Source organism: Dunckerocampus dactyliophorus, chromosome 3, assembly GCF_027744805.1.
Source record: "Dunckerocampus dactyliophorus isolate RoL2022-P2 chromosome 3, RoL_Ddac_1.1, whole genome shotgun sequence".
Classification (NCBI taxonomy): domain Eukaryota; kingdom Metazoa; phylum Chordata; class Actinopteri; order Syngnathiformes; family Syngnathidae; genus Dunckerocampus; species Dunckerocampus dactyliophorus.
Window position 1 is genome coordinate 5,983,152 of NC_072821.1, and position 288,358 is coordinate 6,271,509.

Consider the following 288,358-nt stretch of genomic DNA (forward strand, 5'->3'; position numbering starts at 1 on the left):
AAATTATTGGAAACATAGTTTTATTATAGTGCAGTGCAGCTCTACGGACACAATGAAAACATAATATTGATGGATACATCTATGACTAAAGATATTAAAGCTCAGCCTGTACAGGTGCTGGTTTATATATCATAACGTGGTCTGCAATTTATGATAATATGCTATGTAAGCCCCATGTATCACTTATATATGTTTTAGAATAATATGCACTATTATTGCTATTATTATATTACGACTAATATCGCAAAAGAAAGTTTTGGCGGAAATATATTATTATTTGCATGATTTACTTTATTATATTTTGTTATTTAACCGTTATATTACAGTTAGTAGCGCAGTTAATAATATATTGTTAAGAAAGAAAGAAATAGTTGTTGATGTGCAAAAAGGGATAATAATAGAATGAATTGCAATGCAATTCAGGTAAGTGGGTGTGTGACTTTATATGCATTTGTAGAAAAACAACAGTATTTACTGTACTCCTGAAATTATGGTTTATTTTTATTTTTTTTATATATGACCGATGACACGTATGCTTTTTTGCCCTCAGGTTACCACCCCCACACCCATTGCAACTGACATTTTACATTCAAATGATTTTTTTTGTTGTTTTTTGTCAACACTGACATGTTCAAGTGTTCATCAGAGTGTCGGTCTGGGGGAAGAAAGTGTGTAGTAATAATAACGGCAATATGTATTATGTGCATTATTCTTCTTATTAAAGTTATTCTGGTAAGTGTTATTGCAAAGACATTTGTTGGATCAGCGTGTCAGTTTAAATAGTGCAGGTGTACCCAATGCTGTGTCTTCAAAGAGTTAAACAATAACGAGAACGGGATCCCCGTTTGCTGAAAGTCCACTGTCTGGGAGCGCATGCATGTGTGCGCGCGCGCGCGCGTGTGTGTTTGTGGAGCAGCAGGCAGACCCACCAGCACTCTTGCACATTGGCTCGCAACATGGCGTTGACTCGCCGAGGGACACGACGGATCTTCCACCCGCGTTGTTATTGTTGTTGTTGGGACTACTAGTTGGCGTGGGAGTGGGGTCGCTTTGGAGGTGCTGGGGTGGGAGGCAACCTTTTATGTTTCTGGAAGGGGGAGTCACAATCAAACAAACACCAGCGAGAAGACAATAGCGGACTGACCAGCAGAAAAGCAAATGGATTGCATGTGGCTGTGACGGTATAGCGGAGTGTGTGTGAATGTGTGTGTGTGTGTGCGTACGTGAGCGTGAGTGTGAGTGTGTGCATCGACACGGACTACAAGACCCACGCTGGTGAAACCCCCCAAAAAACGCTGTACATGGCGGTGGAGAGCACCACTTGGATCATCTGTGTGCTTCTGCTCTTTTGTGCTTCATCCAAGCAAGGTAAAGACAAAAAAGATGTGATTTAAATACATGCTTTTATTCTGATGAGCTTCTGTGCACCTTGCGCTGCACAATATGCATTGTGTGTCCCGGTGCAGGACGCTTTTTTTAAGAGTTTCTGCACACATTGCCTGCAAACGAGCAGTGAATGGTGCCACAAAGGCAGTAAATTGGGCTCACAACCAAGCTTGGGTTGAACTTTCTATGTGATCATGTTTAATGAAGTAAGTAGGGGGGCATAAAGGGCTTGGGCACAATAGCTTGCCACTAGAGTTTTAACACTTGACTTTTTACAGCTTTGGGATACACTGCATGATTTTAGAAGAGCTGTTTTGTATGACAGGAAGTCAAAGTGAGCATTTGAAGAGGTTACTGTTCCAGTCCTGTTGGTGTCAGTAGCGAGCGTTCCAAACTGTCAAAACGCATCAAAAAGAGTAGTTCTGAATGCTAATGCTGTAAACACCGCTAAATTGTGCTTTGATCTGTGCCAAAAATGTACAGTACAAATAATTTGTGCAAGCGCGCCACTAAATAGAGTTTGGAAAATCTTAACACTATTATGTTCAGTCGGGTGTGTGACGATCGTACAACCAGTTGGCCAAGAAAAAATGGTCTAAATTGGTGATAAAGTTGCTTAAATTTGCAGTGTATGCCTAGCTTTAGGTAGGCTACATACAGGGAAAACTATGGTTTTCAAATGCTTTTTTGACCCGTTAGGGCCACCATACTTGTTTTGTCATTTGTCATTTTAAATGCAGACGCCATCTACTGGGATCAAAGTTGATGTGAATTAATACAGTATATGACTGTGACCACCACAACTAACGTGATGTTTTTGCTTCCTTTTTTGAAATTTTGCACATATTGAATTTTTGTGACTGGGGGCGTCATAGAGATAGGGGATTAACACATGCGCACCAGAGCAAGCACGCCTCTCTGTTGTGACGGCAGACGGAAGCACAGCGGAGCGTCCCCCTCACACAGTCACACAGATTCTGACGCTCTTTTATAACTTCATTCTGACCAACAGCAGTGCAATTCCAACACCGTTCATCCTGGGAACGGTACCTGCTCATTCTCATTACAAGAAGGCAAGATGCATTCAGGGACGTCTCAAAAACGGCTTTATAATGCGTGTGTGAGACATGAAGTGGATAGTCTTATCACTCACTTTGCAACTCTTAAATCAGATGTACAATTTGCTACATTTTAGTATGCTGGAGAACACACTGAAAACAAGTAAATTCCCCTTAAATTACGTGATGTCTTTGAACGCAACAATTCATTGCTCATAATAACAATTTAAAGTGTGATTCAAATGATTACTAGATAGGATTTTTAGACGTGTGTGGTTTCTTTTAGCTTGATTAATATATTCAGTTCATCATTTGGAGCTGTTCATACATACACACACACACACACATATATATATATATATATATATATATATATATATATATATATATATATATATATATTGTATAATCCTGTTATTTATCTTTGTGTTAATTAAATATGGTAAAAATGGGTATATTTCAGACAAAGTTGGTAATGGTGATTAATCACGATTAATTCATTTAAAAATTGGGATTAATCTGATTAAAATGTTTCATCATTTGACAGCCCAACTTTGAATATAACCTGTGACATGTATGTTTTTTTCCTTTTAAGGACATTTCTAAGAGCTTTTTGGGCCACCCAAAATTGTGGCCCTGGAGCACCGCCTCTCTTCCAAATGATTTTTTTTATTAAACGTATAAAAAAGAAAATATTACTGCTGGACAATATGGGTTTGTTTCATTCTTTTGACATTGCGCTACCCCTCCCTCCGCTACATTTTGTCCCGGGGAACCATCCCCTTTGCAACTCCTGAAATTATGAATTTATTTTTATTTTTTTTAAATATGACTGATGACATGTGTTTTTTTTTGCCCTCAGGTTACCACATCCACTGCAACTGATATGATCAGTTGATCAGAATGTTTTGACATTTTACCCCACCCCCTGTTGTCCCGTGCCACTGCCCCCATTTAAAAAAAAAAGACCTTCACTGCTACTAGACTGTGTTTTTCTTATTATAAGGACATTTTGCAAAAACGCCTTTGTAGGAAGTTAGCGTGAACGAGACAGTCACACACTGAGAAAATTCCTCCAAAAACCACCCTTAAGAAACATTAAATAGATAGACTTTGCAGTCTTTTATCATTGCTCTGCATACTGTAACAAATACAGGCAAAAGAAAACACAATCATGAATCACTGCTGTCCTGGAAAATGTACTAATAGTTACTGTTGAGTCCAGTTATTAAATTGTACGTAGAGAAACGGACAGTACATTAACATTAGAGTCCAACATACAGGACATTGTAGCCCTATAGAGTGGATTAGTGCCGACTGTACACTGAGGGACATTAATGGGCTTCTTCACTGCAGCGGAGTGGTAAATAAGTTAATTGTTTGTCCCATTCAATATATGAAGCAGCTTCTTCATCGGTTTCATAACCCGCTCACGTTGTGTGAGGTGTGTGTGAGACTGTACATCCAGCATCTATGCTGGATGTTTTGTACAATCCCACCGAGGGCCGGCATTGAGAGATGTGGTGGCGGCAGCGGCGGCTCCTAAGTGGGGAGCGAGGCAGGTTGCAGAGGAAAAGTCTGCCCACACAGGTGACGAGTGGGTGAATGAGTGGCCATAAGATTTACATAACAAAGACCAGTGCAAAACATCAGTGCAGCTGGTGGTGATCTTGTTAGGTCAGGACAAATACAAGTAACATGTGAAAGTTGTGTAACAGTCGCTCCCGTTGCGGTTAAAGGGTTGCAGAATAGTGTCTTTATGTAAAAGGGTGGCAATGAACCCACCTCAGATGACGGTATTCTGCAAATGCCTTATTCATGATTGCAGTTTTTAGGCAGCATTCACACTCCGATGGTTCGGTACAGACCAAATATAAAAAGACAAAACAAAAAACTTGGTGCTCACTCTACTGTAGCTTTTGCGACGAATTACCCAACATAACCCAAATACAGGGACCCTCGGGTCCAGAAGGTCTGACTCTTACCGAAACATACTCTAACCGAATCAGTTTTTCTCATAAGAAATAATGCAAATCCAGTTCATCTGTTCTTGGCACCCAAAAATGTTAACACAAAATGCATTTTTCAAGTTTTACAATTATATTTATACATGCAGAAAACAATTGGAAATGCATATGAATGACAAAAGATAGGGATAAATGAACATTTAACATCACTTTTACCTTGATCGTTGACAAATACTTCTATAAGATCGCAGCAAGGGACTACCTTCCTGTTTTGCTGTGAGTTATTTCTTGAATTCAATTGTTTCTAACCTTCTTTAGCAAAGTGCTGGCACTTGCAGCTTTTTTTGGCTTTGTTGTGGGTTATTTTGTAGCCGTGATAAGAAAAAGCAGAGACTGTGTTAGCAAAAGAACAGTCGATCACTGATGACATCATGGACAGGCGACGGACAATGACTTCAGGTTCCGGTTTCCATGCTAACGCTAGAAGATTTTTGATTAAAAATACATTACGAACACAGCTGGACTCATGCAGTGTATTAATAACACGACAAGACACAAAAATGTTTGCGTAAATCTTTGACGTAAATCAGAAACTATGGGGGTGCGTACACTGAGGTTCCAAAGTATTGCAAGCCAAAATGCCTATCTGGGTTGAATTTGTAGGTGATTTCTATATTCTGCTGTATGCTATCATTTTAACACTGGACCCTGTCTTTGGTTTAAGGTAGTGTTCACATTTGAATGCAAGTGTACAGAATCCCACTTGCAAGCTGACTGAGACCCATCTCTCAAGTGGTCTTAGTTCACTTGTTGATGATCGCAATCAGACTTGACATAACGAACCGTAGTAGCAGAACAAATGCACCATTTTAGTTTGAGTTTGCTTTAACCAAACCAAACTTGACAAGTCTGAATGCGCCGGTAGCCTTTGATGAATAAGATGCATTTACTTGCCTATTTCTGAGAAAAGAGCAGCAGATTAGTCAATGAAATCATTGTTGAGAAGTCCAGTTGAAGGCTATATCTTGTAGATTTCAGTCGTGTTCACATTCCTATACAGGTGTAAGTGCAAGTATGAATTTCTTAATGACCAGTCTCTTGTGCAACAGGGTTGTCTCTTTTGCCACAGAGACTCTCTCCCATTAAAGGTCTTTGCTAGTGACCTTGCTTTTGTCCCCTCTGAGCACATTTGTAGGACCAACATGAAAGATTGGTTTCATCAGTGCCTTGTCTGACGGCAGTCAGTCATTAATTTAACATGACCTAGTTTGCCAAACTGAAGTAATTTTTGGAAATATGAGCAAAACCCAGCCTAAGATACAAAGAGTTCCATCTCTGAAGCTGACATAATGTCAACGCAACATTGTAATAGTCACACTTTTGAGCATAAAGGTGTTCAAAAATCGGGCAAATCTTTTGAGAAGCTTTAATAGGTTACAAAGAATAGCCCACATTTAAATGAAGGTGGGGATTGAATAACACAGAACTGAGTGTTGCTGGTATTAGGGATGCACATAATATATACTGTGGATGTATATATAGGATTTGAACAAGCTTCTTTATGGGGTTATGTTGTGTAGTTGCCATTTTACTACTTTGTTAATTCAGACTTGTCTAGTTTACTGTCTAAACAGGTTGAGAAGTCATAGGCAAGACAGTGAAGTGTGGTGCGGACTTTTTAGAATTTAGATGAATTGATTAAGATTAAGGTCACCTGTGTGGAATGTATTGTTTATTAAGAACTTGGTGAATTCAGTCAATTCAGTCTTGGCAAACTTGCTGTCAAATGAATAACAACATGACTTAAGCAATGACAGTTGAGTTACATTATATTCATGTTATGGCATCTCGTCTTTATTTTGCTTAATAAAGCAATGGGGTGGAAGCAGAAGTTCAGGACATTCACAGAGAGATTCTCTCATCCCATTAAAAATATAAAAGAACTATCAGTTAATATATTAAATGATTAATGGCTATAGCAGATCAAGGGAATTTCATCAAATGCACTTTCCTACTTTGTAGTAAATATTGCAATATCTTCTATACCTACAAACTAGGCTGGTGGAGACTGAATGGACTGAATGCAGTGAGGTTGACATGTCAGTATGCCTATTTAGTTCTGAGACTCCACCACCTTTGTGTAACTCCTCAATTATGACTTTCTTTATTTTTGATACTGATTAATTATTCTGTCACAGCTAACTTTGGTGCAAGAGGTAGAGGCTACAGCCTCGGCTGATTGCCAGTCAGTTTCACAGCAATCATCTAGTTTTCTTTGGAGAAAAACATGTTTTCTTATAATATAGTATTTTCTGCCATTTAATTTAGTTACCATAGTTAGTTAGTTTTCTCAGTTAATAATCAGGGAGATCTTGTCCTTGCCCTCCGAATGACTCAGTTTATCAGTCCTAAAGATTGGGCTACTTTGGTACATGCTGAAATACTGTAAGTCCTAAAAAACTGTCATAGTATGCGTAAGGATTGATTTGGGTGCATCATTGAGATGGAGCATGTCACTTTGGCCTATTCTGTTATTTATGACTAAGGTCCTGTTATGTGTCATCCAGTTATGTATTGAATTTGGGAGTGTAACAGTCCACGTGTTTGGTGCTACGTGTGGGAATCTCTGGCCGCCTCACAATTCAATGTGATTACGATTCAGAGGCCTGCGATGATAAAACGATTATTGATGTATCTCTATGCATCTCCATGCATCTCTTTTTGTGATAAATACTTTTTTCATGCATCATTTTTTTCTATATATATGGTAATTTCTTTTTACTCACTGTGTACCACTAAAACAAAGCATATTTGTAATGATCCACAATTAAAATAAACATGAAAAGGATTAATTTACTTCCATTGTCTTTTAAAAATTGGAAGGTTACGTCTACCAACATATTTCCCATTGCACAGAACCAGCAGGAAAAATAAGGTGCATCAGTAGAAGCATGTATAAAATTAACAAACTTCAGCATATTCTGAGTAACCAACATAAAAAGAAATCTGTCATTTTTCCATCCATCCATCCATTTTCTATGCCGCTTTGCCTTATTAGGGTTGCGGGGGCATGCTGGACCCTCTGTCATTATTCACAAATAAATAATAGATTTCTGACTTCAAACTAAAATCCTGAGCATAGAATCTCTGACAAAATCATATTTTTGCAGTATAGCAAAGTTAAAAACAGCTTTCATGCAAAAAATAAAAATTTCTTTACCAGCCTCTCATACAAGAATTATGCTTGCAGACCAAAAAAACTAGGCTTCTCTTATTCACAGTTGTAGTGTCAGTGAAATAACGTCGCCGTGGGTTCCAAAGTGTGCAACAAAGCACAACAGCCGTGTTTCTCAACAGCCGAAAACAGCCACAAATACTTCACAATAAAAGTGTTTCAAGCAGAAACACTTTTCCGAGTTGGGTGGAAAATTAGATATGACCTGCTTGATGGTTTCTCTGGTTGGGAGCAGCTTCAGCTGGCTGTTTTTTCTCTTGGTTCAGGTGGAAATGTGCCATGTGGTTTCTCATATTTGTTGTGTTCCCCAAATATTTTAAGCTTGTATGACAAAGCTTCCATTTTGTCTGGCTCTTGTCCAGCTCATTTTTACCTTCAACTACGTGAAAGTCAAAGTGCTTCCAGACGAATTTACACTCAGACATTTTGGTAGCGTCTTACACTTAGGTGCACCACCATAAACTTTCCGGGCGGCACTTCCGCTTTCCGTTTTTTTTGTTCCATCAGCATCGATTATTGACATTTATGAATCAATGAATAATCAACATTGTCCGCATTGCGATGCATCTAAGAAATGAATCTTTCCCTCACCCCTATTTGGTACATACCATGGTACATTCACGCTCCGTAACAGAGGAGTTTGCAAGGTTTTTCGCCGCTGTTTCGACATGTTCAGTAGTGTTTGTGCGGTCCCTATTATAAGCAACCAGAGCGACACTTCCCGTGCGAGCTCCCTACACCATGACGCAGCAGTCCGGACACAGCGAGAGCGAACTACCGCTGTAGCTACAGACCTACAGTGTGAAAACTAACTTCAACACAGCACACTGCGGACACGTCTGCATGTTGGTGTTGCGTTTTCTTCTCAATGCGGGTGGCGGGAGTCGAGTGGCAACCAGCTTTGAGGCGCTTTAATGCACCTTCCATGATGGAGTGTGGCTAAGAGTTACGAACGTGATATGATAACCGGATCGGCCCGATCTCGTGGCGAACGTCGATATTATTCGATCTTCACAAATACAGTCGATTGGCAGCCGACCGCGATCCTGAAGATCGGATCGGGACATCCCTAGTTCATACAGTAGAAAGGAATTGAGCGCATCCGTATGTTGCATATCAAAGAAGTAAACAGCTTTAAATCAAAAGCCATGTTTCTACAAACAAGGTGTGCCGACACGATCAAATGAGCCGAGCGGGGATTGCAAAACAATTGCTTTGCTATGATTCGGTGCGTTTGCGATAAAGGACCATGAACGCGGTGGGTGTCAGTGGATGTGGAGGTTTGTGTGGGAATTTGAGGCCAGCGGCTCGGGGGCTTGGGGTGATTTTGGGACAGAGATGAATCAGCGGGCGCTGGTGAGGCGAATTAGAGGGCAAGGACCACGGCGAGATGCACAAACAAAGAGCTTGTTTTGTCCGTTCTAACGATCACAGGGAAACATGTCCACTTCAGTTACCGCGTCACGGGCACATGAAAGGAAGAAAGGTCCCCCAAGTGGCTTTGTTTCATTTATATCAAATTGACATTTCCTAATTCCAGCAGCGCAACAGTTGCTTTTTCTCCTCTCTCTCGTCATGTTCTACAAAGAACTTACTTCCTGTTAGCGTTAATTGCAGTTTAATCCTCAGTGCCAGCGTGACTGTTCACATCTCATTAAACAACTTAGGAGTCATCTTTCCAGCAAGGGTTGATTAAGCTGGCGGGATCTTTCTCTTTGCTGTTCAGCATAACTCGAACATAAATTAACAGTACTAAGACACTGTTGGTCACTGAGCATAGATATGTCCTGATTTAATGACAGCTACTTTACATTCCTCCTGTGTCAGCAATCGGCTACTGTCCTCTCGCTGAACCAGTTATCCTGCATGTGTCTGGCATGAATTAACAGCACCCCCATGTCTGCCTGACGCCTACTGCTTATCTCCCACCTAGCATGCGTGGAAGGCATGCTACCATAAGTGCTCTACAGAACAAGTGGTCAAAGAGTTGTGGTTAATTAATGGCTAAGCCCAAAGACTTTTGTTCAATGGTAGCCATGTTTATTGAGCGATCTTTTTACAATTGTTGAGGACGTGTGTGTTGCAGTCCCTTACCGTTCTATTGCAAATTCATTATTGGTGGAGTGACAATTCTAGAAGGAATTGAGAAATATTGAATGTTTCGGCGTTTTTTAATTTTTTTCACCTAACATGTCAAAATGGTCCAAAAAAGGAACATCCATTTACCTGTTGCCACTTTTCAGTTCGTATTTCTCTACTTCACTCTATCACGTTTTTTTTTTTAAATATATTAATATTATGTTAAAATCATGTTGTTTCATGGTTGTATAGGGCCTATTATTAGTCAAAAAGATGCATATTCAAGCAAGTTTTATGTATTTTTTGCCTAAATTAAGCATTTTCAAGCATAACAATGGCTAAATACACTTATAATACACATATAAGGCATTCAAGATGCTGTGAATGATCACTAGTTGGTCACTAGTTGTCAGTGATGTTACTGTAAAGTTCGATGAGACAAACAAACGCCAGACTTGACCGCCAGAACAGCAGGCTTTTATTGCAGGTTTGAATTATCTCATAACAGGCACAGTAATCCCTAATAAAAACGCAGGCTACTGTTGCTGAAGTAAACCACACCAAGCTAAATCTCAACTCTGAACCTTCAGCGTCACTTCCTGTCCACCCTTCACTTAACTGCCCTGGGGAACACATATATAGTGACCATGAGGTCTTATGTCTTAAAGGGCTGATTTTGTCTTATTATGTCTACAGTGTTGGGCAATACGAGTGTAAAGGCGACTATAAGGGTGTTAGTTCATGTGTAGAGGGTTCTAATAATGTTAAAACCATATTTAGAGGGTCGTAAACAGGATTTCTATCCTAACTACGAAAATATTCAATTTCATAAATAAGCAGTCATACTGTGTGAAAATTGACTTATCACTTATCAGTTTTTTGTAGTCTAGAACTACAAAAAAAGTACGAATAAGGTGACAGGGTTGATGTTTTTTTAATTTACATTTTTTTGTGTGTCTTGAAAAATCTGTCAAAATCATCTTAAATGGTCAGTAGTGAACGGGTTGTCTTTTGAAAAATGGATGGGATTGAATGAGTTAAGGACATTCGAAGAAGAGCTTCAAAATGTAAAAAGAAGAAAAAAAAGCAACCAACTATTAAACTGAAATATAGGCTGAAAATAGGCTGTTCACCAGCTGATCAAAAGTTTTAAGATCACAGCCTTTGAAAAACAAAATCTCTGCAAAACTGTGGATTGAATGTTATTTTCTGTCAGGTATTCACACTGTGATCTATTGATGGCAAAGGCAAAAAATGTGGTCTTTTGAATGTGGTCGGACTGTTGAGCTGCATAAGCAAGGTCTCACGCAGCGTGCCATTGCTGCTGAGGTTGGACACAGTAATACAGTTATTTGAAACTTCTTCAAAGATTCTGAGGGTTAAAAAGTCAAGTGGTTGACACAAAATATGTCACTGGCCCTGAGCCGGAGGATTTGATTAGCTGTCTGTCAAGACAAAGGACAATCCTTACAGATGAAGTGTAGTCCAATAACCATCAGACGGCATCTGCAAGACAAGGGTTTGAAGGAAAAAAAACATTCAAAGGCCTTGTGTCTCTTTCAGCGCCACCAAATTTCCCGTTGGGAATTTGCACGAGATCACCAAACATGGGACAGTTAAAGGTGGAAGAAATTTTTATTTTCTTATGAGAAAAAAATGTAACCTTGACGATCCTGATGGCTTCCAACTTTACTGGCATGACAAGGAGACCCCACCTGAGATGTTTGCCACACAGCACAGTGGAGTGGGCACCATCATGATCCGGGGTGCTTTTTCCTTCAGTGGAACAATGGAGCTTCAGGTTGTGCAGGGGCGTCAAAAGGCACATTTTTATGTGGAGATGTTGCATGAGTATCCCTCATGACTGAAGGCCTTTGTCTATGTGGTAATGGCTTTTTCGACAGGATAACACTGTAGTTCGCAATGTCCGCCTGACAAAGGACTTCTTCCAGAGGAATAACGTCACTCTTTTCAGCAGTATCTGTCTATTCTATGTGAGCTTGGGTCACAGGTCAAATGCATTACAAGTTAGCCTACAGATACCCTCTGCTGTCTGTAACCCTGGCCTTGTATGTTACGGCGCTCTCGTCAAACTCTCCCGGGGAGGGAGATTCATCAGGCGCTAAAATGGATTCTCAGCATGTTGTTGACAGCAGGACGGCTGTTCTGGCTTGATAACAACTCTTCCTGCTTGATTGCATTTTTATTTATGATACACTGTAGGGAGCGGGATAAAAAAAAAAGTCACAATAAGCCAGGATGAGTTAGTTGTGATTGCAGTCGCAGGGCCTTGAATATTGCGGTATGCGACTCACTTAGACGCGTTTATGTTGTCAAAGTTGACAGTGTGTAATGAAAGACATACTGCCCATACAATGTATTCCCCATGCATGTCTGATGACTTTATGTACAGTATACTACCTTCGTCAAGAGAGTGATATAAATTCTGCCTTTATGAAAGAGAGGCAGTCATGTAAGACTGTATTAATTAAGGTGGTTAAGGATGGGCTTCTTCCTGAATATCCTGAACTCCTGCTTCCATTGCGGTGTTGCATTGAGGCAAATAAGGAGAAGTTGTCATAGCTCATTTTGTCATACAGTAGCTTCCCATCATTTTAGACAGTTCTTTAGACAGTTTAGTTTAGATTGACTCAACAGCGCCTCTGCTGGTTGCAACTAAATATCCATCTAGCCTTAAAGGGATACCTCGGATTTTTTAGCATGAAGTTGGAAGACATCCCCATCAGCAGCGTATTACACCAACAGTGACTTACCCTCCCCCCCAATTGATCCTGGGAGTCCAGTTGAGGTCGGAGATCCGTGACGAGGAACGTAGTTTTGCGTAGTTGCAGGGGCCATTTAAGTAAGGAGTTTGGCTTCTCAAAAAATAGGCGTTCAAAAAAGGGTCGTAGTTTGGACACACCTGTCTTAGATGGACCAAATCTATATGAACCAAACACAAACAGTTGTTGTAGTTTGGTCTGCAACAAATCAGAAAAGAGGCAAAAATGCAGATCACTGTTTAAGTTATAGCTGATGCGCGTGAATATGTTGTTTTACCTAAAACACAAAGATAATAGGTTTGCTTTCATGAAAAATACTCATATTTGACAGGCTGAAATCAGAGGATATTTACAGTTTGAAATGAAAAAAAACGATTAATCAAACACCAAAATAGTTGTCTATTAATTGGGTAGTCAATTAATCATCAATTAATTGTTCCAAAGAAGCCAAAGAAAAAGCAAAACACACCTGTAGAGTTCATCTGTTAGATGCTCACTGAGTCTCACAATCTTTGTTGATATGATGAAGGTTTGAACACCATGTTTTCTTCGTCCTGTGAAGCGTATTTTTCCAAAAAACTCTGAACTCCAAATTGTATGACTTTTGGAGCATTTCGTTCAGCGGTATTTGAAAACTGCTTATTTTCTTTCTTCCTAAAGTGCTGTCTAAGTGGTGTTAAGGCCTCTCCACATCACTGCACAGCTGATGTGCTGTTTTTTTCCCCACCATGCAAGGATTGATTGCATTACAATGCAGGGCGCTAACGCTACAAACCATCATCTACTGTATGCTGTTCACATAAAAACACTTGTTATTTTTCACAATGGTCCAAGGTCAGACGAGGTCAATTTCAGCGGCTTGTTCACACACAAAGTTTGGAGTGAATATTACAGGATCACATAATGATTCGTACAGCTCAAGCGACCCTGTGCAATGTTAGGCATGGGAGTGGGAGGGAGAGAAGTGGAGTGAGTCAACCATTTATGCCACATGCTGAACCGCCGTGGGGGGCAAAGTCCAATTACAGTACATGCCTAAAAATCATGGGGATGGTACACAGCGGGGTGCATTTGGGTTTTGTATGTATGTTGTTTTAATCAATTGTAGTCTTGAGAATTTGTCAGTAAAAGCTATGTCTATTCTGCAGCAAAGTAGTGCAGAGAAATAAAAACCAAAAAACAGTCAAAACAGTCTCCCAGAGAAAATTTTGAGTCATTGTGTGCTAGATAGGCTATTCATCCAATGATAGTTAACGTTAGTTGCTAAACTTTGCCAAATAGCTGTTATTAGGTTACAACAAACATAACAATTTCACGTGCGTGGGGCTTGCAATGTCGGAGCAGATAGAGCACGGAGTATACACAGTCAAAACACTTGCACATTCACACCCATACACATGCAGTACCTAACGAAGGCAGGCATCATCTTTAAACAGTGAATGAATGGCAGCACTGTCTGCAGTGCTGCTAACAACCTTCCTTCAAGGATAGGCTCCTAAATAATTGTATAAGCCCTCCAAAAAATAAAATCAGATGATCAAATGTGTGTGTGTTGGCCAGTGGTGCCTGTGAGGAATAATCCATTACACATTAGTGGCAAATTAGGTATGCTTATAAGTGTGTGTGTGTTTACTGAGGAGCGTGTGCCTGCATGCTTTTGTGTAACTGAGGGGGGCGGCAGCTGTGATTTGTAAGTGCATTTTGATCCCATCCCCTGAGAGTCCATGCTAAATTAGGATGTATATTATTTAAAGGTGCCCTGGGCTGACTTTCAGATGGATACGTTCGTGCAGCGAATATATCTATTTTTTCCCTTATTTTTATGGCGCTCTGCATGTGCATTTTCATGCTGCCTGCCAGGAAGGAAACCTTCAACTCAGATGGGGAAGTATTAAGGTTGATTTAGTCTATTTTCCGTTTCCTATGAATTCAGATGACTTGATTATACCATTCTTGGATGCTTTTGTTTCTTCTTTTGCTGTCAGTCCCTAAATGAATAGCAGTTGGAAGCTTTTTTTCACCGTATTTGTAACTTATAATTACCCCTCATATGGTATAAACCTTTCAAGTGATTATTGTGACCACAATTATCACGGTTACAAATATTATTACAATATTGTCAAATTTGTTACAAATATCCCTGTACTTTGACCGTAGTAGTCCTCTTTGGAAGGTGCAAAAATATCTTGATCAGTTGCCATGTTTTGCAGCTTTTGATGGCGCACAACGGTAAACAAAGTATGGCGCATGGTTAATATTTCGGTACAGTTTTTCCCACTGAAATAAAACTGTACAGGAATTGTTTAAAGTAGCATTTGAACATTCTTAACGTGCTAAAAGAAACAAACAACTCCCATAGTAAACACGAAAACAAGCTACCTCGACATTGAGTTGTGTTGTTGTTGAATTATACAGTCGAGCCTGTAAATACACCTAAGGTCTTACAACTTGGACACCAACCAACATTTTTGTCTCTCAGGTCTCGAAACGTCGTTGCTTCGAAACATTTAGGAAATAGACAGAATTTGGTGTGATACAGGCAATACTTGAAGTTACATTTTAGCAGTCTCAGGCATAGTTCAAGTGTAAAAGACGCAAACCGCAGTTAATTGTAAAACGTACGAACTAGAGTCTAGCTCATCTTTAATGGCCAAGTAATCACCGTTGTTTGTGTTGTGGTCTTATACTTAATGGTGGATCTGTATTTTACTCTTAAGGTGATAGAATTTGGAGATGGAAATAATAGAAATAGTAATCATTTTTGCCATCATTAACCAAATACTATACAGGCAATTTTGAAAGTAGGATTTTAACAATGTTAGCCAGCATTCTAGTGTAAAAGAATGTAATCTAAATAATTTATTGTATTATATAATGTACAGGTTTTAAATGGCATCTTTTCGGCTAGCCCTGCTTTCTAAAATACGATTATTTTTCAAGTGAAAATCACTACACAAGATATTTTTTCTTTGTAGGAAAAAAAAAGAAATGGATGCTCAAAATGGGACTTTTTTACTTTGTTGAAGTGTAGTTTTCACAGTGTGCTCTAGTATTGAATCAGTGTGTTATTTCACCTACATAGGTAGTATGCAGCTTTTCACATCCAAATGAATAGCCTTGCAGCTAATCCTCCATGTAGGTGGGCTGGTCAACAACACTTGTCTCGAGGTGGTCTTACTCATGTTCTTATTTTTAAGTCCTCGCTTCCTTCCAACCGACGCGCTTCTCATACTTAGTTCAGCCGAGGTTGCCTTTACGTGCTTCTCATGCGCTTCCTATGAGGTCACACTGTATGAATGCATCACGTGGCATCACATTGGAAACGCTCCGTTATTCTGATCCGGTACATCTCGTCTCCCCCTGTGGTGTCAGGGATCTCAACCTCAGCAGGGCTTCCTTAATAGATGGGGGGAGGCGAAGAAAAGCTTAGCATGTTTCCAAGAAATGTTGAGCTGACAGTGTGTGTTTTCTAACAGTAGGATGGTTTTGCATGTCTGCCTATTTGTGGCTGGGAATCACAGATTTTTACAACCTACTGGTGGTTCTTTGTGTCATTTCATTCAGTATCATCAGTATCTATGAATAAATACACTTTCTATTGATTTGGTGATCTGGCAGCCCCCCGAATACACACATTTATGTCGGCACCCCTCGGATTGTCTGACTAAAGTCGATATAGGAAGTCTGTATAAACGAGCCATTGCTTGCATCAAGGAGAATGGGCGAAAAGTTAATATATGAGTTTACGTTGTTAGTGGAATTACAACAGGCAAGCAGCGTGGGTAATGTAGAAGTGGCTCTGAGAAACGTCTTCCCCAGCTAGCCGGGATGACCCGGCGAGCCATGTGTCAACAACAGATATTTTTATGGGCATATCAATTACTCACAGATTTTTGCCATTGGCTGGTAGACATGGAATGTAACTCCTGCGAAAACGAGTATCTGCTGTATAATATCCTAGTATTGCTATTGTATTGACCCTTGAGAAATGCTTTTGTGAAATGTGCAGCGTGTATTCACTTTGTGAGAGGTATGGCCACTTATTCTGCGATTCCCACCCCTTCCGCTGTATCTGCCCTGTGACTGGATGGTGACCAGCCCAAAGTCAGCTGGGACAGGCTCCAGCTCACCCATCACCCCAAAGAGGACAAGTGATAAAGAAATGAATGGACAATGTTTTGGGTTGGTCTGTTAATGTATGTACAGTAATTGCTGGTTATTGTTGGCAATTTTACAGCAATTTACACTACAATGTAGCATATTAGGGATAAGGGGTGGGTGTGTGCTGTGTGTTCAGTATTTTGCTGTGCCTCTGGCCTGGAGATCACCAGCCAAAAACTATAATTACTTTTATGTGGCATTGTTTCCCAACCGAGGCATTACTGTACCCTTGACACTATTTTAGGGTACGGCTCAGCTGCACAGTGAACCAGTAGACTCCAATGAAAACCACCACTGGGAAAATTCACAGTATTTTGGTACTTTTTTTTAATACTTTTGTGTACTATAAAAATGCACTAAGACAAAGCAAGCACACACTTGTATCATAAAGTACAAGATTCGCCCACTTGATAAGTGAAATGATCAGTTTCAATGACTCCGGTTGGTCCACCTACAATGAAAGTCGGCAGCAATGGAAAGAACATGAAAAGAGGTCTTTTGACCGAATGAGTGCTTCAAGGCCACTACTTCCCACACACATGCACTCACATACAGAGGACAAGTATGACTAAAAAAAGCCTTATATACAACAATGACGGCTCATATAGTGTACAATGATGCTTATCTTCTCCAATACATAATGACACAATACATAATTTGCCATTCGTGCACTGATGCATGCTCAGAGAGGCAGAAACTAAACAAAATGTGTACAAGAACTATAGCATGTGTGTTTTCTGGATCCAAGGAGTTAGGGTTAAAGCCTGGTTTTTGACAAGATCAGCTTGATTAAGGGGCCTTGAAAAGAAGCAGGTGCTATTTGAGGCTTTGTTCAATATATCATTGTAGCCCCTTTCATAGTGTGAGATCCCACCATGAAAACTCGAGTACACACTTGCTGGAAAGTCTCGTAGATTGATGAGAAGGCTTTACAATTCTACAATTTACAGGGAGCAAGTATAGGAGAAATATCTTCTGCTAGTTCTAGTCAGCACTCAAGGTGCATTCTTTTCTGTGGTGGTGTTGTGTGGTAGAGAGGACAATAATCCATCTAATACGTCACAAAAGAACAAATTCATGACTCGTACATATGAATGTGCTTGGCTAGTGATCCGTCCACGGTGTACCCCATCTTATGGGCCACTGAACAAGATGGACGGATGGGTCCTGCGAGTACTTTAATTGGTGCCAAAGATCTAGATCCAGAGTATATGACAAATTAACATAAATGTATGTAATGTAACCCAAAATCTATAAATCACACTTAATCCCATATTTGAATTTAAATGAACGGTAATTTGCCTGGAGATACATGACTGGTGATCAGTCCATGGTATGCCTCGCATGACGGACCCCTGCTTTGCTGAACAGGAAGAATGACCTTGATAGTTGATCCTGACATACAGTGGTGTGAAAAAGTCTTTGCCCCCTTTTGTTTTTTTTTTACATGTTAGTCACACTTAAATGTTCCAGATCAAACAAAATAAAATTTTAGTCAATGATAACACAACTGAACACAAAATGCAGGTTTTAAATGAAACGTTTTATTATTAAGGGAGTAAAAAAATCCAAACCTACATGGCCCTGTTTGAAAAAGTAATTGTCTCCCTGTTAAAATGTAACTTAACTGCGGTTTATCACACCTGAGTTCAAGTGGAAAAGGTAATAAAGCCATTTCTAAAGCTTTGGGACTCCAGCGAACCACAGTGAGAGCCATTAACCACAAATGGCGATAACATGGAACAGTGGTGAACGTTCCCAGGAGTGGCCGGCCAACCAAAATTACCCCAAGAGCGCAGCAACGACTCATCCAAGGGGTCACAAAAGACCCCACAACAACACCCAAAGAACTGCAGTCCTCATTTTCCTCAGTTAAGGTCAGTGTTCATGACTCCACCATAAGAAAGACACTGGGCAAAAATGACTGCATGGCAGAGTTCCAAGACGAAAACCACTGGTCAGAACTTTAAGGCTCATCTCAGTTTTGCCAGACAGCATCTTGATGACCCCCAAGACCTTTGGGTAAATACTCTGTGGCCTGACGAGACACAAGTTGAACTTTTCGTAAGGTGTGCGTCCCACTACATCTGAACATAAAAGTAATACTGCTTTCAGAAACAGAACATCATACCAACAGTAAAATATGGTGGTGGTAGTGTGATGGTCTGGGGCTGTTTTGCTGCTTCAGAACCTGAAAGACTTTCTGTGATAAATGGAACCATGAATCCTTCTTTCTACCAAACGGCTTTACATTCTCTGAAGGAAAATATATCCGGCCATTTGTTCGTGACCTCTGGCTGAAACCAACTTGGGTTCTGCAGCAGGACAATGATGAGACTTTAGAGTGGCCTAGTCAAAGTCCTGACCTAAATCCTATTGAGATGCTGTGGCATGACCTTAAAAAGGCGGTTCATGCTCAAAAACCCTCCAATGTGGCTGAATTACAACAATTCTGCAAAGATGAGTGTGTCGAAATTCCTCCACAGCGCTGTAAGAGACTCACTGCAAGTTATCGCAAATGCTTGATTGCAGCTGTTGCTGCTAAGGGTGGCCCAACCACTTATTAGGTTTAGGGGGCAATCACTTTTTCACACAGGACCATGTAGGTTTGGATATTTGTAGGTTTGGATTTTTTTCTCTCTTAATAATAACAAGTTTCATTTAAAAACTGCATTTTGTGTTCAGTTGTGTTGGCACTGACTGATATTTTAATTTGTTTGATGACCTGAAATATTTAAGTGTGACAAACATGCAAAAAAATAAGAAATCAGGAAGGGGGCAAAGACTTTTTCACACCACTGTATTTGAGCTTGAATCAATTATTCATTGGTGAAAAGCGCTGCAGATTGACAAGAATGATTTGAAGTTATAAAAGGCTGCAGGGAGCAAGTACAGGAACAATCTCTTCTCCTAGTTCTAGTTAGCGCTCGAGCAGCTTGACAGTACACATACAGTGAACAAGTACACATTTGGTGAAATTCAAAACTTGAATGCCATGCCTCCAATCATCTAGTAGTATGTCACCATCCCAAGTCCTACACGGCTTCATCCTGCAGACAGTTTAATGGTTCACACGGCGTTATAACCATCTGTACTTGCCAATGATGACCCTGACATTCACACACATACACAGTACCTCTGCAAGGAATGACTTTTCTGGAGAAGTAAGACACTTAAATTAGCATCAGCAGGGCTGATATGAAGTAATTACTTTGGAATGACTTCTTTGTCCAGGCTGGAGGAGGTGGTCACGTGCATGTACTGTAGATGTTTGCCAGTGAATCATAATAGTGGAAATGTCACGACTGAGGCTTCCTGATGCCTGGTGCTTGCATGGTCTCCCTCAGCGAATGCGATGTGTCACACGGCAGTGTCGGTTATCATTCTGATTTGGTGTGAGATGCACAGCGGCGTTATTAAGTCCATGCATGTCACCTCGGTGAGCAGCAACAAGGGGGAGAGAAGGGGCATTAGGCCTTCTTAAAATCACTGCCATATTTTTTCCTCTTATGTTTTTGCATGTTCATCGCTTGTTTAGTCCACCACTTCAGTTGTGTCAAGGCTTTTATATATTTAATGGCATTTGTACAGCACATGCATTCTGTTGCTGGTTGACACGTTCCACTGTTAGTTTGTCGTTGACTCATACAAGTTGCCCTGCTGCTTCTCATGGCCATGCAGAGGCCCCATGCTGCTGGGAGGCCCCGCATACAGGGGGCGCCGCTCCCTGATTGGTCGACACCAGGCAGGGATGAATGAGCACTGTACATAGAGCAGGAGGTATGAAGGAGTGCAACAGTAAACCCCCATCCCCCTACTCTCGTTCTTTGGCTTCCCTCTATCCACTGTATGTTCTGGGACTGTTCAATGAGATGCATGAGACAGTTTGATTGTAGATTGTACTTCTGCAGGCTATAAGATGGCTAATCAATTCTTTAGACTACATCAAGTCTGACTTACAGTATAGAAGTTATACATGTGTAATGTATAAACTCAGACTTGTGCAAAGGCCTGCTTTGCATAGAATAAATGGCCTCCATTAATTATAGGCCACACATTTTCCCAACATTTTCAGTGAATAATTAACCTGGATTTTTTTTACCACTGACAAATATTTGTGTGTTTGGACTTACTGAACACCTGAAACAACCTGCACAAAAAAATATTGACTTACATGTGTTCAATTCTTTTTCACCGAGCGGCCGCATACTGAAAAATGAAAGCATGCAAAGGCCACTTTAATGTTTTGTAAACCAACGCATGTAGATATTAGGGCTGGGAACCTCAGGGTACCTCACAATACAGTACAATTTGATAATATCTCAATGCAGTGAAACAAAATCCCCAAAAATAATAATTTCATAGTTTAGATTTTGCAGCCTTCAGCTGGGATAGGCCCCAGCGTACCCTTGACTCTAATGAGGACAAGTAGTATAGATAATGGATGGATATTTTGCAGCAATGAGACCGTTTCAGTGCAACATAGCTGTGAAACAGGATTTTATTTTAGGTGTTTGTTAAGAAAATATCAAAGTGGCATCCTTGTATGCTTTCATGCTTCATGCTTTTTTCAGTATGTGGCCCTTGGTGGAAAAGGTTGGACACCACTGATTTAAAGCATTAAGAATTAAATCTTGTAAAGTAGATGCTAAACATTTAAGATTCTTTTTGTAGATCTGCAAACAGAGGCACGTTATTGTTGAAGTCAAGCATTTTGTTCAGTTTCTCAAACAGTGTGTGTGAGGGGAAAAACAAAACACTCTTTAGACCTGGACCGCCAGTCAGATCTGAGAATTGAATATCTTGTTTGTAGCAGCTCCCAGACATTTGGGGTGTTCACGGGGAGATGACTTGCTGTGTGAGAAGAACATTGAACTTTCGTCATGGGAGGAAACACAGCTGGAACGTCTGCACTCCTGACAGGGCAGCTGTTCACATTGTTGAGTGAATCACAGCCTTGCAGTGGAGTCAGGGAAACATTACGTCCTCTGTTTATAGCACTGTAAATCCAAAGAGATCCATAAAAAAATCTTAGGAGAGGTTATTTTTTGATTGTAGTTAGTCAGTTAGTTAGCAGAGGTATGCGACAGATTAATAATTGTGCAAAACTGTGCCTAGAAATGCACGTTCCCTTCTTCTGCATTGTAGTCTGCTTGTATTGGGGCCAAATAAGGCAGTGATCACCAGATCCATCAAATGGAGCTGCAGTGAAGGTAGTTGGTACCCACTTTGTGCTTTTCTGCCACCTACAGGGCTGGAATGGTATTGCCTACAACCTAACACATTTTCCAGTCGAGCAAGTTTGATGGTTTGGATTGTAAAACATTGGTGGAGGTCACACATGCACTGTTACCGATGCCATTTAGTTAATGAGAACCACCACCTTGCACAATAGAAGTCATCAGAACATCTCCAAGTGATGTAGACATATAATTAACTCATTCAAGACCAAAGACGTAGTTATACTGTATGTTTTTATCAATCTGAATGCCTGATCCCAACTACTTATTTATATGTCTTTTATGTATTTTTTGCACAAGAGGCAAAAATAGGTGATGACGCAACTCCCTACTGATGATTTTAAGCCATAAAAACGGCCACAAGGTGGCAGAAGTGCATTTTATAAGAGCTGGGCAGAGATCATGTGGACAGAAACAACACACATGACATGAAGAAGTGAGAGGGCGTGGAGGAGTGTAGCGTGCAGAAGGTTACGCATTGTCGGGAAATTGTAACTCGCACACATGCACACACATAGTTCATTTATTTTTTCGACTTCTTCTACCAGCATAGAGTGTGTACTTTTGTGACATTAAATAAAATGTCTACTAATTACATGCAAAAATCCTTACATTTATTGGTGCAATACACCGTTGGTCAATTTTGCCTAGCATTTCAGGATGTAAGGTAAACGTACAAAATCCTCAACAAACTGTAATGTCTGTGCTTGTGGTTGAGAAAGACGTAGCCACCGACGCAATTTCAATTGTGTTATTAAAACGTAAGATAGTTTTTACGACACCCTTATTTTGTTTACACAATTAGACAGGATGTGGCGAACAGTGCTCTTATGTCGAAGGCCGTAAGTGTGTTGTGCGCGTTGAGAATGTCCGTTGACGGTTAAGGCAAGTTGATTACAAGAATAAACGAGTCTCTCGTCCTTATTTCACTCAGAATTTGCACATGTAAAACGCTCGCTTACATTAACAAGCGGTAAACAAACGACACAGTGTAAACACACACACGCACAGCCGCACTAGCATGCCCCGATAAACTATGGCAACCTAGTTTCCATTCACGCACTGTTTTAACATGTTTCGTGGTGGAGGGAGTAGATTAGTGTTTGTGGTGAGATTCCGCCACAATTTAACGGTCGTCCGGGAAAATACATCCCCACACAAACGTTCCCTCGATGACAGCATTTTATTCGCATGATGTAATTTTCCACTAGATTCCGCCTATAACAGTAGATTTTGTTTTTATTGGCCAATTCCGCGAGCTGGCGGAAACCATAGGGCCCTATAACTACCACGTGGCACAATAGAAATAAATAGAAAGACTCCACGAAGTGTGGAGAGTTGCAGTAATCCTGAACACTGTAGAGCAGGGGGGGGGAAGGTGGAATTGACCTTAATTTACAGTCATTCGAATTAGTCGTGTAGTAATCCGGAAGATGTCTGGTGGGAGACATTGCTGTCATCTACGACCTACTGTATGTATTTCTTTGTAAGACCTAAATGCTTGTGTTAAATCTCATTTACGTGTCCAAGTGAGTGTTTAATGCCTTTTATGCTGACAAAACTACTACTACTTATGTTTTTTTACAGTCATGAAGCCCTGATATTTACATGACCTTCTCTTCTCTTTGTCATGTCCTTCCACTCATGCATGCTCAAAGTTGCAGTCTTAGCATGTAGCTGATATCTTGCTGTTTCTCTCCTCTGGAGCCCCGAATATTGATTTGTTCACATGGCGGCTTGCTTTTGACCACAAACACGGTTAAACGTTTGGGAACTTATTTACAGCATTGTTGTCGATATTGAATTAGCGCTCAGCTGCAACCCCACATACAGTAAGCCACTAGTTGAATGTATAGATTTGTACTGGATATTCTAAGCTTCCCTCACTTACAGTACTCGTCTTACGTAGCAGTGGCATTCAGGTGGCAGTGCAGGGATGGACACATGACTAATTTCCCTGGAATGCATTTCATAGAATTAATCTCAGAATGTTCTGAACTCCTGTTTTCATGCCAGTGTTGCATTGAGCAGAATGCTGCCCAGGAAAAAAAAAAAAAAGTCTTCTATTCCCGACTTCTGCTGCTAGAATTGCTCACGGTTAAATGAGGTGTGTATGTGAAGCACTCTTTTCTGAAACCTTTTTTATTAGGCCCGCACATGTGCGGGAAGGTGGGAGGGGGGTGGAATGGTTTTGTATGATGGCTCTACATAAAAGGCTGCCGAAACCTGAGCTTTGGCCTCTCGGGGGTCACGGGGGCGAGCCACAGGCTGTGTTGACAGTGAGGCTGACCCGGTGAAATATTCACTTGGCAGCGTCACTCTAAATGGACTGTCCCTCCTCCTCCTCTTTCCTAAACACTTTTTAAAGAACACCAGTGATTCATTAACAAAGATGGACAAGCTCTGCAATGTTCACTTCCACTTAATTTGCGCTGTTTGACACTCAAATAGCACTCTGCAGTATTTCTTTATAGAGCAATGATACAAAATTGCAACATGAATATGTAGAAATAAACATGTATCCTAAGTTCTTTTACGAGGCCTGTCACGAAAATCGATAAATCGAATGATTAGGACGCCCTCGTTAAACTGACACGTGCGTTTATGCGTGTGTGTTTCATCTGCTCGTTTCTCTGTGCCACACATTGTGGATGACAAGAGGGTTCACTCTGTATCTGTCTGTGTGCATTGGTTCTATAGTGGAATGTACGGAAAGAGTGAGCCTTCATCTCATTCAGCCACTTCGTGGAGGCGGGTGCTACTACAGTAGTGATAGATACAGAGGGTTAGCAGTTAGCTTTGTGAGGCAAGATATGTTAACATGGATGAAGGCACAGAAACGATGGTTTCTGAGGCGAACGCCACAGCCGACAGCCCCAGTGTAGGAATATTTCATTTTTAAACAGACTGAAGGTGAGTGCATGAGCACCGACGACCGACACGGACGGTTTTCTCAGCTGGGTAAGAAAAACTGCCGATGTAGGTGCCCTCGGGCAGCGGAGGCTTCGTCCCGACAGTAAACGCTTATTGAGGTGTTTGGTCGGCAAATATGAACAAAACAGGTGAAAATGGCGTGCGCTCATAGACAGTGTCGCTGCTACATTGCAAAAGAAATTCAACCATTCAATACGGTTATATGGCATATATGGCACAAATTTTAAACAACGTACATACAGGCAACTCTTATGTCAAGCTAACACAGGTACACTATACTTGAGTACCATCTAGTGGCGGAAATGTGAATTACACCTCTAATGACAATAATGAAAAAAAATGGTCTCAAAAAATGTCGTCGATAATATCGACCATCAACGATAATTTGTAGCACAACAATCAACCAGCAAAATTTGTTATCGCGACAGGCCTAGTTTTGACCCTTTAGGACCACCATATTTAATTAAACCACTTCTCCACCACCGTGGTGTGATTACTACCCTGTTTTGTCCCACTATGTCCCTTTTTGTCAAGTGAAAATGGCAACGTGAGGGAGGTCGTGTTGTGTGTGATGATGATCTGTGGGTCCAACAATACTGCAGCTCTGCTTAGCTTTTGGCTTTGGCTCACCAAATGTGGCGATGCGATTGAGGGGGAGACAGGAGTGGAGGATAAGTGGGGAAAAAGCCTTTCTCAAAATCTCAGTCGCTAACAACAGTCACATGACTCGGAAGCAGACGTTTGTGGAAAAGAGTGACCTGCCGCTAGGAAATAATAACGTGACGTTACCAGTTTTAAGTATGTAAGAACAAGTGTGCGAGTATGTAATTTAGGCCACTTTTTTCCTGCTTTTGTAATCTGCTACAGTTATGTCAGCTTAAGTTGCTAGTTACAAAGCCATGTTTATACCTTCCCCCCTCCCCCCGTATCATCTTCTAACAAGTGTGAATATGAGAAAATTCTCCTGAACTAGATAAAGTCCTTAAAATCCTCCTGCGGGATTATTATTACCTAACAAGTGAATCATCTCAACGCTTTCACTGTAATTGATAAGATCGTGAAACGACATTTAATATAGTTTACAGCTTTAATAGTCACATCTTTGTGATGAAAAGCGTCACTCTCAGCTTCATCTCTAAAACTATTGCATCCTTGGCTGACACTCACAGACGCGGTGCTGCTGTCTCTGTGTCTACGTATGTTGGGACTGGGAAAACGGTTGACACCTTCGGTAGTTTTGATTAAAAAAAGGTTGGTTTTCCACTCGCCTTTTCTTCTCCGTTGAGGCAACGCGGCGACAACAAGTTTGTTTGTTTCAATCTGCACATGCGCAGTAACATGGAATAGTCCAGTGGATGAAAAGCGAGGCAGCGGTCGAAACGCTGATGAAAGATTAGTCATTTCGATGTAGTTTTAAGCATGTAGTATGTATTTTAAATTGAAGGAAAAAAAAACAGTTTTTGTGACGTTTGAGAGCCCCTGGAAATGTCGGCCCCAGGCAATTGCCTGTGTTTGCCTTATGGTAAGTGCACCCCTGGAGTCACTTGATTGCATTTATTTGCATTTTGCTTTATTTTTGTTTGTTTTTTACTAAAAAATATCCATTGTGTTGTGACTTCAGTTGCAGGATTACCCACGGCAGACTGCATTTTATTTATTGATTATTTAATTAGAAAGAATTCAGTTATTTTTTTTGTTTTTTATTTGAAATACGTGTGTGTTCCACTTTCATCATGTTATACTATATGGTTTAAAAATGACTTCTGACTTCACTTTTTTTTTCTTTACAATAAAGACATTTCATACATTTCATACATATGTTATCATACCGTCTGAATCTCCTGCCTAGCGTAAACACGCTCATACAGCCTGAGTCGCACACACACACAGCCGCATAATTTGCTCTGCTAAACTAAAGCGGGAGTTACATACATCCCGACGTACGTGCTCCTCAATTTTTGGGAAATTTGTTGGCCGTGGCCGGCACGTAGAGGAAGAAGGGCATAAGAGGGGTTGCGAGTGTGTCGTACTTACGGAGCAAGTGATTCGCAACACACACATGCTTGCCACGCGCCCTCCGTTGGTAGCTTTTAAATCATGAGTGCGGCGTGTGCCTTGTGCGAGCTAGGTGTGCTTCGTGTAATGTCGTATGTTTCACTCATGTCCGTGTGTGGGCTTCGTACGAGGCTCGTGAAGCCCACTCACTTGGATTGCAAGATGGGCGTACTGGCTTCCTACGGCACCTACGGCTATCGTGACCGGGAGAACCAGAGTGTACAGCGGGAAGAGCCGCCTGTCGTGGCCGGGTAAGGCGTATTAATGTCAGATATGCTATGTGAGCAGCCGCCGTGTGTCCACGCAGGTCGAGTGTACAGCTGGAGGAGCCGCCTGCCGCGGGAGGAGCCACTGCTGTGGCCGGGCAATGTACACAATGTACTTTTAGACCTGCGACACGCGCGCTCCTCCTCTGCCTTGCTCTTGCGATCCAATTTTCTTCCTACGGGCTTTGCGGGCTGTCTGAAAAATTGAAAGTCTGTGCGGGAAATGTGCGTGTCTCTTGCGATTTTCCCCATTTTTGCACGTAGCCAGCACGTAGGAGCACGTACGTCAGTATGTAACTCCCCTTAAGCTAACACCGCTAGCTTGCATTCATGCTTCTTAGAGTAGTTTTGAATTTTTTTGCCAACATTTGCCGGTGTTTCAAGTCGCCAGTTCGGCCTTTTTAGTTCGGGAGGGGGCGCGCTAGTGTTTGTGATGTGTTTGTGCTACGATTGAGCGGACCGCCCGGGAAATACTTACCCACCCAAAGGTCCTTCTCATCACGATGACAGCATTTCATTAACACAATGTCAATTTTCTGAGATTCCGTCCGTGATTCCCTCAACGCAGAATTCGTAGGGCCCTATTATTGAAAAAGACCTTCGTGGCCGCCTGGAACTATTCTGGCCGCTTGGGAAACCTTTTTACCTGGGTAGTTTTTGGTGAAAATGCTGCAATGTTAACTTCAACATCATTTGTCTAATTTTACAAGCATTTGCAAAACAGCTAAACCTGTTATCTGCAACCAAATTTTTATATTTAAGGCAGAGAAGTGATCCATATTTGCAACATGAATATGCATAAACACATGTATGATATGCCTCATAACAGAACATAATCCCTAAAGTCATCTATGAGCTTCACAACTATTCATTATACGTCTCTGAAAGTATCCCGTCCTTTGCCAGCATTTCCCCTCTTGTCTAGGTAAATGGCAAAATGAGTACTTCAGGGACCTCTCTCTCCTTATGGGATGCTGGCACTTTGCAAGAGGACACGCGTGCACTTCAATGACTTCATTAGCAGATAGGCTGCATATATAAACCGCATGTGTGGCCATAAAATCAGGGCACTTTAGGTTTTCTGTATGTTTAAGAATATCAAGTGTTGGTTTCTTCTCGTAGGTCGGTGTTGGTTGAATGCTGGTGAGAAGATGTTGTTTTTCTTGTGCGGCACATGACTTCAATTTATATATCCTACTTTTTGCCGAGTTCTGAGCTGTTTTAATGACTTAATGAGACCTAATTACTGTAGAGAGTCTCCATGGAGGTGATGTGTGCCGCTTTGTGTGCACTGAAGTGCTGTAAGAGATTTTATTCACCTTCTAAAGGAGATATCTGTATTTTTTCACAGATTAAAACAGGTGTCTTAACAATATGTCTGTATAAAATACATAAAATACTCCAAAGATAAGAATGAGGGCACACGTAGGCCCTGTTCACACGGGAATGATACTGAGATTTTTTTGTTTGCCGGGTTGAAAAAAATGTGTGTCCACACTGCGCCAGATTAGTAATTAGTGAAAGAGAGAAAACGATGTAATACGCAAGGCACACCTACGTGTGGCGCTGTGAACAGACAGATGGAACCATGTGACATACCAAACCACAGAAGAAAAAAGAATGCTAAATCCGTCGTCTTCCGCTTTTCAAGGCTCATCTACACTTACAAGACGTGGTATTTTTCGGACTATAAGTCAGACATTGTTTCATGGTTTGGCTGGTCCTGCAACTTATACTCCAGAGCAACTTCTATGTTTTTTTTCACACTGGCAGCTATGAGAGGGCGCTCTAGGCTGGTGCGCTAGTACCTGCTACTCCTATCACTCTTGCACCACTGAAAATGTATGTAAACATCAACTCATAAAGACAACTGAGAAAGACAGAACACAAATGCCCTTCCGACTAATAGTCCGAAACATACGGTACTTCTTTTTTTGTTTGTTTGTCCTGTCCAGCCATTAGGGAAAATAGTATTGTTGATCTAAATGCCTTTACGTGCTCAACAGATTTGCACCGCCAGGGAAAAGTGTGAGATACACTTCCCCTGTTATGCAGAATTTACTGAATTGACTTTGATGTTTGGTTGCTATGCAAATTTGGAGCGGCCGGACCGGAGCAGGAGGGGATAGAGAAGAACAGAAGATAAAACAGAGAGGGGAGTGCGGGGATAAGAGCGGGACAAAAAAGGGAGAGACAAGGACAACAGCAACAACAACAATTGTGACAACAATAACAAAACAACAGAAACAAACAGGACTACATCAGCAAATCTGTGACAGCTATAAACACCATGACGGAAAGGACACAATAATAACAACAACCACATTGTAACAGTCATACATATTTGTAGTAATAGTAGTAATGCAATTATTAACTACGATAGCGATCACAATGACAATAACCGTAATGCACACGTTTGTAAAAACTATAATCACATTGCCGACATCACCGGCACTGTAAGGATACAGTTCTTCTGCGAGTCATTATCATCACTCATCACTCACTTCTGGTCACGTGATAGCGATGGGGTGGTGGTGGGTCGGGGACGTCATCGTTTTCGTGTTGGCTGTTTACACGCAGAACGCCGTTTCCATGAGGATGAGAGGGTGAAACGATAAAATACTTTGCCATTTTGACCTGAAAACATTTCCGTGAGGATAGCCCCTTAAACCCTCCTCTAATCAACCCTGTTCTGTTTTCATGGGTCTGTCCCGTGTCGTGCAAAAGTGCCACTCCTCACCCCCCTCTACTGCTGTGGCAACCAGACGTCAGATGATTCACCCAGAAAACTACAGGCCAGGTTTTACAGGGCAAGAAGTTAAGACATGACAGAATTCAGCCTTGGAGCAGTACAGAGGAGCTCCCCTGCGGCTGACAATCGTAAATAAAATTAATCCACTTTGCTGTAATTTCCTCTGTGGCTGGGAGGTGATGTTATTATGTGTGACAATTGGTGCATCCAACAGCACCGAGACTCTGCTTATTTTTAGGTTTGGATTTACTTGTGGCACTGTCTAGTCGCTTGTGAGAACGACATTGGCCAATCCTGGCACAGGGAGCTTCCACCAAGAAACTCGGTGTCAGAGCAGTCTTAAGCAAATTAGCTATAGATTGTTATGTCACAATCTGACATTGTGACATTGGCAGCTAACACAAAAATTACTTGGTTTGGGCACTCCAGTTACCCAAATATGGTATGCAAGCAATTAAAAAGTTACTTTTCCATAATTTGTCCCCCTTGAGGTAGGTGCTTTGACTTGAATCGGGATGCGTGTTCATCTCCATGGCAAGAGCTAATGTGTGTGTGTGTGTGTGTGTGTGTGTGTGTTTGTGTGTGTGCAGCCTTCCTCTGGATCACCCAGCCTCTTCATCAGAACATGACGGTAGGGGGTCAGGCCTCATTTAATCAAAGGAAAAATTCCATCTCCCATTAACTTAATTAATCCAACACAAGAGAGAGTGCTTTAAGACACCAGTGTGTGTGTCTTTGCATGTGCCACAGAATGTGTTTGGAAAGTAAATTCACACGTATAGTAGGTCTCCGGAATGTTTCCGGAATGAGTGTTTTTTGAGAGTGTTTAAACGAGAGAAATGTGAGAAAATGTTAATGCTTGTCTGAGAAAACTGTATACAGTCTATGGTGATGTGTTTTACAGCCTTAAAACACATATAATAATTAGGGGTGTAACAATGTGTGTATTTGAATCAAACCGTTCAATACACATGCGTACCAAACCATGACCCCTGTATCGAACAGTGCTCAGTTTCATATTTATTTTATCAACTTATGACGCCGCTCTGTCTTGAAAGCTCAGTATATCTCTGATCAACTACTAATTTATTTTTTGTATCAAAAAAATATTGAACCGTAGCACATACGTATCGAACCGAACTGAACCGTGAATTTTGTGTACCGTTGCACCCCTAATAATAATTTTAAACAAATAAAGTTGGCTACTTCGCAGATTTCACTTATTGGGGGCTATTTTGGGGAACCTATCCCCCGCGATAAACGAGGGAATGCTGAACAAGTGAAAGTCCATTTACCATTTAATTGTTCATGTTTTTGAAAATGTGATTTCTTGGCTTGTTTCTTTGATTTTTACAGTTTTTTGGTATATTTTTTTCCATTTTTAGGCACTTTAGAATGCCTTGTTCAAAAGGTTTTTTTTGCAAGCTAATTTAATTTAAAATACATTAAATATCCTTCCAGTTGGGTGGGATAATCAACAAAAAATACTATTGGAGCATGATTGAATTTGAACTTTAAAAAAAAATTATTATTATTATCTCGCCCTAAGTCAGCTGGGATAGGCTCCAGCATAGCCGCGACCCTAGTGAGGATAAACGGCATATAAAATAGATGGATGGATTATTATCACTCATAATATCCGGGACTGAATTATAATGCTATACTAGTATACATTATTTGTGCAGTGTCTTTCGGCTTTTAAAGAAAGCATTGCATTGATATCCGACATCGAAATCAGCATAATTCAAAGTGAAATGGCAATTTCACTCACCTTATCTGGACGTGTATGCATCATTTAGATTCTGTTCAGGAAAAATATACAGTACCGATTACATTTATTATGGAGCGTTATCGACGTGCAGTGTATTGATACTGCAGATCACCGATTTCAATTTCAGTTGTTTGATATCGATACTTTGTCCCACTTCAAGTATGAATGGCCTTGCCCTTTCCCAGTCATTGCATAGTAATTGTCCATAATTTACATAATTCCTCTATCTTTCTTGCCAAGTTAGTCTCTTCAGTGCAAAATTACACTAAACTTTGATAGAACACGTTTAATACTCTGACAATATCCAAATGGGTTTTTATGGTCTTTCCTCTTTAAGGTATACTCTCATCCCCTATAAAGTGTGTTCTTCACTGCCATGGCAATAAAATGACATGACACTAGATAATGTGGAAACAATGTATTTCTATGTAAAGATAAATGAGCACAAGTGTGGCGCTTTGGCAGATTTGTTCCACCCAAGAATAGGCCGTCAAATGAAACACACCATCCAACTACTCCCAGTTAGAGAGGCAGATTCATTGATATGGATCAATAAATTTGTAATTTTGAGGGAAAAGAGCCATTTGATTTAAGCACCTCCTCAAAGTTTGATTTGCATTTGTGCAGATAATGAAACAGATGTTGGTGCATAATGTATGAAGAAAGATAGAGAGAGAGAGAAAAAAACAATCATGCATTAAAAGCAGCAATGATTGAAAATGCACAGGCCGGGCGCAGCAGTGGATAAACTCAATGACCTGGGTGTCGCACAATCACAGGTTCAAAACCTCATTGGACTTGAGTGGATGAGACACTTTTAAAGCCAATTCCAATGCGGTCCATTTTATACCTGTCTTATGCTAAGCCTGCCTCCTTATGGAAACCAATCACGTCGCAGCCTGTCACAGATATTGAGTCTTCAGCTCCTTTTTATCTCCCATGTCTGTCATTACAACCTTTTATCCTGAGATCCTCCCCCTTTTTCTCTCCTGCCGTCTTGTTTTCCACAAAACTAAATTAAGAAGCACTCTCACATTACTTACAGAGAAATAAACCAAGCAACCTGTCAAGGTCAGACACCGTGGTTAAAAAACAGGGAATTATGAAAATGACAGGACTGTTGTACAGGAAGATGCATAAAGAACGTTCAAGGGGGCTTCAAGGTCTTAACAGGTGTACAAAGTCTGCCCTGGGGGCCTTTTTCAGCCTGCAGCTTGTTTCCCATCGGTCTTTTTTTATTGTAGCATGGCCCACATTAGGCAGTTTTTCCTTGAAATATATTTAACTGTTTAGAATATTTTGACCTGCAATGGACTGCTGTTAGCTTGTTTAATGAATAAAAGGTGAGGAATATTATATCCTTCAGATGATTTTGGAAGCGTCCATCGACGGAGAAAGTTTGGACATAACTGATCAATAAATTAAAACATTGTACAGGGACACAAAAATCCAGAGTTCAACCATCAACATGCATCTGCAAATCTCACAAGACTCAGCAAGCATCTAAAGCAGGGGTGTCCAAAGTCCAGCCCGAATACTATTAATAATGATATGCTTTGTAGGTGTGTCCCGACCCGTATCGATCTTGTAGATTAAAACGTGACAAGATTTCTCATTTGGAAAAAAGCTGTATCGTGAGAACAGGGCAGCCAAAAGCCAGCCTGACAGTGAACTATGGCATCGCTACTATGAATGATAGTACAGTAATATAGAAGTGGCGCTGTGCAAGGTATTATTGGAAACTCACATTAAGTACTGTATGCGCACCTTGCAAGCTAACCGACCTCCGTGTTCACAGCGTCAGCCAGTGACGTGTGGCTGTTTTTTCCATTGGGCGTTAAACAGTTACTTGCTACTTGTTGATGTCCAGGGAGAAGGTTTAGTAATTACCCCCGCCAAGCGCAAAGAGCAAGTGCGGAGGTTACGTTTTTATCTGGGGTTTATCTGTATGTTTGTCTGTGCTCAAAATAACTTGAAAAGTTGTGAATGGATTTGGATGAAATTTTCAGGAATTGTCGGAAATGGGATATGGAAGAACTGGGGGTGAAATTTGGGGAGTGGTCTGGATCAACATCTGGATCCAAGAATTTTTATAAAGGATTCTTTAACATAGCTAGATAGGACCATTTTGGGCATTTGTGCATGTAACTCTACAAAAAATGGACAAAATATCAAAAACAGATCCAATCACAGTAGTCGCCAAAGAACCTATCATGCATGTTTTTGGCATGTGGGAGGAAATCGGAGTACCCGGACAGAACCCACGCACGCACGGGGAGAACATTCAAACTTCACACAGAGATGCCCAAGCGGAGATTCAAACCCAGATATTCCCGAGCTCCTGACTTTGTGGCCAACATGCTAACCATTCGGCCACTATGCTGTCTAATCAAAATATGGTGACGCTAATTTTAGGTTATCAACATGCATTAATAATAGGGGTGTCACGAAACGAGGCGATATATGAGATTGGGTCTACGAGACAAGACAAGATTTTAACAATACTTTTAAGTACAATTAAAAAATATATGACAATGTATTGCCATCTATTAACTTAATTTCTACTACGTTACACACTTCTGTGTGTATGCTAGGGGCCCCGCCTCCACCCACCAAAAGTGCTCACTTCATTCATGCCGTTCTTCTATGGAACAAACGTGCCAAGGTGCTTCCTGCCTATTTCGAGGCAACAGACGAGTAAAACAGACACACATGCACATGGCAAGATATATTGAGGCTGGCAAAATTGCGCGTACAATTTAAACAGGTTATATTAAGCCAACAATTTTGATTATTTTAATTTCCACCTTTGCCAATTAGAGAAAAATCAAAATCCGAAAAACGTGTGCATCCATCAGCATCCAGGAAAGGATCGTGTTCGACTTGCGAGGTTCTGCTGCATACCCACTCAGGAAATCATAAATAATATCAACAGCATCTCATTCCAGTGCAGCTTTGAAAGCACTCTGTGACTCATCCCCCAGCACCTCTGGCTCTAGGACTTCCCCACTCTAAATTTAATGTTCTGCTGCTGACATACAAATCCTTCCAAGCTGCTGTGCCCATTTCATTTCCAACGCTCCTCCCTCCTCCTCTTCCTCTTCCTTCTCCTCCGTTGACTCCTCTGTGTCCCTGAAGCACCCTGCCCGAAGTCTGCTGCCAACATTATTGATTCCATTGAAGTCCTGCTGTAAAATGACAAATTGTCCAATGCTGAAACGGATAGCCAAGAACAACGCTAATCAAATCAGTGAGGAAAAAATGGCGATATTTGATTTATAGCGGTTTTCAAAGAATAATAAAATGGTTCCTATAAAGAGTTGCAGCCAAGTTCTCAAGCTGCAAGGCATACCACACAATTCATTACAGTTGAAACCGTTTCAACGAATGGGATTTATAATTAATTCCAATTGTGCCACACAGATAAGCCTGTTTCGGTGGAGCTGAGCTGCGGGGCAGGACCCAGCCATGTAGTGTTGGAGCCGGGGTCCCCCCTCACGCTGGACTGCAACCTGGGGGCCAGTGACACACCATTCAACATCACCTGGTCACGCGACGGCCAGCCACTTCCCCTGGAGGAGAGCGATGTCCTGCAGTATGTCGCCAACCGGTCCCTCCTCTTACTGCTCACCTCGAAGGATGGACCGCCTCCACACGATGTGGAGGGGGGTTACAGCTGCGTGAGTGCCAGCGCACATGGAGCCCTGACCAGCCGGACTGTCAATGTCCTCCTGGCGAGTAAGTGGCCCTTTATCGTGTATGATAGTTATGTGGTTGACTCACTCAGTCAGAGGTGTCTTTGTTTGGACACTGGATACCGCGGAATGATACAGCACAGGGCAAAAGGACTAGTCTGTTATGTGCAATATTGTGCAAAAACCAGAAAAAAATATTTATCGAAACCAAATCATATGAAAATTGAGGCGTTCGAAACTTGACTGTATGAAAGTAGTGATTCAGCTGTGAAATGAGCGTGCGTAAATTAGAGATGGGCATACAAATCTGTTAGTTGTTTGCAGGTTTGGATGGTGGAAATTAACAGATCAATCACAGTGTCGACCCACATACAGTATGTGATAAAGTCAAAATATTAAGATAAAAAAAATGTATTCTAATGAGAAAAAAGTCATAAACTTGTAATATTATGAGGAAAAATAATGACATTTTAGTAGCATAGAGTTGAAATATCCAAGAAAAAATATGTTATTTTTTAAAAGTCATAATATTATGAGTAAAGAGCAAAGCCTGAAGTTCATATTAATAATACGCTTTTTCACCTGTATCACAAAGCAGCTTTTTAAAACAAATATATATCTACCTTCTTAGCATATATCAAAGTGGCCCTTGCATCCTTTTGTTTTTCAGTATGTGGCCCTCGGTGGAAAAAGTTTGGACATCCCTGCTATAGGTGTTCATTTGTTGTCATACTTGGATTTATGTGCACGTGTGTACTTGGAGGTCAAACCTGTTGAATCATAAAGAACTTGAAGCACTTCACATTGGCAGTTGTCCCTGGTCATTCATCATCGCAGGCAGCACATACATACACTTTGGGTGCAATTTGAAGATGACATACAGTTTGTTTGGGTCCTGTGTGGCACTAAGTATGGTGGTTTGAAAAATTACTGCCCGAGTGTCTGTAGGTGTCTGTCCCTCAGGGTAGATATTCATCTATTTAGGGGACAAGAGGACAGACACTAGCTTTTTAATGGTCCCTCTTTGTCTGCAGCTCTTCAGAAGTCGTCTTTATTGAGTCATTAGCTTTGTAAAATGAGACCATGTACTCTGTGGATGCCCACGTTTTTGTCAGCTGTCAAATGCCTATTTATAAGGAGCTCTTCTTTGGGGGACAATAAGGTGGGTGAGGGTGGGGGGCGGAGTCGGGCATATGAATGGGGAGAAGGCGGATGGGGGCCGAGGAGTAGTCATGGTGAAGGGAAAGGTTTCCGAGACCATTAAGGGTGACCTTCAGTCTGCGTGTTTGTGAATTAAATCAGCGGCGAGGTTCTATGGAAGGGAGATTTGATCAACGCAGCGAGAGGTCGACGCCGAAGTGCTTTAACATTGACTTTGAGCGGATGTTTTCCTTTCCAGCCGCCAGCCGACGAAAAAACATATCTCTGATCACATCTGTGAAAACATATTACGAAAAGCCACCTGCTTAGATCCGACCTCCGTGTTTCCCAGTGGTACCATGCACGGGAATGTGAAGTCGCATGTTTTTAGATGAGACGGATCCCTTTCTGGCTACGAATTTAAATGGAAATAAGTTACTCTTTCCGCAAATTGTGAGCACCAACATATGGCGAGCACTTTGCCTCTCATCAAGACATCCTAGCATGTACTGTAATACTTGGCAAAAACAGCTTTTGACATTTATTGGCTCATTTAACCTCTCTCGTTATGGGCGCCCCTAAGGTGAATGTCAATATCTCTCCAGATATTTGTCCAGTTCCAGAGCAGCTGAAAGCAGCGTCAATTTGTTTTCATTACAGTAGCTATGCATTTTTAATGGCACCACACTCAAACATTAATTGGCTTAGCAATGGTGAATGGAGCACTAAGCGGGAATCAATCCCTCGGCAGCTGCATGTGCACCACTACACTGACTCGTGCTAGTGGTGACGCAACATGGAAGGTGACCTGGCTGGTTCAACAATAGTATAAAGCAGGGATTCCCAATAGAACACACATAGGGAAGCAGGGTCCATCAAAATGTTTGATGTATTAATTTTATTATTTTATTCAAAATAATCAATCAATCAAAATAGTTAATAGAAACGCATTCATCTGAGCGCTGCAATGACGTCAGCCTCCCTCTGGTGGACAAAGGCAGCATTGCCATCCACCATTTTCTATGCTGCTTGTCCTCCAATGAAATGTCCTCAAACGAAATGCATCATAGGAAAACTTTGAAATGTTGGGTTTTTTTTCATTTTAAACTCGTATTGACACATGTTTGTATATTTCTGAGGTATACCTTAGGAGTGTTAAGGTACTATGTGATGAATTTAGTGTTGTTAGTAAAGTGTTCTTAGAAAGACAGCACCGTGAATCAGACTGTTATGTTGTTATACTGTTATATTTTATGACCTCATGCGTTTTCCAATGGCTTGACAAGCTCATTAGACAAGCTGCTTGGTCCTCACGGACACCATCGCGCCACAATATGCCATTTTATGACGTGGACAAAAATAATTCAATGTAATAATAATGATAATATGTTTTTATAATAAAATGTTAAATATGTTTCATTTTTAGCTGATATTCAGTGTCTTGAGATTTATACATGCAAACCTACAGGTGGCACCAAACAACTTCTCTCCAAGCCCAGAAACAATTTTCTTGTTTTTTTGTGTCTTTTATTTTGTCCTAAAACTATTTTTCAAAAAAAGTGTCTTGAAAAAGAAGAGTTGCCTTATATTTTGTGTCGTCTTATAGCAACAAACATTAATAATTATTACATTATGAATGAATTATTAAGATTAATGACGCTAACCAGGGTTATAAAAAAATCATTTTCATGATGCATTGCTTCAGTTTTGAAGCATCGTTATGGAACGAGTCAGTGACTATTTGAAGGGCGCTTGAACATTGACAACAACAGCGATCAATTCAGTGGATCGTGATATGCTCATACGCATGAAATTCTATTATCGCATTGATGTTGCTCGTGCTACTGAGGGTGGCTACATTGCACACTTGTAAGACAGGAAATCAAACTTGATTTTGAGTAAAATACTATATAACCCTGTATATTATTACAAATATGATTTATTTGTAGGCCGCATGGTAGCCTAGTGGTTAGCATGTTGGCCACACAGTCAGGAGATTGGGAAGATCTGGGTTTGAATCTCCATTTCGGCATTTTTGTGTAGTGTTTGTTCTCCCCGTGTGTGCGTGGGTTTTCTCCGGGTACTCGGTTTCCTCGCACATTCCAAAAACACATGTTAGGTGAATAGGCGACTCTAAATTGTTCATTGGTATGAATGTGAGTTTGAATGGTTGTTTGTCCATATGTGCCCTGCGATTGGCTGGCGACCTGTCCAGGGTGTTCCCTGCCTCTTGCCCAAAGTAGCTTGGTTAGTCTCCAGCCTACCCCTGCGACCCTAATGAGGATAGGCGGCATAGAAAATAGATGGATGGATTTATTTGTATTGTTTTTGTTCTTATGCAATTTTATCTATTTTTTTGCATAATACTAAAGTGTTTTTAAAAAGGTTGTCACGACCAAAAAAAGTAGGTGATCTGTGGTCGCCACTGCAATGACAGTGACACCATTGTCCTTATTACGAGCCAGTGTAACGCTCAAGCAATTTTAACTATTATTTTAAGGTCAAATGACAACATATTGTTGCTTTAAATCATACATGTAAGTAGACTGCGTGATTAAACGACAGGTGGTAGACGGGACGTTCACCTCTGTGAAGGTTACATATGTTGACCAGATGGGTTGATGGGTTGTCACAATGTTACTGTCACTAAAAGCTGGGAAGAAAGAGGTCATAGATGGCTTACACAAGAGGAGGGACACTGCTATCTGATACGGAGTGGGGCCAAAGAGTGGGGTAAAGTCAAGGGAAGTCATATTGCACATATTACATTAAGCGGTGGCCATTATGACAATAAAAACGTGAAGAAGATAGAAAATGCACAGGCATGTATGGCCAATCACACTGATGACATACTGGGAAAGGATTAAAAATGTTGCTTTGACAGAGTGGAGGTGGAAAGGCCAGCAAGTCACCATTGTCCCATCACGGTGTCCTCTGTGGACACCCACTGGCCTTTTGGCGTTAATGTCAGCTGATGCGGCCTCTCGCTGATCAGCTGTTCTTCAACTCAAACACACTGACGCCCACTTTTTTGTGTGTGTGGTGGTGATGCAGTTGCTGTGTTTACATGATGCTGTAATAGCGGGATGTTGGGGTTTAATCATCAACTTGTCCTGTGAAGCTTGCCAAAGAAAAATCAATGTCCATTTTCTAAAGAGTTTTTTGACAGAGGCTGGGTAGCAGTTATTAAAAATCTTACGTAAACAAGCTCATAATTTACGGTTTATTTTCATAAAATGTACTAAAACCAATCTGGCTGATCGTCCGATGACAAATTCTGCCCCTTTGTGCGGATAAAAATGTGAGCATGACAACAATATAGTACTTTTTTCAAATAATACAACAATGCTTTGTCAAGTAAGCTCAAAATATGTTTATCTACTCAATATACTGAATTACTTGTAGTATAGCATCCTGTTAAATCAACTAAATGTACCATTTTGTACAAAAAAGTTGCCCCTTGTTTTTAATGCTGTTTTTATTTTTTTATTATTGTGTAAGTGAATGAAGACTGCAGGCAAGCAGGTTGGAGGGGTCAAAGCCTGTACAGGCCCCCTCCTATCTTCACCCAGACAATGCTCGCTGCTGCCTCCTGGTGCTCACACGAAAACACGAAGCACCGCGTGTGAAAGTGTGAAGTTGTGAATATTGGGGCCCTGCCAAAAAAGAAGAAGTAAAAATCTTGCCTTGCATGATTAAATCCCAAAGTTTGCCCTTAGTGAAGTAGTAGTAGACATTTTAGTGTTTAAGTCTTAAAAGACAGGGTAGATGCTGGTGTCTTTTACAAAGGCCACACTGAAATAAAAATACTAAATTGCAGGACTAAATTGTACATTTGCACGCACACGCGTGCACACACGTGCACACACAGTTTAGTTCCAAATGTGAAAAGTGTTGTTGCATCATATTTGTAAATAAATTGTTATTTTTGATCTAAAACAACCCTTTTTTTTATTGTTTATGTTGTGGTATAGTTGTTTAGATATTTGAGCTGTCACAAAAAGCAAAAAAAAAAAAAAAGTTTCAAATTGAAAGTTATGCTTGCAATGTAATCTTTTCACAAAAAGCTGTTTTTCTCCCTTTTCTCTTTTGGAACTGATATTAGCTATGTTCTACTGCTGGTTACTAAAGAACAGAAGAAGGTAGAAACAAAGTTTTGCCATCTGTCAAAATCTTCTAAAATTGCCAAAAAATGGCTAGGATTGAATAAGTTAATACGCGCAGTTAATACCCAATACACAGAAATATCTAAATTGTGGTCTATTTTGCAGTTTGCATCCGTAATTCTATTTATAATGTAGGCTATTTTAAAATTATATACAGTCAAACCTGTCTTAGCGGCCACCTTTATAGAATGGCCACTTGCCTATAGCAGCCACTGAAAAATCCCCCGCAGCAAATTTACATGTTATAGACCCTGTGTACAGCAGTCACCTGTCTAACGCGGCCAGCGGCCACCCATTTTGTCTCCCTTGGTCAATATCTGACCGCATATAGCGGCCAAATTACCGACTCAAGTAGAAGCTTCATGCACGAAAAAGTTTTGTTTTTCAATCAATGAAGCCGTCGTGTGTAGACTTTAATTACTGAGTCCTAGCTCAGTCACAATCATTCACAAGATCCACACAAACTGTCAGTTGTTCCACATAAAAAAGCCGTCTTCTTTTGAGCTTGCTATTTCGTGGTCAAACATGTAACTTTAAGAGCATTTGCACCAAAACACTACCACAAAGTAGGCTGGGAACAGGACGTGCTCCCAGCGACGCTACAAAAAAAAAAAAAAAAAAAAAAAACATACGCTAGCATGCATGCGGCAGCGGGGGCAAAACTGAGTTTGGTTGTACTTAATTGAAGTATTTTAGTAATGTACTCACGTTATTTTTGATCAATCCTCATCCACAAATTCATCAAAGTCCTCATCTTCTGTATTCGACACAAACAAAGCCGTCTTCTTTTCCGTTCGCTACCAGTCTGTTAACTTGTCAGTGTTATTCAGCTCCGAAGCAAAGAAGGAAACTTCTCCTGTTGCTTCTGCCAACTTTATTTCTTGAACGCGGCCACCAGACAGCAGCTCAGAACACACACACATCTCTCAGCATCGTCTCTCCTTCCTGCTTGCCCACAAGGCAAAGGTTAAACAAGCCCCACTACATAGCTGTCCAGGCAATGCCTGTAAGAAATGAAACCGTTTATTTCCTGGTGTGCACTGGTCAATACTGTAATGCCGCTTGTTGTGGGGAAGGAGAGACTCACGTCGCCGATGCACTTTAATGGCTTTATTAACAGTGGAGAACACTGCAGGACTTTACATCCACGCCAACATAAACACACTTCCCAACTCTTTCGAAACTCACAGCTAGCACTGAGCCTAGCTCTCCTGCTCGGGACGCCCACCGTCACTTCCCATCACTTCCTGATGAACTAAAGCTATCTGCCATATAAAAAGTAAAACATTAAAAACAAGCGTAAGACATTACTACCACAGCTTTGTTCTGTGGGTCGTGGATATATTCAGTTATTATATCAGTTATTATTAAGCCTCTAGCTTCCTTTTAGTAAGTAAAAACCTTGGCTATGATTGCACTACATTGTCATGTAGACCTACAAAGTACACTTGGAAGAACAAGAGGTGAATAAATGTATTGCAACTGATGTGAAACTGATGAGGGGTAGGATTAAATAAGCTTTGCTTCTTCCTACTCCTTTTTGGACATGCAAAATTGTGAATTGTACTATGTGATGTGCTACTGTTTGACTCATGCATGTTCAGGATTAAAACCATGAACCATGATAATAACAAGCCTAGTGCTGTACAACTTTTATCCGCAGTCTGCAGTGCCCTCTACTGGTCAACATTATTATTATTATTATTTGTTTCCATTTTTTTCTTTTTTTTCCTCTACTGGTCAACATTCAAACTGGACGCCAACCTGTCTATAGAGGCCACCTGTCTATAGCGGCCACTTTTGCAGACTCTCTAGTGGCTGCTATAGACAAGTTTGACTGTACTATATTTGCTTGTTTGGACTTAAATAAAAGTGGGTTACCACTTTATGACCGTAGTCAAATTTGGGTTCCGTGTGACCAGTTGAGTCGACATTTATATAGCAAAGCTTATGTCTAAATGAATGCAGCAATGCTGCAGAACCAAGTGATTTCTCCCAGCCAATCAGAGGCAAGGAAAGGTAATAATAATAATAACAACAAAAGGCTTAGAATAAAATGAAATGAAAACAAATGACAGTATAATGGACCGATATGGTATTATTATAAATATAACAATAATAGTCAATCATTTAAATGTCTAAAATGGCACCTGCAAACCAAAATGGCCGACTACCTGTGAGTCTTAGGGTAGAGACTGTCTGATGATTTTCATGTGTCCTTTCATCGGATGCACTGGAGGATAATACTTTCTCCAAGGAAAAGCCAGAGTTTGTTTTCAAGTTTTGTATTTGGCCTTTCCAGTGAAATATGTTAACAGACAAAGATATGCAAGTACAGTAGTGTCCTGTAGAGATCGGGAACGGGACTACAAGCTGGAACGATTAATGCTGCATTTCAGCCAATTGGATACTTTCATGTCACAAAAATAAAAAATAATCATTCAAGTGTTACTGTTGCACGTTCCGAAAAAAGAAATGCTGAAAAATATTACATATTTTAATGGATTTTTATTTAGATTTTTAAAAATTGAGCATTCTATGTATGGAGTATCTTTTTAAAAGTCTTTAAAGCTGTTTAACAACAGCTAACAGCTGTATATTATATTCATCCGTTTATTTGATACAGCTTTTATTACAATGCTGGTTATAAGCTGTTTTGCAATAAATGTCACAGTTTGTAAAAATGTGTGCCTTTTATGAAGGTAGGCTACGTAAGATTGAAATAATGTAGAAATGTATGCACCTTACTTGATGGTAGGAAACATGTATTATGAACAGTTTAATTTGCTCATCTGCCTGTGTCACAGCCAGCAAGTGGTGAAGGGTGATGATGTAATGAGAATCAAGTGGTGTCCCATTCCTTAGTGGCTTCTTCCCCTTGACCCTAGGTTTTAAGGGGTAAGACGAAAGGGAAGGGCTAAGGGGTGGAACTGGGATTCAGCCTTACTTGAGACTTGGAAAACACTGACTTTGTCCCACCCCTGGTATACAGTATTTCGGCACTACTGGGAAGGTATTTGAAATAATTGCATTGTGTCACCTGGCGAGCGACCTACATTTAACAAAAAGTGCATTACGTGTGTTTCCTCCGTCTTCCTCAGGTCTGTCCCCCTTCCATCAGGAGCCTTCGCCTCAAACGGTGCCCGCTGGGGGGTCGGCTCGCTTCCAGTGCTGGATCGATGGCATCCCCACACCTGTAATTACTTGGGAAAAGGACAAAGTCTCCGTCCCCGAGGACCCAAGGTGACTTCGCTTCAATTGCGACTGAACCTTGCATTGTTATCCCTCGAAAGCCTTTTCTTTTGTTTTGGTGGGGGGAGGATTTAATAGCTGAGGGACAATAGGATTTTGGCATTTGCTGATCTTTTATACCACACAGACATACTCTACTTGTCACTGAAGTGTTGAATGTCACCCTAGTTACTGACTGCAGTCATGCCTCACTCTCACAGTGGTTTTCCTTTCTTATGAATTCATGGCCAATACATCACATTTTCTATTAAATGTCATCGAGTGCGTCAATCAATATATTCCCAGAAAGCACAGTCCAATAAAGTCCCAGCTACACTGTGCTGTGACCTTGGTTATCAAGCTAATTTAGCTAAGTGGTTTTTACTGTTATTCCTCTACACAGCATACATGCACTTGTTTTTTTGTTTCTTTTATTAGATTTTTTATTTTTATGAATTTTGCTGCAAAGAGATACAGTTAAGTGATGTTGCGCGGTACTGTACAACCCTGCCCTTGTTTTATGAATAAGGAAAATGAGTAGTGATTACTTCTAATTAGACTTTCATCAGCGAAGTAGAGGCGTTGAAGGTTGATCGTAATAATCTACAATATAAGAATATACCGGTTCGACGACCCATGTTTTTCAATGCAAGAAAATAAAGATGTAATTTTGAAGCGACAATTACACTCAAGGAAAAAAATAAAATCACGTTTTCAACTGGTAGATTGCAATAAAAATGTATATCATATTTATGAGCTGCTCGACAGTTGTTGACTTTATTAGTCATGACATGAGACGATACGCGAGATTGGGTCTGCGAGGACGAGACGAGATTTTAACATTACTTTTAAGAAAAGTACAATGAAAATATCTAAAAGACATATTGCGATCTACTAATTTAATTTCTACGACGTTACCTTGCATTGCTCCTCATGAGGCTACACTCTTCTGCACTCTGTGTGTATGCTACCGGCCCCGTCTCCACCCACCGAGACAAAGAGGCTGGATGACAAACGGACTCGCTCCGTTCATGCCATTGTTTTATGGAACAAATGTGCCAAGTTGTGATGGCTGACTCAATGCATTGTTGTATCAAGGTTTGTAAGGGACAGTAATGTCTCTTCAATGTAACATTATTGTGTAGTAGTACTGACCAGAATACTACATATGACTTGTCTTTCAATATTTTATAATAGGGACGACTGTATATTGAGGCCAGCAAAATGATCGAGTTCATTTTCACTCATTGTGTGATTAATTTATGTATTTATTATCATCCCAGCCCTAGTGCCCACGAGACGTGTTTTTCTTCTGAACGGGAAATCTTGTCACGTTTTAATCTCACGAGATCTTGTGGCACGAGATCTTCTGACACCCCTAATAATCGCTGGCGTCATAAAATTAGCATCATAGGGCCTCTTCTGTTGTTTGCTAACTTGCTTAAAACCTTTGAGATCGTTTTCCCTGTGAGTCTGTGAGGTTCGGCTGCATTTTTCCAGGTCACTGATGTGCATGTGTGTGTGTGTGTGTGTGTGTGTGTCTATGTGTGAGTGACAGGAAGAAAAGCTTGGGGCTTGGCGGGAAGGATTCCCATGTGACGAAAAAGAAAAAAAAAATTAAACCACAGTATTTGGTCATTATTTGTCCATCTTTGTTGTTTGTTAGCTTGTAGAGACCACTTCATTTGTCACTTGTAATTATTTTTGCAACATTTTCTGCATGTAGAACTGTAGTTATTGTCTATAAAATGTGTTTTGGGTGTCTGGAACGGATTCATTGGATTGACATTATTTTCTATGGGAAAATCTGCTTTGGTTAGAGTCTGTTTTGGTTTGAGTCGGACCTTCTGGAACGGATTAATGACGCTAAAGAGGGTACCACTGTAATGTTAAAAAACGTATTTAAAGTGTCATAAACACGTACGAAAATCCATCCATCTATTTTGTATGCTGCATATCCTCATTAGGGTCGCGGGGGTATGCTGGAGCCTATCCCAGCTATCTTTGGGCGAGAGGCGGGGCACACCCTGGACTGCTCGCCAGCCAATCGCAGGGCACAAATAGACAAACCATTCACTCTCGCATCATACACATGGACAATTTAGTCGCCAACTACGAAAATATTCTTTATATAAATATTGAATCCTACTTCACGGAAATTCACTTATCACGGTTGGATATGTAAGCAATTAACCACGATAAGCGAGGAACGACTGTAATGTCTAACTAACAGACCAACAAACAACAATCAATACAAAACACGGTGTCTGTACTCTTTTATGCTGTGAGAAAGTACACGAAACAAACATGCCATAAAATGTACCCTAATTGAGGTAGCACTATAACAACCTTGGTCGGGAATCAACCCATGTGTGTTAAACCGCCAGATATGTGCTGCTAACTGCAAGTATATTTACATTCAATTCACATAACATCAATATTGTAAAAGTAGTAGTGATGGCGATATTTGTGAGACACTGGCTTTACCTTGAGAGCGTAAAACCCTTGTTTTGATGTTTCCTGGCTCAACTATTCTCATTTACTAGCTCGCCCACCGATACTGACATTTCACAGGTCTCTCGTGGCCTCGGCCATTTGGATTTTGTTTTTTTCTCTGGGCCGGCTTTGTAGCGCTAATGGTCGCCGTGGCCTCGCGTGACCTGCAAACAGCTCGATGCTTATGAGGGCTCGTGGGTGAGATGAGGTTCCGCCACCTCAGGCGCTGCTAATGGCCTGTCACAAAGATAAGCTGATACATCAGCGCCTTTTTGTCTTGTTCCTAGCGGCTGCTTTTGTCCTGATTGGTCCCAGTTCCTCGCTCCTGCTCTTTCTTTGGTATTATCCTCCATCCAATTTTCATCTCTTTCTGTGTCTGTATCTTACCCATTTTCTGGTTGTACAATATGGTATTTGCCTTAAAACATCCTCAATTATTTGGCTGAAAGTGTAGTGAAATCCAGGCTGTAGGGTTCTAAGCTATTAGCTTAAGCTGCTAGTCCGCTAGCTGCCTACTGGCAATTTTTTATACTCATTTATTAACACTAAGAATGTTGAAAATATATACATTATATATAACATGCTACTTTTGTTATGCCCTCGTTTGTCATTCAAGTTAAGAAGAGAGTAGTATTGTTTAATGCAATTATTCTCAATCTGCGGTTCAAGTACCACTGGTGGTATACGGGGTCCATCTAGTGGTACTCAGGAACATCAGAATAAAAAAAAAAAATAGTACGATGATTTTGCAAATATATGCATGGAATAATTACACAAAAAATGTTTTGTAAAAATGCTGAAATGTAACGATAATTACATCTTCTTTTGCTGAAATATTTTTAACTTTCCTCATACAACACAAGCCGATTAACTAATGTAAGAAGTTTGAATAAGCAATGTATTGCAAACAACCAAAGGTTTAAGACCTTAGCTCAGAAACCCCCCGAAACCTCCCTAAAATAGAAATAAAATGTTTAAAAAAGGACTCGGTAATGAGTAGCTGCGCCATTCTCGTTAATCGGTTTGGGCGTGCTTGACGCCAGTGTTTCCTGGAGGCTAGTGGGAATGTTGTTCCAGGTGGTGGAAGATGGCTTCACAGAGTAAACTTTCCTTGCCATCCATCCACGCAAATTGGATTTAGATCAGGGGAAAACTAAGGGGGGGTCCAAAAGAGTGATGTTATTCCTGTGGAAGAAGTCCTTTATTATTAAATTCTTTTTGAGTCCTGTTCAAAAAGCCAGTTATTACCAAACAGACAAGGGCCTTCAATCATGAGGGATGCCCCCTGCAACATCTCCACATAGCCATTTGCCATGTGACGCCCCTGCACAACCTGAAGCTCCATTGTTCCATTCAAGCAAAAAGCACCTCAGATCATGATGGCACCCCCTCCACTGTGTCGCATGGAAAACATCTCAGGTGGGATCTTCTTGTCATGCCAATAAAGTTGGAAGCCATCAGGACTGTCAAGGTTACATTTTTCTCATCAAAGAATACAACTTTTTCCACCTTTGATTGGCCCATGTTTGGTGCTCTTTTGCAAATTCAATGCAGGGAATTTTTTGCCGTTGAAGGAGAAAAGGCCTTTGAAGACCTTTTTTGTTTTTAAAAACCTTCTTATGACGGTTATTGGACTGCACTCGACACCAGTAACAACCTCATTTGGGCCGAGGGTCGTCCCATGTCTTGACAGACAGCCAAAGGGATTCTCTAACTCAGGGCCGGGATATTTTTTTTGTCTACCACTTGACTTTTTTGTTCCATAACCTTCAGGATCTTTTACGAAGTTTCAAATGACTGTCTTACTGCGTCCAACCTCAGCAGCATTGGTGCTCTGCGAAAAGCCTTGCTTATGCAGCTCAACAATCCCACCAGAAAGCTTTTTTGCCTTTGCCATCAAGAGATCATAACAATGTGGAAAGGTTGTGGTCTTAAACTCTTGCCAGCTGATGAACAGCCTGTTTCAGTTTATTGGTTGTTTGCATTAAATTGCTTACTCATTCAGTTGTCTAACTCCCATTTTAAAGCTCTACTTAGAACCTCCTTCTAATCCAGCAGTGCAAAATCTAAATTCTTGCAATTTTTGTAAGAAGGAGTGTATGAACTTTAGATGGACCAATATTCATAACAAAATATTGATTCATTAAGCCCCTCCCTGATCTATACAGTATGAATGCTTTCTACCAGTCAGGTTGCATTTGGAGGGCCGCACGGTGGCCTCATGGTTAGCATGTTGGCCTCAGGAGATCGGGAAGTTCTGGGTTCGAATCTGAGTTGAGCATCTCTGTGTGGAGTTTGCATGTTCTCCCGATACGTGCGTGGGTTTTCTCCGGTTTCCTCCCACATTCCAAAAACATGCATGTTAGGTTAACTGGCGACCCTAAATTGCCCATAGGTATGAACGTGAGTGTGAATGGTTGTTTGTGCCCTGAGATTGGCCGGAGACCAGTCCAGAGTGTACCCCGCCTCTTGCCCGAATACAGCTGGGATAGGCTCCAGCATACGCGCGACCCTAGTGCGGATAAGCGGCATAGAAGATGGATATCTCAAAAAGATGCCCGAGAACGTCTGCATCTTGTCTTTCAACTTTATCTTTATCCCGTCTTCTGAGTCAAGTTATCATTGTGTCATGTAGTGACAGCACACAAGGTGTCCCTCCCTGAACAAAAAGGGATGGGGGCCCTTTGAGTATCCAGCCAGAATCCCGCAGGCTTGAACAACTGTATTTTTTGCATCTCTCAGTCAGTTATTTGTATCCGTCATCCTGCTTCTTACTCTGTCACCCTCTGTCATATCTCGTGTGTGAAGCAGGTTCATTTTCCTTCCTAACGGGGTGCTCCACATTCTGGAGGTTACCCAGGAGGATGAAGGCGCCTACCGCTGTGTTGCATCCAACTCTGCCGGGAGGGACGTCAGTCATGAATCCCAGCTCACTGTCACCACAGGTCAGTCTCTGTAGTCACTTGTTGAGGTTGCATCTATCTGCCCTAAAATAATCCAGTGTACTTTTGAGCTCAGGTAATCAAAATAACATTTTGAACAGTGCAATATCAACATTTTGGTCCCTATTTGTTATATTGTAGGCCTTTTATCGCTGGCCATTGAAGAACATGTATGAAAATGTTTGAAAAAAGTTCTAATTTGAAGTGGAAAAGCCTGTCTGCCAACAAATCCGCTAGGAGTCAATTGTTCTTCATTTAGACAATCCTGTTTAACCCCAATTTACTGGCACCTTTGGCTAAATAGTGGGGATTAAATGGAGATTTGCTTGAGAAACGTGCAACATTGACGACTGAATATGAGATAGCATTACTGCCGGTTGATCACACTTGCGATAGCTGGCTTGCAAAATTAAGTCGATGGATTCACAGTGGCAACTCCCCACTATATGCGCCTTTTCATCCTCATCCAGGCTCTGCAGAAGCCCTGAACAGAGTTGTGATTGTGGCACCGCCTAAGAATGCCACAGTGGTGCTGGGCCGTCCCGCCGTGATGGAGTGTATGGCACAAGGCCAGCCCAAGCCGCTGGTGTCCTGGAGCAGACAAGGTAAATCCTCTCACTTCATCTCCCTTATCTTCTCTGTATTATTACTTACTTGTTGACCCTCCCTAAATATCTAAGACCAAACATTTGCCAAGCTGGGGCTAAAAATAGTCTTTCAATGCGTCCTCTATTGTTGTATTGTAATATTGGTGAAATTATTAGATTTGTTCATAGAAATTATCTCACAACTTTTAGTGATATTTTAGAATTACTTTTACTGAAGTATTAAATTATATTTACATACTCAATATTTTTTAAGTTAATCACTTTCAAAAATATGTTGATTTTTTAACCAATGTAATTATTAATTATAAATTAAGTTGTTTTTAATTTAAATTAAATGATTAAATTATATATCATAAATTCATGTTTTAATTTTTTTATTTAATGACTTCAAAAAATAAGTATTACATTTTTGGATTGAAATCGCTTTAACTCTTATACTGTTGTAATTAACTAACTTTTAAAATGTAATGTAAATGAAATTAGTGCACATAAAAATAACTTTAGTACCTGAATTCTAAGGTATACGGGGTAAGACTGTGGCTATTGTAAAACCTTTATTAATTGTATTCAGAAAATATTACCTAATTAATGACTTTAAATGGATTAAAAATGTTGGTTGTTGACACCAATTTATATTTGCCAGAGACAGATTTACATTTGGTTTCATGAAAAGGTCATACTTAACATAAACCCCCTCTTGCGCACTGCTCTTTGCTTTCTACCATTTTGCCGGTCTTTGTGTGGTCAACAATATCTCTTTTATTATGTCTGCTTTGTTCAGACGGAAAGCCCATTTCCACCGACGTGGTTGTCCTCGCCACAAACCTGGTGATTCGGAACACGAGGCGGCACCACGGGGGCGTCTACGTCTGCAGGGCCAACAAGCCCCGCACTAGAGAGTTTGTCACTGCTGCTGCCGAGCTACATGTGTCTGGTAAGGGAGGCATGCTATCCATCCTCTGTGTACGATGAAGATGGTCTCTGGTGCTTCGATCCCCTCAAGTCAGCAAATAATTGAATAGAACATGAGTGTCATTGTGACACAAAGAGGCCAAGAACGCTGCTACAAAAACAATTGGCTATGACACATTGAAAGAAGGCACTAGAATGCAAGCGACAGGTCCAACACGCAAGTATCTTAAATTTCCCAAGGACAGCTTATACCTGGCATTAAATTAATGAATCCACAGTGTAATCTGCTGGTAGACCTAATTACCTTTGAGTGAATGTCAAATGAACTTCCCACAAGAGTCTGGAGGGAGAATACTGCAAGTGCAAAAGCAGCTAATAATAAAGTAAGAGCAAAGACATGTCATCTTTTATATGAAGAAAAATGGTTGGTGGAAAACTACAGTATTCCGTGTTTCTTGCTTTTTACTACAATTCCTCATACTGACAACATACCTTTTTTTGGATTGATTCAGGGACGTGCTGTATGTCAACAGAATTTGTCCCTTCTTGTAGCATATTTGTTATGTTGCAGCTTCAGAAATATCACAAAAACAAAAACCCTTCTGCTTCGTATTAACTCATTCAATACCAAAGACGTAGTCATACGTTTTTATAAACCCGAACGCCCGATCCCAGCAACGTGTTTATACGTCTTTTATTTTCTTAAATGAAAGTATGAGAAACCGTGAATGTTGAAAAGAGGGATTGATAGGCCCATTCCATGTGATTAATTTCACATTCATTTCTTCCACCAGCCCCTCCAGTCATTCTCCAACCCCCGGAGACAGTGTCCCTATCCCGGGGAAACACTGCCCGGTTTGTGTGCAACAGCTCCGGGGAGCCTGCCCCGGTGCTCCACTGGCTGAAGAATGGCCGGCCCATCCGGTCGTTCCGGCGAGTCAAGACCCAAAACCCAGGAGTCCTGCTCATCAACCAGCTGGCCCTGGAGGACGCGGGCTACTACCAGTGCATTGCTGACAACGGCCTGGGGACTGCATGCGCCACTGCTAAACTGACAGTCATCGTGAGAGAGGGTCTCCCCAGCACCCCTCAACACCTTTCCGTGACCCCATACTCCAGCACCACTGCCCTGATTGCGTGGGAGAAACCAGAGTACAACTCAGACCAAATCATTGGATACTCTGTGCACTGCCAGCGTGCTGCAGGTGTGTGTATATACTTCCCAGTGTGCAGTTGTTATAAATACAGTAATCCCTTGTTCATCGCGGTTTATTGGTTCCAGACCCGACCGAGGTAAATGAATTTCTACAAAACAGGATTCAATATTAAACTGAATATTTTTGTAGTTACAGCATAGAAAACCTGGTTATGACTTTTTTACCGTTATTAAAGCCCCCTAGACAAGATACAACACCCCTATAGTTACCTTTACACTCATATTACAGGATATAGTAGATAAAATATGAGAAATTAAGCCATTTAAGACATAAATAAGAGTCATGCCCGTGTGTGTTTCAATAAATGTCTTCCGAACGTGTGGACAAGAGGTTGGGATGTGTGGACAGGACGTCAGGGATTCAGAGTTCAGTTTTAGCTGCAAGTCCATTTTATCATTATGATGATGATGATTATGATGACAATTATTGTTATTATTAGTCTCCTCACCCTATTTCTTAGGGTGAGTCCAACCACCCTACGGCGGAAACTCATTTCAGCCGCTTGTATCCGCAATCTCGTTCTTTCGGTCACGACCCAAAGCTCATGACCATAGGTGAGGGTGGGAACACAGATCCACCGGATAAAATTGAGACCTTTGCCTTTCGGCTCAGCTCTCACTTCACCACAATGGTCCGGTACAGCGATCGCATTACTGCAGACGCTGCACCGATCCGCCCGTCGACTTCACACTCCAACACTCCCTCACTCGTGAACAAGACCCCGAGATACTTGAACTCCTCCACCTGGGGCAGGACCACATTCCCAACCTAGAGGGTGCAATACACCCTTTTCCGACTGAGAACCACGGCCTCATCCCAGAAGCTTCACACTTAGCAGCAAACTGCCTCAGTAAGTGCTGAAGGTCACAACCCGATGAAGCCATCAGGACCACCTCGTCTGCAAATAGCAGAGACGAGATCCTCAGGCCCCCAAGATGGACAAGCTGAAAATTATGAACAGAATCGGTGACGAAGGGCAGCCTTGGCGGCGGCCAACGTTCACCAGAAACAGGCTTGGCTTACTGCTGGCAATGTGAACCAGGCTCCTGCTCCCGTTGTACAAGGACAGAATGGCACGTAGTAGCGTGCCACCAATCCCGTACTCCGGGAGCACCCCCCACAGGACACCGCGAGGGACATGGTCGAATGCCTTTTCCAAGTCCACAAAGCACATGTAGACCGGTTGGGCAAGCTCCCATGTACCCTCTAGTACCCTCGCAAGGGTGTCGAGTTGGTCCAGTGTTCCGCGACAGGGACGAAAACCACATGGTTCGACTAACGGTCGTACCCTTATCTCCAGCACCCTGGAATAGACTTTCCCAGGGAGGCTGAAAAGTGTGATCCCCCTGTAGTTGGAACACACTCTCCCGTCACCCTTCCTGAAAAGGGGGACCACCACCCCACTCTGCCAAACCAGAGGTACTGTTACTGACTTCCACGCAATGTTGAAGAGGCGTGTCAGGCAACATCCAGGCCATGTTTGGCCATAATTCATAAAAATAATAATATATGTGTGTTCCCTTCAGGCTCCGATAATGTGGAGTACCAGTTTGCGATGAATAATGACACAACGGAGTACCACGTCAAAGATCTTCTCCCTCACACTGCCTATACATTCTTTGTGGTGGCCTACTCTCCCATGGGTGCCAGTCGCCCTTCCCTACCCGTTACGGTCGACATGCTTGAGGATGGTATGTATGATGAGTATTTTTTTCAAGTGTTCACAAAGCAATATTGTATGTACTGTATAAAGTATGTAGTGTACCTAATTGTTTAACTTTAATAATGATGAGAGATTGGAAAGGAAACAAGTATATTGTACATAACAGCAACAGAACTAATGTAGTAGCGGTCTGCAGCAGACTGCTCAGTCAGCATAAATACTGATGAATTCATTGTAAATAGTAAGTGTAACACACATTTTAAAGCACATGCAGAGGTAGATAATTGTGCCAATATTGGATTGGATTTGATTGGATTGTTTTCAGTTGCTCACAGTGTATTTGAAAGCTATTGATTTAGCTTAGATAGACTAACCCAATAGGTCCTCATTTGTCCTTTAGTGCCCAGTGCTCCTCCTCAGCTGTCAATAGCCAGCACATCCCCAACAGACATCAGGCTGATGTGGCATCCGCTGTCCTCACAGCACAGTCGAGGGGCTGTTACCCGCTATCGTATTGAGTACAGCTCACTGGATAAAGGTGTGTCCAATCGAACATCGAATCTGTATAATAACCGTGAATGGTCAGTGCGATTTACCAATCAAGTTGGTTTTTACATTTCTCCAACAATGCTCACTCAGCAATAACATATGATTTTGAATGGAATGTGACTTAATAAGCCTCTATCCTGGTCAAATTAATTTCAATACTTGATGAGTGTTCAGGCATTGTGCTACGTCAGAACCCTGTTGATGTTTCACTGTTTCAGTACCAAAAACATAGTAATATGTTTTTATAAACTGAACACCCTATCCCAACAAAGTATTTATACGTTTTTTACGGGTTTGTTTGCGCAAGAGGGTAAAGGAGCTGCCGATGCAACTCCTCACCAATGGTTTAGGCTTGAGAGCAATTTTAATTCCATAAAAACGATCACTAGGTGGCAGAACTGCATTTGATAAGACCTCGGCAGGGATCATGACGAGAAGAAAGAGAAACATACATGAGCGGAAGAGGAAGCCCTTGCATCAAGGCAGCTGTTATATTACGCACCATATGAAAAAATAATTATGCATGCACACATGTGCACACACATGCACACACATACTGTAGCTCAGGCCCAACTCACATAGTTCAGTTCCACATGTGAAAATTGTAAATAGTTAATGGTGCTATATTTGTTAATAAATTCTTATTTCGATGTAAAAAAAAAAATAGAAATAAACTTTTTTGTGTTGTTTATGTTGTGACATAGTTCTTTTGATGTTTGAGCTGTCACAAAAGCAAAAAATATTTGTGTCAAAGTGAAAGTTATGCTTGAGATGTATCTTTTCACAAAAAGCTGGTTTTCTCCCTTTTCTAGTCGGCAACTGATATTTTCCTGAAACTTACTTATGTTCTACTGCTGATTACTAAACATTGGGTAGAAAGGTAGAAACAAACTTTGTTTTCTGATGAAAGACGGGGGTCTCATCTTTCTTTTGGTAGGTTCCATGTTAATATAGCCATAGAGCACAATATTCTGTGTGCCTTGAAAGATCAGTCAAAATCGTCTAAATTGTTGGGATTGAGTTATCCATCCATCCATCCATCCATCCATCCATCCATCCATTTTCTATGCCACATATGAGTTCAAATAAAAATTGAATCACTACAAAAATATAATGTTTTGCTCTCTTTACCGTCAAAATTTCTAACTCTACATCTTGAAACTTTGGATTATGACTACGTGGGAATAAGACAATTGATTTTGAATTATACTTGACTCGTTAGGATAGAATAATATAGATATGTGTCGCCTTTCTATCGGTAACAGACTTCAAAACTTCACCAATAATTTCACGGATGGTCCCCTGCCAGAGCAAGAATGCTATTGATTTTGAATGACGTGAAATTCAGCTCACGTCAAAGGTGCAAAACGGTGCAAAATTGTCTATTGACTGCTCAGTTCTGTCACATTCTCACCACTCTTCCTCAAAACCAGGAACATGAATCTATACTAAAGCAGTAACTATTGATTTTGAATGAGACATGACTCATTAGTATATCATCAAAGATATTTATTCCTTGTTCCTCATTACTGGTTACGTGTTGTAAACGTTTGATTGTGTTATGTCATACCAAGAACCCCACTGATTTTTAAGGTAGTGGACATATTGTGAGCCGTGATCCAGTCTACAATAGTTTCAGGTTAAATTAATCGAAATCAACATGATGAGCCAGTCTAGTCACATCGAGTTCGTACTTTTTATTTCCCCACAGCGGACACCATCTTCTCAGTGGAGGTGGCTGGTAACGAGACCCAGTTCACGCTTCGAGAGCTGCAGCCCAACCAGGCATACAGATTGAGGATAGCAGCTGGAACAGGTGTCGGCTTCGGGGTCCCATCAGAGTGGGCTCAGCACCAAACCCTAGCCCATTACAACCACACCAACCACCGCATGAGTAAGTATTCCCACATTTTCTGTTCTGTCTGAAGATGTATGTCTTTTGTAGAGGTACGACGTGTTGAGATGCTCCAGAATACACACTAATGCATTTCATAGAATACTTTTTTAAAGCTTGTAGTGCACAACCATTCAGTTTGAAGACTCTATCCAAGCACTTACACACATTAGCTGGCAAAGCGCAGCGCTGGGAACAATGCATGCTGAACAATGTATCTGTCAGTCCTGAAAATGTAAATTGCAAGTGTTCAGCATGCAAGTGCCAGCCTGGCAGCTTGGCAGCTACTCAAACAAGATAAAATGTATGTGACACATTTTAATATAGGAAAAATGCCACTAGGTCAAGTTCTTTATTAATTCTCTAGCAGGTGAGCATAATGAATATGGATATTTAATAACATACATTAAGAGGTGTCAGTCAAAAATGGCTGCCCACCACATTTACATACACGCCGGGTAGTATGTTGACTGCGTGGGCGCTTCAAGGCCTTCCTTTAGAAGGTGTCTTGTGTGTATTTATTAAAGCAGCACGCTGTGATGATTCAGTTAACATTACAATGATGTTGCGCCTATACAGTATATATTGCCACTGATTATGAGTGTCCTGTTAAGATCACTACATACTGACGTCCATCCCCTCCCTCAGTGATCTTCGCTCCCACTGAGCTGAAGGTCAGAGCCAGAGTGAACACGCTCAATGTCACATGGCATCCCACGCCGAATCACACAGCCATCTCCGGCTACAAGCTGTCCTGCCGAGAGGTGGATGCCGAGCAGTCAGCCAATGGAAGGAAGACGACGCAGACTCACATCGTTAGGCTTCGGAAGAAGGCCAGGTATCATCTCCTCACTGGGCTGGGTGAGTGCTTTCATTAATTAACAGCTACAGTAAACACACATGCGGAGATACTCAATGTATTATTCTGTAGATTGGTGCGACCACATCTTCGTGTGTTTGTCACGTTTTCCATTCACAAATACTGTACATATAAACTACAGTGACCCAGAGACTTCATAGCCGACTACAACAATGACACTGAGATACTGTTTCTTATATTTGGAATATACAGTGGTGTGAAAAAGTGTTTGCTCCCTTCCTGATGTTTTATTTTTTTGCATGTTTGTCACACTTAAATGTTTCAGCTCATCAAACAAATTTAAATATTAGTGAATGACAACACAACTGAACACTTATTATTAACGGAGAAAAAAAATCCAAACCTACACGGCCCTGTGTGAAAAAGTGATTGTCCCATAAACCTAATAACTGGTTGGGCCACCCTTAGCAGCAACAACTGCAATCAAGCGTTTGCGATAACTTGCAACGAGTCTCTTACAGCGCTGTGGAGGAATTTTGGCCCGCTCATCTTTGCAGAATTGTTGTCAATCAGCCACAGTGGAGAGTATGAAGCGCCTTTTTAAGGTCATGCCACAGCATCTCAATAGGATTCAGGTCAGGACTTTGACTAGGCCAGTCCGAAGTCTTCATTTTGTTTTTCTTCAGCCATTCAGAGGTGGACTTGCTGGTGTGTTTTGGATCATTGTCCCGCTCCGTCCCGTTATTACAACATTGGTTCTCTTGCTTCTGTGATGTGTAGTAAATGTGTTTATGACCTTGTGGTCCAAGAGAGCGATGTTTTCCTTTCCACTTTCTCATGCTTTCCATGATTAAAGTAAAAAAAAAAAAAAGTTATACTATTATAGAATGAGATTTCATTTTTTGTAAATAAGAGACTCTCTCAAATTATCGCCTGATTCCAATTAACGCCCTGTCCTGTTTGCAGTTTTACTATGAGTCTCCTTTTGAATTTTGTGTGCCAGTCCCTGACCAGCAGTATGAAGTGAGAGTTTGGGCATTCAACAAGCAAACAGATGGATCAGCTGCAGTGTGGAAAGGAAGGACAGAAAAGGCTGATAAAGGTAAGAATTCCATCCACCCCAATGCATCCAAACATTACTATTCATGAAGGTTTAAAGTTCAAATGCACGTTTGCCTTCAAGCATCATCACTGCCCATGCGGCCGCCTCCCTTACCCCCGAGCAGCATTCAGGCCACGGCCAACAGCTCCACCTCCATCCATCTGCGTTGGGAGAAACCTCGCTTCAGCACAGTGCGCATCATCAACTACACGGTGCGCTGCAGCCCGGCTGGGACCACCAACGCCTCCCTGGTCACCTACCACACCAGGTTAACCTCGCTTTGTCCACTAGCACTTGGATGTCTCTATTGTCTAATCACATGGAGTCCAATGACTCATAGCAGCCGCTGCCACTCAGGGACACGACAAGGATGAATGGTGTTTTAAAAGCCTTATGGAGGGTGTGCCATCATTTTTATGAAAGGATGAGATGATGGATGAGGCCGCAAGCTAAAAACGGTTTGGTTGTTGGGAGGATGGATCCGATTGCTACAGTAAATAAAAGCTGTCAGGGCATGGGAGTTGTCTCCTTCTTTGGTGTGAACATAGCCTGACTAGGGCTGGGCATTCAACTATTGGTTAGATTAATCGTTTGATGAATTAATTGTTTTTTTTAATTATTATTGTCATTCATGGGATGGCAGCAACTCCTGTTTTCATGACAGTGTTGTCCTGAGAACCCACTTGTATGTCATGGAAGTGATGTACTGCATATCATCAAAAGTGACGACTGAAGCTGAGATCATTGATAGGAAAGTTATTTTTAATCACAAAATATTTTTCTAAATTTTTTTTAACAAAAAAATCTTAATTTTTATTAAGGTGTTGCTTATCCTTATATCTATTTTGTCATTTTTTTAAAACTTGTATATATTTATGAATTTATCTTTCACATTTTTATTTATTTAAAATTACTTCATTTTATTTTTATTACATTTAAAATTACTTTGTTTTATATTTATTATATTATGTTTATTTATTCCAACTTTTTACTTATTTATTTGTATCTTTTAACACTTTTTTCCTTTTCTTTCGTCGCTGAATACGCTACCTATACAGTAATTACAGATGATCTATTTCTCTCCCTAGTAGAAAATGGTAGCACACACTCTTATCAGTTAATATGTATAAAATGGACCAAATAAACCCGTGAGCATTTATACTTGATATTTTTGTGTTGCAGTGCCGCTCAGGAGATCTTGATCGGGGCCTTGAAGCCCTTCACCCGCTACGAGCTAGCAGTGCAGTCCAATGGGGTGGATGGGGTGGGACCCTTCAGCAGCACAGTGGAGGAGTCCACCCTGTCTGACCGTAAGCTTTTTCAGTTGGTTCACATTGCAAAGAACACAACTAAATAATTCCTTCTGTGAGTGTAATGGTACGTATGTTACTGTGGTTGTAATAGAACTGCGCCGTATTCTGCAGGCTGTAGTTTTTGCATTTTCAAGGTTTGAAAAGTGCTCAAGATAAAGTGCCTTAACACATTTCTTTCAATAGGAACAGATCTCAGAGTGAATCAGTGCAGACTATTAACACTTAAAAGGGTCACTGACATGGTTTCGCAGCATTGCTTAAAGGGATAGTTGGGATTTTTTGACATGAAGTTGTATGACATCACCATCAGCAGTGTAGTGCATCAATGGGGACTTACTCCCCCATTTGGTCCCCTAAGTCCAGTTCTGGTTGGACCACGGTGATGAAGAACGTAGTTCCAGGTTGTCGCTGGGGTTACACAAGTAAGGAGTTTGGCTTCTCAAAACAATATGCTTTCAAAAGAGTAATACAAGAGGTGGGAGACAAATACAGTATCACGCCAAGCCATTTGTGTTGTCTGATTTTTTTTCCGAGGAGGCATTTTTGCGATGCAAATGTATTACTCTTCATAGCAGTCTTCAGTGAAATGAACGCGAGGCGGTGGTCCATTTCTTTCTTGTTCCCTGTGCTTGTTTCATCCATTGCAGTCTTAAACCTTTGTCTTTTGGCAAAGAAAACAAACTTACGGTATCACTCGGAGACTGTGTAAAGCCAGCAGCAACGTTTTGGCATGACTACTATTTTGGTGAAAAACCTACTGAACGTAGTCGAGGAGCTGCCACTAGGAGGGTTTGTTTACCAGGCATTAGCTGAGAGCTTCGCCTTTGCCTTGGGAAACACCCTTTTTGTAAGGCATAACGTTACATAATTACAAACAATATAGAACATATTTAAGCAAAGTTGATCAATCACGTCAGTGACACTTTAATGTTTAATTAACGTAAGTGTTAATCAAAATTGAGCATTATCATCCTTCCCAAGGCCGTCATTTGTATTAGACGTCATGAGAATGCGCAAGTGTATTAAAATGAGCATCAGCCTGTCATTTAAGTGTCGGCAGGTGAGTTTGTGTAGCTTGTAATCATAACATGACATTACCACCACCAGTCACCCGCTCCTACCTCATATGATCACCTGAGCCTCGTCCCTCTCCACTGCCTTGTCCTCTCTCAGCTGTGCCCAGGTGGCTGGAGCATCAGGACACAGATGGTCGTCACGCAATCCCCCACCAAGACAAAATATACCCCCCAGCTGTGCGGCCTTATTTGTAGTTTTTAATTACAGATTGCCATCCCTCCTCCCCTTCGCCCTTTTCTCTCTTTCCATTATCCTTCAGGGCCTTCCTCGCCTCCGGATGAGCTGCAGTTGAGCGCGCTCGACTCCTCCTCAGTGCTGGTGAGCTGGCGCCCTCCACTGGAGCCCAACGGTGTCATCGTCAGCTACAGGATCTTGTACAGCGGCAACTTCAGCCTGCCTGAGGACTTGTGGAAAAACCTCTCGCAGGAGGGTGAGTCTGTCGCTGGGAGAGCTTAAAATGTATTTATTGATCATCAGGAACATGAAGCTAACATGAACTGACTGTTAAATAGCAGTGCATATCAAACTAAATGTGTTTTTTCCACAATTAAATGACAGGAAGAAATGCTATCTAATCATTGTATTTCTTCATTTAGTGGCGCTACACTCACTACATACTAGTTTATATAGAATTTTACAATATTTACAATGATATTTGCAATTTGTGGTTCAACAAAGTCCCTCTCTTCCTCTGTTTACCGTTTCGATCACAGTAGCAACTCTGCTGGTTCCTGCCAAGTAGCAAATCGGTTATGCTTCAAGATAGAGCGACTATGCAACATAAATAAGACCTATTCCTATTTACAAAATAGACACAAGATATAACAAATCATCCTTTTGTATTTCTCTGTCCTGCAGGGAGCATCACCAGTGTTGTGGTGCGGGGTTTGTCCAGTGACAGCCATTACTTTTTTAGGTTGGTCGCATCTACGGAGGTGGGGCCGGGGCCGTATTCGCTTGCAAAGGATGTTCACACTCCCCCTCACCAATATGGTATGTGCCAAGTGTATTGCATGTGTATATAGTGTATATTTAATTATAAAGTGTAACAGGGGTTAGTTTGTATTAGCCACCCTGCAGAGTGAATGGAAGTGACATAGTTGTGTGTGGTTGAAGACTCTGGCCATCTGTTTCCTCTCTTCTCTGTATCCAGGCTGCCAAAAGATAGCCAGCATACATGAATATCAATAAAGGCAGTTGAATACCTGCCCTGAATTACTATTAACTTTAGCTATGTCTCAGATAAATAGCATTCACAGAACTGTCTTTATTGTCTCGGCCAAGATTCAACAAGATGTTTTTTTATGTTGTTTCTGGGAACAGAATAAAAAGTAGAACTGAGTGTCTGCTGCTCCTTTATGGAGAATTGCTGTTATATTGTTTGCTTGTTTTGAGCAGTTTATTTCCATGTGGAAAAAAAGTCCTACAGTGGACGCATGTGGAAACGGATTACAGAAGAATATAATATACAATCCAGCCATTCTTCATAGAACAATGATAATAGTACATATAATAATTTGTATTGCATATATGTTAGGTTAATTGGCGACTCTAAATTGTCTGTAGGTATGAATGTGAACGTGAATGGTTGTTTGTCTATATGTGCCCAGGGTGTACCCTGCCCCTCGCCTGAAGTCAGCTGGGATAGGCTCCAGCATACCCCTTCTATGCTGGTGAGGATAAGATGGATGGATAATATGTATAATATTAACATTAGTATGAATACTGTACTTACAATTATTACAATTATTATTGTAGTCATAAGATCATCATCATCATAATAGTTATTATTAGTTATCAATAGTTATTATAATCCATCCATCAATCCATCTTCTACATGCATGTTTTTGGAAACCGGAGTACCCGGAGAAAACCCACACACGCATGGGGGGAACATGCAAACTCCTCACAGATGTCCAACGGAGATTCAAACCTACGTCTTCCCCATCTCCTGACTGTGTGGCCAACATGCTAACCACTAGGCCACTGTGCGGCCACCCTGCCTTTCGCCTGAAGTCAGCTGGGATAGGCTCCAGCATACCAACGACCCTAGTAAGGATAAGTGGCATAGAAGACGGATGGATGGATGATAATGACTATATTATTGTTATTATTATTAAAAGGAATGAAGAAATCCAATTAGTAAAAATCATGGTGATGTTTTTTTCACATCATGCTGAAATAATCAAACAGAACATGCTTTAAAAAAAATTGAAGTACATTAAGTGTTTCCACTTACACAATTCATCGTGTTGGAAATGGAGTAGGAAGAAGCAGAGGTGATTTAAATCCTACTAAATAAATAATGATTTCAAAATATTAAACCTAATTTACTATAATATGTATTTGTATCTTAAAATATATACTTATAAAATAATAATGTGACATATTAGTATTAATGTGATTATTAATGTTATTATTATAATGTGTGTATATATATATAATGCTATTATATTATTAGTATTAATATTTATATAATATTTTACCATACTATTTTTTCATGCTGTTTTAACAGAGCTTGACATCCATGCAGTGACAGGCATCATCGTTGGTGTGTGCCTTGGTCTCATATGCATCCTCCTCTGCATGTGTTTCAGTTTTCGCAACACTAAAGCCAGGTAATGCATCTTTACATCATTTCACCTAAAAGTCATACACCTGTGTTGCTTCATGTTTTAGTCTTCTATAGTTTCTTCTTTTATTTCTCCCCCCACGTAGGGGCGCGTCTGGCAGTCTGGACTCCACTGCTGCGACCCCCCAATACAAAAGAGGGGGTTACCCCAGTGCTGCTAATGTGCCAGAGTGCAGCGATAGCCATGAGCTAGAAACGCTAATGCCCTCCGCAGGCCAAGAATGCGGTCAGCCGTCAGCACGAGCCCCAGAGGAGCGGACCCTGATGGCGAGTGCCAACGCCGGGGATGGGGTGGACGCCCCCACACCTGAACCCAAGGTCAAAACATGCAAATGGGGGTTTGCTGCTGGGATTTCACATATTCATTTTGTCCACCGTGCCACTGTCACATTTCCAGGCTGCTTGGAACGGCTCTGTGAGTCATAACTGGGCCAACAGAATCACTCGATACCGAGACACCGTCACTGAAGACTCCCCAGGATTCATGGCTGGAGGTCTCAATGTAGCAAACGATAACATCACGGTAAATGGGAATTAGGATAGTAAATAGGCTTCATTAGGTCCACTTTTAATGACAGGGTGGATGCTTGGCTGGAGCCACAGAGATGTTTACATTACGTGTGTATGTGAGGAGAGACGGACAGTTATTGTGTGTATGTGAATCGATAGACAGATGTTGGCATTATGTGTGTATGAGAATGGACAGACAAGGAGGAAATGAAATGAAATGTTCTCTTCTTGCAGGATGGTCCATCTATGTGCAGTAGCCAGGTGGAGGCGGAGGTCATCGTCCACTCAGAGCTGTCAGATCCAGAGAGCGTGCAGGCAAAGGAGGACTGTGGCCGTGCGAAGGACTCCAAAGCCACCTGTGGACCTTCATTACCAGCGGACAGCTATTTGCCTCTGGCCCGGCCGAGCCTGTCAGAAGAGGGAAAGTCTCCTCCTGACAAACATTCACTGGCGGAAAGCCCGCAGATTCTTCCCTCTATAAATTTGGCAATGAATCACAACGGGGAGCTGGAAGACGGCGGGACAGATGCGGGTCACGCTGAGCCAAAGCCGGCCTCGGGGCTAACTAATGGCTTCCACTCCCCGAAGTCACTGCCGCCTGTGATGAAGTCTGGGGAAAACGGGGACGTTAGACACTACCCTTCTGCACCTTCAAAACCCATCTCTGGGGGTCTTTCTCCTGCCCCCTTTGTCAGTTCTGGCCTGGTCCACTCTACCTCAGTAGCACACACTTACCTGTGTCCCTAGCCTCTGCATGTCAGACACGTTGGACGCATAAGAGATGCTCTTTAACCCGGGATGATTGTCTTGAAGCACCTCATCGTTGGATTCTTTTCTTTTGTACCGCTTCTTTCATACGTGATACAGTATATTTTTAGAGCTAGTGTTTTTTGTGGTATGCATTGCAACCATACATTCCTCTGGGCTGTGAAAGACAAGCTCTCAGTGAGTAGAGCCTTGACAGTGGCGCTAAGGAATTAGCCTTAAAAGTGTCTCTCCAGCCTCATGCTGTCTCAGGGTCACAATACTGGAATGTGCCATTGCATCTCATCACACATCACACGTTTGCTGTGTGTGTGTGCCATTTGTCATTCTGCAGTTTAGTATTGTAGAGATCGGGAACCATCTGTTCTTTTGGTTTTTACGAAGGAGTATTAGGGCCATGTCAGAAAGGAAAAAAAATTGTAAGATTACAGGAATAACGTTGTACTATTGCCTGAAAAAAGCCATCTTTACGTGAGAGGACAAGCAGACCTTTTATTACACCGGGCCTGGCCCTTTAAGAAGAATTGCATTGTGGGAAGTTGAGTATCTTTGTCTTCCCTCTCTCGTCTGTCTGCACCGCCCATTGTTTTCTGCGTCCTCATTGGCTGTAGACCATTGTCAATCAGTCTCCTTCGTGCCGCCCTGCCGTGTCTCCTGTGTCATCGCTAGCTTGCTTGCTTGTTAGCTTGTAAATGAATCTTCGGTTCGTGTGCAGCAATATGTTTTAACAAGGATACAAAAACGCTACAGTACAGCACAACGGCGCCAGGACGAAAAGGGACCGTCAGAGGAGTGAAATAGGCGCGAGTGACTGAATAATTTCTTGTTTCCGACCTGTAGGTTTATCATTAAAATTCAAACGAAGGTTTGAGCTTTTTTGAGTGTGGTGTGTCAGAAACAGGGCACTCTGTACATCGTGAATCCGGAGGTGTTTAATTCATTGCCTGATATGATGGTGTTGCAAATGTTGCATGGCGCCGAATGTTCAGCTTTTTTCAGAATTTCATCCAAACTTTCCAGCGCCATCGCACATTAGCCATGGTTGAAGTGGATGAACACAAACACTTCCTGCCTCTTCTTCTTTGTTGGTGTTATGCAGCCATTTATTCAGGTCAGCGGGCTGGTCTGATTGCAGAATCACAGCGCTGATCACCAAAAGTAGGGATCTAAATTTTAAAAAATGAGCGATTCAGGGAGAATCGGAATGTTAGTCCCAGTTCCCATCGATGCTCGATGCCCAACCCTAGTTATGTGTTCAGAAAATATGACTTTTTTCATCGCGGAAGAGCCTGACATTTTTTATAAAAAATTATTACTTTTTTTCCCGGAAAAGTCAGATTTTATTTTCCTGAGATTACACATTTTTTTGTAAAAAAAAAATACGCCTTTATTCTTGTACGGTTACATCACGTTTTTTTCCTCAAACTAGCTCTACTTTTTGCTCATAATATTAAAACTTTTACTTGTAACATTACAAAACATTTTTACAAAAAATAAACTTAATTTTCTTAAGATGACAGCTGTTTTTCTCGAGATATTACGACTTTTTGCTTGTAATATTACCAGTGTGGCCCTAATACTTTTTGTTTTTTACATGATGTGTCACTTTTGGGAAGAAAGTCTTATTATGGGACATTACAGCCGCATATGTGTAGACGGGTCACAATTGGGGATGCACCAGTGTCTTCTCACTACATGAAACTCGGGATTTATGTTGAATTCTGCACTCAACTCAATTTGTGTCTTCATTTCAAAGAAAATCTGGCATTAAGAATTACTTATATGGTCAAATTTGACCATGTAGAGGAAATAATCAATACTATTGGTGTGAAAGAAGGAGTCACTGGTGCATTCCGACTCCTTGTCAACGACGCTACCTCGTTTCTTTTTCAGGTTTCCAGTGTGGTTTCATTGCTTCCATGTAGCTAACATTATTTTTCTGAATGTTTCCGATTTTAATTTTGTTGTCTTGACTCAGTCTCAAAAATATGTCATATGCTGTGTTTTAGAAAAGTGGGAAATTTGTCTATGCTTATTGTCGGCCGTGTTTTTGGTTCACGGGGTGGGATATTTCCTACACTTCCCTGCTGTCTGGAATGCAGCGTAATTCCAAGTTGTCATGAAAACGACGGTAGAATGTATCATCTACTGGAAAAATAATGCATTTTGTGTTTACGCCACCTGCAGGCAATGTATAGCTTTGCATCAAGTTTGGTACCGGTGAAGTATTTGTCATGCAACTCATTTGAAGTGGAGAAGAAAAGAGAAAATTGACTGCAAAAATGGCCACTCCTTGCCTGCAGGTGGTGCTAAGTGTCATGTTTGGCTTAACTGGTTGCCATAGTCCTTGCAAGTGCTTCTCAATGCACAGTTGATACCTCAACCACCTATACTGTATGTACATCCCAATGTATTGCAGTTCACTTTTATTTAAAGTGGTAGCAGTTAAACAAGTACAAAAATGTATTCAGTGCCCAGCAGGGGTCAGACATCAGCTGGAGGCTTTTTTAGGGGTCACTTAGCAAGCTTTGTCATGTCGCCACGCTTCAACGATTGCTGTCACTTACAGAAATTGTGTGTGTGTTTTTTTTTGTTTCAGCTCATGTGTTTTGGGGTTTTTTTTTAATTAGGATGACGTTGAATTGGACGACAATGGCGGGGTTTCCCAAACTTTTCCCTTAGTTTGCAAAAGTGGCTTTTTTGATGATGTTCTAACAGTGCTCAAACGGCTGCTTTCGAAGTGCCACCTTTTCATGACGTCATGAAAAAAAAACAAACTCCTCATAGACGTGACTCCTCCTCTGACCCACCTTTCACCAGATGAGCCCGCCTCATGCATACGTCCACCACTTCATGGAGGACGGCTGTGTTTAAAAAAAAGAACAGAAAAGCAGGGTTCACTACACGTCTTAAAATACAGACCAGAGCTCTACTAACTATCTGTCAGTCAGCTGCAGAAGTCGGAGCTGTGTTAATCAACCATGGCTTGAAGCAAAAGAATCAACTAGTTTGCAACTAGTTTCTGAAAAGACAAAAAGACAGGCTTTGCTACACATATTAAACTCAAGCCAAATATCTCTTGGTCAGCTGTAAGTTTGACCATTTGATGGTGCTGTTAAAATGTTATGTAATTTTAACACTAGGGGCGTCACAAGATTTTGTGTCGTGAGATTTTTGTTCAGAAAAAAAACCCCACAAACAAATAAATGAATCACACAATAAATGAAAATGAAGTTGATAGTTTTTCCGGCCTCTATATATTGCCATGGGCCATGCGCGTCTATTTTCCTCGTCTCCCGCCTCCAAACAGGCAGGAATTGTTCCCAATAGGTCTCATTAAAAGCACTTTCAAACTGTCTAAATTCCAGCATCAAGGCTAGATTCAGGACTACACGCTTCCAATACACAACTGTGGTACCTCTGTGACTTAAGATTGGTGACAAATACTACAATATGGGACCTGTAAGAACGTGATATATTGTATACAGTACAATCGTCCCTCGCTACATTGTGGGTCGAACATCGCACCCTCAATCTAATGCGGTTCTTCAAAAAGTAATTAATAAATGACGGCTGTTTTGTAGTGGAATACGGCCTGTTATTAGGAAAAACATAAGTACAAGTACAAGGCAGAAGAAGCATTCTAATTGTGAATGTAGTACTGTATTCTATATCGGCCACTAGCTGTCAGCGTTCGGTGAGACAAGCAGAAAAGGCATCTATTGCATGTTTAATTTATCTCACAATAATAACAACATAATAATAACTAACTATTAATCAATAACTAGAAAAAGCACTCAGACAGCGCAGACCTCCGCCAAGCACCATAGTTCCCCCCTTATTGTGATTTACACCATAAATATTAGTCCTACATTTATTTTATCTATATGTTTAGATTCCTTGACCATGAAAACATACCATTAGCAATTGGATTCATAATGATACCAATATTAGTTCAGTAGTTATTCACAGAAATTGCATTTTCCGTAATGGTGGTTTTGTTCTGGATGTAGCTCCGTAGCGTTTGGCAACACAACAAAACCGTTGGCACACTCCGGATTTCAAAGCGTCTTGGTGTTTGTTGCATTTTAATAGCTTCATTTGTTGTCTTCCTATGATGAAAATTCCGAAGGTCCCCTATTTTTACATATTCTGGATCATAGTATCCGGAATTATTCCATTATCTGGGTCAGTCTTTCATATTTTGCAGAACCTCTCGTTTTTTGTGGCGTTATATGCACAAATGCCAAAAATGGTCCGCTATGGAACATACAGTATATACTGTGACACACACAAACAGGAGTTTAATTTACATCTTAAATGACTTATTTACTCCTACTACTGTATGTCTATTTTAGTGGGTAACATGAGTGTAAAGCCATTCAAAGCAGCCGTTACAATTCATTGATGAGACGATAGCCACCACGGGAAGTGCTTGACAGGATCTTGTTGCACATGTGGCCGGTTGTTGGAGTTGTTAAATGGTACTTACCAGATGGAAGAAAACAGATGTACTACAGGGGTCCATCAAATATGTCAGTGAGGGTATAACGGGGGTAGAATCCCCTTCCGGGTGGTGTAATTGTAATTAGTTTTGCTTTTTGTTAGCGGGTTTTGCAATTCTCGGCCACCGTATTTGTTTGCCACAACTACGAAAACACCGAATCTTATTTCATGGAAGTTCACCCATCGCAGTCGAGTCTGGAACCAATTAACTGTGATGAACGAGGGACGACTGCACTGTACATAAACTATTGATAATCGGCGACCCTATAAAAATTAACTTAAGACCCCATTTTTGGGGAGCCCGTTTGGGAAACCCTGCAGCTTGTCATCCTGTTTTGGAGCAGTAATGGTTTAGGTCAATAATCCAAGATTCCTTCAGGGCACAGATGCTATTATTGTGCAACATTCATTATTCTGTTTGATGTAGGCTTTGGTTTGATGTCACTACACAAATCTTCAAACCTCACTCAAGGCTTTCATGCCGTTTTTAAGAGGCTAGCATTTCTCATACAATGTCTTTATGTGTCAGGATCAGTCTCATGTTGTTCAAACAATATTAACCACTATTGTTTTATTTCATCTCCTTCAAAGCTCATACTTCCTGTGATGTGACTTCATGTTGTTATTCTTCTCTCCTTATTTTGCAGTGTATGAGCCCGGAAGTCAAGAGGGACAAGGATGACAGGGGCATCCTCTTCTCAGTGCAGTACAGTGCTTTTTTTGTTGTTGTTTTTTTGGGGGGGCGGGGGGGAATAATTGACCTCTTTGAAGTTTACTAGGACCATACTGAAATGAAAAAAAAAAAAATAAATAAAAGTCAAGTTACACGAAAAAAAAAGTGTTAAGAAAGAAGTCGCATCATTACAAGATGGGAATAAAGTTATAATATTAAGGAAAATATTCATCATTTTAGATGTAATATTACAAGCTAATTCTCGTAAAATTACCACTTTTTGTAATATTTCCATTCTTCAGAAAGTTTTTTCATTGAGAATTCTGACGTTTTTTTTTAACAATGTTAATAATTTATTACTGTAAAATTCCAACTTCATTCTTGTGAAGTTGAATTAAATGAAACCTTTTTCCTTGAAAGTACAATTTTATTTTGCAATATTTATTTGTAATTTTATTGTGACCTTTTCCTTGTAATATTCCAACTTAAACAATTTTTTTTTTTTTTTTTTATCGTAACCAGACAACTTTATTGTTATTCTCCACATATTTGCTGTTTGACATGCGCAGATTTCTTTTCTCTGCTTTAAATTGTAAATAATTAGTTTTTATGGTAACTTAATGAGGAAGTGGTTTGATGGCAATATCTGCAGGGGAAAAGGGGGCGTGCTGCAGCTACGAATCCCGCAGAGGGCGTCGTCTCACAAGACAATTTACATATTTCCCAGCATATGAAGATTCTCAACTGTTCTTTTTAGAGACCAGGTTGGCTAGCCTTTCATACCTGACAGTTACGACTGCTCACTTGCAACCTTCTTCAGAGCGGCCACGTGATGTTCCTGTGATGTCTTGTCAGCTGATTTACACGGATGTTGTCCTTGTCTTCCTGCCAGTAAAGGCAGGGTGGTCTTTACGGCCACATCCCAGGTTTGAGAGAGTCCCGGTTTACGTTTACGTATTTCAACTGCCTCTTTGATCCAGTGGTGGCGTTTGTTGTCCTCTGTCCCCACGATGTTTGCTCCATTCCCATCTATAATGTGGTTTTCTCTTTTGCATAAATCAGCTGACAAGACGTCACGGGAACATCATGTGACCACTCTGAAGAAAATTGCAGGTGAGCAGCGGAAACTGTCAGGTATGAAAAGAGAAGTTTAGAGTTTAGAACGTATAATGCGGCCGCACGGTGACCTAGTGGTTAGCATGCTGGTCTCACAGTCAGGAGATTGTGGGTTCGTATCTCTGTTGGAACATCTCTGTGTGGAGTTTAAGTAGTAGTAAACAACACAAAAAAAGGGTGGTTTTACATCAAAATAATTTACTTACAAACACAATTAACTATTTACAATTTTCACATTTGAAACTAAATCGTGTGCGTGCGTGTGCAAGCGTTAAAATTTCCCCACAATGCGTAACCTTCTGCACGCTACACTCCTCCATGTGCTTCCACTTCCTCCTTGCTGTCAAGTGTGTTAATACATGCAAACGATCCATGCTCTTATCAAATGCACTTCTGTCACCTTGTGGCCGTTTTTATGGCTTAAAACTGCAGTGACAGTGACATCCATTAGTGTGAAGTTGCGTCATCACTTCTTTTTGCCTCTCGCGCAAAAAAACGTAAAAGGTGTATAAATACGGGGATTGGGCGTTTGGGTTTATAAAAACATATAAATACGTCTTTGGTATTGAATGAGTTATGAAATAAGAAATTCTGATAATATTAGGACTTTATTCACAAAAAATGTTTTTGTGTACTTTACACATTTACTTTTTTACTCATGAAATTACGTTTTTTTTTTTTTTTAAACAAAGTTAAAACTTTATCCTCCTAATTGCGATTTCTGAAAAATGACAACTTTTTCGAGCAACTGTAATTCTAACAAAATGAAAACTGACCAAAAACTTTTTTTGGTCCCATTTTCTGTCATCTATTCCAAGTATTCTCAGAATAATTACTCTTTTAAAATTATGACTTTATTCTCGCAAAATAACGTTTTGACTGTTTTTTCATGATTTTGTGGCTTCATTCTTGAACGGTCCATCTGTATACTCACAATATTACAAATTAATTCTTGTTAAATTAAGACTTGTTATATTATTTCTTCATATTATAATATTCAGACTTTATTCTTACAATTTTATCACTTTATTGTATATATAGATTTTTTTTTAATCTTTTCAGTCTGGCCCTAATACATCTTCGTAATTTTCTCGTCATGCTCAGGTACACTTCATATTTGCATACTTCAAATTCATCAATTTTCTCAAGTAGGAAAGGAAAGTGCTGTGCATCACTGGTGTCAATGTGTTCTTTTGTACAGCGGTGTGAATCAGTGTGTATATTTCTGGTGCCGTGTGGTGCTCTGCTTTGTCCTGTCTTGTCATCGTTGTCAAGGTTTTCTGAATCCCAACGTGTCATTCAGTAGCAACTCAGTGATGATTGTGTGCCCAACAAGTCTACTTGACCTCTCGTCGAGCAGCACAGGACGCTCATCTTTACATGTCCTCAAGTGGAGCTCACTTAAAGGGACAGGACGTGGCTTGGCCCGTGTTGTCGTCATGGCAACTGTGGCCGTGATCAGTGAGTTAGTTTACTAGTGGTTGGTTAGCGATATTTCCACCTTGTTACCAAATGTCACAATGCTACTCTTCTTGTAAATAAACCTCAACTAAACATGCCTCTTTGTCTCAACTGGAAAACTACCACTTGTTCCTGGTGATATAACAACATTATCCTTGAAAAATTTGGACTTATAAAATTATGATTTTATTCTCACCCTGTCACATTATTCTCGTAATATATTTTTTATTTACTTTTTTTTTTTAACAATTATGTCGTTTTTGTCATAGCATTACAACTGAATTGTAAATTTGATTGTAAAATGACTTTTTTTGTTGGAAAACTTACATTTTCCCCATACTATTACAACTTTATTCTTACACTATTGTGATACAGTCTTCCCTCCTTTATCTTCGGACGATAGGTTCCCAAAATAGGCCACAATAAGTGAAATCCGCAAAGTAGCCAACTATATATTTTTTTACAATTATTGTAAAACAATACAAACCATACATTTTATACACTTTCCTCAGACAGGCATTAACATTTTCTCACATTTCTCTCTTGTTTAAACACTCTCTAAATTGAAACCTTCGTTTCAAAGAGCCGGCTTTTAGAGCCGATTCGTTCACGACCGACACATCACTATTGGGTCCATAAGCCCAGCGTCGTCCATTCATTAATGAATTAATGGATGCCTCTCTACCTGCGCCCGATCATACTTAATAAAAGGAAAGGCGCCACACACCGGAGGCGACATCTCCTCTACTTCATTCATTTTCAGTGGAACCTGCGCGATAGAGCTTTTATCGCGAGTCACCTTCCAGCCAAGCCACGCGAAATTCTGTGTGTCAAAGTTTGTGCTCGTGTTACATGTTCAACTTTTCATTGCAGTCGCCCAGACCAGGACCAATCAGCGGGAGCTTATTTGACCGACCAATGAGAGGACAGGATGCTAATCAGTACGTCTCGCAGGTAAACATGGAGGACACTTGCAGTTTCAGATTTCCCGGAGCTATTTGACATTTCTAAAAAAGAATATAGAGATATTATATAAAAAAACATGGAAATTCGTTGGAGCCAGAGTAAACATATCGGGTAAGTTTACATAAATTTACATTGACATTTATGTAAGTTTATCGTCGATACTAGCAAGAGTACTCGATCAAGACAGGTACTTTGATATCCCCTAATTCCGCTCATCCGTGTAGTTGGTCACGTGACAGCCACTCGTCGCCATCACTGTACAGGGTTTGCTCCTCGTCAAATTGTCTTTTTTAAATACGTGAAAGCATCACCCTTTTTTTTTTGAAGAACATCACAGCTCTCGGAAAATCTTGTAAAATTAAAACGTTTTTTCTTGTAATACGACTTTAATGGAACTTGGTGACCTTTTCTCTCCAAAAAAATTATGATACAAAATTACATTGTTGTTCTTTAACGATAACTTTCAAATAATACTACAAAAATATTTACATATTTAATATTTCTATTTTATATATCAAGTTATATATTTATTTTTAAAGTATCTTCATCTTGTTTGTAAATTCCAAACATTTTCTGTCACTGTTATACTGTATATTACTATTAGAGTTACTATTTTAATATTTACAACAATTTGTATACTAGGTTATTTAAAAAAAAATGCAATGAATTGCCGTAGCTCTGAAGGTCTGTAGTGATTGCAGGTGTAATTAATGTAGCAACCACAAGGGGGCAGTGTGGTGCTTTCGCAAATTCTATCAAAGCAACAAAGTTACAAGGGAAAAAAAAAAGAGGTGCCACTCCCAGTAGAAGAGACAGCTGGTGGAATGTTTTGACTTCATGTGCTGCTTGACCTCTGCAAACAAAATGTGTCCTTCTTAAATGCACATATTTGAGGAGAAACATACAAAAGTAGGGCGAGGGATAGTGTACAGGGTGAAAAATGGAGAGATGGAGAGGCCGGAGAGAGAAGACAGGCGCTATGAGGTGACAGCGCATGCTTGAATCTCTTGGGGATTCCGATAAAAGCGCCTGCCGGGATTGAACCCAGTCCCTTCTGGGAAGCGCATATAAGTGTAAAAACAAATTTAATACAAATGAAGAATTAAAAACTAATAACACGATAAATGATATATGATGACTTAAAAGACACACCTCCCCCCGCCAAAACATTGAATTTGATTTGCACAACCTCAGGGAGGTTGGATTTTAGAGGTTCTGCTAAGATTTTAACATTATCAAGTGTCATACGAGTGTAAAAATAAGTGACCCGCTGTGCAATCTAACAACAATATCAACAATAGCATAGGTGCAAACAGAACCTATGGCAAAGCGTTAGCTCCACTGCCAAATTGTATGTGAAAATGTTGAGGTGATACCATAATATAGATCAGGCGTCACCACTGTTTTTCCTTGTGAGAGCTACTTTTACAAAATGAAAATGGCCAAGAGCTACTCATTTTTTGTAACATTTATTTTCAGAGCTTATTTTAAACCCAAACAAAGCGAATATGCTTCTTTCACCAGAACATGAACAAAATGCTGGTGTCCACAACTCACATGTTGTATTTCAGAATGCATTTCTTTCTACTGTTCTTTCATTATTAACTGAAATCTGAATGAAAAGCAGGCTTGCGGGCGCCTCATGTGGTCGTGGGGGGCTACCTGGTGCCCACGGGCACCACGTTGGTGACCCCTGATATAGATGCTGCTCACCTGCCTGAATACATACTGTTGTGAGTGTGTGTGAGCCGTCCAGTGCCTCCTCATCATCATATTTCAGTAGAGTGGCGCTAAGAGGCGGGAGTCAGGTGAGTGTTGTTGTGACATCGAGTCCACGATCTGCTGTGAAATGAGGCTTGAATCATTCCATTCATTTGCTTGTATGCCACTACAGAGGAAAGACAATAAACCTCAACAAAACTGTATCTTTATACAAAAGTCCAACCATTTTCTATTAGAGCATTATTTTTCCACAGTATAACATTATTCTCGTATACAAGTAGGACACTGTCACAATATTATTCTAAAATACTGCGTTTCTTTCTAGTAAAATTACAATATTTGTCCATTTTCGATCTTTAATCTTAGAAAATTATGAATTTTTTCTTGATATTGCGATGTTTCTTTTTAAATAAATAGTGGCAACTTTTTTTCAAATAGTTCATAATTATTCTCAAAATTATGACTTTTTTTCTTAATATCCTCACTTTCTCTTTGAAAAATGTGTACTTTTTAAAAATAAAAATCTTAAAATATATATTCAAATAATATTCTGAAATGAATTTTACAGTCACATTATTGTATAGCATTGCAACTTTCTTGTGAAATTAGGATATTTGTTAATTTTCCAACTTAATTCTCAGACAATTATGACTTTTATTGCAACGTAATTTTGGGGGACAAAAAAGGGTGACTCTTTTCAAATACCAGTGCAACTTTATTCTCCAAATTTTATTGTTTTTTTTTTCTTGTACAATTCTCACTTTCTTCTTGGAAAATGTGTACTTTTTAAATGACAAACTTATGACTTTTTTTTTCTAAATTATGATTTGTTATGACACAATCACAACATTATTCTAAGAAATTGCAACTTTCTCATAGTTAGGATATTTGTGAGGATTACAAATCTTTTTTTTCTTGGAATATTACAACTTTTTCTTTTTTTAAAGTAACTTTTTCAGGATGACGTTTCCTGATGATATTCGGACTTAATTCTTACAATCATAAAATTATGACTTTCTCGAAATTATGACGTATTAATAATTCTAAACTATTGCAACTGTATAACACTGTAAAGGTTGTTATTATTGCAATTTTATTCCCAGAAAATTCAGACTTTTTTCCTTAGAATATTACAAATTATTTTATGGGTTTTTTTTTTTTTTCAAATAATATTGCAACTTCAGTGATATAATTCTCGAAACTGTGAGTCCAGTTCTGCTCACGGATCTCGTCATGGATCTCCGACCAGAACTCGGCTCACGGGACCAAATTTGGGGGCGGGGAGTTAAGTCACAGTTGATGTAAGTTGATGTTGATGTACTACACCGCTGATGAGGATGTCATACAGCTTCATGTAAAAAAAAAAAAATTTAAATCCCAACTATCCCTTTTAATCTAAAAAAATATATATGTCTTGTAACATTTGAAAATTTGAACTTTTTAAATGATACAATGAGTTATCATTACACATTTACGTCATTATTCTTAAAATATTGCAACTACAGTATTATTCTATGACTTTTATTGCAAGTTCGGATATTTTTTAATATTACAACTTTACTGTCAAAAAATGTTGTCATAACATGAGCACTTTTATAGTTATACATATATATATATATATATATATATATATATATATATATATATATATATATATATATATATATATATATATATATATATATATATATATATATAAATTGAATGTCTAAAATTTATGACTTTTTTTTCTTGTAACATCTGGACTTTATTTTGGGAAAATTTTTACTTTTTAATGAAAAAATTGACTTTATTCTAGAATTGTGCAGCCTATTTCAAATAATACTACATCCCCACTGTTGTAAAATTTGGATAATCCCACACTGCCTGAAACTTAGAAGGTAAATTCTTCCTGATGCTTGTGGACTTTTTTTGTAACACAATGGATAAAAACACCCCAGTGCATTTTTTATCATCGTAACTCTACTTGGCCTGACCTCAGCAACACCTTCCAATGTGTGTATCTTAAATCAGCAGCCCTACAAATGCCATTTTGCGCTGTGTGCAGGTTGACCTGAAAAGGCATTTTATTTATCATTGCATACATCGACCATTGTTTATTTCCTTATGAATAATCCAAACTGCGTTGCCTCTGAGCTCATGACCTTACCAGCATGCTAATCAATTCTCATTCTAGTAAAACACAAAGACAATAAGTGCCAAACAAAGAGGATCGAGTGTCAATGCCGATGAGAACCGACTGCAAGTGGGGAAAAAACAACATATTGTATGTTGACATGCTAGTATTGTAAAGGTGTTTGCAAAGCAAGGCAATGCTGACTTCCCAACAAACAAAAATCAACAGGATGCTTAGTATTGCTGTTGCCAGACTGTAATAATTACTTGTATTTAATTTAAAACCTATAATCTTTTGGATGCCATGCACAGTGACCTACAAGTGAATAAGTGATTTTTGTACTTTCCTGGGTCATGTGGGTGAGCCACAAGTGTCTGAGGTTGGCCCGCCCCCTTCTATTTAACATACTCCCACATCTTTCATGTTGGTTAACGTGGACTTCTGTCTTCTGTCTTCTGTCTTGTTGTGGATGCAAATTGTTTTTGTTTGCAAATTGTTTGCAATAATAATCAAGTACAAAAAGACATCAAAATCCCCAAAGCCTACTGATGATGTTTGGCGTGTGAAGGATTCTATTTGGTACTTCACCCCTCATTCAGTATGTCAACCTGTGGTGTCCAAAGTGCAGCCTGGGAACCGTTGGCAGCCCGCGGCTGCTTTTTAAAACATTTTTTTTTTTAATTGGCCCGTGGCACATTCTAAAAATTAAATTATGCAAGAAAACTAATAAAAACAACAGCAATTTAATGAAAACAAAGTTTCAAAAAATAGGACACTTAAGTCATAAGAGGGGCCGGGCCGCACGGTGGTCTAGTGGTTAGCATAGTAACAGTTTGGAGATCGGAAGACCTGGGTTCGATTCTTCCTTGGGCATCTCTGTGTGGAGTTTGCATGTTCTCTGTGTGTGTGCGTGTGTGGGTTTTCTCCGGGTACTCCGGTTTCCTCCCACATTCCAAAAACATGCATGTTAGGTTCATTGGAGACTCTAAATTGTCCATAGGTATGAATGTGAGTGTGAATGGTTGTTTGTCTATATGTGCCCTGCGATTGGCAGTCCAGGGTGTACCCCGCCTGTCACCCGAAGTCAGCTGGGATAGGCTCCAGCATGCGACCCCCGTGACCTTAAAAGAGGAGAAGCGGTATAGAAAATGGATGGATAGAAGTCATAAGAGAAAAAAGTTGTTATCTTACAAGGAAAAAAGTTTACAAAAATAAAATCGTAATATGTGGGAAAAAAATTTAATTTTAGAAGCATAAAGTTGAAATATTCAAGTAAATTATTTATTTTTACCTCAGGACTGGAGCACAAGTCTTGTGCTGGAAGACACAGCCATCCCAATGAGAGCAAACTTTGTGAGTGTCTTTTCTGTTTCTATGCTGCTGTTGTTGACAAGTGGCGTTAGCTCCTTTGGGCTATGTGAAATCAATGCGCCTAGGGAAGACGTTTTGGTCATGTTTTAAATGATCAAAGTACGGCAAGATAGTAGTAGTAGTAGTAGTAGCAGAAGTATTCTGCATGGTCACAGCATGTATATAAAACAATAAATGTTTTTTTTTTCTAGTTTTTTTAGAGGGCTCCATAGTCGTAATAGGTACCTTCTAAGACGTGCAATGTTAGCTGGCTCATACTAACTCGTTTTCTCATTAGAACGCACAGAAAAGGGAAAGAAATGTGTTCATGTTTCACATAAAGATTGTGGATGATGGGCAAAAGTCCAAAAAAAAGTGCAGTTTTCCTTTAACATCGAATTTTATATCGCGGAAATTCATTTAACGCGTTCTGGTCTGGAACCAATTAATGGTTATAAAAGAGGGATGACTGTACTGACTGTGTACTGCTCCAGGTGATATTGTAGCATAGGTGTTTGGAGTTGTCTGAACCCATAATCACCGAGCTATTCCATTTATGCTCGTTACATTTGGCTGATCGCCAAGTTTAGCACTAGTGCTGGAAGTTACTAGCAGTCATGTACGTCAGGCATACCGTAATTGTGATGATGTATTCAAAGATATGGGGATTTATGATGTTATCAAAAAAATATTCTGGCAGGTTAGGTTCCCCACTGAAGGCCCAGGTACCAAATGCACCACCCGCCACTGGGATCTATAATATCATCTAATGATGTATAATCGATATTTCATGTATTCCAATGAAACGTACTTCCATAATGCTCTCTGGAGAGTGCTTCTCCACCCTTGAGATTTTGCAACTTTTAACACACTTTCAACTCTCACAAGTTGTTGTCAATGCTTTGAAATGACTTTGAGCACCTCCTACAGATAAGATGCATTTTTGCTTTGTCAGCACGTCCGGCGGGAAGGCTATAACCTGCCAATCAAATATTCCCCAAACCGAAGACCGCCTTGAGGAGGAAGGCGATAAATGAATGAAGTCAGGGAGAGAGGGATTTGAAAGTGTGTTTGTGAAGGGGGAAAGTCATCTTCATTTAGACCTGTGGGCTTCAAATTTGACGTAAATATACAAGATGGCTGCAAAATGGAAGTTTGCAGGGGCACAGATGGCAAAAGCAGCAAGATAGTGGCACTAACGGCAGGGGATGGTTTGGCAGAACTTTTGCTTTTGCCTTTTTGACAGATTCATCTTATACAGCATCAGATTTATAAACGTGATATCATAATCACGTCATTGTTTTTTTTTTTTAAATGCTGTAAATTAACACCCCTGTTTAATTAAGTCTCTTATAGCTGTCGGGTGCATGTGTTCTACAAAGCAAATAACCACTGGGGTCTCTAACTTGGGCTCGAGTAAGACTCAAGTCACAGTTACGATGACTTTGGGCTGGATTTGACAATATCATCAAAGACTTGCGATCCGACTCAGTCCTTGACATCAATAACTCAGGACTTGACACGGACTTTAGTCTGATGACTTGAAAATACTTAGGTCATTTGCAGCCAGACAACATATCTGCCTCATTGAATGCATTTCTTCATGTCCAGTCAGGTTCCAGAACAAACAACGGAAGTGTGGGTTACATAAATCCTGAATGCTATGTCAGCACTTTGGACTTGCACCTCTGCTAATTTGCGCTGGGTTAAAAACATTGGCATTGGCAGCTATGGCTGTAGGCAACCTGAATGTGTGTGTTTTGTTTTTTTTTTTACACTCATGCTTGTTATACTTGCTGTACTGTTGTTCACGACAAACTCGTCAGTGATATTAATATTGGCTGAGCAGTTTGCTCCTTACCACTATTACAACACTGGTTCTGTTGCTGCTGTGTTGTGCAATATACTTGTTAATAAATGACCAAATGCTCAAAGTGGGCTATGTTTTGCTTTGGACTTTCTCAAGCACCGTAAATCATTATTAGATTGTAAGAAATGATGGTGCTGTCACTCTTTGGTTCTAAATTACACTTGTTTTTTTTTTTTTTTTTAAAGAAAACATGAAAGAACACCACCAGCGTCCGCTATAATTAGAGCATTTATGGCATTTGAAGAAATATCACGATATCAAGACCGTCCATGTGGACCTTGTAGTTGTAAGAAGAAAAAAGGTGATTTATTTTGAATATGAATGAGTCTTATAAAAAGGCTAATCGTGTAAATGTCTGCTTCCTAACTTAACAAGCTAAATATCTTAGTACAAGGCGCTATCCTCTTAGCATGTGTTGACAAATGGGAAAGCTACGATTCACCAAGATGCATTGCCTTGGACAAAGCAGCCGACGTTTGGAAGAGCAGCCTTGCTCGCTGTTCCCCATGCCGGATGGAGAACTTAGTTCCACATCAGCGAACAGCACAGACTGACTCTCAGAGGGCCCGCCTGACCCACTTTTCAGCTCTCCAAGTAAGCGTTGCACATCGACAACTCGGCCTTCCGCGTTATCTGGACTCACAAGGCAAAAAAAGGCGAAGACGACAACAACAATAGCAGCCATTAACGTCACATCTTGACAAGCAGCGAGGAGTTGATTAGAAGTGCTTTGTCTTAGGAGTTCTACAAAGGCTGTCGCTTTGCTTTGTCTTAGCATCACAGGCTTGACCCTTTTTTTATTTTTTAAATGACTGCATGCTGCGTCAAATGCATCTAATGTAGCATTTTCTAAAGTTAACGTGAGTCACTGGATTTACCGTTCTACTGTAATTAGCTACACTAAGCTTCTGGTGCAAATGTTAGTTTTCTGCACAATTTTTACTCTGACATCAGCGCCCCTCTAGTCTTTACACTCATGTATATCGTTGACATAATAGGAGGAAATACTTGTAGGTCTTTTAAGATGTAAATAACGGCTGATTGGCTGGTGGACAGGAAGTGATGTCGGTGGTTCAGAGTTGAGTTTTATCTTGACGTGCGTTACAGCAGCCTGTGTTTTCTTTGGGATTCATATTCATGATTACTGTGCCTGTTGTGGGATCATTCAAACCTGCCATAAAAGCCTATTGTTTCGGCAAATGTATTTTGATGCTGAATGAACTCTGTGGTTGAGTTCACGTAAAGGTCACATATGTTACCATGGTAACCAAACACTAGGCTGCAAACTAAGTCCCTTTTCGAGTTAATAAAATACTGATGACGTAATTTGAAGCATCAAGTCAACTGCAGGACGGATTTATGAATATTGGAGCGTATGAATTAGTTTCACAGACAAATCAGGTGTGCTTATTGGAGGACCATGAATATTAGATTGTTCATTTTATTATCTCCTGTGGTGGTAGATTACATCCAATCATACAATATAATGTATGTAAAATCCCATTACAACACAGCTGGGTTTCATTTTTATTTACTTTTCAAACGTCAACACATTTGTCTACTGTGAGAACATTCTACAGTCTACTGTTCATGAATGTGCATTCATTTTTATTTTATTCATTTTATTTTATTCATTACACATCTTTATTATTTTATTTTACTGTTAAAAAAATGGTAAACTGGTACATGTTGAGCTCAGGAAATGAACACACAGGGAGGTGTAGGATTAAATAAACTCTGCTTCTTCCTACTCCTCTTTGAATGTCAAATTATATAACTGTTATTATAATTTTTATTATCATATATGGACCTTATTATATTATATATGTTTTTGGGACAGTCCTGTATGTTTCCCCCCCAAAAAGGCATGCATACAAGTTTGAATATGTGTTTGTTTCATAATATTTTTTTAATTTTTATTTGTTTCATTAACTGTGTTTCTTCCCCACCCTATTTGTATTCATACCTGTGTCTTGGCAGCAAACATTCCCAGCCAATCGTCTCCTTACTCGCCCAAGTGTTTTACCCACTTGTATCCTTTCAAAAAAAAATACATGGAATCGCATCTTGTAAATAATGCAGAATCACTTTCTCAGTTTGGAATGAAAATGCAGACAAACAGCGAGGCTCACAGCTGACGAGGGCTGGATCAGGTTTACCCAGCAGGAAATGTGACTGTGAATCTTGAATGGGGTTTAGCTTTGTTTGCTTGAGCTGCTAAAGTACTGGTACATTACAATGTCATTAGATATATTGGTTCAGGAGAGGTGTGTGTGTGGGGGCGGGGGGGGTGTCACTGCTGGGTGTTTAGTCAAATGCTTTTGGAATGAGGAAAAAGCTTACAAGACCACTGCTAGAATTTGTCTCGCAAGATGCCGTCACCTAAGTGTTCGGCTCGTTCATGTTGTGTGCTGTGTGGGTCTGCACCCCAGATGCAGAGGTGTGAGGTGGAAAAACAGCTGTTATAGTCTCATTTAATGAGAGTCACACAAAGAAGGGAGCGACAGGCACCGAGCTGGCAAAATGCACCACGAAAAGTTGCTGTTGTAAAACAAAGAAAGTGAAAATGAGCAGGCCGGATGGCAGGGAAACAACTGGGCATACTACTAGAAGACATGACTACTACTAAATATCCAAAACGTAGGAGAAGTCAAAGCAAGTGCATCCTCCCTCCCGAAACACCCGACATCTCGCAGCTACAAACACTCGGTTTTGAGTAGCCAGACAGCCAATCAGCAGCAGGGACGCCCAGTTGGCAAGGAGGGGCGAAGGTGAAATGTAGCATTTTAACTTTTACAGTGGAGAGATTTGGCAAAACGGCACAATTTCCCCCTCTTTCTTGTGTTCAGTACAGCCGAAGTAACCTGCACGAAGAAGATTTGCAGCAAAATGGATCTGCACAGAGTCACCTTTGCTTTGTTTGTTTGTCACATTGCACATCTGTTGGTCCGTTCACATACAGGAATGAAGGAACCTCCACTGTAACAAACCCTGATTAACTCCACAGGCAAATCGTTAAGTAACATTTTAACATCTTTAATTAGCACACAAGTATAAAGTGAGAGTAACCACTGTTAAATACACCCACAATAGGCCCCCCTACCCATCCTTTGGCAGACACCTAACAAAGAGTGGTGTTTTATAGGTATTGCTGGGCTTAAACAAAAACTGCACTTTTTTTATAATTTTGCCCATCAGCCGCAATCCTTATGTGAGACCTGAACCCGCATGTCTTGCTCTTTTCTGTTCGTTCTAAAGATATGAAAACAGATAAAGAGGCAGCTCTTTACTGCACATAATGGGATGCACCTACTCTACAAAGGCCGCTATTAAAACACCTCCGTCAGCGTTTTATATACATGCTGTAACCATGTAGTATCATGTACATTCAAATAGCGTTATAGCGTTATATGTAGCGTTAGCTTTGGGTAGGATGCATTGTGAGCGAGTGTGTGGTGAAGCTAGTCGCCAGCCGGCTAGTAGCTAGTCGGTGTGGTGTGTCAAGGTGTCACTACGCCAGTAAAGTAGTTCTTCGGCGTAACAATGCTTTTTTTCAGAAGGCTTTACAGGCAGAATAGGTGCATCCCATTACGTGCATTCTTTGCCAAAAAATGCAGTTTTCTTTTCATAAATGTTGTATGCTTGACAATTGTCATAAGAACTGTGGGCCTGGACCCAAAATGGGATGCGGATTAAGTTGTATTGTGTACTAAATACTCTATTTCTGTGCAAAGGGCTCTTTGGTTTGTGTTTGTTGGAGTTCTTTATCATTACTTAATGTATCGTGTATGTTACGGCAATACATGCCATATTACTTTTAGTTTTTAAGTGCGTTTTTAGTATGTTTTGGGGTAATTTGAATCTTGAGCTGAAATGAGGAAATTCTGGTTAAAGTAAGTGTATATTTAGCATGTTTTGAAACTATACAAAAAGATTGCAAGCTTGTCTGAGATTCATGAGATTGCATATTTGAAGTTTTTAAGTTTTTGTTTAGTTTATACTTTTGAGGCATATTCCATTCATCCATCCTTTTTCTATGCCGCTTCTCCTCATTAGGGTCGCCGGGGTATGCTGGAGCCTATCCCAGCTGACTTCGGGCGACAGGCGGGGTACACCCTGCACTGGTCGCCAGCTTTTGAGGCATATTCTTTCAGAAAATTTGACCATTTTTATGGTATTTGACTTCAGACTGTCTGTATAGCATCTTTTACAACGCCTGTAAACTTTGACTTCTTTTCCGGGCCATTTTTCTGTACAAAAGACACCGAATCAGAATCGCAGGACAAAGTCAACCTGGCAATAGGAGCCATAAAAGAGGTGTGGTGCCACGTGTGTGTGCAGTATTCCAAATCGCTGGGTTCTGTATAAAAGGCGCTGGCGGATAGATGCCAGATCAACTGTGAAAGCTCTGATGTGGCTGTTCTGCCAGGTGTCAGTGTGAAAGAGTATTGTTTACTGGATGTCATCGTCTGTGATTACATATTATGGATTCATTCCAAGGGGTCATCAAATTCATGGCGTTTTTATAGCGGGGGTCGTTCAGCCCCCACGTTTCACTTCTTTTAAAGAGCGAATATCTTTTGTTGAGAAGCCCGCCAGAATAGCCTGCAATAAACACACAGCTGACACAGAGGATGACTGGAAATGACACAGCTTGCAAGGAGGGAGACTCAATCCCGTATCGATTTTTTTACCCTCCCTCTTTCCCCAGAGACCACTGTCTTTTTGGCAAGAGCTAGTCAGCTTCTTAGAAGGAAGCGCCGAGTTGGGTTGATTGGGGCTGTGCTGGCTCTGCTGTAAGATTAGAAAGTTGTAGTCGGAGAGAGTGGAAGTGTTTCTGCTGACCGCACAAACTCACTTTTGAGGGATTGGATCCACAAAGTTAAGAAGTGTGACCATGTGTGGAGTGGTAGAGTCAACATTGTAAGGGTGATATCATAAATCAGCTGAGGGCACGCAAGCCTGGCAAGTCATGTGGGGCCACTCGTTTGTTTGCCTTCACTGGATACTCTCTAAGGGGGCCTTTACGCTACATTCTACTTTCAAGCGAAAGCAGAAAAGAAGCTGCTTTGTCCTCCACACTGTATTGTGGAGCCTAAAATATTAAAAATGTGGGTCTGAAAGGCTAGAGCAGGGGGTGTCCAAGCTTTTTCCACAGAGGATGCCGGGGGTCACTTCGGTGTTTTTATTTTTTATTTTATAAAAAGACAAAAAAAAAATATTTAGATATATTTCAAGCCGAAGCTTTGTGTTATTAATGATTAGTATCGGCATGTCAGCTTATTTCTCTATTTTCACATCTTTGCTGTACTTTTAGTGCTTAATTTTATCTCTACAACGTAGGCAAATGATAAATGAAACACGGGCGGCAGTTTGGACACCCCTGGCCTAGAATTACACTACAGCTGAGGGATATCTCGAATGTTTTTACCAATGCCAAACCAAGTAAAACAGAGCTTGGTATCAATAACACGATGAGAGGTGGAGGGCCCCCCCCCTGCAACCCGGACCCGGATAAGCGGAGGAAACGGATGGATGGATGGAGGCGGAGGGCAAAGTAGTTCTATCTTTTAAGACTTAGTTACTATATACGCAGCACAGCTGAAATGTCTGTAAATGCTGTGGTTATAATGATAATTATGATATACAAAATCATAGAAAAAGGCAGTTAATTTTGGCAGTTAAATTTGAAAACTTATTTTATATAACAACTTTCTGTCTTTTAATAATGATTCAGAGTTCATGAGAAAGTGGAAAGGAAATCGTAGCTCTCCTTGACCCCACATGGTTGTTTATTAACGAGCATACTGCACAGCACAGCAGCAACAGAACCAGTGTTGTAAGTTTCCGAAAGACAACCCCTGTAGTACTGGCCAATTTAGACGATTTTGACTGATCTTTCAAGCCACACAGAATATTGTCTTCTCTGGATATATAAACATGGAACCTACCAAAAGAAAGATTATACTTAACGTAATAATTTATTTACAAATATAACACCTTGAACTTTTTGCAATTTTCACATTTGCATGCAAAAACCCGTGAAAGACGTATAAGTAGCGCTTCTGACTGACTTCCAACAACAGTGTAAACTTTACTCTCCTACTCGTCAATCTGATCGGTCCCTTATTGGATGTTGCAGTTTCCCCAAACATTTCTATCATCTCTTACCCATGTGGATGTGTGAAACCAACACCCTGTACTGTAGGATGTCACATCTCACTCACAAATGCATCATAAAGTTTGTTTACTGATGCACATCAATATAAAGTTTGGCCGTTACACTTCATAGACAAAGTACTTTATAATTGGCGTGTTCCGGTTTCAAACAATGCCACATGGTTATTTTGCACTGTATAAAAGGTTCCGCTTCAATGCTGTTTTTTTCCCCTCCCGGTGGTGCACTGTGATAGGCTACAGTGTGCAGGCATGTTGACATTGAGAGAACACTCCGAGCAGTGAGTGATCTATGTACGTACTGTGTAGAACACCCCAAAAAGTGTACCCACACATTTTGAATCATCTTTTGACAATTTATTTTGACCTTGACTTTCATTTGTCTTCGTGAACGACCCAAAGCTGTCACACAGTCTGTGGTTTTAAATAACTCATGTCTGTTTATGGCAAATACTTAGTAAGTAAGCTGGCTCTCTGTTGCCAGGCAGTAATCTTTGATACTGTGCAGGAAAGTAATTACCAGAAAATAATGGAAATAGAAATAATGTATCGCTGTGTCAAACTGTGGCCATCATAAAAAGTGTGTTACTAATGCTGGGGCTCAACTGCAGTTTCAAATGTCCCGATCCACATTTTTTGGCTTCCAATCCGATTAATTTTTTTTAATAGTCTTGCTGATCCAGTACCAATCTTTTTTTTTGTTTAATAAGCTTTTGTTACAAACATGAATTTGTGGAATTGAATATGGTTATGAAAATAGCTCTTTAAAACATTAAAAATAATGCAACCAAAGGATTGCTGAATTAACTCTTTATTGCACAGCATGACCAACAATATTGTTGGGCTTTTGTAGCAAACCTCTGTGAGTCAGGTCCCTAATCCAATGAAAGATCCAGTAAAAGTCCATCCAATAAAAGATAACATCTGAAAAAAAAATGAGGGTGCAAAATAGTTTTAGGGTTGGACTAAACATTTGACATGGTTATAGATCCATTTGTGGTGTGATTTAGAATATATGATTTTTTTTAACAAACACTCTTTAACGTAATAGTAATTTATTGACAGTCCCTAGTATAAACAACCAGAGGTTGAGCGGCACTTCCCGTGCAAGTTCCCCGCACCATGACACAGCAGTCCGGGCTCAGTTAGGGGGAACTCCCGCTGTAGCTGCAGAGCCAAATATCCAACGTGACACAAACTTCACCACGCGGACATGTCTGCATGGTGGTGTTACGTTTTCTTCTTCTTACGGGTGGCGGGAGTCGAGTGGCAACCATTATCGACAAGTACATTGCACGACACAGCAGCAACAGAACCAATGTTGTAAAAGTGGTAAGGAGCAAACTGCTCCGCCAGCATTAATAACGCTGTTGAGTTCACTGCAAACAACAGTACAGTACAGCAGTGTATCACGCATGAGTTACACACAAACAGCTGAGCAGCGCAACTGACATTTCAAAGCGCATGCAGAGGTAGATAAAGCTGCTGGATGCTGACCACTCATGATACGTCAAAGGCAGTTAACACCACCTTTTGGAGTTAATAGGAGGTTGCCTACAGCCACAGCTGTTAATAGCAATGTTTTGGGGGTTTTCTTCTGTATATTTGCTCGATAGGTTTATTGTGTGTCGGTTGTATTTCACAGTAACATTTTAACGTTAGTAAGTGTAAATATAAGTTACCTGCGCAGAACACTTTACACTAACTTTGCTAACAGATGCAGCCTCCTCCTTTGCTAACTCTGGAGTATTACTGCTATAAGCATGTGCTTACTTACTTACTTTGGTTGTGTCGCAAAGAAAAAGCAGTCCTTTGTGAAATGACGTCTTTTCACCTACACTGGGGTCTTGTGTGACTGTGCATAAATCTAGTTTGAGCTCATGCATGTGTTGGTGAAATTCAGACCTGTACGTCCTTACGAGAGATTCCACTGTATTACATGCACAAAAAAATCTTTTCATGCATGATTTTTTTTGCATTTGCTCTGTATCATTCTTAGATACTACATATGTAAAAAAAAACAACAACAACAAATAAAATGGGCTCTTATAGAGGAGCCCTTATTGATTGATATCTGTTACGTTAACAAGACATATGATGGTCCCTCCTGTCAGGCATGTGCATTAGCAGTGTAATCCACATCACAAATGCTGGCTATAACTCACGCTAAAGGGTTTTTTTTATTATTTTTTTTACAGCAGCACTCTGCATGCCATACATCACAACAGACAGGACATGCCTGCCTCCAGATCAGACATGGCCACTGCTGTGTATGGCACATGCAATGACATACAGAGGTTCCCATGTAACGACACTCTATCAGTTTGACCCTCCGCTTCAACGATAAGCAAATAATACTGCGTTATCTTGCATAAGCACAGCAAATGGCAACCTTATTTAATCAGATATACACATCTGGACATGTTAGATGTATGTTTTTATGATTATAAATTGTTTTTTCCCCTTTGTTTCAATGTGCTTTACCCTAAAATACGGTTATGAGTAGTCAATGGGGTGTCACGATGCACTCGGCTCACGAGACGAGACGATGCACGATATTGTAACATTACTTTTAAGAAAACTACAGTGACAAATTATAGGAGTGGACAAACAGACTTTTTGTTTTCATTTAACCCGAGTCACAAAGCTATGCAGGTACATTCAGAAATATTGTATAACTTTGCGTGCATGACCTAAGCATGATGCGTTTAATTGTTGAGCATTTTTCCACAAATTGAAACAAAAACAAAATAATTCAAGTTAAAATAACGATGGAAGTTGTAGCCACCACTACCAATCATTTATGTTGATGTGTAATTATGTAAAAACACGTGTAAAATAGATTGCAAATTGCGGTACAGTAGATTATTATTATTATTATTATTATTATTATTATTATGATGGTCACGCTAAAAAGAACTACAGTTCCCATGATGCTTAGAGTGCGGAAACAGGAAGTAGTGAATAAGTCCCTAAATAAAGTCTAGTATCACTTGTTTTGATGGAAGTCATATAAGATGTTGTGTTATGAGCCGCATATGACTTAACATTTGATCACATTTAAGTTCTCCGAGAACGAGATGAGATTTTAACATTACTTTTAAGAAAAGCACAATGAAGAAGTTGTAGAAGAAGAAAGATATATGACAATATATTGCAATCTACTAATATCATTTCTACTACGTTACACTCTTCTGCACTCTGTGTGAATGCTGACGGCCCCGCCTCCTCCCAGAAGTGCTCACTCCGTAAATGCTGTTGTTTTATGGAACAAATGCGCCAAGGTGCTTAAACCAATGCACAGCGTGAACTCTCTTCCTGCCTGTTTGGTGGCGGAAGACGAGGAAAACGGACACACATTATTGAGTTCATGTTCATTTATTGTGTGATGAATTGATTAATTTATTATTGTCCCAGGCCAAGTGCCTACGAGACATTTTTTTTCTGAACAAGAAATCTTGCCACCTTTTAATCTTGTGGCACCCCGAGTAGTCCATCCAGCCATCTTGTACGCCGCTTATCCTCAGTAGGGTCGTGGGTATGCTGGAGTCTATCCCAGCTGACTTCGGGCGAGAGGCGTGGTGCACCCTGGACTGGTCGCCAGTCACAGGGCACAAAGAGACAAACAACCATTCACACTCACATTCATACCTATGGACAATTTAGTCGCCAATTAACCTAACATGCATGTTTTTGGAATGTGGGAGGAAACCGGAGTACCCGGAGAAAACCTACACACGCACGGGGAGAACATGCAAACTCCACACAGAGATCTTCCCGATCTCCTGACTGTGTGGCCAACATGCTAACCACTGGGCCACCGTGCAGCCACCACTAGTAGTAAATAAATAATAATAAAAAATGTTACTATTCCTTTAAGTAACAAAAAAAAAATCACTATTATATTTGCATTCTGACATGGCATCATGCACACTCACAAAGATGCACTGGTGTACATGTAAATATGTAAATATGTACCTAACCCTGTAAATAAATATGCACATGCCAAAAAAAAAAAAAAAATTCCATCAAAATATATGTATATTATTTATTACTATGGAAAGGAGGCGCGCACCCCCAGTCTAGGTATGAGGAGTGAAAGGTGGCGCTGCTCCAAAGTCACTGTGATTAATAGCACTACTGTCAGCGCACTACAGCCGCCATATGAGATGATGTTCCACTGGCGTTGCTCGTGTATGGACCAGACAGGCCGCACATGCCAACATCTGCATGTGTCACATACATTAACGCATGCATGTTGACTTTTTATGATGCTTCCTAAATATTATGCTGTGAATTATGTTTGCATCTCAGTACAGTAAGGCGATATAGCTATGGCAACAGAAAGAATACATGCACAGTTTGTCAGGAAAATTGCCCATAAACCTATTTGGAAAAACATGACTATGACAAGTTCTCTTCAAAAACTTTGCCTTTTTATGTGAGTATTGTTGCCTTCAGTCATACGGAGAACATTTCTATTTATTGAGACGATCTTGTTGTGTAGTAGAAATCAATGGGGAGGCAGTTAATTAAAATGGTAGCCGAGTTGTTGCTATTCAATCACTTGAATGGGCATATGCAGCGAGGTGTGGAGACAATAATAAAGTGGAGCAAAATTATATAAATAAAGAAAAGCACTTATAGAAAATGAAAGACACGTTGGAGCAAAACAAGATAAACAGGCGATAGAGAGAGAGAGGAATCTTAATTGAGGTATGATTTTAATTGTTAGTGAAGTAAGCATCAGTGCCGAGGGGCGGAAAAAAGGACATTAAGCAATGTTTTTGTTTTATGAAAGAACCGCATATCCTGTTATATCGGACATGATATTATTAATCTATTCCAATGGCAAAGTGTAAATGTACAGACAATGTTTTAAGTCCTCACACAAGTGTAAAAATAAGTTAAGCACTGTTAAAATGCAGTGTTTTGGTAACATCGACACAAACTGACAAAATGCTAGTTGGATTTGTGTGGCATGTGCGCCTCATGCGTCTCGTTTTTGAACCGCTTTAATTGTCACACGAGTGTAAACAGAAGTGATTTTTGCAACTTCGGAGATTTATTTCCCTCAAATGTTCAAGTTCTATTCCAACAAGTACAAACTAGATCGGTAAAAGCATTGGGGCGTCTTCCCATTGTGCTGTATCTACAGCAGGGGTATCCAAAGCACGGCCCACAGCTATTTTTGTATTTTAATCGGCCTATAAAATGACAGAAGACAATGAAAGAGTGATGCTATGTTGCTATGAAGTAAGGACAATGGTGTGATGACCTTGGGTGGAGGGTATGTGGAAAGGGAAAGGACGTGGTGTGGGAGGCACAAGGATGTTGTGATGGAAGATGTCATGCACGATAAAAGAAATGTTAATAATATGTTAATTGCAAAAAAAAAATGAGGGGGAAAAAAGAGCACAGAGTAATGAGAAAAATGAAATTTTGATAATACGCTTTGTCTGTGGCGTCAGTACAGTGCTGATATTCACGCACATAAAAACCAGTCGGCTCGCATAAAGACAACTCTGCGTGCTCGCGATGCCTGAGTTGCCTCGCTCTTCCCATGTGCAGTCACTCCCTGCGCTAGACCGCGGTCACTCTCTGTCACTCCCTTTTCAGTTGGTGGCCGTCAGTGGAAAATGTTTGGACACGTCTGATCTACTGGAAGTGGAAATGGAAGACAATGTGGAGTTTTGTATCTATAACAGGTTCAACTCTTCTGGAAAGATTTTCTGCAAGATGTTGTCATGTAGTCGTCCCTTGCTTATCGCGGTTGATTGGTTCCAGACCTGACCGTGATAAGTACATTTCTGCGAAGTAGGATATTAACTCATTCAATCCCAGCCATTTTTCAAAAGACAACCTCTTCAGTATCGGCCATTTTAGACGATTTTGACTGATCTTTCAAGGCACACGGAATATTGTGTTCCATGGCTATACTGAACCTACCGAAAGAAAGATTAGGCTCTCGTCTTTCATCAGGAAAAAAAGTTTGTTTCTACCTTTTTCCGTTCTTTAGTAATCAGCAGTAGAACATCGGTAACTTTCCTGAAAATCACTTCCCGACAAGAAAAGATAGAAAAACAGCTTTTTGTGAAGATACATTTCAAGCATAACTTTGACTTTTTGACAGCTCAAATATCTAAACGACTGTACCACAACATAAACAACACAAAAAGGTTGTTTTACATCAAAATAGGAATTTATTTACAAATATAACACCATGAACTATTTACAATTTTCACATTTGGAACTAAACTGTGTGTGTGTGTGTGTGTGTGTGTGTGTGTGTGTGTGTGTGTGTGTGTGTATGTGTGTGGGTGTGCGTGTGCAGCATTAAAATTTCCCTACAACGCGTAACCTTCTGAACACTACACTCCTCCATGCTCTTCCACTTCCTCTTTGCCGTCAAGTGTGTTAATACATGCAAATGATCCATGCCGAGCTCTTATCAAATGCACTTCTGCCACCTTGTCGCCGTTTTTATGGCTTAAAACCTGCTTTAACAGTGACACATATTGGTGTGCACTTGTGTCACCTCACCACCTCTATTTGCCTCTCGCGCAAAGAAATGTAAAATACCTATAAATACATCTTTGGGCTGGGGTGTTTGGGTTTGTAAAAACGTATAAATACGTCTTTGGTATTGAATGAGTTAATAAACAAGCAGCGGAGAAAATGGTGGATGGTGCTGACCGGATGACGTACTTTTTACTTTTGAGTGTTAAGTTGCTGTGTGATGAATGTAGTGTTCTCAGTAAGATGACACCGTGAGTCAGACTGTTGTTATATACCGTATAATGACCTCCTGCGATTTCCAATGGGATGAGTGCACTGGTAGCTCGTGATTGGCTCCTGACAAAGAAAGCGCTAACATTTCCTCAATGGCTTGCGAGCGGCACAGTATATAAACAATTAGTAGTAGTTCTCAAGTAAAGGAGATGTCACAAGATTAGAATTTAGCCGTACAGTACAATTAGCCACACCGCTGCGTCAGCTGCAAGGTTCAAAGTTTAAGAAAAAAGTTATACACCGCAATTTATGATATTAATTTATTATTTTTTTAAATAATGCAATGTAGCGAAGGACTGCTGTAATTGTGAAATCAGAAATCACGGAAATCAAGGTGTTCTTCCACACCAACCTCACCCAAGCATGCATTCACAGACCTGGCTTGTGCACTGAGGCACAAAAAAGGTTCTTCCCAAAAACAGTTTCCATAAGGTGTAAAAAGATTCAAGCGGTGTAGCCCAACTTTTTGATGGATTAATTAATCATTTATGTGTGGGTGGGACCATTCATTGGTCTGCTGCCCCCCCCGGCCTGTAAGAGTGGTGTCAGAGTGGAGAAAGTAGCGAGTGCTCATACCCATGAGGCTGTAATTAACACAGGAGCAGATGGTCCTCACAGCGAGCGCTCGCTGCCCTCCAAAGTGAGCGTTACTGCACCCGAACTGTCGCCCACATTTAAATGGAAGCCTGGCACGTTGCAGTTTGGCGACAGCGGGAGCGCCGTCTTTGCAGAAATGCTCCATCTCTGTTACGACAACCCGACAGCAATACATCAAAATCATGTGCAGGAAATGCGGAGATGCTGACTCACTGTGTTGCTTTAGCTCCTCTTTTCCACACTGCGAAACATCTCATAAGAAAAAGTTATTGTTGAAGAGCTTGAAGAGTTTCAACGTTGCATCAGATACAAGAAAGATGCCTGAAACATTCACTTCTATTTCCAATACCCAAGCATTTTGTGGTATTGATTTTTTTTTGTTGTGCTGTTGTTTTGGCACTTTCCAAAACTGCCCGATGGATGTAGTTTGTCATGATTAGCCTTTGCTGATGTGCCTTTTCCATGGCTCACTTTCTTCGGGCCTGTGATTGGCTAGATGTCATCAGCTTAACGTCAGACGTTGTAGTTATCTCTTGTATTGATCAAGTGTTACTGTGACCGTGCCTTTTCTAGAAATGACTTTCTTCAGGCCTTCGTGAGGCTAAAATATAGCCTTTAGGGTTAGGACTTGCGTCACATATAGCTTTGCTCTACTTCCTTATTGCTGGTTCTATTTGAAACAGCTATTCTAGCATCATTGTTAAGGTCTGCCTTTTCCCTAAATGGCTTTCTTCAGGCCTCTGATAGGCTAAATTGTCATCTACAACTAGTCTTAGAAAGCCTACCTACAGCACTGACAACATGGATCGCTCTAATTCCTCACTGCTTGTTTTTATTTTTGCTATAATAACCATCACAGTCCGTCCACTTTTTTTGTTTTGTTTAACTGGCGCTGTTTTGTTGTTTTGTTTGTTTATTTTATTTGTACAATTTGCCACGGGGTCTATAAGAAACAAGCCAGGGTCTGCAAATGCACCTTGGACGCGCCTGATTTATGTACTTTACCAGGAAGGACGCAAGAAACAAACGTACCCCTATTTGCTAAATATAGCGCCGAGTCGCTGGATTGATCCTTCTTATTCTCTGGTAGACCGGGTGTGCTAAGAAGGGGAGTTACAATGCAGACCGCCACAGTCCCATTGCAATGTGTTCATGAGCGACGGCAAACAGGTAGAGCAATATCTATTCTGTGGCAGTCCAAATTGATTTATGGCGGGCTGACCACAAATGAATGAATGTATTGGAAACAGCGGGAAGGATATTCGTGTTAAATAAGGCTTCATGCAGAGTAATTAGGGATGCCACAGCAATGATGAAGTGCTCAATGCTCAGGGACCCAATAAGGGTGCGGACATTTATCTTCTCACCGCCCCAAAGGTACAAGTGGCTTTATATATCAAATATATATATATGATGTACGCACTGTTGATATAGTGCACGTTTGGTTTTAATCTCAATCTAAGGTGCGCACGGGATTGTATGTGCGGTCAGCTGAGAAGTACACCCCCACCGATGACGTCTGCGGGTGAAAATAAACAGCACTTCTCTCCCGCCCTTGTCGTCAAGTGTGTTTGCTATAAAAGTGTCAAGCGGCTGAATCAATTACAGCATTGTTTGCGCCTGCGACATGACAACAAGGCTCGGCTACCCCCCCCAGCCATCAGGGCGAGGTCAATGACACTCGTCCAAGCGAACTCAACATCAGCTTTTATCTCAATGTGCTTATTACTGTATGACTCAGCGGCGTACAGTGAAAAGCACTGTATAAATGTGATGTATTATTATTCCATGTCTTTGAGTCAGTGAGGGAATAGCCGTGCATATAAATGGAATGAATTGGTATTACTCATGCATTTCACTACCTGGAAAAACTGAAAATATAAATGTGATGTGCTGTTTTGATGAAATATTTTTGAAGACTAAAATCATATGGTCATGGCAATGGTTTCATTTATTTGAACATGCGTACAAGTTACGATGAAATACACCACGTAGTACAATTCGCATTTTCACACGTCCAAAAGGAGTAGGAAGAAGCAACGCGTATTTTATTCGTACGACACGCGGCTCTATGGATTATCCTAACTGATCTTCTGTGCAGTAGACTTAGCGAGTTGGTTACCCCATATCGCTACACAATAAGTTAGATATGGTAATGCCAAAGAGCAATAAAGAGTATGGAGTGATTTTTGGTCAAGGACAAATTTTGCTTTATTTAGTATTTCTCGTCACCTTATGTTGTATATTTTAATATGAGATTTCCAGCTAATTTTTTCATCTATTATGATCCCCAAAAATGTATTTTCTTTCACCCTTTCGACGCCCACACTATCAATTTGTATTTGCGCGTGCGTGTCCTTTCTGCCATTACCAAATAGCATTATTTTTGTTTTACTTAGGCTCAAGGATAATCTATTTTTAGCAAACCATCTTTTTAGTATGGTCATTTCATCTGTGACTTTTTTAATCAGCTCTTGTGTGCTTTCTCCGGACCAAAAGGCAGTAGTATAGTCTGCGAATAATACTAACTGTCAGTCTTTTGCACTTTACAGATGTCATGAATATATCAATTGAACAGTTTTGGTCCCAGTATTGACCCCTGGGGTACTCCGCAGCTTTTGAACCAATTCAAAACTAACCCTCTGATTCCGTACAGTTCTAATTTTGTAATTAGAATGTTGTGATTAATTGTATCGAAAGCTTTTGTCAGATCCATAAATACTGCAGCTGCACACTTTCTGTGGTCTGTAGCGTTGGCAATTTCCTCTGTAATTTTCACCAGTGCCAAGGAGGTTGAAATGTTAGCTTTGTATCCGTATTGGCTGTATTATTTTCTTTGTTATTAATCTGAAGTTTGTTGTTTCGATTAATTGAGCAATCGGTTAGTCCCTAGGTGGACCATATCAATACCAAACACAGTTCGTGGTTTGGTCCGCAACATATATAAAACAGGGAAAAATGTCCAACACTGTTTTCCAAGGTTTCAAAGCTGATGTGTGTGAAGATCTTGTTTTGCCTGAAACACAAAGATAATAGGTCTGTTTTCATGGATGACGAAGGAAATTAAAAAATATTGCCATTTGAGAGGGTGAAATCAGAGGATATTTACATTTCTAAATAAACAATGAATCAAATACTACAATTAGATAATCATGGATGAATCAATTAATTGCTGCAGCTCGAGTTGTGACAGTCCTTCACCTCAGCCTTTGGCCCTAAGGTTTTCCTGAATAAACTGAGTGTATAAACTGATATAAATAAAGAAATCTATTGAGTTTTCCGACATGAAGCTTGAGGAGTTTTCCATAACATTATCTCAGAATGAATGTGGCTTATTTAAAATGAATGAGAATCGCAGCACTCGGTTTTCGGACAAAGTCAATACTGAGAGTTATGAAAGGAATAATATTAGGAAAGTAATAATGTGCAATGATAATGTTTCTTTGTACTGCAATTTTAGCATAAGGGCATTAAATATTAATGCTGCGGGTATTTAAAATATTAAATTGCACAGTTTGTGTGCATAGTTTTCGACCTACTTCCACAACATATTTAATTTTTGTATTTCTTGAATTTATTTTAAAATGTATTTAAAATTGATTTTGTATGAATGAATAATAATGACCAATGCTAACAGTACTGGTATATTTTGAACTTTTTTTTTTATGTATTTAGTTGTTTTTCTGTAGTGCTCTGTAGAATGTAGCCCTCCCATTAGCTAAATGAGATGAGCAAATCAAAACATCATTTTTGATACACCTAATGTACCTGCAAAAATGTCAAGAGTATATTTTATACACTACTTGAAATCCACCAGTTTCAATCCTGCCCCTAAAAAAAAATAATCCGCCTCTGCATGAGAAATCCATCCCTGGAGGTAAGCCCCATCAATCTTCCCGGAAAAAAATACACAGCATTCCTCTTTGAAGGGCACAGCAAAGCCCAAGTTGGATGCTGGATGTGTGTTAGGGTGTTACTCGTACACAACAGCTTGCTGCATCCCATTATCCCCACAGATGGACATGATCCCTGTGGCCTCTAGCCCGATGTTACGGGTAATGGATCCTTCCTATGGCTGGGAGTCACTTCTGCTTTGTTATCCTGTCCTACGCTCAATTAGTTGCCACTGGAATCTGTCTTTGTTTTATTTTTCTCATTTAATAGCAATCTGTGAAAGAAATGAGATGACTCAATTGGTCATCAGCCAGTAGCCACGCGATGTGCAGAGATTAGAGGTTAACAACGTGGCCTCACCATAAAACATGTTGCCTGGTGCTTCCTTAGACATTCCCCCACTACCTCTACCCAATCAAAGGCTCTTCAGGTATTCTGGAGCTTGGCTAGTTTCTCCAGATGTTTGCTCACGCTTCATGTGAGCCGCAGTGTTCTGGTAGCAGGTGTTTCTTGGTCTGGTGCTTTATCTTGTTGTCTTCTTGTGGATTCCCTTAGTCAGCACATTTACACGGGCAGGCCATTGGTCACAATCATGGCGTAGTAATATTTCCTATAATATGGCGTGTTATACAGTAATGGTTTGTATTTCTATTCACAGTTTAGCCCTGACAGAATACCGATACGTGTAGTATCACATACTGTATCTCTTTCCATGGGTTAACACATTGTGCTGACCCACAATATTGTTTTAGACATTTTAGATTAGCCCTGCCCTTAAAGTATTTTGCACACCCAGATCAAAGATCAAATTTTTTCAATTTGATCTTTTATTGGCTGGACGTTTATTGGATCAGGGACCTGACTCACAGATGTTTGTTACAAAAGCCCAACAATATCGTTGGTCATGCTGTGTAACAAAAAAGTAAATTCAGCAATAGTTTGGTTGCATTATTTTTTATGCTTTGAAGATATATTTTCATAACCATATTCAATTCCACAAATTCATGTTTGTAACAAAAGCTTATTATATTATTATTATTTTTTTTAAAAGGATCGGGATCGGATTGAATCGTCAAGACGGAAGCCAAAAAATGTGGATCGGGACAGCCCTACTTTTAATGATTGCCGTAGAATAAAGATGGTAAACGCTAGTAGTACAAGTATGTGTAATGATTGACGTGAATCGACCAGTTTCTGTTTATGAAGCCGGCTATTGACTTGTCCAATCAAGCATGCTGTTTATACTGTAATGAGGGACCTGTAAACCACTAGTCACTGCATATGACAACAAAACAGATTAGGGGTGCTGTCCGGAGATGACTGACATGTAAAGCTTCAATGACTGGGTCAACAGGGAGCTTATGACTGTAGCTTCCCTGAGCAACAACACAATACCTAAAGAGACTGATAGTAATCCATGGTAGACTGATAGTAATCCATGGTAGACTGATAGTAATCCATGGTAGACTGATAGTAATCCATGGTAGTATGTGTAATGATTGACATACGATGTCTGCACGTTGATACTGACGGACCTAAGCAGACTGGCCAAAGACTGACTATGTTATGTGCAGTGCGTTGTAGCCTCAATACTTAGGAATCTTGGGAGCGTCTTTATCCCGCTTTGCCTCCCATCCTCCTCATTGTCAATTTGCACAAATTTCCATATTTGTCAGGAAATCTACTTCCTGGGTGGGAAACATATTTTTCTATGTCGAGACTCAGCGACTTTATCTGCTTGACCTCGTCTTGGCCGTCAAGATAAGTGTGGGCGGGCTGCGACGTCCTACGTGCTGATAACAGATTCTGGACAAAAGAGCTAATAAGCGAGCATCCAACATGTCAAGGGGGTGTGATACTTTTTTAATATAAGCAGTGTTATTGTGTGAAGATCGGGATTGAATCTGCTGCTGCTCTGCCCTCGTTTAATATGAGTTACCAGCCCTGGAACATGTGTAAGGCCATCGATTATACTGTACCCCCCCTTTCTGTTCAAGCTTGGGAATTAGAACAGATGAAGAACTTATTTAATGTACTCACTTGCTAAGTATCAGTGTCTTTCATATTAGTTTTAGATCATTCTGCTTTCCTTAATTCCTTCATCCACAGCATTACATGCACCATCTCACCTCATGACTCTGTTCCTCTTCATTCCATCCACTCCCCAATGAGACCAAGAAGTGTGGCGCTGACAAATGGGGACACTTTGTCTGGCCTTTCTCTTCTCCTGCTTCCAGCTGGTCAGACAAACCTCTTGAGGTCAAAGACATTTTTTTCCCTGTTTTTCAGACCAAATCTGAGAATGGGCCTTAAAATGTTGCCAGGGGTCATCTTTGCCACCAACAAGCGTTTCTTCCCACTGAAGTGTCAATGTTACCTTTTGCGGATTTGCTGTTTCGCAGATTTGTTTTTGTATTATTACAGCGTATGAACACTGTTACAGGCCGAGTCTGGCCCTTTAAGAAGAATTGCATTGTGGGAAGTTGAGTGTCTCTCTCTTCCCTCTCTCGTCTGTCTGCACCGCCCATTGTCTTCTGCGTCCTGATTGGCTGTAGACCATTGTCAATCAATCTCCTTCGTGCCGTGCTGCCAAAAAGCGCTGCAGTACAGCAGAACGACGCCGGGACAAAAAGGAGTGAAATACGTGTGAGTGACTTCATAATTTTTTGTGTGCAACCTGTAGGTTAATCATTCAAATTCAAACAAAGGTTTGATCTTTTTTGAGTGTTTCAACAAGAGAGAAAAGTGAGAAAATGTTAATGCCTGGCTGGGAAAAGTATATCAAGTGAATGGTGAGCGGTTTTACAGCCCTAAAACATATTGTAGATAATAATTGTAAAAAATGAAAGTTGGCAACTTTGCGGATTTCACCTATTTTGGGAACCTATCCCCAGCGATAAACGAGGGAACACTGTAATTATAATTTTCATAAACTATAATAATAACTAAATTTAAAAAAGCAAATATTACATAAACGTAAATAAGATTGCTGTTAGAATAATAGTTTTATTTGTACTCTTTTTTTAAAAAAGTGGATAAATGTATTGATTTATTGTGCTAAAGCCAAACTTAGCGTACTGTATCACTAATCATCTATATTGACGATCATGTGTTACAAAACCTTTTTAAAAAAATACCTAAAAATGCACCTACAATTACTACAATTTTTATTTCACTATTTCTTAAATGACTGCTAAATTTACAAAAAAAATAAATATATCATTGTTCGACTCCAGAAATGTATGGTTTGACTTGTACACCATTTACAAAAAAAACAAAAAAAAACAACATTGCACCATAACTGCGCCGACTGCTTATTTTAGCAAAATGACCAAGCTACGTTAGCACATTTGCACATACTTTATGCACATTGAAGAAAAAGTAGACTTTTTGTACAATATCTCACTAAATATATTTACATGACATACAATTTGCCATCAGTGCAATACATAGGAATGTTGCATATTTACCAAAATGTTAAACTCTTTCCTTTTTATGAAGACCAACAAAAAATAATAAAAGAAAATGACAGAAGCTGAGAATTTTTTTGTGTTTGTTTTTTTTTAAAGGAACATGTGCAACTCTCATTTTGCTATCGGACAGCTTCACAGGAAATAAAAAAAATAAAATCTTGGTTACCACCCTATCCACAATCAGACCACATGTACATATATACTGTATATCTCCATACATGGAATGGATTGCGTTTGTACAAAGATTCTAAACGACTTTGGCAGTTTATAAGGAACTAAATCATCAGAAAAGATGAATGAGTGAGTGAAAAACTGATGTTGAATGCGGTGTAAAGCTTGCCTTCCAAAGCTCATGTTCACAGTGGTCATTCAGAAAGGCTGGAAGCTGATGGGGAAAAAGAACAAAAAAACCCAAAACAAAACAACTTGTCCATCTTTTGTGGAGGCTGCTGTCGTTTACTGTTATGATTAGAAAATTACGAGGTTTACTTAGCAGTCATCGCCATTTAAAAAAACAAGTGGACTTAGGATACAAAAAAGGCAAGAGGGGGTCGGGACCCTGCTTGGTGGTGACTGTGGAAAGATGGGATACAACATAACACAACATTTTGGACATGCACAACAGTGCTGGGTGGAAAAAAATCACCCCCCACCCCACCCACACACAAATAAATAAAAATAAACAATAGTTAGGAACTCCATACCAGCACTAGGTGGCAAAAAAACAAAACAAAACTAAACAAAATAAAAAAATACTATTTAAAAAATATTTATATAATTATTTATTATATTCATTATTTATTAATACAAAAATTGAGCATAAAAAACATGGGACCCCACAATAGCACTGGATGGCAAAAACAAATGCATGGGGAAAACACAAAACAAAAGGACGCAAACATTGCTGGGTGGACAAAACTATAAAACACATTTGTAAAAATCAAGGGCCTCCACAACAGTGTGAAAAAATGAGCTCAATATAAAAACACAAGGGACCCCTAAAGAGGTGTAGGTGATAAAATTGTAAAAAATAAAAAAAATAATAAAAATAAAAATACTAGGAGATGCATAAAATACAAGGGTATAGGGTGGTACAAAATAAATACATGAAAAAAACATTAAAAAAAAATATGTCAGAGGACTTCGCAGCAATGCTGAGAGGAAAATAATTAAATAAAATCGGTGGGGGAAAAAAAAAACAATAAAACAGGCGGATTCCAAAGGTGGTAAGTGGACAACGGGTGGAAATAAATTGATAAAATACATATTTAAATAAATGAATACAACTAAAATAAATAAAACAGCCAGGCTCTACAACAGTACTGGTACAGTACAAAAATGAAAAACAAAACAAAAACAAAAAAACAAACAAGACTGCAACAATCAGAACGCCACACGGTCAGAAAGTTGACTTACACCGGACAAAATAATCGAGCAAATTTCCCACATACTAAGTTCATCGCCATAATTCATATACGTTTTTCTTCTTTTTTTTTTTTTGTTTGTATTTTTTTGAACTCCACTGGTTTGGCACTTTATTGGAACAAATCGCAGTTCAAAAAGACTAAATGTTGTACAAAAAGGTATCTCATGTCTGGTTGTAACGTAAGTGGTAGAATATAGTACTTAATAGTAAGCATACGGTAAGTAAACACTTGCACGTACTTGTAGTATTCAAATGAACATTCCAACAGATGTTTTTACGCACATGCACAAAAAACAAACAAACAAACACAACCTCCGTCGCTCACTTCCTGCTTTGGATCATCTCAAAGAACAACCACCCGCATCCGTAACACCACTGGGAATACTGCATCTTTAAGTTGTTGTTGTTCGTCCGCATTACGATACTTCCTCTGCCGAGCGCGTGTCCGTCTTGAGACGCACAAACTCTTTGGCCACCTCGTCGTTGGTCCTTTGAGAGAGTATCCTCATAATGGTGAGGCCCGTCTCGTCCATGGAGATGCTCTTTACCAGAGGGTAGCAGGCCGAGCAGCTGCCCGAGTCGGCCAGCTCTCGCAGCTGGATGACCGTCATGCCGATGATGCGGTCCTCGCGGGCGAAGCAGTAGTCCTTCACCGACACGTGCAGCTCGTAAGCCTCCGGGCCATGCTCGTTGCTCAGGATGCTAACGGGAAAACACCACCATCGTGTTGGAATTGCACCAACATTTGCGGTAAGAATATGCAAAAAAAAATCACACTAAAATGGCCGTTGTCATGTAAAAACCAACTCGGGAAACAGCAAATGATCAACTCTGCATGTTTATTTTTGCTTTGTCTTTGCCTGTGTTGTTTCTTAAAAGGACAGAAGAAGAATGTGAACAGATGGTGTCGATGTTAAGACGTCATCATGCCAAACAACTTGGTAAACGTTAGAAGATGCATGTTTTTATATACCATAGTGGTGTGAAAAAGTGTTTGCCCCTTCTTGAGTTCTTATTTTTTTTGCATGTTAGTCACACTTCAATGTTTCAGATCATCAAACACATTTAAACATTAGTCAGTGACAACACAACTGAACACAAAATGCAGTTTTTAAATGAAACTTTTTATTATGAAGGGAGCAAAAAAAATTCAAACCTACGTGGCCCTGTGTGGAAAAAGTGATTGCCGCCCTGTTAAACATAACTTAACTCGGATTAATTGAGCTCTATCAGTCTGGAAAAGGTTGCAAAGCCATTTCTAAAGCGTTGGGACTCCAGTGAACCACAGAGAGAGCCATTATCCACAAATGGCAAAAACATGGAAGAGTGGTGAACCTTCCCAGGAGTGGCCGTCCAACCACAATTACCCCAAGAGCGCAGCGACGACTCATTCAAGAGGTCACAAAAGAGCCCACAACAACATCCGAAGATCTGCAGGTCTCACTTGCCTCAGTTAAGGTCAGTGTTCATGACTCCATCATAAGAAAGACACTGGGCAAAAACGGCCTGCATGGCAGAGTTCCAAGACAAAAACCACTGCTGAAGAAACAGAACATTAGCTCATCTAAATTTTGCCAGAAAACATCTTGATTATCCCTAAGACCTTTGGGAAAATACTCTGTGGTCTGACAAGACAAAAGTTGGACTTGTTGGAAGGTGTGTGTCCCATTACATCTGGCGTAAAAGTAACGCTGGATTTCAGAAAGAGAAAATCATACCAACAGTAAAATATGGTGGTGGTAGTGTGATGGTCTGGAGTTCTTTTGCTGCTTCAGGATCTGGAAGGACTTGCTGTGATAAATGTAACAATGAATTCTGTTGTCAACCAAAAAAACCTGAAGGAGAATGTCCGGCCATCTGTTCGTGACCTCAAGCTGAAACCAACTTGGGTTCTGCAGCAGGACAATGATCCAGAACACACCAGCATGTCCACCTATGAATGGCTGAAGAAAAACAAAATGAAGACTTTGGAGTGGCCTAGTCAAAGTCCTGACCTGAATACTATTGAGATGCTGTGGCATGACCTTAAAAAGGCTCTTCATGCTGGAAAACCCTCCAATGTGGCTGAATTACAACAATTCTGCAAAGGTGAGTGGGCCAAAATTCCTCCACAGCGCTGTAAGAGACTCATTGCAAGTTATATCAATGCTTGATTGCAGTTGTTGCTGCTAAGGGTGGCCCAACCAGTTATTAGGTTTAGGGGGCAATCACTTTTTCACACAGGACCATGCAGGTTTGGATTTGTTTTCTCTCTTAATAATAAAAACTTTCATTTAAAAACTGCATTTTGTGTTCAGTTGTGTTGTCATTGACAAAAATTTTATTTTGTTTGATCTGGAACATTTAAGTGTGACAAACAAGCAAAACATTAAGAAATCAGGAAGGGGGCACACCACTGTATATTGTTTTGCCTTTTTTGGGGTCTTAAAAGAAAACAACAAACGTGCAAAGAAAATTGGGCGCTGTTAAATTGTTGTCATGTGCATCATCAACTCAGTAAGAGTCAAAGGATTAACTCTGTTTGTTTTGCTTTGTCTTTGTCTTCTTGTGTCCTAAGGGAACGTGAGAAGCAAAATAAAATTTGAATCAATGATTCAATTGTTGTAATCATTCCCTGCAGCTTAACAAGTGTTCCATCTCTAATCTACTGTATAGCTTATACAGACAGCAGCTGCCCTTGCCTCCGTGGGCTCCGCCTGCCTGGAATGACTTGGATCGGAGTATAGATCATTTAGATCAGGGGTGGGGAGCCGCTTTCCAAAGACTGTACAACATTTCTGAAATGGAATGTTTTGGGCTTTTTGTTCAATAACACTTCCTCTGAGGCTTGACTTGTTTTTAGAATTGCGTGATGGGCCAAACTGAATGCTGTTGAGTGGTCAGACTCCAGCACCTTCATCGACCTCTGTGTGTGTTTTAAAATGTTGCCTGTTGGTATGAAACTAATACACTTGCTGTTTGGCGTACTTTGCTCCTCGCCGCTCTTACAACATTGGTTCTGTTGCTGCTGCGTTGTGCAATATATGTGTTAATTAATGACCATGTGATCAAAGAGTGCCTTTTTCCAATGCTTCCAATGAAAACTACAAATAAATAGCGCACTGTATGAGGTGACATTTGGTTGCATGTGTATCAACTTTGCGTGTGTTCGTTGTTGTCGTTACTCACTATTGGAATGTTTCGTTGTACTTTGGTGACCAGTTGTTGTTCTTGGTCTTGGTGCTGAATTTGCGCTTCTTGTCAGCCAGGTGCGGCCCGATGGCGTTGACCTCAACGAATGGCCGGAACATGGCGTTGGTCTGCCAAAGGAGGTTGTTCACACCTACCACTGGATATGAAAAGGTACACAATAGCGGTAATTAGCGGCACATAATGAAGGAATAATGGATGGACCAACACAGCGTACAAGCACTGCGCATGAGTGCTATGATAGTAATTACAGTGGAGACAGAAGTACTGAGTGCTCCAATGGCTGCAACAAACCACACTGCACTCCAAACTTTATTTTTGTCGCGGTGGCTGGAAATATTCACTGAAATGGAGCGATTTATAGTGAAAAGCTGCACTCATGCCTCTTTGTTGTGCTGTCACAAGCTAATGGCACAGCACCCCACTGTCTCATCTTACGTCTTTCTAATAAAGATAAATGTAAGGCTATGAACATGTCGTCATAGCGGTTATGATGCTGACAAAGTGGCTGATGAGCAGGAAAAAAAAAGAAAGTCTTTTTAACCGAATCAGTGCTGCGAGACTGAACGGGGCAGCGGGAGGTAAATGATGACAAGCATTCCACCCCCTGTTGGCGCGAACAATCGTAAATCATAACTGATAGGATGGGCTAGTAAAGAAAATGAGTCCCGCCCACATCTTGCATGTGTTTTCTGTGTAATGACTTGCACATACCGTAATGTCAACGATGTTAGACATGACTGTATTTCCTCCAATAGGGACAGTTCATCTCAATCCATCACTAAGTATGTTGTACATGAGAACCTAAAAAAAATAAGCGCCTCACCCAAAATAAACACCTGATAATCTATTATTTGAATATCTATTAATTATACCAGTTTATTAAATAATTACATTCAATTATTTTATCTATTACATATTATTTTATTTATTTAATTATTCAATCAATACTTAATTATTATTCATTAGTAATTAATTAGATAATATTATTATTTATGATTTTATATTTACGTTATTTTAATTTGTTAAAAATATATTTAATACAAATATATCACTACTACTACTTAATAATAATAATAATAATAATAATAATAATAATAATAATAATATATATTTTTAATAGAGAATCATGATTCATTATGACTTTTATTATATTATTTAATAATATATAATAATAATAATATAGACAAAAAATTAAAACAAGTCTTTTCACAGCTCAGGCGTCCCTGAATAAACGTCTTACCCCAAATAGTAATAATATAAACAAGATCCCTGTGCAGTTTTAAAGACAATATTCTATCATAAGGCACGCCAAATTAAATTCCAGTTGTCTGTACTGTTTTATTATTTCATAATAAAAATAAAAAATAATAATGTTAAATAATATAGAAAGTGACTTTTCCCACTGATAACCCCGAATCAACGTCTGGTACTCCAAGAACCCCAGCCACGATATGAGGAAAATAATGTACATTTGTTCCTAAATGGACCCAGAAAACCTTGCTTATTTTGGGCCACCGGCTGCACTATCTCACGAGCTGCCTTAGGCAGCCTTTGCCGCAAGCGCGGATGCATTTGAATAGAAATGAGGACTTTTACAGCGTTTGAAAACAATAGAGCTCACCCTTCACGCTGACTTTGTGCTCTCCAGTGCCAGGGTGAGAGATGAGGTTCACTTGTATCGACACCTCCCCCACCGAGCCGTTACTTGACTGACCTGAAAGCATACAGTAGCAGCAACAGGATGTTTAGAAAGTAGCAAAAAACACAAAAGAAATGCTTTAAAGCCAGAACAACCTACAGGGAAAGCACGCTTGTCTCAACAACGGCGGCTGCAAAATGTTGTCTTTTGCTTCAGGCTGAGCAAGAAGAAGTTTGAATGCCACGGAGGGACAGATGACGTAAAGAAATGTAAACAAATAAGGATCTTTCACAATGAAGTCATCCACAGAAATGCCAACCAAACACTGTGGACTGACTTTAGCTGTAGTTTGCGGTGGTTTCTCTTGGCTATTGTGTTATCTGCTTCAGCGTCAATACAGTCCTACCCTAAGTGACTTCTTATAGTTGCAGCCACACAAATTAAACACAATTAGACCTGCATTGCTGAGCACGTGTTTTGCAGAGAATCAGCAGCCCCGTGAGCCGCCTGGCCTATTGAGCGCTCGTGCGGTTGATCAGGGAGCACGCTAGTCTGATAGCTGATCAATATGTGCCGAACATACTGCGTGTGTTATCGGAACTAATGAAGAAAACAAGCCAGGTGATTTATTGTAATGATACTCTTAAGAGGAGGAGGGAAACATTGCTGCATAATTAAACTAAGAGCGTCTGCGAAATGAACACATTAACTCATTCATGTATTGAAATAATCAAAGAATTTTGTACGTTTTTTCACACACAGACATGTTTTTGCTGCTCACTCTTGCACAGAAACGTGTTTGTTCACTAAAGACGCTAAAGCCAATAGCGTATTAGTGTGGCATCTTGTAACATTCAACATTTTAATGGGTCCCCTGTAATTCAAAATGGACTTTTTAGTGGTGTCCCTGCAGTGTTTATGAGTAGCAAGCAAGAAAGAAGGAAAGACAAAAGAAGGCAGGTTTCGCTACACTTCTTAAAACATACCCTGGAGCTCTGCCAACTATCTGTTAGTCAGCTACAGACGTGGAAGCAGGGAGTTTGACCATTTCACCGAAGCTCCAGCACTTCCGGCGCTTGTGGATCATCAAAATAAAAGCGCAAGAGTCTGTATGTTTTAAATGAACTAACATTTGCATCAAAGGCAGGACAAAGACACTTCCAAGGCACTATTGTGGGACCCCTCAGACTTATTTAAAATTGAAAAATAATATCATATGGGTTTTTAAAAACTTTTTCTTTTAACAAGTTTTGTTCTGTAATCCTCCTTCATAAAGTTATGATTTTATTTTGAGAATACGCCGCAGGCTGGGACTTTGGACACTCCTGGTACAGACAGTGGAAAATATTGTTTAGAAGCAGATCATTGGTATTGGGCGTCATCCGTTACGGATACTGCATTTTTGCCGAATACGAGCATGAAACGAGTACACCTAGTCATTATCCGGACTCGTGATGAAAGAACATCCTCATTACGTATTCACTCTTCACGCTCTGTGGTTGGTCAGTCACACAGCGACCGCCCCTCCCGAGACAGCAGCCACAGAGGAGTTAATCAGTGCCTCATTCACAAACACGGTGCAATTGGCAAGTTGAACACGGCTCATGTGGCGTTGCCCACTGCCGCCACTTGATTAGCTCGCCTCTATTTGCGTTTGTATGTAAAGTTACTTGGTAAACTTGCATCGTAAAGTACGCGGTTTGACAAGACAGCGCTGTGCAGGCTTGCGCTGCGTCAGTCACTTATGCAACTCAACTGGGGCAGCATGAGCGCTTTTTTCCTTGAAATGTATTTTTGTCTTATTCCATGAAGTCATCATAAAAAAAGGCGTGCTGCCTACAATATAGGAATTGTGTTCACAGTGGTAACAGTGGTAACACAGGCCATCAGGCTCCTCAACGAAGCACTCGCACACGCCGCACGCACACACTCATAGCACTTTATTTATTTATTTATTTATTTGTTTGTTTGTTTGTTTGTATTATTTGCTTGTATTAATGTCTCTTCTGTTGTTGTTGCTTAATTTATTGGTATATATGTTTATGTGTTTATGTTTCTTATGTTCTTATTCTTTCATTTGTTTTATTTCTTTTCTTGGGAGAATGAACAGAATAAGATTTTCATTGCATGGTATAACTGCTGTTTTACTATGCACATGACAATAAAACTCTCTTGTATCTCTCTTGTAACCTGCAACATGAGGCACACCTGCACAGCTGCATCAAACATTCTTCCTGCATGGCTATCATATGTTGTCAACATAAGCGTGGTCAAATATTACACCCCTCTCATTACGTTGCAGTGTGCACGTTGCAATCTTAAACTTGTTTTGGAACGTACACCGTGCATTTCACAAGACAGCTGTATACGCCTCGTGCATCAGTCACTGCCGGGTTTTTTTTTTTTGTTTTGTTTTTTTTGGCTGCCTGCGGCAGGTGAGATAAAGTAGTCAGGTGGAAAACTTTGCTTGTAGTACTGAAAGCGGTGCTTTTGAGTCTTCCAGATCACTTACACACATACACAGAACACATATAGCAACTTCTCATCAACCCATGTCAGTTTCAGACTTTAAATAACGTACCCATTTAAACCACACGCATTCCTGGTTAAACCACGCCCACTTCCGGTTTACGCCCCACCCACACCAAGCACAGATATGGATACAGACAATTTAGATGTGTGAACAGATACACATACAGATAGTGGTGTACTCGCTCATCCCGAGCATTAAGGCTTGCAGTGTACAGCCGTCGATTAGGGGAGTGCCTTTTACCTTTCACCGCTCTACGTGGAGCGTGGTGCAAAAAAACAAATGAGAGAGCAACAGCAAATGCTAATAACAGACAGAAAAGGAAGCTTTAGCTATGGATTGTTGTGTTAGCTACTAGTAACGATGGACGAGATGTGTGTAGGCTTTCCTGGGATAAACTAGTGCACACTCTAAATGTGTCGCTGTCACAAGCGACGGGGGGGATGGTGATTAATGAATGACGCTCCTCGCCACACTGTTTGCTGACCTAACGCGCATCAGCTACCACGCCACCTCTCATACAACAGAGACAGGTTTCATATGGATGACAAGCACGTCAGTTTGCATGACCATCGGTGCCTGCCTATATGCAAACCGTGTGTGTGTGTGTGTGTGTGTGTGTGTGTGTGTGAGATGCAACCCACTTGAACGTGGTTGGACTCCTGGAGGGATTTCAGCGGGCGGGGGTAGGGTGCTAAAGGTTGGTATAGAGACAGATGAACAAGGCACATGAAAAGTGGGGCAGTGATGATAAGAGGGAGCGAGAGAGCGAATTTATTGTTTCATATATTTCAAATAATGCATTCGCTCTGACAGAGGTTTCACATGTTTGTGATGCCAGAGAGAGAAAGAAGAGGGGGCGCAGCGGAGCGTGGGAGCCTGCGGGGCACGAGGGGGTGAAGAGGCCAACCTTTTCATTTGTTTTTATTGCTTTCTATTCATTTAGAAAGAGAAAAACAACAAGAAGATGCTTGCAATTGCTGCCGTGTCAGGTCCTGCACCCTGATCCCTTCAGCTTCCTGTATAAGCAGCGGAGACTGCTTGGAATACATTTAATACTGAGAGGCTTTGATTTGCAAAAATGACTGAAAATTAGGCCAGTAGTTGATGATACTACCAAACTAATGGAACACCAGAACCAGCATTTTTTTAAACAGGCTTACAACAGCTACAGATGGGTTGATCGATACCACCATTGATACCGGGATTTCCGAAACTGGTAAGGCAAAGCAAGGCAAGTTTATTTATTGAGCACAATTCATACACAAGGTCATTCAAAGTGCTTTACAGAAAAGAAGGGTAAAATCGCTTCATAAAATCATTCTATAAAAACATAAAATCATTACATAAAATTCCATTAATCATTCCATAAAACAAAAAAAGACTAAAAATGAAGGGTGCAGATAAAATACTTGCATTTGTCATATGCACAGTTGAATAGAAGTGTTTTCAGACAAAGTTGAGGATTGTGGCACATCTTCTGGAAGATTGTTCCAGATTTTGGCAGCATAAAACTGAAACGCAGCCTCGCCATGTTTAGTCCTGACTCTGGGCACCCGCAGGCGACCACTCCCTGAGCTTCCCAGAGCTCGAAATGGTTTATGTGGCTCTAACATGTCAGAGATGTACTCTAGCGCAAGACCAAGAAAAGACTTGTACACAAGCAGAGCTGCTTTAAAGTCTATTCTCTGGGTGACAGGAAGCCAGTGCAGAGACCTGACTACTGGACTAATAATTCCAGGTTCTAGTGCGTACTCGAGCAGCAGCATTTTGGATGTACTGCAGCTGTTTTACAGCTCATTTAGTGAGCCCGATGAGTAGGCCGTTACAGTAGTGTAGCCTGCTGGAGACAAAGGCATGGATTAGACTCTCTAACTCTGGCTTGGACACTATTCCCTTGATTTTGCAAATTGTTTTTTAGGTGGTAAAAAGCTGATGATGTTATTGATTTAATGTGGCTGTTAAAAGTTCAGGTCTGAGTCCATTATTACTCATTTCTAACCTGATGATTAGGTTTTAGAGAGCGTCTCCAGGTGACTGATCACACTTTCTCTTTGTTTCTGTGGGCCAAAGACAATGATGTCAGTTTCGTCTGAGTTTAGCTGGAGAAAGTTGTTTGGCATCCACACACTGATCTGTTTGATGCAGTGACAAAGTAAATCTGCAGGACCTGACAAAGATCTGAGTGTCGTCTGCGTAATTGTGGTAGGACACATTGCAGCTGCGTATTAGTAATTAGTAATGCAATTAATCATGTGATATTTTCTTTCAGCTATGATTCCTTTATAACAATTTCAACTAATTGTGTTGTTTGATTTGACAACTGTCATTAATAACGTGTTATTTACTTCCCAAAGGAATTTGCAGTGGAACCCCGGTTAGTGTTTTTTAGTTAACATAAAAAATGTCTGCCAAAATTTTGCCCAGGTTTGTGTGCATTTTCCAATTTGATGCGCGTCTTGGCACGTTATTAATACACTGCGTGAGTCCACCTGCGTTCTTAATGCATTTTAAAAACAAAGCATCCTTGTTAGCATCCGTGCTAGCAAAATGGCAACCAGAAGTCGCCGCTCTTTGATGTCATTAGTGGTTCCAATACACTTGCAACTTTCTTTGGCTCCATTTTGGGGTATTGAGGCGAAAAACACTATTCATTTCAAGAAATAACTCATAAATGACTCAAAAACAGGAAGGTGCTGATCTCGCTGCCACATCTTGTCTTTGGGAACAATCCCGTAAAGAATCACGTCTTCAATGAAGGTAAAAGTAACCTTAAATGCTCATTTATCCCTTTCATCCATCATTTATATGTGTTTATGTGCATTGTGACATGTTTTGTGTTAATATTTAGACTTTTCTGAAACGGATTAAATAGATTTACATTATTTCTTAGACTCGGTTAGAGTCAGACCTTCCAAGGTTCCACTGTATTGGTACTGGTACTGGTATCACATCAGTTAGAAAATTGTGGTATCACCCAGTGCTTACAAGATTGTTATTGTCCAAACACGTAAGAATTTCTTATTTTAATATAAACTCTGAATAATAATAATAATAATAATGGATTTGATTTTATATAGCACTTTTCAAGGTACCCAAAGTGCAGTGAAGTCACAGTGAAGTGAATCCATTATTCATTCACTTCTCAGTCACACACTGGTGGTAGTGATCTACATCTGTAGCCACAGCTGCCCGGGGTAGACTGACGGAACCGTGGCAGCCAAATCGCGCCTACTGCCTCTCCGACCGCCATCTAACATTCATTCACATTTATACACCAGTGGAGGCAAGGTGGGTGAAGTGTCCTGCCCAGGGACACAGCAACAGTGGGTGAAGGGAGCGAGGATCGACCCAGCAACCTTCCGGTTTCAGGACGACCTGCTGTCTCTCCGCTGCCAACCCCGAATAGGACAGTTTGACCTCTGGAGTGAGGGTGAAATTCTAGAGTGACCCAAAACGTTGGCAAAAACTGCGAAAAAAAAATCTAAGATCGACCTCTCCAAAGCTTTGTGGAAATTGTTTGTGTGGTTTTGCACCGTCCTGCTCACTAATTAACAAAATAAATGCCGATGGAATGGATTCTTTGAGTTGTTTAGCTATAAGTATGTAAATGAGAATATGGATAATCCCATGTATGTTAACCGGTTAGAATCACCAGGAATTGGACAGGCAGGGTTATCATCAACATTACACTTCACCGCAGTAAGGGGTCTTACCTTGAGAGGTTTGGGTGCATATATATTTCTTAATCAAGGCATCTGTAGGTTGAGTGTAAAGGCTGAGAGCATATTTGAGGGACTTCATATCAGGACTCTTTTCCAGGAAGGTTTTCTTCAGACCGTTTCCTCCGGCATGGAAGTATTGCTGGGAAAAAAAGGCAAGAGGAGTTTACGTGACATAGTGTGTTGCGAATCGCTGGTAAGAGGAGCGTGAAGTCACATTTGCAGCTAATTACCATGTATGTAAATGTGTAAGCCGTGCCCGCGTAGTTCATGATAGGCCTGGCAGCACAGGGCGAGGCTTATCTTCATGACACCCCCGGTGTGTTAGAAAGTGAGAAAGGAGGCTGAGCCCAGTGACAGTACCGTTTTGTGGATCTAACGTGTTTAGATTTCTCAAGACACCGATCCACTGTTTTCAGTGTTGGGGGTGTAGTGCTTTAATTGCGGCAAATGTTGCTTTTTCCTCTAACACACTCATGTACAGCAGTACTAAAAGGAAAAGGAGTAGGAAGATGCACATCTTAATCCTACCGCTTCCCCATATATGTACTGTAAATTACTGATACTGTAATTCATTCACACCCTAACTTTGTCATGTTGACACTTACAATATTTCACTTACTTACATTTTGTCATTTACATGTTTTTCTCTTCTGGTGTGTATAAACCTTGAACATTGTTAGACTTTAGAGTAAAAATGTTGACTGAATCACAATTTATAAGTCAGTTTATTGGTGACAATGAATACATGAATTGTGTTTGTTGATATTGTTGAATTTAGCATACTCTATATGATTGTGGAGTTGTTATTGTCAACTGTTGTTGACTTCCACCTCCATCAAGTCTTTGTGAGTTGTGTGTTTCTATTTCCTGTTTAGGACTTTCTAAATACAGATTTTAACATTATTAGAGCCGTCTAGTCATGGAATAACGGTTATATAGTCGCCTTTGCACCCATCTTACCCAATAACACACACTGTAATATAGACTCACACACGTTAGTATTGGGAGAGTTCCTTGTTGTTGTTCTTTATGTACTTCCTGTTCTGTACAGTACTTCCTGCGGTGGCTATGGTCTCATTAATGTATCATTACTGACGCCTAGTGACCAGTGTAGAATACTACATGTCATCACAGTGTCTTCGAATGCATCTTCTGAATGGCTGATATTTGTATTTTAGTTCATTTTGCCATTTTTATTATTGAAAATGATTTATTTAGGCAAAAAAATACGTAAAATCTGCTTAAACAGCCACATTTTTGGACCAATAATAGGCCGTATTCAACCACGAAACAGCCCAATTTATTAATGAATATAATTTTAAAAAACAGTGATAGAGTGAAGCCATGGAATTTGAAGTGCAAAGTGGTGAGGGATTATTGTAGCTGAGATGTTGTCATCTGCAATATTTGCCCAGTTCCTCCACAACAAGTACTTGGGCTTCCTCCAGTCTTCCATTTAACTTGATGTACATTTTGCAGTTGGCGCCACAAGCGCCTTGAATTTCCCCCGCTTCTTTAAGTTGCGTGCTTTCTTTCTTTCTATCAATAGGGGCAGCATGGCTCAGGCGATAGAGTGGTTGTTGCTGCATCATCAGCACTTTGAATACTTTTTCAAGGCAGAAAAGCGCTGTACAATGTAAAGTCATTTTACCATTCATGTTATTATTTGCAGTGTATTTGTTTAGCATTGTTTTGTTAAAAAGCATCACCGTCTTAAAGTTAAATTACATCATTCTGCAGTTGTTTTGGTGAAAGCAATACATTTGTTCCTCCACACGAGCTGGAAGAGAAGACCCTGCCGCTATCTAGCATTATTTTTATGTCTCTGCAACAGTTCCCACAGGTTGTGGTTCAACCAGTCGTGAATGTGCATTATTACAAATCTGTCCATAAAGCTGTGGGCCAGCACATGCATCCATTATCCTGCCCATTAGCATGCGCCAGTTCAAAGTTCAGTCTGGATAAAATGTTTTCAGAGGGAAAATCCAGCTCCTTCTTAGGGGATTTATTACGACCTCCTAATGTTTTATTTCAATGCATGCCATCATTTTATGCATCACGTCTATTGATCTGGTCTGTTCTGACTCTCCCTGAAAGCATTACTTAACTGTGTTAATTGACTGCTCTCATTGGAACACTGATGAAAACAATCCCGGTGACGTGATTGATGGAAACCTTCAGGTAAGTCGTCTTGGAGACGGTGTGATCAATTAGTTTTCTCTGTTTCACAGCACACCCCCCGTGGGCTGAGGCGCCATTACTCCAAAGTTGCTGCCGTACAACAAAACAACAGCGGGGTGCTGCCAAGCCATGCACTTGGTCCCAACAGTCGTATAATACAGAAAAACATGACCGCACATTTCGTTTGCTGAGAATTTACGAGCCATCAGGAAATATAAAATGGAGTCCGAAAAAGGAATTCATCTGAACAGTGATTCCTACTTGGACCACTTTTATAAGTCTCCAACCCATCCTTACTTGTGGCGCATCTGGATGTACTCGCATTCTCATAGTGTCTTGCTCACCATATTCCAGACAAAATAACTATTTGTCTTCTTTCAACTGGTAGATTAGATTAAAAATTACATCGAATGTCTTAGCTGCTCGACAGTTATTTGTTGCTGCGCTATTGATTATCATCTCCAAATTACCAGTAATGTTTGCTAACTTGCTAACAATCTTCGAGACACTTTTCTTCCGGTTGCTCTCAGGTCGCTAGGGATTACTGGTGTGTGTGAGTGACCTGAAGAAAAGCTGTGACTCTCTTGGAGAAAAGTCGTTTGGCACCACCTGCTGATTTCCATGTACAGTAATGGAAGGTTTTTGTAGTCACGGCATATAAAGCCTGTTTACAATCTCCTAAATATGTTTTTTTTTTTTTACATTATTAGAGCCATCTAGACATGAAATAACGCCCATATAGTCACCTTTACATTCGTATTACTTAATATTGTAGATATAATCAGAGAAAATAACCCATTTAAGACAGTTTAGCTTGGAGGGGAGCAGAATCGGTGGCGTACGGGAAGTGACGTTGGGGGTTCAAAGTTGGGTTTTAGCTTGTTGTGGGCTATGGCCACAACAGTAGCCCGTGTTGTAATTATGATGATTATCATTATGTTATTATTATTGTGCCTGTTGGGAGATAAAGTAACCCTGCAATAAAAGCAGGATGTTCAAGTCTGGTGCTTCGGTGGTGGTCTCACCGAACAACTACTGACACCTACTGACCAATGTGGAATACTGCATTCACAAGTTGTGGTCTTCATGGCGCATACTACAGTATAATTGCATGTTAGTGCATTTAGCCATTTTTATGCTTGAAAATTTGGATAAACATTTTTGGCAAAAATATGTACAATTTGCTTAAATATGCATACGTTTTGAGTAATAATAGGCCGTAGACAACCACAAAGCAGCGGCCATTTAGTATTTAATTTATGTTTGAAAAACCACGATACCACGAGTGCGGGAGCGATGTTCGAACCGCGAGGTAGTTGGGGACAAGTGTGTAACTCCAGACCCCAAATTTTAGACCATATTCGAGTTAGAAAGGTACGACTGTCCCACTTTTGACGATAAGCTACTGCTAATGACTTCCGGTTCTCTGGTCAAAATCACGTTTTTTACGTGCTTCACATGTGGTGGTTTAACACGCACACAAAAAATAAAGCAAAAACCTCAAGAAAAAGATAAAAGTTAATGTTTTTCATTCGGGTTTCCCTAACTATTTCAGCTCAAGACCGAAATGAGATATTTTGTTTCATTTGGGGTCCAGATCCGAAGGTGGGGTCCCCTGCTTTAGGTGCTCAAGTCTCCTGAGATATGCAATCTCATGTGAAATGGCAGTTGGATTTGATTTGAAAGGCATATATTTACCAAAAATGTTCCCAAATTCTGATTTGATTTAGCAAAATCCAAATTTTGGGTTAGGTTTCCATTGTATGTAACCAACCAGTGTACATTTGTATCAAACAGGAAGGGGGAGCCCAGGAGTGTAGTAAAAAAAAAAAAAGCCAACCATTCATGTCTCTTGGCACCGTCAATGTCTCGGACATTCAACTCACCTTGATAGTGGGAAGCACGAGGTCCATGGCTGCACACTGACGTGGAGTCAGACTTCTGGCTTCCTCTCGGATGACGTGCTCCTGCAGGGAGGGGACACAACATCGAGATAATGACCAGAGCAAAGTCATGAAGCTATGAATATTGTGGAGTAATCGCTTGATGCTGCAGGCTTCGCAAATGTGGGCTTGAAGTCGCTGAGGGGAATGGGAATGCTGCCATATCACGCAGAGCTGGGGAAATCTATTTTAATCACAAGAAGTACAGCTAAAAAACATATGACGAGATTGTAAGCCAAATGCTTTACGTCTCCAGTGTCTATAAAAGTAGAAAAAGGAGTATATTTATATTTTGCAAAAGGTTTATTAGCAAACCTATGCAGACATTTATGGCGCAGTGCAGTGAAAAAAATTAGACTTTGCGAACGGAACGCAAGTTCCTGCCCCGGTTTCTTGGGATTTAATCAATCACTAGTCCACTTTGAATTGATTTTCACAAGCCGGAGCGAGACAACAAGCACTTTAATCAACATCTGTGCTAAGATGCGAGCCGTGTCAGGTGCCAAATTGCACCAGGCAGCATTACATTTTCATTTACTTAGTTACAGTTAGGCCCCTCCTCTAAAAACAAAAACAAAACACAATGTTGCAATAAAAAACCTCTTAGCAGCGAATGAGGAACTATGTTGCTACAATGTGTGTGTTGTAACCTTTGTCATAATACACAATTTACTCTTAGCAAAAATAAATATCTATCAAATTTTGGTTCCATTTTGAGCACATTGCAGCCCATGAGCTGTATGGACAAGAATGTAAGACAAGCACAAATATAAGACAAAAGGGAAACATTTTTTGGAAAAATATTATCTAGATAAAATTAAAGACAAAAAAATACAAAATTAATCTGTAAAAAAACCCAAACTTGTTTGCATGTATAAATCTCTTGATCGCAAGTATAACGGGCGCCACACACGGGAGGCGACAAACAACTGCGATTGGTGAAACTGATCACCAACGTGTGGCAAACCATGCACACGGGAGGCGACAGGCGGCTGTGACCGGCAACACCCGTGAGCGACGTGTTCACAGAGCGAATTGTACGAGTCTCCAACGGTTTTGATTGGGTGTCAGATGTGGAGGTAATTTGGGGTTATCAAAGTAGTTCAGAGGAGGAAAAGCGGCCGGGGTTGATCGAGTACTCTTCTAGTACCGGTTTTTGCTAGTATTGCTAGTATTGAGGATACATAAATGCCCGTGTAAATGAATGTAAACTTACTAGATAATGTTTTACATGACGCTTTTTTCTTTATATCTCTATATTCTTTTCTAGAAATGTCAAATAGCTCCGGGAAATCTGACTCGGCAAGTATAGCGTACTGATTAGCATCCTGTCCGCTCATTGGTCGATCAATGAAACTCCTGCTGATTGGTCCTCGCCTGGGCGACAGCGATGAAAAGTTGAGAATTTTTCAACTTTCTGGGATCCCGTCGCACGAACACAAACTTTCACACACACTAATTTCACTTGGCCGGACTTTGACACGCGATAATCGCCCTATCGCACAGGTTCCAGTGAAAATGAATGGCGTAGAGGGGAGGTCACCTCCCGTGTGTGGCGCCCATTAGACGACATCTTTTTCTAGGGAAAAAAATATCGCCTTATATTACTGTATATATGCGTCCATTCAAAAGATACACAAAACAACTTCGGCACGAACAGCTAAGGCTAAGTATTCTATTCACTTTGCCTGTAAGAAATAATGTTTTTCACATGATCAATACAATTAGAATATATTTATACATAAGAATACAAAATAGAAGTGGTAGTCTTACACAGAAATTTCTCTGAAATAAGACGATGATTATTACTCACAATCCGAAAACAAGATGATGATAAACGACTTTAACGCTTGAGGGAGGATATGGACACACGCCCATCCGTGTGCTCTTGTATCCAGATGCTTCAGAGGACAACCAATGTAAACACAGGAAAACCGGCAAAAACATACATCGGGTGCACATCTGCTGCACAACTCGGAGGTTAAATACCTCAGGTATGTGGGTTGTTAGCAAAAGCACAATGCGAGCACTGATCCATGCGTGGAGACGCACTGCACAAAACCTGAGGCAGCAAACATCCTGGGGTCACATCAGCAATTAAATACGAGCCTACACTGGATGACGCTGAGGCAATCTTACTGCACTTTTTTGGTTTTAACAGCTACCATTCCACGGTTAACATTGCATAATATGAATATGAATCTATGTGTGCAGTGTAGTGTACATGTACTGCTCAGATGGTGCAACTTTACAAAATCCTTGAGGACAAACAGGAAAATTTGACATAATGCATTTATTGGACCGCATAATTTAGTGTTGTTTTCATTCCTTCTCTTTGCCTAAGTCCATTTGCACGTGGGTATTTTCAAAAATAGTAAATGTCCTTTCAGTATATTTAAAATAAGCAGGTTATTGCATTGAATGACATCCGCATAACATAAGGCATTATGTCAAAAACAATAAACATACTGTATATACACTGGTATAAGATATACTGTACATGTGTAATATTCATAGACTGTATTATGAAACAAAATTGATTTGAAAACATGATAGTGGCGTGCTTTAAATTGGGAAAATCCATTTTAGACACAAGCACATGGATCCGTTTAAGATTTAGCAACTGTATTTATTAGGCTGTCACAAGATGTCGTGTGAAAAGACCTCACAAGATTGAAACGTGACAAGATTTGTCATTCAGAAAAATCTGTCTCGTGGGCACTAGGCCTGTTTTGATAATACAAAAAAGCTTTACTCCCGAACTGGACCCTTCCCAGCAGATGCAGTTTATTGTCATACCCAGGGAAAACAGAAGAGTGTAGAAATTAAATTAGTAGATTGCAACATATTGTCACATATTTTTATATTTTTTCACTGTACTTGTCCTAACAGTAATTTTAAATCTTGTCTCGTCTTGTTCTTGTAGACCCAATCTTGTGTATCGTCTTGTCTCGTGAAGTGAGTGTCTCGTGACACCCCTTGTATTTATGCAAAAATTACCTTCAGTTTGGACAATTGCCCCAAGTCCTTTGCAGCATTGAAGATCATCTGAGCTCCTTGCTGCTGGAAGAAGACATATTTGTTGTCATTATGGCATATTAACAGGCAAACAATCTAAAAATGCATACATAAAAACCTATAATACAGAGTATGATGCAATCAGAACTTTTGTAACCTTATAATGTAACGTGATGGTCTTGGGCTTCTGTGTGACCTTCGTCCGCATGTTCTGGACACACGGGTGAAGGATGGATGGCTTGTGGGGTTCATGAAGAAGTTGACAGGTACCGGCAGGCCACACGGCTTCAGCGGTGGTCAAGGCAAAAACTCGGGTGTGGGAAGAGTTTGGTGAGGCCATGGAGCACGATTTTCGGTCGGCCTCTGAGAAGTTCTGGCAAACCTCCGACACCTCAAAAAGGGGAATCAGTGCTCAGCCCACACTGTTTATAGTGGGGACAGAAGCCTGCTGACCTCGACTGAGGATATAGTTGGACTGTAGAAGGAATAGTTTGAGGCCCTTCTCAGCAACACGGACATACTGTACCTTCCATAGAGGAAGCAGGGTCTTCCATCACTGTGGCTGATGTATCCGGGAAAGTCAAAACACTCCTCATGGCCAAGCTCCAGGAATGGACGGGTTTCACCCTGAGTTCCTCAAGGCTCTGGATGTTGAGGGACTGTCTTGGCTAACACATCTCTTCAACATTGCATGGAAATCGGGAACAGTACCTCTGGAATGGCAGACCGGGGATGTGGTCCCCCTTCTCAAGAAGGGTTACCGGAGGGTGTATTACCACTTTTGGGGAATCACATTCCTCAGCCTCACTGGGAAAGTCTATTCCAGGTTTCTGGAGAGAAGGGTATGACCTTTAGTTGAACCTTTGTAGACTTGGAAAAGGCATTCCACTGCGTCCCTCATGGTGTCCTGTGGGGGGGTGGTTCGGGAGTACACTACTACGTGCCATTCGGAGCAGGAGCCTGGTTCGCATTGCCAGCAGTAAGTCGAACCTGTTTCTGGTGAACGTTGGCCTACGCCAAGGCTGCCCTTTGTCACCAATTCTGTTAATAATTTTCATGAACAGAATTTCTAAGCGCAGCCAAGGCGTCGGGTGAGTCCAGTTTGGAGGCTTTAGGATCTCGTCTGTTATTCGTAGACGTAGTCCTGATGCCCTCATCAGGTTGTGACCTTCAGTGTTTACTGGGGTGGTTTGCAGCTAAGTGTGAAGCTTCTGGGATGAGACTCAGCACCTCCAAATCCAAGGCCATGGTTCTCATGGTCTTGTGAACGACGTCTTGCCCAGGTGCAGGAGTTTAAGTATTCGGGCTCTTCTTCACGAGTGAGGGAAGGTTGGAGCGTGAGGTGGATTGGCGCAGCATCTGCAGTAGTGCGGTCGCTGTACCGGGCTGTCGTGGTGAAGAGAGAGCGAGCCGGAAGGCAAAGCTCTCAATTTTCCTGGCCGATCTACTGTATGTTCCCACCCTCACCTGTGGTCATGAACTTTGGGTCGTGACCAAAAGAACGAGATCGCGCAGACAAGCGGCTGAAATGAGTTTCCTCCAGAGGGCGGCTGGACTCACCCTAAGAGATAGGGCGAGGAGCTCGGCCATCCTGATTGTGTGGCCAACATGCTAACCACTAGGCCACCGTGTGGCCCAATTTGAAAATGTAAAATAAAATTTAATTTAATTGATATACATTTGAAATTGACAAATTATGAAATTAGATATTTAATCTCTAATAAAGTGCTTGAAAATTCAAAACTGTAACCCAAGAAAATGACTGTGTTATCATGACTGTTCTTCATAGCAATTATATGTCTATTATGATTTTTCAATGTCTTAGATTAAGATGAAGTTTAACTTGCCAAATATGGTTGTTTGCCCTTTAAACAGCCGCTGGGAATGTAATGTAACCTACTGTACAAAGTTGCATTGATTGTGGAATACACTCAAGAGAAAAATGCAGTAAACTCACGCTCTGGTCGCTCAGCGGAGGCAAAACAATGGTCCGCTCGATGGTGTTAAGCACTATCTTCCAAAGCTCTTTGAGAACACGTTTCAGCACCGTCTTCTCACATATCTTGGCGAACAACATCAAACTGCAAAGTAGTTAAAAAAAAAAAAAGACAGCGTTTGTCAGGTCAACACTAGAAGCATGTGTTTAAAACTGAGTCAACATGGCCGGAGGCTCCAAGAAATGACGTCGTCATGAATAATAGGATTAGGAAAATGCTTTAATAAGCCTGATTTGAGGGAAAATAGTCCACTCGTTACGCTATTTCCATCTTCAGACTGACATTCACTAAGTAATTCCCATGGAGGAGTGGCGGGTTTGCACTTTTTTCTTTCCTACAAATGATTCACAATGCATCTCATTTCCCAAAAACATCGTTTTACAACTCACCACTGTTATGAAAAGACCGTGGACTGCAGTAACAACAACATGGATTTCAGTGCACTTGCAGTCCATCGCTGGCCGCTTGCCAGCACACACACACATAACGCTTGATGGATCCATTTTTTTTCAAGCCAATAAAATCACAATGACAGACGACTCAGTCAAAGCGGGTGCAGTGGAAGGCTTCAAAGTTTGGGAATGAGGCATACAACGGCATGTAACTTGGGTGGTACCCTCAAATATACTACTTCTGTACCTAATTTCGGAAGAGACTGTAGATTCCATTTGTAGTGCCCCCTCCTTGGAAGCCATGCTAGCATACATGTAATGCATATATCCTCAAAGTTGTATAACCAATATACAAATGGTCAATAACCTATGGACAACTTGTTGCTAAGTCCCACCTCTGTTCCTGCAAAGATGTTTTCATTGGTGGTGATCATGATTTTGAATCAATCTTGTTCATTTTGGACAGAGATGTGCTTCTCAGTCCCGGAAAGGTGTGTACCAAATTTTGCAGTCATTGGGCTAAACAACCAAAAGTTACAATGGGTGTTTGTTAGAGTGTGTTGAACTACAGTGTGTGCGAAATCTCAAGTCAGTCTGACTTACAGGGTTTGATAACAGTGCCACCATGTGGTGTATTTGTCAGAAAAACAATCGCACAGGCAAAAAATGTAGGAGTGCATGTTTTGTCAAATGTTTACACTTTTGTGTGCAGCGATGAAGGAGTAGAAGAGTTTAAACAAGTACATACAATTATGTAAAATTATGAACAGAAACTCCGATTATACCCGTATTCCTGTCATACTGTACAAACAAGCAGAATGATTTGCTGTTTCTATAAAATAAAAAGGATTCCTTGTAATATTCCATTGACCTCGATGTTCCTTGGAGATTTTCTAAACCTCATCTGAACCATTATAATCTCTCGGGCTTTTTTTCAGGAATGTCTTTCATAAATTAATCTGTATTTTTTTCCATTCTGATTTGAATAGGTTTAGTAATAGCTTCAGTTATCATGTCTAGTCAGGCCTCGGGAAGTGATGACAGCTATGCATCGTGCAATCAACGGATACCCACTTTTTATCCAAAAGGTCCATAAGAGGCCGGAGGACGGTCTCTGCATCCATAGCAGCGTTGCTTCCCTTGGCTGAACCTTTCATTTGGACCAGCTCCTGGTTCATCTGCTTGACACAGTCCTCAATCACTGGTTTGAAACTGTGTGGAACAGAAAGAACAACGGTGGAGGTTCCTGTTTCCTGTTTCCATGTAATACCTCATGATACATGAAACTTTAAAGGTTTATGGCCCATGTGTCATTTCCATCAACCTATTTTCCATCATTGTCATCATTCATTCATGAACTAAAAAGTATTCTGGTAACTCACGATTGGAACGATAGACACACAAAAAATACGGTGCTTGACAATTTTTTACCTTTGTTAAGGCTAAGTTATGCTCATGCACCACTGGCTGGCTGCGCTCCCTCCAAACCCTCCGGCGGAGCTTGACGTGCTCCTCCAAAAAATTCTAACCTGCAGAGCTGTGATTTGTCAGCTTTTCTTCCTACATCGTTTCCGGTTTTTCCCTCTCACAGAAGAGCCAAAAAGTCCGGCACCACAAAAGAAACACAGCGAGTTGTACACCGTCTGACACCGTCTCACACAGAGTATGACACTCTTAAGTTTTATTGCCAACCTTAATGGCAACAGTAGTTCAGTTCCAACACAGCTTACGCACACGTCTCTTCCCCTCCACACTCGCAGCGCCATAACGAATAACACTCACGAACACCAAAATTCAGACCGTAAACGTTATAACACCAAGAGGTAGCTACAATACGTTAGTTTTGTATGGATTTTTGTATGTTTACTACTTCACCGGAGAGTTGTGGTTGCTCACTCTCAGGAAAACGTTGCCCGTTTTGGTGGGGAGGTTGGATGTAAAAATGCAACAGGGGAGCCTTTCTGGCTCAAGATGAACTGTTTAGAAATAGTACTTTTACTCAAGTCAATTATAAATTTAGTGCATGCGGCTGTTAGGGTGATTAGTTTGATGGAGTGGCTAGTAAAAAGGAGAGGTTTATAAACTAGTCATGCTAATGCTCACCTGGAGCCTAACACTCCGCTGAGCTCATCCAACACGGTGTTGAGTTTGTTTTGCAGCTCCTTCAGCAGATCACTGGCCTCTGCATCCAGCTGTCATTGTGGGAGGGGGTGGGGGGGAGAAGGACAGTTACTGCATGGTTGCACTCCATAGAGCTGCCATACTAGCTGAAAGAACTCTGCAGGATGCCTCGGCTGGGATGAAGAGGTGTGTGTGTGTGTGTGTGTGTGTGTGTGTGGTGAGAGGGGAAGGGGGGTGACACACGGGGGGAGGGAGGTAACCTGTTCGCCTCCCGCGCATCCTGCGTGCCATCTGTGCCGAGCATCGCTCTGAATACAAATGGATGGTTCCGAGCAGAGCGCTGCCATAAGAGCGTGGTGTTAGCAGAGGTAGCAGCCAGCTAGCAGGCCCCCACATGGGTGCAATAGTACAGAAAATACAGTCGTCACGGCTGAGAGAGTACACACTATCAGGGGAAAATGGCTGTCTTATGTTGACTAAAATTGTGACATATTTCATGTTTTCTGGAATATAAGGGTTGCTTTGGAGAGGAGTGGGAAGTTGCCCTACCAAGACACACGCCACACCCCAAACAAGATGATGACCTGTGTAAATAAAAACGGGTTTTACAAGAAACTGCCAAATGTTATGAGAGCCTCCTGTTCCTAGTTTTAGATGCAGCATTGCTTGGGGGGGGGAGGGTCGAAGGTCACTGGAGCAGCTGTTGTTTTTTTTGGCCTTTAACTGTACATAGAGACCTTTCTCTAGGGGGAGTTGCTCTGGAATCTTTAACTACATTATATAGATAATAGATTATATCATACATCATTATAGTGGTCTGTAGACTTTGCCCCTTCTCAACAACAAATTCTGGGCGCATTAGATGATGCTTCCCATATTTTATTGCAGAAGCAGTGTATTGCGTTTCCATATAGAGCGGCTGGGTTATTTTATTTCTTCAACTGCACCATTAACGTCAGCTTTACAGATGCCATTTCTGTGGTACGGTAAAAACACAAGGTATCGACGAACAAGGACAGAAAGCTACATATGCTGCTATTTGAGGTGCAGCGTTCATTTGTTTAATTTATTAATTGGGGCACGGCATTTACTGAACCAGAGGCCACTATTTGAGGAATGATGGAAATGCGGTGTTTGTAAGTTTTAATCATACAAAACATTGTGTTCATTATCATATACGTAAATGCTCTAAATGGTCATTTAATGGTCATTTAAGTATATTGCACAGCGCAGCAGCAATAAAACCAATGTTGTAATAGCGCTAAGGAGCGAACTGCTCAGTTAGCATTAATACCACTGATAAGTAGCGCAACCAACATTTTAAAGTGGATGCAGAGGTAGATAACGCTGCTTGATGCTGACCACTCATGATACTTGAAATGCAGCTCTTGTGGAATTAATAGTCCCTATGGAAACAACCTAGTGCAAAAGCTGATAATACAAATGTTTTTTGACTTGGCGCTAATTAAAGACCCCAGGGGTTATTTACTTTATAGACCATGCCCTGGCGACTAGTCGTACTTCTGCAATTAACTGAAGCATTAATTAGATCATCACATTTGTTTTTTGTATGATTTTGTTTTGTTGTACTTTATTTGTACACTTTTATGGCTTTATTTTAGAAATATGTGCCAAAGCAGCATTATGCAAAACATCTAGATTATTTTTTGTGATGCTCTGTATGTACAGTATATTTGTGCTGATTGTCCTCATCTGTGCTTCTAGAAAAAAAAAAAAAAGAAGTATTTTTGTCTCTGCCCTATGACAGCATGTCATCTCTAAATGATTTGCTTGGCTTACTCCATCACACATGCCTCTATCTGCACATGAGCACCATAGATTTATGTGTTTGTGCTCTCGCTTATGGACGCGTTCACACTGTCACTTCCCTACACCACAATGGAGTATGAAAGGTTTTTTCTGCTACAGAGAAAATTACTCACAAAGGTTTTGTATTTTACACTAGAGTGAAGGGAGGTATTTTGAAATGTTTGCAGAGGAAATGCAGTAGGCACTGTCATCAGTCTTACTGGCCTTAATGTTTCACTCTGACCTCTAATCTGTTGTCTGGCAGTCTCTGAAATTGAGAATCTTTTTTGAGAGAACATAAAAGGCAATACCAGTAAGGAAAACACACCCCCCATGTTCGATATTCAAGGCCACTGTCACCTCCTGGGAGGTGAAAATTCAATGCTGACTTCAAATGCTTTGGTCCAAAATTACAATCTTGTCCCAAATGGCGTCTTTAGGAGGTATAGTCAAAGACTTTTGTATATCAAGGGCAACCTATTTCTGTAGATTGTTCTTTCTTAACGTGGTGTAGAGACGAGTCTTAGTCCTGTGAGTTGGTTTTAGGTAAAGTATCGATTTTAAAAGAATGAATTTAAGAAAGGATAAATTCCCTTGAACAGTTTTTGGGTTGTTGCGTGGGACAGTTCTAAGAATGAAAGTTGCTTGTACATTGTTAATTTGTTATAAACACAAAGAATCCTCATAATCTGTGAACTCTGACTTTAACTACGTTTCTGGGCTATTGGTTTATGGCGGTCACCTCCTGAGCGAATAAACTCTTCTCTGGCTGAGAGCCTATCAACCGCAGTGCAGCTTTGCTGTCCTTTGCCTGTTTCAACAATGACTACTCACTGTTGGGGAGTAATGTTGAAACACAAGTAAATAAGGGTTTGATGAATCGCCGTGTGAAGGAGGAAAAAAAAGACCAAATTGAGGACTATCAAACCTGATAACAATCAGGTGAGTCTATCACCTGTAAACACAGACATTGTGATGTTTATTGGTAATGCAGTGATTGGGTCTTTGGGAGTTAATTGCAAACAGCGAACAATTCTGCAATAAATAGGCTTCTTTGCAGAGAAAGAGAGAGAACCTAATGAAGAACTGTCAGTGTTATGCCAAAGCTGCGTAGTAGCATTCCAAGAGATACACGTGGGTGTCAACGTTGGATCGCTGCAACAAAGACTTCAGGAGTCATTAATCTATAGACAGTTATTCCCCCTGAGGGATCCAAGTTGCGGTACTCTCAGTGCAGCATTATATGGTTATGTTTGTCAGGTTCTTAACGTACCTTAACGTGAACATTTGTGTATAAATTAGCCATGTTTTTGGGGCAAGGAGAAGCAAGCTGGAAAAAAGATGGTAAGGCATGGTTTGGATCCACCATCCCTACAATGCCAGTGTGATGGTGAGCTCCAGCAGCCCGGGTCCTAAGGGTTAATGGGTAATTGAGAGTCTGTATGCTCCCTTGCACATGCTGCTGGAAGGGGTTTTGGAGTGGAGGGGTCGGGTGGGGTGGAGTGAAAAAGCGCATGAGAGGTGGCGTGGGGGTTGTAGTGTGGGCGGGGTCGTGATTTTTGACGTCATTGAGTAAATGGCAGGAAGGGCTGTTGACGGGTCCTATTGCACACACCTTACAGAAGGACACAACCCCCTCCTCCTGGAGAGAGAGCACATAGAGGAAATTGGGAAGAGGGGTTGGGTGTTGGGGAAGGGGCAAGGGGGGGCATAACCACAGGAGACAAAACGCAAGGCGAGACAAGGTGTTAGATATTAGAGAGAAACATGCACTTAAGTCAGAAGAAACCACGGGGGCTGCATCTCCAGGGTCGACAGTGTTTTAAGGGTTAAACTCTTCATGCACACACAAGTGATGTCACAGAAATCAGACTACCCTGCATCGAGATTAGAACCTACATGTATTATAATGGGCAACCTTAAAACCAGGCCACAATGGGGGGAAGTGGCTCAGGAGGCAGAGTAGGTTGTCCAGAAACCGGAGGGTTGACTGTTTGAATCCAGCTTCCTCCATCCCAGTCACTGTTGTTTTGTCCTTGGGCAAGACACTTCATCCACCAGTGCAGCCCACACTGGTGTATAAATGTGAACGCATGTTTGGTGGTGGTCGGAGAGGCCGTTGGCGTGACGTGGCAGCCACGTTTCCGTCAGTCTACCCTAGGGCAGTGCCTGCGACTACAGATGTCACCTTGTGTTTGACAGTGGATTGGTAATCGGTAAAGCACTTTGGGTGTCTAGAAAGGCACTCCACATTCAATAAATTATTCATTATTATGATGACAATATATGGCTAACTGCCTCCTCCACTTGTCGAGAAACCCTTTACCCTCAACCTGGATTGGTAATCTTCAGGTTGAAAAACCTGTACACGAAGTCTGCCCATGTCCCAAACACATGCCTCAGTCCATTCGTCCTAGTGCCTCATCCATTTTTGGTGTCCATCGCACAGGGGTCTTCTCTCCCAAGGCTACTTCCAACTGGGCACAACATGAATAGCCTCATGGCTAACTATCTTGCTTCAGACGCTAACTGTTACAAAGCTGTAAAGAGTTTTACCCTCATCACCCAAAACTTATTGCGTACACAACCACAGCGACAGCATACTTCGCCACAAATGGGAGTTGAGTTGAGGTCGACAATGTAATAGCAATATTAGGCATGATCATGCTAGTGCCTCACCCATCTCCAGGGTCTGTTACAACTGGCTTAATGGCTCATGATACTGCTTCTGACATTTGTCATGGAAATCTGTAGTACCCTCAACATGGACTTTTACCATTTGGGTTGAAAGCCCCGAAGACTGACTTCTTTGGGAAGTGGGCTCATGTCCCACACAGGTGTGCCATTCCAGTCATACTTGTGCTTACCCGTCTCCTGTGTCAATCACTGCATCTCCTGTCCCCAGGTTCTCTTGCACTGTCCATACAGAGTTTGGCTTCCTTGCTGACCATCCCACTTCTGACACCATTTGTCATGGACCTCCTTCAACCCAGGATTGAACTTGGGGTTTATTGGGTTGATAAGACAACATGCTTCATCACACTAGCGGCCTCTTCTAGAGGCCTACACAAGCCCATCATAGGTGCCCACCTCAACCGGGGCCATTGCACAGGTGTCATCTCTTCTAAGTGTCTTTCTAGCAATGATCCCACTTCTGACACTACGTCACTACTCTGGTGAGTAGTTTTTTAAAGCTATGGTCTCTTTATCATGGTAGACAGATAGCATTTACAATGACGAGTCACAAGATACACGTGGGGGCGGGTTGAAGGTTTTGAGGTTGCCAGGCGAGTCGGATGTGCGATATTAGCAAACTGACATGGCAGATTAGTTGACTAGACGGGTACATGGGGAAACTGAGGGAAGGATTTCAGCACAACGCCATCAGGGTCAATGCCTTTTCACTTTCAATAAATGTCATCCCGAATGATGATTTGCATAATCATGACCTAGCATTTATTTCTTGTCCGAGCGCCGGTGTGAGATGATGTGGGGTTTGAGCCTCCGTTGCTAACTGATAGACCGTTCAGGTGTCCTTGAGAAAAGACAGAATCCCTACAAAAGCACTGGGAATAGCATGGCTAACCACTGAGTCTTGACCTTCCAAGCTATTTTATTGTAAGGTGGGGGGAAGAGACAAGAGACAGACCTGTTTGCCTCCCATGGACTCAAACATCTTCTCCAGCTGGACTCGAAGCTGCTGAATGTTGTTGAGAAGAATGCAGGGCTGGCAAGAGGGTTGAAAACAAACAGGTGTCAGCTCACAATACATATTTAATGTCCACGCAAAAATAATCGACAACAGAAATAGTATGTAAGGTTTAGACATAAAACCAAAACACATCACAAACATCCATCAGTGTACATTTCCTGACACATCATCCATTCAAGAGATGCCAGGCATACATAATGTTGTCAGTCTGCAGAAAAACACAAACTACAGGGAGAGGAATGCCTGTGCTGAATACGTCGAACATTATCGATTTTTTTTTTCCGGCTCCCCTGCAAATTTAACAGATGACAAACATTAATCATGCTGCATTTTATGCTGGGCAGCTGATAATTCTTTTCAGTTTTTTTAGACGAACATGATGTGGATTATCTGCTTCCGCAAAATGGAATGATAACCCCACCCTTCATAAAATGATTATAATGGTAATGGATAGTGCTGAGATTGTGAACCCCCTCAGGAGCATGGTGCCTTTCAATCCCCCAAAGCAGCATAAATCATGGCTCCCTCTTCCTCTGGATTTATGTGCAAATTTGCATAGGGTGATTAGAGAGTCCCAATGGGAATAAAAGTAATTTCTCATAGACAGTAGATATTTCTAACTTGAGGGAGGATGACGCAGGAAGCTAATGTAACATTAGAATTTCTTGTGAAAGATCAAAACTAATTTGACAGTTGACGTAATTAAAGAGTAAAAAAGAAAACTGGACAATGTTAAGTTCTTGAAAAGTAATGGCAAATAAAACCTAGCACTCACTGAAATACAGTATATGTCCACGATAACGATCGTGTTGATTAGAACGCCGCATGATTTTTAGGTATCAATTAGAGATGGACAGTATCTTTTTTTCAAACCGATACGATAACCTTCTGCTTCTCAAGACCGATATGATACCGATAACCGACTTTTTTTTACATCTCATTTTTAAAAATTTTGTTTTAACTGTAGTTTGTGCACACCAGGAGGTAAGAAAGACTCGAACAAATTTGGATTTGACAAATTGTACCTGTTGATTTGTACTAATCAAATATCATGATGTTACCACTTCCACATCACTACTGCTGCGGCCCAGCAAAGTGCACGATATTCGACACATGCTGTGAGTAGCCGGTGTGCCGCTACAGAGGTCAGGAGAACCGGAGTATAGAGCGGGAGGAGCCACCTAGCGTGGCACAGCAAAGTGCACAGTATTCGAGCACACGCTCGATTATTAACTTAATAAGCTTTTATTCATGTGGAGTCATTTGGCCTCATAACTAGCCTAGCTTCTTGCTTTGCAGATGGTGTATGTTAGAAGCAAAACAGAAGGTGTTCAAGATGCTTCCCACGCTAATTAAAGCGGGCCTTACATCCCGACGTACGTGCTACCACACGCACGGGTTTGGCGCTCACCGTGGCCAGGCAAGGCACATTAATGTCGGATACGCTATGTGAGAAGCCGCCGTGCGTCCACGGAGGTCAGGAGAACCAGAGTGTACAGCAGCAGGAGCCGCTACTGTGGCCGGGCAGTGTACACAATGTACCGCCTTGCCCTTGCGACCTGACTGCGTGCAAGGTTTTCCTGCGTGCATGCAGAAAATAATTTGCATCCCAATTTTCTTCCTACGGGCTTTGCGTGCTGTCTGCGGGTTTGAAAATCCGTGCGGTCCACGTGCGTGTCTGTTGCGATTTTTGCAATTTTTGCACGTCAGAGCACGTATGTCAGGATGTAAGGCCCGCTTAACACGTGTGACGGAAGCAGACACGAACAGTAACAATCATTATTGGAAAGTCCCTGTACTTATAATGTACTTAGAAAATGATCTGTGTAGCGGAAATGGCGTGCGTATTTTGTAAATAACACTTCAATAATGACTTCCACTGCAAATCATTTTACAGCATGCGATTACAGGTCATATGAGAGACACTCAATAAGAACAAATAAAATCACTATCATCACTTTAACTCAGTAATGTAACAATCACAGCAGTGGACAAACCGTTTAAAAATATAAATAGACCACAAAATATATAAGATACTTGTAAAGATATCTGTAGGTTTGGAGATTGTGTCACATTTCAGCTTATCTCCAAATATTGCCTGTTTCCAATTCAAATAATGCTATAATTACAACAGTCATTGTACTAGAGACTAGTATTTTTATTTCTGACTATTATTACCTATGATAGAATCAGGAAATGTGGCTATTCTACAAATCACAACTCTAAATGCCCCCATAATATCCCACACAGTGATCATCAGTGAGCAGGTTGACTGACTTGATGTAGGAGTATTCAGCTCAACCTTAATTTGTTTGCTTTCTTTCTCATCTTTTTACATTTACAAAGGCGATTCATCCAGTGACTGGATCAAATTAAAGTAGTCCTCCATTCCAACATGTGTACATTATTCATCCAATTGCATATCTACATTTGTCAGCTTTACATCACAATACACAGAAAACAAACATCATCATACGCTTTGCGATTTAATTTGATGCATTCCTGCCATTGCAATGAATCATCTCCTGTTCTTTATCAACAATTTGTCGCTTCATTCGTGTCTCCAGTGGGGATAAAGAATGCACAGGAACACGTGTATTGTTTCCACTTGGAACCCGTTGTGTCATCTTTCACCACCACTGCAAAGACCAGTGTGGGTAATTAGGCCACTCGGAGGGCCCCCCGAGTGGGGACTTTGGTCATCTGTCACTTTAAGAATCGGACACGGGGCCCAGACAGTACAATGACTTTAGGCTGCAAGATGAGTAATTACACTTCAAGTGTATTACAGCAAACAGTGCTGGACCCTCTGCTGTTGAAGGCATCTTCTGATTAGACTTAAAATATCTGTCTTTATCCTCGTCACCCCTTAGCATACTGTAGAAAGGCACTTACCACGTTCTCCTTGTTCAAATACAAAGGATAGTCCTTGGAAATGATTGCAGCATACTGCAGAAGAACCTTATTGATAGTCTGCATTGAAGGAGAGAGAGAGTCGGCGTTATAATAGCTGTTTTCTCTTCTGTTAATGAATCACAAGGTATGTACTGGAAAAATACAAGCTGTGCTGCCTAATAAGATGACAAAGATCAATGGCAAAGTCCTACACAGTCAGTTAATACTGTACACTGCAAAAATACAGTGTTTTTTTCAATTTATTACAGCGGAACCTGTCAACTGTACCATGCATACGCTGCGAAAACTGAAATCCAAGCAAGATTAAATGAAAGAACATATTTGCTCATTTTAGACATCTTCGTTCATAGAAATCTTCTGTAGAGTCCAGTTTTTGTAATGTCAGAACATTGTGTAAGAGGACCACATTTAGGCCCGTTTTGCTTGTTCTTTGTTTTTTTAGGACTTTTTTCAAACACTTATTCGAATAGATGATCCACTGTTGTGCATGACGCTACACAGGACAGTTCACAAAGTTCAGAGCGCAGATCAAACTGTGCGTTTTGCTTTTTCTTTGACTTTTCAAGGCTTAATTGAAAGCTAGCATCACCATACACATCACCACTAGTAACCAAAGGTAAGGTTGAGTGTTTTATTGGAATCATGTATCATCAATCGTGTTATATTGTTTTATGTTGTAATATTAATGGTGGATAACTTCATTTTACACTTGTAACAAGTGTAAAAATGTGGCAGTTTGAGGCAGTGACATGAATCACCTTTACATAGATCCTTCATCACGTCTGAAAAGTAAAGTCTTGCATTTTTAGGTTCCAATATTAACGGTGGTTAACTTCTTTTTACATATGTATCACACTCAAGGATGTTCACATGAGTACTGTTGAGAGATTAACTAAATTGACAGAATAATTAATTATCATCTGTACCTAATTGATGTAATTCATCTCTTCTACGATTGGCTGGCGACCAGTCCAGGGTGTACCCCACCTCTAGCTCATAGTCAGCTGGGATAGGCTCTAATTAGCTGTGGCTGTACTTGCAACAGGGTGCTCTGCGGCGATGTGGTAGGCTAAGCTTGAGCTGCTTCAGTGGTAAGCAAACTCCTTACAAAGGAAGTATATCAGTCTACCTTTATCAACGGTGTCGTCTGAGCATTTTTGAATTGTAAATTTCCCATTCAGTGAACCGACAACTCTCACATGCACCTCCATTTTCACATCTCCTCTCGCTACTCACCGCTCCTCACCTTGCCCTCCCAAATACAACGGGATCAGTTTATGCTAAAAAGCCCACACACAAAGACAGCCAATCACTGTCCACTTTAGGGTGTGAATTGGCCGTTGTTTTCCACCCCCAACAACTCAAGCACAGGGAGCCCAACACATAAAAACAGATTTTATAAAAAGGCAACTCGCATACAGAAACAGTAAATTTATAGATTAAAAATAAGACTGTAATTAATTAATCACAATTAATGCTTTAATTTGACACCCCTAGTTGAAATCACACTTAAAATGCCCATACAGTTAATTGAATGACTTTGACAGCGTTTCTTCCCAGATTGCTTTCACATGCTACCTTACCTTCGCAAAGCGGCACATGAAGTGCGCCAGAGCCTGAGGGTTGGGACACTCCAGCTTCTTGATGATCTCAAAACTCTGGTTCAGTTGCGTGAACACATCTACCACCGAACAGGAAAAGAGAGCGTGCTCGGACGTCTGCTGGAACTGTGGGGGCCCAACACAAAAATGGCAGGATACTTGATAAAAGTGTCACAATATTTACAACACTGGATAAAACAGCCTCGTAATGTTTAACTATTTTCCATCCATTAATAATTAACATAAGTCACATTTTAAACAATGTATAAACTGTGATGTTATGGCTGCATTTATCCATAAAAGTGGAGAGCCATGTAAAATAAGGCTATTAGGTAAGTTGCAGGACACAAAAGCTTTTATTGGCTTGCCTTAGTGCTTGGTAAACACTTGGTTAGGTGAGGGTGGTTGCCATGCTTACAGTAATAGGAGGGATGATTGAAAATAGATGGCGATTGAAGGGAACAGGGCTGAATGTTTAAGAATGGATGACATAATGGTCCTATACAGTAATTTGGGGGTTTAAGGGGTAAAGGTTGTTTTTTGCAAGTTTTCGATTCTCTGAAAATGTACGAATAGTAAATGACAAAATGGAAAAAAGTGCCAGCAGGCAAACTAATTTATTCATATTTTCATTACCCAGCAATATACATCTACCCACTTTTCCTTGAAATCGTAGTTTTTAATGTTTTGTTTTTGTATGAAGTTCCATTTATATTCGCGTCCCGCAGTGTCTGGAGGCAAAGAGTGCCTCTTGCCTGCATGAAATTCCTTTTATCTGACACAATCTCTCCTCTTCGAGAGACCGAATTTGTCTTCTTTGCAAGCTGTCCTTGGCCGATTTACATACAAAAGACTGAGAACTAATGCAAGTTTTTTTTTCTTTACTCACGCCGTCCTTCTTGTCCCTCTCCAGAGCTCCATTGAGGAAATCCATGGCCACATCTTCATTCTCATCCAGCCACTGAATGACAAACGGCTCGAACCACCTAAAATAAATAACACTTGACTTAATATTTGTTTGTGCATCGTGTGAAGAAGTGGTTTTGCCTTTTTATGTCTGAATTGCATCATTTTTAAAGACAACTGAAAGTCTATCCCAGTCAGAATTCACAAGGAAACTAGTGCATGCAAGAGAACTACCGTATTTCCGATAGCCGCAAATAAGAGCTTGACATAGACTAGTCATTTCCACAATTTGAAAACTCATTATATATTACAATGTTTTTTCATTTTAATAATGCTTTGGAGTGCCTCAAAAAGTGGAAATGTAGTGACAATGTAGCTCTGTTTTGCTAAATAAATAAAAGCTTGCCTGAAGCAAAAGGAAAGTTTCCTTCCTTCCTGAAGAGCTACGCTCTAAAAAAGCAACTATTTTCCCTCTGACACGTATGACACGATGACACATAATATTACGACTTTATTTTCGTACTACTCGACTTTCTTTCTCGCATATATACAACTTTTTTCTCGTAAATATACGACATTCTCTTAAATTTACGACTTTTTTCTCATAAATTTTACGACTTTATTCTTTTAAGTTTACCACTTTACTCTCTTAAATGTACGATTTTTTTCTTGTAAATGTACGTCTGCTATTATGTGTGACTGTTTCAATGCAGTATTGTCATTGTGATCACTGTCATAGTTCATCATTTCATGACTGCTATTATGTGTGATTGTCATTGACAGCTTTGTCATTGTGGTTGTTGATGTTGTTTTGTCCTTATGTCCTTGTTCGTCTTTGTGGTTGTCACGGACATTTATTTGCTGATGTTGTCCTGCATGTTTCTGTTGTTCTATCACAATTGTTGTTGTTGCTGCTGTTGTCCTTGTCTCTTGTCTCTTTTTTTTTTTTGTACGTCTTTTTTTCCTCATAAATTTACGACTTTATTCTTCTTGTTAATTTATGATTTTATTCTCGTAAATTTACGATTTTATTCTCTTAAATTTATGACTTTTTTCTCGTAAATTTCCGACATTATTCTCTTATGTTTACTTTTTTTTCATAAATTTACGACTTTGTTCCGGTAAATGTACAACTTTATTCTAATAATATTATGTCTTTTTTCTCGTAAATTTACCACTTTGTTCTCATAAAATTACGACTTTATTCTCGAAATCTCAGATTTTTTTTTTCAATGTGGCCCTAATACTCCGTCATAGCTACTAGCCTCCTGTGTGAAAGGCAAATTGAGTTGAGTTGAATTCCTAGTGTTATATTTGACTACTGGGCAAAGAACTCCACCATGGGTTACTTTGAAGTCTTCTCATGTGCTTGTCTCTCCCTTTTCTGCAAGTCACCGTTCAAGGGGACACGCAATCTAATTTATACCATACTTTCTCTAGAATATTTACTTGCAGGCAATGTTGCGTCTGCGACAGTTGTGCAGTCTTGGTGATAAATCAGGTGCAGTGAAACATTTGTTTGTCTTGCCGTCACCGCACAAACACATAACGCATTGAATGGATGTGCCAATTTTCCGTGTTGCCTTAAAGTGGTCTCTTAATTAACTGGTGCAAAATCTTCTCGTTGATTAACAATACAGTGGTGTGAAAAATTAAGTGACTCCTGTGCTATGGGTTGTGGTAACTATAAATGTATTACAGATGTCCTAAAAGTTTTATACTGATTAGAAAAATGACTAAAGGACAATTAGTTGCTTTGTCCCGCCTGTGCCCCTGCAAAGACATTTTTGCCTGATGGCCGCCATGTTTTTCACCCTAAAGTTACAGTGGGTGTTTTGTGGAGCGTATTGAGCTGTGTGAGAAATTTCAAGTCAGGCATCCGACAACACAAACGTCCATACGTGTGATTATATGTCAGATCAGTGTGTGTTTGGATGCAGACATTGCAGATTACTTACAGGGAATACTCCGGCGGAACCCCCTTGAAGGCTGGCAATTCACGCACATACTCATTATGGAACCATTTGACTTTGAAGTGAAGATTCATGTATTCAGTGCTTTTGCATAAGCGGTGCTTATCGTGTTCTGGAATGCAGATTAACACACAAAAAAGGAAGCAGTTAGCACAAACAGTTGCCTAAATTGAAAGGCTTGTTAATAATTTCATGGTAGCGCCACGGTATCACACTTTCAACCCTTACAATGATTAAAAAAATAGTCTGCCTTTTTATTTGAACCACTCAAAAAGACAGAAATATGCAAGAATATCAATCAGGTAGTTTTGCTTTGACACAAAATCTTCACAAGCACAATTATGCCAACTGCCTGCAGCTATTGAAGGTATTAGAAAAACAAAAAAAAGAGTAAGCCTGCAAACACATCCAGATTCCCTTCACATAGCCCTTGCATGACTCCAAAGAAGAGACTGGAGATAAAATGGATTAGATTTCATCCAGTTTGGCTGACGAGGCTGCTGAGTCATTAAGACCGGCTCACTTTTTAGACATTTTGGAACAATTAAACCTATGAGAAAGTGGCATTTTTTATATGAACAGTACAATAGAGCCCACCTTAGTTTGTCTTCCACACATCACAATTCTAAAAAACACTTCAACCAATAGACAATAATCCCTCGTTTATTGAGGTTAATTGGTTTCAAACACGACCGTGATAAGTGAAAGGAATTCTTCTTAATGAATCAAATATTTTTGGAATTTAGAGCATAGGAAACCTGTTTACACTAGTGTTACCCAATACAGTAGACATAATCAAAGAAAATAAGCCATTTAAGACATAAATAAGACTTGTGTGGGTTTGTGTGTGTTGCTGTATTGCTGTAAATGAGTCCTGGCGCTAGGGGAGCTGAGTAACGGGTGGACAGGAAGTGACGTTGAGCATTCTTAGCTTGGTGTGGGTGCAACAGTAGCCCGTGTTAGAGATTATTGTGTCTGTTGTGAGATAATTCAAACCTGCAATAAAAGCTTGTTGTTCCGGCAATCAAGTCTGGTGCTTATGTGTTTCACCTAACATTACAGTAATATTACTGACACCTCGTGACCAGTGTAGAATACTACATATCATCATGTCTGAATGTGTCTTCTGCTTTATATTTGTATTTTAGTTCATTTAGATGTTTTTCTACTTGAAAATGCTTAATTTACAAAAAAAAAAATGCTCAAATATGCATCTTTTTTTACTTATCATAGGTTGTATTCAACCACAAAATAGCAAGATTTATTAATTAATATATTTTTGAAAAAACGCACGGTGCCCGTTGGCACGGTTAGGAGATCGGGAAGACCTGGGTTTGAATCTCCGTTTGGGCATCTTCGTATGGAGTTTGCATGTTCTCCCCGTGTGTGTGTGGTTTTTCTCCGGGTACTCCGTTTTCCTCCCACATTCCAAAAAGATGCATGTTAGGTTAATTGGAGACTCTAAATAGTCCATAGGTGTGAATGATTGTCTGTCTATATGTGCCCTGCGATTGGCTGGCGACCAGTCCAGTGTTTACCCCGCCTCTCGCTCAATGTCAGCTGGGATAGGCTCCAGCATGCCTGCGACCCTAATGAAGACAAGCGGCACAGAAGATGCTTATATTTTTGCAGTGGTGGGTCTGATGATGCTGTGCCCCTCCACAGGGATAGCAAGAATAGGAAGTTACACACACAAAAAACAACCGTAACTTCCAGTGTATAAGTCGCTACTTTTTTCTTAAACTTTGAACCCTGCGGCTTATACAGCAGTGCGGCTAATTTATAGCTAAATTGTAATTGTGTGACATCTCCCTTACTTCAGAACCACTACTAATCATTTATCAATGTGCCACTTGTGAGTCAGTGAGGAGCTTTTTCCATAGTAGGAGCCAATCACAAACTATCAGTGAACTCATGACCAGCTTGTCAACCCAGTGGAAATTGCAGGAGGTCATTACTCGATATAACAGTCTGAGTCACGGTGTCATCTTACAAAGAACGCTAAACTCATCACACAGCAACTGAACACACTAGTAAGGAAATATACAATACATGTACCAATATGAGTTTAAAATGAAAAAAAACCCAACTATTTTAACTTTTTCCCATAATGCATTTCATTGGTGCCTGCTTGAGCGCTGTAATGATGTCAACCACCCTCTGGGCACGGGGGCTTATCTGGCTCCTTCTGCTGGACAGAGGTACCATTGCAACACTTCAGCAGCCATCCCTCCATTAATCCATTTTCTATGCCACAAAACGGAATGACTGAATTGTCAGTCAATATCATTCATACACGTTAATTTTGCAATTACTCTGTTTTAAATTGGCAAGAAATGGTCATGTAAATGCTGAGGAAATTTGCTGTCCGAAAGTAAAACGTATTTAATGTTCCTGCATAAAGCAAGATACGTATTGTCTAACAGTGTATGAAACCATCAGTAAGACAAAGACAAAATACTGCAAAAAAAACCACCCAGCAAATGAAAGGCTGCTGAAGGCTGGTGTTTGACAAGAGTAAATTCTCTGTCAAGACTCTAAGATTAAAAATGCAGTAAAAGCAGTGCTGGCACACGAGTGCATGAAGCGTGAATGAAAAGTCAAAGATAAACTGCCTGTGTAGACAGAGGTATCATTTCCAAGAGAAACACATGTATGAGCTTGGGTGTACAAGAAACAGGCACACTGAAGACACACTAAAGGTATGACAGGAACCATCAATCTACTAAACATGTCTCAAGACAATCCCTGTTCAAATGGACCTGAAACACAGCTGTAATACGCATTCCAGGCCAGTAGGTGACATTATCACTCAAAAACACTACTACTCATCCCTTTGCAAGACAACGTCAAGTCAAATAATTATTTCTTTAACAGCATGCAATTTTTCTCCAGTGCTACAATGGACGAGAATGAAACTGGAAGGATGCACAAGATGAGACAGAAACGCTGCACGCAGCATACGCACAAATGCTCCCACAACACGTTAGTTTACATCAAAAACTTACGCTAAAATTTTGCCTTGGTACATTTCCCGGGTTCATCACAAAACGTCCGTGTTAACACAGTGTTAGCATGGAAAGCGGAACCAGGAGTCATTATCCGCCCAGCTCTGCCGCTCGTTTATGACATCGACAGAGGTTGACTCTGTAGTTCTTTGCTAACTAACACAGTTATGCCGTAAGTCTCTGCTTTTTGTATTAATCACAGTTGTAAAATAACCCATAATGGAGTCAAAGAAAGCTGAAAGTGCCAGTATTTTGAAAAAAAAAGTGTTTTATGTGAAAATTAAACGGATTAACAGATTAACTCATTCAATCCCAACCCCTTCAATACTATTTTAGACTATCTTTCAAAGAACACAGGATATTGTGTTCTATGGCTATATAAACATGGAACCTACCAAAAGAAAGATTAGACTCCCGTCTTTCATCAGGAAAAAAAAGTCTGTTTGTACCTTTCTCCGTTCTTTAGTAATCAGCAGTAGAACATAGGTAAGTTTCAGGAAAATATCAGTTCCCGACCAGAAAAGGGAGAAAAACAGCTTTTTGTGAAAAGATACATTTCAAGCATAACTTTCACTTTGACACAAATATCTTTTGCTTTTGTACAGCTGAAATATGTAAACAACACAAAAGGGGGTTGTTTTACATTAAAATAAGAATCTGTTTACAAATATAACACCCAACCATCCATTTTCTATGCTGCTTATACACCATGAAAAATTTACAATTTTCATATTTGGAACTGAACTTTGTGTGTGCACGCGTGTGCGCATGTGTGTGTGCATGTGCATGCGTTAACATTTCCCTACAATGTGTAACCTTCTGCATGCTACACTCCTCCCTGCTCTCCCACTTCCTCCTTCCTGTCATGTGTGATTATTCCATTGAAATGATCTCTACCGAGCTCTTATCAAATGCACTTCTGCCACTCTGTGTCTGTTGTTATGGCTTAAAAGTGCTCTGAAATGTTAATGCATTAGTGGAGAGTTGCATCATCACCTCTTTTTGCCTCTCGCGCAAAAACACGTAAAAGACGTATAAATACATTGTGGGGACCGCACGTTCTGGATTGTACTGTAAATACATATTTGGTATTGAAAGAGTTAATTGGATTTGGATTATTTCTTTATGGGAAAAACTGATTAGGTTAGAATACGTTTTGGTTTAGGCCGAACCTTTTGGAACGGATTAATGACGCTAACAGAGGTTTCACTGTAAACACATGGTGGCGTGTCAAAAATGAAGCCTAAGACGCTAACAATATGATGGAATTAATCTGTTTTTTTGTGCTTATATTTGCTCACACTGCCTTGACGCTAACTCCAAAGACAGGTTGGAATCCAGCTCGTTGCACCCTGGCTGTCACGTCTTAATCCTGATAAGAACCTGAGTGCTTAGCCTGATGAATAGTGCTAAGCTTTGCCATCCTCCACTCTCCTTTAAAGCCGTGAGAAAATATTCACATATATTGCAATGAAAATTTAAAACCTATGGTGATTGCGTTCTATTAATATCCAGTGTTACTTGTTAGATTGAGGACGTCTGTAGAAATGCGGTGGACGCGTTGCATTCATGACGCAAATGTCATTTTTGTTTTGGTTGGCATCCCTGAGATGTGATACAATATAAAGTGCATTGTGGCTTGTCTAGCAAAGCCATTTTCTTGTAGTATTTTTAAAGATGGAGTTTCTTCCACCGGCTTGGAATTTTGACATTTTTGGCAGAAATCCCAGGGTGATACACCGGACGACATTTCTGAAAGCTATGCAATTTCTTGCCTGAATGAGACGAGGCAACTCCTTACAGTTACTCTTCTTTGGGGATCACACCCAACTGTCAAGGTGGTTTTACAAAGGCTGCGTTGCTGTTAAACTAGCAGGCAATCTGTTTCAGAAACTCAAATATGGGTTTGAGAGGAGGATGTTTGTTTATATCAGCGGTCACCAACCTTTTTGAGACCAAGATCCCTGGTGTCGGCCGTGAACCTGCACAAGATCTCCCCTCAGCCCTTATCGAGCGGAGGCGTTGCGGCTCAAATATTTTTTTGGATGGGCACGTCTATGGAGTTATATTTGTGTCTTAACTTTAAGGTAGCAAAGGCAGACTTTGAGCCTTGTTAACGTGCAATAATTACTGTTGTGTGCACAGGCACATCACTGCAGCCCACTGTCACTCCCTCCCTCTCTCGCTCGACCTTTTTTCTAGCGCAGGGGAGCGAGTCGGTGTACAAGGCGAGCCGGTGTATTAGAGTACCTCCGGCCAGGTTTTGTGGACTGGGCTTCTTATTGGGGCTCGAGGCGTGCGGGCGTGTTCAGTAGACAAAATGCGTGCCTGTTGGTCGCTCCCTTGGAGGCGAGGGCACTGATATGATAATGCGTTTTTTTCAAAATGTTTTCGAGATCGACCAACAAAGTCCCAAAGACCGACTAGTACCTCACGATGGACGGGTTGGCGACCCTTGGTTTATATCAAGTTCATAGGAGATGACAGCAATGGTTTGGAAAAAGCAAAAATCAATGATGTAATCAGATCAACTAGTAAGCTGTAGCCCTAGCCTGCTGAAGGAAAGGAGGGAAGGGTCCATAAAAACATGTTCTTCAGTTCTGATAAAACTACTGTCTTCTCAGGAACCACTGGTGCAAACAAGCATGTCTAAACCTCTCGATCCTCAAAGTACCTTGAAACATCTCAAATCGAAAGCTCTGGAAGTTGTGCGTCAAATTCAGATTTTGACCAAAAATGCTTGGAAAAAAATTGCCATTAAGTTGCAAAAAACGTTTGAGGTTTCCCCGTCATCACTTATTCTTTGGCCTTTTCTGCGGTGCTCGTTCCCAAAAGGACCTGTCACGCATGGAATGACGCAACACATCAGTGAGCATCTGAAGTGCTTCAGTGCGCATCAATTTACATTTATTCTGCTTTTTCTTTGGCTTTTCATTACTTTTGTGTGATACTACGTATATTGTAAGAGGACTTACAATTCAAAGCATTAAGACTCCACTGCCACTTTTTTTGAAAGTGTTTTTGCTTATGTGACAGCTGAGAATGTTAAAGAAAAAGAAATCAATAAAAAATAAATCACATCATTACGAAAGAGGTTAACAGACGGTTCTTGAAAAGCCCTCGTCTTTCAGAGCGCAGCTTCAGAGAAATAAAAAATTACAAAAAACGTATATCCTCTTAGAAAAATAGATGAACCCAGACTTAGAGCAGAAGGACCTCTCTTTGCATTCACTGGTACCAACAAGGTGGTTTGAATAGATGGGAGAATCCATGTGAAACGAGGCCAAGGGAAGCAGCATAAAAAAAAAACACAGAGGCTTCGTGACTTCAGAGTGAGTCATCAGCTTCGTTTTTAGAAAAGGGCTTTAAATGTTTTATATCCATGAATTTCAGCCACAAATGGAAGTGACAAGGTTTTTTGTGTGTATTTAAAAACACACCCGATGCTGCATTAACAATTTAACACAACATCCTTGCCTAAATTCACTTCATTGACTCACTGGAACCTGCATTGTTTCTCATTAAGACTTTGTGGATGTACTTAATAGAGTGCCTTCTGAGACCAGTCATTGCATATGTGCCCATCTTGAAGGTCAACCAGTGCATATTCATACATACTGCTTATGTAAATCCATTCTCATGAGGTCTCTTCTCTTAGATGGATTGGCGTTTAATATATTAATAAACCACCCTGCTGTATATGTGCAGGTTTTAATGTTTAACAAAGACTACGTGTTTTTTTTTGTAGTCTCTATGCAGTGTTCCCCGTGCAAAGGTTCCTCTAAACAGTACAGGAACCGTCGGAACTGTTGCCAGGAAATAAAATCTTGGGAGTTTAAAGGACGAAAGGTACGTTCAAGGTACGTACTCAAGCAGAGTAAGTTCTTACTTACTAAAATATACATTTTTATATGCACAGTATGCTATTGAATTAAATTGGAAGGCTATCTTTGCAGATCATCTCTACTGTACATGTCTTAAAAACATCACCTTCAATAGTCATTCGTAGTTTGTATACTCATTCACCAACCGTTCCGTCCTGTTTCAACACACTTTCTTTGCAGTACCAGTTGCAGTAGTACTGTACAGTTTGCTTGTGGAGAGAGGCAGCTCAGTACAATAGCCAGAGACAATGGTGTCATTTTACTGTATTGGTCGACAATAAGTTGTCTGCTAATCTGTGGCTTTGTCAAGACAAAAGCCCTGTACCATTTTGTGTTTATCTTTGTTTAATTCATTAGCTAGTTACATCTGATGATGATATACTATTTACGAAGCAACCTGAGCTAGCACCACTAGCTGGATCAGGGTTTGGCATTGCAAACCAGTAGGAATGTAAGAATCATCAATGCATCAATTCATATTCCTCTGATCAAACTACAAATATTTAGCCTCACCAAGTTGTACCTCGGAGGGGCCATATCGTAAATTCCGGACTATAAGCCGCCACTTCTTGCGGCTTAAACAATAAAGTGGCTAATTTATGGCTAAAAAAACTACAGTTCCCATGATGCTTACAGTGCAGATTCAGAAACATAGTTTTGAAGTCTCATGCGGTGATCGTGTTTTGAGCTGACAATTATTAAGTAAGTTTAATCAAGTGTAGAATCACCGGAACTAACGAGTGATGCTGAGAACACCGAGTATAGGTAGGATTGCAAGGTTTATAGATAGTGTGTCTTTCTGTGTAAATATCCCATGTTACAATGTGGACACCTGTTGCTTATAGACAAGTACAAATTTGCCTAAAGTAGGTTTCAATATTAATAAATGGAATATTTTCATAGTTAGAGCATAGAAAACATGTTTATGACTTTGGAAATACAGCTTGTACATGAAGTAGCATCCCTATAGTCACCTTTACACTTTACACAGATTCTATTTCTGACAAAAAGATTTACAGTGCTTAAATCAAATTGGATTGTTCTAGACCACAGGTGTCAAAGTCGAGGCCCGTGTATTATTATTGTTTATTTTGTTACTTTTTCATGTATTTATATTAATTAATAAAATACAGTGTTGTCTCGCTACATCGCGGTTCACGTTTTGTGGACTGGCTGTTTTACGGATTTTTTAAAGTGCAATTTGGCACGTTTTTTTTCAACAGCGTATGAACGTGCATTGTGTTCCGCGTCCTTGTGGTGTATTAGAGCGATCTATCGGTACTCTGTTGTATGGTCGCTAGCAAACTAGCTAATCGTGTGAGGTGCTTGCTAACTGCCAATAAACAATAGAAGAAGAAGCTAAACGGCTTTAGGGCACTATTACGGAATAAATGAATCTTCGGTTCGAGGAGTAGGACGAGGAGGAGTAAAATGCGACAGCAGGTGCAATATGTTTTAACAAGGAAACAAAAATGCTACTGCCGAATGGCGCCAGGACGAGGCAGAGGAGTGAAATATGCGTGAGTCACGTCATAATTTCTTGTGTCCAATCTAGTAGGTTGATTATTAACATTCAAACCAAATTTGAACTTAAAGAGTGTTTAAACAAGAGAGAAATGTGAGAAAATGTTAATTTTTGTCTGAGAAAAGTGTATAAAGTGCACGGTGAGGGGGTTTTACAGCCTTAAAACATATATAATAATTGTAAAAATATATAAAGTTGGCGACTTTGAGGATTTCACTTATTGCGGGCTATTTTGGGTACCGATCCCCCGCAATAAACAAGGGAACACTCATTAAAAAAAATCAACATCACACTTAATCTTTCTTGCTAAATGTGTTCGTTCTGTCAATTTTGACAGAAAATTTGTACTCCAAGCAATTGGAGTTTTATTTATGTTATTGTCAAATTTCATTTAAAATGAATTATACTAGTTAATAACAGGAACTATACTAACAGTTGTATACTCAAATTTCTGCTTGGCACTTTGACGTCAATGTTAGTTTGTTGGTAAAGCAGTCAACAGTGAAAATTCTAATAATCAAATGTGTCATAATATCATGAAGTGATTATACATTGATATGGTTTCATGGTTACAGGAGGCCCTCTGAGGGTAACCATGACTGCTACGTGTCCCACAGTGAAAACGCTGTTTCTAGACTATGGCAAATTGTTGTAAAAATGTATAGTTTCCCTCGATTTTTACCTGTGTTTGCCTGAAATTTGGCTGTAAACAAAACCAAAGACCAGCTTGCCACTAAGTCCGTGATTGCAAGCGTGTTGTTCCATGCCCCCGCTGGTGGTAAACAGTGTTGACTGTCCTGAGGGAGGAGTAGGCTCAGAATCCCCGGTGAGGATGTCATCGTGTCTTGACGGCGCCCACTGGGACGTAGCGACTCCACTCGGATGCAACTCTTTAATGCCGCGTATGCGATGATGAAGTGCAGCAGCACACAACAGCATTTACATGCTCCAATTACCATTCAGTCACTCCAAATAGGAGTGCAAATAGGAATAAAAACATACATTCAGACTTTTTTTTTTCCATTGTGGTTTGTTCATAAGGTAGTCTTTGGCCATTACCCAGTAGCTGCCAATATGTCATACGGCTAATGATTTTTTACGACTGTGCATCCATCCATGTACGCTTCCTGCAAGTAATGACCAGGTAAAGCCAATACGCCTGACTCACTGTGTAAGGATTCACATAATTCTATATAGCGAACTACCAGCAACTTATCAGCTTTATTACTTTCAGTGCATGCATTCGGAAAAAATACACACTTGATCCACAAGACATGAAGCGTACTCTATTAGACTGAAAGCTGCAACGAAGTATGGCGAGCGCGGGCTGGTAAATTCACGCAACAGGAACGACAGAAATACGTCATTCATTTATGTTTAATGAAGCTGTTCCAAAAGGCGGAATATGAGTTAATGTGCTGCTGGAGTTTTGGGCTCTTACAGGGTACGCTTCTGTGACGGCCATTTAAACATCTATATGGTAGCTTTATTGCGTTTGTAGTCAGAGCTTTAGAAACTATTCCAAAGTCCAGTTGAGCGGCAGACTCATTTTAGTATGTAGACATCCATTGATTCCACAGTAGCAGTATGGACAACTACACAACCTATCAAAGAAACAAACCTATACTGTAAGTTGAAGTACCAAATGCTGTAGCACACGACCTCGTGGTATGTAGCTAGAAACATCGCAGTCTGTTGATTGTTCAGTGGAGAATTAGGAGGAAAACAAAAGGCACCTTTTCTCCAACAAAGTAGTCACACACTAGCACAAAACAGTCAAGTACCAAGTGGAAAGAACACAAGATGCTAGATTGTCTTTCATTCATAATCAGTTCAGACTGCAGACAGTGTTGCCAACTTGGCAACTTTGTCGCCAAATGTGGCGACATTCCAAGCCGTCTTGGCGACATATTTTCTCAAACCTGACTAGCGCCAAATCTAGTTATGTTTTCTGACGTTGTTGGACAGTTATCTGGTATTGGAGGACTTCAAAGTAAAAGCACTTATTGTTCTGCAGTTTCTGTTGTCACTGGGCAGCAGCGGGTGCTGCTGAGAGGTTTGCCTCGCCTCAAAGACGTCAGTGCACAGTCAGCTCCCGCAGCACACTGAGAGCATAGTGGAGCGCTACGCATCCATGACTCCCGCATGCGCGAGGCATGATGCCGCCGGGGTTGATCTCACCCTGTTTTCCAGAGCGGGATCTAAAACGTAAATGCTTCTTAATCTTGATTAAATTACTACTCATTCGGACTCAGTGACTTACAGTACCTGTCAGTGTGTCAGAACGTGTGATGGAAGAACGTTGTGCGATAAATGAAAGAAGTAGTCCTAACTGCAAGATAAAAGGTGGAGGCTGGAGGCGAGTCTGGATGTAATTATTACTCTGTCTAGACTTTGATAGAGCGCTGGTTGAGATAAAATTCTATGATTTTGATGAATTGATGGCCAAATTTAAATTAACCAGGAATCAAGTTTATTTGTAGTTCTAAACATAATGAAGGTGTTTTTACTCACTTTGTCTCTCCTTTGAGGTTATGCTTTTTTCCTAAAGCATCTTTTACAAGGCCACATGCAAATTATATGTAAATTAGCCGATGACGTCATCCAGGACAGCCAATATCTACTTTTCTTACTGAGGAGTTGGCAACAGTGGCTGCAGAACCCCTTTGGTCCAGTCAGCCAGGATAGGCTCCTGCCTTTTCTGCTTGATTCTGAACTGGATATGTGGTAAATAAAATGGTTGGACGGATTTACATTGAAGGTCCCCTACTATGCAAAAATGACTTTTGAATGATGTTTCCCTTGCGTTTATGAGCACCAAACGTGAGAAAAATCTAAAGCTGCATCTAAATCGCCCCCACTTGTTTGCTCCACGTTTGAGAGAAGGGGCTCTAACGGTCGATTTTGAAGTTCAGGGTTTTCATGGCATTATGGAGTACCCTCCTTCCTAGGGACATGACACCCACTCTGATCCGCCTCAAGCTAAATGAAATGAGCCCGCTCCGTGTATAAACCGCTTCACAGAGGCTTCGCTACACATCTTAAAATAAAGCCACCACTCAACTACAGACCTGCGAACTGTAAGTTTGATCATTTTGTTTTGTGTCGTCCTGTTCCACTCCCTAATGTTACGCTGTTGTGTGTGATACACTGTATGGCATGTATTATGTTGGACAAGTGCAGCGTTAAAGCGTATATGTTAAAAGTGGATAAAGCGCAAAAGCGCTTCTTGGAGCCACACACACTCTGAGAGACATCTCATCTCATTAGCATGAAAGCTATAAGCACACACAACGGCGTGTACCCCACCTCTTGCCCAAAAGCCAGCTGGGATAGGCTCCAATTCACTTGTGACACTGAACAGGATAAGTGCTAGAGAAGTTTTGTGCAACTTTAGAGGATTATTACTGCTCAAAATGTAGTTAAATTTGAGAGTTTCCACTGTAAAAATAAAATGACAGTATGTGCCAGAAGTAGTGGACAATAAACATTTGAAGAAGCACAGGGAGGTGTGTCCATTCATTATTTCACACCCTCCCTCATCTATCTTTGTCTTCCACCTCCGCTCTCTTCCACTCTCACCCACATTCAGAGACGCAAACATGCTAATATTAGCGCCATCCATTTTTTCCCTTCCCGTCCGTGCCCACCACCAAAGGCCTCGTAGCAAAATGATGCATGGAAGACTTGATGAAGTCGCATGCAGTGTGTGCACACAGTGACACACATGACTACGTTACTCCTTTATTCCCATTCATTCTTTCTCACTGCATGGCTGTGAGCCCACAGACAAACATGGCTGCTTCGAAGAAAGCGGGATGCTGTGCCTCCTTCAGGGTGTCTAACTTAGCGCCTAGATGCTTTTCCTGTGTGACTTCTTACGTAATCCTCTGCTCTCCCTATGAATGACTTCCATTAGTGTAAAAGACCAACAAGGATGAATCAATGCTATGCCTTCAAAACTATTGACAGTGTGAAGATGAAAACGTCAAGCATCGCTCATGCATTTTTTCGTAGCGTGCTTCTTTTGATGTCTGCACGTCTATAATGCATGTGCGTGTGTATTGTGCAGCTGCAATTTGCAGCGCGGTCATTTGGTTACCATAGCAACCTGGGAATTGTGCGGCATGGAGGAAGCAGCAGGTATGGGTGCTGTGCCGATGAGGACAAATGAGCCCTTCTGTGCATTCCCAACATTAAATATTGCCAATGATTGATTTCTAATTTGATAATTTTCCCGCCTGCTGTGTCATCATGTCAGGAAAAACATTCTGCTTCTTTGTCTTCATTTATCAGTGTGCAAAAAGAGGAAAGGTTTTCAATAAGAACACATCCGGAACGTCATTTTTAAAGATAAAAACATGTATTTAACCTTTAATCTGATGGTTATATTTGGAAATGATTGCTTTGATTATTATCATTGTTATTCATTTGTAATGTTTCTTGTTATTTCATTTATACTTACACAGTTTTAATTAACCCATAATAGGGCACTGATAATTATATTTGCAAATATTGTTGTAGTTATATTTTTCTATCAATATTTAATTTTTAAAAAATGGATATTTAATTATATTTTTATGTAACTGTTTAAGGGGCACTTATATTTGGAAATTATATTATGATAAAGATTATATGATAATGATTATATGGTTCAAATTAGGGATGTTCCGATCCAATCTTCAGGACCGGGATCGGCTGCCGATCCACCTTTTTTTTTTTTTTTAGGCAAGACCAGCAATTTTAGAAGCTAGTAAGTCTCTGCAGTTCTTCTTTTTAATAATGTTGTTATACTGAACCTGATTAACTGCGACAGCTGTGTTGGAACAGTGTCTGAATTTTTCCTCCTTGGCTATGTTCACCTTCAGGGTATGATGCCCAATTTGGACTTTTTGTTAAAATTGGATTTTTTTATGTGGTCATCATATTACCAAAAAAAGGCAAAGCGTCCGGGAAGTGACGTGCATGCGCAGAAGCATGACATCACGCATTGCCGTGTGTTTAGGGAAGTAAAGATTACAGCAGTGTGTGCGCTCCTCGGTGCGTTTCAATTTCAAGGATTTTGTGCAACAGGAGTCAATATTTTTTTTAACCAAATGATCCTGCACAGCAGATTAAGAAGAAAAAGGGCAACAAGTGAGGCTATGGCAACGTGTTGTGACGCCTGTTCCGAGGAGCGTGTGGTTGGCAGGAACCATTGCTTGTTTTTTTGAAAGACAAAATGTCATCGTGGTTAAAAAAAAAAGTCACATTTGGAGTCTGTGGACCAGAGGCTATGCGGATAACTACAGTGAGCTAGATGCCACCAAAGAGACGGAAGAAAGTGAGAGCCAGGCAAAATGTGTAAACAAAGATGGTAGAAAAGTTGATCGAATGCGATTGAAACGTTAGCAATCACACACACTGGCTGGTCATCAACTGACTACACATTTTACACACTATTAGTCATTCTCACGGTAATAAGGGACATAGTGTCTGCTTCGTCAACGGCCACACTTTTATGTGGTCACACATGTGCGAGTAGATTTAAAATTTACCCGCCATATCTCATATTTTAGTTGCAAAATGCGACTATTTCGTGGCAGTATGGAGACCTGTTGTAGGGTACTGATAATTATATTTGTTAAATGACATTTATTATTATTTTTATTTATTCTTATTCCTATTTTTTATACTGTTCTAAAATTATGAGACATTTCTAAAATGTATACTTAATTATATATATTTTTATTGAAGATTATAAGAAATTATTATTATTATTATTATTATTATTATTATTATTATTATTATTATTATTATTATTATTATTGTGGTTGTTAAAGTAGCAGGAGTAGTGTTAGGAGTATTTTTAAATTTAGTTTAACCCTCATTGTGAACTCCTAACTGTACCCAGAAATTGTATTATCTTTGCACATATACATATCGTTATTATTATTATTATTATTATTATTATTATTATGTGATTATGTGATAATACAAATACACAGTGTATTTGTATTATCTATTATTATTGTTATTGTTATTATTATTATTATTATTATTATTATTATTATTATTATTATTATTATTGTGGTTGTTAAAGTAGCAGGAGTAGTGTTAGGAGTATTTTTAAATTTAGTTTAACCCTCATTGTGAACTCCTAATTGTACCCAGAAATTGTATTATCTTTGCACATATACATATCGTTATTATTATTATTATTATTATTATTATTATTATTATTGTTATTATTATTATTAGCATTAGCATTAGTAGTAGTAGTAGTAGCAGCAATATTACTATTAGAATTACTGTTATTATTTTAATGTATTTTATTATTATACTTAATTATACATTTTCATTTGTAGCAGGGTTTTCTTTTCATTTCTAACGGGCTTCTTCTGCCTGAGCGCAAGGAGGCGTTCAGTGTCCATTTTGATCACTGACTTGAGCAACCACATACTGTGTGGTTTCTTGCCCGAAAAAGGACGACAGATGACAGGATTAACTTAATGTAACTATTTTATTCACTCAATTAAAGCTTGAATCGAAGGTGCCAAAGTCCTTGGTGGAAGAAAATGGTTCCCTACATATTGGGGAAACATTTTGTCTTCAAAAAATCCTGACTTTGACATGAGGGGATCAGACAGGCAAGACAAATTGAGGTGTGAGTCTGTGCATATAACATGTGCTGTGCAACTACACCATACTGAATGCTTTAAAACTAAGAAAAAACACAGCCGTGCCATTTTTAGGAACATGGGACATAGGAATGGCAGCTAGATACCCTGAGAACAAAAACACAATAAATAGAATCAATCCCCACACATTGTGCTACACTGCTGGACTTTGATTCACAAACCCACCTACCGGATATCCTGGTTGGGTGTTGATCCAGAGGACTCAAACATAACAGGAACAGCTTGCTCACTAACCCGTAGGAGGTATTTGCCTGCTTTCTTTTGGGGAATAAGACGGAGCAGGAGGAGCTTGCATTTGGGATTGAAGTGAAAACCCACATTTATACAGAGAACATCTCTTCCAGCAGGAAAGCAGCTATGAGATTTGTTACTGGGTGGCTAAATCTACAAAATGTGACTATATGTCCTTGGTCAACTATAAATATTTTCTAAATGGGATTTCCCGATCTCCTGTTCAATGCCAGTATCATGTTTAGCAGATGAATGTGCTGGATGTCACTCAATTCCCATAGCCACTAGCGATGGTATATATTTCTTTTTATTTAAGGGTTTTATTTGCCAGCAGATTGCAATTTATTTTTCATGCTTCGTCTTTAAAGCGCATGCACAGGTAGATGTAGCTACTGTGCTTTAAAAAAAAAAACAGCCATAGTTGTTAATGCCAGCGTTTTTTTGACTTAGCTCTAATCAAAGGCCTGTGCAGTTATTTGCATCTGTGGACCTGGCATCTGGCGACTATAAGAGACTCTGCAGTTTACCGAATAGAGGCGTTAATTGGAGCGTTTACCACATGCAGCCTACACGTTCCAGACAAATCGCCTTGAATAATACTTAAATATAACATCATCATAACGTCATCATCATTTTAGTCATTGACAAGGAAATTCTAATTTCTTATTGCTGGTAAAAGAATATGTGACAATTTTTATGAGCATTTGTAACGTGGCAGTTTTGTCAGTTTGTGATCTCAAGTTAAAGTGTGTGAATCAATACTGTGTAATCAGTGGGTAGTGTGGATGAGAAAAGCTGATAAGCTCCATTGTGACACCAGCCAATGGACAAGTGAAAAATGGAGGTGTTGCATGGTATCACTTTACATGAGCTTTTAATGAGCATGTCAAGTAGTAACTACTTAGCCTCCAGGTGATTAGCCCACCTTGCATTTTACCCTTCATTCATCACAAAGGCCGTGTTAATAGATGTTATTGTACTCATCTTGGAATTGTCACTCACTGTCACTAAAAGCAGAATTGACTCACCTTCCATTGCATACTTCATGTCCAGGGCGAAGAGGTTCCACGTCATCTCGGCGCTGATCTTGCCAACACTCAGCTCCTGTGGAAACCTGGTGGAAATGGAAGATAGATTCCGGTTAAACTCATTTCCCTGTAACGACATGCACCGCTGGGCGGCCTGATGGCTAGGGCCCGAATCTTGGAGAAAGGAGTTAAATGGTTGTGAGACAAGACACGGTTGGCAAGTCTCATAATGCAGACCTTCGCCAAGGATTAAACATTGGTCACCTGTGAATTCAAGAAGGGAATGGCTATAATGGAGGACCCGGACGACTACAAGTTCTAGCCAGGTGCCAAATTTCTTCATAATAAAAGCCTAGAACTTATAAATGGATCCGACAAGCTTAAATTATAATAATTATTATTATAATAATGCATTTTATTTGTAATGCACTTTTTATTCTAAAATACTGTAAAATTAATATAATTATAAATTGGCATTGTTGTCAAATATGCAATCAGTATAAGATCTGAATCAAACAGACTAGATTAAAGCTTCTAAACCTGCATACTGTAAATGTCCCAATTCAATGCCTGGAATTCAGTGAACTGCTGAGTCTCCTATCCTGTCCGGGTGCGGGGTCTACAAAAGTAGAGTGACCATATTTTGATTGCTGAAAACCAGAACACTTGGTCCAACGATGTGATACTCAAATGATACTGGAAGTTTAAAGATGTTTTGCTGCTTCAGGACCTGGAAGACTTGCTGTGCTAAACGGAATCATGAATTCTGCTGTCTACCAAAAAGGAGAATGTCTGGACATCTGTTCGTGACCTCAACCTGAAACCAACTTGGGTTCTGCAGCAGGAAACACACCAGCAAGTCCACCTCTGAATGGCTGAAGAAAAACAAAATGAAGACTTTGGAGTGGCCTAGTCAAAGTCCTGACCTGAATCCTATTGAGATGCTGTGGCATGACCTTAAAAAGGCTCTTCATGCTCGAAAACCCTACAATGTGGCTGAATTACAACAATTCTGCAAAGATGAGTGGGCCAAAATTCCTCCACAGCGCTGTAAGAGACTCAATGCAAGTTATCACACACGCTTGATTGCAGTTGTTAGGTTTAGGGGGCAATCACTTTTTCACACAGGGCCATGTAGGTTTGGATTTTTTTTCTCCCTTAATAATAAAACGCTTAATTTAAAAACTGCATTTTGTGTTCAGTTGCGTTGTCATTGACTAATATTTACATTTGTTTGATGGTCTGTGACATTTTATGACCAAAAAAAAAAAAAAGAAATCAGGAAAGGAGCAAACACGTTTTCACACTGCTGGCCGAGCAGTTTATTCCTTACTGCTATTACAACATTGGTTCTGTTGCAGTTTAAAAAAGAATGTCTTATATATGTTAAGTTTGATAATTTTGGAAATAACCCCATCTTCTTTACGGATTAGGTAAATAAAGAAGGTAAAACAGAGATAAACAACCTGTTTGCCAGTCTACTCCTAGGAATGCTGTAGGTTTTCAGTCAAAGGTTAAACGTCAGTAGTTTAATTATCCATAGCCTCAGACAGTGATGGGAGGACATTTGCAGATGACGAGGCGTTAGCCGGAGAAAGGTCAGTTCATCTGGAAATGTTATGTTCTTTTCCAATGCTGAATTATTTCTCCTGTAACTGTAATTGCTGCCGTGTGCAGAATAAACACTAAGAAGGCGGATGTGCTCTCTGAAGAAAATAAAAACAGATCCCAGGAACAATTGGCTTCCCGGCTTTCATGTCTGTCCCACTCGCTTATACGTAAAGCATACAATTAAATGTAAATCTGGATCTAAAGTGCTTGTGGATGCAGTGAGGTAAACAAATGATGTGTATGATGCTTATTTTTTCAGGAACAGTCCCTGAAGCTTCTAATCTTTTGGCTTTGCATCATTCCAATGGCATAATTTTTCATTGCAAAATAAATTCACAAGATCAGTCTATTCACAGTTTGGCCCTGAAAATATTTTCCTTCGATTATTTGAGTGGCAGCAAGACCGTTTTTAGGTTTACCACAAAAAGAGCAGCGGGGGTCGTTATCCTTCTGGAACTTGACCAGAGGAAAGTGTAGGGAAAATAGACACGAATAAAGCAGCTCTATCATTAGACAGTGTAGCAGAGGAGGCTCAGGGCATAAACAGCCGTAATGAGCGTCGTAAATCAGCAAGAGGCAAAAAGAAACAAGCTAAAAATATGAACAAATATAAAAGGATGAGAGGGTATGTAATACGAATAAGCGGGGCCAGAAATGGGGGAAAGAAATATACGCCTCATCTGGTTTTCTGCTGGGGCAAACCCCGCTCTGTTTTGATCAAGAAATGGGTCCAGCAACTGCTGCACACAAACACAGAGGAAACACATCTCTATTCTCCGCAATTCAAATGGCTAATCTCGTATTTCATCCATCCCTCGTTATGAAGTTATTGCATTGCTCACCATTCATATCAAAGCATTTTCAGTTCAGCCTCCTAGGCTTTAAATGATACAAATACGGATTCAGACAAATCATAGGGTTTTGAGCACAATGATGCTCGTGGGCGACTGCATGGATGTACTGTATCTTTACTTCCCATGGTTGACATCGTTTTGTACTTCTTTAGACAGCACACTACCAAGTTGACCCAAATATCGAACAAAGGCTGAAAAACTGAAAGTTGTTTTATATTCAGGATGCAGAGATTTATACGTTCAAATTGACAGGTGGCGCCAAACGACTTCTCCCCAAACAAGTCTTCCTGTCACTCAACACACAAACCAGTAGTTGTTATGTTGGCAAACCGTAAGATACTGGTGATTAATGAAGCAGTCATAAAACAATTGTAGAGCAGCTTCTATATCGCTCGCCCTAATTAGGGTCACGGTTGAGCTGCAGCCTATCCCAGCTGACTTTGGGCACGAGGCAGGGAACACTCTGGACTGGTCGCAAGGCAGTCGTTTGTATAGACAACCAACCATTCTCACCAATGGACAATGTAGTGCCTCCAATTACAGCAGCCCTATGGAATGTGAAACCTGCAATCTCCTGACTGTGAGGCCAACATGTTAACCACTCGTCCACTGTACGGTTTGTCTTTGGTTTTGTCTTTAAACATATTTTTCCAAAATCTCTTCTCCAAAAAGTCGGGTCGTCTTATATTCAGGATCATCTTATATTCGGGTCAATACAGTGAGACTGGCGTTTGTAGTCAAGTCGTACCCGCTGTTTTGGCCCAATGGCCTCAAGACAGGAATCGTCAACTATCGTGTGGAACTGACCAAATTCTTTGACTAACGGGTTGTAATGCAAGACATCATTAATGAGAGGGTCACATACTGGTTGATGACTGGCGTGTACGCCGTCCTGTCTTCATCTATGACCGACACCATGAGGGTAATGAGCTTGGGCCAAAAGTCCAGGTTCTTGATGGATGGTCCTTGCTCCTCACGTGGGATATCTTGCTTCCGGCTCTGCGGAGAAGGAATTCACGATACGTTAAAGAAAAACGGAAATTGTGCCTTCAATAAAAATGGTATTTTTGTCATGAATACCCAAAGTTACACGTTGTACGACATTCCAATGGCATGTTGCGTGTCATGTTTTCTGTGTAATTGCTCTACTTTGTACCAGGTGTATCGAAACTTTTTCCACCGAGAGCCACATGCTAAAATTGAATGGACGCAAAGGTCACTCTTATTTTTAGTCAACCAACACATGTAGATATGCTCAGACGATAAATGTATTTGAAAAAGAAACTCAATCTCAACTTTGTGATACAGGCGAAAAAGCATATTATTAGTATGAACTTTGATCTTTGCTGTTGTTTCCCATTTTTGCTGTTTTCCAAATATTTCAACTTTCTTCTTAAATAATATTGATAATAGTATTGATACATTTTCTTTTCGTAATATTAGGACTTTATTTCCCAAATATTTTGACTTTATTCACGTAATATAAGTTCTTCCTCAACCTAATTTTCCAAAAATTCCAACTTTATTTGGTTTTGTTTGTGTATCATAATATTAGAATAGAAACAAGTAATACGAAACACTATGCTACAAAAATGACATTATTTTTTTTCCTCTTAATATATTCTTCTTTTTCCATTTCTGCTGGCTTTTTTTTAATGTTCCAACTATTTCAACTTTCTTATTGTAATTTTTCTTCTCGTACTCATGACCTTGTTCCCATAATATTTTGACTTTATCCTCGTAACATTATAACTTTTTCCGCAACCTAATTTTCCAAAACTTACAACTTTATTAATAGTTTTGTTTGTTTCTCATAATATTCCACTTGAAAAAAATGTCTTTTTGTTGATGTTAATGATGTTATTTTTCTACATAATTACAAGTTTTTCTCATTAGATTACAACTTTTTTCTCAGACTTTATTCTTGTAAAACTACTGCGTATTTTTCCATTGTTGCTTTTTATTCACTGTTTGTGGTTGTTTTTATAGTAGTTTGAATGTGCCGCAAGCCAATTAAAAAAAAAAATAAAAAAAACCAGCTGTGGGGCACACATGGCTCTCGGGCCACATTTTGGACACCCCTACTTTATACTTATCCATAATATAATTCACCAAACAACAGGGGCACCACGTTAGCATTGCAATAAGTCCCTAAAAAACACATATATGTGTTAAATGGAAATAGTGGATCATCTGAACTCTAGTGGTTCTGCAGTCAAGCAACTCCGATCTAAAATATGGTCAAAAACTTGAACATGAATCCAAACCTGAAGAAAATCAGCTGACATGTTGTGGACCAACAGTGTGGATACATGCAAATCCACACACACACTGTGTCAATGACGCATATTATTTATGACATACCCTCACAAGAACATAATATATACACTTTTTACCCTCATTCCTGTATGCAAATACAAGCCTATTGTAGATGAATGGAAAACTGTGGAACTGGTTCGATTGCTTTACTGAATAATTTAGCGGGAATGATCTGACAACCTTCAGCGTATTGACTTTGGTGCAGCACACAGAGCAGACGTTGTAAGGAAGAGATCTTGGGAATTGGAATTACATTGCAAATCCATTTACTTCTCAGCCTCCAATCGACGACTGCAACTTTTTCTGTCGTCTGTTGTTTTGTTGCTGTGGTTTTTCCACCATCGCGACACGATTTAATCTCACGCGGACAAGAAAACGAGAAATCATACGTCGTGTGACGTATGATTGCGTGTCGCCTCCCTTTTAATCATTCAGGTTTGGGAGCGCCACCGCCATAAAAAGAGATTACTTCTTATTCTGTTGGCGCTTTCATCCAATGCGTCTTAAGCGTGACTATTTCTAATTTGCATTTTTTTAAAAAAATATGTTAAATGCTATGAGAATGCAAAAGAGCAGTGTGAGCTTTAAATTCTTACTCGGGAATTGCCAATTTAGATTTCCTTTGCCAGAGTTAACAAGGAGGAGACACAAATCTATAGTGTTTTGGAGTGGAGGTGCTAAAGAAATGGAAAAGCAGTTGAAATTACCATAAATTAGGGCAAATTTTCAATAATAAAAACCTAATAAATGGGATGATGACAGGACTTTTCTCCTATCTTGAAAAATTGACCTGACTATTCTCTATTTTCCAAAAGATGCATTTTTTTCATGTTTGCAGTGGAACAACAATACCAAAATTTGGCATTAAAATGTTGTTGTAGTGGAAATTAGCATCCAAAACAACAAAAATATTATCATTTTTTTTCCTTCAGAAAGTAAATATAACAATTTGTGTCTTAGGCTTGACAATTTATAATGTCTTTTTTGGGTTGTTTGAGATGAGTTAAAGTACAAAAGATGCTATGTGAATGCAAAAGAGCAGTTTGAGCTTTAGATTCCTAACTGTGAGACTTGGCAAGTGCCAATTTTGATTTTCTTTGCCAGACTTAACAAGCAGGAGACAGAAATCTACAGTGTGTTGCAGTGGAGGTGTTGAAATGACCATAAATTAGGGCAAGTTCGCCAACAATAAAAGCCCAATAAATGGGATATATATAAATGGGATATAATGGTGCACCATGCAAACCGTGCACAGGTGCAAAAGTGAAGGACGCATATGAAGGTTGACTAGCAGGCTTCCCCGTTAAAACTCCCTTTGCTCATTTATATTCACCTCAGGTCGCCATAACCGCATTGTTCGACGTGATTAAGTCGATGCTGCTTTTTTTTTTTTTTTTTTTACAGTCAGCAACACACCCATGGCTTTCAATCTTTACTGTAAGATTGCACCTTAGCACCGCCACTGCTACAACAAAGACTACTTTCGCCATGGCGAGGGCAATAGCAGTAAGATTGATAGCGGCCCATCGCTCTCCCAGAGGCTAGCTAGGTGCTTTATGTTTATTGTTTAGTGCTCCCAGGTTTTCCATTTGCATGCGACTGGCTCATCATCAATTCTCACAATTCAAGTCAAATTAGAGTCGGAGACTCAGGGAGGCACTCTGGAATGCACTCAATTCCTGAAGGAAAACACGCAGGTGGTGGAGTATGGGGGTTATGATTGGTTGGATTCTAGGGTCTATGTGCTCATTTTGGAGGAAGGAAAAATGTATTCAAATATAATAAAAACAACACTGGAAAGTAAAATACACAGTTGACCCTAACAACTAAATATCTAAACTTTCCAGAAACTTCTATAAAATATAATATATTCATATTTGTACACTTTAAATAAGTTATACATATACATACTGTACATATACAGTAAATTCGCACACACACACACACACACACACACACACACACACACACACACACACACACACACCTAGCATTCTAGTAGCATGTAGAAAACAGTAAAAAGTGCTGCATGCTTTGAATGGGATGAAATAGCACCACCTGATAGACACATAAAACATAAAAAGAGAATCAGTCCAAACTGATGTCGTAAGATAAATGATTGCTCAGGTTATGTTAAGATAAAAGTGGGGTCAAAATTGGCATTTTTCAATGGTTATAAATGGGACACTCTTTGTCATGAGGTCCAAATGTGTTAAGGCTAATTTAAGGAACTTCTAAAATGTTTTCAAAATAAATATTGTCTGGCATATTTCATCTTTTCTCAGCCAAAAAAAAAAAAAGATTTTGAGGACAGTTTTTAATTTGCAGTCACCCAAAAAACACAGAAATTTGGCGCCAAAATGACATCTTGAACTTCTTTTTACACTTTTTTGACAGTCACTAACGTTAAAAAGCGAGACGTGCGAGGCACAATCTGCGACATGACGCGCCTTTGCCTTTTCTCTTACATAGTTGTTGATAGTGTAAGTAAGTGTGTTTCATTGTTTTATCTGTGATTAACTTCTTTGTACGCTTGTATGACCATCCACAATGTTTAAATGTTACTTCATTTACATTTCCTGTACAGATTTTTATAATAGTGACAATTTGACTATTCATTGTGACTATTTTCATTGTTTGCAAAGGCAAAAATGGTCTCCAAATGTGAACAAATTGTAGGTTAGAATTGCTTGTGTTCCCCACTGAAGGTTCCACTGTATGTAAAGTGTCCAATTTAAGCTTCCACCAGTTGCTCCTCTTACTTCACGGTGGATAAGCCACACGAAAACGCTTTCCACACTTTACCATTTTCCACGACGGAGCCCTTATTTCCACATGGATTCTTAAGCTGGGGTCTCCTATCCCTCTCTCCCCCCTTGTACTTATTTCATGCCCTGGCAGAAGCAGCAAGCTCGAGGTTGTCATGTTATGCAAGATGCCTTGTCCTGGCAGGGCTACATCTCGCTCGCCTCGCAAATGAGTTGCAACCACGGAGACAGCCAGGGTAACTCGTGTCTATGACCACAATAATTTATAGTCACAGCGACGTTAGCTTTTGGGCCGTGCCGTCTCCCCCCAGTTGATGGAGAGTCTGTCTGTGGAAATGAGGGGGGGGGGGCTGGTATAATTAGCAAAAGTGTCTATCTCTCTGGTGTGGTAATTGCTTACAACACCTCTGGCTGTTTAAACAAAGGAGGCTTATTGTTCTACTTTTGGGGCTGGATCACATCCCATTATAGCCGAAAAAAGACATTATCTGGTGTGGTGTGACCCTCTGTAAAATGAACAAAGTTGCCTGTTGCCTAGTTGCCATAGTTATTCAGACGAGACCAATGAAGGCGTAAACATGGGGCCAAAATGAGAAGCACAGAGTGATAATGTGCTTCCGGAGCCTCTGCTGTCTCATTAAGAGCCTCCAGGTGCTCCCGGAAAGCCAGAAATAGTCATAAAGAATTTAAAAGGCAGCCTGGGAGGATGTTCCATCCGTGATTCTGGTTGACTTTCAAGTTGTTCTTACTTAAAAACCAATTTTCCTCAGAAAGAATAATGTAAAGTCAGTGGTGTCCAAAGTATGTTGCATATTAAAAGAAACAAAATAAACATGGCGTCAGAACAGGGCCAAGCTGAAAAGAAAAGTAAATGTACAAATAAGTTGTATGCTCTGTTAAAAAAAATAAATTATCATGGTTAACTGGTTCCACAACTGACTGTGATAAGTGAATTTCTGCAAAGTAGGATTCCTTATTTATAGGGATGTCAGATAATATCGGCCCACCGATATCATCGGCCCAATATTGGCATAAAAATACATGCGAGCATAAAAATTAATATTTTCCTATAATGTAATAAGCTATATTGGGTCCTGCTGATTGGTCCTCGTCTGGGCGACAGCAATGAAAAGTTGAACATTTTTCAACTTTCTGGGATCGCGTCACAAGCCAGCGTGTGCACGACAGGTGCGTGTTGCTTAGTTGGACGGTGACTCGCGATAATCGCCCTATCCCGCAGGTACCATTGAAAATGAATGGAGTAGAGGCGTGTGTGGCGCCCATTAGTCTACTTCCTATGTACTCTATGGCCACTTTTCTTCTTTGCCAACACCAGTGCCCCTCTGTGGTGGCTTTAAAAAAGTCGCCAACAAAAATGTAAAATCAAGTATGTGCTTGCATGTTAATGCTTGAACTCCTAAGCTTTGTTTGACCGATTTGTTTTTTACAGAAAATGAAAACTGAAAACTCCAAATTGTTTTATGTTTTGGATGCTCCACTCTGTTACAACGCTCTTGATAAATTCTGTCTCATGCAAAAGTAAGCTGACTTTAAAGAATGACGAAATAAAGACTCCATTAAGTGTCTTTTATAGCTTTCTGGCTTCGGGAAACAAATCTTGAGCTGCTGCTTCAATTGTGAACGGCGTGATTAAATACAACGTGATCAAGTGTGTTTTTGTCCTGATGAACCACAGTGCCTTTACAATACAAGGTCGCCCATGCATGTAATAGCCATACAAATCCAATTAGATTGCTGCAAATAATGTTTATTTCCCTACAAAGCATTGAGGATGCAGACTAAATCCTGAATTGTGCTTCAGCCACGTCACTACAGTATCTTGATTGATTAAAAGCCCTTCCGGCGGGGGCTTTGGCTTGCAATCCACCACCAAGACAGCTCTCTTTGACGAGCTACTGTATGCAGCTTCCGGTGTAGTAGTAAACAATGGTGACATCTAGATCGTTGCTGGAGCTGGAACTAATCGATGTGGAACATCTGTCACTTTTATTGTACACGTTGCTCTGCAAGCACTCATGTTTCCTATATCCTACTGTGTATATACCTTCATGTGTCTTTGCTTCATGTTTCTTTTGGTTTGCCGGGCTTTTTGATGCTTTGGCGGAAGGGATTAAACCGGAAATCGTGTCATATTAAAAAGCTCTGAGGTTTGCGTCTCCGTTGATGCGAAGTTAGAATGTTTTTGGGACAGGGAGGAGCCTGCCTGTGTAGCTTACATGGGGGCTGTGGAAATAATAATGCATAATTCAGGCTTAAGTCTAGCTTTTCACGAGCAAGGGGGGAACGATGCCAACTACAAAATTTGCATTGTGATCAATAATTAAGCTCTACAGTGTACAAATGTTTCTTGCCGCATAATCATAAATACCATAATTAGTTCAAGATTAAAAAGAAAAAGACAATAAAAACATAGTTGTTGTTGAGAGACTTGTAACGTGTAGCCTGGGGTGTTTATTTACTCGACTGCAGAAGAGATCAGGTGTTTATTGGAGAAGATAATTTATATACAGTACAGTAATCCCTTGTTTATCGCGGTTAATATGTTACAGATCCGACCGCAATAAGTGAATTTTCGTAAAGTAGGATTCCTTTTTTATAAAAGGAATATTTTTGTAGAGAACACAGAAAACTTGTTTATTAGAGCCATCTATCCATGAAATAACACCCCTATGGTCACCTTTACATTCATATGACCCAATGTAGTCAAGATAATCAGCCATTTAAGAGCAGAATCGATAGCGGACAGGAACACATGCCTTTTATGTGAAATGTAACCTAATGCTTACCTGGTCCAGCAGCTGGTTGTACAGCTCGTGACAGTTATCAAAGATGTATTTATACGTGGAATCCAGACAGGCTTTCACGCAGTCCTTCACCACCATGCTGGCTCGAGGTGGACTCTGGAGCTCTTGTACCTAACACACACACACACACAATTAACATAAGTGAAGTCTTAGCGTAGATTGGGGAGGACCAAGCCCCGGCAAGGTAATCGCATCACAGAGATCTCTTCAAGCTCACGTCAATCAAATCACTGAAGCAGCTCTTTTACTCTGTCATGCTCAGTACATGCGAGCAAATACTTGGCAAATGCTTTTTTTCCATCCATTTCAATGTTACACCATTTGCTATATTGCACCTAGTATACAAATGATGCATTTTCAAGGAAACCTGCTACTCTTAGCCATTTAGACCCAATGACGAAGCACCTGTAGCTCTTAAAAACCAGATCAGATTTGTAGTTTTGTTAACCGACTAGCTAAATGCTCGTCATGCTTGCTGTCCGTGCATCGTTGCTACAAATGATTGATGTTTCCTGACTCTGAGGCTTTTAGTTGGGACAAAATACGATTTGGACACATTAGTTGGAACACCACTGTGCCCACGGGAATTTAAAATTAATATGCAATAAAGGTGGCGGCATAGAAAAAGAATGGATGGATGATCGGTTTGGTTTGGTTTGGTTTGGTTTGGTTTAGTTTATTTGAACATGAAGGTTACAATGGAATACATCTCAAGAAAAAAATGATATATATATATATATATATATATATATATATACACATATACATTAATAATAATAATAATAATAATAATAATGATGACAATACTAAATAAATAAATAAAAAAAGAACAAAGCTTTTTTCTTTTTTTTTTAAACAAAACAAAAAAAAATAATTAAAAAAATAAATTAAAAAAAATAAAATAACAAACCTGTTAGAACAATCAGGACTCTTCTGCCTTGTATTTAGCAAACATCAACTGCTTGTATTGTTTTTTGAATTTGCTCATCTCTGTACATTGTTTGAGTTCTTTAGTCAATCCGTTCCATAATTTAATTCCACACACGGAAATGCTGTGGGTTTTCAGTGTTGTTCTCGCATATAAATGTTTTAGGTTTAATTTTCCTCTAAGATCATATTTCTCCTCTCTGATTGAGAAATACTTTATTAGGTTTTTGGGTAACGAGTTGTTATTAACTTTATACATTATTCTAGCGGTTTGAAAGTGTACTAAATCTGCAAATTTTAATATCTGTGATTTTAAAAATAAAGGGTTTGTATGTTCTCTATACTTGGCATTATGAATTATCCTCACAGATCTTTTTTGCAGTACAGTGAGTGAGTGAAGATTGCTTTTGTAATTATTTCCCCATATCTCCACACAATACATTAGATATGGTAATACTAAGGAACAGTATAGAGTGTGGAGTGATTTTTGGTCAAGAACATATTTTGCTTTATTCAATATTGAGATATTTCTCGCCACCTTTTGTTGTATATATTTAATATGAGATTTCCAACTCATTTTTACATCTAGTAAAACGTGATCGGAGGATCCCTAATTTGTATGTGTTGATCATTTGTTCACTTCCAATGTTTACCATTTTTTAATAGTAAAAGACAACGATAAAAAAAGGAAAGATATAATAGTGAGGCTAATACAGGTTAGAAGCTTCTTCACTTCCTCTGTTTAAATGTAACCATTTTGTCACAGGGAGAGAAAATAATAGATAATGTGTAACTATAGAAAGAGACTTGTGCTTAAGCAGGGATTAAAGAAAAGGAAACTAGAGAGAAGAAAAAATGTGAAAAATAATTAAAATGAAAAATAGACAAATAAATTATGTATACAGAAAAATGAAAATAATTGAAAATAAATCAATGAGAGTCGATGAGATTATATCACGCTAAAAATGTTTACGTAATTCATAAAATAGTGACTGCTGGTAATGTGTTATTTTTGACAGCCCTACTTATTATATAATAATGATAGCTGAATAAAATTTTGTAGGCAAACCAGGCCAAGTGAGAGTTGCGGCAAATGCAGTGCAATGTTCCCTCCGATCCATCATCGTGGTACTAAAGCTATAATATCAGGTTCCATGTTGACTGTGTGGTTATATATCACTTCCTGGTGGAGAAAGCCAAGCCACTTACATCCATTATGTATACTATAATTGACATGTGGTGTTCAAGTGTCTTTGCAGTACACATTACAGTATAGTGGCGGCTCGTGCGCACGCGGTAAAGCTCAGCGTGGTTGTGACACCGGAGCGAAAGCTTTGGTAACCCAAACTGACAGTTTTCATTCCTCTGCTTACAGCTGCCATCTTAGCTATGCCGGCATGCTTCAGGGCTCCAGCAGCCGAATGGACCTTTTCATATAGACACCGAGAGTCGGGCGCGAGAAAACAAAGCACAGCATTTTCAATGCAGAGGCTTACTGTACATATGATCCATGGCATAAGCTTACAGTTAAGTACCAGGTGGCAACAAAGGCATGTGGTTTGAATGGCCAACGCTTTTATCATACAGTAGAGCAGGGGGGGCTCACTCTTATTCAGCCTGTGAGCTGCTTTTGAAATGACCAAGTCCCAAAGATCTATCAAAGTAGTTTATATCATCCACAAATAATTCACAATTCAATTAAATATGGCACTACATATAATTACACATAATTCCTCAATAGTTGTGTACATAACCTGAGTACCGGGAATATGTCAGTCAAAATAGCTACGTAGTGTTCATTATACACACAGTTCAGGTATTAGCCCAGTTAGCATTTGTTATTAAATATTAGCGATATACAAGAAATGAAAATAATTATGCAAAAGACAATGCAGCCGAAGTCAAGGCAACATGTTGAAAAGGTTTCACCAATGGGCACATTTTCCAGTTAATCATAAAATAATGGTTTCACAAACGGAAGTGTAGAAAAATCACATTTCTATAGTGGAGTTCATGACGCCGAGCAAAGCCATCAAACAATTCACTTTTTTTTTCTACATAACCAGCAGCTACACGTGAATGGGTAACTTGTGTTACAAATACAGGCATCTTAATACTGAGTTAGTTTATGTGTAATCGGAATAATAAAGCTGAACCGCGGGGGGAGCAAGAGCGAATCAGGAGAGGAGCTTAATGTCGGCTGACTGATGTCATATGTCATCTACAAAGTGACGCTTATGCGATCGACACACATTACCTTCGCAATCGACCGGTAGCTTGAGATCGACGTAACGGGCACCCCTGATAAAGGATCTTAGTGTTTTTACGGTGGAGCAGAGTTTTTAAAAACAGCAGAGTGCTCCTGTCACAATGAGGACCTTTGACTAGCGTTTTTGTACTAAGTCCTTAAAAACAGCAAGACCCTCCTGCCATACCGAGGATCTTTGACTGGTCTTCAGAAGTGTATGTTGTTTGGGAGGAGTTTAGCTTTCAGTAAATTGTGAGATAGAATTGATTTTTAGTGAAATGAAATGAGCCCAGAATCAATGGGGCTTTATGTTTACAATGAAATGTGTGTGGGGGTGTTATTGTGCTGTGGGTGTTTGTGTAGCTTCTCGTTGTTGTTTGCTAAAACATAGGGAAGGTTAGTTTCAACTGAGCTCCATCATCATTTATCACCGTCTTTATACTTCTATCAATTTCTCTTAAATGAATTACCATCACCCTCCGACCACCACCCTCCCTAATCAATACTGGTGTTGGAAGGCCCTTATACTGTTCACCGACTGTAAAAGTGTGCAGTTTTCCTTTTTTTCTCATGTCAATCTGGCAATTTTCCACCTCAAGTGTAAGAACAAAGGTGGGATGACACCTGTGACTCTTTCTTCTCCAACCCAGTTGTGTTGAAAGCAATGGTTGCAAGTCCTTGAGACGTCACATCACGTTGAGCCTGGGTTCTATGAAAATGGAGGATACATGCCGGATATTTTGCTGTGGCAGAATGTCTGTGTGAAAGACGCTGTAGCCATCACCAACACATTGAGTAGTTTAGACAACGTCAAGGCCAAAACTAGAGAAAGAACAGGTTAGGAAAAAGAACCAAGGCAGATGGGGACAAAGTCAAGACCAACACAAGGTCAGTGTGAAACTGGTTCAAGACCAAAGGCAGCTCGGCACCGAGTTAAGACCAAGTTAAGACTCGGGAAATGTAATACTGAGCCAAAAAAAGACCAATACAAATTGAGACTGAATTAATGTGTAATTAAAATGTGAGCCCAGGCCAAGATGAAGACCGGGCTAGATCAAGACCAAGACGTGAGAAATGTGAGGCAGGTTCAAAAACAAGACCAAGGCAGGTTGAAACCGGGTCAAGACCAGGAACAAGGAAATGTGAGACTGAGTCAAGAACAAGACCATGACAGGTCAAAACCAACTCAAGACCAAGAGTAGGGAAATGAGTCAGTCAATAACAAGATCATGGCAGGTCAAGACCGAGTTAAGAACAACACAAGGGAAATTTGACACAGATTCAAAAGCAAGACCAAGGCAGATCAAAAACAAGTCAAGACCCTGTAAATGAGAGGCCGAGTCACGATCAAGACTAGGAAAATGTGAGACTGGGTTAAGACCAAAATCGGGTAAATGTGAAACAGAGTCAAGCGCAAGACCGAGGTAGATGGGGATTAAGTCATGACTCGGGCCAGCAACTACTATTGTTAAACACACTGTGACAATTTTTGAATCCTGTTCCCATCCAATGACAGAAACAATCATATTATGCAAAGGTGAACAATGAGTGTCCCCACAGTTCTGGTCTTGAGAATAGCCCCTTCAGCCTTTGCTGAAGCTGAGACGAAGCCAAAGACCTCCCCCCCAGTCTATACTCTACTTGAGATAGTTACCTTCATCCTGAAGAAGGTGATGCTGGTCAGAAGATCCACGGTGGATTTCAGGTCTTGAAGACGTTCTTGGTTTCCAGCAGGGAAATTATCCTGGAGGAGGGTAAAAAAAAACACATTTAGTCCACATTAAAATGGCTTAGAGATAAATGGCCAGCAATCGCAATGAAATGAACCTCTGTCTCATCGTTTAGTGGACCAGGGAGGTCTCCTATGATGGAAGCTTCGATTCCAGCGCCATGAAGCCATCAGGCGGTGCAAAGGAGCGTGACGGGGAGCATTTAAAGACCTGACAGCATTCCGAGAACCATTGCATTATTCTCCCCTCCCACTCTCTCTTTCTCTCTGCACTAATGCAAGTTTTCCTGTTTTCTTTGCTTCCTCTAACTTTTTCATCAATACAGCAACGCCTGGCAGTGGCCCGCAGGCTTGACTACACGAATAAACAAGGATCAAAGCTTACTGACGTGTTATAGACTTCTGATCATGTTGATGAATGACCCAAAAACAAGACAGAGTTTCATGTCTGAAATTCTATAAATGCAAACTGTTTCTTATTTAGCTAAAATATTAGCAGTCTCAGTGAGATTAAATAATGCTTTTAATAAGTATTATCCGTTTAAAATATTGCTATGCTATTACAGCAGCAGTGCTTTCATTCAGGGCTTCACAACATGAAGCATAAGTGCTATCCATCACAAGGCCTCTTCTCCCTGCTGACACTAATATTCCCCTGACAATAACTGCACATCCACGCAGCCTTCAGACCACAATACAAGTCATCAGTCCTTTAGAAGCATGGACTTGAGATTCAACACTGCAGCCTTGAATGCTGGCGTCTGGTGTATGTATATGTATATATATATATATATACATATGTTGTTATACGTAACAGTACAGAGACAACAACACATGCATTTGGATTCAATGATTCTACAACAGCCTCAAAAACACTACAACACTCAGTCAGTCCTTAAAAACAGCAGTTAGCGTATTTTTTGGTTTACGTTGAAAATGTACACAAAAGCTTTGCCTTGGTTCACATACATTTCCCGGCTTGCGTACAATATGAGGTGCATCTTGTCGCGTTATTAATACACCGCATGAGTTCAACTGTGTTTGTTTATCACATGTGTGAGCATGGAAAGCGGAACGAACACAGTTCCGCGACAAGTCTCTACTTTTTTTTATTGATCACGGCTGCAAAATAACCCACAATGGGGCCAAAGAAAGTCGCACGTGCCAGCACTTTGATACAGGAAGTGAGATACACTACTGAATTCACGAAATAACCCGTAGCAAAACACAAAGGTGGTGTTTGTGTGGATCTCTGCACGTCCCGTCGGTCTCATAGCAGTATTTGTCAACAATCAAGTCTTTCATCAAGGTAAAAGTGATGTTAAATGTTCATTTATCCCTTTCATTCATCATGTATATGCATTTGGAATTGTTTTGTGCATGTACAACTCTAAAAATGTGTTTTGTATTAAAACATTTTTGTGGAGTAGTGAGTGTCAATGGTTGTTGCGATTGACTGGCGATCAGTCCAGGGTGTACCCCGCCTCTCAAGTCTGCTGGGATAGTCTCCAGCATACTCGCGACCCTAATGAGGAGAAGCGGCATAGAAAATGGATGGATTGACGGACAGGACAGGTTTGCTTTTGCATTTGATTACTCTAATTATTGACCTTACTGTATTATTGTATTTGTATTTGTATTTGTACTTTATTTATCCCACAGCAGGGAAATTCACAGCAGCAAGCAAGATACACAAGTAAAGAATACAGTGTAAAGAATACATAGTGACTACAACATGGTTCAGGTGGTGCAGGTGTTGTAGAGCCTGACAGCGGTCGGTATGAAGGACTTGCGGAACCTCTCCTTCTTACACCGTGGGTGTAACAGTCTGCTGCTGAAGGAGCTGCTTTTTATTATAGTATTGTCGTAATTGTATTTGTATTTGTATTTGTATTTTATTTATCCCACAGCGGGGAAATTTACTTGTTACAGCAGCAAGCAAGATACGCAAGTAAAGAGTACAGTGTAAAGAAATGCATATTGACTACAACATGGTTCAGGTGGTGCAGGTGTTATAGAGCCTGACAGCGGTCGGTATGAAGGACCTGCGGAACCTCTCCTTCTTACACCGTGGGTGTAACAGTCTGCTGCTGAAGGAGCTGCCCAGGGAAACAACAGTATCATGTAGCGGGTGAGAGGTGTTGTCTATGATGGATGTCAGCTTAGCCAACATCCTTCTCTCCCCCACTTCCTCCACGGAGTCCAGAGGACCGTCCAGGACACAGCTCGCTCTCCTGATCAGCCTATTGATCCTGCTCCTGTCCCTGTCCGTGCTGCCCCCTCTCCAGCAGCCCACAGCATAGAAGATGGCTGAGGCCACCACAGAGTCATAAAAGGTCCGTAAAAGAGTCCTGCACACACCAAAGGACCTCAGTCTCCTCAGCAGGTGGAGGCGACTCTGGCCCTTCTTGTAGAGGGCGTGGGTGTTGATGGACCAGTCCAGTTTGTTGTTAAGGTGAACACCCAGGAATTTGTAGCTGTCTACCAACTCTATGTCCGCTCCCTGGATGTTCACTGGTGTGAAATGGGATGTTTTCCTCTGGAAGTTAATGATCATCTCCTTTGTCTTGCTGGTGTTGAGTTGCAGCTGGTTAAGCTCACTCCAGCTGACAAAGTCCCTGATGACCGTCCTGTATTCCAAATCATTCCCCTCTGAAACACAACCCACAATGGCTGTGTCATCGGAGAACTTCTGGATGTGACACTGTGTGGAGTTGTGTGTGAAGTTTAATTATTATTGACAATAATTATTGTCAGTAGTAGTAGTATACAATATATTTGTATTTATTAAGTTTAAGGGTTTTATTAATTTGATTACTGTTCATTCAAATAAAATTATTATTAAGACATATTTGGTTGGATATTCTATATTACAATTGGCGTTATTTCTTATTTTTTTGCATTTAGTTTATTTGTATTCCATTTTCTGTTGGTCCCCTGATTAGCTGAGCTTTTTTTGAGGAAATGAACAATGGAAGCAATTAACAAATTGCTTTATTTAAACATTTTCTACATGAAGATTAACAACTGTACCTGACACCAAATGTCTGTTTGTATTATTATGTATTTAACAGTGTATAATTATCTTTGTGCACGTGATATGTTGCAGGTGGTGAATGTGTACATTATACTGTATAGAACCTGTCAAAAGACACATCTCCTCATTCAACCCCTGTGTTTTTACTAGCAGGGCACACCATGCACAAGAGCACCACGGCGAGCAAAAAGCCTACAAATAATGTCTTCTCGGAAGCTGCTTCTAAAACTACACCCACTTTTAAGGTATAACTCCCACGGGTGTTTGCTGAACAAGCGTGACATTATATCAAAGTGTCCAAAGCGGGACAGCGACAAGCAGGATCCCTCGCAGCGAGGCGAGGTAGACACCCAAGGTGTCACTGTGTATCAGGATGAAAAAGGGAGGAAAAGGCAAGCGACGCTGATTTCAAGGCCTCTTGTTTTTTATAAAAGCAAACTCAATCTCTCGGAATGTCATTAGAGGGGGAAATCCACAGGGTGAGAGCTAGATCGGAATCTCATTGCTTTCCAATCGTGGCCCAGCCGGCTGTGTTGGGCAGACAGAATGAAAGAGCCAATGAATAGTGCATGTGTGCATGTGTGTGATAGCAACGCAGCAGGGTGGTGCTGGCAGGTGATATTCTGTGATTTCTCTACGTGTGAGCATCACTGCCAAGGAGCCATGGAAAAATAAAAGAACCAATGGCTCTCTTTCTCAATCTGTTCTGCTCATCTTCTGGCCAATCCCTTGTACTCTCATACTGTTAACCCTTCTCTTATTTGTGGCATCCCTCCTGTTGTTGCTTCACTCTCCTGTCATGTAAGGGATCTTTGACTCGCATTTTTGCAGTAGGTCCCTAAAACCAGTATCATGTTCCTGTCATATAGAGGATCTTTGACTAGCATTTTTGCAGTAGGTCCCTAAAACCAGTATCATGTTACTGTCATTTAGAGGACCTTTGACTAGCATTTTTGCAGTGGATCCCTAAAAACAGCAGAGTTCTCATGTCATATCAAGGAGCAGTAGGTCAAAACAGCAGAATGCTCCGGTCATATAAAGGCTCTTTGACTAACAATGTTGCAGTATGTTGTCAAAAAACAGCAGGGCACTCCTGTGATATCAAGGAGCGGTAGGTTCTTGAAAATAGCAAAGTACTCCTGTCATATAAAGGACCTTTGACTTGCAGTTTTGTGGTTGGTTGTCAAAAACAGCAGAGCACTCCAGTTATATAGAGGATCTTTGTCTAGCATTTTAGCAGGAGGTGCTTAAAAAGAGCAAAGACTTTTGTAATGTAGAGGATCTTCAACCAGTGTTTTTGCAGTAGGTCCTCAAAAACAGCAGAGGGCTCTTTGTCATAAAGGATCTTTGACTAGAGTGTTTGCATTTGAACCTTAAAACAGCAGTGAGCGCTTATCATATAGAGGATCTTTGACTAACATGTTTGCATTAAATCTTTAACAACAGCGGATTGAGCAACAGATCTTTGACTCACATTTCTTTCTTGTTCATAATTTCTGTCTATGACACAGCAGTACTCTCAAAGCAGCATCAGCTGCTGTCAACCACTCCCTCACTAACAAACTAACATGTTGCCTTTCTTCAAACGTGTGAGGGTCATCCTCGGTTCACTGCATGGCGCCACCAGCTGGCTGTAGACTGTATCTGACAGAGTGGTGCTCAGGTGAGCACACAGAGAGGAAAAAAACAGCAAGGGGGTTAAAGTGCATGATGTACCTGCATGTGGGCGCATGTGTATGGATGTAAATGTGTGTGTGTGTGTGTGTATGTGTGTGTGTGTGTGTGTCTAACAAGATTAGCGCTCACAGGATTGTTCTGGAAGCTTATGTACTAAAAGTCAGGAATTCAATCTGTCTGAGTAGAACAGCGCTGCACCTTTCATGGCCCGGCTATTGGAGAGGCAAGTCTATGTTTTTATTCAGGCATGTTTCGGTTTTAAATGTTTCGTTTTTTAAAATGGCATATTCTAAACTAGCATCAGGATAGGGCCACAAGGAAATGCATGATTTGTTGAACATTTCTTGAACATTCCGTTTTTTCAGTTTTAGCTTGAAAATGGTTAGAGATAAAGGCATGCTGTAAATTGGAAAAATCATCAGTATCCCAAAGTTGGGATGGGAGTAAATGTACTCATGCAATGTGCATAATATGATGTCACAAGGTCAGAATTTGTCAGATCCCTGTCTCCACGATACCGGGTCATCAAAATGTCTGATCCACTTGTGATACTCTCCCTCATTTCTCAAGCAACCCCAGCCGTCATCATTGTCGCTTACAGCGGGATCTTGAACACCACTGCTGCCACGACGACGGCTATAAAGTATTGTGCTATCTATCCATTATGTCTTTTAATATTCTCATTCAGCCAGGTCATTACATTCTCAGGTCATGTCTATTTATTAGCAGTGTGGAGTCTCCCGCGGATCACACCGCGTATGCCGTTATTTCCGTGTTTTACCCCTCCCGATTAACGATGTTACGTCCCCTCCTGCCACCTCGAACAGTTTAGCAAAGCATCGGCTCAAGTATGCTGCGTGTGGACTGTCACGGCGAGTGAACACGTTGCCGCACGCACAAGGGGCTTCAAAGTCTATAAACTTATGAACTTTGCACAGATGCCCCCACAAATGTTGCTCAGATTGAAGTTACAGATGTCGGCCAAGTATTGACTACATGAGGCACCACGTTTGCAGAAATGGCTTGTTCAATTCAGCAATGATGCTTGTTGCAATTTTGCGACTTTGGCGCTTAAAGGGTTAAGAGTGGCGGAAATGAAAATCTGTTGATCATTTGACTTTTGACCTGAGCTACAGTGGCCATCTTAGATCCAATGTTGTTTCATGGAGGGGTGATAAAGATAAAGATGGACCTTAGCTCTCATTACCATCTTGGATGAGATATGACCAAAAAAAGAAGACAGCGTTCTTTGTTGGACACACAGACCCATTCAAAATATGTATTCAACCTAACACCAGTAGTGTGGTAATAAGAAAAAAAGATAGATAAGGTTCTTGTTTTGACACAGAAAAAAAATTTGGAGAAGAATTGTTGAACATTATGATTAGCACAGAGGCAATAAAGACCATGACATCAATTTGACCTTTGTCCTCAGCTACCCTAGCCATCTAGGTTGAGATATCGCTCAAAAAATCGATAGTGTTCTTGCTCTGACACAGACAAATAAGCCTTGAAAGTTTAAAGGAGATTTGTTACACAGTGTTGCTGCCAAGAAAAAGCTACAAGAGGCTGGGCCAAGTCCTAATTGCGGTGCCATCGCTATCCTGTACATTACTGTAGTTTACTGCACAAATAGATCACATCATCACGTAGGAACAACGCCACGGGAGTAAATAACGCACCTCCACACATAAAAAAAACATGAAAAGGCGGCACTGCGCTTCCCTGCCTGCCTGCCTGCGCTCATCATCAAACACAACGTGGTGTGTGTCTAACAGGTCAACTGGAAAATCCTCCATGTACAGTAGAACATCTGTGCCACGGGAGCAAATGTTGGAAAGTCACCAAACTACTGACCATGAAGAGTCAACCTCCATCGCTTAAACAAACAGACACATGATGCTGGAGAAACTACACTGGGGGATGACATGTTACTGACACTTGTCATTTTAGAGTATTGTTTTTTTTTTATAGACAAGTAGTTAAATACTTAGATCCATACTTAAGAGTAGTCAGTGTAAAGCTTGTATGCCAGTATCAATCCACTGAAAATGGTTCAACACATTATTGTCTAATAGCTGGCGGCACTAGTGAGTAGCAAGATAGTTGTATCTTGCCTCCAGTCAAACATGGTGATAGTAGTGTCATGGTGTGGGGCTGCATGAGTTCAATGAGGAAAAAGAATGAGTTCCACCTCACAGTGAACATGTCCAAATTGTGTCCAATGTGTCCAAATTTGGTGTGAGCACCATTATTATCTAGCACCGCCTTTATCCTCTTGGGCATGGAATTCACCAGAGCTGCACGGGTTCTTACTGGAATCCTACTTCATGATGACATCACTGAGCCACCTACATTCCACGTCAGAATATCCCACAGGTGCTCAGTTGGCTACTCCATCATCTTCACGCTCCTCATCATGTTGGAAAACTAACTGTCTTGCAACCCAGTTTCCCTAAGGGAGATACTTTGCTTCAGAATGTCACAGTACATGGTGGAATTCATGTTTCCTTCAAGGAACCGCAGCTCTCCACAGTGCTAGCAGCACTCATGCGGGCCCAGACCGTGACGATAACCACCATGCTTGACTGTAAGCAAGATAATGATCTTGCTATTCACTTGTGTTCCCAGCTATTTGGACAATAATGAAAATAAAATAAATAAATAAATAAATGTTCAAAGGATATTAAACCTATACTGCGATGCAGGCTGAACACTGACTATTCTCAAGTACATCCAAGTTTCATTCCTATAGTATTGTCCCTAAAGAAGCGATAATAAAAAGGTTGTATCATTTTAAGGTGACCTTAGTTCAGTGTCATTACACACACAGCGCCGTCGACATTTATAGAACCTTCCTGATGGTTCACCTTTGATAGCTGATATGAGCAGTCAACGTTCCAAACATACTTTTTGCAAAGTATAAACACTTACGCGATACTTGGAGAGGTCGATTCTCAGCGAGTTGTGCAGCTGGTCCAGTAATTTGACAAATTTCTCTCTCTATTGGGACAAGAAATATATATAATACACATTTTAGTCACTGTAATTGTTTGGATCAAAGCATTTATGCAACACTGCAAGATCAGACTGAATGGAAATTTTCTGTAATTTATTGCATGATCAATGTCTAATTGGGCAGCTTAGAAGTAACACTATGCCAGTATGGGAAGTCCATGCTGTGGCACATCTGCTACAGACTGCATTATTCTGTCTCCCATCACTTGATTGCAGAATTAATTAGTATTAAATAATATAATAATTTTCAGTATATGACAAAATGATATTAATGCTGAACACACTGACCCCAAAGTTCGAAGCAGCAAATCGGTCTGAAGCGGAGGCGGTGGTAGTGGTGGTGGTCGTCGTGTGGGCGAAGTAGGCGTTGATATTAGCGAGCAGGTTACTCATCACTGCCGGCACACCGGGACACATGTATTTTCCGGACAAACAGGAGAAATGCCTGCAGTGGAAAATAAGCGGTAATTATCAACTTGTATGCCCTGCTTGTTATTACTGTAGCTGTGGGATGTGGAAACAATTAAGAAAAGCAGTACAAGGCATCCACATTCAGTTCTGGAAAGCTTGGCTGGTACATGCGTACATTAATCAATATGTCCTTAAGTAATCGCCACATCACTGATGGCCCAAACGATCTCCTCTGATGGAAGAGTTCATATTAGAAGACAAGCAGGTAGTCAATGAATTATGTATGGATATATATTTATGTATATATGAGCCGTTCCATTAAAGATACAAGGTAAGTTGTAAATCAGAGGTTGCCTACAGCCACGGCTGTTAGTGCCAGTGTTTGTTGACTCGTTGCTGACTTGAGACCCCATTCGTTATTTGCTTGCAGTATATATTTGATTTCTTTTTAGATGATTTGTTTATTGTTTTCACTGAGAGAGCTTCTAACCTCATTGTAGTAAGTACTGTACAGTTAAGTGAATTGCAGTGTTTATTTTCCACTGGACTGAACCAACATTTTAATCAAACAGGAACGCAGTGAGGGAGTCATTATTCTCATCCCCAACAGCAGCAATATTATGATCCTGAACAGCGCACACACACACACACACACACACACACACACACACACACAATGTAGACGTAATTAATCGCTGAAGCCTAGCTTAAGTGTGGCTCTCCTCCAGGGTGAGGAGTGTACACGGCGATACGATGTTAGGAAACACGTTCCCAAATGCATCCCCTTTGCTTGTTTGTATGGCACATAAACACCTGTGCACTTCTGGATTGCACACCATCAAAATGGAAACGTGTAATGATTTACATCTGAGGTTCCCAATGTGGGGTACGCGTACCCACAGGGATACATCAATTGTCATAAGGGGTACGTGAATACAAAATGAAAAACAAATTGCGCCCAGGGCCTTCAGAATCAGTAGTGCTGGCCCATGCTACTTAAATGTATTATAATTTATTTTTAATGGGGCTGTCTCTTTAATCAATTCGATTTCAGATTCGCCTCACAAGGCCAGCTAGCAGTCACGTCAGCATTTTTTCGTCCTCTGATTGGTTGATGTCAGAAAGTCTAAAGCCCCGTCACACTAAGCATGAATCAGCACAAATCAAGCAGAACCGGCCAGAATGAAAACGTTTCAAAATTTGCGCCACATTCGGGACAGGATTTGAATGCCATTTGAATACTTATCAAGAATAGTTCCGGGGTTTCCTGGATTACAGCACCTCTGTACTGTTCAAACCGGAGGCTGGTGGTAAGTTTAGCTCCTTTTTTTCATGCCAGAATGGTGTGGGCTTGTTGGCTTTCAGCCTCTTTTCAGAACCTCTGTGCTGTCCACAGCGGCGGTCGCTGTTGGAGTTAACCTGGCTTCTTTTTTTTACGTAGCCGTGATGTCAGTGTCATGTGAGTAAGGCGACACCTAACAGTAACGTTTCAGCGGCAGCTGGCGGCATTTTTTATCGAATGCAATCAGAATGTTTGGAATGCTGTTTAGGAATATTTAGAATACTGTACGAATATTTAAAATGCAGTATGAGTGCAGTTAGAATACCTTTTGAATGTCATTTGATATTTTTCCACTTCAAATACACCTTTTAAGTTTTTAGCATGCTGAAACATTCGAGCAGGCCACAAGAATGGGCCCTAATATTTAGAGTGCACTCAGAACGAATTCAGATTGCACTTTGAATATCCAGGAATAAACCAAGAATTTTCGTTCTGACAGCATTCTGGCTCATTCTACCTCTAGTGTGACTAGGGTATAAATTCAAAGTAATCAGTTTAACCAGACTTTACTCACTGCCGACAGGTGCTCGTCATCTTTTCTGTTATAGCTAATGACTTGTGAGTTTCTCATGCAACGCTGCTTCAAATGCGCAATTAATTTGGTCGTATTAAACTTCCCCGGTTCGGTGCTACCACAGGAAACTTGTGCATGACAAGAGTTACACTCAGTTACAACATCTTCATCGAGCTTTAACAAGAAAAACACACGGCTGACGTCACTCCTACTCCATGTTTAACATGTTAGCACACTCTGTTGTTGTGATCACGTGCTAGCGGTGTCTGGATTCGACTGCTTGTATCGGAGTGCCAATATCGGAGATTTTAGATGCAGCCCCATATGATCCAATACTCGTTTTAACGCTGATATCTGCCCAATATCCGATATCAATATCGGGACAACAATTATACTGTAATAAACAAAGGAAGAATGAATGCACACTGAAAAGTCTGCAGTCTGAATGTGAAGAAACTTGCCTTCCAGGCACATGTAGTAATCCTCTCGGAACAGGTTCCGCACTTATCCGGAGGCATGCTTAATTACACTGCTTTCAGCCTCCAGAATTACGAAGGAGCACTTGCAGCACAGCCGAGCAAGGAGATTGATGCAAAGTGAGTGATGATGACATCTGTTAAAGTCCTATGCTTCTTTGAGAGCTCAATCCCCTGAGCCAATTACGTCTCTTAGTGCTGCACCACCTTGCTACCAGTGGGGGCAGAAGAGGAACAGGAGTTATTTGGACAGGTAGTGTCTATTAGGCTGCTTTCACACTTGTCATGTTTGGTTCAGTGAAAAGGAACTCTGGGGCGTTTGCCCTGCTTCTACGGTTTCTTCCGTCAATTGTGTATGTGATCATCCAAACCCTGGTGTGCACCAAACAAGTGGACCAAGACCACATAAGAGATGGGCCTCGCTTCCCTTGCAAGTGAACTCCGGTGCAGTTCGGTTTCCATGAGCTCAAATGTGAATGTGACTTGGACAAAAGACACGGGCCAGAAATAAAATGACAACAAAATGCATGCAGAAATGACAAATAGGTAGGAGAAATGTACCGTCTCTCTGCTCTGCTTTCTCCCTCTGTGTGTGTGAAGACGGCACTCTTTAAAAGTACATATTTAGATGCTTTTTGTGAAGTGGAAGTGGGTAAAAATAGCAGAATATAAAGATAATCGACATATTCAACTGAATATAAAATGTTTTGGTTTGGACTATGTGCCTTACGTCACGTAATAAGTGACGAAAGCAGCCCAATCAAGCCCATACTTTATGCATATGTTCTTTACTGCACAGCCTGGGGGCCAATGAAAAAATATCAGTGTGAACACAAAGTGAACCACACCAAAGTGTGCGGCAAGTTTTTTTTTTTTGGTCCGGACCTGAGCAGTGAACCACAAGTTTGACTGCAGCTTTATGAATTCCTTGGTAAAACACAATATCCTCAACAACTTCCAAGCTTGAAGGATTAACAGAAAAAAAAGCTCCTCACTGTTTCACTTGTCTGCACTTAAATAACCCAAAGACCTTGTCAAACCTGCTCAATCATCTGTCATATTTGTTAGCAGCTCTCAACAGGCAGAATGTGAGAAAAATACACGTACCTACATGGATATAAAGACTATTAATCCGGCCCAGTGTTTATGGTAAAACTACAAGTAGTAAAAGGAACTAGCGCATCCCTCTGTAGTGCACAAACCCTCTCAATCTTAATTTGGATCACCACCAAATTGTACAACTTCTTCCTGCAGTTGCCGATCGAGTGTTGTCATTAGGGTTCATACATTATTCACCAAAAATTTAAGGAAATGGGCCTATCTAGCAGTGTTATTGAATTCCTGGACCTACATCTTTATCTAGCTCTGTGCTAAAATTTAATGGGCACAAGTTGTATCTACGATCTACGATTTGACAGAAGGAACAAATCAAACATTTCTAAGTTTTACAAGCTGTTAACTAGCTGTAGTAAATCGGAAAGTGCAAAAACAGCAGTTAAAGTCATCATGGATGTTAGCTTTGATGAGCACCGCTTGGCGATAGCTCCTTTCTTTAGCTCTATAATCACCGTTAGAAATGTCTGAAACAAGCTCCATACCTCTTTAGGTACCTCGGAGTCTTGTTCACAAGTGAGGGAAGGATGGAACGCGAGATCGACAAGCAAATTGGTGCGGCGTCTGCAGTGATGCAGACTCTACATCGGTCCGTTGTGGTGAAGAGAGAGCTAAGCCGAAAGGCAAAGCTCTCAATTTACCGGTCAATCTACATTCCTACCCTCACCTATGGTCATGAGCTTTGGGTAGTGACCGAAAGGACAAGATCGCGGGTACAAGAGGCCGAAATGAGTTTTCTCCGTAGAGTGGCTGGGCTTTCCCTTAGAGATAAGGTGAGAAGCACTGTCATCCGGGAGAGACTCGGAGTAGAATCGCTACTCCTCCGCACTGAGAGGGGCCAGATGAGGTGGCTTGGGCATCTGGTCAGGATGCCTCCCGGACGCCTCCCTGGGGAGGTGTTCAGGGCAAGTCCGACCGGTAGAAGGCCTCGGGGAAGACCCAGGACACGTTGGAGAGACTATGTCTCCCAACTGGCCTGGGAACGCCTCGGGTTCTGCCAGGAGGAGCTGAATGTAGTAGCCGGGGAGAGGAAAATCTGGGCCTCCCTGCTTAGGCTGCTGCCCCCGCGACCCGATCTTGGATAAGCGGTAGAAGATGGATGGATGGATGAAGCTCCATACCCTGTTGAAAACTGGCAGCCAACGATTACGATAACAAATCACAATGTAAAACGTGTTAAATGTCCAAGGGAACTTGGTTTGTGAAAGTACATTTCGTGAAATGTCCGGCTAAAGTAACAAATCAACGTTAAGCAGTTAAAAGGGCGCGTTAACGGTACATACTGGAAGCTTTGATGAGTACGAATTTTTAAAAGTCCCCTATGCCGCAATCACCAATAGTAGCGTGAAAACAAACACACCTTTGTGAATGCCGATTTCGCAAAAATCTACATCACTTCTTTAAAAAGAAAACTAAAAACATCACTATGAATTGACCAAGTCAATTGAAGAAATCAAACATTTAACATTAAATGATCGTCCTGACCGAAAGAACGAGATCGCGGTTACAAGCGCCTGTAATGACTTTCTTCAGTAGGGTGGTTGGACTCATCCTAAGAGATAGGGTGAGGAGCTCGCTCATGAGGGGCTCAGAGTAGAGCTGCTGCTCCTTCACATCGAGAGGAGCCAATTGAGGTGGCTCAGGCATCTAGTCCGGATGCCTCCCAGACGCCTCTCTGGTGAGGTGTTCTGGGCATGCCCAGCCGGGAAAAGGCCCCGGGGCAGACCTAGGACATGCTGGAGGGATTGTCTCACAGCTGGCCTGAGAACTGCTTGGTGTCCTCCCGCTGGAACGAGAAGAGGTGGCCAGGGACCGGGAAGCCTGGACTGCTGCCCCCGCCACCCGGACTCGGATAAGCGAAAGAAAATGGATGAATGGATGGATTAAAGGACCCTACTTTCATTAGGAACACTTTCGGAAAGTTCCCTTTTTTGTTCAGTCGTCATTGTCACTGTTTGTCAAAACTCAAAAACACTTCAGAAACTATGTTGTGTGCAGCTCTTGGTCTCATCGCTCCCATTTTTCTGGAGAGTTCTGAATTTCCCTAGACTTTTGGACCAGAATTTCGCTTTGAGTTGTTTCAGTGAACCCTTTGAATTCCAAACGTTCACCCTACTGTTTCTGTTTATTTAAGTGTCATGCAGTGTTTATTGTGTGTGTTTGAGCTATGAATGGCTGAATGGGGTCACTCTGGATCAGGAATACAGCGAGGAGATGCGAGAGATAGTTTATGTGTGTCCAGGATCAATGTGACCAACGCAGCTTTCAGAGTTTTTCCAGGAGACTGAGCAATTAATCAATCAAACTTGGAAACTCGATAGTCCTTTGAGCTCTGATTTTTGCTGAAGAGACATTACTTTAACTCCTCTTCTTCTTCGCTATCCCGAATCCCCTCCACTCTCTGGGATGAGACAGTGACAGATTGTTGATGTGCAGGACCATAGATCAGGGTGGTACTCACGTCATAGCCTGATAGATGGACTCCACTCCGTATCTCATGGCAAACTCGTCCACTATCTCCTGGGACACGTCGTCAAAGTAGACCTTCCACGCTTCTTCCCCTTTCACCTGTGGGATCTTCACCACGCCGTTGTTCCTGCCCTCGGTTAAGTAGTGGAACAGGTTCTAAAAAAGATAAGGAGGGACAGCGGTTTAGGGTGATGGAGGACAAATGGCATAAATATACAGTGTCGGCTTAAATATCCCATTGAAAGACTGTGAAAAGCTTCTTTCCCTCCATTTCTATTGTTATTTTTCTGTCGCCTATAAGTTACTTAGCATTTAAACAATGTATTACATATGATATTATATGATATGATATTACTGTACATATTGTGATATTATATAATCAGAAGGTTTATTTAGGATAAAGTAAATTACCAATACTTGTTTACACATAGTACACGCTAATTTTGACTGTTTGGGAGAGTTGTATGGAATAATTGCATGTAATAACACTAAATAAGGGAATCATTTTATTTTTTTTGTTGATGTTGTTACATCATCTTGTATTGCAGTATTAAATATTGTTAAATTGTTCACAAACACATGTGTTGATATATAAATATTTTATGTTTACTGAAAACGTTGTCCTGTGTGTTTATTGTGATGGTGATCATGATGAATGAATTCAAGGCAAAATCAGAAAATCATTCAATGATCGTGTATGTCCAAGTAAAAAGTATCCATATCGGTGACACTAGCCCTGTTATTAGTTGGAATCGGATTGATACAAATATTTGTAGTATCGCCTACCTCTTCTATCTGGTGCACTGGGTCCGAATTTATAAAGTCTCAAGTGCGGGTTTACCAAACGTCTCACCGAAGTAATTAACGTCTAGTGATGGAAGTTTCGGCTCTTTTTATAGAGTTGTTTTAGTGCAGCTCATTAAAAATAGCCGGCTTTTTCGGCCCCTCCCCTGCTCAGTGTGGACACAGACACGCCGCCACACATCTTGAACAATGACATTCGCCTTTAACAGAAAAAAAGACAAGGAAAAAATCGGCTCCCAACGATGCGAGCCGGCTCCTGTCGTTAATTTCAAAGAGCCGGCTCTTACAGCCGAATCGTTCGCGACCGACACATCACTGTTAACGTCTTTACAGTAACAAAATGACGATAGCCACAGCTAAGCTATGTGCAGTGTTACCCTAGTATGCGTATAACTTAAACACGAACAGCTAACTTACCACGCTAACATTACTGACTGTTAAGAAAGAAAACCCCGCCAACCCAACAACATTTTGGATCCACTTGACGCCGAAAGGCTACCGTCAACATGACGAACAACCGGAGGTTCGTACTCTTTTGAAGTCTCCCCCGGACATCATATTAATTAACTACAAGCTTGGCGAGCGTCTGTGAGGATGCTAGGAGCGCTAATAGCCAGCACGAACGTGACAGACAGAGCCGACAACCATCGTGTACCCGGGTTTGTCACGGTAAGACAACATTTATTGTTGTTTATATGTTAAAATGACATCTCTCGTTAATATATTAATATATTAATAATATATTAATTAATTAATTAAATTAATTAATAATATATTAATCAACTTTTGAGTTGCTTTTTTTGTTATAGTATGTAACGGAACCAAATTATTGGGCACTGTTTCCGTGCGGGACGAGTTTAGTTCACCTGCCATCAATGACCAATTACTTTTTTTTTGTCTTTGGTAGAAATGGTAAATAGTTTATCCTGGTAGACAGCTTTTAGGTGTATAATACCACACTCAATTGACAGTATTAGTGATTCAATAGTGTAGTAGTCAGTCACAATTCATACAGGTTAATCCATACAGGTTAAATTATCATTCTTACCTCATGTAAACAGGTGTACTGGCCGTGTGGCGGGACCACATTTTCCTCCCCCTTCATCTCCACACTGATCTTGAGTCTAATGGCGCCGGATACAGCGGATTTGTCGGTTCTCTTATCTGTAAAAACAAAACCGTGCCATACAATTTATTCCATACAAATTCAAGGGACTGATCCTCTGATATGAAAAGTAGCAAAAGAAAAGAATGCATCATAAATTACCCCTTCAAAAAAAGTTTCCAAACTATTACTCAACTATCGCTTCACTGAGCAATATATAATGACCTGACAGTACCTTTTTGTCAAAAGCAAATAATAAAGACCATTCAAAAACATCCAATTTATCAATGTAACAAAACCAGCCCTCAATCGTGGAAGTTGGTCCTTGAACGCATCATAACAAGCACATGGAACAGCCATAAAGCCCATTAATCATATTAGCGAAACACATAACATACACTGTAAATTCCAAGCGTCACTGATGGCATGACACGATGTACTGTAAACATTAATGGTGTCATACAATATTAAGCCATATCGTCATCTACCTGAGTACACTTGCCTTCATAATGTTAGTGGCTGTAACAGGTGGGCTAAATCAGGTTCACTGTAAATGCAAGCACACAAATGGAGTTTGGGTGCTTGTTTGTTTCTATTGGTGGATTTCCAACAGCGCCCCCTGTGGTTTCATGTACAAAAAAATAAGTGATATTCCCCTCAAGTGAGAAATAATTATGTGACAAGGGGTCGATTTTGTAGAGGAGCTGAAGAGGCTTAGAGGGGAGTGCAGCTGGATGGGGCTGACACCCACTTGGGCTTTTATACATTCATCGTGGGTATTTAAAGGGACTCTGAATGGTGGCACCTGGTGAGGCGGGTCACTATTTGCACAAATTGCTTCCTTTTAGCCTGAGAGGCAAAACAATACTGTGCTATTAAAGCCGGCATTCAAACCTGATGGGAGAGCGGAAATAGTGGAAGACTCCATACGGAACCACAGGGCGCCATGCCTTCTTTGCTGCTTGAGCGCTATTGATGGCCTCAACTGGAGCACACACTTGATCTGACCATGAATTTATCCTCCTTTCTTTGAGTGTAATGGTTATTGGATGGGAAAGGATATAATGGTTACACTGTGGCTAGGGTGTAATGGGATTTTTTGTAGGGGAGGCCCGGGCGTGGATATCTAATGCTTGTAGTGCATAAACTTTGTAGTGTGATAACCAGCACTGATAACTAGAATTGGAATTTAAAGGGACAGTAAGGTACAAGGTGACGAAATGTCATGTTAATCCGTTTTTTTCTTCAGTACATGTTCTGGATGTGGCAAAATGCCTTTGGTGCACAATGAGGTGTTATGCGTCGGGAATCACGGCAGCTGAAATGTAAGTGCCACCGTTTTGTATGATTTATTTCATTGTCTGTGTCACAAACTCATTGTCTTTGTCACAAAATGACGGTGCGCAAACAGGCTGAAATTGAAATCAGATCGTGTTTTATAACAAAACAGGCGACCAAGCATGGGGAGAACATGCAAACTCAACACATACTGTATATGTTCCAACAAAGATCTGAAGCCACGGTGTCTTGACTGTAAGGCCAACATGCGAATCACAAGGCCACCGTGCAGCCCCAGAAGAAATCCGAATTACAAAAATTTTTGGGCTTTATTTCTCATTGACCAGTGAAAGCGCTCGTTAAATTTCCACAGTATAGTAGTTTTGGCATGACCTAACATGAAATGATTCCACTTTAGGGAGCCAGGTGCCTTAAATCATGTGACTACATGTTGTCAGTCAGTGGTAATAGGAGATACATACCTAAATTGTACCAAACATCCATTTCTCCACTGAGGGTGCGGACTTCAATGATGGTCTGGCCCAGGAAGTCGTCCGACTCTCGCTTGAAATGCTGCTTCACTCGCGACTTGATGTCATCGTCCTCGTCCCACACACGCACCTTGATGCGATCCGTGGCGTTGTGACATTCACTGCGAACGACAAAACAGAGATCCGTCGGTCAGAGCGATCAGCAGGCGCCGCCGCGTTCAACAGTGGGCGACGCCGCATTCGGTGACAGCTCATCAGGTCGGGGCGTTCAGCAAAGCGGAATGACTTAATGTCAAACACACAATTGGAGATAAACACAGACATGCACGCACATTCCTTTTAAAAGTAGAATACGATAACAGTCCTTGCCTGTCATCGGATGAAAGTGTTTGTGTGTGCATATGGGCATGCCTCGTGTTTGAGTTTGTGTATAAAAGTGCTGTGTGCCTGGCAGGAAGAATCACCCCAAGACGCTGCGTGACCTTTCCTCTGCATGACTGTTGTCTCTGTGCATGCAAATATCATCAGAGCAGAGCTGCATGTTATACAAGAATGACTGTGTAGCGTTCACCAGGATTATCTATTTGTGAAAACATCATTATGTAAAATAAGCTTCTGTCCTCTTGGGAGTCAGCTCAGCGGAGGATGGGGGTGCTTCACCGTAATGACATGGATGGGGTCAGAGGGTCTTTGCCCGCGATTAAAACCAACAGATTACGACTTGTTCTAATGACATCTTGGGTGCAAAATCCACAGTAACGGTTCCCACAGTATTTCTGCCCTAATCCCTTTCTTTGGGAAGCCCCGTGCTGCAGCTGCACAAGTCTGGGATTTTGCTTCCTGCTAAGCACACAGTAATGTATCACTCGATTAATCTACATCCCTGTGGTAATAGGAGAGAGTTTTATTACAGCCAACGCTGGAGCCTCGTTACAGGTGTGGAGCCGGTCTGTGAGTGGCGTAGGCTATATATAGTTTTATATGCACTCAGTAATATACAAGAGTTGTAATTACGTGTTTTTTTGTTTTACATGAATAACATTAAAACACAAATAGCAAAGCATCTGGAAAGCAAAGGATTTCAGAGTACAGTGGAACCTTGTTTAGCTCCATGTTTAGCTCTATTCCAGGAGGTCCGACTCAAACGAAATGTACACCATGCCGCTTATCCTCATTAGGTTCAGGGGGGTATGCTGGAGCCTATCCCAGCTGACTTGAGGCAAGAGGTGGAGTACACATTGAACTGGTCACCAGCCAATCGCAGGGCACATATAGACAAACAATCATTGGCGTGCACATTTATACCGATGGACAATTTAGAACCGCCAATTAACCTAAGATGCATGATTTTGGACTGTGGGAGGAAACCGCAGTACCCGAAGAAAACCCATGCACGCACGGGGAGAAGATGCAAACTCCTCACAGAGATGCCCAAGCGGAGATTTGAACCCAGGTCTTCCCGATCTCCTGACTGTGTGGCCAACATGCTAACCACTCGACCACCAAATGTACACTAACGGAATAAATGTTACCCATTAGAAATAATGCAAATCCACCCTGGACAGCCAAAAAAAAAAAAAAAATTTTTATAGCTTTACAATTATAGTTTTACATACAGAAAACAATTAGAAATGCGTACAGATGATGACCTGCTGCCCCTACGATCCAGACCCTGATAAGCAGAAGAAAATGGAATGGAATACTTCTGTGCCACCACAGGAAACTTGTGCATGTCAAGTGTTGCACTCAGCTGCAACGTCTTTTTCGGACTTTAACAAAAGATACACATTGCTGACATCACTCCTACCACTCCATCCTCCTGTTGTTGGGATCACGTGGGCTCTATGCGGACGTTGCTGGCTGGTGCTGGGGTGGAATCTGAAATAGACTGTATCGGAGTGCCAAAATGGGACATTTTAGATGTAGCACAATATAATCAGATTTTTTTCAATAGCCGATAGCAATATCGTATCGAGACACACACTAATTAAAATAATTACCATATTGAGTAAATATAAGACAACCCTGAATGAATGTCATACAAAAACTCTTTTTCCAGACCTGTTTTTTGGGAATGCCTCTTTAAAAAAAAATCAAATGTCCAAATCTAATCAGTGAAAGAAGAACTTATTGCAAAAATATTCCTTAGCTGCTCCACAGTTGTTTGACGAGTGTGCTTTGTTCATCATCATTCAGTCTTAAAATTAGCATCCTCTGTTGTTTGCTAACGTGTGACAAGCTTTGAAACTCTTTCACAACATATTTCTGTGTCACCGGGTCACTGGTGTGTGCGAGTGACAGGAAGAAAAGCTCAGACTGGCATGGGGGAGAAGCCCTTTGATACCGCCTGTTGATTTGCATAAATCGCAAGACAACATATAGTAGACGACCTGTCCTTTTCAGACTTTTTTTAAGGATAAAATATTGTCTTATATTCAAGTCAGTTCTGTAATATTTGGTCAGATTCTCATTCATACTTTTAAACCAATTATTCATCTGTTCTGACGGATGTTTCACATTTTTTGATTTGTTAAAACAAAGAATGTAGAGTTGACATTTTAAGAAGTGTGGGCGTACAAATTCTTTTTGAAGTAAAGTTAAAATAAATACAGACACACGTCTTTAATATATGTAAAATTATACAGAATTAATGTAAAAAAGTGTTTTTTTTTTCTTTTGCTTTGACTTATCAATCAAGGATATATCAGGCCAGGCGTTAATAGAGAATAATATATGAATAAGAGCTGGAAGTACGGACAGAAACCTCCCAGAGGAAATGATTAAACCTCGAGCCCTTTACACGAGAGTAGTAGCATCCCAGCGAGCAAAAATGTCGGGCGAAGGTGACGATGGATGAGAGCGTGCAGTGATTCATAAACACTTGTCAGCCACTCACATTACTGGCCTCATAGCTCAGACCACCTGCACTCCTCAAAGTGAAGCATGGCCACAATAGCTTGTGAAGTGCTATTGTTGTCTAGCGCAGGGAGGCATCAAACATGGGAAGATACGGCACTATAAATCTGATGTCACAAGGCAAGACGCGTTTATGTTGATTGTTATGTGTTGATTAATGCCGTTGAGGTGTTATAGTTATTGTGTCGCTTCTCACCTCCATGTAGTAAACATTATCAGAATGAATCTTAGATATAATCCATGGAATGGCCCTTTTTGCTAAAGAACACCTCGACTAGAGGCAATGATGCTTGAGATTGAGCAGGGATAAAATGAAGACTTATAACCTGATGCTCGCTGAGGTTTGCGTGACTCTAGAGCATTTTAACGTCGTCCAAATGAGATTCTGTGGCAGTAAACAGAGGACGGTGGTCATACATAATGGGCACGTCCCTGAAGTCTGCAGATTTATCAACATATCAGTTGCTTCAGGCCTTTCATAAACTGGAGTAGAAGCTTTCCTCGGAGCACCTGAGGATAACGTTAGTCAGAACCACCCTGCATATTTACATATTTCCATGAAACATTAGATCATGTGGTTTAAAACATACTCTGGTTTAATTAGAACCTGGGATGTAATATGTTAGGATTGGGTTACTTAGTTACTTTTGTTATTATCAAAGCAAAACTAGATTATAGTTACTAAACTAGTAGTATACACAAAACATGCACAATTATTTTTAATGATAATTGAGCAAGATAGGTTGGAAAAACTAATATTTTTCAGCCTAATTCCCATTCGGTGTCTCGTTGACAATTCGCCCAATCGTCATATACTTTTGATTCCAAAGCATGTTGTAACTAGTCATTAGTAACTAGTCCAGGCATAGTCAGTTGAATGAAATTGATAGATGGTTAATTTGTCTTTTGTGAGACAAAGTGGAGTGCACTACTTGGTTGTAACCAGGAGAGGCACCGTCGAGCACTAGTTGTGGTCTAAAGAAGACCAACATGATGTCAGATATGGGAAATTGAGCTACATTCATGCTTCATTCATGACGTCCGCAAATGCATCAAGTATGATATCATTATATACTGTAAACACAAGCTGTTAAGAAACATTGAAAACCTGCATGCATACTATAGATACATTGAAAGAAAGGCAGCTGAAAGGCAGGCAGATGGGCAGTACAAATGGGAGGACATGATATGTCACGTAGAATTCAAGCAATTTATTCGGCTGTTAAAACAACAGGGATAAGAACTCTGCTTGCCCTGATGGATGTTACCGTAAAGCTGCAACAAAGCTGGCTTTAGCACCGCCACTGAAGTCTCTGCAGTGTTGCAGCTGCTGTGTTGCATGTTTTATCAAATCTTATGACCCTCTTAACTATTGATTACACAGGTTTACATGCTAAATAATGGATTAAGAGCCCCTCCCAAACGAGTCAGATGGATTCTTAGAGAGCACTTACAAGTAGAACCTTTCGTCCCACACCGGGTTGAGGTTGCCAAAGATTGTCTTTGTCCTGCGCTTGGTCTTCCCCACCTGGACAGTGACGTATGGGTCGCTGGAGCCCGTTTTGTCCTTGGCCTGGAGCCCTTGAGCACTCATGACTGTGGCAGGAAGAAGAAGAAGGGCAAATTCAAGGAAGAATAGACAACTTGCCAGTTGGGTATCCATTAATCAATACAATGTGTGCAATTTTATCCTCAATTACCGGTTTAAAATCATTTGGATGGCTTGTAATAAGGGTAATAAGCTCTCTGTTGTTGGTATTTTGATCCTGCATCCCATACTTTAGTGGTCTATAATTTAGAAGGACCAATCCAGACACCCCTCGTGTTGCTTTAGTGCCAGCGTCAGAGTCATTTGTCCTTACTCCTAATGAACCAACACTTGACACTTCATTTAAGCCTCTCAGAAGTCATTGCAGAATATTTTTACCAGAGACTTGAGTATATTAGTCAGTCAGACTAATATTTTTTTGTTTCAATGCCTAACTTGTTTGGCTATGGTTGCAAAAATCAGCATTGGCTTCATTGACAGGATTCATCTTCCTTTCATTTAGCACGCAGTGTTAAGCCTATCCATAATTAATGTCCTCTCCAGGCTGTAGATCTCCTCCTGTGTGTGCGCGCCTGCTGCTAGCAATATTCTCAGACTTGGATCAGACAAATGACATGTGAATCAGAATCCTATAGTTCCACGCATACAGAGGAAGGTGTAAGAAAAAAAGAGAAAGTAGTATTTCTCTGCGCCATAAAGGGGAGGAAAAGGACACTGGGCTATAAAATATGCAAGGGACTGGTTAAATAATTCAGACTACATATATATGCCCAGCTCAATGTAGGTAAGAGTTGGGGGCAAGGCTGTAGAGGGTCCTACTGCCTGTTTACTTCCAGAGTACACAAAACCAAATGCCCCCCTGCGGTAGAGGAAGTGGGCATATGTATGCTTGTGTTTCCAAGAAAACCTTTGCTCTCTCTTAAACAAAGAAAAATGTTGCCTTCAGTCAGAGCTGGCCAACAAAATAAAAGTAAAATTATACCCAGGAATGAAGGTTTTGTGAAACTCCCAGGGTACAACAATCTGTTTACATTGTAAGCATTGTATTGATATATTTACTTAGAAATCAGCATAAGTCCTCTGAAACTGATCATTTAGCCACCATTAATCCAACTTGGATCGGCAAACATATGTTATATATATGTATATATGGTATACTGTATATACCTTTATTGCCAATCATCTGCTAGAAAAATAGCGTTCATTATCTGTGTTTGTTGGCGGTTGGTTTAGTTACAACAAAACAACTTTCGTCTTTGACCGTCTTGGCTCCGACCCCGCCTCTCGCCTGAAGACAGCCGGGATAAGCTCCAGCATACCCACGACCCGAATGAGGACAAGCGGTAGAGAAAATAGATGGATGGAGGGTCTTGGCTCATTTTGCAAGTTCAGTGAATTTGGTAGATGTGGTCTGAAGTGGAACTACACTACATGTTCTGATTGCGGTTTCTGCCTCCGTTGCCAGTATGCTGCCCATGTGTGCTGCAGTTCTTTAATGCCTGAGAAGCGTGCCTCGTGCGTGCAGTGTGCCTTGAGATATCTTGTGTTGTGAATTAATGCTGTCTAAATAGAACTTTGTGCAATTGAGATGTGTTTTAAAAAAGTATTGATGAAATTTGTTTTATTAGTTGTTTAGTTTCGCATTCTTAACAGTACATGCATCCTTCCAGTAGAAGGAGCGGAATGCAGTGTCTCCTGGCTGCTGTCTGAGAGCTGTGGAGTCTGTGCCAGTTGCTTATTTAAGGAATGATATATAACCGCTCAATACGTGTGTTCTAAAATGGGCCATTCAATAGACCTTTGGTATAACGACAGAGGAAACCCTTGCTTTTTCCAAAGCTGTCTCCTTTTCACTCTTTCCAATACCGTCCCTCCAAACCTCTGTATTTGGGCATTTGGGCCCCTTTCTGTCTCTGCTGATGTATTGACCAAGCCAGAAGTGCAAGATTTGCAGTGACCGAGCTGGGCCTGACATACAGGAGTTACCACAGAGATGGATTGGAGGCCTGAGATTGAGTCAACCTTATTGACCTTTCCATCTATAACCAAGTCCAACTCTATGTCATGGAAGCAGTTCACTAAAAGGGTTATAAGCGTTATAATAGTTTTCTATTACATGGTATTTTTGTGAATGGTGTCTTTTTGTCAATGGTACGGCTACGGTACAAGAGGTAGTAACAGGAACGACTTTTCCATTTCCATGGCTCCGTTTTATTATAAAGGCTGGCGAAGACAATCAAGTTCATGACAAGGGAAGGATCATCAATTTCCTCTTTACTACCACCCAAAAATGTTAGGTTGTGTTAAGCATGAAATAACCTATGAAATTGCAGGCTTCCCAAAATGTACGCTGTAACGGGAAACCTTCTGAAGGTGCTCTTAAGAGCCGTCTTGTCAAATTCTACTCAAGCGCTTGACATTATGATTGGCATCTTAAAGAGAGCTCTGGTGGACTCATTTCCGGAGCTCACCGTGCAAACTTGTGTTAGCATATGCAGTTCTGGGATTACCCTGTGAGTGAACTCTCAAAAAAATCACGCACATCAGTGCCTCTCAAAGGCTTTTTATTTGCCATTCTGACTCTTGTTTAACATTTGCCAGAAGTGGGGCCACAGCCTCTCTCTGTTGGTGTCTTGTTTTTACTAGAGTGAAGCATCTTTTCCACTGCCTGTAGAAACTGTAATCTTTCCTGTTGCTGTTTAAATGGCACAGGCACAAAATGAGGGGGGCACAGTTGACTTGGCAATTTTCCACCTTCTCAGGTAGTCTCAGAAATGCTGCACAATGCTCACATTGGAGGTGTAACAGAAGGGCTGGCGTTTACCTACCTTTGCCTTTTACACAGAACACAGTGAAGCCAACCCCCAGATTTCACGGCTTCCGTGGTAGTGTCAGAGTAGTAAGTGAGCCAGGGTGACGCCTATGTGTAAGGGATGACCGTGGTGCAAAGTTAAACACCTGACACGCCCTTCTCCCAACCCTGTTGTGTTGAAAGCAGTCGTCGCCATTTCCCAAGGTGTTACTGACGTCATCACACATCTCATCATCTGACTGCAGGATGCTATGTGTAATCTCACACTGAGGTTACACAAAACACGCCTCGTCTGGTGTAACAAATGCAATACTTCGGACAACAACAACTGCTTTCAAGACAACAGGGTGGGAGAAGTGAGTTTCTGTTAAATCTTTGATCCTACCTCAGATGATTGAACATTGCTGGGTCAACTTTGGTCCCCCAGTTTACACAGACCAGTGCAAAAGATGCCTCAAATTTCCAGCTTTAATAGGCAGTATGAAAGGGGGTAGTTGATCCAGTTACCCTCTTTTCTGGGTTATGTGTAAAAGACAAATGCAGATAAATAACAGGATTTTACAGGATCTCTGTGTAGAACAGGCAATAGCCTAAGTAGCAGATTAACATCCGCATTTGCTGAGCACAAAGGCTGACCATTGTTTGTCTTTATCAGTGGTCTCCACACCATTTTCAGAAACCTCCCCAAAGTAACGGATCAATTCCTCTTTGTTTTTTCCCCAGTGTTAATTGCTAATTTTGGTTCAGTGTCAGAGTTCAACCACCCTGAACTCTGAGGTTAATGACAAGTAAATAAAAATTAGTATCTCGAAACTTGTTATGTTATAAACGTGAATTTGGAAGATTTAGAATCTGGAGGATACAGAGTGGACTTAAAGGTGTCTGCTCAGAAAGTCAAGCACAAGCTGAGGCACTAGCAGATCTCTCTCTGTCATTAGTGAGTTTATTGCTGATTATTATGTTAGTGAAGGCAGTTGAAACACCTCCATAATGTACTGTAATTAACCCATATGCTTTTGGCTTATGGCTTTTAACAGCATCCATTGAATAAGGCTTACCGGTGATGCTGATTTTAGCAGACCATTTGGAGGTGCCATCTAGCACAGCCTGCTTGGCTGTTTTTAGGTGACTGGCAAATTCCTCTTTAGAGATATGGAACATCTCCTGGATCACCTCGAACACTTCGGGACGGTTCTTCTCCCGGATCTTCATTCGCTCTTTCATGGCCATGATGATGTTCTGGGTCTTGTCCTCCGCCCCATGCTTGGAGCTCTTCTCCACTGCCCCTGAAAAGATGATGCAAATAGCAAAGTTTGTGTTGAATGGTTGACAAAAAAGTCCCTTCTGAGGGTTATTTATTGCAGTATAATCTTTTATCTGCAAAAGGCTCATAAGGGCCGGATTTAAACGTGATAATAAGATGAAACACAGTTCAAATTGAAAAACATTGTATTGCTAGCGTAACACTGTTACAATACATTGCATTTCCGTGTAGCTAATCCATTTAAGTGTACAAGAATTGCCGCGGGCATCCCATGGCATTGTTTCCATTAAGCTACACTGTTTAGGAGGAACACCCTTGATTAAAATACAGATTGTAGATGATAGTGAGTGCAAGTGACTAGCATTGTAAATGAACCATGTACATGTACTGTAGCTCTGTATTCTGTCTAGGTGTTAACACATTTAGTGACTTACTCTGTAAGCAGTCGGCATTGAGCAGGTCTTGGCACTTCTCGTGGCATTTAACGCCACACTCAGAGCAGCGCATGCCTTGGCGGGCGATGCCCCATAGCAGCCCCTCACACTCATGACAGTAGGTGGGTGCGGTGGCCGTCCACACCTCAAAGTTATGGGGTGTTGTGGAAGAGATGGGGTATATCAGGGCCTGGAGAGTCTTCTTGAAGACGTGTAGTTTCTGAAAAGAGTGATGTGTTAGAGAGAGGATAAAAAGATTCCAATTTCAAATGAAAAGCTAATAAAGTCGAAGGAATAACTATCCAAAGCTGTTAGCCTTGCCCGAGTGTGACAGCGCCTTTTGATCTAAGCCAAGGGTTTAGAAAGAGGTGAGGTGGGCCTCCCGTGAGAGGTGACAGAAAACTTCATGGGATGTGCAGAAAGAGAAAAAGAAAAAAAAATTCAAACCTGCGATTAATTCATTTTTAGTTCCTCCACAAAATATGTTCCACAAAAAATCTGTTTTTCAGGGTCTGAGGAAACTCCAACTGTATTACGTGTGTATTCAGGGAGGCTGACTTTGGCACACTGTGAAAACCCCTCTTCTAGGCTGTTACTCATTGCAAGATTTGTTGATCCTTTTCTGATTACCCTCTCACTAAGGGAAAGATGTTGACATCTGAAAGGAAATCAGCCTAACGTGGCATTTAACCCTGCTTAACAATATCCTTCGCCCCCTAAGCTTTGTTCCCATCAACTGGTTGGCAGACTGAAGCCTCACCGCACCAAATACTGGCGATGACAAGATCCCGTCTTGACAGAAACCTCCTGAAATTGAATTATTTACTGCGGCAGCACTGTAACAGAATCAAAACCTTGCGTTCCCCTTTTAAACGTGCTTTCACATTTCACCACCTACTGTCCTTGTCTGCCACGCTGCCAGCCTCCTTCCACACTCAGGTGCATTTAAGTGGGTTCTCCTCATGTTGTGGTACTCAAGATCAGCCTTCATCAAGACCATTACTCATTGATCGTTTTCTGATTACCCTCAAACTAAGGGAAAGGTCCAGACATATGAAAGTAAATCAGCCTAACATATCATTATAACCAGATTAACAACATCCTTAGCCCCCAAGGCTTTGTTCCCATCGATTGGCTGGCGGACTGAAGCCTCACCACGCCAAATACTGGAGTTGACAAGCTCCTGTCTTGACAGAAACCTCCTCAAATTGAATGCTTTACTGCAGCAGTGCTCACATAAACAAGGACCATGTTTGCCAATTCCTGAAAGGAGAATCAATGTGTGCTGTAGAGAAGGTTTTAAAGACTGAAATTATCCTGATTGAGATGAAGGGACAGGGGCACAAACGGAGGATCCATAGAGCCTAAATAAATCTTGTGTCAGGCTCCACTCCTCCTTTTTCTGCAGCATTAAAGAACATAAGAGCAGCCCGGCGCTGCCCACTCGGATGTACGAGCAGAAGGGGCACGGATGATTAAATGACACCAGATGACAGGACAACAAGGCTATTAAACACTGAGACTTTGAGGCGTTCATGCAACACCTGAAGCCTGGAGGACCTTTAATGAAACGCAGAGGGAGACTGCGAGAGATTTTCACTCTTTTAATCTCAGAATGACAAGATGAAGCAGATGCCTATGATTTATTTATTCACAGCCTCTGTTACAGTCTGATGAGTCCAATTGGCAGTAAACATTGCAGTTATTTTATGCATGTGCAGGTGTATTAAAGGAAAACTTCACTTTTGGGGGGAATTTTGCCCATCATCCACAATCCTTATGTGAGACATGAGCACATATGTCTTTCTCTTTTCTGTGCATGCTAAAGATATAAAAACAGATAAAGAGACAGCTCATTACTGTAAGTAATAAGAAACGCTTATTCCGCCTATAAAGCCTTCTGAAAAACACTCCAAAAAGCGCCAACAACGGTCCATTTAGATATTGACATGCATATTAATGCATATTAACGCTACAACACGCATTGTTATTATTATTATTATTGTTATTATTATTATTATTATTATTATTATTATTATTATTATTATTATTATTATTATTATTATTGTTGTTATTAACATTGTTACACCGATCGAACTACATACTGGCACATTGACACTTCCGCCACACCACACCGGCTAGACTAGCGACTAGCTTCACCACACATTCGCTCACAATGCCTCAGACTACGACCAAAAAGGTAAGGCTACATATTGAAGCTGCCGCCACTGCTGCTGTGCATATTTATTTTTGAGTTTGGAGAAGTTAACGCTAAGTGTAGGTGTTCGTTTCTATGTTGCTGTGTGCACTCAATGCGCCCAAGGAAGGAAGTTCCGGTCATGCTTAAAAAATGTAAGTATTAAATGAATGTACCTATTACTACATGGTTATAGCATGTATATAAAACCATGTTGGAGGCTTTTGGAGGTGCTTTAATAGCGGCCTCAATTCCCGCTTGTCTCACTCTCCCAGTGCTGCGTTTCACACAATGAAACACAAGTGTGAAGAGACTCTCAAGTGTCACCCTGTGAGGTAACCCTGACTGTGGTGCAAGACACCAGCAGAATGGATTGACAAGCGCTACTTCTTTCTCAGAGAAACACGGCAGCAGAGTCAAAACCCTGTGTTGTCCTTTTAACCCTGCTTTCACGTTTCGTCACCTGTTGTTCTTCGTCAGTTTAGGAGCTTTCAGTGTACAGATTCCGGTGGTCCTCGGGTTGCGGCGTTCTGAGTTTCGCCGTTTCATGATTACATATGCATTCCCATAAATTCATGGATTACTTAAATTTGGTCCACAAACACTGGGCTCACGTGAGAACTACTTTCAGCACGCATAGCGGATGAATACATGCTGCAAGGATGTGTGCAGCGGCGGATGGATGCGGTGTGTGCATCCATCACAGCGACACAGAATGAACGACATCGATATGACTAAAACTAAAACATGTTTAGGACAAAAAAATATGATTATGATGAAAAATAACTCCGGACCACATTCTCTTGTCTTGCATTGTACTTTTTGTCACCCTCTTTCTCCAACTCCACTTCCCTAACATCACATGATTGTTTATAGAGAATTCCACTCCCTTCCAGTCCTCACAGGGAAGCACCCTCCCGGACTTAATGCAGCAGATAAAACTCTACATCTGCTCGGCCTACTTACCACGACCGCACAATCTGCAAGCTTGCTGGGAACTCGCCCGTGCTTGACCGCAAAACATTCATCCCTCTGTTTGTCCCTCATCTGCCTTGGCTTTTCCACATCTGCCCCTTTAGGTCCCTTTTCGTAAATCTGCTCAAATTATTGTAAGCAACAGACTGGTTGCACCAATAAAGACAATGAATCTTTCGTGTCTGTTCTCCCTCGGTTAGTCCATCCCTGAAGCACTTTTAAAATCACACTCTTGCTATTGTGTATCCTCAAATAATGGTCTCCACTCTAATAGACACCGCACCTCCATTAGTCGACCGCTCGCGGTAGCTGTAATTACCCTTTGACTATGTTTCTACAAGTGCCTCGGTGCATAAGTTCTGTAATGAGTGTGACATAGCAGCACTGTGCCAGGGCTGTACAGTGCGAACATTTCACTCACATGTGCGCCTAGAAGTAGACTGTAAATAAAAATAAAAATAATGAATAAAATAATGATAAAATAGTATGTGAGTATGTTTTTCCACCCTTTCATTTGCATTTTGCTCCTGAAGTAAGTCCATACAAAGTGAATCGCACTAGAGTAAAATGTTCACGCCCCTGTATGGAAATCTACAAGTCTCCTACAACTTTTTCTTTTTTCACATCGGCAACCTCCAAAACACAGAACTCTCGTGTTGACGCGCGATGACGTCTCAGCCACACAAGCGTACAGCCCTACAGCGGTGCAGCAAGTGCAAACTTCAATTAAGGAACTTCACGCAGCCACTCCGGAAAGCTGACGCTTGTTTACTTTTGCCAGGCTGAAGAGGCAACAGAAATTTAACCAGGTAGCAGTTACTTCCTTCTCCAACTCGACTACATTATGAGTAGGAACCAAAAACGACAAGTTCACACAAATGGAATTTGCTAAAGTGAGGCAATTCCGCATTCTATTCTCTTTTTAACACATGAATAACAATTCTCAGTCGACCAATCAGTGAACATTAGCGTCTGCCCATACACAGACATTTTATTTTTTTAAGGAGCCTCTATTGGAGAGGAGACCTTTATATGTTTAATACTACTACCGCTACTACTACTACTACTACTAGTACTACTACAGTGGAACCTCGGTTGGCGTTTGCCCCACTTATTGTGTTTTTCGGTTAACGTAAACCATTTAGTTAATTTTGCCTCGGTTGGCGTACATTTTCTGGTTATTGTCACAATACTTGTGGTGTCATTAATACACTGCGTGAGTCCAGCTGAGTTCTTAATGTATTTTTTAATCACAAAACGTCGTGTTAGCATCCTTAGCTTTCTAACAAAAAGGCAACCAGAACCAGAAGTCAGCTGTGTCACGTGATGTCGTTAGTGGTTGGCTCTCAAAAATGTTAACACATAGTTTTTACAGTTATAGTTTTACATGCATACAACAATTCTAAATGCAGAAAAAAATGATGAATGAAAGGGATAAATGAACCTTTAAGGTTACTTTAACCTTCAGTCAAGACATGACTGAAAGACACCTTCATCTTCAACACCACCTTCCTCTTTTGTCATGTGTTATTTCTTGAACTCAGTACTGTTACTCGCCTTCTTTATCAAAATGCTGGCACTTGCAACTTTCTATGGCTCCATTTTGGGTTAATGAGGTGAGAGACACTGTTGAATTTGAGAAACGGCAAAACAGGAAGGTGGTGTTGAAGACGAAGGTGTTGATCTCGCTGCCACATCGTATCTTTGGGAACAGTGATGCCAAGAATCACGTCTTCAATGAAGGAATCAGTGACTCTTTTCTGTAGTTGATTGTATTCACACAGCGTCTTTCAAGACATGCAAAGCACTGCACACGGTGTAAGGCCTTTATTTGTTTGTACATGCTTGTGCGCCACATTCAAGAGGTTTATTGTTGGGCACTGATTGTTGACAACAAATCTCATGAATCTTACACAAGCACTTATGCAAATAAAAGTATCCTCTCCAAAGGACGTCGCCATCGAATGAATGTCAAGTATTCTGAACAGTTGACCAAATAAAACTATAAACTGTCGGAGGAAATTTGATTTTGAGCCAACCAAAACTCCAATTTAAGCAATAATGAGTCACAAACGAAGGTTAATGCCTCCCTCATATTTGTCATGACGCAAGGAGTTCATCATGCAGCCCCCGGATATAATTGGTGTGGCTTGCAGAGAAAGTGCTCTCTCCTCCCTGTTATAAACCCGCCTCCCCCCTCAGGGAGAGACGAATTGCAATCAATTAATACAGAGACAGCTTTGGAGGTCAACACTGAAGTGTCTCTCACTATTGACTTAGACGTCCTGCCTGTCCTGTATTAGCTCGGCCTTACAGGGCTTGCTTGATTGCTTATTAATAATTGCTAAGCATTGTCAAAAAATGACATGATGGGAGAGGTTTTTTTATATATACAGTATATCTTGCAGAGGAAAAAAAATGTAGCCGAGGGACTTCTTGGACTGTTTCACAAGTCTTTGGAAGTGTTTAGAATCAGGCAGGCATTAAATAGAAGACGTCGCAAACATAAGATACCAATCAGATCCAGAAGCAGAAGAGATATTTTGCCATAGAAACGGTTTTATCAGAACTGGACAACATTGGCTGTTTATCTGTTCGTATCTTCGAGGGCTGCCATTGTTTACAGGCATCCAGCTTTCTCACTTTTGTGGTGTCTAAACGACGCCCCCTATATGGTTTTATTTATTTTGCACATTCTGAACAAGTTATATGAAGGAACATCACATGTTTACACTTGGAACCATACAACATGTCTGAAAAGGACGAGGAAAGAAACCGTGTCTCAGCAAATACAGCTGTTTAAACACTTCCTGTGTTTAAACGCACCTCTTATCCTTCTCAGACGACAGTTGTATCAGTTTGAAGCCACTCGCGCTGCCACATTATTTTTTATTTTGTACCCCTGTGTTCCTATCAATGTAGTCCTGAATACCGAACTGTAATGGCTGCAAGAAGCAGACCATGTGTGAAAGTTTTCTTTCAGAATAATCACCTCCAGTGGCTCCCTCGGTTCCCCTGAGGAACCTCATCTGACCCGCAAAAGAGCTCGGCTGCAACTGAACGTAAAGGCCAAGCATGCATGCTTGGTTATACTCACCAAGTCCTCGTTATTCAGGGTGGAGCGGTTCACCAGAGCGAACGAGATGCCTGCCTTTCGAGCAGTGAGGGTCTGAGAGCAGAAGTGGAACAAGGCAGATGATGATGAGGAGGAGGAGGAATAGGAGGGAGAGAGAAATCCAATGACCTATTTTAGAGTTTTCTGCAATTTATCACAGCCAGTAAAATAAACCATCATACAGAACCTCCAGCTTGGCATATATTATCATAATATATCAAATCGTATACATCAATAGCATTCAGTCATGTAGTTGGAATAGGGTGGATAAAATAGTCAAAACTTTATTAATGATAATGTTTGCATGCACTGTACAGTGGAACCTCTTATGTTGTGCAATTCGAAATTTGATCGGAAATTTTGCGAAAACTGAGCAAAAAAACTGAGGAACAACGATGTTATCAGTTGGGCAAGCATCAGATCATTCCTTCATCAAACTTTGTGCACGCATTTGACTTTTTTGTGGCCTTATTTGCAACACCAAGAGTTGGAAGTCTCAATCAGAGATGTACTGTCCGTACGTACATCAGGCGTCAATTGACATTTTCAGCAAATTAATTAACATCATCATAATGTTGATGATTCTAGCCACAATAATCCGTTTTTCAGCTCACATCGGAAGTTACGTTGCACGTAAGCGGACTCGCAATTAAAGCAGTAACACTCCAGTGTCACTATACTCTTTCTCATTAGTTATAGATGTTAAGGTGGAGTGTTTTTACGTTTTGCGGTTAGCAGTAGTTAACTTACGTTAACACTTTAAGAAGGTTAACATGTTATTAAAACATTGCATGTACAGTTACAGTGGAAGCAGTTTGACCTTAAATGTGTTGCCTGCTGTGGTTAAGTACTGCATGGGGGCCTTAACTCTTGAAAACTGTAAATTCCACCCACTTTACGCGTCAACACTGCAAGTCACGCCCCACGCAGCACACACGCATGCACATTAGTTATATTTGTTGTCAGAAAACAATAGCAATTTGGCAAAGTTTAGCTAGTAACATTACCTATCATTGAATGTCTAGCCTGTCATAACCACACAGTGACTCTAAATTGTCAGTCGCTTGTCTGAGGCTGCTGTTGTGTATGAGCACGCGCCATGGATGTTTACATGAATACCAGGCAGCGGGAAGTGAAAGCTGTGTACGCCAATCCTCTTGTTCGCGTCCAACGCAATTTTTTACAAAGTTTAACTTTGAAATGTGACAAATAGAGACATGAATTGTTCAAACTGTTCTTTTAAACCACTATTGGTAACATATGCTAGACGGTGGTGGTGATTTTTCTCTGTGTTAAAAAAAAAATAGTTCGGAGCTGAAGAGGGACATCACATTTAAGAACTGAACTGAGCTATTTCCATTTTTTTCTATTTTTTGGGGTGGAATTTGTTTCAAAATCCAAACAAATCAACATCCTCAAACGACCTTTAGGGGTTCCGCTGCATAGATCAACTTGAGCACAGACGAGAAAGAAGCTTACCAAAGCCTGTGGTTTCCAGGAGGCCACAAAATCAGAATGAAAGAGAGAGACACACAAATCAGACAAGTTGTCAGAGTTTAAACACAACTGAAAGCACTAAAATCAGAGTAACTCTATTTAGTCTGCATATTGAGGGTCTTTAACTGCCATGCAGGACTGCTGCTCTTAGACAAAATTATACAGCCATTAAGTGCATGAGTTTGTTGTCGTTTTCTATTCGTCCATGCATTAAATCTTACTCGACTGCAGTCATGCTTGACTTTTTTTTTTTTTTCCCCTTCAGCTCTCAGTTGGGTAAAGCTTTGCCCATATGTCCTGCTGTATGCTCTGCACATTCATTTGACACAGAAACACAAAGACGTGTACAGTATATGAGTGACTGACTCTCACACCTCCACCAACACAAACACACGCCAATAGACGCACAGTATACACGTAGAAATAATGTTTTTTTTAAACGGAAAATATCCACTGAAACTTTGAACCCATTCTGGAGGAAGTTAGGCGACACAAACACTGACTGCAGACACTTGACGGCTGACAATAACTGCACCGGTCTTTACCACCACCCTCTTGTGTGTGTGCAGCCCAGTTATGGTAAAGATCCATGTGGAGGGCCGTAGAGCATGGCGAAGGGACCTCTACATGAACTGTGAGCGTTGATGTAAGTTTATCAACATGCACCGGCACTGCTGAGGTTGCTGCAGGCAATACCATATGAGCCAAGATAGGAACTGATCGGCTGCTTTATAAATCAATTCCCATCTTTATTTTGTTTTTTTTTCCTCGCTTTTTTGGCTTGTTCATGCATATTCACTCCGTGGTTATGTGGTTTCTGTTCATTCAGATCAAAAGCTGCTGCTGCTGCTGCCCTGAAGCAATCATACAGCAAAAAGGGGGAGGAGGGGGGCACATTGACAAAGGAGAAGCATGACGAGGGGGTAAGGGGGGCGACCATCAATTGTTTTGCTGACTTCATCCCACGTGTAAAAGGCTTGTCGAGCGTCACTTTTACATGATTTAAAAGCCTCGCACTATTAAATCAGAAGTCAATGAAGTCTCTCCCGTATATTTTTGGGTTGAGTTGTCAACATTTCACATTAAATCAAAAATAAAAAAAAAATGGCATCGGTTATATAGACTGAAATCTGACAACTCACTGAAAAATATCACCCATAGCTGTTATGGGTCTGTGTAGGAATGGCAAAATACTAGGGGTGTAACGGTACATGTATTTGTAATCTGATTTTTCATTACGGTACAGATGCGGACCAAGTTCCCACAGGGAACACATTGAGTGAGGGACAGAAAGCGTAACTGCCGTGCGATATACTCTATCATGTGCCTACTCCATAAACAAATACAATTCAGCCTTGAAGCAAACACTCTTCCGTTGTTAGTCTCCTGTTTGAGAATGCTTTGCTTTCCTGGTGAAATACATAAACGGACAAGGACAAGTAGAAAAGACAAAAGCAGTGGGAGAGAACAGGAACGGGACTACAAACTGGAACTATTAATGCTGCACTTTTGGTAATAAGGAATTCAGTTTCTTAAAAAATAAAATAATTGACACTGTTCAAACTGTAAATGTTGCACTTGTCTGCATTGTGGCACTTTCCTAAAAAGAAAACATTGTTAACTGTTATATATTATTTTGTGGAGATGTGATTCACAACAAGGTCGGAGTTGAGGACTCCACTGAACAAAGTAACAGTTGCTACGACAAACATATGACCGGAAGTGAAACCCTCCCCCCAGAGGCACTACCCCTTGGCGAATGTCCACCATAAATGTCCTACCATAAATTCCAGACTAGCCGCTACTTTTTTCACAGACTTTGAACTCTGTGGCTTAAACCATGATGCGGCTAATTTAAGGCTAAAAGAACTACAGATGATGCTAACGGTGGTTAGAGTGAGGATTCACAAAGTAGTGAATTGGAGTCATAAAGTGGACTACTCCACTATAGTATCATGTTTTGAAGTCTTATGCAGTGTTTTGATCTGACAAATCTTCAGTAATTTTAATCAAGTGTAGAATTTCTACAGCTTCTGCTTGGAATGTTTGGACCACGGCAGCTGTTGAACTCTCCATCTCATGTGTCACTCATCGGATCTAATGAGTGATGCTGGCAACACCAACAGCAAGGTCTATAGTATGTCCTTCTGTGTAAATATCCCATGTTACAATGTGGACAGCTTTGGCTTATAGACAAGTGCTGCCTATATACGGGAAAAAAAAATCTTGCTCAATAGTCCGGAATTTACGGTATATTGTGGGTCACCACAAGCCCCCACCCCCCCAAAAAAAACTAACAAAACAAAAACATCAGCCCCTGGAGACAAAATGGTAGGAATAACAGCAACAGTCTCGTTCTGAATCCATCTCCACATTTGGTGACCCCGACGTGATTTCTTAACTATATTGTGGGTCACCACGATTTAACTGTTTTTTAAATGTTATATTTTTACACCCGAACTGTAGTCTTAAAACCGAGGTATGTACCAACCCGTGATTATGGCGTACCGTTACACCCCTACAAAATATACACGTAAAAAATCCCAAAAAGACAAATTAAAAAAATAAAAAAATAAGACGACAACCCATACTTACCAAGACAATGTTGGTTTTTAATTTAATGAGAGATATGGACAAATACAGCATCAACTCATGTTGGTCACTGTGATATAAACATTCATCAATTTCTACTGTATGTGCATAACAAAGTATTGTTCCGCATTCAAATGCGCCTTACGTTACTCTCCTTGAGCCTCCAAATGTTAAAACACGAGCATCAACATAAATAACTATCTCGTACATGATGATGACAAACATACGTGCACAAGACGAGACATGTGCTGCACGCCATGGACAAACGAGTACAAACAGACATGGATGGTATTTGGCATCGCCGTCGTCATTGTGAGGCAGCGAGCATGTGCTACTAAAGCGGACTTCGCCGCAACAGGCGTTACTGTCGGATATGTTATGACACATTATATGCCAATAAAAAGCGGGTTGGACAGCATCACTGGGTTGCATTGTCAAACATACTCTCTTGGATAATTAATCACACACGCTAAATAGCCCGAATGCTTGTATCACAATGTAGGAAAACACCAGCTTGTTGTACTGTACATTTAGCTTAACCATCCCATTCATTTAGTCCTTAAATATTGTAAATATACTGTATTTCCTCTAGAGGTGGCCTACACTCTAATAGACAACCAAATAAATGAATACAATTTGGTACTTCTAAGTGGCTGGTAGATGTCTTTAAGCAACACAAAGGACCTGCAGAGCAGTTATTTCATCTGTAAAGCTCCAGTCTATGTTGGAATTCTAAAAAGTACCTCCTTCCTACTATTACACACGTCTCACCCCTAATAGATGCCTGGTGTTCTCTGCAGTTAAGTAAAGAAATGCTTCTACACTACATGAGGAAATATGGTAGTTTAATTTAAAGACATTACTGTAGTCCCTGCAAAGCAACCAGTTTATATTGACTTTGTTGTCGGTCCATGTAGCCGATTTTGACCTCTCAATTGTCCAATCTCCTAATTTGAGAGATTGCTTCGCTTCTTAAAAATTTCCGGGGTGTCCTACATTTTGACGACTGTAAAAGGCATATGTGGCGGCCACTGTGGGCACGTTACCGATATCCTCAAAGTTTTATAAATGTTGAGACAAATGGTCAATGACCTATGTACAATTACAGTAGTTGCAAAATGTTGCATTTCGTAAATGTGTGTACCAATTTAGTTACAGTTAAAGTTACAGCAGGCGTTTTTGTAGCGCGCATTGAGCTGTGCGAGAAATTTAAAGCAAGTCTGACTTATGGGGTCAACGTTTGGTGATTAACAGCTCCACCAGGTGGTGTATTTGTCAGAAAAATAATAGCACAGGCGACACAGTAGGGGTGCGTGTTTTGACAAATTTTCACCCTGTTGTGTGCATCGGGTCAGGAGTAGAAAACTTTACACAAACAAATCAAGGTTTTTTATACCAGATATTGATCAGGAACCTGTAGAATCTATCAGGTGGCCAGTAAAGCACACATTCCTGTTGCCGTCTTCAGCTCATACTCACACAGCGTGGGGTTCCAGTATTGTGCCACAGCCAAAAGGTCACTCGGATAGATTTGACATAAATCACATGCAACCTTGTTTGAGGCAGATGACTCACCAGGTCTCGGACAAGAGGCACTGTCCTCTTGCGGCGTAAATCTGGCATGCTGTCAATACCATAAAGAATACTGCCAGCCCTAGAGAAGCAAACAGATTTAACATGTATTAATATCGTATAACAATACCACGCGACTGTGATTTACGTGGCCAGAAAACATCATGGATCACACCTTCCTGTCTAAGCTTACTCACCACTGAATGTGACTTTATATGGTGGACCACGTTTATTGCAATCCTTGAGATACCATTCTGGATTGTATGGACGCAAACTCCCATTTCGCTACTAACTGATACATTTAAGAAAGGCATGGAGGCTACCATAGCTGCAGTTTTATCAGAACTGCACATTTGCTCAAGAATTTAACCATGTGGACTGCATTACATGCTGTGTAACATGCTTTAATGACGATGATATGACGACTGTTCAATCACCTTCCTCTATCTTCAGTTTGTGTCTTGTCTTACAGTTTCTGTTGTATCTTGTTTGTGCATATTTGTGAACAAAACATTTTAGGATTAAATTGTTTTGCGTTTTAGGTTCGGTTCAGATACAAAATTGTTAGGCTAGGCAGCACTCAGTCTGTGTTTTCACCGCTTCTGTTCTGTTGGATTTATAGTGGAAGCTCAAAATTCATGATACCCTTTGAAACCTAGCACAGCATTCAGGAAATATACACCTATAAAACCATAGAAAAATATAAAATCACACAAAAACATTAAAGGCATCATGCAGGAAATAAATAAATAAATAAATAGTTGCACAGCTCACAGGTCAACCAGTGTCCCGGAATGGTTTGTGTTTAACCTTTTAAGGTTCCGATGTATTTTATGCATATCTACTCCAACCAAAGTAATTACCTATAGTTTTACTTTTTATTAATAAATTACCTATAGTTTGACTTTTTATTTGTTGTATTAAGTATAATTTCTTTGTGACAATTTTTTTACGCTATTTTGTTTATAGACAATTAAGCTCAGATGTATCAGACCCTAGCCACATGTGAGTTTAAAGTAAAAGTGTATGTATATATTTGAAAGGGAATGACAAAGGACAGTGGTAATTAGGGATGTTCCGATCTTCAGGTATCGGGATTGGCTACTGATCTGCTGTGTTTTGAAGATTGGATAAAATCGGCTTGTGTCATGAGATCGGGCCGATCCGGGTGCCGTATAACATTCGTAACTCTGAGCCACACTCCAACATGGTAGGTGCAGTAATGTGCCTCAAAGCTGGTTGCCACTATTCTCCTGCCAGCCACAAGAAGAAGAAAACGCAACGCATGTCCACGGTGTACCGTGGTGAAGTTAGTTTCACGTTGGACGTTGGATATTTGGCTCCATAGCTACAGCGATAGTTCCCCCCTTACTGTGTTCGGACTGCTGTGTCATGGTGCGGGGAGCTCGCACGGGAAGTACCGCTGTAACCGCTGGTTGTTTATACTAGGGACCGTCAATAAATTACCATTGCATTGAAAAATATTTTGCATGCTCATTTTTTCCAATTTTATCTTTTATTGGATGGACTTTTGTTGGATTAGGGACCTGACCCACAGACGTTTTTTGTTACAAAAGCCAAACAATATTGTTGGTCATGCTGTGTAATAAAGTCAATTCAGCAATACAATTTTTAATGCTTTGAAGAGCAATTTTCATAACCACCTTGAATTTCACAAATTCATGTTTGTAACAAAAGCTTATTATTTATATATATATATATATATATATATATATATATATCATATATTAGGGATATATAATATATTATTATATTATATATATATATAAAAGGATTGGGATCAGATCAGATGGGCAAAAGTATAAAAAGGATCGGAAGCCAAAAAATGTGGATCAGGACATCCCACATGGTAATAGTGGATTATAATGTCTAGCGAAGGAGTTTTCAAAGTGTTGGAGAGTAACCCTCCCAACGGACAATGCAACAGAGTCTGTGCCTCCCCTATTCCCCGAGAAACACATTTTTCACAAGTTTTCTACTGAGCCCAGTGGTTCTCAGTAATTTTCTGTCATGGCACCCCGAGGGGACAGAATGTTTTTCACGCCCCCGCAATTTAAAATACTATTGTGAACCTGATAATACTAGTATTTATTTATTTTTCTGAACAGACTGAACTCAAAACTGAAACCATGAAATACAACTAAATGCGTACCTGGAGAGCAACGAAGCAAACACGCATATTCAAGGGTTATAATGCATTCCATGCACGAAAAATGTGTACATGTGGGCAGGTTTGCAGTATTATTGAAAGCTCCCCCTGCCTCTCAAATCCCCCTCACAGCTCACCGCCTGCCCCACCACTTGAGCAGCACTGGCTTAGCCCAAACTCTATTTAATCTCTCACTGTTAGAAGTAAAATCTATTCACTTTGCCTTTAACATAACTAAAGTTAGCTTGTTGTTCTTATTTTCACTTTAAAAACTACGTTTAGATAGGATTTTATTTTTTTCACAACGTATCATTTCCAGTTAGAAGAGCTTCACTCTATCATGGTTTTTCAAAAATATATTCATTTTGATGTTTTGTGGTTGAATACAGCCCATTATTAGTCCAAAAATATGCACATTGAAGCACATGCATAAAAATGGCTAAATGAACTAAAATACATATGAAAGATGCTGTGAATATGTAGTATTCTACACTGGTCACGAGGTGTCGTTATGCATTTATGTTCAGTGAGACACAAAGAGCAGACTTGATCGCCGGAACAACAGGCTTTTATTGCGGGTTTGGTTTCTCAAAACAGCACAATAATCCCTAATAAAGACACGGGGTACTGTTGCTGCAGGTAACCCACACAAAGCTAAAACTCAACTCTGAACCCCCGATGTCACTTCCTGTTCGCCCACCACCTAGCTTCCCTGAAGGGAGCACGTTTATAGTAAGACACGCAAGCACAAGCACAAGTTCAAGTAAACAGGTTTTCTGTGCTCCAGCTACAAAAATAGTCCTACTTTGTGGAAATTCACTAATCATGGTGGAGCCTGGAAGCAATTAACCGCCATAAATGAGGGATTACTGTATTGCATTTCATGTTTATTCAGCAGCGCGTTGCTAACTGTGCGACCAATTAACATTTAACTGTACTATATAGTAATGCATGCAAAATATAAAATTCATAATGAATGAATAGTAAAATCAGTTTGAGCATGTATCCTATAGAAAGGATGAGACAATGTTTCAATCCAGATATTATCCCGATTGCTTCTGTGTGTGTGACATTTAGGTACTCGGTCGTCTCGGCTTCTCACACTCCCTGGGGTCCGCTCCGCATCCTTCCCTTGCTGTCCCGTCAGCCTTGCTCCTTTGCCACGAGGCTCTCAGTGGCATCACCTCAACTGTCACTCAAAAGCCTCTCTAATGACCTCGACATCAAGTTTCCAATGCCTCTGCGCTGTTGGAGCTTCCTCAAGCCTTTGTGTCAGCCCCCTCAGCGACATCGGGGGTATGACCCTTAAAGTTGCACAACGTGACAAGCTGAGCGGGGCCCTTGCCTCACCCCCATGTCCTCCTGACTCTCGATGCCTTAATGTGGCTCGGATCGGGTCGGGTCAGGGTCACATACTGTAGGCTAAATAGTAGGGGTGGGAATTGTAAGGTAGCTTTTGATATGATGTTGTTGCGTGGTACATGATGTCTCCGTAATGATACTGAACTATGAGAGCCAAAGATATGTTATGATAACAATATTTGGTCCCCCCAAAAAATAGTTTGCCATCGCACAGTCAGAGTATCTGTACCTGATGTTGGAGTAACGACATTTGACTGTTTATCGCGGTTAGTTGGTTCCAGACTCGACTGCGATAAGTTAATTTACACACAGTATGATTAAATATTAATAAATGAAACATTTTTGTTGTTAGGACATAGAAAACCTGTTTATGATGCTGACGTGTAAAAATATGTTTTTTTTAACCATTATTAGAGCCCTGTAGAAATGAAATAACACCCCTGTATTCACCTTTACACTCCTATTATTCTTTGTTTACACCACATTGCTAATGAGCAGGCTACTGGATCACTGCAGGGACACGAGACGGCCACCATTAGCTTAGCAAGCTACCAAGCTCAGTAGTTAGCCGCTCCAATTTATTTATTGTGAACTTAAGAAAGGGTTTCAAATGGAGTGGGGACAAAGAAAGAAGCCAAAAACTTACCACTTCCATACGGAATGAGAGGAGAACTTTTTTTTTTACTCTGTCATGTCGGACATGCCATGTCTGGCTACATGCAGTGTTAAGGTAATCTATTCTAATGTCATGTCTGGTGGAGATTTGATTCACAATGTCTGGTGTCATTACTGATGCTTAGTGACCAGAATAGTACATGACTTGTCTTTCAGTATGTTTTGACAAATAATGGGCCATAATCAACCACGAAACAGCGATCATTAATTAATTATTTTTTTTTTTTTTAAAGATAGTGTGAGGGAACAATGTAGTGCACTGCATTGCAATATTCAATATGTCTCAATCCTAATTAGTTGGATCAGATCAGACAATACTGTAACTCATAGTATAGCTCCTATTCTTTCAATTCTATTGTATTATATTCATGGCAGGTTGCTTTTTATATTAGAGGTACTGTATACCTGGTTTTCCTCTTTTCTAGTAATCTTCAAACTATTTTTTTCCTCCTTTTCTTGCAGTTGAACTACTGCGACCAAGCAATTTCTCTTGTGGAGCAATAAAGTCTGTCTGAGTCTAATAACAATATTGATACCTGATGATGGCGAATCAGTTCTGTACTCTATTTCGAGATATAAGGATATAATACCAGACCTGCCAACCTTGAAGAAATTTGTACGAGTATTGTTTATTGTATCGGTACTATACTGTGAGAGCTAATGACATGATAGCTTGTGATATTGATATTTGGTCCCACCCATAATATTTTGCTGTTTAACAGCAACGGAATGGATAACTGATGTTGGCGTACTAGAATTGGACCGCGAGAGTGAATAATGGATACATTGCAATATTGCAAAATCGTTTTTTCTTTAATGTTTTACAACATTTTACAACTTTTACAAAATTCTTAATTTATAGTCACTGTGAAAAGAAATATCTGGATTGCATTGCAATATCTTTGTGTGATAATATCTTGCTCATATTTCACCAACCGGGAGCATACTTCCTTAACTAATTGGGGACTGCCTGCCAGGGAGACAAAAGATTCCTGTCACATTCCGCAGCCTCCTTTTGAGGGTAAAAAATAAGCCAGCCAGAAATTGTAGACCGATTAGACGAGAAAGTGAGCCACCACTCACCCTCCAGACTGCAAGCCGAGCACTTTGGGGTCCAAAATACTGCGAGGCTGCAAGAGAGAAGAGAAAGGCACTGTGTTTAGAAACCACAGGCTATGAGCCACACACAGCTAATTCACAACAACAAAAACAACTCCCACATTCGGGAGTCAGTTCAGGATAAAATAAATGATAGGCAAGGAGAAGAAGGGGGAGGAGAGCGCAGCAAGAAGGGAGGGAAGCACCAAAGGCAAAAAGACCAAATTATTCCACATCAATGTAATTTGTGGGCTCAAGACTGAAAATGATGTCGCTTTTGGTGCTTCGGGCCCGATATGCCTATTGTGTAATGCTCCCTGTTCACTGACCAAAAAATGCGCTACACAAATTCCTCGGAGAAGGGAGTAACAGAATGGATCAGCACAGGGATGGCAAGACCAATTGTAATTTGGCACATGCTGGACTTTCTTTTTTTTTTTATAACACCTGCAGAAATACGAACACACTGACTGATACACTCATTGCAGACATTGCAGAGCGACAGACAAACAAACACGTGCACATGCATACATCACATGGATCATAAGAAAAAAACGAGTTGAAAACCTGAGTATCCAAAGCACTGCAGTCTGAAACGAGAAAATGATAGGATATTTAATAAAGAACATCTCACTGGGAAATACACTCATTTAGTGAATGGGAGTGTCCTCTTCAGAAGACAAACTATGGAGTTGAGACTGAATCAACAACCGTTGCAGCCAAGTAGTGCACCCCACTTTACCTCAATTGTTTCAAGTCACAATTCATCAACAATTCATTGATCTTATCATTTATTATGTCCATCCTTCATCAGGATATGGGCTTTGCATGATAATCTATATTCTGTTAAAAATAAAAACATCTATGATACATCATATTTACAGTATGTACGTATGCATAAAGACATTAAATGGAATCAAATATACACTTTTCTCACATATTAGCATTAAAAATGCAGTGTACGGTACTGAAATGACTAATTACAGTTTTATTTTTATTTTTTTGGAGCAAAACAAATACATACATACATACCAGGAAGTGTGTATATAATATTTATACCTATAAAGGTATGTTTTCACAGTCATCTGTGTATGCTGTTTTAAATGTTCAAGCGTATGTGTTAATTGGCACAGTACATCTTAATGCCATTATTTTGGCCCCGTCCTAGTAGTTAAGCCTATTGTTACTGAGATTTCAGGAATTAACACATGTGGTGGAGCATAGAATGAGTTTGAGGCCCAAAAGGAGCTGAGGTAAACATTTAAATGACCAACTCTGAACATTAAATGGGTTACATTAATGCAATATGATATGAACCCTATCGCTGATCGAGTTGGTACACCTGATTTAACAGGCATGTAGACACAGGGCGTCAGGTGAGCACCAGTGCTCCGTATCATATTGCCATTTTGGAAGTACAAGCCATTACAAATAAGCAGTTCTGCAGAGGCGTAATTAGTGCACTATTGATCCACGGATGATAGATGGCAGCGCGATGGTGATGTAACGTGCTACAAACTGCAGGCAGCTGCTCACAAGAGAGTGATTACTGTACGTTGTTGCCTGGATTAAATTAACATAAGGAACTTCGTGTTTGTTGTTGACATGCTGTCAAGAGGGCTGTTCATACAATATAGATGGTGTCTTGTGTACTTGAAAGTTAGCACTTATTTGTATTTTAATGGCTAAACATTAAAGGATAAATCAGAACGTGTGCATCCACCAAGAATAAAAGTTGCTGACTACAAGTTGCATGCATTTAAAATACAATCGTTTTTAAAAACAACAGGATGGGAAATGTGAGTGTCAGGTGTTACAACTTGCACACAGGCGGTGTCCTATCTCAAATGCTACCTCTGGAAAATAGTCTGTGTTGACTTAGTTCTCCCGATTATGAGTTGTTTATACTGAACAGTGGCATGTAAAAGACAGGCTGACATCCACCCATCTATCCTCTATGCCGCTTATCCTAACTAGGATATGCTGGAGCCTATCCCAGCTGACTTCAGGCGACAGGCGGGGTACACCCTGGACTGATCGCCAGTCAATCGCAGGGCCCATATACTGTAGACAAACAACTATTCATACTCACATTCATACCTATGGACAATTTAAAGTCGCCAATTAACCTAACATGCATGTTTTTGGAATGTGGGAGGAAACCGGAGTACCTGGAGAAAACCCACGCACAGGGAGAACATGCAAACACCACACAGAGATGACCAACGGAGATTCGAACCCAGATCTTCCCAATCTCCTGGCTGTGTGACCAACATGCTAGCCACAGGGCCACCGTGCAGCCCGAGGCTGACATTACAATACAAATTAAAAGGTTAAATGCCGTCATTATAACCAGGGCGTTTTCTTTGTCTTGTGGGTGGCGGGAGTCAAGTGGCAACCAGCTTCGAGGCGCATTACTGCACCTACCATGTTGGAGCTGGCCCAGAGTTGTGAAAGTTATACGGCAACCGGATCGGCCCGATATGGGTCGGATGCTGATATTATCTGATCTTCTAAATACAACAGATCCCGATCCTGAAGATCGGATCAGAACATCCCAAAACAGAACCAATGTTGTAATAGCGGTAAAGTGCAAATGGCCTCATCAGCTGGCCAGCATAAATACCAGTTTACATTGTAAAAAAACATTTGGAAAGTGTAACACGCATGAGTAGCACTTCCAACATTTTAAAGCGCATGCAGAGGTACAGTAGATAAAGCTGCTGGATGCTGACCACTCATGATACTTCAAATGCAGCTACTGCCATCTTTTGGAGTTAACAAAAAAACATCAGGAGATTGCCCTCCTGTAGTTGTTCATGTCAAGGTTTTTGATCCAGCGCTAATTAGAGACCCCAATGGTTATTTCTATTTGTAGACCATAGGGTAGGTGAGGGCATTACTAGACTTTGACCAGCAGAGGCACAACCTTCTGGCAATGCCTTGGCCTTACGTTTTTGTGTGTATGAAATTATCTTTAGTCTTGTAGGGAAAGTCCACATTTTTTTTATTTATAAGTGAATGGACCCACAATAATAGTGGTTCACCTGCTAGGTTATTACACCAGGTTTTAGATTTGAAAAGACTACAGTGTCAATTCTTGGTTCCAAAGTTGAATTTCTGTGGTCAATTCCACAACACAACAAGGAACTCAGCTGTGTGCACGCGGCATGGACAGCAATCAGCTAAGCTACTTTGAGCCGCAGCGCTCCAAGATTGAGCCATCTCTCGTCCGCAGCCACACGAGATAAAGCCTCTCAGCTCGGCTCAGATGAACCTCATTTCACAGGTGCCTTAAATCTCGGGAAAACTGTAACAAAGATAGCGCCCGCAGTATGTTCCCCGTGCGCCACAGGCAAAGTGTTGCGCCAGTAACAATCGCAGTAAATTTAGCATCTTGTGTGCCGACACGCGTGATCACACCTCGCATAGATCAGCGCTCAGCAGAGCAGAAAAGCCTGCTTTTGGCTGATAGTGGAAATACACAACAACATTCGCTCCAATGTGGACATAACCAGAGACACAGTAAATACAGTATATGCTAGTGAGTTTCTATTTACTTGTACAGGCACACATACACAAGGGAGAACAATCCTCAGAGCAAGTGAAACAATTGTTACGTAATCAAAAAAGCCCCCAATTTGGTAAAAGCTGTATGACACACGGCTGTATGGTCGTGAAGAGCTTTAACCTTGTCTCCAACTGATGGAAGGGATTTTGCTAATGCTTATCACATTAGGTCAGATCTTAGCAGAGGATTTCAAAATGCTGCCATCCAATATGGAGTAGCAGGCTAACAATAAAAATAACAATTCCAGCAGTTGCTGTAAAAAAAAAAAAAAATCATAGCATATTTGGTTGTTTACTGTCCACAATCCACTGGACGAAATTCAACATTCTCAGTCAACTAGATTATGTGATAAATCTCTCCTCCCGATATGCTAGTCTGTCTGGAGCTGTCCTATCTAGTCAGAGTGGGGTTTGTCCCACCTAGTCATTGAGCATGAACTGATGAAGCCTGCTCAGATGAGAGGCGAAACGTCTTCTAAAACAACGTGAACAGTCCAGTTACAATCCTAAGAAAATATAGAAAACCTGTCTATGACCTTCTAAATGTGGTTTTTAACATGATTAGATCCCTGCAGATATGAAATAACAACCCCCAAGTTACATTCGTATTACCCAATATAGTTGACTTCAAAAGAGAAAAGAAGACTTTTTGTGTTGGGGTACGCACAGCAAGTGACATTGCGAGTTCAGAGTTGAGTTTTAGCTTGGCGTAGGATACGGCTGCAACAGCAGCGGGCATTACTGTGCTTGTTGTGAGATAATTCAAACCTACAAAAAAAGCCCTTTTTCCCTGCAGGCAAGTCTGGTGCTTGCGTGTCTCACCGAACATTACAGTAACATTACTGACACCTAGTGACCCATGTAGAATACTACATATCATCACAACGTCTTTTAAATGCGTCTTCTGAATGCCTTATATTTGTATTTTATTTCATTTATATAATTTTATTTTTTATGTTTGAAAGTGCTTAATTTAATGAAAACATAAGTACATTTGCTTGAATATTCAAATATGTTTATTAATAATAGGCCCTATTCAACCACAAAACAGAACGAATTATTAATTAATATATTTTGGAAAAACTGATTGAGTGAAGCCCTGAAATTGGAAGTGCGAAGTGGCGAGGCATTACTGTACACAGCTTTTGTCATTTTGTTATCTAGCCACATGTCCCTGTATCACTTCACAAGAGTACTCACTTGTTCAGTTGTATGTGTGGCAAGTATTCAGGCTTTTCTAGCTAGTGAGATGACTGGCACTGCATGGAGTCAACAAGAGAAGTGTATTCACTCATTGGTACCGTTTTCTCTGCAAAAATCTTTTTCACCGCTTCGCAGATGTCAACTCCCCTTGCAGTTGTCTTTAAGGGCAGTGGAGTGTGGGCAGGTTGGGGTTCGATCCTCCGTCCTCCCGTGATCGTGTCGAAGTGTCTTGGGCAAGATACTAAACCCCCAGTTGCTCCTGATGCTGTGTCTGTGTGCTGTGTAGGTAAACGTGCTAGCAGTGTCAAAGTGCTTTGAGTGCCTCGGAGGTGGGAAAGTGAAAGACCATTTACCATTTACCATAGTGTCTGCTGCTTACACAAAGCCGTCTTTATCTCAGGAGCGTTTGCTGCCTGTTAGCACGGTAGCGTTTGTGACACATACAGTACTATCATGTAATGTCTCTCCCCATTGTGCCGCTTTTCCGTCACCATAGTCACCCCGCAAATGAGACACACTCAGATTTCTTTAACCGTATTAAAAGGAACTCTTTCCTCCATTCGCAGTGAAAATGACACGTTTTCTTTCTTTTTCTTGCCATGTTTTTGGAGGTAGAAACCCATTCAGCTTCTTTGTGCGGCACTCGCTAGCTTGTCTTGTCTCCATGAATGCTGAGGTTTTGTTACAACAATAGTGACCTTTGAACTACACTCAGCCAGCGTTCATATAGAGAGCAACGTTGGTTAGCGTCATTAATTAATTCCGGAGGGTCCGTCTATAGCCGATACGAACGTTAACCAAATCAATTTTTCCCATAAGAGATAATGTAAATCCAATTAATCTAGTCCAGAAAACAAACACGTTTTTAGTTTTGCAATTATAGTTTTACGTACATAAAACAATTTGAAATGCATATAAACACATATATATGATGACTCAAGGAGATACATTTGCATTTAAAGTTACTTTTACCTTCACGGAAGGCGTGATTTTTGACGTGCCTGTTCCCAAAGATACGATGTGGTAGCAAGATCAACACAGATACCACCTTCCTGTTTTGCTGTGAGTTATTTCTTGAATTCAATAATGTTTCTCAAATCAGTAACCCAAAATGGAGCCAAAGAACTAACTGAGGTCAAGAAATGTTGATTTCACTGTCACATCATGTCTTTGGGAACAGTCACGTCTTCGGTGAAGGCAAAAGAAACACTAAATATTCATTTATCACTTTCATTCTTAATTTATATGCCTTTAGAATTGTTTTATTTATGTAAATTTTTTGTCTTCATTTACCAAATTCTGTGTTTTGTGTAAAATTACTTATGTAAAAATCCTCAATGAACGGCTACAAAAATATAAAATACATCACAATACAATATGTCAAATCCGTGCATGCAAATTTCTAACTCTTTACAAACAAAGTAAAGAGAAAAAGCAGCAACCAGGTAAGAGTTGTCTTTACTGAAGATCGCCAATAAAAATAATAAAAGATAAAAATAATTTTAATATTTTACGTCTCAACATCTAGACAGTGTAATAATTACATCCAGGCTCGCCTCCAGCCTCCACCTTTTGGCTTGCAGTTAGGACTACTTGTTTAATTTATCACGCAACATTCTTCCATCACACGTTCTTACACACTGACAGGTACGTGGCTGAGCCCGAATGAGGCTTGAGTGTAATTAGTAGTAAATTAATGAAGATTAACATTTTAGATCTCGCTCCACCCCGGTGGCATCGCACCTCGCGGTTGCGTGATTCATTGATGCGTTGAGAGGGAGCAGACTGCACATGGACCCTTTTGGAGCGGGGCGGACCAGCAGAGTAAGAACACAAACTTCACAACAATACGTGCTTTCACTTTTAGGTCCCCAAAGACCAGAAAACTCTGACGCCAGAAAATCCAATTGCTGTGTTGTGCTTGAATATGAATGAATATCAGTAAAAAAGAAATTTTTACTTAATTTATTTTTTTAAATTTTGTCTAATTTAATCATTTTCAAGCATAGAAATGGCTAAATGAAGTAAAATACAAATATAAGGCAAGGAGCATTCAAAAACGTTGGTCACTAGGGGTCAGTAATAGTTCGGAGAGACAAGCACCAAACTTGACTGCCGAAAAAACAGGATTTTATTGCAGGTTTAAATGATCTCACAGCAGGCACAATAATAATAACAACATAATCATAATCATAACATAGGCTACTGTTGCAGCCTTAACCCACGAAAAGCTAAAACTCAACTCTGAACCCCCGACATCACTTCCTTTTCTCCACACTGAACACATTTACTGTGACACACACGAGCACAAATTTGATTTATGTCTTCAACAGCTTATTTTCTCTGATTATACTGTATCTACTATATCTCGAGAATTCTAATAATATTAAAAACCGTATTTAGAAGATGGTAAACTAGGTTTTCCCTGCCATAACTACAAGAATATTACATTTATAAAGAAGGAATCCTGCTTCACGGAAATTCACTTATGGTGGCCGGGTCTGGAACCAATTAACTGCAATAAACAAGGTATTACTGTAATTGCGGCACATGCAAGCAAGCAAAATACAGTGAAAATGTTGGCGCTAATGTTGTATTCTGTATTGGGCATCGTGGTACAGCCTTCAGTTTAAAGACTGCCTTGGCTGTTCATGCTGGTTAACGCTGGGCAGGACAGGTCTTGGCTGTGCTGGTCTCTGTAAAGAAGTGGCGGTCATTGGGTTCAGATAAAATTGTGGGGCCATGAAACCCGCTAAAGAATGGTCTTCATGCTCTGTTACTCGCCCTGTGACTGACACTTCAGGAAGAGGAAACAAAAGGGGCAGAAATGCAGAAAACTCTCCTGCATTTAGTAGTGACAGCAGATAATTGGAAGATGTCAACGGAGGACATTTTCCAATACTGTAATCAGTAAGGCTATCAGCAAATAACACAGGCATAGATGAGTATGGTGGAAAAGTAGCATGCAGAGGTATTTTGCTACAGTAAGCTCATTTCATGTGAAATGAAAAGAATACTTTAGTACATAGCTCTGTGCTGCATTCCATGAGTCAATGGGCTCAAATGAAAAGAGAATTGATGTTCTCATCCCTTTTCCTTATCCAGACTTCAGAATGTAGTCTCTGAGAACATTATTACCGATCGCGGCAAGCAAGATGACAAATTGTTGAAAACATTTTCCGATATAACCTGTTGGCTTCTTTTTGAGTGCCCTGACTTCATTGTGTGGCCTTGTGCTGACACAAGCTTATTACCTCACATGGCAGCGCTGTGCTGTTGGGCTCAAGTGTTCAAGGTGCAGACGGATGTACTGCGCTGTAGGAGCCCAAAACAAGACGGTTGACTCAGCAGGGTGGCGAGCTGCAAAGCTAAAATTGAAGGTGGTGTGTTGATAGAAGAAGGCACAGGTGTGCTAATTGGACAGCTGTCACAAGTGCATGAGCACTCCAGAGTTTAATAGACCCCACTTCAACTTTGTGGCAGTTCGCCACAAGTCCATTTGAGATGGGGTGTTTGCATGGTAACTCCGCTTCTTAACAAACCAGCACTGCACCCTCCCCAGGCTCGATCCGGCATTCACACATCTTTACTCGAGCAGCTAACCACTGAGCCAAAAGCTCGGGGCTGTTGGGAGGTCTACACAATGTACTCTAAATATCTGTGACTATGAGTGTGTGCCTTGAAAAGGCGCTGCCTGGTGAGTGAAGTGTGACATCGGCGAGTGAGAGGAAAGTTGGCTGTCTTAGTGTAGCGGATGCCAGGATGCCTGTGCGTGTGTATACGTTGGTGAACCTCACTCCGTGAACCTTAAGAGTTGCGCTGGACGCCGAGTTGACAGTTTGGGTTTTTAGCTCGACGTCTAGAGCTCTCCACTCTCATTCCGATGGACCTTGTTTCAAGCCCACAGCGATGCACTGGGCTGGTTGAACCAGGCGGGATACATTAGCTCATGTTTGCCTTCTGAGTGTGAGTGACTGGGCATCAGTTGTTGCTGCGTGTTAATAAAGCGATTCAAAGTGCATCAGAGGCTGTGTCTCTTCTTGACCACTTTACAGTACTATTGCACATCCACACAAGCTGGCATCTATCTACAGACCACAACTGACTTGGTCGCACACTGTAAGGCATCTGTTCATCAATACAATGATATTAAAAGCAATTATGCAAATGAGATGATGACATCCTCTACACGTGCCCTCCCCGGAACACACCGCCACAGTTAAAACTGCAGAGCTGCGGGGAACAGTAGACTGGGTTTGAACAGCAGGCCTAAAGTAACTATATGTTCACACTGCCAGCCCCAAATCTGTTTTTTGTCATATTCTGCAGTAACAGCAGCAAAAATTTGATTTTTGCAAGACACATCGGTGCAAATTGGATTTCTACAGATTGCTTCTGAAGTCCGGATGCTCTGGTCTCTCAAATCGAATATCGGAGTGGAGTGTCTGTGAATTGCAACAGACCCGTGCCCAAGGTAAAAACATTTTTGCCCACCACCGGGAAAAAAAAATCCCTTGGCAGATGTAATTAAATGCACTGTTGTCTCTTATAATGCAAACTACTTCCATGGTAGATGTGTTAGGGACTTCACATCCATTCGCTGTGAATGCCTGCCAGTCATTAGTGAGTTGGTAAAAAAACAACAACTTGTGCCTCCCTCAGGTGACTCAACCGCAACTAAAAGGAAAAGGCATGAATTCATCGTGTACTTATGTGTCAGCTCAGCCTTTTCCCACAACTATGACTAAACATTTGCATGTGGCTGCCGTGAGAGTTTATTTTTAATAATTTTTCAGACAAAATAGAAATCCCTCTTGGGACCTAATTTCTTGTCCTCAATATCATGTATGCAACAAATACGCTGTGGTGCAAGGAAATGCAGAGGCTGACGTACATAAGAACTCAACAAAACGGCCAAAGGTAACTTCCTGAAAACTCTTTGAAAGTTTGCTCATCCAAAGTTGCACAGCATAAAATGCACAGAAGCGCCTGTCCCTGGTGAAAAGCGCTATATTTTGAATCAGCCTAATTTGAAATCCGAGGGTATCACCATCACAAAACCAGAGGCTCTTCTCCACCTTTAACAGCATTTTTCATAGCCACACTTTCCTAGGAATGATGCACTAAGCATAAAGAGGGGTGTACCTCCGTCGTTCCTCCCAGGAGCAAGCGGCAAAACTTCACTAGCAGCAGACCTCTATAAATATTCCAAGCAAGGCTGACCTGGTTACAGAATGCCCTTGGGAGTGTGAATTAGCATCTGAATACAGACACTGCTGTAGCCAGTTGAAGACAGGCCTGGCAGGAGTGGCAGCACTGCTGAGACTCTCTTCACAGCTCGCACACAGACCAGCCAACACGCTTCAGAGCACACGCATGATGAGCAAACACATCAGCTACATGAGATGCAGGCATAAAGCTAATGAGGGGGGAAGTATGCATGTGTGCACTTTCCAATTATGGCCTTTTTGGCCATATGTAGTAAGATACAGGACTGTCTTCAAAGTGACGAAAAAAGAGTGCGCGAGACAAGAAATGAAAGCATTCAAACACTGCCTTCTCCAGACATTTAGTATGGTGGAACCTACAATATGCAATTTGACCAACATCTCTGAAATGTGCTGTACAGTGTTCCCTCGCTCTATCGCAGTTCACCTTTCGCGGATTCGCTGTTTAACGGATTTCTTTTTTTTTTACTACAGCGTATGAATGCTGTTACAGGCCGAGCCTGTGCCTTTAAGAAGAATTGCATTGTGTTGAGTGTCTCTCTCTTCCCTCTCTTGTCTGTCTGCGCCGCCCATTGTTTTCTGCATCATTACTGGTTGTAGACCATTGTCAATCAATCTTTTTTGTGCCGTCCTGCCAGGTCTCCTGTGTCATTGCTATTGCTTGCTTGCTAGCCTGTAAATGAATCTGCAGTTTGTCTGCGGAAATATGTTTTAACAAGAATACAAAAAACGCTACAGTACACATAAACCGCACATAATAGCAGAAAGATCAGTTAGTGTAGTTAACATCAAAGTATGGACTCATTTTGGCTTTCATAGCATGGAAGACAATGCTGACTTTGCAGTATGGAAGAAGTGTATGACAAAAATAGGACACACGGACGGCAAAAACTGCCCGGTAAGAGAAATGTTTATTTTGGTATTCAAATGCTAAATGTTGTATTATTCAGTCAAGTGATGTGTGTTTAGTTTATGCTGTTTATTGCCAAAATTGCCGTGCTGCTCAATCTTATCCGGGTCATTCTCTGTCTCTTTCTGGTGAATACGTCACTACTGCCGTGCTACACTGAATATTTATTTGTGTTATGCTTCTACTTTATAGAGTTGATCTACTTGGGAGACATGAGATGTTGTGTTTTCTGAATGACTTTAAAACAAAGGCACTGTTTGTAACAAAAATCACATTTACTCTTATATCGCAATAAATCTGTCTCATTCTTTTTGCAGCATTGCTGTTTGTATTCTGGTGGGAATATGCTATAAAAATTCCATCCATTTTCTATCCCGCCTTTCCTCATTAGGGTCACGGGTAAGCTGGAGCCTATCCCTGCTGAATGCAGCAAAATACAAACTATGAAGTTATTTATTTATTTTTTTGTGTCACCCTATCACCGAGACATTGTCTTTATCGCGAGCCATGTATCGTGAGGTACCCTGAGATTCCCAGCCCTACTCCCAATATTTGATGCGGCCCAGCTTCACCCAGATTCTACCTCCAGTGGCCCCCAGTGAAATTGAGTTTTAAAGACCCCTAGTATACAGTATGCATGCTGAAGAATTCATACAGAACTAAGGTGTTAGACTTAAGACCTTACTTCAGAGAGCCCTGCAGTTATAAATGCATATTCACTAGTACAGTGGATCCCCACACATACAGTAACACAGTTAAAAAGTACAGCATATGTGTACCACTTTTGAAAAAGCCCACAGTTTTTACATGTGAATGTCTATTCACATGTACTCCTGGGACAGTTGTTTCACTCTGCTTCATTGATCACCATGATATTAAAATCCTATCTCCCCCACTATTGTTTGCTAACTTGCTAGCAACTAGTGATGTCCTGATCTGATCTTCAGGATCGGGATCGGCTGCTGATCCGCTGTATTTTGAAGATCGGATAATATCGGCTTCCACCACGAGATCGGGCTGATCCCGTTGCCGCGTTACGTTCGTAACTCTGAGCCACAGCCAACGCAGTGCAGTAATGTGCCTCAAAGCTGGTTGCCCCTAGACTCCCACCACCTGCAAGAAGAAGAAAACGCAACACCACCATGCAGACATGTCCGCGGTGAAGTTAGTTTCACGTTGGATATTTGGCTCCATAGCTACAGCGATAGTTCCCCTTTTACTGTGTCTGGACTGCTGTGCCACGTGGTGGCCAGTGGTGGCCACCCCACTGGCCATCTAGACATTCCAGGTATCAACATCTTGCCACCGTTATGTGAGTAATGGTCTCACCTTGGCCACCCCAATTAAAAAATTGTCTGGCTGTGCCACTGCTTGCACAAGTAGTGCTGTTCTAACCGCTAGTTGTTTATAGTCGGGACAGTCAATAAATTACTATTACGCTGAAGCTAGTTTGTTAAAAACATGTCATATATTCTAAATCACACCACAAATTTATCTATAACCATGTCAAAGGATTAGTCCTACCATAAAAGTATTTTGCACGCCCATTTTTTCCAGTTTTATCCTTTATTTGATGGTCTTTTTTATTGGGTGGATCATTTATTGTATTAGGGACCTGACACACAGAGGTCTGTTACAAAAGCCAAACAATATTGTTGGTCATGCTGTGTAACAAAAAAGTAAGTTCAGCAATACTTTAGTTGCATTATTTTTAATGCAATGAAGAGCTACTTTCATAACCATATTCAATTCCACAAATTCATGGTTGTAACAAAAGCTTATTATTAAAAAAAAAAGGATTTGATCAGAAGCCAAAAAATGTGGCTCGAGACATCCCTACCCGCAACATTTGATACACCGTTTTCAGGGGGCTCTGTGTCGCAGTAGCATCTCTCTAGGTTACCAGTGTGTGTGAGACAAGAAGAAAAGCTTGTGAAAAAGTTGCCAACTCCTGAAAAAGAGTCACCTCCAGGTTTTATGTATAAATCTCAAGACCTCCGAATATACCTTTTTCAGTGTTTTTTTCCACGGAAAAAATAATTTCTTGTATTCAGGTCTTATATATGGATGAATCTTAAGCACATCACTGTTATGTGTGAGTGATAGGAAGGAAAACTCTGACTCGCTTGGGGCGAAGTCATTTGCCACCCACCATCTGTTGGTTTGCGTTTATAAATTTCTCTACCCCTGAATATAAGAAAACCTGACAATCAGATTTTTTTGTAGGAAGAAAAATATATTTGTGTCAATATGTTACTTGGAAATTAGACAACCACCAAACAACATGTAGATATTTGGCGCTTACTGTACCGTTAGACACTGTTTGGTACAGTGGAAACGAGCAGTGACAATGTCCAAGACGAAGACATTGATCACTCCTCAGAATATGATTAAACTATTCAAACTGTGTGCCAGCAACCGAGGGGGAAAAGCCAAAAGTCAGTGTGTATATATACAGTGTATAACCGCTCGCACATTTTCTTTACGAGTCATATGCCCGGAATCCACTGCATGCCTCACCTCGCACATGCAACACTGAGGAGTGAGTCAATCTGTCAATGAGTCACTTCTGTCAGATTGACTATTCCGTGCTAGCCGGAAAAGGCAACATGAATTCATAAAACGCACTGTCAGAGATTGCACTGGTTCTGTATTAAGGTTAAATGCATGTTTTGAACTTGTGGATAGGGGTATTACATCATACGGTAGATTGAACCTAAAACTCTCTTGAAATTAAATAAGATAAACTATCACAACACCATTTATGTTTGATACTGTACAATTAGACCCTGGATTGCTCTAATGTGTTCTCATCCCATGGCACCAAATAATGGACCATTTAACTTATTATCACATCTCTTCCGTTTTACTCCCAAATACAAAGCAATAGATGCCTATGTTAGAACATGCTCCATAGTCAGTTAGTAGTTCCTAGTGTTTTTGACATATTTTTAATTGCAATTGATGAGCAATTATACTAATACATGGTAAGTAAAGGCTATGGAAGATCTGGAGACCGAGCCTATCCCAGCCAACATTGGGCTACAAAAGTTAGTAACAGGGCACAAATACAGAAACAAACATTTACACTCACATCTGCAATTATGGACAGTTTACAGTCCCGATTAACCTAACATGTATGTTTCTGAGCTCTGGGAGGAAACCAAAGTAGAAACCCTGAGTAAAAACGTATGCACAGGAAGACATGATGTATACTGCACAAAGAAATTATATGCTTTCAAGCCATATTTTGTTAAAATAATACTTCTAACAAAAATCAAAGCCTACCTCCTGCCAGGATCTGTTGCTCCAGTTCAGCCATCTGTTTCCGATAGGCCCTCAGAGCAGCTTCCTTAAATGTTGGTCGTACCCGCTTCTTTGCCGGTGCTTCTGCAGGCTTCTCCTCTGGAACATTTTTGTTTTCATTCTCTTCCTGCTGCTCCTCCACTTTTTCTGACACCTCAACAGTCTCCTCAAATATCTCCTCTATCTCCTCGATCTCCTCATCTGCCTCCTCCATTTCCTCTGTTATATCATTGTCCTCGGTCTCGTCGGGTTCTTCCACATCCAAATATTCCACCATGGCATCATATTCAGCTGTAGCCTCAGTCTCATTTGTTTCATACTCCTCGCTGTACTCCTCATCGTACTGCTCGTCCAAACTGCAGTCGTACTCCAGGACATGCGCCTCTTGACTTACGTCATTGTATCTTGTCACACTAAAATCTTGAGAAGAGTCAAAATCCTGAGCGACATTGTCCTGAGAGGGCTGAACATCCTCATTTCCATCATTGTCCTGAGAAGTCTCACATTCCTGTGCGAGCTCTCCACTTTCATTCACATTAGACCGGTTTTCCAAATTAGCCAGTACCTGTTCCATCACCTCAACATAGTGTGTCTCGTTGTCCACTGATTGTTCAGCAGCTTCTTCCTCTGGAGCCACCTTCGCCTCCTCTGCTTTGTAGTAAATGGGTTCTTTGTGAGGAGGTGAGTCCACCGTTGAGGCTGAGTTGTTACTTGTAGAGGTGGACAGTGTGCGGAAACGCCCCATGAAAGATGATGAAGAGTTTGCAGGTTCTTCAGGAGGTGGAGGAGTATTCTGAGGACCAGACTTCCATACAACCTCCAGAGCTGATTTTGCCCTTTGCAGTGTAGAACCAAAGCCAAAACCGAATGACTTCTCACTGAGGTCTATACTGAGCCTACTACTCCATGACTTGGGAACCTCTTCCATCTTCTCTGTTCGGATCTCACTTTGACTGCGGTACATTGTTGTAGATTTACCTTGATTTTGGTGAAAGCTATGATTTACATCTATTTCAGGAAATGTTTCCTTAGGAACAGCTTTTGAGGCTTCCTTGGGGGTAGGAACCACTTTAGGAACCACTTTATGGGCATCTTGAGAGACTATTTGTGGTGGGGCTGCTTTAGGTGTTTCTTTGACAGGCACCTGAGAGGTCTCTTTCAGAGCTGCTCCTGGCGTCTCTTTAATTGAAAGGCTAGAATCCTTTTTAGGGGTCACTTTATTATTAGTCTCCTTATGTGGTACATTAGATATCTCTTTTATGGGTACTTTTGCAGCTTCGTGGCTAATTTCCTTAGCAGTAACTTTTGGAGCCTCTTTCGATGCCACTTGTAGTGATTCTTTAGCACTGACTATCGGTGACTGTTTAGGGGACTCTTTTGGGGAGTCTTTAGGGGACTCTTTGGGAGTGGAGGCTGGACTCACTATTGGGGTAATTTTAGGGCTCTCTTTTGGTGACTCTCTTGGACTTTCTTTCGGTGTCATTGCCTGACCAACTTTTGGAGCTGCTTTACTGAGTTTAACGGTTTCACTGCAAATTACCTTAGAAGGTACTTTTGATGATTCTTCAACAGTGGATTTTGAGGTGTATTTAGTTGTAGGTTTTGGGCTGTCTTTGGGGAGGGACTGAAGGGTCTCTTTAGCTGTGGATTTCCTCTCTCTTAAGGAGTCTTTTGGAGTTGCATTAGTTGCTAATTTAGCTGAAATCTTTGCGGACACTTTTGTGCTTTCCTTGACCTGTATTTTGTTGGTTTCATCTTTTGACCCAAGTTTAGTTTGTCTGTTTGTCACTTTAGCTGTTGCTTTGGAGATGTCTTTCGATGGTACTTTTACACTCTCTTTTGCTGTCACCTTGGCACTGTCTTTCGACTGGCGGACAGGTGCTTTGACAGACTCTCGTTCTACGTTGGGAGGAATGATGTGGGTGGTTATTGGTGGCAGAGAGGGTTCTCTGTCCAGCATCATAAACTCCTCCTCTCCTTCGAATTGTAAATCAACTTCTTGGCATTTAGTGATATTCTCTGGAAAACCAGGAATGGTTGACGGGTCGAATGGACTGCTGACCTCTATGGATGCTTCCAAGCCGGAATCGGCTCCTTGCTCTGCATGATGCCAGTCTTTCCAAGGTGATAGGTCAGCTTGCAGAGACAACTGGGAGCCACTGTAGTGGCTTCTGTCCCCAGACATGCACACCATTCCATTGCTCACCCCACTGTCAACCGTCTCTGTTGTCTCCATTTCATTGTGTTCATAAGGTTGATTCTCGTGACAGGTGCTAGCATACCAGGAGGAGGCCATATCCTCTTGTTTTCTCTGCCACAGTTCCTGATCTGAGGAGGACAAAAGCGAGCAGCCATTAGCCCGTGTAAAGTACTGGCTCTCAGAAAAGTCCTCTGAGTACGACTGGCAAAGTTTGGAGCAGTCTGATTCAGAACGACTGAGTTTAGGTGTGGAATAGTCGCTCTGAGAGAGCCAACCAGAAGTCACATCAGAATAGTAAGCCTTCCCGTGCTTGTCGGGGTCATAGTATGACTCATCAGCATAGTGTACTGCACCTGAGTAGCCTGCTTCCTCCCCCCCTGGCCGGCTATGTTCATGGGATCGCCTTTTCTCTGATTTACTCTTGTGAGCAGGTTTTGAAATCACCATTGCATATTTATTTCTGCTTAATTCATCTAATTCCTTATCACTGTCCATGGAATCCCAGTCATCACTCTCTACTACTTTATCCTTCCCAGATACCTTTATATCCATACTTTCATAGGTTTGTGAGGAGGACATTGTTTTGTCTTTTCTCTCTTTTCCGTCATGAGTTAAGCTATCAGTGGAAACTGTAATACCGGTTCCTTTAAGTTTATAGCATTTTTTCAAGACTAAATCCCTGTCTTGAGGTGTTGCAAATATAACTATAATAGGACGGGGTTTTGAATTAGAACATTCTCGTTGTTGTCCTAACCTGTGAGCAAGCTCGATTTTAATGGTTTTATGGGCGTCAATGAGACCCATTTTGTCTTTTAATAATTTATATATAAGATGTTCTGTTTTCTCTGACCTTTCTTCTGGAACATTGAGAAAACGCAAGGTTGAATTATTCGCCTGGTGGCTAATTTGTTTTATATAGTCGTGGATATCACGTGTTTCCCTTCTTGACTGGACAAACCCTGAGCGTAATTGCTCAATCTCACTCTGAACTACTTCCACGCTGCTTGAGATCTCATCAATGGAGCTCTTTAGGGCGTTTACATGACCACGTAGCTCAGACAGTTCTGTCTCTATCTGGCTGATCCCCTGCAGTTCCTTGAAAATCATCTCCATGACATCCTGTGTCTGACTGATGCAACCCGTAGAGGAGGAGCCGGGCTCCAGGGTTGAGCTTTTTTGCTGCCGTCCTGCACGGTCCAAGGACTTGCTCCGGATACCAAGGGTTTTTCTCCAGTTGCTCACCTCGGAGTCCGAGGAGACACACTCCTGACTTTTCTTCCATTTTCTCAATTTGCGAAGAGCACCCAGCCGGAGAGTGTGTAGACTGGAGCGTTCCACTCGTTCACCCTCAGAGCTCCCATCAGAGGGGGCCAAGCTGATGAGGCTTTTCCGGTTCCGTCTGACTGGCATAGTGTGCGATTTATGCTCATCCAGTTTCCGGATAGGCTTCGTGTCACTCAGTGTTTCAGAGTAGCTACTGTCAATCGAAAGAACCTCTGGAAATATGCTCTCATTATTATTATTCAAAAAAGGGGCGGTTTTAGGGAGTCCATTTGCGATAGCCACGCGGTAACTGAAAGTAGGCGACAGAGATGAGCAGTCGTTCTTGCTGTCGTCTTCTTCCAGCGATATGTTACGTGCTGAGGAGCATTTGGAGATCTTTTTGACTGTGGTCTTCACTGTGGTCGTCAAAGTCGGATTGTGTGCTAGCGAGTCTGCGGTCGATTTTGGCTCTTTATTTTTACTTCTCTCTTTCTTCTTGATTGGGTTTGCCAATTTCTTTGTAAACATTCCTTTGCAAATCTTTTCAATGTACGCTGATATAATCTTGATTAGGGCAGAAACCATGGATGGCAACCCTGAAGACTCTTTGTTATTAAGAGAAAGAGTACATGGAGAGTACAGCGGCGATACGATGAGCCCTATCGCAGCTTGCTCTTCTGGAATGCAGTCTTCTGATGGCGAAGCCACACTGTGAAGCAACTGGGTGCTATGTTTAAATCCAATAAAAGAATGTGTCCCTGAAAATGAAAGAGAAAATCATTAAAATGGTTGGCACAGTAATCATATCATGTATTCATTCAGTTGAACAATTTGTCAAGTAAAATGAATGAAAAATGTCATGAAGAAACACAATTGTGAAATGGCATTCATCTTGTGATGATTGTCTAAATACATTTTTTAAGACAAATGATGTGGCTGCAGTGCAGTACTTTCCATATATTGATTCTAATAAGGACTGTGAACTAATTATGAGCTAATTAAAGATTGAAAGTTAATGACCTGTGCTACCAAGTCATGTTGATGCGAATGGAATGGCTCCCGTGCTGGACTCAATCACGTGTTCATAATGCACGTGTGCAGCAGACTGTATGGTTTTCACAAAGGTGTCGTGTGGCGCCATGCCATATAATGTTAAACATTTAAACTGGCGGTGACTGTGTTTACCAAAGAGAGAAATTGACCAAGTGAGCCAAAAGTGTGTCATCCAGAGGTTTTTTTGACAGCTGCTCCACATTAGTCCCGGGATGTCCAGCTGGATGTGACTTGCGTACATCACATGAGCTGTGAAACACAGACTTACGGTTGGCAGACAATAGCGTGTACATTTACATGTAGTGCCTCATGTAATGGTTAACGCGCTGTACTGTATGATAGACGGGAAAGAAATTATGAATACTTTCATACACATTGGAAGAACACAAGCTGCTTTCAGATTTGGAAACACTTGTTTCTATAGGAATGAATGGAAATAGAATCCATCAGTTTTAGAGTCAGTGTCACATGACGCCTGTTTGATTTCCAATTTCTGCCTGCAACTTTAGAGGGATATTTTTTCCAAAAACTGTTGTTGCATCCCCAATTGTTCTTACTGTGTTTACTAAAATGTTTGGAGTGATAGCATGCAGTTAGCCATAACAAAATACGGTAGAGCAGTGACTAATTTAGAGGGCATTCTATTTAAACCTGACAGAACTCCATAACAATAAACATTCGTTTGGATCTGTCCTGACATTGCCAAACTTGAGTGCCTCCACCCAGAATTTTAAGTCTTACTCAATGCATGCAAAGACTAAAAAAAATACTGCAATAAAATTGTTGGATTCTGCTTAAGGGTTGTTCCTGACACCTTTTAGTCGGTCCGTGACGAGTTAACCCATTAACTTTACTCCTCAAGGGCCGCTACTTTCAATTTCAAACATCCTGAAGCCCCTCCAGTCATAGTCCACCTACACAACTCTTCTCAGTTCACTAACTGACCTCCTCTGGAGACAGTGTGGGCACAAATGGTACTTGACTGACGTCTCCCATATAATGTTCTTTTTTTGCCCTTATTGCATCTGAGTGTCTGGCTTTTTACGTCATTAACATTGTATTATTTTTTAGATATATAACTGTGTCTATTACGGTCTGAAACTTCACTGTGGAACGTCATTTTACTAGCCAGCCTAATCAGAAACACCTTTGAGGGTTTGAAGGTCCTTTAACTACATTTGCAAAGCATTTTCTTTGGACTGTTTATTGGGAGACGGCCCCATGGCAGTGAAAATGGAATTAAGCTCACAATTTTGATGGGAATCAAGTTCTAATCTAGTGCTGATGCTCTGACTTTTAGTAGAATAGATTTAATAATGGATGGCCTAAAGTCTTTATTTGGAATGGCCGTAACAGTTGTTACTGTGTTGAAGTGATTGTTGGATAATTGTATCAACAAGGTAATTGAGGAAAACTGGAGTGCACCACTTGGCTGCAACCAGCAGAGGCACTGTTAATTTAGTTGCTGATACAGTTGCAACAATTAATTGGTGATTCATCTCTGATCCAATTAATCAATAACCTTATTTTGGTATTCAATTAATCATTTTTTTTATTTAAAAATGTAAATGATTCTCAAATGTGAGTATTCTGTAGTTTCCTTAGTCATACATGAAAGTGGACCTATGATCTTTGTGTTTGAAGCAAAACAAGATATTCACACACATTTGCTTTGGCTTTAGAAAACAGTGATAGACATTTTTGCCTTTGTTCTGATACAGTATGTTGCGGACCAAAACACCGCCTGTTTGTGTTTGGTTCATATTGTCATTAACATTTTGTTGACATTTCTCTATTGTGCACCACATCCCAACTCACAACCCAACACCCACACGCCCCACCATCTCCTCCTTTCCTCTCCCCCATATTCTTCGCCCCAAGGCCATCACCCTATAGTCCACCCCAATAGTTCATAGCAACAATATAACTCATAGTCCATTACAGTATTGTCCATACACGTCCCATACTTAGTCCAGATGATTAAAGCCTTCTGTTTGGCCTGTGTCCTGCATATTCAGATGTCCTTTGTCCAGCGAACATTCCCAACAGGCTATTCTATAATTCTATAAAATAAATAAATAAAATGAATGAGTAAATTAACTACTGTGTGACAAGTAAAACACCATAATATAATAATCATAACAATATATAACACGCCAAATCAGATGCATAGCTTCGGCATATACGTTAATTATTATCATTCTAACTATATTCCTGTCAAAATGATAACAGAACGTCACACAAATTCTAAACTATTTCCTCCATTTTCTGATATAAAGTGGTACACATCCTAATCATTTATAAGACATTCATTCAAAACCTCCTACTCTAGCCATCTCCATCACCCATTCATGTTTGGTTCATATTGATTTGGTCCGTTTATGGCCCAACCGATTACTTGATTAATCGAAACAACAAGCTTCAGATTAATCGTCGTTGCAGCCCTAGTTATTAGTTTTGTTGTCTGAAGAAGTGCAGGCTTACAACATGTTTTGGCATACCACAGTAAAGAAAGGCATTCCTAGCAAAATATTGGCATTATTATTCCCATTATAATCTTAGTAAGGTGCCTTTCCAAATATGCATGCATAATAATAACTTCAGTTTGACCAGACACTACTCATATTCTTCCTCTTTTAGGGACCTGTAAAAGTGTGAATTTGGAATTAAAAAATAAATCTGTCAGTATTTATACTTCCAATTTACTACAGCTTTAATTATTAAAAAAAAATACAAACTGCTGCCAGATAATTCTGCAATAAATCAAATTCACAGATAAAAAATATGAATAATAGCAAATAAATAAATATTAAACAACATATAGTGCCTGTTTATGTTTAGAAAAGTGCAACAGTGCAGACAAGTGCAACAGTGCCATATTATTTTACTTTCACGAAATTAAAGTTCCTTATTGCTGAAAGTGCAGCATTAACAGTCCCAGCTTCTAGCTGTACCCTCGTTCCTGACCTCTATTAAGCAGTAAAAAAATTGACCTTAGGGTCTGATGGTTGGCCTTGTCTCACAAGGGACATAACTGGACTCTAGCTATACCCCATTTATGCTGGTGTAAGCCGTCATGACTGTAAATTACTAATTATATAACTACTATCAGGGTTTCCGCTACATCTAATGGATCGCGGCGGGGCACCGCAGCTCAATAAAGCTACCACACCTTGGAAATGAGTTTTTTTTTGTTTTTTTTTATGTGAAAGCAATGTTAAGTAATACAGCGTATGAATGGACATATATGCTATATCAGAGGTGCCCAGTACGCCGATCGCGAAGGTAGGTGTGTCACCTACATAATAACCGTTACTTCGTAGATGTCATATGACATCAGTCAGCTGACATTAAGCCTCCTCCTGATTCGCTCTTGTGCTATTCTACTATTCTGATGACCTGTGAACTTCGAAACTGTGAATGCAGTATAGTCGTTGCAAAGTTTGCTGGTTAGATTTTATATATGCCCTATGTTTTATAGGGCATTTTTGATTTTGTTTGTGTGCACCCCTGATATACATGTACAATGCACATAAATACTCATATTTATAAATAAATTAATGTATATATTCTCTTTATATATAGTAGAAGGTACTGTAGATCTTTGGGACAAAGTAGTTCACAGGCTGAAAACGTGTGAGCACCCCAGTGCCATATACATATATACATATCTATCAAATATTATAATGTTTCACTACACTTTATTTTGAAAAACATGCACCGGAATGACCTGTCTGCCCTGTTGGCACTTGACAGATAATGAGTGGAAGAAAAGGCGGAGAGAGAAAAGTGTTTAAAGTGAATGAATGCATTTACTGTTCAAGCTTGTGAAAACGACCCTAATGTTGACATTATTACCAACAGTAAATTTTAATGTTTAAAAACAAATTCCTGCCACAGCGACGCAGCAGCGGCACGACACCATGCAACCCACCACCACGGCTTCAAAAATCCTAGGAGAAACCGTGAATATGACTAATTTGTGGTGCCTCCTATAGGTTATGTTCGAAGTGCTTTGGAAGACATGCTTCCATGCCTGTAATACAGATATCCTCGAAGTTCTATCATCATTAGACAAATGGTCAATGACTTATGGACAATTAGTTGCTAAGTCCCACCTGTCCCCCTGCAAAGATGTTTTGTTTCATGGCAGTTTTTCAACCAATCTTGCTCAAGTTTTACAGAATTTCATGGTGTTTTGGTTAAACTGAAGTTACAGGCGCTGTTTTCAAGTGTGCACTGAGGTGTGTGAGAAATTTAAAGTCAGTCCGACTAACGTGGCATTAAATTTTGGGTGTTAATAACAGCGCCACCATGTGGGGTATTTGTTAGAGAAATAAAAGCACAGTTAACACAGTAGGGGTGCATGTTTGGACAAATGTTCAACCTTCTGTGTGCAGTACATACAGCACAGTCAGGAACCTTGCCGTCATCTTTGATCTCGATCTTTCCTTTAGTTCCCAAATACGACAAGTGTCAAGAACAGCTCTTTTTCACCTACAAAACATAAAAAATCCAATTTCCTGCCACTATCACATACCAAAAAGCTTGTTCCTGCTTTTGTGACCTCCGGCCTGGATTATTGTAACTTCCTGTTAATAGGTTGCTCTAATGAATCATTAAAGACCCTTCAGTTGGTCCAAAACACCGCTGCACAAGTCCTAACCAGAACCAGAAGAAGAGATCGTATCTCACCCATAATAACCTCACTGCACTGGGTACCTGTAAAATTTGGAATTGAGTTTAAAATTCTCCTTCTTACATATAAAGGTGGCCAGGTCAGGCACCAGTTTATCTTAGACAGCTTCCAGTGTCCTATCAACCCAGTAGAACACTGTGCTCCCAGAATTTACGCTTACTTGCCACTCCTAAAATTTTGGAAGGAGAATGGCAGATCGAGCCTTTAGTTGTAATGCGCCTCTGTTATAGAACCATCTCCTGAGTCAATCCAGGGGGCAGACATCCTGTCTCTATTTAAAAGCAAACTCAAAACTCACCTTTTTGCCAAAGCATATAGTTAGACTGACCCCTTTCTCCTGGTACACCTCCCTGTTCCTTGGACGAAGATAAAGACTGTTTTCTCACTTGATCTACCGTCTATCCCTCTACTCTATTTTTTCTATGCTAACCCAACCGGTTGAGACAGACCGCTGCCCCACAGAGCCTGCGATCTGTTGAAGGTTTCTTCCCCAAAGGGAGTTTTTCCTTGCATCTGTCGCCAAGTGCTTGCTTATGTAGGGTTCAGTTGGTTTATCTTTTTATTTGTGGCGGAGCGTGATCATGGACCTACCTCATGTGTGTAAAGTGCCTGGAGACAACTTTTGTTGCGATTTGGCTCTTTTAGAATAAAATGAATACAGTGACTACATTCATGCAGGTTGCTACCCAAAGTGGACTCCAGTATAAACACATTTATTGACTTGTTTATAATCTGTGATTGTTAGGCATCGCTGATAGGGCATTTTTATGAACACAATGAATAGACATGACACTCTAGTAACACACCTCCATTAACTAATCACCCTATTGTAGCTTTATTGCCAACCAACTGTTTAGCTGCCCAGCTGCAACTTTACTGTTTTGCCTCACTAACTCATTCATCGTATTCCAATAAAAAAATCCTCTAAAACACTAATCACCTGACCAGCTCTCTGGTACCAAATGGGCAAACACAATCTCCGAAGGGCAGAACAGGTTGATTGCCAATTATCCATCAAACAACCTCCAGTATGAGAGTGTTATTGACACCTCCCAAAATAGACATTCCTGGTTAGGCGTAAATAAATCCTAGCAGTGAAGCAAACACACTCTGTTGTTTTGTTAAAAAAATAAAAAAATACAAGACCTACGAGCCAAAACACATTTGCTCACTAAAAAGATGATAGCACTTGTGTGTCGTAGCTTCCCCCCAGGTGCCTAAAAAGTAAGTCAATACTGTTAATGGAATATTAAAATCCCTGGCTGACGGGTTGAAGTTAAGGGGAGAAATGCAGGGAATTACTGTACACGGGGCTTCAGTATCGGCTCTTTAAGATGCAAGGTGTCATCTGTTGAAATGAATGCTGGATCCTAATCCATTGTGACATCACTGATAATATCCTAAAGGAAACTATTATTATATAATACATGTATGTATATATATATATATATATATATATATATATATATATATATATATATATATATATATACACACAACATTTCTTTCTACACATAATCTGACAATCTGAAATAGGCAAGTTCCTTTTCATTCGTTTCCTGTATTGTAGCATGTGCAGTGAAACGAGAGTAATAATTGAATATCATCTGCACACTTGAATAACACAAAGTAATGAGCAAGAAAAGGGACACCCAAAGTAAGATAATGAGTGAAATGAGGTGAATTAAAATGAACAAAATGAAGGGAAAGCGGAAGGAATGGCTTGCTGCGTTGTCAATGAATCAACCATTTGGGCTACACACACACACACACACACACACACACACACAATCAATAGATCACATGTTCTGCTTTGACGAGGCCTGATGACTTACTTTTATAAATTTGGCTGAACAAAGTGCTGGGAATGTTCGCTACATGTTCAGGGAAAAGCCTTGATGCTCATGGATGAATGGCTTGAAAACACTATGTGACCTAATTCAGTTATCAAAGTAAAAAATAAGAATACAAAAAAAAATCTCCTGGCTTAAATTCTTCCTGGGAACGGCAGATCCAAAATATTTTTCCTTCACATGTCCAGCTGGATAAATATTCCATTTCCACCATTTGTCTTTCATATTCTAGATGGAAGGTTTGGAGGGGGAAGCAAAACCCCAATTGATGAAAAGCGGATTTTTTTTTTAGGTTAGCATCAAGTCCAAATCCTATTTTGCAGCCAGTCTTGTGATTGTTATAGAAATTGCTTTGTGGTGTGACACATGAACAGAAAAAAAGACTTAACAGGTCAACCATTATCACACAACACAGGTTGTCATGTACTGTGTATCCTCAAATAGTGACCGTCACTTCAATAGACACCACGCTTCAATTAGTTACGGGATGCATCATCCCTCATATAAAGCCCTCTTTCCCCGCCCACGGCCAAAAAAACAAGTGACTGACACTGTTGTTCACGTAAATGAATAAACTGCTGGTCCCGTTGAATTAATTTGCTAATCAAAACTTTTTCAGAATATATTAACTCATTCAATCCCAGCCATTTTTCACAATTTTGTCCAATTTTTCAAGGCATACAGAATATTGTGTTTCATGGCTATATAAACATGGAACACACCAAAAGAAAGATTAGCCTCCCGTCTTTCATCAGAAAAAAAAGTTTGTTTCAATCCTTTTCCGTTCTTTAGTAATCTGCAGTAGAACATACAGTAGGTACGTTTCAGGAAAATATAAGTTTCTGACTAAAGGGAGAAAAACATTTTTTTGTGAAAAGATACATTTCAAGCATAACTTTCACTTTTACACAATTTCTTTGCTTTTGTGACAGCTCAAATATCTAAACAACTACACCACAACATCAACAACACAAAAAAGGGTTGTTTTACATGAAAATAACAATTTATTTACGAATATAACACCAAGAACTATTTACAATTTTCACATTTGGAGCTGAACTGTGTGTGTGCGTGTGCATGCGTTAAAATATCCCTACAATGCGTAACCTTCTGCATGCTACACTCTCCACGTTCTTCCACTTCCTCCTTGCTGTCATGTATGTTTTTTCCATTTAAATTCACATGCTAAGCTCTTATCAAATGCACTTCTGCCACCTGTGGAGGTTTTTATGGCATAAAACTGTTCTGAAAGTGACATCTATTGCTGTGCAATTGCATTATCACCTCTTTTTGCCTCATGTGCAAAAAAACGTGTAAATACGTTTTTGGGATCAGGCGTTTGGGATTATAAAAACATATAACTAAGATTTCATTAATAAAGCATTGTGTTTCTTAGTTGAACACAGCCTTTTTGTAAAAAAAAATATATCGTCTCGTCCCATTTTCATGTAACTTCTCATCTCGTGAAATGAGTGTCTCGTGACACCTTACTATACATTGTTAAATTCTTTTTATACTTGTATAGCATCAAAGATTTAAAAATTACTCTACCGTAGCAATTCCCTCTCTACACATCCAGGTACGCTGTGTTGCACAGTGTTTCATTACTGATTTACCCGTATTAGACAGTAGTTAACTTATAGTTAACCGATAGTAGTTAACGGATTGTGTTCGACTTTAGAGCTTCCATTGTATTTATTCATCATGCAGGCTGGGGAAAAGATTTTTGGGATCAAACCAATTTCAGAAATGAGTTTCTGGCAGAGTGCAGGCCCTAGTGCCCCAGTTTTCTCTTTTTCTTCCGAAAACAAACAACAAGATGTTATTATTTTTGCCTGCCAGATAAAAGGAACAGTTTGAAATGCAAGGTTTTCATGAAACAGATGACACATCCATATACAGCAGATTTCTTTGGCCATACGTTAAAATTAGGTATTGAATGCACTTAAGAACATGTAATCTAATATTGCTTAGCTTTGTGGACCTGCAACTATTTAACTTCCTCCTCACTATTTATTACTTATTCATCATCCATGCTGAGGGAGGAAAAAGAACTATTGACTTATGAGGTCAAACCGGTCCAAAAATGACTGGCTTGCATTAGTGTGTGAAGAATTCCTGTGGTCCTAGTGCCCCTCCAATTTGAATCCGGAGAAAAGTCCAGAGGGGATCAGAAAAAACGGGGAGCACCTCATCAGCCACACCTACTCCTCCCTGAGCAGTGCTGCCGAAGGCCTGCTTCCCTAATGGCCAGGGACCCATTCCCTGCATTTCCCTAAGGAGAGCAATTTCAATATGTGCTACTCTTTAAAAAAAAAAAAAAAAAAGAGGCATGCTAACCCATTTCTCACTATTCTACAATCACACCAAATTGGGGTCATTCCCCCCACGCACATATTCAAAATCCTGGTGCAAATCTTTTACAAACAGTGTTCAGTGTTGTTACGTCATGTCTCCGAGAGCACATGACCACGGATTATTGCGTATGAGTGTAGATTAATGCACATGTGGGTGTGCACAGCTGCATGCACACACATGTGCATGATGGCTTTTTTTTTTTTTTTTTGCACCGTCGAGATAGGATAGGATGAGATCATGTGTGGACGTCTGTATCGTATTTACACGCCTGCACCCTCTGCAAGTCACATCACATTGTCACTCCTTATAAATCAAACAAAAACATGACCATTTTTTGTGAGGAGTGTGTCATGATTGCGCTCACATGCTTGCATGTGTGTGTCGTAATGCACGAGGAAGGGGGGGTGTAGAGGAGTATAGCTAGGCATGTGCACAATTTGGATTCAGAATTCCACACACTAAAATGATGATGGCCTCAAAGCAAGCATGTCATCAATGCGCTGACAGGGCCACAGAGAGGGGTGTGTGTAGGGAGGGGGCAACAGCAAGACATGGGATGAAGGCAGTCATTCACATGCATGAAGAAGCCCCCCAAAATACCTTATGTCAAGCTGATGCCAGTGGTGGTGGTTGTTGTAGTGGTAAGCGTAGCCCCCTGGAGCCGAGTCCCCGCGTTCAGTGATGGGCGATGCTGGCGAGTGGAGGTGAGGGAGCAGAGGGAAGAAGGAAAGGAAGGGAGGGGAGGGATGACGGGAGGGAGGGGGATATAGAGGGCGGCTCGGTGCGCAGCTGCCTGCTCACGGAGGATCTCACAGCAGCATCGCTTCGCGCCCGTCAGACACCGCATCCCGCAGCTCACTCCGCGCACGCCTCTCCTCCTCCATGCCCACTGTGCACCCCCTCCTCAAAAAAAAAATCCACTGGGGTCGCTCCCTCTTGCCTGACACCTGTGCTCGTAGCGCTGGGTGTGGGTAGTCCAGAGCTGGATGCAGGCTGGTAATGATGATGGTGCTGATGGTAGTGGGGAGGCAGACTGCAGCCAAGATGATGCTGCTGCTGCTGCTCCTCCTGGCTGCCCAGACTGAGGCTCTGCTCCCCCGGCTTGAGAATATCTGTCCCCTCCCTTCTTGCACAAACCTCACTCCCTCACCATCTCCCCCCTTCTCCCGCTCACTCGCTCTCTCTCGCCACCCTTCTTTCAGAAGGATGCAAAAGGCGCGCTCATATTGAGTACAGCCCCCAAAAAACGCTGCACATCTCCATGCAAAAGCAAAATGATGTAATGGATCAATGGACACACATGTGTGCACGAATATATGTTGCTTTAATAATTTATTTATTGTATGTAAATATGTAATTTATTAGTCATTTACAATTACTAATATATTATAAATTGTTGACAAATATTTACTATCAGTTATATCAACAACATAATATTATATACGTATGAATAGTATTCATTTTATAATGTGAATGGACTTTATTTATTAAAGGTGGGACAAAATATCAACACTGTGATATGTCACATATTTTCTTACGCTACAGTATCAATACACCTGCAATAGATATCGATACCATTGCTATCCAATGCACCTCACGGCACACGGTTAGCATGTTGGCCACACAGTCAGGACATCGGGAAGATCTGGGTTGCAATCTTCGTTGGGCATCTCTGTGTGGAGTTTGCATGTTTTGCGTGCGTGGGTTTTCTCCGGGTTTCCTCCCACATTCCAAGAATATTCATGTTAGGTTAATTGGAGACTCGAAATTGTCCATAGGTATGAATGTGAGTGTGAAGGGTTGTTTGTCTACAGTATACAGTATGTGCAGTGCAATTGGCTGGCGACCAGTCCAGGGTGTACCTGGCCTCTCGCCCAAAGTCAATTGGGATAGGCTCCAGCACACCCGCGACCCTAGTGAGGATAAGCGGTATAGAAGATGGATGGATGCTATCCTGCCATCTAGCTACAGATTCACATACTATTCATGTAAAATACAAAGACAATGCATTTGTAACATCGTTGACGCTTATTTTTATAATTGGAGAAAACTTACGTAAAAGACTTGTGAAAATGCTGATTGTTAAAAGGCAGATTTACAAATGACAACATTTGCTCAATAAACCAACTTTTAATTGGACAACCATAATTTTTACGGTAATATGAGCGACAAGGGTATTCTTGTGTTTACTGAGTTCACAATATTTCATTGTTACATATGCATCATGTGAAATGGGACTGTTTTCTCTTATTCATTTATATGGCTATCATGATGTATCACCATTTCATCCCATACTTGAATGAGAATTAATTGTATTGTATTGTACTTTATTTATCCCACAGCAGGGAAATTCACTTGTTACAGCAGCAAGCAAGATACGCAAGTAAAGAATACATAGTGACACATGGTTCAGGTGGTGCAGGTGTTGTAGAGCCTGACAGCGGTCGGTATGAAGGACCTGCGGAACCTCTCCTTCTTACACCGTGGGTGTAACAGTCTGCTGCTGAAGGAGCTGCTAAGGGAACCCACAGTGTCATGTAGCGGGTGAGAGGTGTTGTCCATGATGGATGTCATCTTAGATTGTGATTAACATTTCACTAAATTCCCTTTGATTTGGGGCCCAGTTGAGACTGAACCAATGGTGCCTCTGCTGGTTGGAGCCAAGTACTCCACTCCGTTTTGCCTCGGGTTGCTTCATGGCGCAATTAATCAAAAATCAAATACACACATAATTTTTAAAAAATAGCATTACCAATGACAAAATATTTCTGTATTATCAGCCTAGAGTTGAAGAGCCTGTTTCCATGTTGACACACATTCGCACAGAACGCGCACACACACACGCACACACACTATTCCAATTACGTCAACTTTAATTGCTCATTCGCCTCGCACATTAGTCATCGATGCACTCTGCTGTATTAAATAAAAACACATGGTCACGGTGTAAATATAGCATCCCGTAACAGTAAAACTGTTATTTATCGTCACAATAATATTTATAGAAGCTGCACACCTGCAAAATTCAAAACAAATCTGATGTTACAAATGTTAGAGAACCAATTAAGCCATCTGCTCTAATTGAGGCCTTCATTTTGGAGACGTGACACGTGACCGAGCGCATCCTTTCTCCGCTGTCGGCTTGCTTTCCTTCAGCAGCCACTAATTGTCTGGCCTCCCAGCCAAGTCACATTTCTGCCTCTCATTCGCTCTTGTGTCACATGGAGAAAGGATAGATAATGAAGGTGGGGGGATTTTTTAACTCCATGCATGGCCCCCTTTCACCCCCTGCTGGTGGCAGCTGCAACTACATCCTACTAACAAATCCATATAACGTACCCCCCTGGTTTTTGTTGCTCCAGAGCCAAAGAGAGCAGAAGAACCAGTGATTTATCAGAGATTCGAAGCATGGCCGACTTCATGTCTAATGTGCTCTTCAGTGGAGTAAATGAGCACATTAGTTGTCTGTGAGGGACCGCGTAATGAAAGACGTCAGTTGTGTAATATTTTGTCACGTCAGCTCAAATCAATCCTTTTCTCTGTGGTCTTTTATATATTTCTCTTCTTATTATTTATAGTATAGCTCAAGTTTGTAGCGGGACAGCCCTACACCAGAATACCCATCTCACTTACTTTCATCAGCTTTTGTTTTCATATTGAATTTATTTCATATTGTCTCTCAAGTTATTAAAGTTGTTGCGTCTTCAGCGCTGCTTTTTTTATATTTTGCTGTTGACTGGGGAAATAAAGCCAGAGTTTGCTCTTATTACAGTGAATTTGCAGCCCGATGTTGGGATGTGGAAAGACTAAAAGAACCTCCGTGTACACCAGTGACCATTTAAATTGAATTTAATCAGCATTAATTTGCTTCAACTTAAATATGTCACTGTTTGAGACAAAGTTGCTTCGAAAGAATGTAATCTATTCCAGTGTCAAACTGTTGCCACCATAAAGCCTTAACTCTACAGTTAATGTTTTCAATGACCTTTTAACATTCTGAACTATCATACAAGTGTAAAATAACAAGTTACGGTAATCAAATTCTCAAATATTGGGGTAGGGCTCAACAAGAGGCAGGACTGCCACACAGCAGCTAGTCCCAGACTACGGAAATACCCAAGGATAAACTGAATGTAAATACATACTTGCAAATGAGACTCATGCAGTAATATAAGCAATATTGTTGCACATTTTGCACCAAAAAACAAATGTGAAAAAGCCATATACTACAAGGAATAAGCTGACGAAGCTCACAAGTGACCAATGTTAACAGCTGTAAAAAGATTTCAATCTTACTGTATTCATAAAAATGCACATCCCTGTGAATCGCATGTACTATTTTCTCTGTTTTGAGAATCACACAGACTGAGCAGTCTTGCTTAAATGTTACACACTCATTTAAAAACTTAACTTGGAAATTGCAGCTGTTAGTAGGAGTTGCAGATGTTATATCAGCTCATTGTATTCATCTGTTTTGATAATGAGGTGATTGTATGTAGAATGTTGGTGCCAGCAGCTCATACAGTGATTTGTACAGATACAAGATCCCATCCTTTCCCATACCTCGCACCTTAAACGGGTTTTATTTGCTCTCATACCCCCTAACAATAGTACTATCTCCTTTCAAAATGAAGACTATACTAGACTAGACTAGACTAGATTTCTAAATCTCAAGTTTTCGCACCCTCAGAAATGTTAGCTTGCATACCAGGTTGGGATCCACTGTTAGCATGTCTTATCTGTGGTCTATACCAGGGACTTGTTTGTGGTCCCCTCTTGTTATTATGGTATTATACGCAGTTGTATTTTGGTTTCTTGTTCATCTATACTACGATACAGTACTCTGCTTGCCTATTGCTATATACAGCTCTTGTATTGATATCAACACACACTGAGTGTACATGTATGCTGTAAAGCAGTCTAGCTTCACAAAAGCACAGCACCCCAGTGCCAGCAGGACTCTTACAGCCCCAGATCGTAACACTATCGCCACCATACTTGATTGTCTGCAAGACACAGTTACTGTATCTTGCTACTCACTTGTGCTGCCGGCTCTTCAGACAAGAATGGTTGTATGTTGAGTCATTTGTCTCTTTGATTGTAAAGCTGTGCCGCTATACAACTTCGACTTCTCTGACGTATGTCCACGTTTCATTTCTATAGTATTGTTCCTTGAGAAGATATAATAGAATGGTTGCTGAAATGTGAAGGGTGTCACCTTTGTCCGATGCTGGATATCCTAAATGGTCTACGGAAATGTGAAGCAATCCATTCCAACATTGTTCTTCCAGACTTCCAACTTGCAAACATTTTACAGCTCCTTTGACTAAAACCAGTGTTCAGTTCATTATCCGAAATGAATTGGCAATTGTTTTTAAAAGACATCATAAAATGTACTCTCCGACCTCTATTTCCTAATTAGTCATCGTGTAAAACACTTTATCAGTGATGTTACTGCTTTAGTGTTTTATTAAGACACTTTAATTACTTCTTGATGATGCCAGGTTGTGTAAATCAACCCTGTTTCCTGTCCTGGAATTGTCTTTATTTCTTTACCAACCTTTCCCTTCTCAAACTTAAGGCTTAGCATCACATAAGAGAGCCAGAAAACGAATCCCCAGGTATTAGTTTTCAATATAAACATTTGCATTTGCACGCTTTGACATAAACTCCCAGGCAGCTTTGCACTGTGACTTTTAGGTCGCGCCTTCAGAGCTGTGAAGCTTTCATCTTAACCCAGAAGAAACCAGAAAAATATTCATATATATCATAGAACCATCTTCCATGACAGACCTTCATCCTCTGGAGGCGCAAATACAGAAACGTTGGCGCTAATGAGACAAGCAGATGGCCTTTGTGTTGGTCCTTAAGAGGTTCAAATCCCTCTATTGAAGCAGAAGGGGTTTTACTGTGGGCTCCTGCAGCATTAAATCTACCACGTGGTCATTCAGCCTACAGGAAAATAGGGTTTTCATGTTTGTGTTGAGGGGAGCGAACTGTGAAGACGTCTCGTGACATAACCACATAGCTGCTGACACATCAGTGCATGCTGTTTTCATCATACGACATTTATTGCATTTTCAGATGTACTGTACACTTTGCACCCTTTCACCCTTTCACATTCACGACTGTCATACAAGTGTAAAAAGAAGTTAACTGCTCTTTATTAAAAAGTGTGAACCTGCAGAGGGAGGATTACAGCCTCGGAGGTGACTCTTCCCATTGAGAGGAGATGTAGCTGCAATTGTGGCATACGTTACTTTCTTTTTTGTTCTCATTAACTCATTCAATCCCAGCCATTTTTCAAAAGACAACCCCTTCAGTGCCGATTAAAATCGGATTTTAGCCGATTTTGACTGATTTTTCAAGGCACACAGACTACTGTATTCTAGGGCTGTATAAACATCGAACCTAAAATATAAAACATTATAATGAATCTTAATCTGTCTCTTCATTTTCTACCGCAATGACTGTCCTTCTGATAGTTTCTGGGTCAGACGCCAAAACACGATTATAATTGGATAATGCGGTAGCCTACCGGCTCATTGAGTGGTCAAGAAGTGAACCTCCCGCCTACCTAATTCTGTAGCGAGCGCAAACACTGTTGACGAAGATGGTGAAAAGAAAGAAAGATGAGGAGTACCGTACATTTCAGCAAAGGAATTCTCCTTTGTGGAGAGAGCAGGTTTGGCTGTGTGCCTAATATGCAGTGCTAAAATGTCATCGATGAAACAAATCAATCAAATATAAAGCGGCACCTGGACACACGTCATGGTACGTTTGCATCTACCACTAAATATCCAGCGGGGGACATCCGGAAGAAGGCATGCCAAGCTAGCCAGCAGCAACTCCGTGCATGGAGGCCAGCAAGCTGACTGGTCTTCAGCCAGCTTCGCTGGTTCTTTAGCAAAAGCGAGGAACGGAAAACCATTCACAGATGGCGAATTTGCCAAAACATTCATGCTTGATGTATGAACTTTTTGATGACTTTTCGGATAAAGACAAGATAATCAAACGAATAAGACATGCCTCTGTCAGCAAGAACTGTTCACGATCGCACCATCATGATGGCAAATCAAGTGGAGGGAACACAAGTGAAGAACGTAACTGCAGTGGTATACTTTTCAGTCACTTTCGATGAGTCGGCAGACGTAAACCATGCAGCACCAGACGTCACATTAATGGTAAGAAGTATGTTATTTATTGGTTAGCTTCAGTATAACAACGTTATTAAAAAGAATAAACGCAGAGACTTACTATATTCTAAAATTGTTGGTCTTCCCTAATAATGCACGCATTTATTTGTGTTCAGTGTTAAAAAAATTATCATATGGCTCTCACGGAAATACATTTTTTTATTTTTTCATGGTTCCCGACCCCTGCACTAAATTATGGAATTGAAGGATTGGAGATTGGAGTAATTTGGCCCCCATTACTAGAGCTTAGCTTTTACTAGCTTTGCAGCTGGTGTGTGTTAAAAGCAAAACAGAAGGCGTTCAACGATCGTGGACAAAACAGGTAACGTTTTTTTAATCCGATTGCCGGATTTTTGTTGCACCTCCCCGGAAGTCATTGCCTTTCATTTGTTACCAAGAAGATATGTTCCATTCAAAAGAGCATTTATTATCTTGTCGGCAATAAGGAGAAAAACAATCACATCGAGAGTGAATCCCCAAGTATAAAACGCTTTAACGAGAGGTGCTGGACCTAAACCCCACCGGGACCTTTAACGCAGGTGAGCGCCAAGGTAGAGATAAAGGAGAATGAAGTGTTTCACATGGTGGAACCAATATGGATTTCTTTAAGCCCCCATGCTGATTCTTCTTACTGGATCAGGAAACATGGGAGTGCAGTCTTCAGATTCTCTCAGAGAGCGATAGAGGTGCTCCTGATCAATCGGAGGCTGCTTAAGTCACTGGCAGAGTCCGCTGGATGCTTCGTATGACTGCTGCAGTGCAGATAAAAACGCTCCCTTTCCAGAACCCTTTGTCCAAAAGCTGTCTATTAAATATTAGATCGTGATGATATTCTTCCAGCAAATATATCACAGGTGTTATACTATTAGAAGAGTGAATGGCTTGCTTGAAACCGATAAGTCACGGTGGCTGACCACAAAACAGTGTAATTTTAACTACCTAACTAGCTGAGATTAGCTTTCAGTGTAGTCGGAGGTGATTTGTTAGAAGGGTGGTCCGAGAATGGGAATCCCTTCCGAGTTTTCTTTTTGAAACACTGATACAGAACACAAGAATGTCAACTCTTGCAGCCCTGTACAGTGGAACCTTTCATACCTTTAAACAGGCCTTCAAAGTTGCAACCCAATTTAGTGTGGGCTGACGTAAACCGCTGCTTGCCGCTCATTGGTCAAGTGGATTTGTCATTATAGTTGTTCCTCGCCACTTCGCACTACGAATTTTTCGGGTTCACTCTATCACGTTTAAAAATATATATATTAATAAATCTGCTGTTTCATGGTTAAATAGGGTCTAATATTAGTCAAAACATATGCATATTTAAGATAAAGCAAACAAAATTAACAATGTATTTCCTAAATTAAGCATTTTCAAGCATACAAATGGCTAAATTAACTCAAATACACATATAACGTATTTAAAAGGCGCATTCAAAGACGTTGACGTAGTATTCTAAGCAAGTCACAAGGTGTCAGTAACGTTACTGTAATGTTTGGTGACACACAATCACCAGACTTGATCACTGCAACAACAGTCTTTCATTGCAGGTTTTAATTATCTCACCTCAGGCACAATAATCCCTCATAAAAATCCTTTAGAGAAACACAGCTACTGTTGCCGTGTTACTGTAACCCACGGCAAGCTGAAACTCAACTCTTAACCCCTGACGTCAGTTCCTCACCCTGACTCACCCTGTTCCCTTAGGGTACACATTTATAGCAACACACATGAGAATGAGTCTTATTTATGTCTTAAATGGCTTATTTACTCGTTTTATGTCTACTATATTGGGAATAGGAGTGGAAAGGTGACTATAGGGGTGTTAGTTCTTGTCAAGAGGGCGCTAATAATGTTAAAACTCGTATTTAGAAAGCTGTGAACTATGAAAATATTCAATTTATAAATAAGGAATGCAACTTCACGGAAATTCACGGTCGGGTCTGGAACCAATTAACCGCGTTATCGTATCTGGTTGCTGTGCCCTAGCACTGGATACCACAGTATTATACTGTACTCTTTGCTGCAGCGCTCCGTATTCTTGCTGTCCTCAGTCTCCTCTTGGATAAAATGTGTCTCCTCAGAGCAGAATACAGGAGACCCTCATTCTCCCCGATTGCTGTTATTTGTTAGCGTGTCTCTGATTGATGCGTTCAGCGGTGTGTGTTTTTTTTGGGGGGAGGGCAGTTTCAGTGACACTGTGAACTGGTACTGTGCAGTGGAAAAGCAGCATTGGTACTGCTATGATCTTCTGGCAATGCCATGACATGCATGGCACATTGAGTTTTCCCAGTGGAAAAAGTCCAGTAAAAGTCAAGGTAAAAACTAATTTTGGGCAAACTAGCCAATAATAGATTTTTTTAATACATTTTTAGGCAGCATGTGTGAAATTCTCATTTCTATACAGTGTGTTGTTGCTGTTCCTCACCTTTACATTAGCTACTAATTTTACTCCTCATTTACATAATGCATTCCCTAGCGACCTAGCAACGGCTGCAATTGAAACAATGAAAAAAATAATGACAACCTGCTCATTTTAATTTGTTTCCTTGCAGCTCCCTTCATGCCTGTCTGGCATCCAAACACATGTAAATATATATGGTGCGCCATAAAGAGAACAGTTTTACCCATGCCGAATCGCTGCATCTTTGTAATGTGAGCATAAAACCCTCCGCCATGGTAACTAAGCATATCCTGCAGATCATTTCCACTCGTATATCTGACACAAGCAATCATAAAAAAAATGCTAAATGCCGGCATGCCCTTTTAAATCTAACACACATCCGTGCTCAGGTGTGCATTCCTTATGCTTACAAAATGAGAATGAGCAAAAGAGAGCTGATTATCACTAAAAGTGGCTCAGCGCTGTAGATACTCTCTGCGGTGCAGCGTCTGGGGCATAGCCGTGTCAGCAAAGCACTTCCTGTTTGTCGTTAAGTTCCACAGCGGGCTGCAGGAGTGAGATAACGACGACACAAAGCATGCTGGGAGATGAAAAAAAAAAAAGAAGTGCCACAAAATGCGCCAGGGGGACCTCTGAAGCAGCAGAGGTTGCCTGATGTGGCATCAGTCGGTAATACCTCGGGGATGGCGCTCCTCAAAGCCTCACTCCAAAAACGTGTGAAAGAAAGTGGATTGGTGGAGAAGTAAGGATATATTTGATAAATGAAAGTATGTTTGTATTAAACTACCGTTTGGTCACTCCTACCACTCTTTGGCTTCTTTAACTGTGATTGGACAATTACATATTTAGTACAAGGTCGTTATTTATGGTTTTATTTGTTTCGAACATGTTTCACAAGTTACATTCAGGAGCATTGCGACTTTACCCCTTGCACAGTTCAACATGTCTGAAAAGGAGTGGGACGAAGCAGTTTAATAATACACAAACAAAAGATATCAGCTCGGAAAGTTGGCTTTTTTTCCATTTAGTTTAAAACAAATTTTACTTGACAGTCTTTTTAAAGCTACAGGACCATCAAATCATAAAAAAACGTCTATGACTTTGAAGTGATGAATTAGTTCCAGACAAAGTGTCACCATTATAAAACCATTACAACTGCAAAAAGGAAGTTTTTAAATAGGATTTGAGCATTCTCAAATGTCATACAAGCATAATAAGTTAAACATTGTATATAGTGAACTAAAATAAAGTGAAGCCACTCACCGTGTAACGACACCCGACAGACGCGTTGTTCAATGTTATTTTGCTCATCCAATGATGCGCCTGACTGCTCAATTTTTGTTGACCTCTAGATTGTGCAGCTCTTGTGGGTGTTTGAGTTTTGAACTGGCATTACACTGATGGACCACAATATTAGGCACACCTGCACAACATAATGTTCCACAGCGGATGAAGCGTCTTCTTCCTGGCATGTACACTCTGTGGAACACATACACAACAATAGACAGGCAACAGCGCGCAGTGATACGACAGGAGAGAAACTAAAGCAGAGCGATTGTGAGGTCTGATTTTTTTGAGTCATTTTTGTGATGCAAATGCATTACTCTTTTGGACACATATTGTTTTGAGAAGCCAAAAAATTAGTAAGTTCTTTGGCCCCACCGACTAAACAGAACTACGTTCCTCATCACAATTTGTCCTGTGTACATTCCAGCTTTACTTACCAAGATTTCAGAATGAAACCAATACATCTTGATGTGGAATAGTATGATGTGATAAACGGAGCAGTCCGCATGAGATTCAAAGGTGAGACATCCATTCTGCTTTTAAAGGTCAGAAATAACAGTCACAGCTGGGCTGCATCCCAGATGATTCCTCTACAAGAGTTCAAAAGCAATTTTTTAAAGTAGCAAAAAGGTTGCTGTTACCTTCAATGTGAGAGGATTCCACTGGGAGGATGACTCCTCCATCCGTGGCTGTAGCTTCATTAAGAGTGAGTGCAGACCTATGCCGACGTCTGCTTCTGTCTTCCACTCACATCCTTGCATTTCATTATCTGCAATCTTAAACACAAAATTCATTTCACAAACGCACCGTTAATCAAATAAGTAAAAATAGCACACACACCCAGCCCCCTCTTGCAGTACTTTAGGTCTGGATGATGCACTGTCGTACTCCAGCATGCAGAAATGATGCAGAAATAATTACAAATGACAAATGAATGGCCAACTGAACATTTAACATCACTTTTACCTAGTTTTGTTGGAAAAAAACGCACAAAACCACCAGTTATAACAAAATAACACAAAATAAACACAATTTTCAAAAATGTAAAAAATATATCAAACTAAATACGTTCTATAGTAATAATGCTTTCGGCATGTCCTAGGTGTCCCCAGGCGTGCCCAGGAACACCTCACAAGGAGGCATCCAGGAGGCATCTAGATGCTCGAGCCACCTCAACTGGCTCCTCTCGATGTGAAGGAGCAGCGGCTCTATTCTGAGCTCCTGCTGGATGTCTGAGCTTCTCACCCTATCTCTTAGGGTGAGTCCAGCCACCCTACGGAGAAAACTCATTTCATCCGCTTGTATCCGCGATCTCGTTCTTTCGGTCATGACCTAAAGTTCATGACCATAGGTGAGGGTGGGAACATAGATCGACTGATAAGTTGAGAGCTTTGCCTTCTGGCTCAGCTCTCTCTTCACCACGACGGTCCAGTTCAGCGACTGCATTACTGCAGATTCTGCACATATCCGTCTGTCGACCTCACGCTCCAACCTTCCCTCACTTGTGAACAAGACCCCGAGATATTTGAATTCCTCCACCTGGGGCAAGACCTCGCTCCCAACCCCGACTGAGAACCATGGTCTCAGCACCTCCAGATCCGAGACCATGGTTCTCAGATTTGGAGGTGCTGTGTCTCATCTCAGAAGCTCCAACCTCAGCTGCAAGCCGCCCCAGTGAACGCTGACGGTCACAATCTGATGAGGCCATCATGGCCGCATCATGGCCGCTTTGCCCACAAACTGGACCCTCTCAATGCCTTGGCTGCACCTAGAAATTGTGTCCATGAAAATTATGAACAGAGCCGGGCAGCCTTGACGGAGGTCAACGTTCACTGGAAACAGGTTCAACTTGCTGCTGGCAATGCGAACCAGGCTCCTGCTCCGGTTGTACACCGAATGGCGATCCCAGCCATTTTTCAAAATCCAGCTCCTTCAATACCAGCCATTTTGGAAGATTTTGACTTATTTTTCAAGGTACAAAGAATATTGTGTTCTATGACTATACAAACATGGAACCTACCAAAAGAAAAAGTACACTCTCGTCCTTCATCATAAAAAAAAGTTTGTTTCTACCTTTTCCTGTTCTTGAGTACTCAGCAGTAGAACATTGGTATGTTTCAGGAAAATATCAGTTCCCAACAACAATGGAGAAAACAGCTTTTTGTGAAAAGATACCTTTAAAGCATTTCGCTTTGACACAAATGTTTTGCTTTTGTGAAATTCAAATATCTAAACAACTGCACCACATTATAAACAACACAAGAAAAGGGTTGTTTTACATGAAACTTTTATTTAACAATATAACACCATGAAGGGTCGCACGGTGGCCGAGTGGTTAGCATGTTGGCCACACAGTCAGCAGATCGGGGAGATCTGGTTCGAAGATGTTGGGCATCTTTGTATGGAGTTTGCATATTCTCCCCGTGCGTGTGTGGGTTTTCTCCGGGTACTCCGGTTTCCTCCCACATTCCAAAAACATGCATGTTAGGTTCATTGGCGACTAAATTGTCCATAGGTATGAATGTGAGTGTGAATGGTTGTTTGTCTATATGTGCCCTGCGATTGGCTGGCAACCAGTCCAGGGTGTACCCCTCCTCTCGCCCGAAGTCAGCTGGGATAGGCTCCAGCATACCCACGACCCTAGTGAGGATAGAAAATTGATGGATAACACCATGAACTACAGTATTTACAATTTCCCCGTTTGGAACTAAACAGTGTATGTGCGTGCGTCATCACCTCTTTTTGCCTCTCACACAAAAAAAATGTAAAAGACATATTGGTAATAATTGAGTTAACATTTTAGCATGATTCATCAGACATTTTCTCCAGGAGCTGTCGATTCAGGTTATATTGATTTGTCTCCTTGCATATAAGTTTTATTAAATTGTACCTCGCATTATTCTCAAAAAACTTGTCTCGTCTCTTGTCTATTTTGAAGCTAACAACAGATATTCCCTTGACACTTAAAAAAAAAAAAAAAAAAAAAGGCCAGTTATACAAAAGCAAACAGAGGCGCCTTGGACCTGTGTCGTGATGTAAAATGGCAGGTCTTTCGACAAAACACTACACAAATAAGGCGGACATACTCAAGATTTACTGGCAATGTTTTACGCTAGACGACAAGAAACGACAAAAATAATCACAACTGCTACATTAGCTTACCCTGCTGCTGTGCATTACTGCAGTATTATTCTCCACAGTCTCCACTTCACTTTAGCGCTCCGTTTCCTTGCCATCAGTCTCTCCTTGAATAATGCTCCTCCTTACATGCATTCTTCTCCACTGTTTGTTCTCATATCGTATCTCGTTTGGACTGATGCTTTCAGTGTGGTGTGGTTTTCTCAGTTTCCTGTCATTCAGTTGTTTTGCTGCCCTCAGTCTCGTCTTGAATAAAACTAGTTTCCTTACTGTGGACAATAGCCAACAGCAACAGATTGACAATATTTAGTTCAGTAGCATATCTACAGTGTAGCTGTTCTACATCTGTTTGTTGTGGTGGGATATGCCTGCCCACTCTACCACAGACTAATTATGTTTCAGCCCGTGTGATGAATGTGACCTGCTTTGATTTACTCTCCATACCGCATTCGTAGCCTGGCTCGTCAACGACGCGCGTTACACAAACACTCGGCCCAATTCCCCTGGAGAGCAATTATCACGGACTTCTACAGTATGAACCCAAGTTATTAATCTCTGCACTGACTTGGCCATGACAATACAGCACTTTCCGTGGTTATTTACTGGACAAGTCCGGGGCCGATGGCTTTTTACTGCAGACTATAATTGCCGGCGCAAATAAGCTGACGTAAAGAAAGCCACGGCTCGCTCGCTATTGGCGAGTGTTGAGGGACGATCAAGTCAATGAGCGGTGGAGAGCCATGGCAGCAATATCATAATCCAGCACCTTCCAGCTGTTGGTCGGTTACAGTATTACATAAAAACTTAGCTTTTTGGGTTTAGACACGTACAAACATATTGTCCAGCTGTCCTAATTACAAAAGAAAGGGTGTACAGTAAGCCCTTGTTTATCGCAGTTAATGCGACAAATGCAGTGATAAGTCAATTTTCACCAAGTAGCATTCCTTATTTATGAATAGAATGTTTTCATAGTTCTTCAGGAGAGTGTGTGTTTTTGGTTGTTTGCTGGTTCATTGTGAATGTCTTGTCTGCTGTGGATGCACGTCTCCTTAGAGCGGGGGCGCCAACCCGTCCATTGTGCGCTACTAGTCCATCTTTGGGACTTTGCCGGTCGATCACGAGAACATTTTGAAACAAATGTATTATCATATCAGTGCCCTCACCTCCCAGAGAGCGACCAACAGGCACACATTTTCTCCACTGAACACGCCCGTACGCCTCGCCGCTATCCAGGCAGCAACCCGCAAGCCCCAGCAAGGAGCCCAGTGCCCGAAACCCGGCCGGAGGTACACCAGTACACCGGGCTGAAAGTCTGCCTTTGCTACCTCAAAGTTAAGGCACAAATATAACTCCCTAGACATGCACCTCGAAAAAAATCTTTGAGCCGCGCCGCCGCCGCTCGTTAAGGGCTGACTGTTGTCGTGCATTGACCAGCCCCTCTCTCCTCCATCTGCATCACTCATTCACTACACCGAGCCAACAAGTATATAAATCTCCCTATTGAGTGGCTGATCTTTCATTTGAATTAGAAACACACTTTTGTGATATGGAATAACAGAAATAAAATGTATCTGTTGCAGGGACAATTTTTAATCATATTGTGCAACTAAGTGTTGTACGACTTTGGTTTAAAAGTGACACATGAGTTTCTCTGTGTGGATAGAAAACAATCAACCCCCATGTATTGGTGGACTGGACGGTCAGTCGCCTTGGAGATGGAGGAGAAACAAACAGGAAGTGTAATATCCTGGTCGTCTGTGAGCTCGTCGTAGTAAGCTGTCATAGCTGGTCCTAGAATACCAGCTTTGTGTATGTGCATATGTGGGTGTTTATAGGAGCCAATGGAGGAAGTCCAGAGAAAGGCCATCTGTCACAGTCACACCTCGCCGTCCTTTCCGAACCCCTGTTGTTGACCCTCCCACCGCCTCTTCCTCCTCCTCTTCCTTTTCCTCGAAACTAACCTGACTTACTACTGCTCGGACCATGTAAGCCAATGGACATTCTGCTTATGTTGGCTTTGGTTTTGTTTGTCTATCAGTAGGATTATTCATGACACTCATTTTTGTACTGCAATGGCAATTCATCCACAACACAGAGTTGACCCCCCAATTATTAACTGCCGCATTTTTGCCGTTTCACTTAGAACATTGAATTTCTATTTTGACAGGATTCTAGTACAGGAACTCTATAATCCTAATGACAGTAATAAGATCACTTGGCAATGATTGCTTTACCGGTTCCTTGTTTCTTTGATTAAGTGGTAACTAGCACCTTTAGACTGTCATGTACAATGGTCAGATGCAAAATTTATGTAAACACCTTATTTCTTTATTGTCGAGCAGTCTTAAAGAGTAGTATTAGAGACGTAGCAGCAGCCATGCATTATCTAGGCATGTGCATTATCTAGTGTTATGCTGCATATCGTAAAGGATGATGCCGAAAACCCTTAAAATTGTATGTGAAAGTTGTGAGCAATCATTAAAACTGTATGAGTGCAGCTGGTCATAGCCGCACGCAGCATATCATGCAATGTCTAGAAAAAAGAAGCACATTTCTGTGATTGTATAAGCATTCTATCTCTGCAGTGCAGAAGATGCTCATTACATTAACCTTTGCCGGCACATTTATCGTAATAACAATCAAACCCTCTGCCATAAAGAAAGAAAAATACTGTTCCTTATATATTTCCATTGACTTATTGTATTTATAGTTTTGCTCTGTGGTTTAAGGCTTCCGGCTGATCTTTTTATTTTAATTGGTTTGGGATTGGAAGGAGGGGGTGGGGTTGTGAAAGTCAGTCACATTTAGAAACATAAAGCTAATATTTTTTCCACCCACACTGTCATTTTTTCCCTGTGGTTGAACGATGACTCACTTTTATTAGGTATTTAAGAAGTGTTTTGTATTGTCAGTTAAATCCTCTCCTTTTAACTGGAACCCTTTATGTTCATAGTTTCATTCAGATAACGTTTTTAACTTTTCAAGCAAGGCCTTTTACTGCACAGCATCCCTTATTCACCAATGTCATCAATCCTAGCACAGCCTTCTCCTTTTTGTCTGGCAACCTAAAGGTCTTTTCATTTGCTGGGCTAACCAAAGTGGAATGTACAAACCTTTAGAAGTGCAAACTGTCTTACCTGGGGACTGAAGAGTGACTTTTAAAGACCTTGATGAACAGAACAGGCTGGACATACACTGCATGATTGCAGAAGATGTTTTTAATCATGGACGAGTTAAGAACCTGCAACAGCGTCTTAGGTTTTTGACGTGGTTGTAAATGACTGTTGTGGCACACCCATGGGTTGTGTTGAAAATGCTTCGGAAGCCAGACTAGTATACCACAGACCTGCCAAAATGTACACATTTTTCGTACATGACATGCATTTTGACCCTTGAATACGCTTGTATGCGCCGTTGTTCTTAGATACGCATTTTGATACAGTTTTTCGATTTCAGTTTCAACAAAGCCCTCAGTCTCTGTAGCATGCAGCATGACGCACACCTACAAAAAAATCCTTGAGTTGCAATCACGCTGACTGTTAAGGCAGTGATTGGTGGGCTTGTAGTTAGGCCTGTCACGATAACAAATTTTGCTGGGGGATAACTGTGCTACAAATTATTGTCGATAATTGATGTTATTGACATTTTCTGGACCATTATATCATTATCCACATACCAGTCTTACTCACAGTGTCATACAAGAAAGAGCTAAAACATCACACAGCAAAGCAATAGACAGATAACCACAGACAAGACACTACCAACGAATAATGCAGAACAATAACTAACAATGTGAGCTCTAAAATTGTAACATTGCAGCCATTTACAACAACAGTCAGCAAAGCACGCTGGGAAATGGGACCTGTTTTTTTTTTTAGCATTCGATTCATTGATTCATCGATTTATCGATTATCGTGACAGGCCTACTTGTAGTACGTTATTTCTTGAGTGTATATGACTCATTCATAGAGCGGACAGCCCACCTCCGCAAACGCCTTCTCCTCCAATTTTGGATTTACTAAACTGTTGTCACGCATCAGTTAGTTCCAGCTGCAATAACACTCCCTTTCTCTCTTTAATTACCATTGTTTGCTCGCGATAGGAAGCTAACAAGCTAAATAGTTGTTGACAGTTGTGGTTGCTCACAGAGTTGACATCATGTCACACGCTCAACCCTAAGAGCTATAAAAGCAGGGGTAGCCAAAGTGCGGTCCAGGGGCTATTTGCGGCCCGTGACTTGTTTGTTCGTGGCCTGCGGAACATTGTAGAAATAAACCAAAAATTGGAAAAATAAAGCAAACGAGATTATAAAGAATAACGAGAAAAAGGTACTGAATCCATGACCCCTCCAGCATTCATTAGCTTTTAATAATCTTTATCCTTAACAATGAGACCAAAGTAGCAGCCAATATTGTGTGTGTCTCCTCTTTCTGTGCTTTTTATGATTCATTTTCGCTTACATGGTGATGGCTTTCCTTTTCTTTGGCGCATTGCCACTTAGTAGAGATAATGATGTGTAAAAGGTGAGCTAATAATCAACGTTATTCTTTGTCTGTGTGGATGAGCAGGCACACACTGCATTCTCTTGCTGTGTGTCACATGTATTCTTCCGCCGGAATGTGCTGTAACTAGTTCTCGAGCGAGTCTTGTGTGGGGAAAAAAACAAAATGATGGGTTGAATTAATATGTTTGTAACCATGAAATGTCATAAACCGAGGATCACCTTTATCTATGTCTCACCCATATCTCGATGATACATGTAAACGTTGTGAAGCACCAATTAGCTCAGCGCAGAGTTAGTGTGGGCCAGGGAGGGACTAAGAAGAGAAGTGCTGATGGGGCCCAAGCCCAGGACAGTAGAACTGGTCCAGTTTGATGCTGTTGTCGTTAGCACAGACAAAATCTCCCCCATTTCCACTTCGCACATGTGACTACCCATAATTGTTTTCACACAGTATATGCTCCACTTCGTGTTTGCGATGCTCTCTTTAAGTGTGTGGATTCTGTTACCGTCTGCATTCTGCATCCCTTCAGGCGGTTCAGAGCCGTCAGATGTCATCTAGAGAAATTATGGATTGGATGAGTGGATTGCGACCAACCGCCAAGGTCATGTATTTTTACATATTTGCACACGTCTGCTCTAGTTTTCATCTCATTAATTTGTCTGCTTACTCAAACACCCTTTGCCCATCTTAAGGAATGTCATGTTGTGTGTTAGCTGTGAGGTAGTCCAAAAAAAACATAATTTTGTTGTGGTGTGTTTCTTTTGTGCTGAATCAGCACATCTCAGTGCAGTGGCTCATCATGTGACAAAGTTATTCATGGCAGTGGCTTTACGTAACCGCGTTACCATAGATGCTAAGACAAAATGCACATAGACATGTACTGTTCGCTGGATGTTGCAGTAAATGCAACAGAAGTCTATAAGGAGTCTATCCTTTTTTTACGCCAAATGATGGCAAAGGACTGTCTCAAAGGAACGCCAACACCAGTAGTAGCTGTGATGGCTGATGCCATCACTAAATGAGAGGTCAAAGTAAAGGGTGCATTGCCCTGAAACCAACACTGTGGGTTTAAACAAAGGACAGCTGCAATTTAAGTGCTCCTCATTTAAAAGAGCAATCAATACCAGTATCTTCCACACCTTAGCTTGAAGCCCTGCAGGACCACACCCTTGTGTTACTGCTACTGATCCCTGCTGCATGCACAGCATGTATGTATTAACATATGCATATCTGGGTGTGTGTGTATGTGTGTGTAAAATATGTATAAAAAGCATTATAACTATAATCTTAGATGAGCTTGCAAGCATTGCAAGGTGACAATAGGTGTGCTATTTCATCTCTAGAGGGCTCTAATAATGTTAAAAAACACATATTTAGAAGGTTGTAAACAGGTTTTCTCATATGCTCTAATTATGACAATATAAAATTTATAAGAAATAAATCCTACTTTTGGAAATTCACTTATCATGGTGGTGTCTGGAACCAGTTAACCGCAATAAGTAAGGGACCACAGTATTTCTGCTTTCTCGCAGTTATGCATGCATTACTGTTAAAATGAGCATGCTGGTTGGTTTAGGTGCATATTATAACCCTAAGTGTTCCAGGTGAACAGAAAAATACCTTCATTAATTTGGAAATGTTGATGAGAACACACCTACGGCTTGTATTGCTGCTGCTGATGATGCTGATGTTTAATTTGGAAAGTGACATATGCCAAATGGGCATCCTGTGTTTAAATAAGCACAGTAGAACGTGAATGTGACAGTGTTTGATGGAAGAATTATACATTTGCAATATAAACGCATGTACGGACTCAGCATGTTGTATGAGAGTGAATGCCTTTTACATCCATACATTACATGTGACTCAATCAAGCAAAATCTGTACATTATGTAATAGGTTGTTTAGATGTAAAACATGGGGACAAGACACCACCAAACTGCTAAATTACATTCCTGACGGCCTCTTCTTAATTCAGTAGCACCTACTCCTCCTGTCTCAAGTTATTAAGTTCTCCTAAAGAGACCTGAGGGGGCTCCAGAATCAAGGTGGAAAGATTGAGATCATCAAAATGATAATGATGATGACTCGGCTCTTCCTCCTTTGGCTGCGTGACCGTTTACATCATGTCACAGGCTTCCTGGTGTTTGTGTGTGTGTGTGCCAGAGGAATGAGACCGGTGGGTCTTAATCTGGCGTGACACTCGCCCCCGTCTTGTTTCCCCCCCAACTCCTCAGAATCTAGATTCATGCAGCGTTCCTTGCACACACACACACAGACACAAACAAAGTGAATGTGCAAATACCAAAGGAACACACAGAGAGACAGTGAGTTCTAAAAAAGACAAATCTGGCTTTTTCCAAATGTTATTTTGGTTTAAGAATATATGCGTCAATGCTGAGGGACACATTTTCAAATGAATTCTATTGTACATCATCAAACCAAGGATGTTTCTTCTTCCATTTCTTATCATGTAAATACCACCAATTATGGCTTCTGTTACATCTCTGAGCTGTGTCACATTCAAATCTTCACGGATGGCACTGCTATCATGGGGTGTATGAGAGACGGCCAAGGGGAGGAGTCTCGTGAAGGATTTTCTCATCTAGAGAAATACCAACCACCTGCAGCTTAACACTCTAAAAGCAAAAGAAGCTCTTTGTGGACATTGGAAAGTCTGCAAGTTGTTCTGATTGAGGGAAACGAGGTAGGGCTTGTTAGCATCTACAAGTACCTTGGCCTGTGGCTAGACAATAAGCTAGGACTGGTTGCACAACACAGACCAGCTATACAGGAGGGGCCAGAGCAGACTGTACGTCGTGAGGAGCCCACGGTGTTCTACCTGTCTGTTGTTACGAGTGTGCTCTTCTACACTGTGGTCGCTGGGCAGGCACCATCTCCAAGACGGGCTCCTACACACTAATAAGGAGGTCTTGTTCTGTGATTGGCATCTAGCTGCATAGTGACGGTTGCAGAGAGAGAGGGAGAGAGAGCGAGAGAGGTCTCTGGACAAACTGCTGGCCATCATAGCTGATGCCAACCACCCTCTGCATGCAGTCATCGACGCGCAGAGGAGCCTGTTCAGCGACAGGCTGCTCCCCCACCCCGGAGCAAAACCAACAGAGTTGGGCCCTGTTAACAGAGGAACGCTGCCGTTTTTTGGGGTTTTTTTTTGGTGGGTTGAAAAAAAATGCATCCACACAGTGTCACAGCTACGCAACAACGTATTACTAGGTGAAAACATTGTAATGCATAAGACAGACCTACGTGTGGCGCTGTAAACAAACACACAGACAAAGCCACGTCACACAACAAAACAACAGAAGAAAAAAGAACGCATGCGGACACGGTCTGTTGTCTTCCGATTGTCCAGTTGGCCTAGACTTACGACAAAGTGGATCTGCGAGTCACTTTGGAGTATAATAAATATAGTAATATAAAAAATATCACATCATGCCAGTCGAAAATATTGTGATATTATGTTAGCTTTCAACACTCACTTCTGGTCACGTGAAGGCGATGGGGCTGTGATGTCATCGTTTTCAGAAAGTAGCTGTGTGCTTGTTCATACAGCAGCGACAATACGCTCTTATCACATTTTCCCACCCTGGAAGTCGCTTTTAAAAAAATACCATTTCAGGGCACAGAACGACGTTGCCATGTGGATAACAGGCTGAAACAATAAAATCCTTTACCCTTTCGACCTTAAAACTTTCCTGTGTGGACAGGCTCTTAAAAAATCCTTACTTCCCTGTGCCATGAGACTATATAACTCAACACCAACTCCAAAATGGTTTAAATGTATTGGAGAAGGGTCCGAAAACCCGTCAGAATCTGGGGTGAGCGCAGATTGACAGCATCAAAAACATGCGCAATGGGTGACATGTCCAGTGACTATGTGGGCCATGCAAGAATTGAGATTTCTTCAGTTTCCAGCAATTGTGTACAAATACTTGCAACATGGGCCCGTGCATTACCATGCTGCAACATGAGTTGATGGTTGTGGATGAATGGCACAACAATGGGCCTCAGGATCTCATCATGGCATCTCTGTGCTTTCAAAATGCCATCAATAAAATGCACCTGCGTCGTGGATTGAATGGTCCACGGTGGCAGTGGGGTTATGGTATGGGTAGGCGTATGTTATGGACAGACACAGGTGCATTTTATTGATGACATTCTCAATTTTCCCTGAGGGTACATGCCCAAGGGATCAATAAAGTTCTATCGAATCCAAACTAATTGACATGTGATTGATTGCATTGCTTATATTGTACAAAACAACCATGCCCTTTCTTATATCGCATTAAGTGCAATGTCTGCTTTTCGTTATCATCACGTTTATGTCCTGCTGCTCCATCACTGGTATCTTTCTGTGGTGGCATCATAAAAATGCAGAAAAAAAATCAAAGAAAAAGCAAAACAAACTTGTGGAGTTAATCTTTTTAGATGCTCACTGATCTGAAATCATCTGGTTTTGAGTGACTTTGAGGGATGTTTTTCCTGAAAATGTAAATTCAGCTTCAACTTTTGTGACTTTATTTGGCATTTAATGTAAATATTCCCTGTATAGTTAATAATGGATTTATGATGGTGGCAGACTATCCATGGCACTGATCATTTCTTTGACTTCACCTCTATATTGCTCGCTATAAATTATTAACCAGCAGTATTTCAGCTCTGCAAATTCCCGTTCCAATGGAATTTTTAGAAGAACTGGAATTTGATTATTGGTCTATATTGACACTCATTGGGATAGGAGATTAAACACACGTTTTACCCAAGACAATAAGATAACAGTGATAACATTTCTCTCAGTCGTCAGAACTTGATAGCTCGTGAACTCTTTCCTGCCCTTGCCCCACTTCCTGTCTCGCAGCATCCCCCATTCCCTCCTCAAATCCCTGAAGGCAGATCGTATAGTGCTTCTGTTTCAGGAAGGAATTTTCCAATCGGATAAGATGAATTAAGACTTTCAAGATGAGTGCTCTGGTTTCCTGTTGCCATAGCCTTTTCTTCCCACCAGCAATATTGTTAACACATTAGAAAGTATACAGGAAAAATGAGGAAAAATAACATATGAGGCGCCACTAGCAGTATAGCTCTCCAATCGGTAGCTCATTAATCTTGTTACCATAGGCATGTCTTTCCATGACAGTGTTTACCCAAATACATGGAGATGAAGTGGTTGTGATTGCATCATCTTCACCAGCCCTTACTTGACCCACAATCGCATATGTTATATTATTTTTAGACGAAAGACTCCTGAAGGCTCCAAGAAAACAGCTGCTTTTGTTGTTTGCTAAAACCATTTAATGACTGACTCCATTATCAGATTGATGGTGTTTTCGGTGCACGGCATCAAGGTCATGTCTCTCGGTGATTGTGTTGATGGTCGTAATTATTTATGAGGGCTTCTGCATGAAAAAATCAACAAGTTTTATGTGGTTTCCGGCATATTTTCCAATGTTTGAACCTTCATCAAGGACAATTTTTTTCTTCAGTACAAAATTTCGCCACACAGGACAAGGTGGGAAAACATTTACCCGGGTTTGGACGACAATGATAATGAATTCATGTATTTTCATCTCCATGAATGTTGGTCTTGCCCTTGTTATATGCAAAAGAGGAGTGTGTATCCAGGTAGAGGTAGAGGATTGTGTATGTATGTAAAATTGGGACAGACAATTAGTGTTTGTCAAACTTTTTTTTAGACAGCCTTGATCCTGTTTGAGTTTTTTTTTTCCTTTGATAAAGTTGTTCCGTGCCTCCGTTGCCAAAGTGCTTTTTCATTAGAGTTCAGTTTAACGTATGAAAAGTGTGGTTCAAAACCTGCTCCATGTCTAAAAGTGCCTTGAGAACTTCTGTGAATTGGTGCCATAGGAATAAAATTGACTTGATCAGTAGCTGAGCAACCTGCGGACCACCTGCAGCTGTTGTAAGATTCCTTTAGTCACTCGGTGCACAAACGCCGAAGCATTGTTCAAAGTTACTTCATATGGTATGCCAAATGGTGGAATTGCTTTTCCTAACTCATTGAATACCAAAGACGTAGTTAAACGTTTTTATAAGCCCGAACGCCCTATACAAATAACGTATTTATGTCTTTTTCTTCTTTTTTTGCGCAAGAGGCCTAAAGAGGTGATGACACAACTCCCCACTAATGGATGTCACTTCAGAACAGTTGTAAGCCATAAAAACGGCTACAAGGCTCTGCGAAGTGCATTTGATAAGAGCTTGGCAGAGATCATGTGAGAGTGTAGCGTACAGGAGGTTACGCTACTTTTTAAATTTCAATTCATGCACGCGCACACGCGTGCACACACATGCACGCACATCGTTCAGTTGCAAATGTGAAAATTGCAACTAGTTCATGGTGTTAAATTTGTAAATAGTTATTTTGATGTAAAACAACCCCTTTTCGTGTTGCTTATGTTGGTATGGTTTAGATATTTGAGCTGTCACAAAAGCAAAAAAGATTTGTGTCAAAGTGAAAGTTGTGCTTGAAATGTATTTTTTCACAAAAAGCTTTTCTTCTCCCTTTTCTAGTGGGGAACTGATATTTTACTGAAACTTACCTATGTTCTACTGCTGATTACTCAAGAAGGGAAAAAGGTAGAAACAAACCTTTTTCAAAATCATCTAAAATGGCCGGTACTGAAGGGGTTGTCTTTTGAAAAATAGCTGGGATTGAATGAGATAACAGGAATTTAACCACCGCTTCTGAACTTCAACCCGACAGCTAAATCGGTCAGTTATTAGCAACATGTGCCTCTTTTCCATGCTCTTATTTGATGTCTACAGAATGTGGTCAACTGGTGTAGTTGCACCTTTTCTGATGTTATCCTGTGCAAAAATGCCACATTTTCTCAGTACCTCATCTACCATTGGCTGTAATACTGTAGATGTGGACTGTGCACTTCTCATATTGGCAAAGTCACAAGACTGGCACAACTAACAGTCCCCTGTGATCTCCGTTGTCATCTTTTGAAGCCCTCTCGGTTGCCACACACTGCGCTGACTTGGCCCTGCATTCTGTTGCTTCACAATAATGTCGTCTGGGGTAGCAACTGGCAACTGGCTTTGTTGACACCAGTAGGGCCAGCTTCTGGAAGCCTATTTTGCGGCTCTGTCTGCTACATTTTTTTTTTTTTTCTCGGCACATCGTCTTCATTGCCTTTTGTACCAGCAAATCACCTGCTTTTTTTTTTTTTTAAAGCTATTTCAATTTGTGAATTTTAAAAAGAAAGTATTTTTCACATTTTGTTAGCGCCTACTGTGAGCAAGTAAACAAAGTCTGGGGTGAGCATAACATGCCACATAATATACTTCATAAAACCATGTAATGTAATGTAAAAATCATCATGCAGGTAAAACTAATTATTTGGCGCACAGCCTTTTACCAGAGTGACATTTTCAGAGCAGCCTTGGCTTTCTTAATCTCCCCTCCGTCATATCGTGGAGGTTGTATAATCCTCGCCGGTCCAGCTCACTTGCAGCCCAGGATTGATTGGCAGGAGGTTGCGATAAGCAGATATGAACACATCTGCAGCTGCTTGATGATCAGCTGCAGGCCTCACGTGCACGTACACATCCCTCCCGCTTTGCAATTTCTTTCCTGCCCTCTTTTGTGAGGACGCGGATACGATCTCATTCCGAAGGACATCATCAGTGGTGCTTGAAACTGAGCTGTTCCAGAATGTGAAATAAATGAGCAGCTTGAGATGAAAGAAAGATCCAGCTGATCAGAATCCCCTTTTTTTCATTTGAATGGGGCTGCCTTATCTCCCGGCGCCCTTTGCGCCATCTCTGAATATCTGTCCAACGTTGTACTGGGAGATTGTGGCGTCCATGGTGTCATTTATGCAGTGCTATCACTGATGGAAAGGAAATCAGTGGAAAACCAGTTGAAAGTTGCTACTCATGATAAAAGACATTGCTACCTCAAAGGGTGAAACTATCCTGTAAAATCCAAAATTCTTGTTGTGACATCGACCCATAATCAAACCCTAAAACTTTGAAGAAGTTTAGATTGAATTTGTAGAGGTGACAAGAAACACAGAAACCACAAGCCATACACACTATATGACATCTGTGCGTCCATCCCAACATCTCATGGATGAAAGTTAATGGCAATGCTGTTATTGGCAACAGCATCCGTTCATTTTCTATGCCACTTATCACTTCACCAGGTACTTTAGACTAGTTGACTAGTTAACTGGTTGGAATCAACAGCGCCTGTGATGGTTGCAGCCAAGTAGTGCACTCCAATTTTCTTAAACGCACTTCAGCTCTACACAACCAACGGAATGATCAATAATTAATTCATCAAATATCGTACCCATCCGTAATACCAGTGAGATACTTTTTGTATTGCTGATTGGCATCAACCTTAAGTTACCAAATATAGTTCCTTGTCCTATAAAGTGCTGAAATGTCGACAGTTATTGCTTTGACATTCAGAAATAATCTCTGAAGAAGGTCTGTTGACATTTGTGGCTGGTAGATTGATCAAAATGAACACGGAGACTATTGATTTGGCCTTTGACCTCGGCTAACTTGGCCATCTCATGTCAGATGTCAGTATGGTTATGTCATTCCCAAGGAATAGCGCCTTTGCTTCAACACACGAACTTATCCTCCAGACAGTCAACACCGGTTAGGGCATAATTGCCCCACCCCCTCCCCCTCACACACACACACACACACACACACACTGGAGGCACAATATGTGTGTTTTACGAGCTTGCTCATGTTCATCAGTGGCAAGCAGCTTTGACAGTGTGGGCTCCTAATACTGCCTGTGAGCAAGTGTGGGACCACTCCAAAGTATTCCTACAGAATTGCTTCACAAAAAAAACGACTGCTATTATTTTTATGATTGTTATTATGGCTGGACGGGGCGGCAAGATGCCCCATGCCTGTCAGTAAGCTCTCAATGCCCGGCTTTAGTTCGGTGAGATTTCATTATGGGAAATCCATTTCCTGTTAAAGGGTTAGATTAGGTCAGGCCCGGAATGCAATCAATGTGGATTAGTTGAAGAAAATGGCACCCGTCAAAAAGAGTTGTCACAGATCCCGGCGGCGCCATTGCAGATCGCCTCGTTGATGACATTGTATGAAAGAGCAGTTATTTATCTGGGCTGGTTTAAAAGATTTGTTGGGAACCGGTCATTGTGAGATATATTTGAGGGGTGTTTTCTGCAGAAGTTTGGTGTTAAAATCATCCATGGTAGATTAGAAAGATTTGACCGAGACAATATCAAAGCCAATATTGAAATCAATTTCAATGTTTGTGTAATATCTCTTCTAATCGTAAACAGCTGCACGAAAAATGGTGAAAAAAGTGTGATCCCGTAAGTCTGATTGATTTGAAATTTCTCACACAGATCATTTCTGCTCTACGAATCTGTTACTTTAGGGCAGGGGTGTCCAAACCAACACTTGTACATATGTTAAGTTATATATATGTCAAGGAAAAACCCGTATCTCAGCGTTGTGATATCAGTGAAGAAACGTATTATTAGTATGAACTTTGGTCTTTTTTTCCAATTTTGGCTGTTCTTTTGCGTTCATTTTCTAAATATTTTATTTTTTTCTTAAATAATCATTGTACATTTTCTTCTGGTAGCATTATGACTTTATTCCAATAATATGTTGACTTTATTCCCATAATATTATAACTTTTGCCACAACATAATTTTCGAAAAATTACAACTTTATTTTGTTTAGTTTGTTTTTTTCATAATATTACGACTTTCTTATATATTTAAACTTGATGCTACTAAAATGCTACTAAAAAGCTACTATTTTATCTTATCTTATTATTATATATTTATTCTTGTAAAATTACAGCACTTTTTCTATTTCTGCTGTTGTTGTTTTGTGTTTTTTTTGTTTCATTTTAGTTTTCTTGTTAAATTATATTTTTAGAATGTGCCGCGAGCCAATAATAAAACTTTGGCCACCCCTGCTTCAGGGCGTTTAGCCAAATCAGCATTAAATTTGGTATGCACTTTTAGGGGACGGACAAGCATATAAGACCTTGACAGAGTCAACTATATGCAATGTTAGGACAGTATATGGACACACTTTCATTTGAAATTAAATGATCAATCAGCCCAATCTGAACTCCTTATTTTACCGTGACATTTCTGACAATTTTACTTCATCAGACACATTTATGATAAACTGCAATGGTGACTTGTGACCCCCTCAGTAAACTCTGACCTCACAAATAGTCTCCTTTGGACACATTTTTTTTTTAAAGTCATCCCAAAAGAGTGGAAACTTAACTATCTCCAAAGCTAATGGCCGTGTGTCCCAATGCTTTTGTCCATGTAGCATGTATTGGATAGTCATTATCTGAACCAATTATCAAGCTTGTTGAGTTGTGTCCATGATAGATTCACTGAATAATTTAGTATAGGCAGCTTTAAAAAAAATCTAATCAAATCTCCCCAGGGGGCCACATCCTAGCCCCCGTGATGTATTGCAACAAGTGGATGGGGATGTTCTATGCTGCCTCATAAGTAATAGAAGATTACGTGACACCAGGTGATCACTGTCATGCATATTCTTCTATGAATGAACAACCTTGCATAGAAATGGACATACTGGTTTTGTTGGTTGAGTTACTGCTAAAAAGCCAGTTTACCAGTGTTAGTGTTAGCTGTATCAAACACATTTGACGCTTTCTGTTGTTTTGTCCTGATGAATGAAAGAGCTTGTATCATTAGGTTTTGTTTAGTGAGGATTGTACACTACACAAAAACAAGTATATCCAGAGAATGCAGCCCTACAATGGTGTGATACAAAATATCAGTATCACGATATCTTGCATTGTTTGACGGTGCAGAATCGATACATTCATTCAATACCATTTTTTTTTTACTGTCCAACCAATGAAAACGTGTTTTGTTTCCTCATGTTTGTTCTTTGATAATCAATAAAATGTTTTAAGATGATAATTGATGACACAAATGAGTTACATATTTCAAAATATCACATTTCAGCGCTGTAATTATAATACTGTGAAACAGTCAAATCGTGATTTTTTTGCCCAAGGTTATCATACCGTCAGAATCCCATACCGGCCCATGCGTAATCATATGACAAAGTGACGTTTGTGATGTGGGTGACACACACGATTGATGCTTGTGATCTACGTAATGGGTACCCCTGCTCTAACGGCTATAATTGGCCCATCATTTGTATTTTTATCATTATATTGTATCATTATAGTATTATTGGCAACATCAAAGTTACGTCAGAATTCCAACACCTATCCTTGACTGGTCGCTAGTCAATCACCAGGGCAATAAGTGGTCATCCTCAAGTTAACTATGTGAACCACTAGACTATCAACTGCCACTCCCAAACGTGATTGCCAATAATCTCTATGATAATCTATTACTCATAGTGACGCTTTAACCAGCCATTTGATTGCCCTCATGTTTTCTTTTTTCACTCAATATTGTCATTTTATCAGTTTCTGTTGACTATGACTAAATGTAATGCGATCACTTCCAAACTGTCTGCAATTAGTATAAGTGTGTGGGAGGTGAAATGCAGACTCTTGGGGCCCAGCTCCATGGGTAGACATAAGCATTACAACGCAGGCTTGTTCCTGGTCCAAGGTGGCATTTGCTGCCTTCATAATTACCGCCTACGCTTCCTCAACAGGATAGGACTTTTAAAGAGATTAGAAGGTACGTCATGTCTTGCCATCCTCGACAGCATCACCCCGAGGGGGTGACGGTTTGCGCAGTGTCATAAAGTAGACAGAGCCAGCTTGTGAACAATGATTAATAGCTGTTATTTGCCAAGAATGGACGCTCATTATCACACCACGGCTACACTAATAGATTAACATGGACCAAAGACAGAAAGCCTTGGAGCGTTCCTCCTTGGGGAAGTATTGAATGGGAATATTTTTGCCTGATTCGGTCATGAATAATAAGATGGTTTCAACGCAGTGTATTAGCAAGCAGCGCATGCTGACGTCCCATGCAGAGTGAATGATCAATTCCAACACAGACTCCATTGGCTCAAGCAAAATGCCCAAAATGCCGCACAAACACGGCGGTGCGGCAATGGGATCAATGTTGAGATCAAAACCCGGTCATCGTAGATGATACTGTAGATTAACCGAGGTAACCTAAACCAACCTGACAACATCCACAATATTTGTAACACCAATGCAATGTATCCATTTCTTTGTTCATTTTGTGCTCCAAAAAATCTGATAAAAGGCACAAGAATATGAGTAGAATAAGAGATGGTATTGAAGAAAAAAGGACGGGTCATCTTATATTCAAAATCTAGGGACTTGTACATGCAAACCAGCAGGTGGCATCAAACGACTCATTAGTCATCCAGGTTATGGTAATCCGCAAAGGTTGACTCGAGGCAAATAGACTCTTGTTGTTTGTTGAAGACGTTTCACCGTTCGTCCAAAAGGTTTCTCCAGTTCTAAAATTTTACATGTGGAATCCCTCTGTTTGTATCTCTGCTGGATGTGTCCTGTGGGGGTGGATGTGGGGTGGTTGGAACAACGACGGTACCTTAATGAGCGATAGTGTAATCCAGGAGCGAAGTAGCCAACTTTGTTTGCGATTATTGTAGATGTTTCAAGGCTGTAAAACCCCTCACAATACACTTTATACGTTTTTGTCAGACAGCCATTAACATTTTCTCACATTTCTCTCTCTTCTCACTCTCAAAGTTCAAATTTCGTTGATGATCAACTTCTTGGACACAAAAAATTAAGTGAGTCACCGTATTCACTCCTCTCACGTGCCTTGTCCTGGCGCCGTTCAGCATTAGCGCTTTGTATCCTTGTTGAAACATATTGCTCCTGTTGTAGTATTTTACCCCTCCTGGTAGTCCTCCATGAACCGAAGATTCATTTGCAGTCTTCCATAATGGCGATCTAGCAATCCTACAACTATGATCACTAGCAAACAGGAAACACAGCAGTGCTGCACGAAGGAGATTGATTGACAGTGGTCTACAGCCAATCAGAACGCAGAACACAATGGGCAGGTTCTCCCTTAGCCAATCAGGCTCTATATTTAGCCGGTTCCAGTATCCAACACCCTCTACTGGTAGCAGGAGCAAATACAATAACAGACACATAAAACAGAGAATCGATAGATCGCTCTAATACACCACAAGGATGCACAACACAATGCGCGTTCATACGCTGTTAAATAAAATGTATGCCAAATTGCAAAATATGCGAAACAGCGAATCCGCAAAAGGTGAACCGCGATGTAGCGAGGGAACACTGTCTTTTAAAATAACACAAAACCCCCATGTTGACATCCAGCTTTGGCCCCCGATGGGCCAGTCCAGTGTTGTGTTTCAATTTGAATCAATACTTGACCCTCAGCCCAGTGTCTGACTTTCAGCTTGACTTTGGCATTGTATCTAATTTACAGTCAGTTGGTCTTAATGTAAGCACTCTTCCTCGGTTGCTTCAGCTTCATCTGGAAAAAAAACCTTAGAATCTGTGAGAAGTCAGCTGATTCTTAACCTTTGAGCTTCTAAGATCCAACTAGTAGTACCTCTCATATAACTCAGTTTTCAAGTAATTTTAAAGGTCATCATTTCAATTCAAAACTGTAGGCTCTAAAAATGTGTTGCAAGCCTGATGAAAACATTTACAACAGCCTCTTTAAGTATTAAGTAGGATGCTTAAGCACTTTTGTGAGCAAGGAGATTTTTCATCTGCCGTCATTAAACACGGAATCCAGCAGTAAACACCCAGCGTTAATCCTCTAATGACAAAAGCCCATTTGGATGTGGTCATCTAGAGGCTACACTTGAGTAATACCTAATTATCCATCCATCATCTCATCTGTACTCCTTATTGTGTGTGCAGGTTTGTGGCGGGAAGGAGACTTTTCCAGCTAACACGGAACTACAAGGCAGGGTCACCCATTCACCCCTTCAGGTAACTTAACCCTGGTTTCTATCAAAGTTGTTTCGCACTTCTTATTTTGAAAAGTTGTACAGTAGGGGTTTTCAAAGTGTCAGTTTGGCCTCCCAAAACTTTGAGAAAATAAAGGAAAAACACATTTTTCAAACCTAAGCTAACTTCAGTTGTGTCAAAGGCATAAAAAACTGGCTTTAATTCAACAAATCATGTTTGACCCAAAATGGAGAAATGGTGACTCGGGATGGATATTTGACTACATTTTCCTTCCTTGTTTATGGAGAGAAATAACAATACATTTATCGATTAATTTTTTTTCTGTGTGTTCTGAACTCCTGTTTCCATGGATAATGCCATCCTGCCCCTTCGTGTGGACGTCGTGTGGCTCAACTTCCCATAGCTGACGTTCTTCCGAGTTACCTCCTTCAATATTACTAGTTGCAGCCAAGTCGTGCCTCCTATTTTGCCTCCAAGACACGATTAATCAACAATCAATTCCACACAATAACAATAAATTCAATCAATTAGTTTGCCCATCATGGTGGGTTGTCATTATTTAAAGTTACTTAAAGGCCAGTTTTGTTCCATATCGTGTTTAGAAAGGCTATTTAACACACTAGTGCATACCACAAACAGTCGTCCTGTTTACATTATTGCGCATTTCGCTGTCCGAGTTTGTGATGCTTGCATTTACCATTTGAAAAGAAATCCATACCAGAGAATGCAACTAAAGCTGAGAAACCTGAAAGCTAATTATTCACATTAAAGATTTCCAATTAATGTAAAAGGGTATGTTCTGCTAAAGAAACAGAGCGTCAAGACTTTACTAACGATGCTTACTGGCATTATGGAAGCAAAAGTGTGTAGGAGTGATGAGAGAATTGATGAACTGATGAGTTGCATGTACTACTTGCTGACTGCACACTATGTGCACATCGAGAGAGGCAGACGCTGGCCTAGTATATGCTCACTACAACATCTTGATTGCCAAATCTACAACAATCCTCCAGTCTCACTGTCTTTGACAATAATCCAAATGTGCAATTTTAATACTTTTAGACACTGCAAAAAATGATGATGTGATAGGAATGAAAAGCTCTTCATAGTTTAAATTATTTACAGTGTCAGCATCACGATGAACGGTCTTCCATCCATCCATCTTCTTGCGCTTATCCCTCTCCCGGCTACTTTTCTCCAGCTTCTCCCGGCGGATCCCGAGGCCTTCCTAGGCCAGTTGGGAGACATAGCCTCCCCAAGGTGTCTTGGGTCTTCCCCAAGGCCTTCTACCTGTCGACGTGCCCTGAACACCGGCCCAGGGAGGCGTCCAGGAGGCATCCTGACCAGATGCCCAAGCCACCTCACCTGGCTCCTCTCAGTGCGGAGGAGCAGCGGTTCTACTCGAGATCACAGTGCTTCTCACCTTATCTCTAAGGGAGAGCCCAGCCACCCTACGGAGAAAAGTCATTTCGGCCGCTTGTACCCGCGATGTTGTCCTTTCAGTCACTACCCAACACTCATGACCAGCGCCCTCTTCACCACAATGGACCGATGTAGAGTCAGCATCACTACAGACGCGGCACCAATCCGCCTGTCGATCTGGCGTTCCATCCTTCCCTCACTCGTGAACAAGACCCCGAGGTAGTTAAACTCCTCCACTTGGGGCAGGATCTCATCCCCAACCCGGAGACGGCACTCCATCCTTTTCAGAGCGAGAACCATGGAAGGGGGTCTTTATACAGCAAATGGTCTCGTCACCCTCATTTCTTCCTAGATATTCTCTCAGTAGAGCACAGACCTCCAGACTTTAGGGGCAGCACCATGCGTTGCCATCCAGTTGGTCACTTGCCCTAGTGCGAGTGGACTGTAACTCTAAGCAAAAAAATGAAAATGTAGACTTAATTCTGCACATTTATTCTGATTTTCAACAAAAAATAATGGGTTCCAGTTTGTTTTTTTCACAAAGTTTTACACACGACACAAACGGTTTTCATCAAAGTTGTTTCACTTGCAAAACAGAAGAACAAGAAGATAATTGATGAAGGTGTGTTTACCTAATGCATTGCATGCCCACTGGTTCCACTGACAATTTTTCATGGAATATCTGTAAAAGTCTACACTGTTCTTGTATCTAGGATTGCTTGAATATGGAAACTGAAGCAACAGCTTCCTTGGCCAAAGACAATTAAAAAACGGAGAAAAGCTGTAATCTAGGACTCTAGTCATGCTAATCGATAGAATTACCATCATCAAACACGTAATGGCACGTGCATGAACCACTCGCTGATAGTCATGTAGTGTATCACACACCAACTCAAGGATCTGAAGATAGTATAATCCAGGAGCATTAATCTCAGCCAGCACTGTAAAGTGGGAGAGTAATTCTAGCCTACAAGTTCAGGATTTACTCAACATGCAACACACACATCGTGTACACGCGGTGGGGTGTCCATATGTGCATGACTGAAGGCTTACACTCACACACAGGATTTACTGTAATCTGTAGCTTGAAGCCTCATGATGAAAATACTGTAAGACCTTGCAAACACACACACACACCCTCAAACATCCTCATCAGTTTGTCCTTTCGCCATCATCCATCACGGCTCCCCTGTTTCTGTGTGTGGGAGTGTGTCAATACATTGTATGATGTTTGTGCGCGTACATTATGTGAGCCTGGAGGAACCTCTAGGCAACACACTGCGACAGCGGCATGTTTGCATCCTCCGTGTCATAAATTAAACAGCAAGCCTCTCTGTAGTAATCCTTCTGTGTGTGTGTGTGTGTGCACGTCCGTTGCTGAGTGTAAGTGCGTGTCTTTGCAGATGTTTCAAGTTAATAGTGCATCAAGTGTTGTGCATCCTGACTTTGCATTGTTAATTCTTTGTGTGCATGCAGTTTTGCTGATGGGAATGTGTGTGTGATCGGGCTTGTTAATATTCCGCACAGTGTGCAGCCAGTCTGTGGGTGACGTGACACCTGGTCATGCCTCAGAGCGCCAGGACTTTTCTGGGCCCACACACACACACACACACACACACACACACACACATTACATTTCAGATCAATGCATCGGTTTACTGTCATTTCCACAGACAGAGCTGCACCGTTAATCTTAACCTTTGCTGCTTTGTAGAAATTACTCCAATACGGATACACACACACATACACACACACACACAAGTGCAAAGAAACTGCAATAGCAGCTTAGCACAAAAGTATTAGTAAATAATATGAATTAATTAAGAGTTTTTGTGTGGTCTTTAAGCAATTAAGGCAAAGTAGAGTGCATTACATTGCCGCAACCAGCAGAGGCACTGTTGATTCAATAGCAACTATTTTGCTGTCTAAAGGAAGAGATCATGACACCAGCTCTTATAGTTCTTGTAGATGATCTTGGAACCTCTTTATAGCTCATGTTGTTAATGACACATGACAGCACGCTGTGTGCTAATTTTTTCACGACGGCAAATGACATTGTGGCATCCCCTATGGGTTGTGTTCAAAATCCTTTGGAAGACATACGAGAGTACATGTAATACAAATAGATAATAGATATATTCAGTTTTCTCATCGTTCCACAAATGGCCAATGAATTAGTTGCAAAGTCCCACACGTGGTCCTGCAAAGACATTTATTTTGATGACGCCATGTTTTTCAATCAATCTTGTTCAAATGTTACACACGTGTGCTTGTCAGTCCCCTAAAAGTGTGTACCAAATGTTTTGGTGATTCGGGTAAACACCCTAAAGTTACAGTGGCTGTTTTGTAGAGCCTGTTGAGCTGTTTAAGAAATTTCAAGTCAGTCCGACGATGGCAGCGCCACCATGTTGTGTAATCGTCAGAAAATGACAGCATAGGCAGTTATGTCTATGTCTACTACAGTATATTGGGTGGTGTGACTGTAAAGGTGACCATAGGGGTGTTATTTCAGGTCTAGAGGGCTCTAATAATGTTTAAAAAAATAACATATTTAGAAGGTCATAAACAGGTTGTCCATGCTCAAATTACGAAAATATTAAATTCATAAATAAGGAATCCTACATCATGGAAATTCGTTTAGCACGGTTGGGTCTGGAACCAATTAACCGCGATAAACAAGTGATGACTGTATTCCAACACGAAGTGTCCTGACCTTTTCACATAACTGTGTGTCACAATTTATGAACAATGAATCCCAACCTACCGCCCCCACATCCTCCTATGCTAGCAAGTAAGCCTTGTTATCGATCCTCATTATGACCGAGGTTACAGAAGGTACGCTCCAGTAGTATCAGTGGCTCTACTGTGCTTGTGTATTGATAATCCATACTGCTGTCCATGGTGTTTAAGTCTCAGACAGATGCGTTGTCCTTGTTTCGAACTGCAAAAAGCATACAGACTTCTACATTAGTTTAGCCTGTAAACAACCACAAATGACGCTGCATCCTGGAGTATCTGTGTGCATTTATACAGTACCTGAAGGACCATACCACAGACCAGGACTACAGATGAATCTCTTAGAATTAGTGTTGCCAAAAAGCCAAAGAGCTAAAAGCTAAACATATGTGTAATGGGTGGCAGCCAGTGTGGCTGTGCAGTTGTACGTTGGTAAACCTCACTCCCTGACACTAAGACTCACGCTGGCTGTTGAGCTGACAGTCTGGCTTGTAGCTCCACGGCTAGCGCAATCGACTATCATTCAGCGGACCTTGGTTTGAGCCCATGGCAGAATGCTAGGCTGGCTGAAGCAGGCGGGTCACATATGCAGGGAGTTAATCCTCTGCTGCTTGCTGAGATGAAGTCTCGTAAACTTGGGTGCATCATGAACAACAGCGCTTCAAATCCCCAAGATCTTGTGACTTTAGAGGGCACATTTAGGGATAATTTTGTTTTTTTGGAACTTGTGTCTTTGGTTATAGATAGAATTTTGTAATATAACTATTTTCTCTCCATACGAGGAGGCATACTTAATTCGATTTAAATTGTAAGGCATCTTTGCGTAAACTTTGTGTATCATTTCAGTATCTCATTGCCAAGTGTCCTGGATTTAGTAATATGTTTAGTAAAAATGAATGTAAATGTAATTCATTTGTTCCAGGGTCTAACTTTCATCATCATAAAACTTTTAATAACTAATAAGCAAGTCTGTTTTGCAAGTCTCAAGTCCAAAAGACCGGACGAGTCATAGGCTTGAAGTTTCCCAGTCCTTACAAGTCATAAGCACTGTTTAGTGTTTACCAAATAAAATGACATTTTAACAATGTAGAAATTAGAGCTGCAACAATCAGTCGATTAATCGATGGTTAACTGATCACCCAGTTAATCGACAACTATTCTGGTTATCCATTAATCGTTTTTTGATTTAAATATGTAAATATCTTCTGATTTTAGCCTCTCAATTAGGATTTTTTTTTTTGTCATCCATGAAAGCAGACCTTTTATCTTTGTGTTTTACCAAAACAAGATATTCACTCATATCGGCTTTGACTCTGGAAAACAGTGATGGGCACTTTTGCCTCTGTTCTGATATGTTGCGGACCCAACCACTAACTGTAGGTGTTTGCTTCATTTTAATTGGATCCATCTGTGACCTAACCAATTACTCCATTAATTGAAACAACAAGCTTCTGATTAGTTAACTGAGAAAATGATGATCATTGTATTTTTGTGTACTTTTGTTGTTTTACTGAAGCTATTTGACAAACATTTAGACTCTTTATGATCTAACATTATTTTAACAGATTATTCAAGCGGCAACCTGGTGTTTGTGCGCTTATTTGCTATGTCAGTTCAAATCTTGATTTTCTGAATAAAGAGGCGGAAATTAAAAATGTGTTTTTAAAAGAAAGTCTTTGATGATATTGTCGGGTCAAGTCCAAAGTCATCAAAATTGTGACATGGTCGCGTGATCACACGTCTAGTACAGGCAGTGCAGTAATATATACTGCTCAAAATGGGAATTTCCCTGCTATGGGATTAATAAAGTACTACTACTACTACTACTACTAAAAATAAAGGGAACACTAAAATAACACATCCTAGATCTGAATGAATGAAATATTCTTATTAAATACTTGGTTGGGTGTGCTGACAACAAAATCACACAAACATGTATTTATTTATTTATTTATTTATTTATTTATTGGGGGTGTCTTGCTGTCCACCTGTTGTCTATTCTGTTTGCACAACAGCATGTGAAATTGATCGTCAATCTGTGTTGCTTCCTAAGTGGACAGTTTGATTTCACAGAAGTGTGATTGACTTGGAGTTGCATTGGGTTGTTTAAGTGTTGCCTTTATTTCTTTGAGCAGCGTATTAGCTGTCAAGCGTATAAGGAAGCTAACTGTTGTAGCAACGTAAAACATTTAACATAAGAGACTACACAGACAGCACTCGTGCTCGCATTAACAGTCGACCCCACGACCCGAGGTCTCACAAAATGTGCTGAAGTCATCAAAGTTCTCTGGCCTTTGGGGCATTAGAATATACCTCAGTGTGTGCTATTAATTATGAATTAGTGTTGCAGCAGAAACAGAGGACGAACTTTGTTGGAAACAATTGCAACTAAAGTTTACTTTGACCTCTGAAGGCCGTGGTGTTTTTTTATTATATCTAAATCCAGCATAGAGTAGAGGAAGAGTTATGACGCTACAGATGTAATCCACTCTCTTAACATGTACACCGCAGAGGTCGTCTTCAGTCGAGTCGGGCTTTGTATTAAGAGCAAAGGAAAAGGACATCATTGATATTCCCATCACTGCCAGGAATTTGTCTGAAGTTGCTGAGCTTCTAGGAAAAGAAGGTTCCAAGTCGGCTTTCATGTAGTTGCTACGATTCAGATGCAATCGAAATGCAAGAAGCTGCTCAGCTGACATTGTTTTCTTAAACACATCACTTTTATAGCACAAAACAGCAAATGGTTTTATATGCATACACGAGTTTTGTGCAAAACTTGAGTTTGCGAATTCAAACATCTAGCCGGTCTTTGTTGGGGCTGCAAAGGTCCAAGGTTGCCGCACACCAAAAAAAAAGTTGCTTGGACAGGGAGGAAAAGTGCATCAGCATCTTTCACTGCAAAGGTTGGCCGTTGGCCGCTTCACTGAATGGCTAAGCGCTAGCGTCCCCGAAGCTAAGATGAGGAGCTAGCCGACTTCAGTACAGTCGGAGTGACTAGGAACAAGAGCCTGTGGAAAGCGTAAAGGAGGTGGGCTTGCATTGCATGTGAACAAACTGTGATGTCATCCTGGCCATGTGAACATTAAAATGTCCATCTATACAGCATTTTTTTTATATCGTTTTTCATTATCGGAAACAATCTGATACCGATGTTTATTGATATCACTTTATTGATATCACATTTTTATGCAATATCGGACCGATATTATCGGTATGCAGATATTATCGGACATCCCTAATTTTGATTCTATTTTTAATCATTTTCAAACTAATTGTGGTCAATATGTGCGTAAGTGATAATCTATATATAGCATATTTATCCATTCATACAATATATTACTTAAAAATTGTTTTAAAATTTTTTTAAAAACCCTCATTTTTAAGGTGCGACGGCTTTTGTTTCGTAGTGGCGCTGTTAGGGTTGCGTGTGCGGAGGACCACAGAATGCAGAAGCAAGGTGAGTGATGACAACTTTTAATCGTGTTTAGCGTGGAGAAAGTTGCAGGAGCGAACAGAAGGCGCTGGAGTCCGTAACTTGCGGAACTCCAGGAAAAAGGTTCTAAACATAAAAACAGGCTTGCAAAAGGTTTGGACAGCGGGACAACTGGAGCACCCAGCTGTAGAGACGCCGAATCTTGAAAAGGCTTGTGAAGACGTATAAATACAAAATTAAGACAGTAAAATAAATAAAACAAAAACATTTAAGACATTAAAACATTTAAAACAACAATAAGTAAAAGAAATAGGTTAAAAATAAATAAATAAATAAAAACTAGGATAGCTACACAGATGTATGTATCGGTACAACCTTATTAATAAGGGAGTAGTACTGATGGGACTAGTGATTGCAGTAATTGTGCAAGAGGTCCAGGTTGGGCACCCGTGCATGTGCTTGGTGTGCATGACAGAAGGTAGACAAGAGTAGAGAATAAAAACCAAGACATAGATGGACGCATTCACACAGACGGAGACGAAAAAGTGGGGGGGAAGTCATCAACAGCGGGACAAAGCAAGAGAGTTGACAATAACTCTCCCTGGTGAGATCAATAACACTCCATAGCGATCAATGGTCATGGTTCCCTTCAGTCTCAAAATGAAGCAAAGCTAACCACAAGGCCAGACTTCCACCCTGACCTGTGATGGCTCTTTTTTTTCAACAGGAAGGAAGCACTGTAACAGATGACCTACAGTACAACCCTAAGGCTGTGTGTAGTTTCTATGCGTTGTGGCCTCCAGTTCGGCGCCATCAATGAGCAAAACAGCGAGTTTCCCCATCAAGTCGGGACTGCTGGCAGTGAAAAAGTCACAACAATTAAATGTCCATAATGAGCTTGAGGAAATGCACTAAAAGCATTTTAATTGAATCACAACACAGAATAGGCAGTGGAGGCTCCACATTGTCATTACTTCATCACACCAGTGACTCACACATGACTGGAATCTGCCTGTTGATCTTATTCAGCATATTTCATGATCATGTTTACGGCGTATTTACAGTACACATTATATCTCACTCCACAATGTGATCTGTGTTCTCCAGTTCATTATTGATGATATAGTAAATAGATGCGCCTGGAGATTGCTGGAGGCTTGCGTCATGAACGTTGATGGCTGTATGAGCTCCATTAGGACCTCGTTTTGCTCTCAGTATACAGAAATTAACAGTGCACCTGAATAATGCAATACATTGTAAGATGAAACCGTGAGGCAGACTGTTCTATTGAGTAATGACCTCCTGCGGTTGACAAGCTTGTTGTGAGTTCGTTCGAAGCTCATGATTGGCTCAAATAAAGAGCTGATGGTCATCATGTACCCGTGCGCACCACAATATGCCATTTTATGAAGTGGACCCGTGTGTGGCTTATACACCGGTGTGGCTTATATAAGAACAAATTTTTTTTTTCCTCTAAATTTAGTCGGTGCGGCTTATACACCGAAATTTACGGTACATATCAAAATGGCCCGGGGTGGAACAAGTTTGGACACTCCTGGATTAAACAATAACGTATTAAATAATGATACATGACATAAATATATTGCTTTATATTGTTTAAATTTGCATATATGCTTCTTCTGTTGAAATGAATAATTTATCATTTATTGTCAGACTTATTGTTTCCACGTAGTCTTACACATTGCTTTTTTCCCTATCTATTTTCGTTCTCTTAAACTTGTAGGTGGAGAGAAGCTACCTGTTGGGAACACTCATGTCGTTTTGGGTCATACTTGTTGAATCCACCGTGATTTTTACAACAAGTAGTACCTTGTGACTTCTTCTCTGGGGAAATCTTGGCTTGAATTTAGGATTTTTTTTTCCTCCCCAAGCTCGCCAAGCACATCTCCTCTCATCAATCACTGCCTCTCCACCTCTCTCTCTTACTCATCGTGGGCTTTCCTCTGCCCTCAAACAGTCATACATAAACAAAACTACATGCTCCGTGCGGCTTTCCCACCGCTCGCTCTGCGTACACGCGACGCAACATGTCAGCCTCGATTATCAACAGCGCTCACTGCTCGCTTCAGGAGCTTCTATTTTAGATCTGTTTTCCTCCCCTTTGCAAGTGAGCGCACACACATGAGCGACGTCCACTTGTCATTCCAATGTTGGCCCTGATTATGACCATCATATACTTGCAGAAAATAGGCCTTCTTGGATGTATGTTTGAAAATATTGGCCAAAGGCATGCAACTGCGTCTAATCTGATAGATGTGTGGACATAGCCAGAGGTACAACATCATTAGAGCCAAACGCCCCAGAAAATTGGAACTATCGGCACAACTATAAAAGTCCTTAAATCTGTCACGAAGGCACCATTACCACCACGCAACACCCCCACCCCCCACCAACCCCCATTCCTGTTCATAATGTGCACAAAACTCCAATTCCTTCAGCATATTTAAAAATGGATGAACAGTGCAGTGCAAAAGTCTGAGGCCACCACCACCTCTGTTGAAGTCCATGCAACAATAGTAAATAGGACACATAGAGTTTGCAGGACTTAGCAAAAAATACTAAACTTTGTAGAAAGGTGGTGCATAGTCCAAGGAAGAAGACATTACAGTTTGTTTAGAATCTGGAAAAAGGGGTCGATACAGGAGTTTATTTTGACTGTTATGGGACAGTCCAGCCTCCAGAGTCATACACTATGTGTGTGTACCTACTGTATATTCACCAGGACGTTGCCCACTAAACAACTAATATAACTCTTAACAATTTGTTCTTTCACTTCAGACATTATTCTTTTTTATTTCCAAGCTTTTTTGTTTTTGTTGAACAAATATAAGTTAAATTTGCCGGAGGATTTTCTTTTTTTTTCATTTATTTTGTCTTTTGTGTTTTTTAATTGTAATCTCTGTCAAGCTACACAATAACACTGTCCCATTATCATAACAAACGAATGCAGTCCTTTACGTTAATATTTCAATTTGGACTACTGGCTTTCAATTTTTGTGTTTGCCCACCAGATGGTGCTGCTTTTTCCCATTCAAAGCATGCAGCAAAATGTCACACCTTTTGACTTATTTTCTGCAAGGGTACCATGTACACTCTACCAGTATATGTCTCTATTGATGTTATATCATGGTGTGTATGTGTGTAATTTGTTAGGTTAAAGAAACAGTGTACATTTGTAAACATACTGGCCTTTAAAGGCTTTAAAACCACCAAATGATATTCAGTGTTTGATATGTATACTTGAGGATGAAACAGTTTTAAAAGATTGACATGTTTAAACTGGAAAAAATATCACTTTTTGGGAAATGGACATTCGGTCATTTGGTCGTTGAATGTGAGTTTTTGTTTTAAATCTAACAATATCTAACACCGTCGAAAAAAGTCAATTGCACAAAAATCCAAATCTGCTGTCAAGCGGTAGGCAAAACAAGATATTCGCACACATCAGCTTGCACTTTGCAAAAGAGTGACCAATACTTTTGCCTTTTTCCTGTTATGTTGCGGACCAAACAACTAACTGTTTGCGTTTGGTTCATATTCATTTGGTCCGTCTAGGACAGGGGTCTTCAATTAAAATTCAGTAAGGTCCGTTAATGCCATTTTTTTCACATTGAAGATCCGAACCTCAAGGTCTCTCCAGCGGAAGCACTCCTTCGCAACTCTCCAGTGAGTGAAGGATGTTTTGTTTTGCCCCAATATCCGTACAATCCTTTGTGAACACTCATTTGCACGTTGCTGTGCTCCAAATAAATGCGTTATGACTGCAGATTTTTCTTACTGGTCTCTAAGGGATGTTATTATCCGCGCTCTCACATCAGACTTCAGTGGATACTTTTTAAGCAAGCCAAGGATCTCTCATTCACTTCTCAGCAAGCAAACAAACGGCTTAATTGGCTCATTTTAAGTGACGTCACCGTATTTCTCTTCACGTAACCATAATAACTGAAGTAATTACACTGCTCGAGCATGATTATATGTTAATATCATTATATTATAGTTTCTATTCACTGTAATTAATCATGGGTCCATAAAAAGCCATCACTGGGTCCGTATCCAGACCTAGGTCCGCCATTTGATGACGGCTGCTCTAGGGCCTAACCGATAAGCTTCAGATTAATCGACTGAGGAAATAATTGTGAGTTGCAGCCCATGAGTTAAACACACTGGCCTTGAAAGGGTTAAAAATAGATTAATACAGTATATGATATGTGATATGTATATTTCAGGCTGAAGTTGTTTGAAAAGACTAACTCATTTCAAGTGAAACAAATATTAATACACTCATGGTAAAAATTTGAAGACCATCTGAAAAATTGCAAGAATTGACATTTTACACTGTTGGAGGTGCTAAGTAGAGCTTCAAAATCCAAACACTAGAAAAATGGGAGTGAGACAAAAGAAAAATCTGAGTAAGCCATTTATTGCAAAAAAAGTTTTAAAGCTCAAAAAAAAGAAACAGGACTCAGTAATGAGTAGCTATGCCATTCTCGTTAATCACCTCAAAAATGTGCTTAGTCATGCTTGATGTCAGTGTTTCCAGGAGGCTTGTGGGAATGTTGCTCCAGGTGGTGGAGAAGGCTTCCCCGAGGGCATCCATTGTCTGGAACTGATGTCCATTTTTGTAAACTTCCCTTGCCATCCATCCCCAAATGTGCTCAATTGGATTTAGATCAGGGGAACATGCAGGATGGTCCAAAAGAGTGATGTTATTCCTCTGGAAGAACAGGCGGACATTGTGAACTGCAGCGTTGTCCTGTTGAAAAACCCAGTCATTACCACACAGACAGGCCTTCAGTCATGAGGATGCCCCCTGCAACATCTCCACATAGCCCGTTGCCGTTTGACGCCCCTACACAATTTGAAGCTCCATCGTTCCACTGAAGGAACCCAGATCATGATGGACAGCCAATTTGACCCTCCAACTCAGGGCTGGTGACATTTTCAGGGGTCTGCCACATGACCTTTTTGTTCCATCACCCCCAGGATCTTTTTAGAAGTCTTACTGCATCCAACCTCAGCTCTGCGAGAGGCCTTGCTTATGCAGCTCAACAATCCGACCGCGTCCAAAGAGAGAAAGCTTTTTTTTTTGGCTCTGCCTTTAAGAGATCAGGATAGTGTGAATACCTGATAGAAAATGACATTAAATCCACTTAATCCACATTAATCCACATTAATCCACATTAATCCGTCCATTTTTGTCAAGATTTTGGCTTTTAAAGGGTGTGGTCTTAAACTTTTAATCAGCTGATGAACAGTTTATTTCAGTGTAATGGTTGTTTGCATTAAATTGCTGACTCAAAAAATGTTTTTGTGTCACTCTCATTTCTTCTTTTTGCATTTTGAAGCTCTACTTTGAACCTCCCACTGTGCAAAATGTCAATTGTTGCAATTTTTTTGCTGGTCTTAAAATTTTGATGAGAAGTGTGCACAATATATTTACAATAGTTCTTCAGAAGCTGACATTTTTTGTAATTTTTTGGTCATTTGGGACAAATGAGTGCCCCACCCTGAGTATGAGGCTGACTGTGTTGTACTCAGTCAGAATGTCAGTCAGTAAGGCAGCAGCTGGTCTGCAAAGCGTGAAGCTTGGCAACCCATAGAGGGATAAAAGTACATGTGATGTGACCACAGTGACAAATGCACTGCATCTCATCTAGATGCTGGTAGACGACTTCATGTGGCTGGAGTAAAATACGCACTGATGGGGAGGTATACAGAGAGAGGGAAGGCCGGGGTGCCTCAGAGTAGCACAATGTGATTCATGGGGGTGTTTACTGTTTCAGAGTGGTGTCACCTTCCATCAGAACCCAGAGTGTGTTTGGTGCACTTGCAGGTAATGTGACTTCCTTCTTACTTTATCAGGCTTCCTTTTAGCTTTTAGTCTCTGGCTTGTCTTCTTCCTTGTGCAGGACATAGTGTTTTTTGTTTTTTTATTTACCACATCACATTAAAAAAGCTGCCCAAAAGGAAGACTAAAATAGTGACATGTAATTTAACAGTTTTAGACCTTCCCTCCTGGTATGTTTAAAGTGCCTTTAGTCAATACCACAAGCAATATTTTGTATACACCCTCGTAAAAACTTTCTCAACTCAAGAGTCCCAGCAACCACCAGCAAAATGTGCAAATGTTTGTACATTATTACATCAAATTAAATGTAAATGTACAGCCATTCTGGAAAGAATGCTCTTTCTTTTGTTCAATAATAATATACAATACGTAGATCTGGTTTCCAATCTCCGCTTGGGCATCTCTGTGTGGAGTTTGCATGTTCTCCCTGTGCATGCGTTGCTTTTCTCCGGGCACTCCGGTTTCCTCCCACATTCCAAAAACATGCATGTTAGGTTAACTGGAGACTCTAAATTGTCCATAGGTATGAATGTGAGTGTGAATGGTTGTTTGTCTATATGTGCCCTGCGATTGGCTGGCGACCAGTCCAGGGTGTACACCGCCTGGGATAGGCTCCAGCATACCCCCGCGACTCTAACTAGGATAAGCGGCATAGAAAATGAATGGATGGACATTTATTTTACTCTGACTTTGCGTGTGTACATGAAGAGACAAACTACGTTTGTCACTGGGGCAAAGAACTTCGCAGAACAATGAGGATGTCGGGGAGGCAAGAAAGCAAAATTCAACTGAAATCATGGCAGCAGCTACGTAAAATATGGTTTTGTCATCGCTTCCAGGCATGCTAATGTGCCTAATCACTTGTGCATCCATGGTGTGCGGGGGACTTTGCTGCTCTGTCATTTTGGATTAAAGTAAAACGGAACAATCCAGAACTTTGCCCAATGGAACTGAAGAAATAGTCGATGTTCCCATCCAA

The 288,358-nt window shown here is 40.7% G+C and overlaps 2 protein-coding genes across 10 annotated transcripts; one reads left to right on the forward strand and one right to left on the reverse strand.

The window, feature by feature from the left end:
• The first annotated feature begins 991 nt into the window (after positions 1-991).
• On the forward strand, positions 992-69,648 carry igdcc4 (immunoglobulin superfamily, DCC subclass, member 4). Of its 3 annotated transcripts, none has more exons than XM_054770789.1 (20): positions 992-1,368; positions 35,111-35,425; positions 43,790-43,931; positions 49,224-49,360; positions 49,828-49,962; positions 50,747-50,899; positions 51,672-52,082; positions 53,621-53,785; positions 54,158-54,295; positions 56,018-56,200; positions 56,849-57,061; positions 58,024-58,122; positions 58,204-58,390; positions 59,305-59,432; positions 60,772-60,942; positions 61,371-61,505; positions 63,028-63,130; positions 63,231-63,462; positions 63,542-63,667; positions 63,889-69,648. In XM_054770789.1, exons 1-20 carry the CDS (start codon positions 1,302-1,304, stop codon positions 64,399-64,401), a joined length of 3,753 nt encoding a protein of 1,250 aa, XP_054626764.1. In that variant the 5' UTR covers positions 992-1,301; the 3' UTR covers positions 64,402-69,648. The 3 variants fall into 3 exon arrangements, with proteins under 3 accessions (XP_054626764.1, XP_054626765.1, XP_054626766.1); XM_054770790.1 differs by having other exon boundaries at positions 49,227-49,360; XM_054770791.1 differs by lacking the exon at positions 35,111-35,425.
• A 31,165-nt stretch (positions 69,649-100,813) lies between these two features.
• LOC129179122 (protein unc-13 homolog C) lies at positions 100,814-242,548 on the reverse strand. Of its 7 annotated transcripts, none has more exons than XM_054771972.1 (33): positions 242,057-242,548; positions 228,013-232,251; positions 214,381-214,403; positions 213,799-213,845; positions 208,512-208,590; positions 202,830-202,883; positions 196,561-196,780; positions 195,921-196,148; positions 191,956-192,097; positions 187,577-187,746; positions 185,760-185,875; positions 183,900-184,063; positions 177,871-178,027; positions 177,499-177,567; positions 169,776-169,865; positions 164,929-165,057; positions 157,900-158,033; positions 154,570-154,655; positions 138,199-138,325; positions 136,224-136,320; positions 135,317-135,460; positions 133,713-133,790; positions 130,755-130,832; positions 128,721-128,747; positions 125,279-125,367; positions 124,250-124,387; positions 122,744-122,867; positions 120,769-120,831; positions 117,712-117,792; positions 113,636-113,783; positions 107,372-107,464; positions 105,727-105,886; positions 100,814-103,260 (listed from the first exon to the last, which is right to left on the reverse strand). In XM_054771972.1, the coding sequence occupies exons 2-33, from the start codon at positions 232,076-232,078 to the stop codon at positions 102,975-102,977; spliced, it is 7,707 nt and encodes a 2,568-aa protein (XP_054627947.1). In that variant the 5' UTR covers positions 232,079-232,251; positions 242,057-242,548; the 3' UTR covers positions 100,814-102,974. The 7 variants fall into 7 exon arrangements, with proteins under 7 accessions (XP_054627947.1, XP_054627946.1, XP_054627945.1 ...); XM_054771971.1 differs by having other exon boundaries at positions 120,769-120,828; positions 202,830-202,901; XM_054771970.1 differs by having other exon boundaries at positions 202,830-202,901.
• Between the last annotated feature and the right edge of the window lie 45,810 nt (positions 242,549-288,358).

What these genes read in the sequence shown, in the direction of transcription:
- LOC129179122 (XM_054771970.1), bottom strand. Translation starts at nt 232,078, where the DNA reads ATGGTTTCTGCCCTAATCAAGATTATATCAGCGTACATTGAAAAGATT. An exon ending in TACACGCCAGTCATCAACCA is followed by an intron (nt 154,656 to 157,899) that starts GTATGTGACCCT and finishes CATTTCCACCAG; the next exon opens with GTTTCCACAGGAGCTGAGTG. An exon ending in TCGTGCTTCCCACTATCAAG is followed by an intron (nt 113,784 to 117,711) that starts GTGAGTTGAATG and finishes TTTTTTTCCCAG; the next exon opens with CAATACTTCCATGCCGGAGG.
- igdcc4 (XM_054770789.1), top strand. Translation starts at nt 1,302, where the DNA reads ATGGCGGTGGAGAGCACCACTTGGATCATCTGTGTGCTTCTGCTCTTT. An exon ending in TCATCTCCTCACTGGGCTGG is followed by an intron (nt 57,062 to 58,023) that starts GTGAGTGCTTTC and finishes TTTGTGTGCCAG; the next exon opens with TCCCTGACCAGCAGTATGAA. An exon ending in TTTCGCAACACTAAAGCCAG is followed by an intron (nt 63,131 to 63,230) that starts GTAATGCATCTT and finishes CCCCCCACGTAG; the next exon opens with GGGCGCGTCTGGCAGTCTGG.